This window comes from Natrix helvetica (genome assembly GCF_964273705.1).
Source record: "Natrix helvetica genome assembly, chromosome: 10".
Lineage (NCBI taxonomy): Eukaryota > Metazoa > Chordata > Lepidosauria > Squamata > Natricidae > Natrix > Natrix helvetica.
The window spans coordinates 18,970,777-19,259,134 of record NC_138561.1 but is presented as its reverse complement, the minus strand read 5'-3'; the positions used below and the strand labels follow the sequence as shown (position 1 = coordinate 19,259,134).

General features: G+C 42.7%; 2 protein-coding genes across 7 annotated transcripts; one reads left to right on the top strand and one right to left on the bottom strand.

Annotated features, from left to right (window-relative positions):
- Window positions 1–52,537: 52,537 nt before the first annotated feature.
- Window positions 52,538–212,055, bottom strand: FTO (FTO alpha-ketoglutarate dependent dioxygenase). 3 transcript variants are annotated; one of them, XR_014176261.1, is made up of 10 exons: window positions 211,888–212,055; window positions 182,070–182,147; window positions 179,525–180,173; window positions 170,910–171,053; window positions 167,736–167,815; window positions 166,780–166,923; window positions 160,938–161,057; window positions 142,832–142,956; window positions 59,851–60,177; window positions 52,538–54,247 (listed from the first exon to the last, which is right to left on the bottom strand). XR_014176261.1 is itself a non-coding variant. In XM_081963475.1 (9 exons), exons 1-9 carry the CDS (start codon window positions 211,927–211,929, stop codon window positions 60,033–60,035), a joined length of 1,527 nt encoding a protein of 508 aa, XP_081819601.1. In that variant the 5' UTR covers window positions 211,930–212,055; the 3' UTR covers window positions 55,742–60,032. The 3 variants fall into 3 exon arrangements, 2 of the variants coding, with proteins under 2 accessions (XP_081819601.1, XP_081819602.1); XM_081963475.1 differs by lacking the exon at window positions 52,538–54,247 and having other exon boundaries at window positions 55,742–60,177; XM_081963476.1 differs by lacking the exons at window positions 52,538–54,247; window positions 59,851–60,177 and adding an exon at window positions 62,295–62,407.
- Window positions 212,056–212,384: 329 nt separating this feature from the next.
- RPGRIP1L (RPGRIP1 like) lies at window positions 212,385–271,840 on the top strand. 4 transcript variants are annotated; one of them, XM_081963599.1, is made up of 26 exons: window positions 212,385–212,443; window positions 214,202–214,317; window positions 215,501–215,645; window positions 218,080–218,378; window positions 220,169–220,253; window positions 221,534–221,677; window positions 224,194–224,293; window positions 226,160–226,306; window positions 227,687–227,760; window positions 230,932–231,071; window positions 233,322–233,428; window positions 234,400–234,450; window positions 236,068–236,247; window positions 237,299–237,416; window positions 238,441–238,893; window positions 241,154–241,290; window positions 242,283–242,646; window positions 243,376–243,569; window positions 245,051–245,134; window positions 246,196–246,276; window positions 248,259–248,409; window positions 250,388–250,476; window positions 257,152–257,338; window positions 263,966–264,050; window positions 268,171–268,304; window positions 269,307–271,840. In XM_081963599.1, exons 2-26 carry the CDS (start codon window positions 214,242–214,244, stop codon window positions 269,417–269,419), a joined length of 3,738 nt encoding a protein of 1,245 aa, XP_081819725.1. In that variant the 5' UTR covers window positions 212,385–212,443; window positions 214,202–214,241; the 3' UTR covers window positions 269,420–271,840. The 4 variants fall into 4 exon arrangements, with proteins under 4 accessions (XP_081819725.1, XP_081819724.1, XP_081819722.1 ...); XM_081963598.1 differs by having other exon boundaries at window positions 224,188–224,293; window positions 257,155–257,338; XM_081963596.1 differs by having other exon boundaries at window positions 224,188–224,293.
- The last annotated feature ends 16,518 nt before the right edge of the window (window positions 271,841–288,358 follow it).

The following is a 288,358-nucleotide window of genomic DNA, read 5'->3' as shown; positions in this document are numbered from 1 at the left end:
AGGAGGAGAGGAAAGGAGAAAGAGAAGGAGGATAAGGAAGAGAAGGAGAAGAGGGGAGAAGAAGGAGGAGAGGAAAGGAGAAAGAGAAGGAGGAGAAGGAGAGAAAAGGAGAAAGAAAAGGAGAAGGAGGGGAGGAGAAGGAGAAAGAGGAGGAGAAGGAAGAGAAGGAGAAGAGGGGAGGGGAGGAGAAGGAGGAGAGGAAAGGAGAAAGAGTAGGAGAAGGAGGAGAGGGGAGGGGAGGAGAAAGAGAAGGAGAGAAAAGGAAAAAGAGAAGGAGAGACGAGGAGAGAGGAGGAGAGGAGAAAGAGAAGGAGAGAAAATCAGGAAGAGAAGGAGAAAGAGGAGGAGAGGAAGAGAGGAAAGGAGAAAGAGAAGGAGAGAAAAGGAGAAAGAGAAGGAGAGAAAAGGAGAAGGAGAAGGAGAAGAAGGAGAGGAGAAAAAACTATTTTTAAAAGATAGGAAGATATTCCTTTCAGTCTGAGGGCTTCCGCAGTCTAACCCTGTAGAAAGTGGCCAAATGGGAAAGGCTGCTTATTTGGAGGACCAGAGGGGGAAATTTCAGCTGCTTTCTCTCTCCCTTATACTCCAAAAGCGCACACAGTTGCACTGAAGCATCGCTGCGCCTTTTAGAAGAGCGAAATGGCTGCTAGATGCTAAGAGATAAGGCCAAGAGACGGGAGCTGCTGACACACTTCAAGCTTAGACACTGCGAGTTATGCAAATGTGGTGGGGTGGCAGTATTGACATTTTGAGGTCAGGGTGATAGGAATGTATTATTTATAGGCCTGGTTGCAAGAGGCTGATAAACCACTTCTGAAATCCTCAAGTTTTGTAAAACTAGATGAATTCTTCTCTTGATATTTTTTTTCCTCCCCCTCGTAAAGGTTTACTAGAGGGATGTGAGCTTACCGTACCCGAAATTCTGAATTTCTGCAACTTCTTTCTGGTTTTGTATGCAGGGAGACAAAAAACAGAGTCTGGTTTGCTCCTTGTTGAAATTAAAATGCTGGATTTATTTTCTCTGCCATTTATCAGGACTTCTCTGGTGTTCTCCTCAACTTAACATTACAGAAGAATCTGCCCTGAGTTGTGGGGCAGAATTGTTGACCTTTGGTGTGTTGCTTACAATATTGATGATGACATAAGTGGCAGATGGTTTTCTTGACTTTTCATTTCCTTTTTTTTCTTTCCATCTTGGTTTAGTTGATCACCAAGATTTGATCACAAGGTAGCAGCCATTTGAAGTGTTCTGAATTAGGAACTGGTTAGCACATGCCAAGGTTTTATGATTGACTGGAGCAGAAAGCATTCCATCGTTCTATCATCAGATCCAATAATATATATATATAGCATTTCTATTATTCCTAAGAGATTTCAATCTAATATAATTCCTCCATCATCATCTTCTTCTTCTTCCCCCCCTCCTCCTCCTCCTCTTCCTCCTCCTTCTTCTTCCTTCTCTTCTCTTGATTTCCTAATTTTTTCTCTTTTGCTGAGTTTTGCTCAGGTTTGCTAGATTACAATCACTGGTATCCTTCCCCATGGACCTAGCCCAGGAGACTGAGTCCAACAGCATTCTAGAGGATCACAACATTCCACCCTTGCCTTTAGGGGGATGACTGGGGCAAATGGGTGATCCCTCAAGATCTTGCTAGTGTAGGTTGAAAAATTGCTGTTGGCATGAGAGATAAATGTGCTCCAATGACCATGGATAACAGTGCTTTAGTTGTGGTGATGTGTGCATAATTCTTTGCTTGAGAAAGGGAGAAAGAGAAAGAAAGGGGGGGAGGAAGGAAGGAAGGAAGGAAGGAAGGAAGGAAGGAAGGAAGGAAGGAAGGAAGGAAGGAAGGAAGGAAGAATAACAGGATAACACAGATGGAGGGGAGACCTTGGAGGTCATGTAGTCCAACCACATGCTCAAGCAGGAGACTCTAACCCATTATGGACATATGGTTGTCCAATCTCTTCTTGAAAGCCTCCAGTGATGGAGGCCCCACAACTTCTGGATGGAAACTGTTCCACTGATGAATAGAATAGAATAGAAAGAGAGAACGAAAGAGAAAAAGAAAGAAAAAGAGAGAAAGAAAGAGAGAAAGAAAAAAGAAAGAAAGAAGGAAGGAAGGAAGGAAGGAAGGAAAGAAAACAGCTGATTGTACTGATACAGAGCAATACCAGAATTGCAAGATGATTTTAAGCCTCAGAATTTAGCCCCCATTTAGGGCTAAATTTGTTGACCTACATCAGAGGCACTAAGAGGACAATAGATGATGATGATGATGAAGTAAAGTGTTTGAAACCACCTAAGAAGACCCACAATGAAATGGCTTAAATACAATTGCGGCCACGCTCAAGGCAACAAGGTATTGCGCTGTTGTGACTTGGATCCTCTACAAATCCCAAGTCATCCTGCATTACCTCCTCCTGACCACTGGCCCTTAGGAGTGCCAAAAGAGTGGAGGTGGAGTGACCATGTTGCAACGGCTCCATCTTCTTCTGTCTCAGATCCTGGAACCTAGGCTGCCGATGTCCTCCTGGTTGAACGCTTCCATCACGTTTTTCAAAGGGCGGCTGTGAATATTATCCCTTGGGATTTATGCATCTGCTTTCAATGTGAGAATTTGGGATTCTCTCCTTTGGAAGGCAGGCCAGGTTGATGGTTAGCCCTAGCTAGCCAAAGGGGGGAAAAAGCTTCTAGTCTCACCTGCCTCCCTTGCCTTGTTTTCTTGGCTGCTCTTTCCCTGTCCAATCAATTATTTTCCTAGCTGGTCTTTTTCAAAGGTGAGAGCTCATTATGCATATTCATAAATCACAGCAGCTGGACTTGACACTGATGGATGTCATCATCTCCCTGCCTATATGAAGCTCCTGGAGAAAAAGAGGAAGAACGGGGATGAGGGCAGGAGAGGACTGGCGAGGGATTGGGAGACCTTCTGATTGACAAGCCTTGAAGCATCTTCAGCTTGGTCAAAATAGAGGTCCACAGCTAGGATCAAGAAGCTAACTGTCAGGCCTGCAGCCATTTTTTCTTTTGGATCTTTGGCCTGCCACACTTTCTATTATTCTACTATGCATTTTCTATTGTGGGAAAATGGGAGGGAGGATTGTACAGAGTTAGATGATATTTAGCCATAACAACATTCTTTCTAAAAAGCCAAGGTCATCCTTTGTCTCTGCACCTCTGCACCTGACCGGAACTGGATGGGTGGAACTGCCAGCGTGGCAGTGGAAGATTGGACCATGGGATGGATTTGTGGGTGTGGGGGCAAAATCTTGAACTTTCAACTGGGTGGGGAAAACTGGGAAGCTTTCGGATTCGAGTTAATGTCAGGGTTCCAAATAGCATCCAAAATTAAATCAGAGTCCAAGGCAAAGTATTGCTCAAAGTTCCAATTTATTAAGAGAGCCGTTTTGACACATCTGGGAAAACCCAAATCTGAAAGCTTCCCGTGTCTTCACGTTGATGGGGCAAAATTCACTTAACCCCTGTCTCCCTTACCCACACAAAGTTTGGGCTCCATTGTGGTCATAAGTCGAGAGCTACCCGTATCCCCTTAATTCTGAACACCCTCTTGTTATTTATTCATAGCACAGAGGGAAAAAGGAAAGTCCTCAACAGAGAACAAGAAAGTGAATTCACTTGCTGCTATTATTATGGAATAGTTGGAATTTATTGTGCTCTGTTTGGGAATATTTCTGGTCTACGGGTTTGCCCGGGAGTGAGAGTCAGCTTTCTGTGGTGGTTCATTGGTGGCTAGAAACATGTAATCTCTCTAGACGTTTCTTCATACACTACAGGGTGTCACTGTTGTGACTGTGTTGTGTGACTCACCCATGCCAGAACCGTGTCGCATTTAGTGAAGCAATTGCTTCTGCTTATTATGCTGCCAAATTGTTTGGGTAGTCCTTGGCCAACCCAAGTGATTTACAGGATAATATGGAAAGACCGAGAAGTGAGTGTGGAGCCTCGAGAAGAAGAGAAGGAGGAGGAACGAAGTGGACAAGAGCCTCTTCGACCACCCAAGTGGATATCGCTCAGAAGAAAGTCAACACCCCACTTTTCGTTCCAGAATGCAAAACATGGAAGCATGGATTATGGTAAAGAGATTGGAACTCAGATTTCGGAGGAAGAAAACAGGGAAGAAAATCTCCTTCAGTTAAGAGCAACTCAAAAGTGGAGCCACTTAATCCAGCAGTTGACGGGCTCTCCTTCATTAAATGCCTTCAAGTGAAGACCAGGTCAGAATGCTTTAATTTACCTTCCCGAGGTTGGTCTGGATGGACTCAAGTGGCACCAAAGAATTCTCGCTTTCTGCCATTTGAGATTATTATTGTTGTTGTTGTTGTTGTTGTTGTTGTTGTTGTTGTTGTTATATACTTTATTCATTAAACATGAAACTCAGCCAACTGAACATTCAAAAATGCATTACAAATACCAGTGACTGGTGCTAATGGTTGATACGGTTTGCTGCCAGCGTCCTAGGTATCAACCAAGTACCTTCTTAAAATATAAATATATTGTTATCTTTATATATATATATAATATTATTATCATTATTTGATTAGCACTTCAATTAATGGTATATCAGAACATGACTACGAGCCTTGGTTTGTGTTTCCAAAAACATATTTTTATGTATGTCTCCAAAAGGAGAAAAAAAGATATAGCCAAGGGTGTACCCTATGGAAAATGTACTCTTTAAAGAATGTACGTTTGTGTGTGTGTGTGTCAAATGGCTTTCCATTTGGGTTTGGGGGCTTGAAATCACAAAATAAGAGTGTGATTCCAATCAGGAACAATAATAGATGTTACAAATGAACAGTGATAAAAACTAATAATGAAATGCAGGCACCTCAAACCATACCCAAGATATTACAAAGGCAGTCCCTGTTAATCAAGTGATTTGAAACGCCTTATCTCCCCCTGTTAACAAACAGCTATAAGAAAATTCAGGATTATAGGCTGATTGCTTTTTAATCTAAGGAAAACCAATCAAGATATCAAGGTTTTTTTTTTCCGCTGAATGGTTTGAATGCAAAGTGGGGGGGGGGAAATGAGACACAGGAAGTCCTCGACATACGACCACAACCGAGCCCCCAAATGTATGTCGCTAAGCGAGATGTCGGTGAAGTGAGATTTGCTCCCTTTTCATGATTTTTCTTGTCGCAGTTGTTCAATAAATCACTGCGGGCGTTCAGTGAGCAACCTGGTTGTTAAGTGAATCTGACTTCGCTGGTCCAAAGGTCGTAAAATGGGGATTATGTGAGCCCTGGACGCTGCAGCTGTCATACACATGAACCTGTTGCCGAATGTCCAAATTTTGATCGTGGAACCCTGGGGATGTGGCAACGGTCGTAAGTGTGAAAAACGGTCGTACGCCACTTTTTTTCCATGCCATTGTAACTTTGAACAGTCACTAAATGAACTGTTGTAAGTCGAGGATTCTCTGTTCTTGCCTGTTTAAACTGAGACCTCCATCTAGCTACTCTTAAATTGCAAAGATGTTAACTGTGAGAGGGATCTTGGAGTCCTAGTGGACAACCATTTAAATATGAGCCAGCAGTGTGCAGCAGCTGCCAAAAAAGCCAACACAGTTCTAGGCTGCATCAACAGAGGAATAGAATCAAGATCATGTGAATTGTTAATACCACTTTATAATGCCTTGGTAAGGCCACACTTAGAATACTGCAATCAGTTCTGGTCGCCACGATGTAAAAAAGATGTGGAGACTCTAGAAAGAGTGAAGAGAAGAGCAACAAAGATGATTAGGGAACTGGAGGCTAACACATACGAAGAACTGTTGCAGGAACTGGGTATGTATAGTTTAATAGAAAGAAGGACTAGGGGAGACATGATAGCAGTGTTCCAATATTTCAGGAGTTGCCACAAAGAAGAGAAGGTCAATCTATTCTCCAAGGCACTTGAGGGTAGGACAAGAAGCAATGGGTGGAAACTAATCAAGGAGAGAAGCAACCTAGAATTAAGGAGAAATTTCCTGACAGTGAGAACAATCAATCAGTGGAACAGAAATTGCCTCCAGAAGTTGTGAATGCCCCAACACTGGACGTTTTAAAGAAGATATTGGATAATCATTTGTCTGAAGTGGTGTAGGGTTTCCTGCCTGAGCAGGGGGTTGGACTAGAAGACCTCCAAGGTCCCTTCCGACTCTGTTATTCTATTCTATTCTTCATTTCAATATTCTATTCTATTCTATTCTATTCTCTATTCTCTATTTTCTATTCTATTCTCTATTCTCCTATTTTCCTCCTATTTTCCTACTCTATTCTATTCTTTCCTATCCTATCCTATCTTATCCTGTCCTATCCTTTTCTATTCTATTCTATTCTATTCTATTCTATTCACCCTTCTCTTTAAAATAATAAAAATAAATAATGAAATGTAATTTAAAAATGAAATGAAATAATACAATAAAATATAAAATAAAACATAAAATCAAAATCAAATCAAAATCAAAGTCACATTCTGTAGTGCAACGTGAGCAAAATATTTCCTTCTTAGGGAAGGGAGTCTTTGGAGAACGAAGCCCAACCCAGAATGGCTTTTATTAACATCTACCCATCAAAGTCCAAGACCCTCTTTAGCTATTCAATAAACGCGGAATATTAAGCCACGTTTCCCCCTCTCTTTCCGCTCAAAGGCACACGGAGGCCATTCCCATTAGGGTAGGCTGCCATTTATTTATTCACATGTTAAGTGAATGTCCTTGTGGCTAATGGCGAATAATCAGCGTCCTTTTTTCACTTCCTCCCTTCCGCTCCCAGCCATGCTAAATGCTATGCGTCAGCCTCTCTCTGCACACCAGAGAATAGGGTTGCAAAGCGCTAAAGGACAGGCTTAGCTTAGCAATACAAAAGAAGGCAGCGCAGTGTGGTTGTGCATGTCAGGGTTGTCGCTTCCCCCCACTTAAAAAAAAATTATCTTGGGATTTGGAATGATATCTGCAGAGTTCATTGCATTCTGGAGCTGATGGATCCAAGGTAACGAAGATCTAACTCTGCAGGGTTTCCTAAGCGCAGAGATGAGACTGTCTGAGATTGTTATTCCCAAAACGGAATCCTGCAGCGGTTCCATTTTGGTGTAATGGTTAAAGTGCTGGTGTAAAGACCAGGAGATTGTGACTTCTAGTTCCTCCTTACACATGAATGCAGTCGGGTGACTTTGAGCCAATCACCAGGAGCTGTGAGTTCTAGCCCAACCTTGGGCATGAAAGATGGTAGACTTTTTAGAAGTCTACCACAAAGAAATCTACTCTGTACATGCTCTTAGTTTAATGTTAGGTTGTAGAGACTCCTGGCGGACTTCTTGGTCTCTTATAATTTTGGCTGCTCCTTAATGAATCTCTTCTTCGTTCCTCCTCCCCCAGCAGATTCAAGAAGTCCAGTAAACTCAATTTAACATCGCATATAATATCTACATTTGCAGCTTTGCACCAAAGGAACCTTGTCCCGTTCGGCAAAAGGCGTTTGCAAGGATTGGTTTCTGTTGTGTCAAGTTCCCCAAATCTGTCAGGTGTAAATGAATCATTTCTTCCCCCGTGATTAAGCTTAAAGTTCGAAATAAAATATGTCAATCAATCAGCCTGGAAATGTTCCCGCTGTCTCGGCTGGTTATGCAAAGCACTCCAGGGGTGCACAGCTCCGATCAATTAGGCCAAGGAAAGGGATGGGACGAGGAGCCATCAGGAGAGCCATTTGAATTCCTCATTATTTTTAGAACGTGGTGGAAATGCGTGTCAGTAGGCCAGCTTGCAAAAATCAGTTTACAATTACCGGACGTTCTAATGCCAACTTTCTGCCACCTTTTCACGCCTCGAAATTAAATTCTATTTTTAAGCAAAACGGCTCAGGTGAAGGATGTGATTTCTTGGCCAAATAAAATAAAATAACGAACGGAAGGCGGGAGAGGCAAAACCTCCTTTCTCTTCCATCTGGAGGACCTGCTATTAGCCAATAAGAGGAGCGATTTGACGGTGCAACTAATCAACGAGAGAAGCCACCTGGAATTAAGGAGAAACTTTCTCACAGGGAGGGCAATTAAGCAGTGGAACAGCTTGCCACCAGAAGTTGTAGCTTCATCAGTGGAGGTTTTTAAGAAGAGACTGGACAATCACTTGTCTGGGTTCTCCTGCTTGAGCAGGGTGCTAGACTAGAAGACCTCCAAGGTCTCTTCCAGTTCTACTCTACTCTACTCTACTCTGGTCTATTGGGGCATCTCTGAAGAATCCAATGATTGCCACATTTTGTCTATGATGGCTTCAGGTAGTAATCCAAGCAAGGGCAAAATAAATCAGAATCAATCAGAATTGAGCTGGAAGGGACCTTGGAAGTCTTCTATTCCAGCCCCCTGCTCAAACAGGAGACCCTATACCATTTCAAATAAGTGGCTCTCAAGTCTTTTCTTAAAAAACCTCCATGGTTGTAAGTCAACAACAACCTGTACTTCCATCCATGCTGGCTGTGATAGTTTACTTCCTGATATTTTGTTTTTAATGATGGAATTTTTTGGGGTGTGTGTGTGATTTTTAACATAATTTTTGCCTGAAAGCAAAGCTAATGGTTTATGCATGAGCCAATGGAATTCCTTCAGATAAAGGAATTGCCTATTTTTTCCTCTTTGCAGCCCAAGTTTTTCCACACCTTCATCTGTTATTTAGAGCAGCCATTCAGAGCCACAGTTGTGCAGTGGTTAGAGTGCAATACTGCAGCTGCTTTTGCTGCCTGCCGGCTGCCTGCAATTTGGCGGTTCAATTCTCACCAGGCTCAAGGTGGACTCAGCCTTCCATCCTTCCGAGGTGGGTCAAATGAGGACCCAAAATTGTTGGGGGCAAGAGGCTGACTCTGCAAACTGCTTAGAGAGGGCTGTAAAGTACCGTGAAGCGGTATATAAGTCTTCTTATTCTTATTACATTCTTCTAAAAAAATCTCTAGAAAAGGCCACAGATCCCCAAACAGCTGGAAAGGTTCAAATCATAGGATAATTAGCCAAAAGCGAGGATGGGAGTGTTTGTGTGGAAGAATCTATATTACAACTCTGAAAAAAAGAAAGTTTTGAAATTTCTCGAGTCAATTTTTCCCTCAAGCATTTCAAAGCAGGGGGGAAAGGAGGGGGGGAACCATATTTACTTATTCCAAGTATTTGTCATACATGCATCGTGTTATGGTGATATATACATACATAGTATATGTTGCGCATGTATATTTAACATAAAGCAATCGCCTGGTTAATATATATTAAAATCCACCAAACAGGGATTTGAACTGTTGAACAGTTGGAGCCACAGTTGTGAGATATCCAAGGGTGGGGAGAATGAAAATACAGGTAGTGCTCGAACTTACGACGGTTCATTTAATCACCCTCTGAAGTTACAACGGCACTGAAAAAAAGCGACTTATGACCGTTTTCACGCTTACGACCTCCCCGTGGTCACGTGATCAAAATTCAGAGATGCTTGGCAACTGACAGTTGCAGGGTCCCGGGGTTGCAGGGCCCCCGTTGCGACCTTCCGACCAAGCCATGCCAACAGGGAAGCCAGATGGACTTCGCAAGCATGTTACTAACATAACAGCTGCGGAGATTCGCTTAACAACGGTGGTATGAAAGGTCATAAAATGGGGCAAAGCTCACTTAACGACAGAAATTTTGGGCTTCATCATGGTCGTAGGTCGAGGACTACCTGTCCTTCCGGCATTTCCCTGGATTACTGTCGGAATTGGCACAGACTTAATTTCTAGGAGAGGATATCAAAGGAAGGGACACCAGGATAGAAGGAATCGGTCAGCAGGTTCTGACCAATTCTGGAGAACCGGTAGCAGAAAATTTGAGTAGTTCAGAGAACAGGTAAATACCGCCTCTGACTGGCCACGCCCCATCTATTCTCTGCCTCCCGAGTCCCAGCTGATTGGGAGGGAATGGGGATTTTACAGTATCCTTCCCCTGCCACACCCACCAAGCCACACCCACATAATCGGTAGTAAAAAAAATTGAATCGGTGTGTTTGAGCTTTTAAGATGGCGAATGGGAACAAGCAGCAGATCATCCGAGCGTACGAGTCAGAATGAAGTCTACGTGCTCCTCCGAGGATGTTGAAATCCTCCCCAGCGTCTTGATTTGTGCTTGTTTGTGTCGTTCATGGGAAGGAAGGGCCCTCCTTGCCAACTTCCACAGGTGAAGGCCCCAGAGCACTTCTGTGCACCAGCTCCCGTTGCAGGTGGGGTCTCCAACAACAGCTTGATGCAATAAGTCAACCCTTCGGGCCAGGAAAGGCTGAGATCCTTCTTGATAAGGTCTGTGCGCCAAAGTGAAAGGTCTCACGTTTGGAATTTTTTGCAGACAGTTTCGAGAGGAAGGGAGGGAAGGCTGGGAAGAAACAATCCGTCTTTTGATGGAGCCAAGCATGGATTGCCAAGAGGGAAGAGCTTCCAGGTCTGGCTTCCCTCCTGCGGCTGACCTCATCGCTAGGTGTTGCTTTCCAAAGGCAGAGCGAGACCTTGACAGGCTGCCATGTCAGCTGCTCAGTGAGATGGGTCTGAACAAAAATGGGGGAAGATTTGTCCCAGGAGGAGTTTTTCTTTTGTTTCGATTCATTTGTCTCCGCTTAATCCTAGCCCTACCGAGACTCTTGCAACTGATCCATCTGAAAGGGAAGGAAGAACCTCATAGCGAAAGTTGGGTCCATCTGAATCGTTTAACAGAATAAGAAAGTTGGAAGGGACCTTGGGGTCTTCTAGTCCAACCTCCTGCTCTAGCAGGTAGATCCCATGACATTCCAGGCAAATGGGTGTCTGAGCAGAGATGTTCTGATGGGTTACTTCCTCGTCTTTGCTGTTCCTTCTAGTTCAGAAGCCCTCTCTTGTTAATGTCTATGGAGATTCTCAATCCTCCAGGTCAACGCAAAGGTGCGTTTTCAAAAGGCAAGTGGGTTTTATTCATTTCCTCCACCCCCAGTTCAGTTCTGATTGAAGGAACTTCTTGGAAGAGAAGTGAAACCTTTTCAAGGAAAAAAAAATCCCAATAAAATCCAGTTGTCTTTTGGAAAAGCACCTTTAGGTCGCTTGTCGATGGGGCAGCAATGGGAAAATTGGGATCATCTTCTGAAGGGATGGTGAGGATCTATTGTGCAACTTCTGTGCAATGGTTCTTAGGTCGAAAAGAGCAGTGGGAGATATAACTGACACAGACTGTTTGTAGTTATGGAACAGAAAGCTAGAATGACTCCAGCCAAGGACCATTAGCTAATGTGTTTATTGTAGAATTTCTTGAATGTAGAGAAGTTGAAGGATTCTGCCAAATTGCCACAAGGCCATACCTTTGCTAACAAAACACAATGAAACAAGTCTTTGCAGCTCTTTGTCCTGGAGCAATTCCGAGCTGATTCGTGTGGCCTCTAAGATTCTGGGAAGTGTTAAAACTTACATGCATATATAAACGTTATTCACCAGTGAAATAAAAATCTAATTATGCTATCAAGATATTCTCAGTCTAATGAGACAGGCTTTTAGGGGGAGAGAGAGGAAAACGAAGCTTGTGTATGCAGGCATTTCGGGGATAATTAACTTAAACCAGCCCTCGACAGGCATCTGATGAATGACTCCATGATTTATATACTTATGACTGTTCAACCTCCAAGCCAAGAGAAGGGCCTACTCTTCCTCTTTCTTCAACCACAGTCCCATTTTGGAAAAGAGGTATGGCTGTATGAAGATTGTATATTTGTGGACTGGGAGAGGGGACAGATAACTACTGAGTGCTCCAACTGGTCCTGGAATAGAACTGGAATAGAATTCTGGAATCATAGAATCCTAGATTCAATCCTAGAATCAATCATGGAAACCTAGAATCCTGGAATCCTAGATTCAATTATAGAATCAATCATGACATCCTAAAATCCTGGAATCCTAGATTCAATCCCAAAATCCTAGATTCAATCAGGAATCAACCATGGAATCCTAGAATCCTGGAATCATAGATTCAGTCATAAGAGTCAATCATAGAGTCAATCATAGAATCATAGAGTCTTAGGGCTGGAAGGGTCTTGGAGGTCTTCTGATCCAACCCCCTGCCCATAATAGGAATCCTTATTCCACCCTGGACAAATGATTGTCCAATCTTTTCTTTAAAATCTCCAGCAATGGAGCACCCACAACGTCAGCGAGCCTATCAGGACACAAATTTGGGAGCTTCCAATGCCACACAAACAGACTTGGAGACAACACACAGCCCACAGGCCAAAATCACACTGTGCAAGAATGATAAGTGGTGAATTTCACAATCCAGAACTTTCTGGAACCTCCAGGCTCTTGTCATTTATGTTCTTCTGATGCCAGGCCTCAAGACTCCTTCTTTTGGGGGGAAGGAAAATGACGTTAATTAGAAACACCTTCTTTTCAAAAGATTTGCGTCAGCAAACAACACAGGAGTCCAGAAAGCGCCCTTCAGTACATCTCTTTCTCCATTTACCGTTTGCCTGTCAAGAAATGTTGTAGAGTAACCTTCTCATTAGCCGTTATGTTTGCAATCTTAGCTACATATGATGGCACTTAGAAGCAGAACCTCTAAAGGTCTTTCTTGAATGTTAAAGCCCAGCCGTGATGATTTTTCGGGAGGTTTTAAGGTTTTTTTGTTTGTTTTTGTTTTAACAGTAAAGGGCTGTCATGGAAGGAGTAGAGAGATGAAATTATGGTAACTGTTGCTTTAAATTATAGCTATTCTAACTTCAAAGGATATTTAATCAGAACTCTTGGCAGACCCAGGCAAATGAGCTTTTCTTACCCTAAGAAACAGCTTGACAGTTCCACCCTCTCATCTTTCTTTCTTTCTTTCTTTCTTTTCCTCCCTTCCTTCTTTTCTTTTATTCTTTCTTTCCCTTTCTTTCTCTCTCTTTTTCTGTCTCTCTTTTCCTTCCTTCTTTTCTTTCTTCTCATTTTCTTTCTTTTTTTCTTTCTTTCTCACTCTTTCTCTGTCTCTCTTTTTTCTTTCTTTTCTGTCCTTCCTTCCTTCTTTTCTTTCATTCTTTCTTTCTTTTTCTCTCTCTTTCTTTCTTCCTTTCTTTCTTTTTTTCTTACTCTTTCTCTTTCTTTCTCTTTTCTTTCTTTCTCTCTCTTTTCATTCTTTCTTTTGTTCTTTCTTTCTTTCCTTCCTTTTTTCCTTCCTTCATTTTACTTGGCCTCAAAAAGAAAAGAGGAAACATTTTTAACATTTCAGCCACACTTCCAACAGAAAGTCTAGAGAATGCACTGCATGTCAAGAATATAACTGTATATTGTCTTTCATTTGTTCTCTGTTTCCTATTGTTTTTTCACCATGGGTCTCCAGAGGAATCAATCAATCAGGAAGAAGATTGGACTTGAAGAAAAGAAAGTACTCTTAAAATAAAATCTACAGCATAAGACTCTTTTCAGAAACTTTCCTCCCAGCATCTCTTTCCCCAAAGCCACAGTTCCCCCCCCCCCCCAAAAAAAAGTTTTGTGCATCAAGGATGCACCTTGGAGTATTTTATGCTAGAATTTGGAATATCTGAATATCTGCTAGGCTTTTCCCGCTAATATTTAGCACATCCATATAAAAACATTAAAGGCGGCTAAGACGCTGAGCTTGTCGATCAGAAAGGTTGGCAGTTTGGCGGTTTGAATCCTTAGCGCCAGATTAACAGAGTGAGCTCCCGTGACTTGTCCCAGCTTCTACCAACCTAGCAGTTTGAAAGCACGTAAAAAAATGCAAGTAGAAAAATAGGAACCACCTTTGGTGGGAAGGTGGCAGCGTTCTTTGGTGGCAGCGTTCTGTGTGCCTTCGGCATTAAGTCATGCTGGCCACATGACAATGGAGAACGTCTTCGGACAGCGCTGGCTCTTCGGCTTTGAAACAGAGATGAGCACTGCCCCCTAGAGTCGGGAACAAGTAGCACATATGTGCGAGGGGAACCTTTACCTTTTATAAAAACATTATCTTAGAATATCACCTATATCTCGAATCAGTGGTGTCCACTTTAAATTTCAATGAAGCCAACATGCCTACTCTCAGCCACTTCTGCCCTCATCACCCCCCAAGTGGACTACTGTATAAAGCGCACTACATTGAAATTCTTTTCCACTCCTGCACATTTCAGCACCCGTCGTCATGACACAACCTGTTCTAGCAGATCTAGAACCCCCAGCCAAAACAATAGGTGGGAAGATGACATGTACAGAAGTGGTTGTACCCTTCCATCCCTCGGATGAATCATCCGGCTGCATCTTCTGCCAAACATTTGCTTCCGTTATTTGCCACGGGGAAAAGTAGCGCGGTTTAACTTCAGTGGCTAATCTTATAAACAAGAGGCAGGGGTTTAATAGATCACCGTTGCAGTTAGAAACGTATTTCTATTTCGGCGAATAAGAATTTGGCTTTCTCATCCAGGAGTTCCAAACTAATTTGAGGTAAATTTGGAGGGGGAGGGGCTTTCTTGGCTATAGCTGAATAGGACCATTGAACATTCTTTTGGTGAGGGGTTTATTATCTTAGATTTAGAAGGGTGTGAGCTATCAAAGGACTTCATACCAATTGCAATGTATGTGGAAAATTAAAAGCTAAAACGAGGTAAACAATTGATGGACGTCAAAGGAAAGAAGGAAGGGAGGGAGGGAGGAAGGGGAAGAGGAGGGAGGGAGGAGAGAGAGAGGAAGAGAGGGATGAGAGAGAGAGGAAGAAAGGAAAAGGGAGGGAGGGAAGGGAGGAGGGAAGGAATGATGGAAGGGGGGTAGGAAGGAAGGAAGGGAAGAAGTGGAAGAGAAGGGAAGGAGGGTGGAGAGAGAGAGGAAGGCAGGAAGGAAGGATAAGGGAGGGAGGGAAGGAAGGAAGGGGAAGGGGTAGGAAGGAAGGAGAGAGTGGAAGGAAGGAAGGAAGGACGGACGGACATGAAACATTACTGGAAGAAAAGCAAAGAGACTGTTGACCTAAAAGGAAATTCAAGGGAATATCAAAATTAAAGTGAAAGAAAATATACTAATGGGCATAACTTAAGTATGGCTCGATGAAGAAAGAGTTACATCTGGAAAATGGATCTGCTGTCCAGAGTCACTTTCTCAGAGAGGTGGATGGCCTATACGTTTAACACAATAAAATAAGCATTGTGCACTTTAGACCCCCACAAACCATTTTGTCCTTTTGGATGGGGAAGATCTGTCCCATTTGGATGCAACAATGTGGCTACAGTGTAGGGGGGGACTGGACACAAGAGATCCCTTCTAATCAGTCATGACGAATTGAAAAAGTTGCTGACATTTTCGGTTATGTGCCTTTTCATTAAAGGTAACTACTACTTTGAGCAAATTGTTTCAAAGACAGGAATGCAGCAATGGCTGATCTAATTAGTGTAGGCTGTAATTTAGAAGGGTTTGTTATGGCACAGACATTATGACTCCTGGGTATTACTAAAGAACTTATTTGTACTACTTGAAATGAATTTCTCATGAACGCGTATAGAATGTTAACTGGAAACCTAGAATGCTATTTTTTTAAAGGTTTAAAACAACAACAACAACAGCAACAGAGACAGTCACAAACAAATCTTCAAATGACAGAGATTTATGTCTTCTAAAACGTGCATTAAAAAGGTCCACCCAGGATTAGATTCTGGCTTAATGATGCACATTAAATAGAACTTGTGTTTAAGGCTCAGGACTTCAAAAAAAATCCTGATGTTAAAAAAAAGCTCTTGTAACTACCTCCAGCTACTTCATAGTTGTAGTAGTGGCTGCTATTGTTGGGAATGGCCATTATATTTGGATCTATTGTCTTTTAAACACACACACACACACACACACACACAGGGGAGGAGAGGGAGAGGGAGAGGGAGAGAGAGATGATTAGGGGGCTGGAGGCTAAAACATTTGATGAATGGTTGCTGGAATTGGGTATGTCTAGTCTGATGAAAAGTAGGACTAGGGGGGTGACATGATAGCAGTGTTCCAATATCTCAGGGGCTGCCCCAAAGAAGAGGGAGTCAAGCTATTCTCCAAAGCACCTGAGGGCAGGACAAGAAGCAATGGGTGGAAACTAATCAAGGAGAGAAGCAACCAAGAACTAAACAGAAATTTCCTGACAGAGAGAACAATTAATTAGTGGAACGACTTGCCTGCAGAAGTTATAAATTCTCCAACCCTGGAAGTTTGGAGAACCATTTGCGTGAAATGGTATTGGCTTTCCTGCTGCAGCAAGGGGTTGGCTAGAAGACCTCCAAGGTCCCTTCCAACTCTGTCTGACTCCTGCACCTTAATGAGTAAAACACATATGTTGCATCTGGAAGATCCAGATCAATCATTGGAATTTCTAGCTAGAGCTGTAAACATTCTCAACCATGGTAGAGCCATATTAATGGTGGACCTACGTCCCACCTATAGTATTCCCTACCTTGCTATCAGCCATCTCTGGTTTCTGGGGCCTTGCCTTAATGTTCCTGCTGTTACCTTTTGCCCATGCTAAGCTACAAATGAGTCCTCTAGTTCTCCTAGATCAGGGATCACCAACCTTTCGGACCTCAGGCTCTTTTCCCTCAGTGGCACCCAAAGCATTGCACCAGGAGGATGAAGCAGACCCCAAGTTGGAATTTCTTTTCCCCCCCTCTGATCGCACAAAAAGACCCCCAAGGGGGAGACTCTCTGTAGTAACACAAGCGTCCATTGCCCGTATCCGGCCCAGAGGCCGTAGTTTGAGGACCCCTGATTTAGTGCAATATAAAAAAATGCAAATAGATTTTCTGCAGACCACCAAAATTTTCTCGTGGACCACCAGTTGGTGACTGCTTAACCCTAAACCCCTTGAATCTTAACAGCACCCAACTCTTCGGTGATATATTGCTATGGTCATCTTGGATTATTATTTTTTCCAATTCTCATTTGTATTTAGGATCCCACTGCATGTAAAAAAAAAAAAACCTTACTCAGTATGCATTAGACATAAATTAAATCAATTGTCCACAGGATGGGGAGGATGAGAGAAAGCCCATTAAACTGATTAATAATTGGTGGGTTGACAAGTTAAGTGTCTCCTTGCCATTAAAACTAAGTATATTTTTAACACATTGGATTTCTTTCTATTATCTGTCACCTCCCCTGGAAAGATGGTCAACTTAAAAAGGCCGATAATTGGAACCATGTCAGAGCTTCTGTATCATTAAGACACTCGAGTTATTACATTAAGCTTGGTCTCTTTCACTTAAAGTAATTTCACTTAGTTCAAATCGGTTCTGAACGGTTGGCGCCTACATCGAAACGTTATTTTCTTCCTTCTCGTCCTTTGGTAAATTGAGTGGTGCTATGATATCCCCATGAGATTCTCTCTCTCTCTCTGAAAGTCAGGGAAGCTTTCCCCAAATATGATATACAGTATTAACCATGGTCAGAATATAGAATATAGTTGGAAGGGACCTTTGAGGTCTTCTAGTCCAACCCCCTGCTCAGGCAAGAAACCCTACACCACTTCAGACAAAGGGCTTTCCAACATCTTCTTAAAAGATTCCAGTGTTGGAGCATTCACAACTTCTGGAGGCAAGTTGTTCCACTGACTAATTGTTCTAACTGTCTGGAAATTTCTCTTTAATTCCAGGTTGCTTCTCTCTTTGATTAGTTTCCATCCTTTGCTTCTTGTTCTACCCTCAGGTGCTTTGGAGAATAGCTTGACTCACTCTTCTTTGTGGCAGCCCCTGAGATATTGGAACACTGAAATCATGTCACCCCTAGTCCTTCTTTTCATTAAACTATACATACCCAGTTCCTGCAACCGTTCTTCAGATGTGAGAATGATTCGTTTTTCATTTCATTTCATCTGTAGAAATCAAGACAATTTGGGAAGTTCCCAGAAAAGGGATGCTGACTGTCACTTCTGGATGACCCAATAATAATGACTGCATTTCAAGATGATGCCCCTGATACAGTGGTCAGATCCTGCACATAGATTCATATAAGGACTACTTGAAATTAAAATAATTTCACAATGACTTGTTGAATAAGCCTCAATGGTTTGGGTTCACACCTCATACTAAGACAGTGATGGTGAACTTTTTCGGCATTTTCGAAGCGCGCTCGTTGGAGCTGCAACCCAGAAGAGCTGCCCGGGGGCATGACCGCGGCAGAAAATAAACTTCCGGTTTCCGGCACGCACATGCACACCAGCCAGCTAGTCTTCCAGTTACTTCTAGGAAAGATTCAACTTGGAAATAAAGAGGAATTTTCTGACAGTAAGAACAATCAACCCATGGAACAGATTGTCTTAGAAAGTTGTGGGAGCTTCTTCACTAGAGGCTTTCAAGAAGAGGCTGGACTGCCATTTGTCAGAAAGGATGTAGGGTCCCCTGCTTGGGCAGGGGGGGTTGGACTAAATGACCTATAAGGTCCCTTCCAACTCTGTTAATCTGTTCCACTCTCATCCAAACTTGGTTTCTGAACACTTTGCTATATAGAGTAATACAAGTCAATCCTCCGATTTTCTGCAAAAATCCAACACAGATGTAAAAGGGATCAAGTTGTGAAAGAGGAAAGGAAGGCAAAGAAACACAGTTTTTCCAAATTCCTCTATAATAAAATGCAGAAAAAGGGATAAAACTGCTGGAGGAATTACTTCGTAAGCATGGGTTTAGAGTTATTCCCACATTTATACTCTACTATATCGAAAATCTTGCTGGAAAATTTACCAATTCAAGAGGTAGAAGATCTAGACTCCTTCGTGCTCCCTGAGCTTGGTGGTTTTCTTGCAGATGTTTCCTTACCCAACTAGATGCCCTGAAGATGTTATTTAGTTGGGTCATGAATTGTCTGCAAGAAAACCACTAAGCTCAGAGAACTCCTAGGACCCCACTGTTGTAACCCTAAGCTACAAATACTCTCTTTTGTTGGAACTACCGTAGTAGATACATTCACACAACAAGTGTAATATAATTACAACAACAACAACAACAACAACAACGACCTGGCCATTGAAACTACCCCATTATGGATGAAACATGTAACAGTGATACCCATTGTCATCGGGGCACTTGGCACCATGTGCAAGAATTTTACAAGATATATCAACAAATTGCAGCTTCCTGCAATAACACCAGCGGAACTGCAAAAAACTGTGCTACTAGGAACATCATATATTTTAAGAAGATACTTGGTTGATACCTAGGACACTGGCAGCAACTCGTATCAACCATCAGGACCAATCAATGGTATTTGTGATGCATTTTTGAATGTTCAGTTGACAGAGTTTCATGTTTCATGAATAAAGTATAATAATAATAATAATAATAATAATAATACCTCACTATTTGAAAATTCTAAATTTATTGGACTTGAACATCCTGTCTCTACAAAACCCACCCTACTTGGAACAACTTATATCCTCCGACGTTACCTTAACAGTTCCTACGTCCTTGGTTAGGACTCGAGCTGTTAGGCTACCAACCAGCCACAAAGGCTGTGAATCTCACCAAATAATAATAATAACTGTTACCTTAACAGTTCCTGGGTCCTTGGTTAGGACTCGAGCTGTTGAGCTACTAACCAGCCCCAAAGGCTGTGAATCTCACCAAAGATTAACCACATAATAATAATAATCTTTAACTGTTCACTTGACTAAGTTTCATGCTTAATGAATAAAAGAAATAATAATAATCATCCTTTGGGTGACTCAATGTATGAGTCAAGGTATTTTGCAAGAGTTAAATGTCACTACATGAATGCAGGAAGTATAAAAAAAGTCTAACTCATTCCTTCAAGGAGTGACAGGTTAGCAAATTTATCATGTTTGTGTTTTATGTTTTGTTTTGTTTTTTAAAAAAAACCTAGCCATGACACGCAATGTTCTAATTCATCCTAATTCAAAACATATGTGAAGTCAGGGAAAGCTGCTAGCTTATTTGTTAAAACAGGCTTTTCGTGTGTCAGCCCTACTAGTTAGACCAGATCAGAAAACTCCCTAGGAAGGCTAACGTGACTTTTATTGAGATTGGGTAAAAGGAAGGATAAAATGTTTTTTAACTCTCAGATAAACAGTGCCCATCCCGAGACAGTTTTTCAAAGCCTGCCCCTGTTCCCAGATTCAGAACAAAGCTGAATTAGAACCAAAACATTTGAAAAAAAATATTTAGGGAGTCATTCCATTCTGATCATTCCACGTCTTCTACCCAACCTAACATTATATTGCAGGCTGCTTTTTTTTTTTTTTTTTTTGATATTGTCTATTTCCAGTCTCACAGGCTGCTATAAAAATGTCATATGTACAGTGGATGCAGAGCCCAGAAGCTCCAAAAATGATATGTGATCACCACGGCGACCTCAAAATACATCTTTTAGTAACCATCTCACTTCTATGGCATGTTTTACATGCACGCATCAAAGAAAGTAACAATCCAGAGCTTTATCACTTTTTTATTTAAAAAAAAAAGAATGAGAAGTTGGAGTCTAGAACATCTTATTTTTGAAATGTCCCTTTTTCATAGGTTATACAGCTAGTATGAAATGACATGTTTACCACATTGTTTGAACTAAGCACACTGTTTTAATAATCTGACTTCACTTAGGTAAAGGTTCCCCTCGCACATATGTGCTAGTCATTCCCAAATCTAGGGGGCGGTGCTCATCTCCGTTTCAAAGCCAAAGAGCCAGCGCTGTCCGAAGATGTCTCTGTGGTCATGTGGCCAACAAGACTCAATGCCAAAAGTGCATGGAACGCTGTTCCCTTCCCACCAAAAATGATCCCTATTTTTCTACTTGCATTTTTTTTACATGCTTTCGAACTGCTAGGTTGGCAGAAGCTGGGACAAGTAGCGGGAGCTCACTCCATTATGCAGCACTAGGGTTTTGAACCGCCGAACTGCCGACCTTCCTGATCAACAAGCTCAGCATCTTAGCCACTGAGCCACCATGTCCCATAAAAAAGATTTTAGAGCCCCATAAACTTAAGCAAATTCTTCCACCCTTTTCATGGGAAATTACCATAATCAAATCCCAGCTTTTCTTTCTTTAAGATTATTTCAAACTGACTCTTTTGCTGTACTCTAGATCTGGGTGCATGCACGCACGCACACCCACACACTGTCGCACCAATAAAAGAATGAATCAGTTGACAAATCATACAATTTGAGAGAATAACTTCTCGTTATTATGTTTTTATGTTTCTTTTCTTTGCCTGTTTGGCTGATCTTCCACTTATCACTTTATTGGAACTGACTGTATGTGTTTTGAACACTGAATTGAATCTGGCTCTGTTTACACAGCCTGTTTAAATGGGTCATGAAGTGGATGAGAATGCCACGCAAACTCAAATAAATTCCATTTGTTTGCAGTTAAGCTGACTTCTTCCTGAGTCAAAAAACAAAACAAAACTCAAATTGTTGGAGGATTAACTGTCCCTTCCAATATCCATGATTAAGACAATGTCCTAGATACAGATCTCCAAAACAGGGCTATTCTAAGCACTCCATCTTTGTATAAAATTGTAGTTTTACCTCGTCAACAGCCCACCAAGTACTGAAGAGTTAAACCATCCATGGATTTGGGAGTCTGACACAGATGAACTAACTCCTTGGGAAACAAGGTAGCTTGATTTCCTATTTCAATAGGACAACTATGTCGTTTGAGCTTCAACATGGAACTGATGCAGAATTAAGAACCATCCATGAATCTAAATGATTGCAGATTCCACGTTTAATAGAATAGAATAGAATTCTTTATTGGCCAAGTGTGATTGGACACACAAGGAATTTGTCTTTGGTGCAGATGCTCTCAGTGTACATAAAAAGACAATTCGTCAAGAGTCATAAGGTACAACACTTAATGATAGTCATAGGGTGCAAATAAGCAATCAGGAAACAATATCAATATAAATCATATGGATCCCAGCAACAAAGTTACAGTCATGCAGTTATAAGTGGGATGAGATGGGTGATAGGAACGATGAGAAGATTAATAGTAGTGCTGCCTTAGTGAAAGGTTTTGCCCATTTTTTGCCTATTTTTTGCCTCCTGGGGCTTTTGTGCGCCCAATTTTTCACATCCCCCTGCCTCCAGAATGTCTCTGCAGGCCAAAATTGTTGGCCTTATCTTTCAGTTCCAGCCCGCAGGGCTTGCGAAGGTAAGTCCTACGCTTGGCCGAAGGGTGGCTGGGACGATGTGGGAGTGGCAGCCTCGTGGTCCTGTGCAGGCCGGATGAATGGCTTGAGCGGGCTGTATGTGGCCCGCGGGCCACAGTTTGAGGACCCATTCTGTAGAATGTAGCATGAGTGATTAACTCAACAACCACCTCTGAGCAAATGCAGAGATACTCCATGTAAGGGGTGCTTTTGAATCTTTCCATCATCAGCAGCAAGAATAAAGTAGTAAACTCCGGTCTCGTGCGTGTTCTTTTTTGTGTGACCGAAGCAATGCTGTGGAGGTATTTGTGGGTCTCAAAAAGTCTACAACAAAGATCCCCAAGGCAGCATTGTACTTCCCTCCCAGAGATAATAGATTGAGTTGAAGCTCGGATACTCTTCTGTCGGCAAAATTATCTCAACTTACTGCTAGCCTCAAGCAATTGTTAGAGAGCGACATTTCATGCTCTTTGCTTCTTAGAAGGTTGTAGACAGCTACCAGGAGTCAGTGTAATCTAAATGGCAAGGAGTCCTCGGGGGAGACAAAATATTTCTACTGTAATATCCATTGTCATTGAAGAATCAATAGCAGCAGGTAAGAAAAGTGGTAAGAAATCTGGACCTCTTCACATGATTCCTTTGACTCAGCCCTACCATGCTCTATGAAGCTCTTCTTTTATATCCCAACTCATCAGAAGATTGGTATATCAAAACTATCGAAGGAACCCATCAGGAGGAATAGCCTCAAAAGAAAATGCCTGTTCACCATACTCAGTACAAGAGAGAACATCGGATTTGGGTTTAATTTGAAAAGAAGGTAAATGGTTTGCCTTGATGCTAATACCAAAAAAGTCCAACAGCGCCGGGAAATAAATATATAATAGCACTAGCAATAGCCCTTAGACTTTATACCACTTAAGAGTTTCACACAAAACGTGGAAAAGAGCGTGGAAATGTTGGTGCGTCTTATACACCGAATACAGCCATTTTTGGCTTCCCAAAGCCTCGTCCCTGCATCCCATTTTTGTGGGAAACAGTCCATTTTTTTGCAAAAAATGGAGGCATTTTTGCCTTTCTCCCAGGCCTGCTGAAGCCTGCAGAGTGCTCCTGGGGTCCGTGGAGGACAAAAATGTTTTTTTTCTTACTTACCTCTTCCAAATCTTGGTGCGTCTTATATACCGGTGCGTCGTATAGTCTGAAAAATACAGTAACTCTAAAAATTGGGTTTGCTACCCAAGACTCTTTCCTTCTTCTCCTTCCAACCTTTCTGTTTTGTTTTGGGTGAGCCATTTTAAGTTCTTCCCCAATTAGACGCTGCTCCTGGCACAGCTGACATATTGAAGTACGTTGTGTTCTTTCTTTCTATAGGAGTTTAATTGTGGCAGAGCTAACATTCAACGCTGGCATTTGGAACATCCAATCCAGTTGTATGATTAATGGTCTCCGTCAATAAAAACAAAACTGCCAGATGGATATCTTTGATTGGGTTAATGTCAGCATGGAACTTTGGATCTGGATGCTCTTTTCTTTTTCTCAGCTTTTCAATTTCACATGTTGTTTCAATACGTTTGCTTGTGCAGATGCCAGCTACTCTGAAGGCAACATCCAACAAGTTGGGTTGAAGGATTAGTTGCTAGCCTCAAACACTCCACAAGTTTCAGCTTCAACCGCAATAATACCCGGGCAAACAGTCGATACCAACTCAAGATAATTCGCTCCAAACTCGATTGCAATTGAGTTGCAATACAACTCCAGTAACAGAGTGGTCAACGCCTGGAATGCTGTACCCGACTCCATTGTTACATCCTCAGACCCCCATAACTTTAACCTTAAACTGTCCACTGTGGACCTCACCCCATTCCTAAGAAGTCCGCAAAGGGGGCGTGCATAAACGCACCAGTGTGCCTATCGTCCCTGTCCTACTGTCCCCATTTATTTGTACTCATTTCCTTTGTTCATGTCCATGTTTATACTTATACCTGTTATCTTGTACATGTTTGACAAACTAAATAAATAAAATAAAAATGTAAGTAAATTGTGCCTATTTAATGACCAGTTCAAGCATTTTCAGCTCTTAGATCTGTATTCATGTCTCTTTAGTTTCTAGTGCTCAAAAATAGAGGTAATAGATTACATACAAGGTTTCATATTCTGATATACTGTATATATGTGTGTGTGATATATAGATACATAGATTTTTGTGTTGTATTTGTGCTGATAAATAAATAAAGGGAGACTAGTATAGATCTATTTCAAGCTATTTAGCTATCATCAGCTAGCCATACCCTTACTGGGATTTGAACCCTTACTGGGATATTTGGGCATACCAGGGGTTGTAACACAAATACATATATATACATATGTATGTATGTATGTATGTATGTATGTATGTATGTATATCTATATTCTTTTGTGAAACTATCTTTAATTGTTGGTCTCAAATTTGAAATAAAGGCAGTCCTTGGCTTACAACAGTTCATTTAGGGACCGACTGGTGACCATTTTTCACACTTACGACCATTGCGGCCTGCCCGTGGTCATGTGATCAAAATTCAGGTGCTTGGCAATTGATTCATATTTATGATGGTTGCATTTATGACAGTCCTGTGATTGCCTTTTGTAACCTTCTGAGAAGCAAAGACAATGGTGAAGTCAGATTCACTTAACAACGGTGTTATTAAGTGCTGTGATTCTCTTAACAACTGTGTCAAGAAACGTCGTAAAATGAAGCAAAATTCATTTAAGCAATTGTCTCGCTTAGTAACAGAAATTTTGGGCTCAATTCTGGTCATAAGTCAAGAACCACCTATATAGTATAATGCACCACCATTAGAAATACCTAAGATCTTGCCTACGTTAAACATTTATATTGGTTTCAAGCTGCTTTTTCTTACATCCTTGTCTCTGAAAGCATTTTGGGAACTGAGATTTATTTTAAAAAAATATTCCAGAATTTTTCATCTTTATTTTTGCTTTCTAAAAACAGAAGGAAAATCTGTTTTCAGTCCCTGCTGAAAATTTGGGAGTGTTTAAGGATAGCCTAACGGATAGAATAACAGAGCTGGAAGGGACCTTGGAGGTCTTCTAGTCCAACCCCCTGCTTAGGCAGGAAACCATATACCACTTCAGACAAATCCAACATCTCCTTAAAAACTTCCAATGTTGGAGCATTCACAACTTCTGGATGAGAACCATTCACCACTTCAAGGTTCTTAAGAGCTTCCAGAGCACATAAAAAGTTACTGAACAATTTCGTGGGACTTTAGCGTGACAATATCTTCTTTCATTTGCAGCTCTTGAGTTTTGTAATCCTTTCTTCTCTCTTGTCTCTTACTACAATAGATCTTTTAAGAGCTGAAGAGGCCTGCGTTGTTTAATGTTTCCCCCCGCCCCCTCTATACTTGGACTAGGAACAGAGGAGGCAGAGGGCTAGAAGAGAATGAACAGGTTACATCCCTTAATGAAAGTTCTCCCCTGGGGCAGGTTAAGGCAGTTCCTGTCCTAAAATCAGAAGGAAAATCAGATAAGAAAGGTTCAAACAATGAGATCTAATGAACAGTTTACGATCTGAGGAATCTACCTTCCACAGAGGTTAAGAACTTCTTGGTTAATACTAGCTGTCACATAAATATTGTCTTAACAACTTGGGAAGAATAGAACTTACATTGTCAACAAAGGTAGAAATATTAAGAATGCTACAGGCCATCCCAGCCCTGCTTAGAAGCTCTGCTTCTTGTTGTTTAATAGTCCTGCCAGAAACAGGTAATTTATCAGCGTAGAAAGCAGCTTCCTGCTCGACAACAAAACTCTGCTGTCTTTTATTTGTAACGCACCAGTCCTATAAAGCTCATGTCAAAGGGGATTTTATTTTAAAAGAAAATATCCCTCTGTATTGTACACCACGTTTCAGCCATGAGGAAATGTCTTCATGTGTATGATTTATCAACTCCTGAAAATTACAGGGTTATAACAGCAAGCAGAAGGCTGGGCCAGGGCTTAATCCTTATACATCATATTTATTGAGTAGCTACCACATCTTCTTTGGGTCCCAAGGCTCCTCAAATTTCAAAGTCAGTCATGGAAGCCAAAGGCAAACCAGAGTGTTTCACTGCAGGATTAACTTTTAGAACAGGAGTATTTAAAGAGCAGTGGTTTCCCCTTTCAAAATCCCAGGGATCACAACGTTATCGATGCCCAAGTCTTTCAGACCAAATCTCTCAAACCTTAAAGGTGAAGGTTGCCCTCGCACATATGTGCTAGTTGTTCCCAACTCTAGGGGGTGGTGCTCACCTCCATTTCAAAGCTGAAGAGTCAGCGCTATCGAAAGACGGCTCCGTGGTCATGTGGCCGGCATGACTAAATGGCAAAGACGCACGGAACGCTGTTACCTTCCCACCAAAGGTGGTCCCTATTTTCCTACTTGCATTTTAACGTGCTTTCAAACTGATACGTTGGCAGAAGCTGGGACAAGTAACAGGAACTCACTCCATTACATGGTGCTAGGGATTCGAACCACCGAACACCTTTCTGATTGACAAGCTCAGCATCTTAGCCACTGAGCCACCGCGTCCCTTCTCAAACCTTGCTTACATTAAATGAGAAACACATCAGTGTTCCCATCAGGCTAAAACTCTTCTTGAGACATCAGTACAACCCAAAGAAATGCCCTCTAGGTTTGAGCTTCCAAGAAGATCAAAAGGATGGTTCAGAAATGTTTCTTTTCTACATCAACATGCAAACACTTTGTCCAGTCTTGAGGCTGCTGTTGCTCAGATCTGCTCTCCTAGATGATATGGAAAAATTATTGGTGAGAGGGGAAAACTGCAACCCTCCAAGCATTCCTAAACTACAACATCTAGCAACCCTTGATGGTGGGATCACCTCAAAGTTGATAACAGCAGGAGGAGGAGGAGAAGGAGGAGAAGAAGAAGGAAGAGGAGAAGGAGGACAATTAGAAGGAGAAGAAGGAGAATCAGGAGGAGGAGGAGGAGGAGGAGGACAATTAGAAGGAGAATAATAAGGAGAAGGAGAATCAGGAGAAGGAGGAAGAGAAGGAGGCGCAGAAGGGGAAGGGCAAGGAAGGCAGATGGAGTCAGGGAGAAAGAGAAGGAGAAGAAGAATGAAGAAAGGGAGGAGAAGGAGAAGGAGAAGGAAGAAACCCTTAACAAAGAACTCATTAAGCCAATCCTGCTGGGGCATTTCACCATCATTGTGTCTCACTGTGACAAATAATGACTAGCAAAGCATCAGCAAACCAGGACATAAGCTAACCTTGAAGCATTATAAGAGTGGCCGGTTTGCAGAAGAAATGGCACCAGTGGCTGATTCCCATCACTGGCTACCTGATTTATATTTTAATTTGGAGACTCTGGGATTAAACCTTACCTCTGTTCCAGGCAAAGCTCGTGAGATGCCCCCGAACGATCAGCCCCACTGACGTTAATTTGGAGGTGGCATTAGGCAAGTGTCGTAGCAAGTCAGGCTTACATCTCCTACCTAGCATTAGATGCCAATGCCGGGAGGAAGAATGGGAGGTGAGCACGAGCTATGTTAATCCAAGCTTGTTAGCCCTCATAATTACCAGTCCTTCACACTCCTGCATCGATGGTTGCCTGAATGCAGCTTCCAAATTAATGTCAGTACGGCCTGAGAGTGGCATAACAAAGAACTTTGCATACAGCAAAGACAAGTCTCAGATTCTCCTTTTTTAAAAAAAATAAAAAATTCAGGTGGCAGGAAAATCCCAGTCTAACGATTTTTATATCGCCAAGGCTCAGCTCACATTAGACTAAATAAGCTGAGTTGGGTTTTATCAAAACATATCATCTATACCACAGAAATCCCTTACGACAACTTCTAGTTCCGTTCGGTAGATTCATTTAGAGTCCCACTCATGAAGGACAACACACACACACACACCAGCGAGATATGTCTACTGCCTCTTGAAGGACCGTGCTTTTCCCCCTGTCTCTATTTGAGGACAGAACACTGACAGATGATAATATCCAGGGCCATGGGGATAAATTGGTCTGTCAGGGATATAGCACCCTTATCCAGAAAAATAGTAGAGGCATTAATGCGTGGAAAATTCCTTAAATATGTTGCATTCCTCTCTTTCAGAGAACTCAGAGCAATTTTGATCAGAGATATGAATGCCTGTTTGTAACCAGTGGCAATTTTCATGAGATGGCTAGCCCTCAAAAGTGGGACGATTTAGTCTCTATCATTTATCAAGATGCGATGCGTAGGCTGAGTGTTATATATATATAGTAGAGTAGGGTAGGGTAGGGTAGGGTGGAGAATAGATAGGATAGGACAGGATGGGATGGGATGGGACGGAAAAGGAATAGAATAGAATATTGGAATGAAATAGAATAGAATAGAATATTGGAATGAAGAAGAATAGAATAGAATATTAGAATGAAGAATAGAATCGAATAGAATAGAATATTGGAATGAAGAAGAATAGAATAGAACATTGGAATGAAGAAGAATAGAATAGAATATTTTGAATATTCTCTTATTTCAGTGTGACAGGATAACCGTCTCTCTCTATGGACTGTTCTACAAAAATGCTGCTTTACTTGGTGGCTAGAATACAGGTAGTCCTTGAGTTACAACAGTTTATTTAATCACCCTTCGAAGTTACAACAGCAACCCGGGGGAAAAAGCAACTTACAACCAACCCTTGAGTAACTAGGAGATTTTTCATTATTATTCTATTTAAATGTATGACAAGGGCTCTTCGCAATCGTCCCTGGGAGCCGGGCCTTTGCGTGTATCTCCTTTCTAAACGTCTGCGGTGGGTTGATGAAAATATCTATAGAAACAGATTCCTTACAGCATAAATCATGCATATACGTAGCCAACAGTCTATTCCCACAGGGGAAATGCGATGGAAGGAGAGATAGCGCAGGTGTGTTGGCTGTTCGCGAAGTAGAAATATAACTCTAGAAATGAATATTAATATTTTTAATGGCTCTGATTCTACAAAAGGGCTCTTTCCCCACCCCCACCAGATTAGTGGCTACCCATGGCAAAAAAAAACCATCAATTAATATAGCCACAAACTTTCTATTAAAGTAGCGTTTCTTAAGACTTTTTTTTTAATCTCAGAAAGCTTTCCCATATATTGGACTCACCAAATTGCTTTTTTTAATATATGTCTGTGTTTGTTTGTCTGGGTTATATTTACCGATATTTACCATATTAAAAATATTGACACATTCAATAGGAAGCTACTGCCACTATTGTTTTTCATTATTCTTTGATGGGATTTTAATATTGTGTTATTTTTCACCATAGGCTGGCCAAAAATTCTGTTTTTGAAGATGCCTGAAAGCCAAGAGTTGCTATTTTGAGTGATGTTATGACTTTGGCCACCTAATGAGAAGGAAGGACTCCCTGGAGAAGAGCCTCATGCTGGGAAAGAAGGAAGGGACGGCAGAGAAGGAGGAGGCTGGAGGGAGTCACCTAAGCAGTCGGGCGTGAGCTTAAATGGACTCCAGAGGATGGTAGAGGACAGGAAGGCTTGGAGGAACGTTGTCCATAGGGTCGCGATGGGTCGGACACGACTTCGCAACTAACAACAACATGACTTTGAACAGTCACTAAAAGAATGATGGCAAACGGAGAATTGCCTGTATGATAGGCTCGAAGCAAAAGAAATCTGTTTTGAAAACGATATCACCTTTTATCTAGTCTTAAGATTAGATGGAAGAAAAGGCAAAGCAGAGAAGCAGGCTACCCTTACGGTTTGATTAGACTCTCCTCCTTTTCTGCATTTCTTTGAACAGCTTAAATATGTTCATACCTGCGGTACATACAGAAACACACATAATGGGGATGTAAGTGTATATGTGTGTCTCCGTATCCAAGTATACAATACACACTCACGGCCGCACACTACCTGAATTTTACAGGCAACCATTTCCTATGGGGATCAAGTGCTAAACAACCATCATTACCCCCCGTGAAAGCATAAATTCAGCATTAACACAATTTGAAAGAGGAGCTGAAGTGAATTTTAATAGGAGTCCCTTGTGACTTTACTGCTGAGTAACCAGACAGAATAACAAATGAACAAACCTTTCTCGAAAATTAATCTATACAGATGATGTTTGCTTAAGGTGATGAAATCTCTCTCTCTCTCTGTCTCTCTCTCTCTCTCCCCCTCTCTTTAATAGAGTATTTGACAACAAAGCAGAGAAGGTGGGTGTTGCTGGTTCATCCTTTTCTTCTTTTTTTTCAAGGTGTGGGGGGGAGGAGGACAGAGCTGTGAATGTAAATTTTTATTTATTGAATTTCTACAGCCACCCATCTCAACAAGGGAGTCTGGGTAGCATTTCATAAGATACTGCTTATGTAGATCCTTTTACTCTCCGTGAACGTAGATCTTCTATGCATGGGGAAGATAAATGCAGCTAATTTCAAGGTGAGGGGGGACCCCAAAAAATAGGCAAATATTATTAGCTCTGCACTGAACTTTCCCTTCTACCCTTGCACTGACTCAACAATAAATCCTTACACAATACATTCTTGGAAAGTAACTGCATGGAATGGAATTTGCTTGTGATTTGCTCATCTGCAGATTTTTCATGGTGTAGACTTGCCCAATCAGATCAGAATCAGCTAGTGGTGGATCAAGACTTTTCCCAGGAAAAAATTCCACCGAGTGACTGACAAAACAAATTATTCAGTACATTAAGGTAAAGTAAAGGTTCCCCTCGCACATATGTGCTAGGGGCGGTGCTCATCTCCGTTTCAAAGCCGAAGAGCCAGTGTTGTCTGAAGACGTCTCCGTGGTCATGTGGCTGGCATGACTAAACGCCGAAGGTGCACAGAACACTGTTACCTTCCCACCAAAGGTGATCCCTATTTTTCTACTTGCAGTTTTACATGTTTTTGAACTGGTAGGTTGGCAGAAGCTGGGGCAAGTAACGGGAGCTCACTCCATTATACGGCGCTAGGGATTTGAACCGCCAAACTGCCGACCTTTCTGATCAAGAAGCTCAGCATCTTAGCCACTGTAATTACAACATTACAATGATATAAATAAGCAAATAAGTAAACTATTGACAGTATCTTCCATAGGGGTTGCAGTTTGTGCTCATTTACATAACTGATATCCACAAACGTAAGATCAGAAATAGCAATTTCAGAATACAAAACGAAAACAGCCAATATAAATAGGAGGGGCTGAGAAGGTTCTTCTGCGTAAGGTAGAGAACCTACTATTTCTTTTTGCAGGGTTGCAAAAAGATCATGTTTGAAATCGGTACTAGCTTTCTTATATATTTAATTGTCTTGTCTTACATATGTACTGTAACAAATCTTCTCACAAGAGTCTTAGATTTATAGAATACATTTCAGCATGTGAAAGGAAGGAAGGAATGGCTGAAGCCAGCTGGAGTACATCTCAAGAAAGTTCTGAGCGGCGGTTCTTGATAACAAAACCAAAGTCCGATCTACCGAGAATGCAAAGAATAATGAACGATAATAACCAGACGTTGTTCTAGACTGGGGTGAGGAGACAGGTGCTTGTGGTGTCTGCAGCCAACTGTGACCTTGCCAAAATGACAACATGTATATACAGTGATATAAAAGTTGCCAATGTGTTTGCGTGAGGACATCTGTTGCAAGAGAGCAACTCATATCATTTGTGGCGATTACGCCATTTCGTTATTTGTCCCATCGTTCCCCCAGAGTCATCTGGGAAGGGCGAGGGGGACATGTGATATGCATCATGATGTCATCACCACCCAAACGATACAAAATAAATAACCTATGTCAGCTGCAGTGACACATCCTTGGGTCTTGTATCTGATGACTGTGGCACTTTCTTCTATTTGCCACTGTTGAAATCTATGTGCCACTCAACTGAGATGATTGTCCTCATCTTTAAGGCAAAATACACAACGTGATTCCCCAATAGCAAGAGGGAAGAGATCATAACAGTTCCAGCGTCAAGAAAAAAAAAAGCCCAGGTTTGATAGACCTCCAAAAACTCAGTGCTGAAGGAACCACTCAAATATCCCAAGCGATATTTCTCCACCTCACCAACTTTAAGATGTTTGGACTTCAACTCCGAGTATTCCCCAGCCAGCATGAAGCCCAAACACCTTAAAGTTGGTGAGTTGGAGAACATTGGCCCACAGGAACAATGTCCCAGAGAAGAAAAACAATGATTGAGAAGGCCCATCTGAATGAACTCTGAGAAGATGGCACTTTTTTCTAGCTTCTGTTTCATCCTTATCCCACCTGCACACCAGTGGTGAAATTCAAACATTTTCCTTACTGGTTCTGTTGGTGTGGCTTGGTGGGTGTGGCTTGGTGGTCAAGTGACTGGGTGGGTATGGCTGCACAACTGACTCACACACAATGCAAAAGCAGCTGGGCTTCTCACAAAATGCCCTCTGCAACAAGCAGGAACCTCACAGAGTCACAGAGAACTCAAACAACAAACTATCACACTTTACACCAAAATAACACAAAAACTGCACAACTGACTCACACGCAATGTCAAAGCAGCTGGACTTCACACAAAATGGCCCGTGCAACAAGCAGGAACCTCACAGACACTCAGGCACAGCTGATTGTTGCACAGCTGATGCCATAACTTTTTTAAAGCATTTTTTTACTATTGGTTCGGGAGAATAGGTAGTAAAAAAATGCTTTGAAACGTTTTTTAAAAGCACAGCCGATCGTCGGAACTTTAAAAAAAACACTTTTTAAAGCATTTTTTTGCTACTGGTTCAGGTGAAGCAGCCCAAACTGTTAGCATTTCGCTCCTGCTGAACACCAATGCTGGAGATTGAACAGGACAACTTCTGCATGAAGCTATCGCCTTACCACTGAGCTATGGATGGCCGTGGGAGGCAAATGTTTTGTTACAAGGATCCACAGAAGCGAGGAGAAATGGGCTAACCTTCTCCTACATCTTTTTCATGAGAAATGGGACTGTTAAATGACTTGAAGGCCTGCAGAGCGAATGCCGACTCCTTGCCATGTGCCATACTGACATTTCCCTTTGAAATGAATATAGTGAGCTTGGAATGTACCATATCATTAAGAAGGGATTACATTGCTCTCAGACAGTATAATGTAACTGCCGGAGCCCCGCATTGTTAAGCTAATTGGACCGCCAGGTTTCTGATAACCAGAGGGGCGGGGAGGGGGAGCTGCCATAAATAAGCAAAGAGGACAGTTTTTGAGAAGCATGACTACAGAGTGAGCCCCTCAGGGAAGTCATTAAAAGGGCCGTTGTCACCTCCGACCTCCAAAACAAACAAACAAAATTGACTGGACATCTGCAAGGCATTGATGGCAGCTCTGGCCAAATTCCCTCCCCCCACAAGTTTTTCACCAACTGATCGATGGGAAATATGGGAGTTTTTGACAAGCAGTTTGAATCCAAGCAACCGAGGTGGACCTTCTGTTCCATCCTTGGCAAGGTCAGGAGATCGATCAGAAGAGAGCTGGAAGGGACTTTGGAGGTCTTCTAGTCCAACCCCCTGCTCAAGCAGGAGACACTATACCATTTCAGACAGGGGGATGTCCAGCCTTTTCTTTAAAACCTCCAGTGATGAAGCAGCCATGATTTCTGAAGGCAACTTCTGTTCTATCAGTTCATTGTCCTCACTGTTGGGAAGTTTCTCCTTAATTCCAGGTTGCTTCTCTCCCTGATTATTTCCCATCCTTTGCTTCTTGTCTTGCTTTCTGGTGCATTGGAAAATAAATTGACCCCCTCTTCTTTATAGCAGCACCTCAAGTACTGGAATATTGCTATCATGTCACCTCTAGTCCTCCTTTTCTCTAGACTAGCCAAACGCGAATCCTGTAACTGTTCTTAGTATCTTTTAGCCTCCAGCACCCTAATCATCTTTGTTGTTGAGTGAATACCAAGTTATGTTGTTTGGGTAACAATAATACACCGATAGCACTTATTGATTTTTGTCTGTGGGTTGATGAACAGCATTGATGACTTCTAAATCAATCAGATCGAGAACATTTCATTTGCTATGTGTTACATTGCCAATTGTTCATTGAATTTGCTTTAGAACACAGAGCTTTAAATTGCTTATTTTAAAAAATTTTTAAGGCTGTTCTCCAACCTTTGCTCTGCCCATATTCAGGACACGTTGTATAAAGTGAACACTTGAACACAAAGCTGCCCAGATAAAATCAAGAGTGCCAGCAATCTAATCCAGATTGGAGAAGTTTGAGGAAACCGGAGCTAAATCTTGCTTAAGTGAGCCTGTAGAGTTATTTGTGAGATGAAAAGAAGAAAGGATACAGAATACAGCTGAAGGCATACTTTCAAAGTGATCACCAAAGTTTTGACAGTCAGAATTATTAAAGTCAGATGTATTAAAAGCAAGAGCCCAGAATGGACAAAGAAGCAATTCAAGATTTTGGGGGGACCACTAAGATTTTGAATTTCTGACACCTTCTCCTGATGTTCACCAGGACAATAATATTATCATTTACAGAAAGGCTGGGTTGTCTATCCCTCCACCATGAATATGGGGTCTTTGACTGATTGTGGTAACCAACAATGTTTTTGATTAAATATCTACTTCACGTTCATTTAAAAATAGCGTTGGCACACCTTCCTTTCTCTCTAGTCTTCACATTACATAGCATTGGCATCCTTCAGTCTCAAAAGACTATGGAATCGTGCTCTGGAAAGAGATAAAGCTGGAGTGTCCTCTCCAGAGCACGAGGCCTGGGTAGATTAATATGGAGGATAGACTGTTACCCAAGTAGCAGATCTCCCCTCTCCACGTGGGTGAAATAGTCCAATGGAAGGACAGAGCCAATACGATGGGTTCCAGCTGCATTGCAGGAGTTACCAGAACGTGGTTGTACACAGTCACAAATTGCTTCCGGGACTCCGGCTCCGGATTTTGCCTGGAGGTTGACTCCTGAAGCCTTTTCCAGTAGTGGATGGAGCCACGAGGCAGTGGAGGTTTGTAACCAGAGTTTCCCTTCTCCTAGAAGATGGTCCTGCCGCTTGATCTGCCGTTGGGGCGTAGAGCCCTCTTCCGCCTTCAGAACCATTGACCGTCTTCTCCTGTAACCCTGGAAAGGGGCCCTTACGAGGTGCTCCCAGCCGGGCCAGCTGGACCAAGGTTTTTTAAGGAGGTGTTACTCCTCCATCACTCACCCTTTGTCCTGGCTTGTGACAGGCAGAGCCTGGCTTCCCAAAGGTTGGGCCCAGGATGGCGGGTTTTGGGACCACAATTTTGAATTTCTGACACCTTCTCCTGACATTCACAAGGACAATAATGTTATCATTTACAGAGAGGCTGGGTTATCTATCCCTCCACCATGAAAATGGGGTTTTTGACCGATTGTGGAAATCAGCCATTTTTAATTGATTAAATGTTTACTTCACGCTTGTTTAAAAATGATGTCTGGCACACTTTCCTTTCTCTCTAGTCTTCCCAATAATACTTATATTAGAAGAAGTTTTTTGAAATCATGAAAGTATCCGTAACTAGCTTCCTCCTTTTTGAATGAGGTTATCAGAAGTGATGTTTCTGGCATGAAATTATTTATTGGAAGACAGAATAGTTTCGGAACAGAGGCAAATCTCCCCACTTCTCCCGAAGACAAGGACTTAGGCTGTTGAAAATTTCGCAGGCCTGAGATTCTCATTAGAAGCGATTCTGACACCTCCCCCCCCCCGTCTTATTAAAATTCCACATAGTCGAGGCTCATAATTTTATTTTTTGCGCTCTTTACTCCCCGGGTGATGAAAGGGAACAAGAGAAAGAGGGAATGAGATGCTTAAAAACGGCTCGCATGTATTACTTTCAATTCACCGCATGTCAGAAACTTAGGATGCCGCTCTCAGAAAAACTACATGCCTCACGAATATTTCAAGTACACATAATGAGTCCTGGAAGGACTTTGAAAATATCAGATTAGGATGTGTCAGGCGGGTTTCCTTTAAATAATGCAGATCGGTAATACAGATCATCTTCGTGGCAATCGGATGTCTTTTTAAAATAGTCCGTAGGAAACCTTGCCTGGAATCTCTGTCTGTTAGGCATTGCTGGGCTGGGATAAAACTTTTAAGTACCTGCAGATAATAGCCTGTAAATTAGTTCATTGAATATTTTCACAGAGGTCTTCCGCATTCCCAGCAAATACAAACTGGATTTATTAAGCTCCCCATCAAAGGAGGTTTTGAAACTTCAAATTATTCTTCAGTTCAGATTAAAGATTGAAATGGGAGCGGGGGAGACCTCTATTTTCCCCCCCACCAAGCCCCATTGATAATAGCCCTCAGGAAAATATGCATTTTTCAGTTTTATTTTTCAAAGCTTCCTTTTTCCCCCCTGGAGCTCTCAAAAAGGGGATGGATGAAGAAGTGTCTTTCATTCCTTCCCACCATGTACAACTCATGAAACATGATGCTGCCTTGAAAGAGGTCTGCAGGTAGGCCGAGCCAGAGATGAACATTGGGCAAGGATGAACTTGCTCAGCGATGAACAGATTCTTTTGGGGGTCTCCCTGCTGAACTTGTTGCCCCTTTACAACTCCCCACACACACACATCTTGATTTAGCAGATGCCTTTCTAAGCCGGCTCATTCTGCTGAAGTTGTAAGGTAAAGGTTCCCCTCGTGCATATGCGCTAGTCGTTCCCAACTCTAGGGGGAGGTGCTCATCTCAGTTTCAAAGCCGAAGAGCCAGCGCTGTCCGAAGACGTCTCCGTGGTCATGTGGCCAGCATGACTAAGCACCGAAGGTGCACGGAGGAACGCTGTTCCCTTCCCACCAAAGGTGGTCCCTATTTTTTTACTTGCATTTTTATGTGCTTTCGAACTGCTAGGTTGGCAGAAGCTGGGACAAGTAACGGGAGCTCACTCCGTTACGCAGTGCTAGAGATTCAAACAGCCGAGCTGCCAATCTTCTGATCGTCTTAGCCACTGAACCACCATGTCCCTTGAAGTTGTAGACCACTTCAAAACCAAGAGAAAGTAAGAGGGGATTTAGCTTATGTCTCAAGTAGCAATCTATAGGTAGTCCTCAATGCAATGTCCTTTGGTCTAATTTCAAGAACTACCTGTAGTAATCATTTCTGAATTCTGTCTGAGGGATCTGCTTCCTCTCAGTGGCCTACTACAGTAGAGTTGGGAAGGGAAGGGAAGGGAAGGGAAGGGAAGGGAAGGGAGGGAGGGAGGGAGGGAAGGAAGGAAGGAAGGAAGGAAGGAAGGAAGGAAGGAAGGAAGGAAGGAAGGAAGGAGAAAGGAGATGGAAGGAGGGATCAAGAAGGAGACACATCAAGAACTGGAAAAACGAACCATTCTGTTCATGAGTTTACTCCCCATCTATGGCCACCATGCAGCTTTCCTACAGATTTAGTTATTTATTAATTAAGACAATTCATTTCGGTTTTGATGAACCTTCAGTTTTTATGTGTCTGACAATAACGCATGGCTCAAAAGCCTCCCCAAACTATAATTCTTAGTGTCTTAAAACGCACCTTCATTAAATTACAATTCTGTGCTTTCCTAGAAAATCCATCTGGATTTGTTTTGCTTTCGGTTAGAGCTTTCGGTTCACAGCAGGGAAGGTTTACCAACTACCTCTAACTCCCCCCCCCCAAAAAAAACCTGTTCCTTTAGTATTAAAGCGATTCCCTTGATGCAGCCTCTCCTGTCACAGATCTTAACTCCAAATCATTTATTTAACATCTGCTCGGCAATCATTTCTTCAAGATTTACTTCCTTGAAAACACAACTGGGACACTTGATCCTGCCTTGTTTTCATTCAGCGATGGGCTTTTTTTTAAAAAAAAAAAAAGAACAGTAAAAGACATTATAAGCAGAGGAGGAAGGAGAAAGAAAAGTCAAGATGACACCAATAAATTGTAATGACTCATTTCTTCTTTTCTGCATTATTGCTGCTTGGATAATTTCCGAGGAGACGGTGAACTGCAGAGACGCTTAGAGGCAGCCTAGCAAAATTACAGAAAAATCCATTTGATGTACATCATCAAAAGAAACCTCGTCTACCAATCTTGGCAGGTGGGATTGCAAAGCATCCCAATGAATGTCATCCGGTTCATCCCGACACATCACAACGAGTGCAAAACCGGACATCTATTGAAAATACGAAACTAGAAGTAACTTTCTTTCCAGTTTAACATTTTTATTCGGTTCATAAGAGAAAATACAAAAGTAAATAGGAAGGGACAGTGGGGGGAGTGGGGAAGGAGGAGAGAAAAATGAGGAGAAACTGGGGAAAAGAAAAGAAGTCACATTGACTTCCGACTCCCTCTGTTGCAGTAAAAAAAAAAAAAGCAGTAACATCAGGTCACCACTTTTGTTTCTCCATAATAATATAAATGGGTCATTTATGTAAAAACTAATAGATCTATCTTCTTTTCACCATCTTTTAATAACTTCATAATCCCTTGCAGGATGGAGTCTGGGCAGCTGAATGGAGCTGGGTATTTACTGGCCAGATGCCTTTCTTGTCGCCAATGCAGAGTTTTGTTCAGCAGATATATTCTTACTGTGTCCAGAGAGATCTATCTAATTGGTAAAACCCAAAATCAAAGTTTCATTTTTTCCCCCACCTCAAGCACGAAGTTCAGAAGCGGTCTCCAGGTGGAAAAAAAGGTACTTATATTCTTTCCTTTAAACAAAACGGTCAATTTAACCATTTCTGCCCACCCCATCAGCTTCTGCAACCATTCGTCCATAGCGCGAATCGAAGTGTCCAAAACTAGAAGTAACTTTCTAAATCCAAATGTATTTATTCATTCATTCATTTATATTGTTTTCGCCTTGCAAAACTCAAAGCAGCGTACATACCAGTTTGCATTTCTTTTACTATCGGTTTCCATTTCTTTTACTACCGGTTTCTATTTCTTTTACTACCAGTTTGCTCGTGCGCACACTTGTGCTCGCGCGTGACACTTCTGGCATGCGCAGAAATGTCCGGGCAGGTGGGCGGACCTCCTGCCGCTGCTACTACTGGTTCGCCTGATCCGGGCCGAACTGGGAGCAACCCACCTTTGGTACATACCCAACGTACTTTCTTCGGCTCCAATTTTACGCCACAACAACCTTGTGAGGTGAGTTGGGCTGAGAGAAAGTGACTGGCTCAGTCTCCCAGCTGGCTTTCGTGGATAAGGCAGGACTAGAATTCGACATCTCCCGGTGATTGACTCAAAGTCACCCAACCTGCTTTGGTGCCTGAAGTGGTGATAGAACTCACTGTTGGGTGATTGGTCCAAATTCAATCAACCAGTTTTCATGTCTAAGGTAGGACTAGAAATCACTGTCTCCTGGTGATTGGCCCAAAGTCAATCACCAACTTCTTGGGGTGTAACCACGCATCGTTTTAAGTTTCTAAAAAGGTAAAGATTCCCCTTGCATATATGTGCTAGTTGTTCCCGACTCTAGAGGGCAGTGCTCATCTCCATTCCAAAGCCAAAGAGCCAGAGCTGTCCAAAGACGCCTCTGTGGTCATGTGGCCGGCATGACTAAATGCCAAAGGCGCATGGAACGCTATTACCTTCCCACCAAGGGTGGTTCCTACTTTTCTACTTGCATTTTTTACGTGCTTTCAAACTGCTAGGTTGGCAAAAGCTGGAACAAGTAACGGGAGCTCACTCCATAACGTAGCGCTAAGGATTCGAACCACTGAACTGCTGACCTTTCTGATCAACAAGCTCAGCGTCTTTGCCACTGAGCCACCGTGTCCCTTTTAAGTTTTTAAGACTGTGCAATATTCAGATTGTGCAGCTTTTTGTTGACTACTCAAATGTATTTCCAATTGAGTTTAAAAGCCAGTGCCTGAGATTTTGGCTTTAAATGCTTTACCCAACGGCTAATTTCATGACTACGGTTGAGTTTAACATGGACATAAATGGGAGGCTGAATTCCCACCTTCTCTCTAGCCCTATATTCTGGCAGCGTTGCATCTGGCATTTCATTTTCATTGTTATTATTTCATTTACATTTACTGCTGATTTCAGCTTTATTTCTTGTTGGCTTTTACAGGACCTCTGATCAACTGAAAGACGAGGCATTTGATTGCTTCTAAAAGTGGGGAAATAGTAACAAATAAAAACACCGCAGTAATATAATCGGCGGACAGTTCTCTGGGTTTTGAACGTTTCGCTGTAATGAGATATGATAAATATTCATTGCACAACTCATCTCCTGGTGCATAGAAATATATCGTTCAGCCAGCCACCATACATGTTGCATCGGCCAGCTACAACACTGGATGGCATCAGAATTTTAGAGGCCTTCTTCTATATTATGAGTCCAAGATTTCCAAAAATGCAAGAGCGTAAGAGTTTTGAGGCCAGACATTCTGAGAACACCACAGCAGAAATGGTGATGGGTCCCTTGTTGTTAGTTGCAAAGTTGTGTCCAACCCATCGCGACCCCATGGACAACATTCCTCCAGGCCTTCCTGTCCTCTACCATCCTCTGGAGTCCATTTAAGCTCATGCCGACTGCTTCAGTGACTCCAACCAGCCACCTCATTCTCTGTCGTCCCCTCCTTCTTTTGCCCTCCATCTTTCCCAGCATGAGGCTCTTCTCCAGTGAGTCCATCCTTCTCATTAGGTGGCCAAAGTCTTTGAGTTTCCTCTTCAGGATCTGGCCTTCTAAAGAGCAGTCAGGGCTGATCTCCTCTAGGACTGACTAGTTGGATGGCCTTGCAGTCCAAGGGACTCGCAGGAGTCTTCTCCAGCACCAGAGTTCAAAGGCCTCCATTCTTTGGCGCTCAGCCTTCCTTATGGTCCAACTTTCACAGCCATCCATTGCAACTGGGAAAACCATAGCCTTGACTAGATGCACTTTTGTTACTCCACCTATTTTACACTCCTATCTCCACATACATCATAGCTTGTTTTCTTGGATTTATCATTCAGTCTGAAGTTATCTATTATTCTTTGTTTATCTGGGCTTAGAGTTAGGTCTTTTAGGTGAAGTCAGCCATCCTGCCAGCTTTGGAACAGTCTCTTTTTTTCCTATTATCATTGTTGTTATTATTTTAAGGTGGAGAAAAAAGCATTTCAGATCATCCTGGCTTCTTAAGGCCATCCTTGGAAGCCGTCGGGGTCTGGATGGGGGACAACAGACTCAAACTCAACCCCTCCAAGACCGAGTGGCTGTGGTTACCGGCACCTCGGTTCAGCCAGCTGACTCCATCGCTGGCCATAGGGGGCGAACAATTGTCCCCTGTGGAGCGGGCGCGCAATTTGGGCGTCCTCCTTGATGCCCGGCTGTCAATGGAGGACCATGTGGCAGCTGTGGCAAGGGGGGCGTTCCACCAGGTTCGCCTGGTGCGCCAATTGCGCCCCCTACTGGACCGGAGTGCCCTGCGCACGGTCACTCATGCGCTGGTGACGTCTCGCCTGGACTACTGCAATGCTCTCTACATGGGGCTTCCCTTGGGACGCATTCGGAGACTGCAGCTAGTTCAGAACGCAGCCGCGCGGGTTATTATGGGAAGTACACGTTACTCCCACGTAACACCTCTCCTGCGCGAGCTGCACTGGCTACCTGTGGCCTTTCGGGTGCGTTTCAAGGTATTGATCACCATCTTTAAAGCGCTCCATGGCAGTGGACCTAGTTACCTGCAGGATCGCATCCTACCACACACGTCCCTGCGACCTATCCGCTCACACAGAGAGGGGCTCCTCCTGGTGCCGTCTGCTGGTCAATGCCAGCGGGCGACACCGAGGAGTAGATCCTTCTCTGTGATGGGCCCAACCCTCTGGAATGACCTCCCCCCAGACATTCGAACTACCACCGACCTCCGTTCCTTCCGGCAAAAGTTAAAAACTCACCTGTTTCAATCAGCTGGCCTGGCACTTTCTTAATTGCACCTCCCAGGGATTTATTTTATTTTAGGGTTTGGGGTTTTAATTGTGATGTTTTAAGATTAGAATTATTTATTTCTTAGTACAGCCTATTTCCCCCTCCAAATGTATCTTAAATGTAGTTTAAATGTATTTAATTATTATGAATGTTTTTATTATTGACTGTACACCGCCCCGAGTCCCTTTTTGGGAGAGGGGCGGTCTAAAAATCTAAGAAATAAATAAATAAATAAATCCACCAAGAAGTGCTCAAGGGCTGGAATGAGAGAGGAGACAGCTCCAAATATCCAAAGCGACTCCCCTCAAACGAGAGGGGCTCTGCCGGGTTCAAAAGGTGAAATAAATGAATCTTTGTACATTGTAAGAACAAAAATTGACATTCTTCAGTGGCATAAAGAGGCCTGAGAAGAAGAAAAACGTAGCAGCGGCAAGTAAAAGCAGGTGTGAGGTTCGCCCTGTCAGGGAACAGCTGCTGATAAGCCGCACGGGTGAAGCTCTGCTTCATTTCAAACAGAACGGAGGTTTTTATTTTATTTTATTTTAAAAGGAGAGAGAGAGAGAGAGAGAGAGAGAGAGAGAGAGAGAAAGAGAGAGGGAGGGAGAGACGGAGGCAAAGAAGGCAGAAATAATTGCTGGAGCTCTCGAGTTAGCGAAGAAAGCCTGGAGGCAAAGATCAGCGGGGCCATCTGATCGTTTTCCTTTTATTTCTATAACCTTAAACGCTCTGCTATTATAGAAGTCAGCTTGTCAGCTTGCCAGCAAGTCTCAGCAGTGGCCCCAGTTTCAAATTGGATCAGTCGGCAAAGGAATGGGAGGAAGACTTTCCCCTGTGAAGTTATTTTTTAAGGGAGTTTGAAGGGTGAAGCAAAAAAAAAAAGGCCCATCCCAGGGACACTTCAAGCGGTTAGGGGTGCATAAAAACCAGAGGGACCTGGTTTTCCATCACCTTGAATGTTGACTCCGTTCCACTCCGCAGTCTCTTCCTGCCCGGGGGACCTGCTTAATTTCTGTAATGGTATGTGGAAATAAGCTAGGGTGGGAGGGGCGGGTGGGATAAAGATGCCCCTTAAGGAATGATCAGATAAAAGGTGGAGGACTCCTTGGCGGCATGAAGGGTCGACCAAGAAAATTTAGATAGGTTACGCTAAGTTACCAGGCGATAAAAAGAGACGGAGGGAGAGTTGTACTTTCAGACATTCAGAGAGAGGGAGGGAGAGCGAGAGTGTGTGTATAAAGTTATATTTGACGGTGGGGTGAACATCCCTTTTGAGAAATGCATTATAATATTGGAGATTTGTACTTTCAGACTTGTAAGAGAGAGGGAGGGAGAGCTAGAGAGAGGGGGAGGGAGGGAGAGGGGGAGGGAGTGGAAGGGAGGGAGAGTGGAGGGAGTGGAAGGGAGGGAGAGTGAGGAAGGAAGAGAGAGGGAGCAGGAGTGGGAGTAAGGGAGGGAAGGAGAGAGGGAGGGAGGAGGGAGGGAGGGAGAGAGAGAGAGAATAAAGTTATATTGGACTCTGACAAGGGGACGAACATCCCTTTTGAAACATGCATTATAACACTGTAAAAGCAGGTCAGGCAGCAGCTGAGGAACTCAGGTGAGACAGGGTGACCCCCTCCTAAGCTGCTCTAAGAAAAGACATGATGGGCTGCCAGGGAAGAGCGAAGCATTTAGGGAAAGCATTTACTTTCTCAAGGTCGCCACAAGGCCTGCAGCTGAGGGTTCGGCAATTCAGGTCTTCAGCTTCTCCCCGCTTTCTCGTCAGCCTGTGGGAAGCACCGTGGAGATTTTTCTCTTTTCAACCAAAAGGAAGAGAAACAGTGAGGGAAGAAGGACTCGGAATTGCAGAGAGGGGGGAAAGGGGCCGGCTGCTTTGGCTTTCGAGACCCTCTTCTTTCCTTGAAGGGAAAAAAAACACAACAATCTTGAGTTTAAGTTGAACCTTTGAAAGGATTCCTGGCAGAGCCTGATTTGTTAAAAGCATGAAATTGTTGTTGTGCATGAAATATGGATAGATAGACGATGGATGGAGGGAGACAGAAAGAGAGACAGATGCTGTAATGCAGATGATGGATAAATGATGGATGGATGGATGGGATGGGGATGGAATGGAATAGAATAGAATCCGTAATGTAGATGGCTGGATAGATAAATAGATAGATGATAGATAGATAGATAGATAGATAGATAGATAGATGATAGATAGATAGATAGATAGATAGATAGACAGACAGACAGTTAGACATAGATAGATGATAGATAAGAGAGGGAGGGAGGGAGGGAGGGAGGGAGGGAGGGAGAGAGAGAGAGAGAGAGAGAAACTGAAAGCAGACTGATACTCTAGAGATAGACTGAAAGATAGAAAATACACTTATCTAGCTAACTAATGTGGGGTCAGTCGGAAAAGTTGCTGTGCTGCCAAGGGCCATGAAATATTTAGTGAGGCAACAGAGACTTCCTGGGCAGCAAAAGAAAGCTGCAATTGCCCTCCAAAGTCACAAACAGAGGTGAGGGTGTACATGCTTTTGTGTGTGTTTGTTTGGATGAAGGCAGCAGGGAAGAATAGAAAGAGTTATTAAAAAATGACTCTCCAGCTCCCTTAACACACACACACACACACACACACACACACACACACACACACACACACAGAGCCAAGCTCCACCTCTCTGTTTCGTTCCTCGGGGAAGAGACTGATAGTAAACTACTCCAAGCCATCCCATCCCTCCAAATGGCCACGAGGTTCTAGAGGGAAATGATGATGATGAAATGGAGCAATTCCCCTTTGAAGAGCCCTCCCATTCGAAAAGCAGAGGGACGGGACGGAAGGCCCCACTGCAATGCGATGAGGAACAAGGCACGCTTGTGTGGAGTGTGTAATACGGTAATGTCCGAGGCTCCCTTCCGCCGTGCTGGAAGGAAACGGATCCCTCGGTGAAAACATGTCCGTCTCCACACCTCTCAGGTTTCCTTTTTGTCAAAAACAGGCTGTGGGAAGACCCTTCCTCCTTCTGGGCTTGATCTAAAAGCGCCTCTCCAGGCAGGAGGAAAGTTGGCCAGCTCCTGGTCGCCCCAAATATCTTTAATTCTCTACACAGGATCCCAGGATTGGTTTTACAAAAGGGAGAGCTAGACCCTCAGGATGTTCCTAAGCTGGGCATAGTGTCACCTTTGTGCCTCTATCAGTTGCCTGCTTTAAAGGCAATTGGGTCCTCTTTTCTGCTCCTTCCTGTTTTTTTTTTAAATTTGTGACTTCTTTACTGGATCTTCCTCATTTTCCTCCTTTGCCACCTCTTCCTCCTTTCCGTCTCCTCCTCCATCACCACCTCTTCCTCCTCTCCATCTCCTCCTCCATCATTACCTCTTCCTCCTCCTCCATCTCCTCCATCTCCTCTTCCTCCTCTCCAAGTCTTCCTCCTCCATCACCACCTCTTCCTCCTCCATTTCAATTGCTTCCTCCTCCTCCATCACTTCCTCCTCCTCCTCCATCACCACCTGTTCCTCCTTCTCCTCCATCACCACCTCTTCCTCCTCTCAATCTCCTCCTCTATCACCACCTCTTCCTCCTCCTCCATCACCTCTTCTTCCTCCATCTCCATCACATCTTCCTCCTCCTCCACCTCCTCCTCCATCACCACCTCTTTCTCCTCCACCTCCTCTTCCTCCTCCTCCCTGCAGCAGTCATGTAAAAAACAGTCTTGTCACTTTTTTCACTGCCATTGTAATTTCAAACAGCCACCAAATAAACAGTAGCTGTGAAGTTTTAATCCATGCCTGGAAAGGGAGTCTTTTTAATAAACTATAATTGCTCATTCCTTTCTAAACATAAACTGCTTTTAACAAGTGACAACAACGTAAGCTGTGTCTCTCTTCTAATCAGTAGAAAGGCATCGGACAAGTAAAGAGCTTACATGGAATAGTTAATGGAGAAATTGCCTTTTTTTATTTCCCTTTGGAGGGTAAAAATATGGCTCCCGGATGGCAGAAAGACCCAGCTAGCCACTAACAGTAAACAACAACAGAAATCAAAAAGTCACCAAGGTGCAACTATCATTAGTATGTACATTTTAAAAGCTCAGTCAAAACTATCAATACATCTCCCTTAATTTATTACTCTACGAAGATGGATGTTAGCAAACTGAAACATCGATTGCCAATACTGTTTTTTTTTAAAGGTGATGAAGAAAATACTCAAGACCAACCCCTTTCATTGTGTGTACCAGCTCAAAATTAATTAAGGTATTTCCGTTCTCCTTCTTTCTTTTTTTCTTTTCTTCTTCTTTTTGTATTTTAAAGAACGGCAATGATTTGAACGGTTCAATCCAGCGGGATTGCTTTTTAAACAAAAAAAAAGAGGAAAAAGGAGAAGCCATTTATACGAAGGCCCGTTTTGAAGCATTGATCAGATGTAAAGGCAGATGTAGCATTTTTACGGTATTGACAGAAAGCCATTAACGGAGCAGCAGTTGGACATGGCTGCTGAAAGTTAATCGAAGGAAAATCGTAATTCAACCATTGCTTTGCCCGACAGTCGTAGAAGTTGGGGTGTCTTTGTTGTGAGAGGGTTGCCATCCCTGAGTTCTGGAATGACAAGAGTCGGAAGGGACTTTGTGGTTTGCTGTTGCCTGCTTTGAGGGGTTTGAGAGAGAGAGTGACTGGCCTGTTGTGGCTTGCTGGCAGCCAGCAGAACTGGCAGCAGAGTCAGATTGGGGAGGAAGATGGCCCAGTCCTGAGGGAAGCTCAGATGAGCTTTCTGTGTCAGAGGCAGAGACGGGACCGAGGCTGTCTGGCAGTGATCAGGTACCTATGGAGCTAGACAGGAGTGAGGCAGAAGAACAGCTGGAGCCTGTTCCCAGTGTGTGCATCCATAGAGCTGCCAGAAAAACAACTAAGAAAGCAGGGTCGTTTCAAGAGTGGAAAGTTCTGTTTGTGACTATAAGAGACTCCGTGCCAAGTTTTGCCTTGCCCTGTATTTGGAAGCTAGTTATTTGGCAGCTCTCCAAATGAGATAAAGTTCATGTTGATAAATGTTCCTCCAGGCCTTCCTGTCCTCTACCATCCTTTGGAGTCCATTTAAGCTCACACCGACTGCTTCAGTGACTCCATCCAGCCACCTCATTCTCTGTTGTTCCTTTCTTCTTTTGCCCTCCATCTTTCCCAGCATGAGGCTCTTCTCCAGAGAGTCCTTCCTTCTCATTAGGTGGCCAAAGTCTTTGAGTTTCCTCTTCAGGATCTGGCCTTCTAAAGAGCAGTCAGGGTTGATCTCCTCCAGGACTGACCGGTTGGATCACCTTGCAGTCCAAGAGACTCGCAGGAGTCTTCTCCAGCACCAGAGTTCAAAGGCCTCCATTCTTTGGCGCTCAGCCTTCCTTATGGTCCAACTTTCACAGCCATACATTACAACTGGGAAAACCTCTATATCTATAGACATACCTCTAATTTCAAGGGAAAGATTGCTAGGAGTATTTACGGATTTCTCCTGAAAATGGCCCTTGCTGCTATTTTTCTGATCAATTGGGTTCAATGTTTTCTACCCAGTTTTTACTCAGTACCAGTTTAACCTTGAGATACTGATATCTCTGGTATCAGAGGGGAAACACACAATCTGGGATGCTTCCCTCGGTTTTTGTCCGACGAGTCTTCCTTTTTTTCCTCTCTTTGCTTTGCTTCTGCATTGTTGAGGGTGTGAATTTCTCTGCGTCCCAAAGGCAATTTCAGCCATGAATGGTTTTTATGAAGTGAAGTGGGAACAGGGTTAAAAGAAAACTCTTGCTAAGCGAGGAAGCATTCACTCCGAAGTTTAAATATGGGATACTTGCTAAATATGGGAAAGATGGGATACTTGCTAAAAGCTTAGTGTGAAACACACACACATAACCCCCCCCCCCCATTTGCTATTTAAAGAAAATCAAAGCCAAAATACACAGATGCTAAAAGCTGGCTGGATGCAAACTCATTGGGGCTTAGCAAAGGTCAACTCCAGCCGTAGAAACCTGAAGCTAATGCCACAAATTAGCTGGTTAATTCAACCCTTGGAATTTGAGCAGCTGCCACCAAGAAAGAGGAGGATCAACTGATTTTCCAAGGCACCAGAAGTTAAGACAAGAAGCCATGGGTGGAACTAATCAAGGAGAGAAGCAACCTGGAATCAAGGAGAAACTTCCTGACAGTGAGAACAATTGACCAGTTGAACGCCTTGACTTCAGAAGTTGTGGGTGCTTCATCACTCAGAGGTTTTAAAGAAAAGACTGGACAGCGACTGGTCTCAAATTGAATAGGGACTCCTGCTTGAGCAGGGGGTTGGACTAGAAGACCTCCAAGGTCCCTTCCACTTCTATTCTGATTGATTGGCTGAATCCAAAGCTTTCATAGTTCTGTTCCTAAAAGTTTTGAAGTAGCAGAAGCTACCAAGCCAAAGTTCAGATTCTTGCAACTTTGACGGGAATAGCAATAGTCTCTTTGGTTATTTTCTCCTTGTGCCTTCTGTAACTTAAAACAATTTCTGGAGTTATATGCAAGTTCAGAGCTGAACTCTGGTTAGAGACGGACATCATTGAAAAGAGGCTAATAACCTTTATTGAAGTCTTTTCAGAAGGATCTGTTGGCTAATATGGAAATAAGATGGTGACTGACAAGTTCATTCTGTGTCTGTCTATCCTATCTACCTACCTACCTACCTACCTACCTACCTACCTATCATCTATCTATCTATCTATCTATCTATCTATCTATCTATCTATCTATCTATCTATCTATCTAGCTAGCTAGCTATCTATCTATCTATCTATCTATCATCTATCTATCTATCTATCTATCTATCTATCTATCTATCATCTACTGTATCTATCTATCTATCTATCTATCTATCTATCTATCTATCTATCTATCTATCTATCTATCTATCATCTATCTATTATCTATCTATCTATGTATCATCATCTATCTGTCGTACCATTTCAACCAAAGGGTGTCAGAGTCTTCGTTGCCAGAGGCACAACCCAACCCAGATTCCCCCCCCCCCCGGTCGTCTATTTTTCCAGCCAAGAGAATTAATCTTCCTTTCCTCCTCAATGCATACCGCCCCCTATCCTCCAAATATTCAAAATATTTATTCAGGGTCCCTTATGGAATCAATGAACCGGGCTTGAAGTTATTTGACATCTCAATTATTCCAAGGCAAATACAGAAAGCTATTTGGCGAATGTCAATCAAGAGATTATAGGCACCACTGACAGTTTGGTGAAGAATCACGGAGGAGGAATGCGGGGCTCTGTCACACCTTAATGTAAAATATTGCTGATTATGAAAATTATTTTCATAAGGCACCCCTTCCCCCCCCCCCCAGACCACTAAAGGCATTTCAACATTTATTGAAAATGAAAACCATAAAGAAGGAACATGTTCTTTCAAAGCTCGGTTCTGCACTAATTTAGAATCATTGATTAAGTCATTTAGTGATGGATCCAAATTGGGCTGTCAGATCTGGGAACAATTATGGCATATCAAAACTCTAAGCAAATGCAGACTTAGTAAGTTCCACGCAAATGGGAGGAATGTGTGGAGCTGATGCAAAACGTACTTTTATTTTGAAAAAGCAAGGGGTGGGGTTTGACAAGACAAGATACAGAGCTATGGATGCTCAGATCAACGGTGAGTGATTTCTTTTCTGCCATTCTTCGCTATATTTCCCCGCAGAAAAAGATCAAAGGCAGGGAAAAAGGTCTTTTAAACAAGTATTTCCTAAAACTGTTTCTTTATTTTTATTTTATTTATTTCGTCAAGCATGAATTAGATAACAGATATAAGTATAAACATGATTATGAATACATGAAATGAATACGAACACAAGGGAACATTAGGACAGGGACGGGAGGCATATTGGTGCGCTTATGCACGCCCCTTACAGACCTCTTAGAAATGGGGTGAGGTCGACAGTGGACAGTCTAAGGTTAAAGTTTTGGGGGTTTGAGGAAGAAACCACAGAGTCAGGTAGAGCATTCCAGGCGTTGACCACTCTGTTGCTGAAGTCGTATTTTCTGCAATCGAGTTTGGAGAGGTTTACCTTGAGTTTGCATCTATTGTGTGCTCGGGTGTTGTGGTTGAAGCTGAAGTATTCATTGACAGATAGGACATTGTAGCAGGTAATTTTATGTACTACACTTAGGTCGGATCAAAGACGGCAAAGTTTTAAGTTGTCTAAACCCAAAATTTCAAGTCTGGTGGCATAAGATATTCTGTTGTAAGAGGAGTGGAGGAATCTTCTCGTGAAATATCTCTGGAATCTCCCACTGTTCTGGACTAGATGACCACCAAGGTCACTTCCAATTCTGTTATTTTATATTCGATGGAAGAGATGTAGCCTTCAGAAGTTGTGGTAGCTTTATCACTGGAGGCTTTCAAGAAGAGACTTGACTGCCATCTGTCAGAAATGGTGTAAGGTCTCCTGCTCGGACAAGGGGTTGGACTAGATGACTTACAAGATCCCTTCCGACTCTGTTATTCTATCATTCTCTTGGTTCAACAAGATGCCAACAGGTTTGGGGAGTAGCCAATGTCGCGACGATATGGACGTGCGGTCTCGATGCTCCGAGACTGCAGCTGATACTTTTGCCGCTGGGTGGTCCTATTGGACCTAAACCATCCCACAGAGACGGTGAACAGGAAGAATACATCTTGCTGATCTCAGGGACATCGCAAAGTCCCTGAAAAGTCCCCAAGAGAAGTTCTTCAAGTTCAAAAATCCAGCCATTAGGCTGATGAAGTCGGGGCGGCTCCAAAATCGAAGGATAAGGAAAGAGAAAGTGTTTCCAGCTGGTGAGGAATTTTTACTGTTTTAAAAGAGACTGCCTGTAAAAACCTTAAAATTAATTTAAATTGGAGAGTAGAAGAAATAAACGGCAGAACTAAGTTGATCTAACTCAAACCAAACTGTGTGGGGATTGAAAGTGCCAAGCTTTTTTTTTCTTTTCCTCCAATTTCTGGCTCGTTTTTTTTTCCCAACTGGCAGGCAGAAAAGGCCCCACTGGGGAATTTTCCTCTCCCCCCCTAAGGCAGGAGCGCCTGTCCCATTGGGAGGCAGCTCCTGAGCATACAGTGCAATTTATAGATATTGGCAATCCGCTTTCTGTAATTCCCTGTTAGATTACTGTCTGCGGAAGAGTATATAACACAAGCGTTACAAGCGCTCGGAGCAAAACCTTCAATAACAATTTTGTGCTTATGATAACTTTCTCAATTTCCGGCCTACGCACCATCCCTCCCTCTCCCCTTGCTTCGTTCTCAAGAAGCTTGTACCTATATTGAACCTCTGCCTTGGGAACCTCTGTCACAAAAAGTAATAAACACATCAATCCTAAAGAAAGAATATTGGGCGGTTGCTGCCCTCCCCCATCCCCATCCCCATCCTCCTTTTCCTTTTCCCCCCTCTCCTAAACCGCATCCAACTACTTAACCAATCAAATTGGCAGTTGGCAATGTGACACTAAAGAGGTAACAACTCAAAGACGTGTTTTGATGCAAAGAATGTCTAATGAGTCTTGCACACCTGGTGCCATTTTGCACATACACACACACAAACACACACACACAAACTGCCGGGTGCTTTCTTAATCAGTTAATTACCATTTCAAGTGCCAATTATAGAGTTCAACCTTTGTTTGCAGGTATCAAGCTAGGGGATTAATTTGTAAAGCTGCTATCTGGCCAATATTTTGACAACTATTCCTCTGATTTCTCTGAGAGTTGCAGGAAATGAAGAAAAAGGAATTGCCTTAAGGAGATGCAGAAATAAAAGGCAAACAACACCGCTTTGACTAACTATAAAAGGGGGGAAACGGAAGTAAGGAACATCTGATCGCTTAGTATACTACAGAAAGGTAACTATCATTATCACTGTTCCAATTTTACTCACCCCAAACCACATTTTTGCCAGGGTGTAAGGATGATGGCATCTAAATAAATTTGGAATTTGAAAATAGTTTAGTGTAAATGCCTATGGATTGTTTGATCCAACATAGATCAAATATCATTTTCCCACTCTGCTTATGAATTTGAGATGATAGTTTCCTTTCTCAGGTGTGTAACATTTTACAAAAAAATGAACAAAACTTGTTCGCTCATTAAAGCAAAACAAAGAAAACCACTTTGATTGGCTTCATAAGAGACTGATGGAACTCAAAAGCAATGTACTTGCTAGATCATTCTCAATATTTAAATCTGTCTCTCAATGTTCTCCCACCCACCCTCCCTGCCAATTAGTGCAGTCATGGGAAGCTTCCCAATTCATGGATCTTCCATCATCTCCTGGATTAATAAAGTGGGAAAGCTGTCAAAATATGGGCTCCTTTTACTGTATGGTAGCATGAAAGTACAATAACCAAAGTGGGAGCTGGCTTAGAACAACGTTCACCAACTGGTGGTCCGTGGTTTACCACCTGAGTGACGTTGAGTTGGCCACATGTCCATCGTCACATGACCATCAAGCCACGCCTACACAGCTGGTCATTAAGGCAGAGAACCGGTTGTTCAATCATTTGAATCCCACCACTGAGCAACCTTCAAGTTTACAAACATCTCGGATTAAAATATGCTTTATTAGAAGGACACATGGACAATCCAGCTGAAGTTCAGAGCCTTTTTTAAAAAAATTCCCCCTTCATTTTTTAATGCTCAAAACCACGGCACTCTTCCAGAGCATGCACGGCAGTGAGAGAGTGCGAGGTACCACACCGGCTTCAGCTACAATAGCCTGCAGGTATTTTCAGCTCCACAACTAACCTTCCAATTGGAGCCGAGATGACTACAACCCAGAGATGAATGAAAAATAAATAAAGTGCCAATTTTACCTGGAGCTGTTTCCTATATTGCAAAGATTCCATTCCTGCCTGAATTGGATTCTGTCATGAAACATTAATTGAGTGAGACAACTAAATATTAATAGGAGAGTAAAAACAACAACAAAGGGGGAAAAAAAGAGGGGAGGGGAGGAGAGTTTTGCCCTGATTTGGGAACAGCGCATGAAAGGTTGTACATTAGGAGCCAGTCAAAAAAAGGCAAAGGTAGTAATAGTCAGCAGATGTTTAAAGCTTTAATCCCTTTTTCTGGGGCATCTCGGGTTCTTCTTATCTTTGAGTCTGAAATGATGGGGTTTGGATCAGATCTTCCCATTTCAATTCCTGAATTTGTATCAGGCTTATTTTATTTGTATATTCTTCGGGAATCTGATACTGGCTAAAGCTTTGATCAGGAAGGCCTGAATGGGCTGCCAAGTTCTTAGATTAAGCATCCTCAAAATACAGCCCGCGGGCCAGATATGGGCCGCCAATGCAAAGTATCCGGCCGGTACAGTGGTGGGATGAAAAGCAGCTGCCACCTTGTAAAGAAGTGCTTTAAAAGTTTTTAAAAACAGCCATTCAGATGTTTTTCACAGCCATGTGATCCATTAAAAGTGTTTAAAAGTCATTAAAAGTTTTCAACAGTCTTTAAAAGTCATTAAAAACAGCCTTTCAGGTCTTTTTCACAGCCATGTGATTCATGAAGTCTTTAAAAATCATTAAAAAACTTTAAAAACAGACTTTCAGGTGTTTTTCACAGCCCTGTAATCCAGGGCCGGTGGGTGAGTAGGAGAGGGGGTGGTGCTGGATTGCAAAGCAGCTGCCATCTTGTAAAGTAGTGCTTTAAAAGTCTTTAAAAATGCTTTAAAAACAGCCTCCAGGGGACCTTAGGGGATCTTGAAATCACGGAATTCCTGTCCCCCTGATCTTCAGCGTTGGCTGCAGCTCTCCAGGGTTTCAAACCAAGCATTTTCTTAGCTCCAAGCAAACCGAGGAGACTCTGAGTACAGAGAGTAGCTACTCCGCCACTAAGCGCGGGGTCCTTTCGCTCAATTGTTCAGCTTCAGTGGACTAATAGCAAAAGAAAACAAGAGTTTTTGATGTCCGCAGAAAGCAAGGCTCCCACACAGGTGCCGTGTTTTACAATCCTCCCCTATCTTGTCATTCTGCACAGTTCCCTGAACAAATTGCCTGTCATTTTTTTTTTGAAGATTAAACCTGACATGAGAGGAACTGACAAGTCATCCTCAGCTCCTGACATCCAACGCGGAAACTTGGAATTTTGCTCCACTCGGTCTCGGAGATTCGTAAGGAGGGAGGAGATTTCAAACCACCGTCATTGTGTGCCTGCCTTTATTAAAAACATACCTTTAAAGAGGACTCTTTGTTTTCCTTATTGACTTCTTCATCAAAAAAAATATATATCTTTCTTTGCAGAGGATGCTGTACGACTATCAAAAAAAAAAAAAAAAAAGAGAGAGAGAGAGACAGGAGGTAATATTGAAAAACATCAAAACAGACCAGGGGAATATATATTTTCATTACTCTTTAATACGTTCTTTTAGAGGCCTTTAAAAAAAAAACATGCCCCCAAGGTATCCGTAGAAATGTGTGCTATAAATAAGTATTAAATAGTCATTCCAGCAATTTGATCTATTGTGCCTTTCCAGTGGTTTGCTTCATGAAGCTAATGGTTTCTCCCTTGGAAATTACCATAAAGATTCTTCCTTTTGATAAATAAAACGGAGTTACATTTTTTTCCTCGTAGCGATTCTTCTAATTACCAGAGAGAATAGCCAGGGAACGGCTAATCGTGAGATTTCGATCTTTGATATGATTGGCGAGTGAGATTTGTTTGACGGTTTGTGATTGAGTCTCAAATGAAGCGTCGAATATCTCAATTATTTGCTTCGATCTATACAAGGTGCTTTGAATTCATCCTTGCTCTTCAGGCTGTACAAATGTTTGGAGCCCCGATTTTCTGTGGCTAAGTGAGGCATTTCTTAAGTGACTTTTGCCTCATTTTACAACATTTCTTGCTATAGTAGTAGTTAAGTAAATCCCGGTGGTTGATTGGTTAGTGACCCAGTTGTTAAGTGAATCTGGATTCCCCATTCTCCGCTTGTCAGGTTGCAAAAGATGGATTACATGACCCAGGGAAGCCACAACCGTCATAAATATGAGTCAGTTGACAAGCATCCGAATTTTGATCATGGGACTGTGGGGATGCTGCAAGGGTTATGAGTGTGAAAAGTCACTTTTGACACTCACAAAAAAGTCATAAGTCACTTTTTTCAGGAGAGGGGGAGGAGAAGGACTGTGGAGTCCTTGGTGGACTCTGAGCTTGGTGGGTTTTCTTGCAGACATTTCATGACCCATCAACGTAACATCATCAGTGCTAGAAGGGAGTGGTTTGGGGGGAGAGGAGGAGGAGATAACTGTGGGGTCCGTGGTGCTCTCCAAGCGTCGTGGTTTTCGTGCAGACATTTTATTATTAAACTCCATATCATCAGTAACAGGGGTTTGAGGAGTGGAGGAGGAGGAGAATTGGAGGAGGAGGAGAGGAAGAGGAGGACTGTGAGGTCCTTGGTGCTCTCTGATCTTAGTACTAGTTTTCTGGCAGACGTTTCATTACCAAGCTCGGTAACATTGTCAGTGCAGAAGGTTGGATTAGAACACCTCCAAGGCCCCTTCCAGTCCTATGATTCTATGGGAGAGCCTAGAATTTTATAGGCCCGTGATGGCAAATCTATGGCACATGTGCCGGAAGTGGTACACAGAGCCAACTCTCTGGGCACACCAGCCATCACCCTTTGCTTTTCCAGGTTCCGGCACGCACATGCGCACTAGCCAGCTGGTCTTCCCATGCGCCAGAAACCAGAACAGCAGCTTCCTGGTGTGCATGCGCGTGCCAGGAAGCTGAGCTTCCGGTTTCTGGCGTGTGCATGCACCCCAGGCAGCTGGTCTTTGCACGCCCATGCCCACCAGAAACCGGAAGATGCATGCGCATGCCAGAAACCGGAAGCTCAGCTTCCTGGCGTGTGCATGCGTGCCGGGGACCTGCTTTTCCAGTTTCCAGTGCTCCTGTGCATGTATGCCAGGGGGGGGGGGTGCTCTGCTTTCTGGCGATCCCATTTCGGCACTCGGTGCTGAAAAGGTTTGCCAACACTGTTATAGGCCAAGCTCTACCTGGAAGGGGAGGGGATTTAGGCTGGGAAAGGTTGTGTCCTACTTGTCTGGTCTCAAAAGAAAAAGCACCTGAGGGTAAGACAAGAAGCAGCAATGGGTGGTAATTAATGAAAGAGAGAAGCAACTTAGAACTGAGGAGAAATTTCCTGACAGTGAGAACAATGAATCAGTGGAACAACTTGCCTCCAGAAATGCCCCAACACAGGAAGTTCTTAAGAAGATGTTGGATAGCCATTTATCTGAAGTGGGTTTCCTGCCCAGGAATGAGGTTGGACTAGAAGACCTCCAAGGTCCCTTCCAGTTCATCTTTCCAATTCTAATTCTAATTCCATTCTATTCTTTTCATATTCTATTGTATTCTATTCTATCAATTCTAATTCCATTCAATTTAATTCTATTCTTTCCATATTCTATTCATTCTATTTCTATTCTATTTAATTTTATTCTTTCCATATTCTGTTCTATTCCATTCTAAAGAGCTGGAGAGCATCTCCTCACCCTCCAGGGGCCATAGATGTGAAGTTACGATACTGGTGTATTTCCTTGGGACAGGTCTGGCTGATTTTGTGCAGGATCAAATTCCTCCTGATACCTCTTACTCATCACTAGGTGAATCTGTTTGGCATCTTTGCCTTCTTTTCCAGAAGTGTGTTTGAATAAGCTCCCCTCCATCGACCCCCTGGTTCTTTCCCCACCTCACCGGTGTGACCCGATATGCCCACTTCAGAGACGATGGATGGGCTTCGACCCCCCCTCTTTCCTTGCATAAGGTCAGTGCTGAGCCTGCCCCTTGCAGGAATGCAGCTCTTATGCCCCGTGAATCTTCCTAACTAAACGGCTGCAATTATCATTCCCCTGAGCGGCATCAAATGTTATTTAACAGCCAGTTCTTCTTGGTGTGACCTGCCTTTCAAAAAAAAATCTTGGCGACTCAAGGGACCAGCAATCTATTACCAAAAGAATTGCTCCGACCCCATTAGCCAGAGTGGCAGAAGAACACTTTGAACTAGAGACATGACGACGGGCATCAAAGGAAGGATTGCAGCCCTGTGTTAGCTCCGAACAGGCCAAAGAAGGGAACTCCCCCTCCCCACCGACCCTGATTTAATAGGAAGCCAGTTCTAAAGTCTTTTTTCAGGCTTCATAAGCCAGGGATGTGCTAAACCAGGGTTACCCAACCTTGGCAACTTTTAAGGCTTGCGGACTTCAATTCCCAGAATTCCCCAGCCAAAACTGTGCAGACAGGACAAGAAGTAACTGATGGGAAAGGCCAATCAATCAGAATAGAGCTGGAAGGATTTATATGCCGCCCTGAGTCCTTTTGGAGAAGGGTGGCATATAAATCCAAATAAACAAACAAACAAACAAGGAAGGAAGGAAGGGACCTTGGAGGTCTTCTAGTCCAGCCCCCTGCTCAAACAGGAGACCCTATACAATTTGAGATAGGTGGCTGTCCAGTCTCTTCTTAAAAACCTCCAGTGATGAATATCCCACAACTTCAGGCGGCCAGCTTTTCCACTGGTTATTTGGTCTTGCTGTTAGGAAGTTTCTCCTAACTGTTAGGTTAGGTTGCTTCTCTCCTTGATTAGTTTCCATCCATTGTTTCTTGCCTTGCCTTCAGATGCTTTGGAAAATATGTGGACCCCTCCTCCTTCTTCCTCTTACTCATCCTCCTTCTGACTTTTTCTTCTTCTGCCTTCATCACAAACAGATCCAACCTAAACAGTTCCTGACAATGAGGACAATCTATCCACAATCTATCCAAGGACTTACCTCCAGATGTTATGGGTGGTTTTTACGAAGAGATTGAACAGCCATTTGTCCAGATTGGTCTCCTGTTTGAGCAGGGAGATGGACTAGAAGATCTCCAAGGTCCCTTCCAATTTTCTATTCTGTTCTATTCCATTCCATTCTACATTCCAATATTCTATTCCATTCCATTCTACATTCCAATATTCTATTCCATTCCATTCTACACTCCAATATTCTATTCTATTCCATTCCATTCTACATTCCAATATTCTATTCCATTATATTCTATTCTACGTTCCAATATTCTATTCTGTTCTATTCCATTCTATATTCCAATATTCTATTCTATTCCACTCCATTCCATTCTACATTCCAATATTCTATTCTATTCCATTCCATTCTACATTCCAATATTCTATTCTATTCCATTCTACATTCCAATATTCTATTCTATTTCACTCCATTACATTCTGCATTCCAATATTCTATTCTATTACATTCTATTCTACATTCCAATATTCTATTCTATTCTATTCTATTCTATTCTATTCTATTCTGCATTCCAATATCCTATCCTATCCTATCCTCCCTAAAGGCAAAATAAGAGGCTTCCCTTGGCAGCTTTCCTACCTTCAGAGCAGTGAGCTGATTTCATTTCTGCCGACAATTACTTACGGCTAATGCAAAGTCAACTATCAGTCCAATTTGAGGATTGTGAGATGGGAGCAAAGGGCCTTTCGCTGTGAACCTTGACATTTGTTTGGCTTCTCTGTTTAATCAAGAGCTTTTTGTAGAACTGATGAATATTGTCTAAAGGCAAGTGCAGACAGGCAAAGAGATCTGTATCTTCAGTAATCCATTTAGCTTGACACACATGTGGGGGAGGTGGGAAAGGGGGGACCAGATTTCTCTGCCATTTGGTCCAGCAGCAAGGTTGAAAAATGAAAAGAAGGGGAGGGCAAGTCCAGAAACGGGATTTTGCTAAAGGTACCCGTTGCAATTGAAGTAAAATGATTGGAAAGAAGGACTCCTTCTCCACCTGATCCTGCTTCTCCTTAGGAAAGATTCAGATTTCATCAGAAAAAACACATATAGCCAGGATGGCAAACCTATGGCGCGCGTGCCGGAAGTGACACGCAGAGCCATCTCTTCGTGCACAACAGCCGTCACCCATTGCTCTTCCTGGTTCCGGCATGTACATGCGCGCTGACCAACGGATGTGCGTGGGAGTGCCAGAAACTGGAAGAGTGGCTCCCTGGTGTGCATGCGCATGCTAGTGAAGCTGAGCTTCCAGTTTCTGGCATGCGCATGGGTGCCGGCTACCTAGTCTTCGCACGTGCATAGGAAACCAGAATGAACGTGTAGAAGAGCATACGTGCACACGCCGGAAACCGGAAGCTCAGCTTCCTGGCGTGCGCATGGGTGCCGAGGTGCTGCTCTTCCAGTTTCCAGCACTCCACCGTGTGCACTTGTTCCCGTTTCAGAACTCGGTCCACACTGACACGTGGCATTCAATGCCATGGTTTGGTAGAGTCCAAACTGCATTATCTCCGTGCTTTGTTGTGTGATGATAACAGCCCACTCTCTGACTGACAAAATCCTCTTTGTGGTTGCTCAGGGGAAAAAGAACAGCCAAGAGGATCATTTCTCCTGTTGGATAATTTGCTGGGCCAAAGTATAATTTCATTAAATCCCAAAAGGCGACTTAACAGAAAGCAGAATAATAGAGTTGGAAGGGATTTTGAGGGTCTTCTAGTTCAAGCAGAATAAGGTTATTCCACATTTCTTGGGTGACTCGATGGTGTTTCTTCGTCATGCAACCAAAGACCATTAAATATCAATAAACATCAATCAGACAGGCATCAGTTGGTCCTTTATTTCTCACTACCTGTCTGAAATGCTCTTTGGTGTGGATATTGCTTTTAGCTCCAAAACAGATTCCAGATAAACCTGCTCCAATGTCCTTTTTTGATAGATCCATAAATGAGAATATTTGTAGCTCAGGGGCTGTAATGAAAGGTCTGCAAGGAAACAACCAAGCTAAGAGAGCACCAAGAACCATCTTCCTCCTCCTTTCTGCAAAACCCTTCCCTTCTAGCACTGATGAAGTTACCTGGTTGGGTAATAAAACGTCTGCAAGAAAGCTCAGAGGACCCTTTTTGATTTGTTTCTCAACCAACCGTTGCTACTGAATATCGCTAAATCTACAATGAATCAACGGGCTTCTTTGCTTTAATTGGTCTTCTTTGGTGCTTCTTAGCAGTGGAACCTCAAACATTTTCTGATAAAGCTTTTCTAATCTTCCAGAATTGTCTGTAGTTCAAATATTATATCATCAAGATTGAAAGGTAATGGCATAGCGGGATCATTCTCCTCCCAGTAAGGCTGGCATTTCGGTTGCTCGTCCTCTGGTAAGTTTTCTGAAAGTGGCGAATGGCACCTAAAATGAAAAAAAAAAAAAAGGGGGGGGGGTTGGAAATTAAATACTGGAAGTAGTTCAAGATTTAAATTTTTAAGACGCAACCTCAGGAAATCACAATAAATGCATTGAACAAATCAGGTGAACCGGTAGCATTTTTTTACTACTGTTTTGGGTAAACCGGTAGCATTTTACCCCTTGCCTCTACTTATATTAATCATGCTTAGACTCCCTTAAACCAATTAGACCAGAATGACCAACTTAGATTTCATTGATGTCAAAGGATACATTTTATTGTCCGATTAATATTAAAAGCTGTTTCCTTCTTTTGTAGACCACCCATTCATAGAGAAAATTCAACCTGCCCGCATTTTGATGGCAAATTATTTCTTCATTACTTCACGTCTTATCTGGAGTGGTTGCTTCCTTTTTTTTTTTTTTTTTTTGCCTTATTACGAGATTATTGAGGGAGATGAAACCAAATTTATTGAGCTAAGATCACAAGGTAGATTAAATAATATTGCAGGAGGGTGGCTTGTAAATCTGAAAGATTGGCAAAAGGGAAGAAGAAGAGAAGGGGGGGAGGTGGCTGCTTGCAGATGAAGGGTAATAACAATTTCCACTGATGAATAGATGGGAGAAACTGGAGCAAAATTAAATTAAGAGGTTAGCGGTCGCTACGTTCTCAGAGAATCCCTTTGAATTACACTGTTTCTTATTAAGGAGGATCTCCATCAGCTTAATTATCATAAGCAGCTGAATCTGTGCGGGGAGATTTTATGAGTGGTAAACCCCAACCATCTCAGAAGATTATGTTCTAATAAAGGCTGCCACTTAATTCTCCTGTACTAGTGAATTTGTAGCCATTTAGTGTTTCCCATCTTAGTTTTTCTTTACCGCTGTGTGTTTTAATTTGCCAACTGCTGGCTCGTTATCCAATGCTTATGAAAGTGTGCAAAATAGGAGGAGGAAGACAGTTGAAAGATAATGTTTGAGAAACACCCTTTTTCTAGGTAGCTTATTTGCTAGGTGGTCATGTGACTGGGTGGGCATGGCCAACTTGATGTCAGTCAGGAGGGGCACCTCACCGGCCTCTACTCGCCCCTCCCCTCCCAGCCACTCCTTGCCTACCCGCCCAGGCTCCTTAGGGCCCCAATAGCAAGAAGTTGTTGCAGCCACCATGAGAAAGAGTTGGCAAAACAGCTGGCTCAGTTCAAATTGGATCTGACCGAGAAGGAGGCTCAGTAGAAGCACCTCACCGAGGACTAGGAGCATAGGCTTTCCAAGCAGAGGGAAGACCTGCGGGAGTGCAAGGCCAGGTACCGGCACCTGGAGGCTCAGCAGGCTGAGATGGTCAGCCAGTTGCAGGGCATGATGCAGTCCCACTGGAACAAGTCCTCTGGCTCTTCGCCACCAGCGGCGCTTCCCTCCAGCCTTCCCCCAAAGCCCCGCACCAGGAGGCTGAAGCACACCCCAAGTCGGAATTTCTGCCCCCCTCCACCCTGCACAAAAAATAAAACCCTCAAGGGGGAGACTCTCTGCAGCAACACAAATGTTCATTGCACATATCCGTCCCTGGGGCTGCAGTTTGAGGACCCCCGATTTAGTGCAATATAAAAAAAATGCTAATAATTTTTCTGCGTACCACCAAAATTTTTGCGCGGATCACCAGTGGTTCACGGACCACCAGCTGGTGACCGCTGATCTAAAGGAGCGAACGTTACTGTGGTATTAATTAAGTACTCAGCCTCAGCTCCAAAGGACCATATCTACAAAAGGCTACCACTGTGCCCAAACTAACATAAAGCAGGAACGCCACATCTTCATTTGCAGCCCAAGCGTTCAGGGACTAGCCCCCGACAATTAACCAATTAATGCTTTCAACACCCTTCCAATGATTAATGGATCCGATGACTTGGCCACGTTTCACCCTTGAGAAAAGGATGGAACAAAACCTATCCAAAAGGGGGCATCCTTTCTCCTGGGGATTATTGATGGCGGAGGAAAAACCCAGGGGACGACATGTGTCAACTTCACACCCATGTTGGAAAGCAGTTAATTGCTGCTCTACCTTCTCGCGCACTCAATCCCTGGTGCATTACAGCACAAGGACAGTATTAACACATCACATTCCTATATATCTTCTCCCGTTCCACTTCCGGCTGTGATAATAGCATCTGTTAACATGCATTAAGTACCATAAAGTAGCACATCGCTTCATAAATAATAAGAATTAACCGACCTCGGGGTCCTGAAGAGAGAGAGAGAGAGAGAGAGAGAGAGGAAAAAAAAAGAGTAATGTGTTTCAATGTTCTCATTATTTATTTAAAATACAAATGAAAGGAACACAAGTTACTTTTTTTTTTGGTCTTTGGGGGAGAATCCTCTTAGCATAAATATTAAATTGCGCCTTTGATAAAACCGTGCCATGTTGAAAAAAATGAGGATTTGTCGCGCACAGAGACCTCAAGGTAGCATCTGAGCAGAGAGCATTGAACATCACATTTTCCTGGTCCTGAGCTGAGTGATAACCCTGGGTTGGAAACTTCTCTCTCTTCACCTTACTAAAAAAAAATGGATGTCCTTAATATGCAATACAAGTTGAAACCAATTGCAAACTCTGACAAGATGCTAAACATTCGGGTTATTTTTTTTTCCTTAGTTGTGTGTCTCACTGTGTTTCTGTTGGAAGAAATGCCCATCTTGGTTCAGTTCCAAGTGGGGAAAAAAGACACTGGAAACATGGAGACTGTTTGGAAAGATGGTTTAATGGTGGACAGAACCACATGGCTTGAGTACCTGAACAGAAAAGGAAAAAGATGCTGAGAATCCCTGGGTTTTATGCCCTCTCTGGGCTTTGAACTTCCTGGGGCACAGGAAGAATATCCTGATTGGTTGCTGTCAGAGGTCCTAGCTAGCTTTGTAGGTTGCCTGTGTGCGAAGTTTGGTTGAAACTTGGTGGGTGGTGCAATTGAGGGCAATGAAACGGGGTAGATCTTTGTTATGTAGAATAGACTGGCTCGGGCCTTAACGGCCCGTTGACAAAGGTGGGGGGAGCTGTAAAGAGTGAGTCTGTTTCCTGCCTAAAAACATGTTTCTCATTTTCTCATTCAGGGAAATATAATAATCTGCCTTTTTAATATTTCCTAGGATATTTCATTCTTCTAGGAGAGGGGTGGGTGCTAACTTCCTACATCTCTTCCCCCTCTTCCCATTTGATACTCCAGGTGTAGCATTTCAAGGCAAAGGTTTTCTTAATACATTAGCATATTTGGGGGAGTCTTCAGTTCTTCAACCAGCAGAGGTTCCGTAAATGTTAATAAGAACAAAGGACTTTTCGAGGGTGACCCTATTGGGCAGGTTGAAATTCAGCTAAACTCAAACCATATAGAACATAGAATCATAGGGTTGGAAGGACACTTGGAGGTCCTCTAGGCCAACCCCGTTTGTGCAAGAGACCCTATAACCGTGGACGAATGGTTATCCGGTCTCCAGGATTCAAAATAAAACACACCTGAAAGGCCATTTAAGGGTAATGCACTTATATCTCCGTTTCCCCCCAAAACGAAAGAGTATTCAATATATAGCCGATAGGAACCAAGGCTGAACTAGATTATGAGTCAGCTGTAGGTTAAAAAAAAATCAAATTAAGGAGTTACTTTTCCACCTGTAATTTTATCACTTTAATAATTTCCTGTTTTGTAACGTTAAAAATTACCATTGCAACTTTTGGAAGGAATCAAGGTCAACCGCTCCAAACTCGATTGCAGAAAATACGACTTCAGCCACAGAGTGGTCAACGCCTGGAATGCTCTACCTGACTCCGTTGTTACATCCTCAAATCCCCCAAAACTTCAACCTTAGACTCCCCATTCCTAAGAGGTCTGTAAAGGGGGCATGCATAAGCATGCCTACCCTCCCTCTCCTACTCTCAAATAAAATAAAAATAAAATAAAATCCAGAAGTGCCATCAAAGTTTTTTCATGCAACATCTGAGCCTTCACCATGCCACCATATTTAACTAATAGCCTGTGATGGATCCATCCTTCTCATGAACGTATTGAAGCAAAGGTCTCCAGGTTCATTATTCAGTATGCAAAACCATATATCCTTCTGCCTCTCTTGAGTTGATAACTCATAAATTTCACTACGGTACGTGTCTCAAGTCCTTAGAAAATGGATCAAGGAGAGACACTCCTACCCAATTTATCAGCAATTCATCAAGTCCCCTTTGATGTATGTCTTTCCCTCATAGCGTTCATTTGATTTTCCACAAGAGAAAGAAACCAGCCATTTGTTTAGAGCGTTGACCATAAATTTTAAAAATATTATTTTTTCATATAATTTCAATTATATTAAATATTAATTATTTAAAAAGCAAGTTACTCCAAGTATGTATTAACCTAGTTTGGAGAGGGTGAGTAAGTTAGGAGAAGATCCCACTACCATGTTGCTTTCGTATTGCTCATTTTTTAATCTAATTCTTGGTTAATTTTAATGTTTTCATTCTTAATGCTGAAGGTTTTCAGGGTTTTACTGTTCTTCTTATTTTATATTATGTTTTGACATTGTTGTAAGCCAGCTGGAGTCACAGTGACTCCCTAAACATATGAGGAACGGTTGCAGGAATTGGGTATGTCTATTCTGGTGAAAAGAAAGACTAGAGGTGACATGATAGCAGTGTTCCAGTATCTCAGGGGCTGCCACAAAGAAGAGGGAGTCAAGCTATTCTCCAAAGCACCTGAAGGCAGGACAAGAAGCAATGCGTGGAAACTAATCAAGGAGAGAATCAACCTGGAATTAAGGAGAAACTTCCTTACAGTGAGAACAATTATCCAATGGAACAGCCTGCAACCAGAAGTTGTAGGTGCTTCATCACTGGAGGTTTTTAAGAAGAGACTGGACAGTCACTTGTCTGAAATGGTAAAGGATCTCCTGCTCGAGCAGAGGGTTGGATTAGAAGACCTTCAAGGTCCCTTCCAACTATGATATTCTATGTTCTATGTTGTATCGAGATGCTAGCCCAACTTAGTGGAAAGAATGGATGCACTACTTCAGATTAGAGAAGTTATACATTAATTAAAAAAAAACATTTATGGAAATAAAAAAGACTTCTCCTGACCATACTGTGTTGTCCCTGTTTCCGAAATATTTCTGTCATAAAACAATTGATTCTTGTTTCCGCCGTTAAACAAATCTGTTCAATTGACCATCTCAAGAACCTTCATGGGGCTAAACCAAGCTGAATATATCTATTCTTCTGGAATCCCAAGGAGACTCTTCCAACCCTCTTATTTTCTGGCTTGTTATACATACATTTTATGAGTGAATCTATCAAGTATGTTGGGAGACGTTGGGCACGATACTACAATTAACCACTTTAGCTAAAGTGTGTGTTAATTATGGGTATGCCAGCAGTCAATAAAAGGTTAATGCAAAAGTCAGAAGGATAAATTTATTTCAGCAATGCCTCAGTCAGACTAACATTATGCTTGGTGTTTTTAATCAATAGGTTTTATACTAATGTGCTAACCATTTATTTTAAAACACTCTTCTGCTTTTTCCTGTCCTTGACTAAGATCTACAGCTGTTTGGGGGAGAAAGCAAAAGACACAAACACACACACAAATTCCTAGTGACAAATAGCACTCAGTGCAGGTTTTTTTTTTATTTCTAGGGTTGGCCTACTGCAGAAATAAGCTGAATTTTGTTGAAAACGCGAAGTGAGGTAATGGCAAACGTTAGAAACCAGAAACTGGAGCATGGTTTCCCTAAGCAAAGACAAAATAAATAATAAAATAGATGAAGATAGAATGGAGACAAGGATTATAAACACAATGCAGAAAAAGTCAATAAAGAGATAGATTTCCATCATGGCGGGATTTGAGATCAGCCGAAAGAGGTATCAGCTGGTGGAAAGTCCTTATTTCCTTCGGGCTGGAAAACCCATTCAATCCAATGGAAATACGTTATATATAAATCCTAAGTAGTGGCAGCTATTTCTCTATCAGGGTGCAAAGAGAAATTATCTGCTGTGAACCCCGCATAGGCATCACGAAGGGCATCTGGCCAGCAAATGCTCAGCTCCATCCAGTCACCCTGACTCTACCCCAAATTAAGGGATTACAGTGTCGCAAAAAGGGAGTTTATATAATAAGAGAAATATTCTGCCATTAAATAAGTTCAGTGGTGCCTACTATCCCATTAATAACTCAGGAATGGATGATAAATTTAGCTTTGGTGCTTCTTTTGGCACCAATCTGTTTGTCGGTCATACAATATGTCAACAGGTGACATATTTATAGCAACCAATTAAGGTTACGGACTCTGGAGTAACCAGTCAAAAGAAGAGTTTTATAATCTGGGTCCATTTGTCACTTTGTCAGTGACATCACCCCAGGGATGGATGACCCATCTTGACAAGCCGTTTGGACTTTTGTGACCTCTGAACTCGGCCACACGGATAAGGTCACCTGAAACTCACTTCGCTCCTGTCCGATGGCAAGAAACAATACAGGGATCAAATGGCTCAGGTGATTATAGGTTTCATGTCTGAGGTGAGCCGATTATAAAGTTGGAGGCAATGGCCTTGTAGAGGGTTCCACGGTTGCATTGTGCAAAAGCTGTAGAACAACCTTTGAGACATGCAGAAAAAAAACAACAACCCAAAAAGAGATTATTTCAAAGGAAGGCAAAGTATTTGTCCTATCTGCTCCCTAGAATGGATTCAGTGTTCTTTTCCAGCATCAATGAACACAAAACACATTACATAGAAGGGGGTCTCTAGCACTGGGATTTCAACATATGCTTTTCCTTTGGAGAAATAGAGTAGAGTAGAGTAGAGTAGAGTAGAGTAGAGTAGAGTAGAGTAGAGTAGAGTAGAACAGAACAGAACAGAACAGAACAGAACGGAACAAGAGTTGGAAGGGACCTTGGAGGTCTTCTGGTTCAATCTCCTACTTAGGCAGGAAACCCTACAACACTTCAGACAAATGGTTGTCCAATCTCTACTTTAAAACGTCCAGTGTTGGAGCATAGTTGTAAATGCTCTAACACTGGACGTTTTAAAGTAGAGATTGGACAACCATTTGTCTGAAGTGTTGTAGGGTTTCCTGCCTTTAGTACTACTGGAGGCAAGTTGTGGACTTCAACTCCCAGAATTCCCCAACCAAAAAGATCAATCAATCAATCAGAACAGAGCTATAAGGGACCATGGAGGTCTTCTAGTCCAACCCCCTGCTCAAGCAGGAGACCCTATACAATTTGAGACAGGTGGCTGTTCAGTCTCTTCTTAAAAGCCCCCAGTGATGAATCTCCCACAACTTCTGGAGGCAAGTTGTTCCACTGGTTAATTGTTCTCCCAGTCGGGAAATTTCTCCTTACTTCTAGGTTGCTTCTCTCCTTGATTAGTTTCCATCCATTGCTCCTTCTCCTGCCTTCAGGTGCTTTGGAGAATAGCTTGACTCCCTCTTCTTTGTGGCAACCCCTGAGATATTGGAAGACTGCTATCATGTCTCCCCTAGTCCTTCTCTTCATCAGACTAGACATGCCCAGTTCCTGCAACCGTTCTTCATATGTTTTAGCCTCCAGTCTCCTAATCATCTTTGTTGCTCTTCTCTGCACTCTTTCTAGAGTCTCCACATCTTTTTTACATCATGAGCACGCATTTACACAGCAGGACTATCCACTTAATTTTGCAAAGCGCAATGAAACCATGAAATTGAAGCTGGCCTGGAAACCAATTCTTACATATTTCTATTCCAAAAAACGGCCTGCAAACCCTTGTTGGTTTCCCTGTGTGGGACCTCCCCAGAAAAGAAGAAAGTGATTGTCTTCAGAGTTGTGGCGTAGGGCTTCATTCCCTGATCAGCGCATGCTGCTAAATGATGTGGTGTTTACAGAAACATGTTCTCTTTGGACGGAAACTCAAACTTTGCGTCGAAAGCCGTTGCAGAAATTTTAAGTCGTTTCCACCCACAGAATTTAACAATTATGCCTCCTGGATGAACACATTTGCAACATCTGTGGGAAGGTGTTATACATATGCATGTGCACACCTCTCTCCGTACAGATCTATGGCGTATATCACAGTAAGGTATTCAGTTATATTGGATGTAGTAGGGGAAAAATTTGAATTTCCATAAGACTTCAAGTTCTTTACTACCCCCGTGGACCTACTGATCATATAGGACTCAAAATATTCATTCCAAAATGTTATCCCTTAACCTACAACTGTGACTAAAGTAGTTGTGACAAAATACAAGGCTAGCTGAACTGCCAATCTAACAGCCATTCTTTCTCTCCCTCCCTCCAGTCCCTTTCTCTCTTTTTTTCTCTCTTTCCCTCTCCCCTTATCTGTCTCTCTTTCTCTTCTCTCTTTCTTCTTCTTCTTCTCTCTCTCTTTCTCACTCCCCTTCTGTCTCACTCCCCTTCTCTGTTTTTTATCTCTCTCTCTCTCTCTTCCTCCCTCCCTATCTACAATCTCTTTCTCTGTTAAGAACTCTAGTGGTTAGAATGTGGTATTGCAGGTGAATTCTGCCGACTACCAGCAGTTCGATTCTCCCCGGCTCAGGGTTGACTCAGCCTTCCAAGATCAGTAAAATGAGGACCCAGAGTGTTGGGGCCTGGCTCTGAAAATCACTTAGAGGAGACTGTAAAAGTATTATGAAGTGATATGTAAGTCTGTGCTATTAGCCAGTGATGGCGAATAGATAGATAGATAGATAGATAGATAGATAGATAGATAGATAGATAGATAGATAGATAGATAGATAAGTTTATATATATGAAACTTCATAGTATTTTTATAGTCCTCTCTAAAGTGACTACATCTCTGTGACCAGAAGAAACCGTGTCCAATCTGCCCATGACTTCTACTTCAGCAGTTGATAGACATGTCCTGTTTGAAGGACACATGCTTTCCTTTGTCAAGATGTCCACCATCTACAGAACATCACCTTCTGGGATCCACCAAGCCTTCTCCTTTCCCCGCGCCATTTGCCCGCAGGTATTTCCGCCCGCAAAAGAAATGTAACTTTAATTTCATCTGACTTCAATTGTGTTCAAATTACAGCCCAAAAAGGAAGCAGACAACAAGCCGTAAATATTTAAAGAGACAGAAAATCATTGGGAATCGTGCCTTTATGAATATTTGATGACAAAAGGTTTGATCTGCTGCTGGTAAATTACCAGAAATTATGTCCGTCATGTGACTCTGTCAGCAAAGGTTAATACAAATAGGTTTAGATTTAGATGAGATGACAACAGGGATTAAAAAAATATTTGTCCTCTCTTCGCCGCAATTACTTCCACCCTCACTTCCAGCACGCCAACACCTGCTGTCGCATTTCTAATGTAACATAGTTTATTGTTAGGCTCATGGCAGTTGAGTTGCACTTCTCCAAGAAATCATTTTGCGGTGCAAAATGTACTGGCGTCCCTTTTCATTCTTTCCACCCATGGCTTCTTGTCCTGCCCTCAGGTGCTTTGGAGAATAGTTTGACTCCCTCTTCTTTGTAGCAACCCTTGAGATATTGGAAGACTGCTATCATGTCACCCGTAGTCCTTCTTTCCAACAAAACTAGACATACCCAGTTCCTGCAACTGTTCTTCATATGTTTCAGCCTCCAGTCCACTAATCATCTTTGTTGCTCTTCTCTGCACTCTTTCTAGAGTCTCCACATCTTTTTTACATCGTGGCGACCAAAACCGAATGCCGTATTCCAAGTGTGGCTTTACCAAGGCCTTATAAAATACTACTAACACTTCATGTGATCTTCATTCTTATGACTTCAACTTGGCTCCAAATTTCCATTGCAAAGTTAAGTGAGCCGTGCTGGATTTAATGTCCTTTTTTGTAACAGTTGTTAAGTGAATCACTGCAGTTGTTAAATAAATCACATTGTTGTTAAATGAATCCAGCTTTCCCCTTACTGAACTCACATGACCCCAAGGTACTGCCACCGTCATAAATACTTGCAAGTGTCTGAATTTTGATCGGCGACTGTGGGAATGCTACCTATGGTCACCTATCTGATGAGTACCACCAATCTGTACGTTAAAATCAGGTGGGAAAATATGTATTAAGGTAAAGGTTCCCTTTGCACATATGTGCTAGTCATTCCTGACTCTAGGGGGCGGTGCTCATCTCCATTTCAAAGCTGAAGAGCCAGCGCTGTCCGAAGATGTCTCCGTGGTCATGTGGTCGGTATGACTCAATGCCAAAGGCTCACAGAACGCTGTTACCTTCCCACCAAAGGTGGTTCCTATTTTTCTACTTGCATTTTTTACATGCTTTCGAACTGCTAGGATGGCAGAACTGGGACAAGTAACGGGAGCTCACTCCGTTACGCGGCGCTAGGGATTTGAACCGCCGAACTGCCAACCTTCCTGATCAACAAGCTCAACGTCTTAGCCATTGAGCCACCGCATCTCCATTTTATACACATACACACATTTTACACACATTGCACACATGCATTTGTGCTTATTTGTGCGAAGGTCTGTGTATTATACTCCTCTACCTAGATCAGTATAGTGTGTGTATGTCTATGAGTGAGTGAGTGAATGAATGAATGATGACAGATTGGATTAGACACGCCTGGAGCCATCCGAGGGCTCTGAGTGGCCTGCTGAGATTTGATTCTCAGCTCCAGACTTTTCTTCTGCACACTTAGTGCCACACGGAAGGAGGCCATTTAATACATCAGGGAGCCTGGTTGGATGATCAGGTCCACCGATCAATACCATTGACAATACTCCTGTCTAAAAGCATTGGGGCCTCCCCCATCAGAAGGGCATGGAAGCACCAAACATTGGTGGGAAGTCTGCCGATCCATGACCTCTGAACTGTCTCCTTCCAGAGCCACCCGCGAGACACCTGGCCATTTCTGCCTTAGTTATTCCACCTAACTACCGTATTTTTCAGAGTATAAGACGCATCAAGATTTTGAAGAGGTAATTTTTTTTAAAAAAAAGGTTTTGCACTCTGCAGACCTCCCAAACCCTCTGCATGCCTCATTTTTGGTGAAAAACTGGGCATGCAAAAAGTTTGAGAGGCCAGCAAAGTGCTCCTGGGGGCTGGGGGGGGGGGAATGGGGCAAAACATGGCCCATTTGTTTCAAAAACAGCCCCACTTTTTTTGCAAATAAAGGGCATGCATAGCCTTTAGGAGGCTTGTAGAGTACTCCTGGGGGCTGGGAGGGGGAAACAAGCAAAAATGGCCCATTTGCTGCTCGCTTTTACCCTCCTCAGCCCCCAGGAGCACTTTGCAAGGCTCCCAAACCCTCTGCACATCCATTTTTGTGAATGGGGCGGGGTTTCAGGAGGCCAAAAATGCTGTATTCAGTGTACAAGACGCACCCAGATTTTCACCCTCTTTTTTGGGGGGAAAAAGGTACGTCTTATACTCTGAAAAATGTGTAATTTCCAGCTGAGTGCCTGAATCTTTCCTTCGGAGGAAGTTTTGACCTATGAAGAAGGAAAGGGATAAACAGAGAGACAGAAAAAGAGCTAGGACTCAAGAGCTACAACTCGGCTCATTGAAGCATGGACAGAGGAGAATATTTGTAGCTCAGGGTTGAAATGAGGGGTCCTTGGTGCTCTCTAAGCTTGGTTGTTTCCATGCTGTCTTCATTACCTTCACTGAAGCATTAAGTCTCAGGGTTTTGGGTCAATTTTCCAGCCATCCTGAGACAGCCATCCTGTCCTCTGACATCTACTGGACTCATGTACATCTTAATGATGCACTCAACGCCAAGAGACCCAGCGGGATACAAATGGGCTCTTTGTGTAACAGCTTGCGCGCTGAGATTTGAGTTACCTGAAAAAGTAACTCTTCCACTCCGTGATATAAACCCGGTGGCTCCCGAACGGCGTTGGATGACAAATTCCAACTTGCTGGATTTAATGCTCTAAAAAGCAACGCGGGTTGGGTCTCGTTCCCACTGAAGTTAACTCTGAAAGACAGATGGAAGGAAGCTCTTTCAAAGCACCGGGGAGCCTGGCTGGATGATCAGATCAACGTCTAGGTTTGGAAAACAAAGATTTCAGTATCCATTAGGGAGGCCAAAGGAAAGGAGGAGGAGGGATTACATTCTAAGCAGAGATGCAACGTGTCGGATTTGACCGTTGTTGCATGGAGTTGCTCTTACTGACGTTTCTTTCGTGGAAAGAAGGACAAGGTGCAACCTGTTCAGCGAGGAAACATCACTCGAAGCAAATGTAAGAGACAGGAAACATGGGTTGATGAAGGATTTTTGTTTTTAAGTGCCTAGTTGAAGAAAACGGCAAACAGTGAAACAAATATGGAAAATGTTCTCTCGTATGTGCAAACACCCTATGTACGGTCAAAAAACAGGCTAAAGGGAATAAAATGGATTTGAGGGATACACAACTGGATTCTTGGCAAGCAAGAGACCCAAAGGGAATTGACAACATTTCCATCTGTCAATTACAAAAGGCCACGTCGTTTGGATCTACTGCACATATGCTACGCCGATACATTACGATGTCCGAGGAAGAATTCGATGAATATAAAGGCCAATACCAGCTAAAGAAGTGGCAGTATAGTAATTAAGTCTAATGGCATGTGAGAAGGACCTTGGAAGACCAGGGGATGAGATGCTGACTAGGGAACAGTCAGATAAGAGTTAGCATAGCTCTCAGCTGCATAAGGGCAGAGAAAGGCACAGGAGGGAGCCTCCCTCATTTCTCCACCTATAAAGGAGACGGTGGGAGATTTGTACTTTCAGACTTGAAAGATTGAGTTAATGCAGCTTTAGCATGAAGGAGAATTAGCTCATCTGGTCATGTTTCCTGTCTACTGTTGTGGCCTGCCAGCGGCCAGCTGACCTGGAAGCAGAGTCAAACAATGAGGAGGTTGGGGAGGAACATGGGTCAGTCCTGGAGGCTGGGGAAGGCTCAGACGAGGGCTCTGTGTCAGAGGCAGAGACGGGGCCAAGGCCGTCTGGCAGTTCTTAGCTGCCTTCGGAGCTAGACAACAGTGAGGCAGAGGAACAGCTGGAGTCTGTTCCCAGGGTGCGTATGCGCAGAGCTGCCAGAAGAAAAGAACAGCTAAGAAATCAGGGTCGACTTGGGAGTAAAGCCACAGGTGGATGGTGGATGGCTCCACCCATAGGAAATAAAAGAGGAGCGAAAGGGGAGTGGGCTTTTGCAGGAAACAATTCGTGTGTTTGTTTGTTCGTTTCAGGAGTGTGAAGATCTGTCCATGAATCTCAGAGACTCTGTGCCAAGTCTGTCCTTGCACAGCACCTCTTTTGGAAAATATTTACATGGCAGCTTTCCAAGCTAGATAAGGTCTGTGGTGATAACTTCACCTTTGAAAGACTGTTTGCCAGGCCTTTCCTGAATGTGAATGAGAGGAATTTACATTCATTTAACAAAAGGGGTTTTGTCGGGACCAGGAATCTGCTTCGTGCTTTTTTGGGGAAGCTTAGGTCAGAATATGTACCTGGGCAAGGTGTGGTGGGCAAACAGAAGGGAAATCCATCTTGCTGACCCTCCTCAGGTGTGGAAGGGGAAAGGCCTGGAGACTAAAACATATGAAGAACGATTGCAGGAACTGAGTAGAGAAAAGGGGGACTAGGGGGAGTGACATGATAGCAGCATTCCAGTGACTTGAGGGGCTGCCACAAAAAAAGAGGGGATTTATTATTTTCCAAAGCACCAGAAGGCAGGACCACAAACAATGGACCGGAACTAATCAAGGCGAGAAGCAACTTGGTCAGTGGTGGTATTCTACCAGTTCGGACCAGTTCACCCGAACTGGTAGTGGAAATAGTGGATGGCCACGCCCACTTGCCCTGGCACCATGGCATCCCATTTAGACCCCTTTTTTAGGCAAAACGCACACGCTCACATTTGCAAACCGGTAGGGAAGGGAAGGGATTATCACCCCTGAACCTGGTCATCCAGCGAGAACTTTCAAACAATGTTCAAGCCTAACAGGCAGAACCGAGATAAAAATGAAATTCAATTGAATTAACGCTTCCATATTAATATTCAACCTACTTAATGCAATTCAATGACTTTGCACAGCTCTGATTATGTTTCAAGTATAACAATTAAACTAAGTTTTTAATTGCTCTAGGAGAAAAAAAAAGATATGTCCCATTTAGATTCATCAGATCCAATTATTTTTGCTTCAGTGTAATTAGCAGGGGATACGGAGTGGGACTGGGGTTTCCCGAACAATGAACAAAACTTTTAGTCCTGATATAAATATATGGATGTGTATTATGCAGGTGTTTTAAATCTGGAACTGCCTCTTGACTTACCAGATCACCCTGCTGGTTTTGTGTCCTGGAGAGGACTAGAATATTCTCTTTCTCTCTGTTTCTCCCTCTTTCTCTCCCTCTCCTCTCCCTCTCTCTCCCCCCACCTCTCTCTCACACACACGTTAACTCCCGTAACCACTACATGACATTGGCTCTCCTTTTTGAGTCAATCTTGACTCCCATAGACTGCTTGGACAAATGTCTGTGGCTTTCTTGGGGAGATTTTTTAGAAGTGGTTTGCCATTGCCTTCTTATTAGGTTTGAGAGAGAGTGACTGGCCCAAGGTCGCCTAGCTATCTGTGTGCTTAAGGTGAGGCTAGAATTCACAGTCTCCTGTTTTTTTAGCCTTTAACCCCTATGCCTATGCCTTGCATTGACCCTATTTTATGTTATTGTCATAGCAAGGTCATGGATTAAAAATCCAACTGAATTCAACAATGAGGAAGAGGAGGTGGAGGAGGAGGAGGAGAAGCAGAAGACGATGATGATTCAAAGAAAGAGGCATTTTAGCCATATTTTTCTTTTAATTCTCTGACATATTACGATGTCATCGATTATTAAGCCTGAAAAAAATAAAGACTATCCCAATTAGTGAAATAGTTTGCTCATGAGGAGATACTCCAAAAAGAAAAAACTACTTTAAAATAAAAACAAAAACAAATAACTGTTTCCCACTGGGATCCTCATCCTTTGTCTGACAATTCAGGCAACGTTATTTAAGATTTTAATTGCTTTGTTGATCTGTGGGCAGATCTCAGTCATCAAAACAATATAAAATTCGAGTTTACAGGGGTGTCTCTGCTTTTTTTTTTTTTTTTGCAATAATTGTAATAAAGTGCTGGTAGTATCTGGGGAAGGTTAAGTTAGGCAAGACTGACTGTCAATCGGTGTATCTGTGCATCAATGCTTCAAAGTAAACAATTAAACCAAACCTTTAGCTGCTGTAGGAAAGAAGGTTCGCATATCACGCTTAGCTGGCTAGATCAATTGCTTTTGCTTCAATAAAATTAGCAGGGAAGATAGAAATGGAATTTGCAGATTTCCAGAAGAATTGAACAAAGCTTTAATGGAATTATGAGACATTGGGACACATCGTTACAGAAACACCCGCTTTATCTTTCCATCGGTGTTCTCAAAGAATACCTTTTAAAAAACAAAAGCTGAATAGAACAAGATACAAGGGACATAACCAAAGAACAATGATTGCGATTCAATTCCCAGAAATGCCCATGTTTTCTAATCGAAAACTTCTTTCTGTTTTGACTTGAAGGAAGAGATTCAATTTTAGAGCTATTTGGATTTATCAGATTCATATATTTGGTGCAATTGACAAGCCTACGATGAATTCTTTCTCTCTCCCCCCTCTCTCCCTCCCTCCTTCCTCTCTCTCTCTCTCCCCTCTCCCTATATCTCTCCCTCCTTTCTCCTTTCTCTCTCTCTCTCCCCCCTTTCCTTCTCTCTCCCCCTCTCTCCTCTTTCCTTTCTCTCTCTTTTCCCTTTTTCTTCTCCCTCTTTCCTCCCTCTCCATCCTTTCTCGCTCTCCCTCCTCTCTCTCTCTTTCCTTTCTCTCTCCTTTCCCTCTCTCTCTCCTCTTTCCCTCTTTCCTTTCTCTCCCTCTCCTCTCTCCCCCCTCTCTCTTTCTCTCCTCTCCCCCTCCCTCTTCCATACACAGGCTTCTTTGAATAAAATAAAGGGGAAAGGAAAAAAAAATTACTTGGCTATCAGAACTAGATGATGGCTTCTTCAGTGCCATGCAGTCAACGGTAGCCGACACTTCTTTAAAATCACAGGTTTGGGCCAGGTAGAGACCCTTAGAATTACTTACAGTTCACAACTGCTGACCATAAGAGCAAACTGTATCTCTTTCTCTTTACTAAAGGGCAAGCACATGATCCACTGCAGTTAATCAATAAGATAATGGAATGTGTCAATAGCAAAGATTTTTAAAAGGTCTTAATGAAAGAAACACTTGCAAATACAAACGACGTTTTCAATCTATTGATGGTAGCAGGGCAAGGGGTTAAACACACACACACACACACACACACACACACACAAACCCATCAACTCTATTTTGCCCACTGAAGAATCCAATAGTTGGGCAGCGGCTTCAGTGCCCCGGCTAATTAGGGTTGCCACCAGATAGAGAAAGGATCAGATGTCTGGTGGCATTCCAAAAATTCTTTTTTTAAATAAAGTTTTTCTTTTCCCTATCATACATACTTTATGGACAGAGTGTTGACTGGGTCGCATTTTATGCATCTCATTTGTAATCATAATTTCAGTATATTCTAATTTCCCACTTTCATCAATATTCATTTCTTTTATATAATCTTTTCTCTTTTCCCATTAATTCATTGAAGCTTACATATCATTGCTGAACGCCTAATCTTTACAACTTGATCATTTGTAACCATAGTTTTACTATACCAACTTCAATCATGTTACTCTCTTTACATATTTCTTTATCTTTTCTCATTCAATTTTTATATAGTTAACATCACTACATGCCCTATATTTCATCTTTTGTTTTCCATTTTTTCCAGATGTTTATCATTTCTTCTTCTCACAAAGTATCTCATACATTCCCCTTTCCCAATCATTAATATTTTTAAATTCCCAAACGTTGTTCAAATTACATTCAACATTAGTAATATTATCAAATTATCTACTTTCACATTCTCATCTACTGATCTAACTCTTTATACAGTATATCTATACTAGTCTTTTTCCTATAATTATACCTCTCTTCTATTAACCTTTTCTTTCTTATCCATCATCTCTTACTCTTTTAAGGATCCCATTTTTAAATGATTTCTTGATCGGCCTTCTATCCCTCTCTCTTGAAGTCCTTTTTCTCTAATGTTGGCACCCCAAAATTACGTTGAAAGATATCACGGTGGGGAGAAGAAGAAGGAGACAGACCCCATGTGCATCTTGTCTTTGTTGTTTCCTTGGGCAGATTTCTCAAACACCTGAGTACCAGATCAAATTAGCTGAACAAGCTTTATTTGGCGTGGAGATGCAGATTTAGAATAATTAAGGAACACCTAAATTGATGGATCCCATTAACGCCAAGGAAGCCTCCAGCGAGTCTTCGAAGCAAATGTTAAGTCGATATTTTTGATTCTCCCCGTGGTTATGCACTAGACACTGTTTTAAAGAGACATCAATCTATGATGTCAGCATTTATCTAATGAACCTTCAAAAATCAATGCCCAAAATGGCCCATTACAGGAACACACCGTTCTTGTATATTTTCCTAGAAGGGGGGGGGGGGAAACAAAAACTGGGCAAGTTAAGTTTACCGTGACAATAAGATGCTGGAAAAAACTTGTAAGGGCCACGTAATTGCCCTAGGCAACCCAGATGAATTCTGACTTTAGAAAAGCTCTCCGTGGATCTTCAAAAGGACTTGCAACGCGGGAATCTGTTCAGATGCTAAAGTGAGTTTTGGGCTCCACAAATCGGCAATGAAATAAAAAGCAATGTACACCTCCTTTCACACCTAATTACAAAGTTCAAATTCTATCTAGAATTCAAATTCTAGAGCCATGATGGAGAAACCGATGGCACGGGGAGCCACATCTGCTGGCACATGAGCTGTCAGCTCCAGTGTGCATGCGCGTGCCGGCCAACTGATTATCGGCCTTCCAGAGGGCCAGGGGAGGCTGTTTTCACCCTCCCCAGGCTTCAGTAAATCCTCCGGAGTCTGGGGGCGTGTGTGAAAACAGCCTCCCCTGGCCCCCTGGTGGAAAACCAAGCTCAGTTTGGAGACGCGTGGGGGTGGAACATGGGTAGTTGTGCCCACGGGCGCAGGTAGAGGCGTACACTTTGTATTATGGGTGCTGACATGCTATTGTGTGCACACCCTCACATTTTTGACACCCAACAACAAAAAGGTTAGCCATCATTGTTCGAGAGGGTTTCCTCTTTTAAATTCTTGGGGAGTGCTTATTGGTCAAGATCTCACCTTGAAAAACAACACGTCCCTGGTGATTGGCAAGGCCCAACAGAGGCTTCATTTCCTTAGAGTCCTGTGAAAAAAATCAGGTGGAACAATGGCTGATGACCTCTTTCTCTCGGTCCACAATAGAGGGTGTCCTCACATATTGCATGATAGTATGGTACCCTGCTTTAACTGCTGCGGACAGGAAGAGAGTGATCAATCTGGCAGAAGAAATCCATCGGATGACATCGCCTTCCCACCAAAGGTGGTCCTTATTCTTCTACTTGCATTTTTACGTGCTTTCGAACTGCTAGATTGGAAGAAGCTGGAACAAGTCACGGGAGCTCACTCCGTTACGCGGCACTAGGGATTCGAACCGCCAAACTGCCGATCTTTCTGATCGACAAGCTCAGCCTCTTAGCCCCTGAGCCACCATTAGCTTGCTTTCTTTTCTTTCATTTGCTCCTTCACAATCAGCTAAATAGCTTAGAGATGCCAAGGAATGAATGTAACCCACAGAACAAATATGAACAGCCTTCCTAAGGAGAATATGATTTAAGTCACACCTGCCCCGAAGACTACAACACCCTTGTCAGAAGTGGAAGATTAAAAATTGCAGGGAATCGAGATCTTCTGAATTATTCCAAGTTTTCCTTACCACTGTGTAAGACGCACAGAATTTGTTTCTTGGCAGTCTTTCTGCAATACACCAGACAGTTGCATTCATATTCTCATTCTCTCTCTCTCTCTCTCTCTCTCTCTCTCTCTCTCTCTCTCTCTCTCTCTCTCTCTCTCTCTCTTTTCCCCTTCTGCCTTTTTTGTTCTGGCCTATTCAGTGGGGAAGCCCACTTAGCTTCCAAGCTAGAAGAATTTTTCCCAGCTTTCCTTCCTTTTACTTCTTGTTAAGATTTACACTCGGCTCAGCCTCGCTCTTCTGTCCACGGGATTACTTGAAACGGATGTGTTTTTTTTGACATGCGGTGTCAGACCAGACGAAAACAGTTGAGCTTGCTTTGGTAATAAACTGGCCTGTATGATTGTCATAAAGTCAGCATTCGCCTTGCTCATAACTAGAGGTGATAGGTAGGCTCCAGCAGATGGGCTGTCTGGTAAATTCACTCTCGCTTTATGAACTCTCTCCTCTCTCGTTTCTCATTTCTTCGGTCCAAAGTTTACACCCTAGTTGCCAGCATATAACCGCTAGGCATGTTTTAGACAGTTCGGAGAAGTGATGGCTCAGTGAATTCACTGGGGTATTGTGCTTGTTAGCTTAGCAGGGTAAGTTACTCCATCCCACACCCAAAAGACACCAGGCTGCTGTTATTAGCTAAACTCACTGCATCCGTACTCTTTGAAATGTTTACATGGCACAGTACCCATAGCTAATCTGGAGCAGAAAGCAGATTACTAACAGGGATGGAGAGGAACTACATGAATTGGGAATACCAGGAGTCAAATTATACCTGTGCTCACAACTTTCAAAGTTTTTTAATTAGGGATTTCAGGTATGATGTCCACAAATTATTTTTTTCTAGGAAGCTATATATATATATATATATATATATATATATATATATATATATATATATATATATATATATATATATATATATATATATATATATATATATATATATATATACGCATAAACCTTCCCACTTAAGTTTTTTAAACTTAAATAGTTTGTTTGGTGGAGCAAATGAGAACTATCCAAGGTCCTGCAATTCTAGTACAGCCATGCCTGGGACTGATAGATTCACCCTCCAAGGACAGATACCAACTGGTTTCTTGTACCAATTTGGGCTCCTGATGAAACGTCTAGCTAGCCCCATATTCTCTGCTCATTATTTTTCTTATCAAAATTTAGAAAGAAGCTGCATTTGGCAAGGTGGATTGTATGTCTCCTCCATGAGTGTTCAGTTTACGATAAATATGGAGATACATTTGTTCAAGTCACATTTTAATGTCAAAGTTCTTAGTTTCCCATTTTTGAATCACTTGGACTAAATATTTGCGGTGTTCCTCTTCCTGTTTTCCCTGGCCTGGGCTATCAGGTAGGAGTGCACATATCCCTTGCTACCTCCTTCTTTCCTTCCTTCCTTCAATCCATCTGTCCTTTCTTCCTTCCTTCCATCTATCCATCAATCTCTCCTTCCTTCCATCTCTCCTTCCTTCTTTCCATCCATTGATCTGTTCTTCCTTCCTTCCTTCCTTCTCTCCTTCCATCTTTCCTTCTGTCCATCCTTCCTTCCATCCATCCATAAATCTGTCCTTTCTTCCTTCTCTCCCTCTTTCTTCCCACTCTATCTTCCTTCCTTCCTTCCTTCCTTCCTTCCTTCCTTCCTTCCCGCCCTCCCTTCTTCCTTCCATTTTTCCCTCCCCTTCTCCATCTCTGGAATGTGCCATTCATTCCTTTCCAGTTTTCCATTTTTACACTCGACTTCTCTGTCAGCACCCTGTAGCTTGTTGGCTTGTTATCTTCTTTACCGAATGTTTTTTTTTTCGCCCCCCCCCCCCAAAAGTGTTTACTGGCTTTCATCCCCGCAGCTTGAGATATCTTTCCAATTACCATATTTGTTTTTGTTTTTTCCCCAAAACATACTCCGGCCCAAAACTTTTGGATGTGACTCACCCTCCCTGCTTGATTGACAGGGCCACGGAAACAATCCACGAAGACTGCAAATAAGAACGTGTCATGGTGCAGAGAGAAAGGCTGCTGAACTTGAATAAATCAGAATGAAAAATGCAAGTGAAGCCTTGCCTGTGGGATTTGACTCTGGGTCCCCTGACCTTCCTTGAAACAAAAGTGAAGGAGCTGCTTAGCTTCTCAAATACCTGAAGTTAACACCCTTGTTTGCATTTCACGGGAAGTACACTTGAAAGTAAATAAGGAGCTGGGGGTGAATTATTTAGCATACAAATAAACGAGAGAATCAGTCTAAGTAGACACTTCCAGCTAAGTTCAACTGAAATATTCATCTGTAAATAACTCTTCAATCTGCTGCTTGCACGTATAAATACTACACGGAACATTAGCCTCAAGTAGCTTTTAGGGATATTCAGGCTCAGCGGAGAGCAATTTTTATGTCTACCAGCATCTGTGGATTGTGATACGCACCGAGTCTTAATATAACCGACATAAAATTTATGGGAAGACTCGGGACCGTAGGAAGACACCATCAGGCAGCTGGTGGCTGATGCATAGCACATGGGGGTTTTATAGGCGCAGCGTAAACTAACCTTTGCAATAAAAGATTTAGCAGGTTTATTAGTTTAGGAAATCGCTATAATTAAGGATAATTCATAATGGGCGCTTATCCGCTCCTACGGCAATCGTCGGCTTCATTCGGGCTCCGTGTCTCGGAGCCATAAATAAAAGTGCGGCTTCGCAGATGTGGCATTCAAACCTGTTCAGGTTGGTTGGGCTTCACTTCTGCTCTCATCCGAAGAATTAGGAGGTAAGCCAATAAAACCCAATGCGCTTGAAACAAATTAGCGGGGGGGGGGGGGAGGACACCCAAAGTGGAAGGTTTTTTTTAGAGAGTGGGGGGAAAACCTCCATTTCGGAAAGGGTCACCTTGTCAGACAGAAGACGCCCAAGCAACCTCAGGATTTGGTAGGAGGAAAAAAAAGTATTTCTCTTGCTTTTCCAGTTGGGAGACGTGATGTGGCTGGCCTCTTAACACTTAATTGAAGAAAGGAGAAAATAAGATTCTGTAGAGGAGTAGGCAAGGCTGGGAGGGGGAATTAAATGAGTCATCAGCCTGGAATCATTACGTTGCCACAAACTGTTTAAATCCAACCTCTATTCCATTCCGTTGGCCTTTATCCAGTGCTGATTTAGTAATGAACTTTAGTAGACTAGGTTCTTGTGTGTGGGATCTAGCAATAAATATTTCGAATTGCAACTTAGCATACGATCCTGATTTCTCGCGCCTGAGAGATTCTGACCTTCACGCGCTATTCCTATTTTTCACAGTGGTGGCATTTGAAACCTGACCTTGTGTGAGTATATCTTTTTCTTTTCCAAGTTCTCCAGTTCAAACGGAAGACCTTGAATGGACACATCTCTAGGACAAGAGAAACTAGAGATGGCAAATCACTTTAAAGTTTAACGCCCAGGACATTCCCAGGTATTGCAGCCAATCCAAAGCAACTTCAGGATCATAAGCGAGTTAATCAAATATCTGCTTGAGACATATAAAACTCCATAACTCCATGATGGGGAATACTAGATGGATTTTTTAAAAAAATAATAATAATTTGACTTTGTATAACAATAGAGTTTTAAAAAATGATAGAAAGGGTGGAAAAGGGAGAATTTTATTGACTTGCTTCCTTATTTGCTTAATTTGTGGGCCAACTTAGCAATAGAAGTTCCAGTCGCAATTGTGGTCATAAGTGAAGGACTACAGTAGTTCTCGCTTTGTGACCACAACTGAGCCCAACAATTATGTCAGTAAGTGAGACATTTGTTGTGGGTTTTTGCCCCATTTTACAACCTTTCTTGGCATGGTCATTAAGCAAATCACTGCAGTTGTTAGGTTAGTCACACAGCTGTTAAGTGAAGATGGCTTCCCCCACTGACTTTGCTTGGTCAGAAGGTCGCAAAAGGGGATCACGTGACCCCGGGACGCTGCAACCGTCACAGATACGAGTCAGTTGCCAAGCGCCTGAATTTTGACCATGGGAATGCTGCAACGGTTGTAAATTGCAAAACGGTCATGTTGCTTTTTCCAGTGCTGTTGTAACTTCCGACGGTTACTAAACAAACGGTTGTAAGTCAAGGACTACCTTTATCTGTAGGTTCCCAAATCTGAAAGATTCATAGTAAAGGTATTCATAAGAAGGCTGGGTGGAGGAGTTTTCCAAAGGTGTTTTTGCTGAAGAGTCAGAGTTTGTTGCAAAAACCAAATCCAGAAAGCACACACAGATAACTGATTCAGCAGGATTCATTAACTTCTTTATATATACATAATAACACATGAGTAAATGTACAATACCAACAGCAGATTCTTCCAACATGGTAGAGAGGAGAGATTGGTTTCTAGTTTCAATTCAGAGAGCAGACTAGATTAGTTCTCTTGCACAGACTTAGAGCTACACAAGTAAACCACACCAAGGCTCCAAGCTGCCTGGCATGGCTCTCCAAATAGTTTCCATTGGCTGACCCTGTTGCCATGCCTATACCATGGCTGACCTTGTTACCATATCCTATCCCAGCCAGTCCCCAATGGCTGACCTATTGCTATGTCCTATTCCAGTTCATGAATATTCTGACACTATTCAGCCCCCACGCCATCCCCAATTCAGCCTCATACGATTACCGTAAAAAAACACAATTTACCTATCAAAAGAAGCTTCCCAGAATCATCAAACAGGAATGAGAGACGTGAGTTCACTGGGTACAAATTCCCTACTCATCAACCACATGGAATGTACAGCTGGGTTAGCAACTGGTTTTCATCTGCAGTTGAATAACGTATTTATTAAGGTTGAGCAACATATCAAAGAAGATGATGTAAGCTTCTCCAGAAGTCTTGGTCAACTGGGATTATTATTATTTTTTAAAGAAAGCAAGCTCTGAAAGCAGACCCGGGAAGTTTAAGCAAAAGTAGATATTTGAGACATGAACAAAGTTAGTCTCAGCAGAATATAGCAGACAAAATGCATTTTGGTTTTATATATCACCGGCATTTAGTTACAAGACAATGGTGCGCCTTCTCCATTTCTGAAGAAAAACAAAGGAAAAATCATATTAATCCTAAATGAAACTCACTATCTAACTGTATTAAAGATGGGCAGATAACTTCCGTTTGATCTTCACACGTGCCTCGTCAATTAATCAATCAATCATCAATCAATTCTATCCTGTTTCTACCATGACACACATTTTCATTTTAAAAAGCCAGAAAATTGCATCAAAATTTCTATGTATTTGCTCCTCTAAAATATGCTAAGAATTCTACTAAGAATGCAAACACATTCTCTCTCTTTTTTTTAAAGGAATAATTCGACCAAGAACATCTTCAAAAATATTTGAAAATCCAGAATCGTACACAGTAATCAAGTTCCGAACGCAAATTATTCTTGAAGGCACAGTATAAATCCGTCCACGCTACAAGTAAACACCCCAAAACTCTTGGGAAAAATCTTTTTATGGAATGGCTGCTCTTGCTGTTGGCATCAGCTAATTATTGGGGGGGGGGGGGAGGCAGTATTAGAAATTAATTCAAAGATAATGTACAGTTGAAGAAATCCAGTTCATGTACCACTATCTATAGCATCAGGAACTTAGGACAAATCCTTTGGTTGAATACAGAAGCTTTGCTTGATTTTAGCTTCAGCTAAACCATTTAAAAGATAACTGATATTTGTCCCTCCTTAATATCCCTATTGGGGGCGCAGTGACACCAAGCTTGTTGATCAGAAAAGTCGGCAGTTCAGCGGTTCGAATCCTAGCACCGCGTAACGGAGTGAGCTCCCGTTACTTGTCCCAGCTTCTGCCAACCTAGCAGTTCGAAAGCAAGTAAAAAATGCATGTAGAAAAATAGGAACCACTTTTGGTGGGAAGGTAACAGCGTTCCATGCGCCTTTGGCATTGAGTCATGCCAGCCACAGCACCACTGAGATGTCTTCGGACAGCGCTGTTGAAACAGAGATTAGCACCACCCCCTAGAGTAGGGAACGACTAGCACGCAAGTGCAGGGGAACCTTTACCTTTAATATCACTATTGCTAAATGTTTCTTTTAAGGATATGAAATGACAAAGGAAGCGTGAATTGAGTTCGCTAAATTTCTGAACTCGTTCCTAAATCCCCCGAGGGATGAAACTTTGAAAGTATTTTCTGAGTTCACCCGTTAGATATTGGCATCTGGACTTGTAATGCTCCGTTGTTTTCCTTTGGGGGGGGCAGCTTCTGTTTCCATTAGATTTGCAGATGGGGACCTCTATTGGTCTAAAGAAAATGCATCAAAATCCATCCAGAACAGAAATAGGGTGAGAAACTAGGGAGGATTTTCAATGATGGCTACAGTGAAGCTTGATAGAAGTTGATAAGAGTATCTCCTTGTCTAATAACGCTAGAATTTTCTAAGTCACCCATAGAAGATTGAATTTCGGGGTGTTTCCCAAAGCACCAGAAGGCAGGACAAGGAACAATGGATGGAAACTCATCAAGGGGAGAAGCATCCTGGAATTGAGGAGAAACTTCCTAAGAGGGAGGACAATGAACCCAGTGGAACAGAAGTTGCCTTCAGAGGTTGTGGGTACTCCATCAGTGGAGGTTTTGAAGAAGAGACTGGAGAGGCATGCAAGCCATCGCCCCAGCTCAACTACACATAACTGCATGCCTCCTACCAACCAGCTAGGTCTTTGGGTCTCTGCCGCACATGTGGGGGGCCAAGTGCACATGCGCAGGGGGGAAGGGTGCATGCAGTGGCAGCACACATACGTGTGTGTGTGTGGGGGGGTGCATGAATGGAGGTCACGCACGCATTGCATTTTGGGGGTTTGGGCACGTGCTTGCACTTTGAACACTTGGTCCGGAAAATGTTAGACATCACTGGTATAGGATCTGCTGCTTGAGAAGGGGGCTGGACTAGAAGACCTCCAAGGTCTCTTCCAGCTCTAATCTGATTGAAGACACTTCAATCTCGGAAGGAGGGAAGGTTGAGTCAAGCTGGTCAGGATCGAACTCCCGGCAATTGGCAGAGTTAGTCTGCAATACTGCATTCTAAAACCGGGAAGGAAGGAAGGAGTGATTGCAATAGCACTTAGGTTTATATACCACTTCACGGTGCTTTGCAGCCCTCTCTAAATGGTTTACAGAGTCAACCTCTTGTCCCCAACAATTTGGGTTTTCATTTTACCCACCTCAGAAGGATGGAAGGCCGAGTCAACCTTGAGCCTGGTGAGATTCGAACTGCCAAACTGCAGGCAGTCAGCAGAAATAGCCTGCAGTACCGCATGTAGCCACTGCACCATTGTAGCCCTATACACCTTTGGTCATTTTCTCCCTTGGGCATTTATACAAATTCTACCTGCTGCTCTGGTAGACAACCTGATTAAATTCTTTCTTCACCCCACTTGAGGAAAGGGATATAACTAAATGGACCTGTTTGGCGTAGCAGGGCTCTAAATTGGTTTAGCGAAGATTTGGCCTTTATCGTTTCCGATGAGCATAACCGGACCTCCCATCTTTCCACTCCTTTCCACTCACCTTAATTTCATCCCTTTGAGCAGAGGATGGAAGGCCATCAGGCAGCCATCAAACCTAGCACGGGGCATGAAATCCCGGGCTGAATTATCCTAGGGATAAAGTTTGCAGATATAGATCTGCATGCCATCAATATATTTATATGCAGCCATAGGAAAGAAGAAGCCGTTTTGCTGAAGTTGGGCTTTTCGTGCAATTGCCAAGGGCCCCGGGGCCCGGCCTTCATGTCCCTATTGCTGTATTTCAGCTCCAGACTGACAGATCTTTGTGTAAAGCTGCCTTCTCAATCCTTCACGACTATCTACCTGTCACATCCAGGTGAATGGTAGCACCCGGGTTGATCCCCCAGCTACTTTCACACTTACTTATCCGTCTTTATGGATTCATCTGCTGTGTCAAGAGGGCGCATAACAGCATTACTGTCAGGTGACAAAACTGTCCCCAGAGTGTCACAAATGATTCTCTTTCCCGCTAAATGGAGAGAAGCAGAACAGCCCAGCACAGGCTGCCTGGTGGTTTCCCCTTTCTACGCAGCTTTCTCCTGCCCCACAACTCTTAATTTCATCGAAATCAGGACTGTTCCTAGTTTGAGGGAGGGAGGGAGAGGGGAAGATGAGAAAGGAAGGAGAATAGAAGTAGGGAGAGAAGGAATGAAGGAGGGAGGGAGGAAGGAAAATGGAAGGAGGAAAAGAAAGGAAGACTAGAAGTAGGGAGGGAGAAAGGGAGAAAAGGAATGAAGGAGGAAAATAGAGGGAGGGGAAGGGAGGAAGGAAGGAAGAAGAGAAGTAGGGAGGGAGAGAAAGAAGGAAGGATGGAGAGAAAGAAGGAAGGATGGAGAGGAAAATAGAGGGAGGGAGGGAGGAAGAAGAGAAAAGAAGAATAGAAGTAGGGAGGGAGGGAGAGAAGGAAAGAAGGAAGGAAAGATGGATTTTTAAAATATTTGTTATTAAGACAAAAATGAGCACCTCCTTGCCAATCCAAAAAATTATTCAATTCCTTATTCTACATACTGGCCTAGCAAATGAATTCTGAGATTGGTGAGGGAGCAGGATTTATTTTATTTTTTTGCAAAAGGAAGCTCTGAAATACAGCAACAAACTCCAGCTACATACAGCATTATCTTTTGTAATTATTATTTTTGAGTTCTAAAGGGGCCTAGCACGTGGTATTTCAGAGACAAAACTCGAAAGAAGAAGGGGGGAGGGGAAGAGAAACCCTCATCTAATAAACTCCGGAGCAATTAAACACACACACACACACACACAACCTAGCCCCGTGTCGTCGGAAAGGCTAACCACCTCCAGCTTCTCGGCGAAGCCCCTGACCTCGAAAGCTGACAAGGTTTGATAGGAAATTTAATGTAATCGCTGGAGAAAGCCAACAGGGCCTATTGTCAGCAATGAAGTCCGAAAGTTTGAAGAATTAATATAAGGATACATTGGAAGTGGCCTCCGGGGACGCGTCTGCAGAAACAGGGCAAGACCAAGAGGGGGAAATGACTCCAGAAGTAATTCCGCGATGACATTTCTGTCATTGCCGCTAAATGGAGGGTGGGGGGGCAGGAGAGAGAGAGAGAGAGAGAGAAATATATGGCCAGATGCTGTTCTGTGCATTCTTTCCTGATCTAATAGAAACGAATATTGCTGACTTTCCAATGATCCATTTAAGTGGCAGAGATATTTTCTCCGGGGACCCACCGAAGCGCCAGCCTGAATTCTCAGCAAGGCAATAACTACCAAGCCTTCGAAGAAGCCCAGTTAGGGGACTCGGCTCTCCATTAAACGCGATAAATCTCAATGTTTCAAAGAAAAAGCAGAAACAGATCTCTTGTCGTTTTTAAGGATGGGGATAGAGTTTAATGCAAAACCTCTTCTATTTCTTCATTTATCTCTCTCTTCCTTACTCTCTTTCTCTTTCTCTCTATCTCTTACTTCTTTCTCTCACTTTCTCTCTCTCTTACTTTCTCTCTTCAAAACAGTACCCAAGCAATCAAAATAAAACCCAAATCCCTTCACTTTTTTTAAAAAAATCTGGTTTTTTAATTTATAACAATCACCCAACAAACCCAGGTAACAGGTGTGATTTATGTTGGATGGTCAGAAGGATGGAAAAGCAAGGGAGGAAAAAAAATATCGGGGAAAGAATAGGCAAGATACCACCAGTGCCACTTACGGATTTATGACCAGTCCTCAAAATTAGAATCACGGCATCCCCATGATCACAACATCAAAATTTGGGCCCTTGGAAACTGCCACATATTTATCCCATGTCCTGGGGTCACACAATCACATTTACAACTTTCCCAGCTGGTTTCTGACAAACGAAGTCAATGGGGGAGTTGAATTCACTTAACAACCATATATATATATATATGTGTCGGAGGCAGAGAGGGGGCCAGGGCCGTATGCCAGTTATCAGCTGCCTTCAGAGTCAGACATCAGTGAGGCAGAAGAACAGCTGGAGCCTGTTCCCAGTGTGTGCATGCGCAGAGTTGCCAGACGAAGGGAACAACTAAAGAATAGGGGTCAACTTGGGAGTAAGGCCACAGGTGGATGGTTTAATTCCTAGGGAAATAAAAGAGGAGCAAAGGGGGAGTGGGCTTTTGCAGGAAACAATTCATTTGTTTGTTCATTCATTTCAGGAGTGTGAAGATCTGTACGTGAATCTCAGAGATCTGTGCCAAGTCTTTCCTTGCATTGCACTGCATTTGGAAAATATTGACATGGCAGCTTTCCAAGCTAGATAAGGTCTGTGGTCATAAATTCACCTTTGAAAGACTGTTTGCCAGGCCTTTGCTGAATGTGAATGAGGAGAATTCACACTCATTTAATAAAAAGGGGTTTTGTCGGGACCAGGACTCTGCCTCCTGCTTTTTGGGGAAGCCTAGGTCAGGACAACTGGAGAGTCGATTTAGAATAATGGTTAAGGTTCTGGCACAGACACCAGTTCTAGTCTCGCTAGCTTCATACCTCATACCTTGTATGGTAAACAGAAAAAAAATGGTGAATATGAATGTATCTTGGAGCTGAACTGAGTCAGTTCGCCCCAAGTGCAGAATTTACTTTCTTTTGAGCAAAAAACCTAGTTTATGTTCTGAATGTGCAATTTAAGCGGCCCTTTCTAAAAGACTTGCCACAGAAAGGGAGAATTCAAGGGCAAAGGGAGAGAAAGGGAAATTAAATGTTTGTCCATCTTTTCCCATGCTGGGTGACAGGGAACAAAAAAAGGCAGAGCTTTCACAACAAATCATCCTGACCCACTGAATAACAGCAGCTATGAGAATGGCCAAATTACTGTCACAACAGAGACTGAAATTAGTTGTGCTTTCTAGCTTACACATTTAGAAAACGAGGGTTCCATTTCTGTTTTTCTAATCCTTGGAAATCTCAGTACGGTCGGGGCAACGTCTTTCTGAATGGTGCTGTCCAGGGTGCTGATGGCGTTCCCCCCCCCCCCAGCTGCAGTCTCTCACACAAGCCACGAGGATGGTAGTAGCGAAAGAAGGAATTCTAATTATCCCTTCTAAATGCCCAAAATACCATGTCCACCAAAAGCCCTCTGCTCATTAGTAGGAGTAATTAACTTTACAACTGTCAACACAGACATCCATGCAAGCTGACAGACAGATAGTAGCTCTGAGGGTGCTAATAAATCCAGAAATAACAACTTGACACGCAAATGCACAAAAGGATGCAGGTGATAAAGAAATGTTGACATCAAATCTAATTATCTCCGCAACGGCCAACTACCAGCGAATCCCTCAGTAGTGGGAGCGTTATTGCATGCAATCAACCTCCGCAGAAACTGGCTCTTAACCGCCGGCGCACAATAGGGTTTTTATAGCCCCTTGTCATATCAGCGGGAGGACAATATCAAAAAGGAAATTATGAGTGTCATGACCTCCCTGGGAGTTAAAATAAAATAAAATAAATATAGGAAGTTGGGGAGGGGGAACTCCTGGTGATGAATATCAGCTTGGCTGAGGCCTGGCAGATTCTCTCCCTCCCACAGCCCCGGTGCATTTTTTTAAAAAAGCCGGGATGATATATGACATTTTCATCAGACACTTTGGGGATGCCAACAAGTGGAAAAATAAAGACCCTGAGCTGAGATGATGAGGGAAATTATGCAACTATAATTGCCGATCATAACCGGAGATGAGCCGACAATGGCTGTGTTCATATTGAGACGGCCCTTAAATTGTCAACGGTGGCCAACGGCGGCAGCTGCTTCGGTGCAGCTGAGTCCAGCCCCCTATTTTGATCATTTTTCACTCTGCTCTGAGGAAAATGTGACTTCTTGAAGGTTTCCCACCGCATCCCAGGGCAACAGAAGGCTCTCAATTTGAAGGAAGGAAAGATGTGTAAACGATAGCGTTTTTCTCCATTTTTTTTCTCCCTCTCCTCACACGGGTGAGAAGATGAAACATCTTTATCATACCTATTGTCAGGCTGGGCTTCTACAAAATATGAGTTTATCTTCCTGACTTGGGTTGAGTTTATAAGAAAAAGAAAAGAGAGAGAGAGAGAGAGAGAGAGAGAGAGAGAGAGAGAGAGAGAGAGAGAAAGAAAGAAAGAAAGAAAGAAAGAAAGAAAGAAAGAAAGAAAGAAAGAAAGAAAGAAAGAAAGGGTAGGGCAGGTGCTATGAAAAGAAGATATAAACCACTCTCTTCTCCCTACCGAGGCCTTCCAGGGAAAAATCTCAATGGAAATCGTAATGCCGGCAATTCTCATTAAAGGGCAGGGAAGGGCATATGGAGATGTGAAGTTTCAAAAATAAAACAAAATAAAAACTTGGGCTTCCCAAGGGAGATAAAGAAGGCTTTTCCCACTTAGGTGGTGGATTTCAGACAATCCAGACTGATGCAAAATAAACAAAGAAGAAGAAGAAATACCTTCCCCTAAAATAAATAGGCTAGAAGGCTTGGTTTGTAACCATTTGGTGATAACCATCAGCAATAATTCCTGGGGCACAGAGGTGAAAAGCCCCATCTGATCCAGAAGAAAAAGTAATTCACTGTACAAGCCGGGTCCCTATGAATTAGTTTGATCAAGTCATTACCCAGACGGTTAGCTTTTGTTTATCAATTTGACCTTCCACCAAATGTGTGTGTGGAGTGGGGGGGGACAGGGACGACACACGTTTTCCCCCTCCGCAAAGGATGCTCTCGGACTTCAGGCTCAGGGATTTCAGCATCTTTGCTAACCTTAAAGAAGTGTAGTAGGGAGGAAAAACGGCAGGACTGAGGAACTGGGAGGATTTGGCACTGGGGATACAGAGATATTCTCGTTCGTTTTGGCCTCTCGGTGCATGTATACAAGAAACCTAGTTGTATTGAAAGTGATTTCAATCTTCCTGCTCCTTTGGTTTTAAATATCAAGTGGGAGGGAGGGAGGAAGGGAGATGCCAGGAGGAAGAGAAGGAAGGAAGGAAGGACACTTACGTGTAGCTGTTCTCATAAGTAGATGTACCTCAAAAACCTGGGCTGGAATCCTGAGGTAGGTAATGTTAATCTTTCACTCTACTACAGCTTTCAGGGCTCTCAAAACTGCATTTAATTTTCAGGAGAACATTTGCTTCCTATGAGGACAAACCAGCCCCTATTCTCGTTCCTTGGCCTCCTGATTAAAAAAACGATACCTCTTTTGCTTTACGTACAAGGAGCAAAATAAGTTTGGTGTCCAACTCCTACGGAATCCAGACATTTTCATCTCCGGCATGCTTAAACTAATAATTCACTCCAAAGTTAAGTAAGATTTAAAAAAAAACCCCACTGAGGTTAATTTTGTGCTTGGATCTTTCTGGTTCAAAGAAGACCCCAAGTCTTCTGCGCCATTCGAAGTTAATTTGAGATCTATTCGTAATCAAATTTCATCCCGGATTTTCTGGTTAGTCTAACAGAGTTAATTCCCCTTAATGTTAGCGAGGCATTGGGAGTGGGCTCCGGCGGGTAAAACCCAAGCTGGGATTTACAGCAGCTGTCAGAAACATTCGGAGGGAATCCACATTAGCTGGAATGCAATCAGGCAGAAAACCTATTACATAGTGCTAAATATACTTAATCACATCTATTAGAGACAAAAATGAACTAAGTAATTATGACAATAGCCAAATGGTGTGTGGGTGGAGGAGATTAATAATAATAAAAAACCAAGTCTTAGGTGGGACAAAAAATAAAATATAATAACCCACGCTGGATTGCTCAGTAAAGCAGAATAGATATCAATGGGGCATTTCGGGACAATTTGCTTATGATTTAAGTGTGGGTCCCCCTTGCCGTCTTGCATAGGTCAACTGATGGCAGCTCAAATCCCTAGTACAGGTCTCCTTGGACTAAATGACCTCCAAGGTCCCTTCCAACTCTCTTACTGTTTACTGTTTAAATATACACTCCCTCCTCCCCCTTGGAATATAGACAAACTTTCCTTCCCGTGTTTCTTTTGGCTTCTCGGTATTTTTTTCTTGACGTAATTCTGTTCCACAGGTGTTAACTGAGAATATATCAGGCTTCCTTCCACACTTGCAGAAATGCCTCATAAAAGAATTTTTTTACTCCGGATGTATCTCGTTCAATGAGATGACGAGGGCCTAAATTGTCAATTGTTCAAAACTGTATCACAAGACTATATCATAATAAACAGACCAAGAAAACTAGAGCGTGCATAAAATACTAAACAGAGGGCTTACAACTATAGTGGCCTTTAACCAGGAGGAGGAGGAGGAGGAGACAAAGGAAGAGGAGAAAGAAGAAGAAGAAGAAGAAGAAGAAGAAGAAGAAGAAGAAGAAGAAGAAGAAGAAGAAGAAGAAGAAGAAGAAGAAGAAGAAGAAGAAGAAGAAGAAGAAGAAGAAGAAGAAGAAGAAGAAGAAGAAGAAGAAGAATAATTCTGGAGACAGAAATAGATGGAAGCTTAGATACAATCTAATCCACAAGTGAAAAGACAATATCCCTACTAGCCAATCTGGAGTTAATTGTCTTTATGCTACTGAAAATTAACACTGTAATTTACTGCTGAGCAGGCCCAGGTGTTAATATCAGTCTGACAGGCTAAACATTCCAGTGTGACAGCTAGCTGCTTTTGTGTGTGTGTGTGTGTGTGTTTGTATTTGTGTGTGTGTGTGTTTGTGTGTCTGTGTGTGCAACCACACGCACCTGCATCACGGCACCAATTTCATACAACCCCAGTTTTGGACTCCGTTCCCCTCCTTTCCACAGGACGGCATTCCTTTTTAAAAGCTTCTTTAAGCCCATTAGCGCTCTTTGCTTTTAAAAAGTAAAGACAGAAAACTGGAGAGGGCGGCAGGAGACTCACAACCACAGGCCTGCTAAATGACACAAACAGTGAAGCACGCAAGACTTCCGTTAATGATCCAATCATCCTTAAAATGATAAGACTGAACCAATACCTCTTTAAAAAAAAGGAGCAAAGGAGACAATCAGGGGGGCATCTGGTTTTTGGTTTCTCCCCCCCCCTCTCTTTGTTTTTTCAACAACATTTCTCAGGCTCTGGATCTTAATTTTTTACAGTTGACAGCGGTCTTATTTCAGCCAGTTAGTGGCATCTGGATGCTAGAAAAACAGACACACTGGGCGGATGGGCACATAAGCACACACACACATTTGCACGCACAGGCACACACAAGGCAGCAATGCCATGCACTTTAATTAATTGTGGAGAGATTACATGGTCTTCCAACCGTATAGTCTGTCATCAGCAGGCATTACAGATTTATATTAGATGTTTCTCTACGGTGTCAAGAATAATTAAAATGGGGATGGAAAAGACGCCAGCTAGTAATATTTTACATCAGTGGCAATTCTGAGCAGGAGAGGAAGGGAGGGGGAGAGAGAAAGAGAGAGAGGGAAGGAGGGAGGGAGGGAGGGAAGGAGAGAGAGGGGGGGGGAGAGAGAGATTACCACTGCCAAACAATTTAAAAAGAAGATGTCAATTTTGGTAGCCTGACTGTGAGGAATAAAAAATTAGGCTGGCAAAGCAAGCCAAAATATTTAACCACCTTGAATAATGAGAGGCTCATGTTTAATCTATCAGACCTACCAGAATTAGAATGACATGTCAGAGTTATTAACGAAAGAGCCACCAAAATACAATGGTTAACATATGTTTGCCTTTTCTTTTTCCTGAAAGGGACTTCTGTGCAAGTCAGCATACACACAGAGAGCTCCCCCCCCTTTTTTAATGCCCTGGAAACACAGAAATTTCAAATATACCCCAACGCAGCAACCCTGGTACGGTGATAATTGGATTCACGGAGTCTCGAATGAAGCTAAACTTGAAAATAAATCACACTTCCCCTTTTTTCCACTGTGGATGGATGGATGGATGGATGGATGGACAGAAAGGCAGACAGACAGACACTGTGGGTGGACGGGTGGACAGAAAGATACTGTGGATGAATGTGTGGGCAGATGGATAGAATGATGGATGGACAGAAAGATACTGTGGCTGGATGGACAAAAAGACACGGTGGGTGGGTGGGTAGACAGAAAGACAGACACTGTGGGTTGATGGGTAGGTGGATGGATGGACAGAAAGATACTGTGGATAGATAGATGGTGGATGGATGGATGGATGGACAGAAAGACAGATATTCTGGATGGATGGGCAGGTAGGTGGATAGAAAGACAAACAGACACTGTAGATGCATGCGTGGGTGAGTGGGAGGGTGGGTGGATGGATGGATGGACAGAAAGATACTGTGGGTGGATGGATGGATGGATGGATGGGTGGATGGGTGGGTGAATGGATGGACGGACAAAAAGACAGACACTATGGGTGGGTGAGTGGATGGATGGATGGATGGATGGATGGATAGACAAACAGACCCTGTGGATGGACGGACGGATGGATGGATGGACGGACAGACAGAAAGATACTGTGGATGGGTGGGTGGGTGAGTGGGTGGATGGATGGATAGCGTAGGAAGGGTCAACCTCATCCATTTCCTTCATCCATTATAAAGACCTATGCCCAACATTATTGATTTTTCTTCTCTTTTTCTGAATGAAAATATAACAAAAAACCCAAAACAAATGAAAAAATGCAAGCCAGGAAAACCAAACTAAAATGAAAGTCGCCAAGTCAGTTGATTTGGGTAAACAAAGCCCCAGGCTTCCTTCTTTCCCCACTTATTTTATCGTTATTTTTTTTTTTGACTCCTTGTCTTGTTACAGTGATGTTTGCATGATACAGTTAAGAGACGGTTCACATTCTCCTACTTTGAGCGCTTAAACTCTTGCACGACGCTTGACGTTCCCTTCTTAAATGTCTCCAGAGTTGTGTCATGCATTATACATTAGCCCGTAGCATTGTGAATGACCTGAAAACTCAGCTCCCCTGACCACATCTGGGAAAGGAGGCCTGGTATCCGATTACCTTGTCCCTTCTTCTTCAACAATGCAGTGACAAGGAGGCGGCGAGACGTGTTCATGGAAACTTGACGGGAGCAACTGATTCTGCCCGGCTTTGATGCTTCGCTTTGATCAAAAAAAAAAAAAAAAAAGGGAGGTATCATATTCGTCGGGGCCACAAAACGCTTTAGTCTCCTCATCCTACCGTTGGGACAATCACAGCTTCTCTCCTGGAGAACTTATCCCTCCCCTTGTTACTTTCAAGTTCAACATGCCGAGAAGTGACAAAACAATGCAGCCTCTGTGAATGCTCCATTTTGTACCCAGGGACGGACTGTATCACGGTTCAAACCGCCTTCCAATTAGTTCTCTTCTTATCTTTGAGTTGGAACCAGAGTGAGATGAGAAAGTTCCAGCTGGACGTCATTTCAGTCCACCTCTAGTAAATGGACCTGGCCGGCGTGGCTTCTCGTGTTAAGACTCCTTCTGCGTCAAGTCACATCTCATTTTTCCTCCTGGACAGAATGCTTTGGAGAAAAGCGCTAAGATCTATCTATCTATCTTCTCACACTTTTCTTCTCTTCTGGTTTTCTTTCTCAATTCTTCAGAAGCTCTTTCTGATGTGCATTTCTCAGCACTTTGCCTTCTCCAAGGCAGAGAAAATTATCTCGGAAGAGAATGGTTTACACTTACTACATCTATTTGGGACTTAACAATGTAGGAGAAACCATGGAAGCTACAGACCACGGGAAAAAGAATTATCTAATAAATGATAGGACAACAGACCTTAGTGAACTTATAATACAAAACCTATAATACAAAAACTTATAATATAAAAACCATCCAATCCTCTAAAGCAGAGATCTTCCAAACTTGGCAACTTTAAGACTTGTGGACTTCAATGCCCAGAATTCACCAGCTGACTGGCTGGGGAATTCTGGGAGTTGAAGTCCACAAGTAAGTAAGGTTCTAAATTTAGGCAAGAAAAACAAAATGCACAGATACAGTATAGTATCAATAGTAGTTGCTCAATAGTAGTTAACTGTGAGAGGGATCTTGGAGTCCTGGTGGACAACCATTGAAATAGGAGCCAGCCGTGTGCAACAGCTGCCAAAAAGGCCAATACAGTTCTAGGCTGCATCAACAGAGGGATAGAATCAAGATCATGTGAAGTGTTAATACCACTTTATAAGGCCTTGATAAGGCCACACTTGGAATACTGCATTCAGTTTTGGTCGTCACGATGTAGAAAAGATGTGGAGACTCTAGAAAGAGTGCAGAGAACAGCAACAAAGATGATTAGGGGACTGGAGGGTAAAACATATGAAGAACAGTTGCAGGAACTGGGTATGTCTAGTTTAATGAAAAGAAGGACTAGGGGAGACATGATAGCAGTCTTCCGATATCTCAGGGGTTGCCACAAAGAAGAGGGAGTCAAGCTATTCTCCAAGGCACCTGAGGGTAGAACTAGAAGCAATGGGTGGAAACTAATCAAGGAGAGAAGCAACTTAGAACTGAGGAGAAATGTCCTGACAATTAGAACAATTAATCAATGGAACCACTTGCCTCCAGAAGTTGTGAATGCTTCAACACTAGAAGTTTTTAAGAAGATGTTGGATAACCATTTGTCTAAAGTGGTGTGGGGTTTCCTGCCTAAGCAAGGGGTTGGACTAGAAGACCTCCAAGGTCCCTTCCAACTCTGTTATTCTATTCTATGTCTTAAAGTTGCCAAGTTTGCAAGATCCCTGCTCTAGAACTACCCATAACCAAGACCTTCTCATGGTTGTGTCAATATTGTTATCACAACGGAAGTCTTTCTTTTTGCCCAGGAAAATTACACAGCAGGCTTTGGCACCACATTACCATATGCACCTCAAAGGACACATGGTGCTCAAAATGGATGATTGTTTATGTTTTTCAATGCCAAAGCCTTGATTAAAATTCAGTTAAGGTCCACATTAGATTCCTGCAATGAATACATTAATTATTGCCACTGATTAAAGAACCCATATTTTCAACCTTTACATTTTAATACTGGGAACTCAGGAGAGCTCGATGCTAAACAGTTTATTAAATTCAAATTAAATAATAATAATAATCTTGAGATTAATAATAAGCCTTATTATATCTATTATTATTATATAATAATAAACTGTTTTTTTTAAAAAAAAATACATTATATCATGAATCCTTTTACTGTGGGAATACTGTCCATCGAAAGAAAGAATGTAGATTATTAATAAGTATGTCAATTAAAGATAATACACTTGTTAAAAGGTTATCCCAAAGCTGGTAATACACAAAGCTTTGTTTGAGAAGAAATTGGAGCAAATTAGCCTATTAACAGCTGTGGTTTTCTTCAGTTCCTTGTCATGTTTCTATTTTATCTCTGTCCCACTCTAGTGGCTGTACAAAAACACTTCAAATGCCACCAGAAATTGGAACAAGGGATCAGTTAGCAGCCTATCTTTTGCAAGGCTTATGTGCAGCAATGGAACCAAACAAAATATATATAAAGCAACAAAATTGAAGTGCTTTCATTTCTCCAAAGAGCGGATAACCCAAACAAGATTTTCCAAATCTAAGAAATATCTCTACGCAAACACACACAGAGAGGAAACTAAAGAGTGTTACAAGCAGGGATAGGATTAATTCCTTCTTCAACGGATTATCTGCTAGTTTATTCAGGGCCCGGAGCCCACCAATGAAAACCGCAAAGAAGGTAATACAGATTAATTATTCCTTAATAGGGGAAACATTCGAATGTGCTTACTTATAAAAATTAGAACACTTGTTAGGTAAAGGTTCCCCTCGCACATATGTGCTAGTCGTTCCCTACTCTAGGGGGCGGTGCTTATCTCCATTTCAAAGCCAAAGAGCCAGCGCTGTCCAAAGAAGTCTATGTGGTCATGTGACCGGCATGACTCAACGCCAAAGGCACACGGAACGCTGTTACCTTCACACCAAAGGTGGTTCCTATTTTTCAACTTGCATTTTTTACGTGCTTTCAAACTGCTGGGTTGGCAGGAGCTGGGACAAGTAATGGGAGCTCACTCCATTACACACCGCTAGGGATTCAAACCGCCAATCTTTCTAATCAACAAGCTCAGCATCTTAGCCACCGCGTCCCCTCTAGAACACTTGTTAGAGAAGACCTAAGATTTACCCCGCACAGTTTTCTGCAGAAAAAATTCCCCAATGTCCAATTCTATGTCCGTGGAGATTCTCAGTCATCCGGGAGGTGGTTGTCCCAAAACTGCTTTTCCAAAAAGGATCTGGGCTTCCTTGTTTTTTCCCCTTAAAAATGTTTCATTTCTAACCCAAGAACCTTCTTCAGTTTTCTAAATAAAGGGTGGGTTATTTAGTTAGAACTGAAGAAGCTTCTTGGATTTTATGAAACTTCTTGTGTGTTACGTGACAGACGAATGCCAACCGTCTTAAATAAGATTTACAAGACAACCATCCGCCCCATTGCACTGTATGGCACTGAATGCTGGGCAGCAACAACAGGGACCAAAAGCTCTCTCCATGCCATGGAAATGAGAACGCTCTTTTGGAAATCAGGCATCTCCCTTTTTGACCACATCAGAAATGGCACCATTCGACAACATTTTGGTGTGGCACACCAATTATAGAGAAGATGAGAGAAGGCTGGCTCCACTGGTATGGACATGTCGAGAGAGCAGCACTTTCCACCGTGGCCAAGACTGCCGCCCAACTAGTAGTCAATGGTTGGTGACCTCGTGGGCATCCAAAACAGAGATGGCAAGACACCATCAACAAAGATATGTAAGCCATGGGCCTCTGCCCTAGAGATGCAGCTGACTGTGCAAAGTAGCGTTCAATGATCCAAAAAGCGGACGAAGAAGAAGAAGAAGAAGAAGAAGAAGAAGAAGAAGAAGAAGAAGAAGAAGAAGAAGAAGAAGAAGAGGAAAAGAAGGAGGAGGAGGAGGTGGTGGAGGAGGAGGAGGTGGAGGAGGAAGAATAAATATTCTGGAGACAGAAATAGAAGAAAGAACTACTACTACTACTATTACTTATTTATTTATTTAAATCTAAGAAATCTAAGAAATAAATACTTCTTCTTCTTCTTCTTTTTCTCCTTCTCCTTCTCCTTTTCCTTCTCCTCCTTCTAGAAACGTTTTCAAGGAAAAAACCAAGGTGAACCTTCTCAAGTCTCTATTCTACAAATCCATGAGCTGAGTCCCTAAAGAGACATCTATCATAGGTTGGTAGCCACTTCTGACCAAGTTTCCTCAGCATTAAGGCCCAGTTTGTTCATGGTGGTGTGAGCCATGCAAACACCGTCCAAAATTAAACACCATGGACCACTGAGCAAATATGAATTTTCTTCTCCTCCACCCTGCAAACATCTTCCTGAGAAGGCTTGGTGGAGTTCTCTCCCGATTTATTTTCTTTTTTTATGTATATCTCATATACCATAATATATCATCACCAAATTTTTGAACAAAGTGTTCATTTGGCAATTTTCCTTAAATAACAAAGCCAGATGTAACCTGTTGACAAAGCTAAGATCTGATTTATAGTCCAGGTAGGTGAGGCTTTTTCTCAGCTGGAAAGGTTTAGGAGTGGATGGGGGAGGCAACCACTGGGTTAGAAAGGAGATGCTTAATATATTGTTAAATGTTAACTAATTACACAGGCAGTCGTGTCCCATGTCACAAAAATGGTTCTCTCCCTTGTCGTTCTTCAGGGGTAATTTACAGCACTGCTCCGAGCAGTTTCTGTTGAAGCTGAAAGCATAAAATGAAAGCTTTCATTGTCTATTGACATATTTTTCTTGTTAAGCAACATTTAAAGTATCGAGACAAGATGCTGTAATCATGGGTCTCTCTACAACTGTGAGCTCAGCCTGTTGGAGGAAACTGCCCGAGGGTAAGGGATAAAAAAACAAGACATGGACAAAGCGATACAATTTATTTCTATCTAATCGTAATTGCTCATTGGGGTCTTCATCAAAATAAAACCCAGCATCTGTCTAGCCTGCTTAACTGAGTGACCAAAATGTATCCTCCCCAGATAAGAAGGGATTAACACCAGAGAAATAATCAAGCAGAAAGCAATACCCTAATCAAAGAATTAACAGAGAGAAAATCATATCCCCAACAACACTGACAGGGCAAGCTACACTCACTAGCACTGATAATGTTACCTAGTCTGGTAAGGAAAGCGAACAACCAAGACACACCAAGGCTCCACTGTTCAATCCTGAACTCTGAATACTATCTTTTCTTTCTTAAACCATTTTTCTACACTTCCCCATGTTCTTCTCCTAGCACAATTCCCACATCAGGTATACAAGACACTGCAGGAATAATGAAATAGAAAAGGGAGATCAATTTAACCAATTTCTGAATGGAAAGATAGTTATTATCTCAGTGGCGCAGTGGTTAAAGTGCAGTACTGCAGGCTACTTCTGCTGACTGCCGGCAATTTGGCAGTTCAAATCCCACTAGGCTCAAGGTTGATTCAGCCTTCCCTCCTTCCGAGGTGGGTAAAATGAGGAGCCAAATTGTTGGGGGCAATATGTTGGCTCTGTAAACCGCTTAGAGAGGGCTGTAAAGCACTGTAACGCTGTATATAAGTCTAAGTGCTATTGCTATTCCATCTGTCCAAAGTTCAAAAGTGGTAATGTCCCTCAAGCAGCATATAAATATAATAAATCAGTAGATAGATAAATAAATAAATAAATAAATAAATAAATAAATAAATAAATAAATAAATAAATAAATAAATAAATAAATAAATAAATAAACAAACAAACAAACAAACATCTGTAATTTTTGGACCTATTTAATTTCAGCGACACCTCAAATAAGTAGCACTGATATATCACACACGACAAAAGCAGCAAGTAGAAAAACGTTTCGTTTATAAATAATTAAAAGCCCTTGCAGTTGGATCCAAGATGTAGAAGATGACCAGGCTGAACCTGAGGGAGGGGTCAAGCACATCATCAGTCTCGAGTCCCTTCATGCCCACAAGAGATCTAAGTCCACCCCACCTGGGACTCCTTTGACTCTTATCTACCGCCAACTCGCTTTGACCGTTAGTAGAGCAGATTCTTGTAGAGAGCCTTTTGCATACAATAAACGTATAGATTCCTTCAAACTGACTGGACTTCTGATTTCCCTCTCTCGACCCCACCAGTCAACAAAGGCCTTCTTTCGATTTGGAAAAAAGGGAGCACTAAATTCCTTGAGAAGCAAACTGTACACTTTGGATTAAGTAGAGATAACGTAGAGTACAAGGGCATGCATTTGTTTTCATTCCAAGCCAGTTTCTCCAAAGCTGGTAACATCAGTATGCTTTTCCGTGGGGGCGGTGCATTCGAACTTCCTGAAAAGACCGTATGTGGGCTCCCTTGTACACTGCAGAAACCTAACTGGCGAATTAAGCTTTCATACAAATTACTTTGTTCCCCTTGAAGATTGATCTTGAGCGCTGTGTACTTGTAAGTTGGAAAACTCACCATTGCAAATATTCAACTGCAATTATCTCTGGCTGTTAATAGCACCAGATAACCTGTCACTTTCTACCCAGTCTATAATTTATCATTCGCTTATGCTTTTTCTTGCTTCCATCCCCGTCCCCTCCCTCCTTCCTCCCTTCCTTCTCCATGAACTCTTGCGTGGTATTTTCCAAATGTATAATCTTGTTGTATTTATTTCCCAATGGCCCAACAAAATGAAAGCAAGTGCTGACTAGAACAAACTAAAAAGCAGGGCTATTGACAAGACGTCAGTGGTGTAGTAATGAACGCTCTGGCTTGACTTTCACCTCGGCGGAGCTAACAGCTTTAATTTATGAATAAAGCAAAGGAGAGGCAAGCCCTCCAGTTTTTTATTACACCCTCAGTGCTGTTTCAAATAAAGTAATTAAAAGGTCAAGAGACTGGGGCTGGGATTCAGATCTGAATGCAACCCCTTTGGACTGGTTTTTACAAAACTAAAAGTAAGCTTTAAAATATATACAGACAGAGACAGACAGAGACAGACAAACAGACAGAAACTCGAGTTTCCTCCCCCCCCCCCAATTGTTCTTCACAGAAAGCACCACAGAGGCCAAAATTAGAGAATTGTTTGGACAACGGATTTAGCAGAATAAACCTGGCCTCTAATTTAACCGCCACGGGAATCATTGATCGGATAGGAGGCTCTCCAATGAGATTTTCCTAGCTGATTCTCCCCCTGCGTTCCTTTTATTTCTGACGTTATCTCCTTCCACAGCCTCTCCTCTTCCAACCTGCTGCAAGAATTAGAGGAAGGGGAGAGATGCAATCCCCTTTTGGAGGAATTGATTGGGGGGGGGGGAGAAGAACTTTACTAGGAAATGAGTTAAATTCGCCCGCAACGAGCATTTCTGGTTAAAGAGAATCAATCTTCTATCTCCATCCATCTCTAAGGCGCTGGACTAGGAGTGGGGAGATGGATTTTAGTCCTGATTAATCCAATATTGGATTCGTTCTTCTCTCTCATCATAGTGTGGTTAGTTTAAAGGTCTTCTGCATTAGACGAGCATGGTGTATTTGGTTGGTTGGTTGGATGGATGGATAAGAAGAAAGAGAGAGACAGAAAGAGAAATAGAAAGGAGAGAGGGAGGAAGAGGGGGAGAGGAGAGAGAGAGAGAGAGAGAGAGAGAGAGAGAGAGAGAGAGAGGGAGAGAGAGAGAGAGAGAGAGAGAGAGTACTGAGGAATTCTGGGAGTTGAAGTCCACACATCTTAAAATTGCCAAGGTTGAAAAACACTGCTTTAGATCAACTTATCCCAAGTGTAATTTTGCTCATATATACCTATTAACCATATTGCAATTCCTCCATGGTGATGACTTGCATGACTGTATATGGCATTTAAGAATATCTGACCTACAGAAACTTTGTATGGTTTTTCATGCCCAAACTAACTACTGAAATAAGGTGCTTTTTCATTTCCTAAAAACAGCCATGACCTGGATGAATGAGAATCTTTGCAGACTTTTCCAAAATAAATGTTCTTTTCCCTCGTTCAACTCCACTTGTATAGTAGTGCAGAATATTATTTACCCTGTCACATTACTGCTTTTAGCAAAATCTATATTGGTTTTAAATGTTCTGTGTATTTTTTTTAATCTACGTAGAATCTCAATTTCTTTGCAAAAATTACTTTTCTGCATTACTTTTCCTTTAAAAAGGAGTTAAACTAGGTTCTGGTGAACATTTCTTTGAACAAATAATTGCATTTGTTTTCAAACTCAATTTGTTTCCAGAAACTTTAATTACCTAAGATAAATAAGTTGCCATCCAGACTAAAACCCACTTCATCTTTCTATAATTTCCACATCCAAACTTCCACTCTTTTCCAGACTTCAACCGAGGGTTTGAAGATGGGTATCTGATGCTAAAACTTAGCCAAACCTTTCATCAGTTTTTTTTTTTTTTGAAAACCTCAGTTAGAATTCCGTTTCTGAGAATAAATGGATATGGATCAGAAAGATTTTTCTACCAGCTAGCCTTCCTTTCTGGATGCAGTTCACAAGCTTTCCCTTTAATCATATTTTTGTTGATTATTTATTAGTTTCTGAGGGAAATCAAAGGATGGACAACTTAAAATATGTCTTCCATAAAATATTTCCTGAATCACAAGCTGCAGTAAAGAATTTATAGGAAGTGTCTTTCATGTGTCGATATGACCTGATTGAAGAATAAAATATATGTCTTTGGCATGCAGGCAAGATGCAAATGACGAAGGGACCCCAAATGAAACTCTAGATCATAAATATCTGACGGCACAGTTGTTAGCCAAATGCTACCTGAGATGATAAATCTGATGGGGCTTGCTCAAACATCTTATTGGAAAGAACCAGAGAGAACTGGAACATGAAGTGATGGTGCTAATTCAAAACTCAACTCCAAGTCACAAAATAGTCCAGGAAAATAGAAATGGACCCCTGTGTTCCATATCCATGACTGGGAATATGACTTGTCGGAAGAAAAGTAACGTCATAAGAAAAACAAAACAAAACTGCATGGCGTGTTTCAAGAATGCAGAAATCGGAAGTCAGGTAGGAAGGACATGTTGCTATTAGTTGCAAAGTCGTGTCCGACCCATCGCAACCCTATGGACAACATTCCTCCAGGCCTTCCTGTCCTCTACCATCCTCTGGAGCCCATTTAAGCTCACGCCGACTGCTTCAGTGACTCCATCTAGCCACCTCCTTCTCTGTCGTCCCCTTCTTCTTTTGCCCTCCATCTTTCCCAGCATTAAGGCTCTTCTCCAGGGAGTCCTTCCTTCTCATTAGGTGGCCAAAGTCTTTGAGTTTCCTCTTCAGGATCTGGCCTTCTAAAGAGCAGTCAAGGTTGATCTCCTCTAGGATTGACTGGTTTGATTGCCTTGCAGTCCAAGGGACTCACAGGACTCTTCTCCAGCACCAGAGTTCAAAGGCCTCCATTCTTTGGTGCTCAGCCTTCCTTATGGTCCAACTTTCACAGTCATACATTGCAACTAGGAAAACCATAGCCATAGGTGGCTATGAAGGACGTAGGTGTGTCTAATGATAAAACCAGATATTAATCTTGTAGGAGATCTTGCCAAGTCACTGGGAATCTCATCTCCTTCCCACCAAACATATTAGACACACACACTTTAGATAGATAGATGATAGATAGATAGATAGATGATAGATAGATAGATAGATAGATAGATAGATAGATAGATAGATAGATAGATAGATAGATAGATAGATATAGATGATGCAAGGATAGATTCTGTCTGGGCCTTATCCCATTTACCTGCATCTTCCATGCAAATGGCAGCATGCAGTGATGGTGCTACATTACACCCTACGTGGGAACTCTCCTTCATTAAGAATAATTGTTTAAACATCCTTGACCAGAAAATTGATGTGTTGGTGTGCTGCTACTGTGCATGCATGGGGAAAGACATCTCTTATTCTTCAGAATCGGGAAAGAATGAGAGCCTTTCTTGACAGATCAACTAGAAATACACCATTTTAGGGGCCTTGTGATATTTGTGAAAAATCTGATTTTTTAAATGAAAAATTTGATTTTTTTTTCCTTTTAAAGTCGGGAACGGGAGGTGAGCGGAAATCCAGAGACACAAACACACGCAAACACACACACACACACGTTCTAATTATGTGATTACATACATTCATCTCACTTTTGTCATTACATGTAATTACTCTTCCCCGACTAAGACAACCACGGCAATGCATACAAAATTATACAACAACACTTTAATTAGAAGTCTATTAAATATAGCAGACACACCCATTAAAAGAGACACTCCTCAGACCCGGGAGGAGAGGAAATGGGTGAATTCTATATAACTTGATGGGGTAATGTCATGCTATGGTTCTCTCTGCAGACAGTGTTATTATCTCAATGTTTGCTGATTTTTTTAAAGGGATAAAAGGTAAAGGTTCCCGACTCTAGGGGGCGGTGCTCATCTCCGTTTCAAAGCTGAAGAGCCAGCGCAGTCCAAAGATGCCTCCGTGGTCATGTGACCGGCATGATTAAACGCCGAAGGCGCATGGGACGCTGTTATCTTCCCACCAAAGGTGGTTCCTATTTTTCTACTTGCATTTTTTTACGTGGTTTCACACTGCTAGGTTGGCAGAAGCTGGGACAAGTAACGGGAGCTCACTCCGTTACGCGGCACTACGGATTCGAACCGCCGAACGGCCGACCTTTCTGATCGACAAGCTCAGCATCTTAGCCACTGAGCCAGTGGCTTTAAAACGACAAACATTTTTTACTGGTTACCTTTATTTTTTAGTGACGCTCCATGTTTTCTCCAAGGGATTCAAGGCAACATGGTTGTTGTTGTTTTTAACTTTCTTCTCTCCATTTTATCTTCCCACAAACAAAAAGAATAGGGGATTCAAGATAGATTTCAATCAAGAAGAACGGTTGTTCAGAAGTTGAGCTTACTACCTAAAGAGGAATGGCGATTGGATAATATATACTATAACTGATAATAATAAAGAAGAGCAACCAGGATGATTAGGGGACTGGAGGTTAAAACATATGAACAACCGTTGTGCTGGAACTAAGTATGTCCAGTTTAATGAAAAGAAGGACTAGGGGAGACATGATAGCAGTTTTCCAATATCTCAAGAGCTGCCCCAAAGAAGAGGGAGTCAAGCTATTCTCTAAAGCATCTGAAGACAGGACAAGAAGCAAAGGATGGAAACTAATGAAGGAGAGAAGCAACCTAGAACTAAGGAGAAATTTCCTGACAGTGAGAACAATTAACCAGAGGAACAACTTTCCTCCAGAAGTTGTGAATGCTCCAACACTGGAAGTTTTAAAGAAGAAATTTGTCTGAAATGGGTTAGGATTTCCTGCCTGAGCAGGGGGTTGGACTAGAAGACCTCCAAGGTGCCTTCCAACTCTGCTATTTTATGTTCTGTTGTGTTCTCTCCTCCTCTCCTCTCTTCTATTCTTGTTTAAAATTATTTAAGATGTATGTAAGTCTTTTGCCAAATATCTGGATTGCAATAAAGTGACTGATGTGATGATGACATCATTAGTACGAGGGTCCCTAGTAAGTCACTTTTTCCAAGAATGGCTGCTAAATGAATGGCTGCTTAGAATGGCTGCTAAATGAATGGCTGCTTAGAATGGCTGCTAAATGAATGGCTATAAGTCGAGGACTACCTGTAACAATTCAGTGCACGGGCAAGAAATGTATCTGGGCAAGATTTGGGTATGTTTCTTCCTAAAACTCTGAACCAAATTCAATAGCCAACCTAAGCTCCATGCTTCTTCCACCACTCTCTCTGGTGCCTTTCAAAGCCTGATGTAGGCTAGCCTACAGAAGTTACGCAACGTGCAGGCAAAGATTGAGAATCATAAAAAAAAAAACCCTATAAAATAATGATAGGAACCGAGAGCTCGTTTGGTCTAGCGGTTAAGTCACCTGGCCAGAAACTGGGAGATGGTGAGTTCTAGCCTCGCCTTAGCCATGAAAGTCATGGTTGGGTGACTTTGGGCCAATCACCATGACGGTGAGTTGTGGTCCCGCCTTAGCCTTTGAAGCCCCCGGAAGGTGTGTCAGATATATTCTCCACTTAATTGTAAAAACAATGAGGGCAGCATGCAAAGAACTAAAATAAATTTTAAAAAAGTAACTGGATCTATCACTTAAGTGATGTAGGCTAGCCTACAGAAGTTACGCAACGTGCAGGCAAAGATTGAGAATCATAAAAAAAAAACCCCTATAAAATAATGATAGGAACCGAGAGCTCGTTTGGTCTAGCGGTTAAGTCACCTGGCCAGAAACTGGGAGATGGTGAGTTCTAGCCTCGCCTTAGCCATGAAAGTCATGGTTGGGTGACTTTGGGCCAATCACCATGACGGTGAGTTGTGGTCCCGCCTTAGCCTTTGAAGCCCCCGGAAGGTGTGTCAGATATATTCTCCACTTAATTGTAAAAACAATGAGGGCAGCATGCAAAGAACTAAAATAAATTTTAAAAAAGTAACTGGATCTATCACTTAAGTGCGGGGGGGGGAGGGGAGTTTGCTTCAGGAGAATGCGATTCTTTAACCGCCATCCCGCTGCGATCAGAAGCAGATGCAGGCAAGCTTTTGTTTAATTTTATTGGAAAAGCAACCAGCTAAATATAGAGCCCCCAGCTCCGTTAGCGAAAGTATTTCAAACAAGCAATTTGAAATTTTCCCAGCAATTTTTCTTGACAAAAGGCAAAAAGCCAAGCATGCAAGCAACGATTATTATTATTATTTTTGTAAATGCGATGGGAAAATAGGTACAGTGCCTTTGTGAAAAGTTGTGGTTCAGCCTGTTTGTCCTTGTTTTTATTATCCTGTACCGTCTGCCAGATGGTAATAGTTCAAAAAAAAAAAAAAAGGGTGCCCAGGATGAGATGGATCTTTAAGAATATTTTGAACTTTCTTAAGGCAGAGGGAGCTCTAAAGCTCTTCCAAAGAGAGGAGAGGGCAACCCATGATCCTCTGGGCAATGGCATTAACCCTCTGGAGTGCTGTCCTATCTGCCACTGTGCAGTTGGCAAATCAGACAGAGGTGCAGATGTTTACAGAGACATTGGACCTGGTTCAAAAAACTGAGCTGCGGGTCTTGTCATTTGTCTTCTGGATACCGAGACAACAGTCTGGAATTGTGCATGGGACGCGAAGAGACGGTCCAATTTATACATCTGGCGAGATACTCCCAGGTGTGAACGAGAGCATCATTTACCTAGGAGGGCGATCCTTCACTTTCATCCAAGAGGTGGGAAAGACGATCCACGCTGATCAATTAATTAATTACCTGGACCTTACATGCCATTCGTCTCCTGTTCCACATGCTTGCTTCATCTCAAAGGCTCTAATCAGTCAAAAAATGGGCCCTGCCAAAAAAGCTCCAGCTACACGATAGAACTTAATTAATGGAGCCAGAACTGGGATGGAGGGAAGGGAGATAGTTCTCACAGTACTATCCATTGTCATAATAGTTTGCCTTGCGGATGGAAATGGAGGGGGAGGCGGGCACAGAATTATGATGCCGCCTGAATATACTTGCTAATTTCTTTATTCTGATTTGATTGATCTGATTGCCTGGGTCAAATCTGGGCATTTTTTTACAGTCCCCTTGGCCACATCTGGTCGTTTGGTTGTCCCTGTTGGGCCCATGTGATGTCAATAAGAAATTAGATCTAAATAACTGTACACTATGCATGCAATACAACTACACTGCTTTTATTTTAAAGGCAACTGCTATTCCCCCCCCCACCAATTTATATATGTGTAGGTGTGCGTGCTTATGTACCTTTACTGCCTTATTGGTTCAGACAACATTCCCAGTCTCTCTCTCTCTCTCTCTCTCGTCTCTCTCTCTTTCTCCTCTCTCTCTCTCCACTCTCTTTCTCCTCTCTCTCTTTCTCCTTTCTCTCTCTCCCCTCTCTCCTCTCTCTCCCCTTCTCTTTCTCTGTTTCTCCTCTCTCTCCTTCCCCCTCTCTTTCCTCGCTCCCTCTCTCTCTTTCTGCTCCATCTCTCCCTCTCCCCCCTCTCTCTGCTTCTCCTCCCTCCCTCTCTTTTTCTCCTCTCTTTCTCTCCCTCCCTCTCTCTCCCCCCCCTCTCTCTCTGCCGGTTCTGTGACCCAGACCTGAATTCTACTACTGGTTCAGCTGGACCGGCAGCAACCCACCTCTGCTCCCCCGAAAATAAGCCCTCCCTGAAAATATTGCAACACAGCGGCAGCCATGAGGTGACCACGCTCACTGCCTCCTGCACCTCAAAAATAATAAGACCTCCCCGAAAATAAGGCCAAGAGCTTATTTCGGAGGTCAAAAGAAAATAAGACCCCATCTTGTTTTCGGGAAAATACGGTGTTTATAACACTTTCATCAAATGCCTTTAGCTGATTGGGGTTCAGAAGAGAAGAACTCTTTCAGGCCAATAATAATAACTTAATGGAGGCCCTTTTTAATAAGGCATTAACAAGGAGGGCTCTTGGCTCTTGGTTCTTCAGGTTAAATTCAGCTCATGCGACTGTTATGGCTCTGTCAAAGCAACCATGTGGGTTCAAAGCCTCCAGATCATTCTTTATTACAACCCCTAGAAAGATTTAGTGTGCCCCCTTATTAAAATAATCAATTAATGCAGCCGAGATGCCAAGCTTGAGGGCCATCAAGTAAAAGAGGTCAACGTTTAGTCGAGAGGTTGCTATCTAACCTTCAAAGATCAATTATGGTTTGGGCTTAGAAGGCCACTGGCCAGGAAATTAGAATTACCTTTTTAATAAAAAAAAAAATTAACATCAAGAAGAATGTGCAGGAAATCTGACTGCCTTCACTATTCCCCTGAAAATGTTCTTCCTCTAGAGAAAAGAGAATGGCTGGCTCACATGTCACAGGCAGTCCCAGCTTAATCATGGTTTATTGACTAAAACTACCATCGGCCGGGGTCACATCACACATTAAGGCATAAATAATGGTATACAAACTGCAACCGCTGCTTTTTGGCTTAATGCGCATCGTAAATCCAGCCGAATGAAATTCCCACCATTTCCCCACCCCCACTGCAAGATGAGAGAACATTCTTGTTCTCTCCAAATATGGCATTTTCAAACTGTATTCATGACATGAATTCTATGCCTTTCTTTCTCTGGACATTATTTTCCTGTCAGATGAGAAGAAAGGTTGAAATCTTCAGGTCACAGATTGAATTTCCTGGTCAATGGAGATTTGAATCCAAGCTTTGGAACATAACCCCTCTTACATATTTTTCTCCATACTGTGTTGGGCCTAAAACTCCATAAGGTAAAGGTAACTGTTCCCCTCGGACATATGTGCTAGTCGTTCCCGACTCTAGGAGGCGGTGCTCATCTCTGTTTCAAAGCCGAAGAGCCATCGCTGTCCGAAGATGTCTCCGTGGTCATGTGACTGGCATGACTAAACACCAAAGGTGCATGGAACACTGTTACCTTCCCACCAAAGGTAGTTCCTATTTTTCTACTTGCATTTTTTACATGCTTTCGAACTGCTAGATTGGCAGAAGCTGGGACAAGTCACGGGAGCTCACTCCATTACGCAGCGCTAGGGATTCGAACTGCTGAACGGTCGACCTTTCTGATCGACAAGCCTTAGCCACTGAGCCACCGCGCCCCTGTGAAAATCCATACAATCTCTTAATTTCTACATTCTCTGATCTACACAACTCCCAATCTGTCAATGCTGATTGGACTCTGAAATCTTGGAGTCCTTCAGAAGTGGATTTCACATAATTTTACCACCGGTTCGCCACACACCGAAATTGTGATCTTCCATGCATGCGAGTGGCCTTCCGGGCATGCGCTTTGCTCGTGCGCATGGCTTGCATGCATGCATGTGCCTTAGAAAATGTGGCTAAATAGGAAGGCATAGCGCCAGGGTGGGCACTACCAGTTTGCCCAAAACCGGTCTGTACTGGCTGAATACCATCCCTGGACTCCTTCTACCCAATCTGACATTTTCTGCCCAGGGAGACAATATACCCATCTTTGCTAAGGCACCTGAGCCAAGGGTTGCAATTAAACCGTTGCTTTTTAAAAAATTCGGGAATCTCAAAATCGTTCAAACTCAGTTGGAGGATTTACCTATTCAACATTCCTCTTTCAACTCCGAAAGGAGGAAGAATTATGAGATAGGAGTTATTCATTGAGGCTGATCTGTCCTGGCAATTAATCAAAGGAATTGGGACTTAGAAAGGAGGACAGGGGGGGGGGGAAGCCCACAGGTGAACCTTCAGGAGGCATACTGAGCAGTTATCAAAAAACATAGAAGTTCAAAGCAGCTCAATTTTCCTGTGTCAAAGTATGTGAGCAGTGCCCAAGGCTTGTTTTAGGTAAAAGCTGCGTTAAAAACTGTTTGTACTTGCATATTTAACTGACAAGGGGAACCAAGGCGCAGAACAGCAGTCTGGTGCCCCTCTTTGTAGCACGATAAATCAAACTTGTTTCTGTCGGTGAAACATGGGCTATTGCGACATCCGAAGTCCCACCTGCCCTCTTGCTGACTTTCACAGTCACAACAGACATTTGTTGCCTTCATCGGCAATGGGAACTGTCATAGCACACCCTGGAGAAGGCGTGAGAAGCAAAGGGGGTTTGTGGGGGTGTGGAGTGAATAGAAATGACTTTCCACACTGGTTATGAATCGCATGGCGAGGGGCTTCTAACTGGTTTAGATTCTCAAGATTTTCACTAAAAACACTGTAGGTTATGAGTAAATACGAGAAAGAGGGAACGAGAGAGAATATGAGAGAGAGAATAAGAGACAGAGAGAGAGAAAGCGTGTAAGAGAGAGAGAAAGAGTAAGAGATAGTAAGAGAGAAAGAGAATAAGAGAGAGAGAATAAGAAATAGAGAATAAGAGACAGAGAGAGAGAGAGAAAGCATGTAAGAGAGAGGAAGAGGAAAAGATAGAGAGATGAGAGGTGACAAAGATAGATATTATATATAGATGATAGATACTGTAGACAGATATATTATAGACTATTATAGAAGACAGAGGGAGGGGAAAAGGAGTGAGGGAGAGAAAGTCCATCATAAGGGCAATTGAGAGTCCCATGAGATAGAAAACATAACTTGGTCACCTTCACCTGATGGATAGACTACAGAAGGATTTGAATCTTGAATCCTGAGTTTTGTAAACTACTTCTAATTTTCCAATCACTCTCTTGCACCTCTCCCTGTTAAATCCTTCTGCCATTTCTTTTTAAATTAATGTGTGAAAATAGGGTCTCATCAAACTTTCAACCTCCCATTCCTGAGACAAGTATGTGTCTCTCTTAATTGCCCAAACACTGCCTTCCAACTTTGAAACGGAGCTCATAAATAATGTAATTAGCATATTGTTTACTTTGTCACTTCGGCTTTCTTCTGGAAATACTCAGCTTTGTTTCCCCAAATTGGGTTCCCCCCCCTTTTTTTTTTTCCTGAGAAAAGAGAAATATTTGCTTCTTGATTGCTAAAATTGGCAGGGAGGGAAGAGAACGGGTGAAAGGGGGAGTTTGCCTAAAATAAAATATGGGTTTAATAAATCTTTACATCTGCATGGAATTATGTGCATGTAAAACAGATGTAACCTAATTACATTTTCATTTAAATTGCTAAATAGCTACTTCAGATTTTTTTAGGGGAAAAAAACACACCCAACAACCTAAAATAACATACAAACAACAGTTTGTATAATAGCAAGTGTACTTACAACTAAATGGAATGGATCAAAGGAACAGCGGACTAAATTTGAGCTGGTCTTTGAAAAAGATATGGTGACATAACAATGCTGCATTGATTTACTTAGTAATTTAATGTCTCTATGGCTCAGCCAGAAGACGCTGCTCCACTTAGTAGAGACACATGGAGGCGAACGCGTTGAGTTTACATAAAGGCTATGGGACGCATGACGATTATATGTGCTCTCCTAGAGATTATGTAGCAAAACCCCAAATTGGAAATTAGAAGGTTAATGTAAGACAATCAACATGATTACAGCTTGAGTAAAGTTACAAATGGGACAGCAGTAAGGCCCTTCCTATTTCGTTTCTTTTCAAGTCGTTCTCCCAAATGCCAACTATGTTATTCTCTCTCAGGCTACAGGAGGTCATCAGTTGGATTCTCCTTACCGGAAAAAAAATCTCTCTACCATGATCATTTTACTATTTTCAGGAGATACATCTAAAATATTCTGGAGATCAAATATCCACCCAGACATCTAAAAGATATGGATCTGGAGACCAAGGTCCCATGCAGTCATCTAAAAGATGTGGCTCTGGAGACCAAGGATCCATGCAGACATCTAAAAGATGTGGTTCTGGAGACCAAGGATCCATGCACATATCTAAAAGATGTGGTTCTGGAGACCAAGGATCCATGCACATATCTAAAAGATGTGGCTCTGGAGACCAAGGATCCATGCACATATCTAAAAGATGTGGTTCTGGAGACCAAGGATCCATGCACATATCTAAAAGATGTGGCTCTGGAGACCAAGGATCCATGCAGACATCTAAAAGATGTGGTTCTGGAGACCAAGGATCCATGCACATATCTAAAAGATGTGGTTCTGGAGACCAAGGATCCATGCACATATCTAAAAGATGTGGCTCTGGAGACCAAGGATCCATGCAGACATCTAAAAGATGTGGTTCTGGAGACCAAGGATCCATGCACATATCTAAAAGATGTGGTTCTGGAGACCAAGGATCCATGCACATATCTAAAAGATGTGGCTCTGGAGACCAAGGATCCATGCAGACCTCTAAAAGATGTGGTTCTGGAGACCAAGGATCCATGCACATATCTAAAAGATGTGGCTCTGGAGACCAAGGATCCATGCAGACCTCTAAAAGATGTGGTTCTGGAGACCAAGGATCCATGCACATATCTAAAAGATGTGGCTCTGGAGACCAAGGATCCATGCAGACATCTAAAAGATGTGGTTCTGGAGACCAAGGATCCATGCAGACCTCTAAAAGATGTGGTTCTGGAGACCAAGGATCCATGCACATATCTAAAAGATGTGGCTCTGGAGACCAAGGATCCATGCAGACCTCTAAAAGATGTGGTTCTGGAGACCAAGGATCCATGCAGACATCAAAAAGATGTGGTTCTGGAGACCAAGGATCCATGCAGACATCAAAAAGATGTCATTCATGAGATCAAAGAACCAAACAAACAACAATGTGATTTCCATAGTGGATACGTAGATGGCTCTAAGGAAGGTATGGAGAATCCTTTTCTGAAAGGGAAGACACCAATTCTCTAGTGATCCATCAGCCACCAAACTGCTGTATTCCAGAGTGGTTTTGTCTAAGCAACTCACATTTATTCTTCTAAACCCAGCAATCCTTGTTTCCATTGAGATCTTGGGTTTTCTCCCCTTCAATGGTGACTTCTTAGAACCAACTCAGTGATGGCTTCAGAATTCCATAACGATGCTCAGTTATTTAACTACCATCTTAAGGATTATATTTTGCCCCGCCTCAATAATTTGACCTCCTCAATTTATTAGATCATTCTTAGTGCACCGTTTCGAAGGGAACATTATAGTCCTATTGATTTATCCTTCATTATTTGGGGTCGCTGGACTGATTCAGCTAAACTAGTAGGGAATATTATATTTCAGAAGGTTTTGAACAAGATGTTTATTTTAGGGTGGGTGGTCTTGGATCAAGCTTTACCTCTGCATGGTGTCTCTTTAAACGAACGGTAAACCAAATAAATGTTTACATAGCTATATTTTAATATTCTGCTTTCAGCTTTGTAGGACGATACCATCATTTCCATGTTCCCCTTCACATTTTCCTTGTGAAATAAGCAAGGATGTAGCAATGATAGGACAGGAATGGCTGCGGGAACTGGATATGTCCAGTCTAGCAAAAAAGAAGGACTAGGGGGAGATGTGATAGCAGTCTTCCAATATTTGAAGGGCTCCTACAAAGACAAGGAGCCCAAACTATTCCCTTAAGCACCAGAAGGCAAGATGAGGAACAATGGATGGAAACCAACCAAGGAGAGAAGCAACCTAGAAATAAGGAGAAATTTCCCTATAGAACAATTAACCAGCAGAACAACTTGCCTCCAGAAGTTGTGAATGCTCCAACACTGGAGGTTTTTAAGAAGAGATTAGACAATAGTTTGTCTCAAGTGGTATAGGGCTTCCTGCCTGAGCAAGGGGTTGGACTAGAGGACCTCCAAGGTCCCTTCCAATTCCGTCATTCTGCTAAAGCTTATAATAAGGTAATGTACTAGCGTTTGTCAAATCAACCACATCTATACAATTAGAAGGAATTACAACTCTGAAGCTCTCTCTTCCAAAACGCTAAACGAAAATGTCAGAAAAAGCTGAGATAATTTCCCCCCCCTGCAAGACATTATTTATTCCCCTACTCATATTTTTAAAACCCAGTCTGTTTTTCTGCAAATTTTGGGGCTTCCCCTCCCACCAATCTTTTAACATCCCAATGTTTCTTTGTTTTTTCACTCCCCATTTTTTTCCCCAATCTCCCAAATACTCAACTGATAAGATCAATATGAAAAGGACCACAAGCGTATCTCCTTTTAAAAATGAAGCTTCTTTTACAACAGTATTTTAAACATTTACGAGATGTTCTGTACCATGATCCACTCATAAAATTGTATTTTTTTTTGTCAGATGTTTTGAGAATGAAGGGGAAGGAATATTCAGTGAAAATCAATATTGGATTGGACAGATGTACATTCCTTAGATCTCTATTAAGGCTGCCTAAACACACACACACACACACATACGATGGCTGTGAGTTGCGTTATTTTGAGGGGGCAGCACATTTATACTGTTCTACAAGCTGTATACTCACTACTTTACATTGTAGCCAAGTGTCATTTCTTCAGTGTTGTCACATGAAAAGATATACTTAAATATTTACAAAATGTGAGGGGGTGTGCTCACTTTTGTAATATACTCTGTGTGTGTGTGTGTGTGTGTGTGTGTGTGTGTGTGTGTGTGCATATTAGAGGATACACACACACACACACAATGTATCCTCTAATTTAGCAGACAGACAGCATGGAAGGCATACACGCTTGAGCCTCGAATGACGATCTGGCTTCCTTCCGCAAATTAATCCAATTATTCAAATGTCAGTTTGAAAACTGTCAAAATGCAGCTTCGTGGGCCGAACCAAAAACGGTTAAAAATTAAAACTGCTTTTCTTCATTTAGTCTCCCTGCCTCCTTAATGTAAAACCCATCATCCCGACAAAAAGATGTGGGATTTTCACACACCCCAGCGCCACGCAAACAACCCCGGTTTCTGTCGTACATGCATAATTCACTTTGGAAAGGGGCATGTTTACTTGGTTTTTTTTTTTTTTACAAAAAAATATATCGCTAAAATATACATGTAACATATGCTAATCTGGCCTCTTTGGTCCGTCGGCGAGAGAGCCAAGAGTTTAAATATAAACTTTTGCCCAGCGCAGGCTCTGCACATAAAGGGATTATAAATGAAAGAAAGAGCTTCTCGCATGCTTTCCGTCTTCCAGTTTTGGCCAAACTGACAGCTCCAGATCCTTGCAATATCTTACATGCCCTTCCTGTGGCGAAGACAGCCTGTTCTCCGAGCCTTAATTATACCCCAGTTGACTAGCCAGCTTCGTGCAACAAATGATGTCTCTTCCACAACAATATGGTCTGCTAAACAAGCTCCCCGATGCCCGGGAAGAAACTTTTTAGAAAGAGGAGAAAAGAGGCTAAAAAGGCTAAAAAGGTGGAGGAGGGGGCAGGGAGCTATTGAGAGGACCGGTCAAGCAGGTGGAAAATGGGGTTCATTGTGTCATCCACCAGGACGGATAAGTAGCTGTTGTGCAAGTAAAGTAGGCACGGGTGTCTCATCGCGGAGACTTCCTGCCTGGTCAAGTGGGACAACGGCTAGACTATCTTGGCAGCTTCATTATGGAAGACCAGGCAACCCTACAGGGTTGAGACCGATATAACTACGGGGAACAGCGGGGTGCCCCCCAGTGTGGCAAACGGTATCATATGCTTCCCTGGCTGGTTTGCCAAAAATGCCCTTTGTTCATTCAAGCAGCTTCAAGGTTTCCATGCTAAAGGAATGAAGAATCAGTGTTGTGTCCTGTTGGCTGATGGCCCCTCCAACAGCCAAATCAGAGGAGGAGGAGTTGTCATGGGAGTCAGGGTCAGCATCAAGGCAACCTGAGAGCTCTGAGGGGGAAGTGGGAATGGAGCTGGCAGAGAGAGAGACAGAGACAGAGGCGGAGACTGGGCAGTCCTCAGATAGAGAGTCAACACCCCCCCAGGTCTGGAGGTGGCTGATGAGGAAGAGGAGGAACAGCTGGGTCCAGTGCCTGACGCACGGATGTGCAGAAGGCAGAGGAGAGGAGAGCAGTGGAAATCCATGGGCCGGTCCTTGGGAAGGAAGAGCCATTGCTGCTAGCAAAGCCCCACCCTAGCTCTGGGGATAAAAGGCAGGGGGTGGAGATGAATAGGTGTGGCCGACAACCATTCATCTTTCAGATGGACAGATTTATTAGCCTGAGGTTAATCAGAGTTTTTGGCAGTGTGACTTTTATTATGAGATAAAACCAGGAGCAAAACACAGCACACAGTGCCTTTAGACAATTAACAGTGGTTTATATACAATATATATACGGACATATACATGTAGATAAACCCCTTACCACTCAGCTATGGACACAAGGAGAGAAATGAGATACACGATGAGAGAGAGAAATGCCCTCTAATGGCCACCTATATATAGACAGCCAGCTGGTCTTTGCGGGCACTGGAGTGCCAGAAAACGACCTGAAATCAGCCTGAAAAATGGCCAAAAAACCAGGGAGTTTTGGGGGCCTCTTTTGGGCTGTCTTCAGACTGTTTTTGGGCCGTTTTTATTCGTTGGTGCCACAGCGGCCAGCTGGTCTTCGCAGGCACCAGAGCGCCAAAAAACAGCCTGAAAACGACCCAAATCCTGGCCTGAAAATGGCCCCCCAAAAGTCCCCAAAACAGGCATGCATGCACACCTATTCCAGTTGGGCATTCAGTGCCAAAAAGGTTCACCATCACTGGTATAGATCATTTTTCTCCCAGCAGCTCCAGATGACAAGTAACTAGGTTTACTGTTGTAACCACAGCTCACAAGGGTGTAAGCTGATGCAGAGGGCACTCTACATGAACTTTACAGTAAGCACCAGGATTGAGTGGCGTCTTGAACCCAGGTAGCTGTAGCTCTCCCCCTCCCTTCACACGCACACAAACACTAACACTACACAACTGCTTATGCTTCAAAATGTATGCTGATACCATTCTTTACGAGAGGACCTGACCACAATCCAAAGGTGTTCCATAGCTTCAGAAGCTGGAAGATTAATTTTTGCAGGAATCCGCTTCTCACTTCCTCGTTAGGCACATGAAAGCCATGCAGAGGCTCTGCGGAGGGTGCCACATCTGATATCCAGCCCAGGAGGAAACATTTCCTTGCCAAGGCAATGAGAAATAATATCCTGCCAAAATCCATGGGGGAAATAGTTCTTTTTCCTGTGTGCCGGCTCCAAAAATAATAACATCTGAATGAAATGCATTTCACTTCCCGTATTCCGTTTCTTGGTTCCAAAGACCAAGCAACCTGGAGTTCACCAGAGAGGTTTCTAGCCCCCGTCTTCAGCGTACCAACAAAGCGTTCTTGAATTAATGGGATTAAAGAATGATCCTGTTAAAATTATCCTACTTCAGATGCATTAATAAGGAGACTCAGCTCTGGATAATGCTCCAATTCAAGGAAGGGTGGAAGGAAAAAGGACAAGCAAGCACACATTACAATGGCAATTGGAAGATCTGAAGGGCCAGATTAGGACCAGACTGTTATTGAGGGTATCTATCTATGTGATTGAAGGGACATGGTGGCTCAGTGGCTAAGACACTGAGCTTGTTGATCAGAAAGGTCAGCAGTTTGGCGGTCCGAATCCCTAGCGCCACGTAATGGAGTGAGCTCCCGTTACTTATCCCAGCTTCTGCCAACCTAGCAGTTGAAATGCACGTAAAAAATGCAAGTAGAACAATAGGGACCACCTTTGGTGGGACGGAAACAGCATTCCATGCACCTTCGGTATTGAGTCATGCTGGCCACATGACCATGGAGACATCTTTGGACAGCACTGGTTCTTCGGCTTTGAAACGGAGATGAGCACCGCCTCCTAGAGTCGGGAATGACTAGCACATATGTGCGAGGGGAACATTTACCTTTACCTTATCTATGTGGTTGCTTAAAGTTGAGCTTGACTTGATGACACATCAATCAATCGTACGAACCCTAAGTTGTAAGTCTAACAGTCCAAATACATCACCTGTCCTTTCATATATCATCTTAACAACCCTTACAAATAATCCTGCATGCTTGGAATTGTGGTTATATTTCAAGTAAATGATAATCGTGGGCTCAAGTAAAATTCTGTTAAGATTGAATTAGTGGAAATTTTCTTCTTCTGCTAAAGAGCCTTTTCTATCTCACATTCCTAGTGCCTTGGTCAACAAGCCATTGTTCAGTCATCCTTGACCTGGTAAGTGGCTAACCTCAATCAACGTGGCTTATAATGAATAGATCACAGATTGAAGAATATCTGGACCTACCCATTAAATTAAAGTGTGGGTAGGGGTTGGGTGTTTCTCTGTGTGGGCGGGCCTGATTGACTTGAATAGCTGCTTTCACTTCTCCCAAAATAGAACCCTAGGTAGCCCTGATTTCTAACAAAGAAGGCGCATAGTACTCCATGCACAAAGAGCTCTGAATTTTAACTAAACTCCGGGGAGGGCGGATGCTGACACCACCCAAATCTCTTCCTCTGATTGCACTGTTTCATCCTTGTTCCAGCTTTATCTAGTTTTTGTTACACAAGCCATACTACTCTGTCCTGCTGCACATTGCTGTTATTATTATTTGGTTTCTCATCCCATTTGAAAAGCAGGCAATAAATAGAAGGGAAGAGATTAAAGAGAGAGAAGAAAGAAAGAAGGAAGGAAGGAAGGAAGGAGAAGAGGAAGGAAGGAAATTAAAAAAGGAGGGGAAGGAAGGAAGGAGAATTAAAGAAGAAGAGGAAGGAAGGAAAGGAATTAAAAAGGAGGGGAAGGAAGGGGATTAAAAAGAAGAGGAAGGAAGGAAGAAAGAAGGATGGAAAGAAGAAATGGAATTAAAAAAAGAAGAGAAAGGAAAGTAAAAAGGAGGTGAAGGAAGGAAGGAAGGAAAGAAGGAAAGAAGTGCCCAGTATTGTGTTTATTGGACATTCATAAATGAAATTGAAGATTCTAACTCCCGCTGCCATTTCTTCCCATTTGCTCCTGGAAATAACCAACCAGGGAAATCCGTGGTGGACGGAAATGCTCAGGTGCCGCCAAGGGCGCCTTTTTCATTCATTCAACCTCCAGCATTCAACCCTCCTCCAAATCTACACATTCCCTCCAAGCTTTGAGTCCCTGCAAAGCAGCCAACTCCCTGCAAACCAGCTCGAAGAGTTCAGCATGTCAGGGAGCTAAACGACTTTGCGGAAAAAATCAGGCAAGGGAAGACAGACAGTTTAATTAGGCAGTTTGCTATAACTCTATCCAGGAGCTGCAGCCACAGCAGGTTAAAAAAGAGCAAGTGCAAAACTCCCCTCGGCCCCCAGTAGGGGAAGGCGGGTGGGTGAAAGAGTCAGGAGATACTTCTGATGGCAGGTTCTTTCATTGACACTGGCGTCAGGTTGGCTACAGATGAATGGAAGTCATGTAACCATTACAAGGAGAAGAAGGGCGCAGTTAAAAGACCAATCACTTACCCTGTATTGATTTCGGACACGGGGGTGTGGGGGGGATATTTTTACAAGATAGAATAACAGGTTGAGGTTGGGGAAGAAAATACAAAGGATGGAGGGCACTGGCGGAGGTGGTCCTCCTTCGAGAAATATGCAACACTTGGATCCCTCTCCTCTCTCTTTTTCTTTTTTTGAAGAAAAAAAGGGGGGAAGAGGAAAGGAGTTGATTATATCTCCCATGAAGGAGGAGGAGGAGGAGGAAGATAGAAGGAGGAGGAGGAGGGGAAGGAGGAGAAAGGGAAAAAGGAGGAGAAGAAGAATGAGTAGAAGATAAAAGGAGGAGGAGGAGGAGGAAGAAGAGGAGGAGTTGAAGGCCCCCATTAATCAAATGGTATTCTTTCCTGATCTGGAATCTATAAGTTGAGAGATCAAAAATCAATTCCATGGATTTCCTTCCTTCCTTCTCTTTCTTTCTTTCTTTTTTCCTCTATCCTTCTTTCTTTGGTTTCCTCAATTCTCCTTCCTTCGTTAATTCCTTCCATCACATCTCCTTCCTTCCTTCCTTCCTTCCTTCCTTCCTTCCTTCCTTCCTTCCTTCCTTCCTTCTGTTTTCTCTCGCTCTCTTTCCTTTCTCTTTCTTTCTTCTGTCCTTCTTTCCTTCCTTTCCTCAATTCTCCTTCCTTCCTTTCTCAATTCCTTTCATCCCATCTCCTTCCTCCCTTCCCCTCCTCCTTCCTCCCTTCCTTCTTTTTTTCCTTGCTTCCCCCCCCCCCCACTTCTCTCTTTCTCAGATAACCCCATTTTCCATAATTGAACTCACTCAATTCGCTCATAAGCCTTGCTGGTTTATCTCTGGCGTATTATTAAGAGACGTTTTGTGACATGTTCGATTGAAGGAAATCCCAACCCAGAGCTGAGAAGGAGCACAACTGAAACAATTTGCTAAGTCAAAATTCAGATTGCTATCTTAGCTTCTCTTTACTGACTGTTAAACTTGGGTAATTAAAAGTTCATCATCTTAAAAATCATGTCAGTAAAACAGTCAAAACCACCTGAACTATGAGAGGGGTGGCAAATAAATTTGATAAAAATAAAACATAAATAGTTAAATATGATTTCAACAGATTCCCCAGGACACTAACATACTTTCTCCTGAAAAATATCTGAAACACAAATAGCTAAAGAGGTCATAAACAACTCAAAATGACCTAATATAAGATATATTTCTCTCTCTCTATTTCTTTCTTTCTCTTTTTCTTTCTCTCTTTTTTCTTTCTGTCTCTTTCTTTCACTCCCTCTCTCTCCTTCTTTCTCTCTCTCTGTTTTGCTCACATGACTTTGGGGTTGCTGCTACGGTCAGCTAAGTGTGAAAAACTATCACAACCACTTTCAGTGCCACTGTAATGTCAAACCGTCACTAAATGGAGAGTTGTATGACAAGGAGGACTGCCTGTTGTGGATTAGATGAACATCAGACAAAACCAAATATTCACACTGGAGCTTCTGAGATTTTTATGGACGCAGTGGTTGTGTCCCTACCACAGCGTGTCCATTACAAAGAAGAAGAAAATAATTCATCAAAGCACTGAACCCCCCCTCAAAAAAAAACATAATTTATGGCACTTAGGACTCTTGCCCTACCTGGGAGGGATATGTAGATGCAGAAAAGGGAGAGGGGGGTGAATATGTTGTAACAATTTTTCTACTGTTGAAATAGCCCACCACCAAATGTTCCTGTCAGAGAGAGCTTTAATTACTTTGGCACCGACGCCACTTATAATCACCTGTCATTAGCAGCAACCCTTGCATCTGTTTACACGTCTGTCAGTAACGCAGCCCCCTGGCTGAAGCTGACAGGTCTAAGGCAAGGCTTGCTCGGACGTGGCCCCAGATGTGCAAAGGTCATCTTAAGGTTATCCATCCTGGGCGTGGGGGTGTGAAGAGCTTCCGAGGGGTAAAAAGAGAGGCGTGCGAGAGAGGCTTCAGCCATGTCCTCTCCATACATGCACGGAGACTTCTGTTGAATCTCCTCCTTCAGAGATTGGTTTCAATGGATCGGGGAACATCGCGTTAAAGGGATCCTTGGTGCTCTCTCAGCTTGCTCATTTTCTTGCAGACGTTTCATTATCCTAACCAGGTAACATCATCAGTGCTAATAAGGAGTGCTGCTTGCTGTCAGTAGAGTAGAGTAGAGTAGAGTAGTATAGAATAAGGAATAGAATAAAATAGAATAGAATAATAAATGAGTAGAGTATAGAGTAGAGTAGCATAGAGTAAGGAATGGAATAGAATTGAATAATAAATGAGTAGAGTAGCTGCTGCACACTGATATTCAAAAGATCATCCACTTGGTTTGGGGAAGAAATGTTTTCCACTCTGGTATTATGTGGGTCAAGCATGTCTAAGCGAATTGCGATATCTTGGTAGGTACATGGTTCTGGAAGAAGAAGAAGAGGACAAGACGTTTTCCAGAAGTTGCTTTCATGGTGAAAAGTGCAAGGATGCCATCCCAGTAGAGAGCGGTCCCTGTAAATGAAGGCTGAAAATGTGTCTTAATAGATCTCTAAGACGTTAGTGTAAGATTTCTTAAGGCAAATGCTCAGATGAAGTGGAAATAAGATGCCAACAAGGGGTGAAATTCAGCAGGTTCTTACCAGTTCTGGAGAACCGATAGTGAAAATTTTGAGTAGTTCAGAGAACCAGTAAATACCACCTCTGACTGCTCCCCCCCCCCATCTATTCTCTGCCTCCCGAGTCCCAGCTGATCGGGAAGAAATGGGGATTTTGCAGGAACTTTCCCCTGGAGTGGGGAGGGAATGGTGATTTTGCAGTAACTTTCCCCTGGAGTGGGGAGGGAATGGGGATTTTGCAGTTTCCTTCTCTTCCCTTGCCATGCCCACCAAGCCACGCCCACAGAACTGGTAGTAAAAAAATTTGAATCCCACCATTGATTCCAACTGCACAGTAGTCAGTCTTCACTATTTTTTCCTTCACAGTTTTTAACATTAAACATCCCTAGGAAATCCACTCTGGTTTTCATTTGGGAAAATTATCTGTCATTATCAAGGGGTCCTCCACTACTTGTTTCGAATTTGTCCGCTGATTTGGCGGGTATCTGAGACTCAAGAAGCAATCATCGTCTTCTTAATCGGTTGTGAAATTTACCTTAAACCTGCTCTTCGTTTGGGTAAATTAAATGCTCTGTCAGGCTTCCAAAAAACACCCCCAATGGAATAAAACTCCGAGGCTTCTGGTTTCTCAAAGTTCCAATTTATTAGAGATGTCATGTTGGCACATCTGGGAAAACCCGAATCTGAAAGCTCCCAAGTTTTCCCACCCAGTTGAAAATTCAAGATCCTGCCCCAACACCCACAAGTCCATCCCATGGTCCAATCTTCCACTGCCACAAAGATAAGATTCCTCCCATTCACATCCGGTTAGGTGCAGAGACAAAAGTGACCTTGACTTTCTAAGAAGAATGTTATTATGGCCACCCATCACCCAACTCTGTATAATCCCCCCTCTCATTTCCCCACAGTAGAAAGTGTGGCAGGCCTGAAGTCCAAAAAGAAAAGATGGCTTGCAGGTGTGACATGCTCTTCAAGAGGACCTCATGATAGACCCAGAGTTTCAATAAAGGGCACTACTGGTCTACATATTTCAAAACGGAGAAATGTCTGCAATGGCCAGAGAAACATGTGGCAACGTTTGATGCTAAATTTGAAATGCATTTTCTGCCCTGGTTACACACCTGAAACCGAGCCAAGGTATATCCTCTTTTGCTTCGCATTAGAGTGAAATCGAAACCGGCCCCAATGACTATAAACGTTTACTGTTTGTCTTGGCTCCTACCTGTATCAGATTCAGACTGAGGAATCCTAGCAAAGAAATTACACGGGATAAAATGGATATTTCTAAATTAGAAGCCTGCAATTCCAGAGGCTCCTCGTGTCGGGTTTTCTGTTTCATCTAATCCTGACGGAGAGAAAATTGTGTGGATCTGACAACAAAAGGCCACAATGCTTTTTTGCCTTCACGGGCCAAACGCTCCTTGTTTTGATTATATTGGAGATTCAGAAACAAAATAAAGATCAAGATCAGTTACAGCTTGTTAGCAAATCAAACGGGCCGTAGGTTAAAAGCAGTGGGAAACTTGGAGAAAGTTTTAAACAACGTACTGAGACTGTCTCTCAAGGCTACAGCAGACATTATTATGAAAGTGAGTTGGTTATTGATAGCATATCAATAACAATATCAATGGCACAAGTACTGCAAAAATGTTGGGTCCCCTACAGTATTTGTTACCTCTACGGTAACAGTTAATCAGTAACCGATACGGCAGAGTGGAGGATCGTTGAATTATTTACCTAGTAAATTTTGTATTATTTTTTAAAGTAAAACATAGTCTCCTCACTATTGTACAGGGAAGGCTCAAATCCACAAAATGTACAGTGTGAAACTCTAACTTAGAACAAAAGTTGTTTACTCTTAAATAGCAGCAGCCATAATACAATCATCGATAAACACAGGTTTATATGGATCTAGATAAACTATGATAACCCCCAAATGACTAAGAAAATAGATGATGATGATAGATAGATAGAAATATATATAATAAATGATAGATAGATAGATAGATAGATAGATAGATAGATAGATAGATAGATAGATAGATAGATAGATAGACAGACAGACAGACAGACAGACAGACAGACAGATATAGATGATGCAAGGATAGATTCTGTCTGGGCCTTATCCCATTTACTGGCATAGATAGAAAATATATAGTAAGTAGGTAGGTAAGTAGATTGATAGACAGACAGACAGATGATATAGAGATATATACAAAGACATAGAGGAGAGAGAGAGCTCACCCATCCATCTATCCATCCATCCATCCATCCATATCTACCTACCTACCTACCTACCTACCTATCTATCCCTGGCACTGAAAACCAAAATATGTTGGGGCCAACAACCCAGAGCAGAGATTTTTTTTCTGCATGACCATACCATGGTTGTCTTCCTTCTTCACATTTTTTTAATGTGTGGACAGATATATCCTGGAGGAAGCAAATCCTCAAATATCAGAGACCTGAACTGAACGGATTGACTGATTATGTGCTGTCAAGTCAGTGTTGACTCTTTTCCACCACACAGATAAACATTTTCTTATCTCCACCCCCACCCCCAGCTGACCTTTTGGCTGTCCCAACCTTAAAAAGGAAAAAGAGAAGTCAAAATGGAAGGAGGGGAAAATGTTGAAATGATGATAATGACAACAGCAAAGACTGAACATAAAGTAGCAATAGCAATAAAGACTTTTATGCCACTTTATAGTGCTTTACAGCCCTCTCTAAGCGGTTTACAGAGTCAGCCTATTGCCCCCAACAATCTGGCTCCTCATTTTACCAGCCTCAGAAGGATGGGAGGCTGAGTCAACCTTGAGCCTGCTGAGATTTGAACTGCCATATTGCAGGCAGCCAGCAGTCGGCAGAAGTAGCCTGCAGTACCGCACTCTAACCACTGCGCCACCGTGGCTCAAGTATTTTAATCGAAGGAGCCATAATAGTAGAAGTTAGAGCGATGTCCCTCAATCTTGGTGACCCCCACGAAGAGCGGATTTCAATTCCCAGCTGGCGGGGGAATTCTGGGAGTTGAAGTCCACCCATCTTAAGAGCCGCCAAGGTTGAGAAACACTGAATTGCAGTAAGAAGATTAATGCCTCGATGTTAGGAGAGACAAATTGCTTACAGAAGCTAAGTGAACATACCTACAGAAATATATTGCCACATTCCCAGGTCGGTGGTAGATGATACAAAGGTTTCCTTTTGCATCATTAGCCTTGGCGATAATAAATGAGACCCTGCATCTGATATATCATCCTGCAAAGAAATCACAGCTGTTTTGCTCCAGCAAGAGAGGCGCACAGAGGTGTTGCACCTGAGTCTTTACACACTTAATAAGCCCTTTATACACGCCGAACCAGCAAACTCAGAACATCTACCGTACTGTTAAAAAACATTATCCATGGATAATTAACCCGGTCAGGATACCAAGGTTTTAACATGGATGCCCTCATAATTCTCCACTAAGGGAAAGTCGGCATATAAAGATTAGGATAACATATTAATATTTTTTTAAAAAAAACAAGGCTGGATCATTGTTAGGTTGTTCAAGGCAACACAACGGAGTGTCCGGGAGAGTCGAAGAAAATTTGCTTGACTTATTATCATTAAGATTCTGGGTTTTTTTTTTTTTTTTGCTTTTTAATTTTATTTCTTATCCGAAGTCAGTTCTTGGCCCTTTCGGAGAGATTCCTTCACATACGCTGCAGGTTACATTATTAATTAGAATGATTATTCGATATTCCGATTCTGATCTTTGGGTTAGGATTAGAGGCAACGATTCAAATTGTATAATCCATGCTGAATAACTGGACCTCAACGTAAGCAATAATAATACAATACAGTGGGAGGACCATATTATTCTAAAACATCATAAACAGATTCTCACAAGGCGCCACATCTATCAAAGAGCATGGGAAAATATGCATTATTCTGCATACTTTAAACCGGCGTTTCAGTGTATAGTTCCTGGACTGTTGAAATGAGAAATCAGATTTTACAAGAATAGCTTTTCAGAGGTATTTTAGCATACATTTCTCCACTATTTATCAAAAATTAATTAACATTTCGTCCATATCCGTGTTGATCATTTGAATTTTTTTAAAAAAATAAACACCTGACTTGTTTGATGGTTTACTTGGATTTTTTTATTTAAAAACACTTTACTTGTTTGATGGTTTATTTGAAGCAGTGGCAGGCAGAAAACCATTCAGAGAAAAACTATTCAAAGGTGGAGGTTTTTTTTTTTAAGTGATTTGATAGACTTTGTGACAAAGATGTCAATTCAGCAGATGGCTATATTGTAAAGTTAAAACGGCATCTCTGTAAAGACTAAAATCTTCAAAGCATCTGATCACCAGCCAGGGTGATTTGATTCGGATTAACGTCAGTTACAATACCAGATGCCTTTAGAACCAGAAATATTCAATAAATAAGTAAATAATGTGTGTGTGTGTGTGTGTGTGTGTATTCCAGCATAACTCTGGAACGCCTGAGCAATTTCAATCAAATTTGGTACATAGATGACTTTCTCTCTGGAAACAAATACTGTGGGGGGTAAGATACTCCTAACACCTCTTTGGGGGGTGTTCTGTTAAGATACAGCCTGTTGTGCCTTAAAATGGATTCTATTGTACTGCCATAAAATGTCTTCTACTGTGCAGCGCAATGGAATTGCCATGGTAACGGCTTCACAGTACTCCACAAGGGGCCTCCCACTGGTAAGAGGGAAAATCTAACATTAGAAATTACGTTTGGTCTGGACATTTTCCCCCTATAAATAAATACCTGGGCAATGCTAGTCAGTAATAAAATCAGTTCTGCTCCAAGCAGAACCATCCTGAGAAATAATAAAAGAAAAGCCTAACTGGTACAAATCACACAGACTCTCATAAAATATGTGCATTCAAAATAAAACAACCTTCTCTCGAGTAAATGACCTTGCGTTTCATCTTATTTCCACAGTTCCACAAACAGGTAATTTGTACAAAGTATTAACTTAACACATCTCTGTTGTCATTCAAGGCCATCTGTCTATCAGTTCCCCACCCTCCCTTTGCATACATAACGGAGTAACGGAGAATTGGCATGGGACCTTGGAGGTCTTCTAGTCCAACTCCCTGTTTAGGAAACCCCTTGGTCAGAAAATCTGCTGTCCCACTGCTCAGGAAACCCTATACCACTTCAGACAAATGGTTGCCCAATCTTTTCTTAAAAACGCCCAGTGTTGAACCATCTACAACTTCTGGAGGCAAGCCGTTCCATAGATTAATTGTTCTAACTGTCAGAGAATTTCTCCTTAGTTCTAGGTTGCTTCCCTCCTTGACTGGTTTCCAACTGTTGCTTCTTATCCTGCCTTCAGGTGCCGTGGAGAATAGGTTGACCCCCCTCTTCTTTGTAGCAGCCCCTCAAATCTCGGAGCACTGCTATCATCTCACCTGTAGCTCTCCTTTTCACTAGACTAGACATACCCAATTTCAGCAACCTTGTGTCAATGTAATGACTCTAGGCTGATTCCTCTCTTGACTCCACCCCCAGCCTCTGCCTTTCTTTCTTCTACACTATGGTTGAGAACATGCTGGCTGGGGAATTCTGGGAATTGAAGTCCACACATCTTAAGACGTCTATTATTTTGAAATCTACTTACCTGGCAGCGTAGTGCCCCAAAGGAAGTGGGAATAGATCTTTGTTAATAGTTTTCTAATACTGCAAATAACCTAGGTTGGACTAAAGTCCACCATACCGCAGGTTGATTTTCATCATTTTGTTTTCAGCTTCATTTCTATGCATCCTAACAGCTCATCCATCACGATCCCCTTGGGTGGAATAAGGTCTCCAATCAAACTTCAAATTAATGCAATTTACATAGAAATATAACTATAGAGAATCATGATGGAAATAGGCATGGGACGGGGGATATATTTTTCAAACATCATAAATGTATCTACTTCTGCTGACAGGAGAAGAAGGAAAAAGCAAATATCACAGCCCTTCTCAGTTTTATACTTCTGAATCTATAAATAAGATCCTACGAAAATAAAACTTAGATCATAGAAAAAAATCAATGGGCATTCTCTCAGGGCCTGGAATTCTTTCTATAAGGCAATTTCCCAAATGTATTTTTGACCTGATACTGACCCTATCTTGAAAATGAAGTTTTTCTTCCTGGGTTGTTGATGCAACAGAATATAGAATACAAAAGGGGTTTTGAAACTAATTCCTCCTTGATCTATTATTTCTTCCTTCCTTTTTATTATATCCCCTTGAATAGAGATTTCATATGTACCAGAAAATCAGATTTTAATAAGATTTTAAAGCTATCAAAAGGTGATATTTTGCCCCCAACATAATGTAGTATTTCCACTGCCAGGCAGAGTCAGTATAAAATAAGTTTCATAGATTACAATCATTACAAAAATAGCACAAATTTGCACCGTGTATTAATTCTGTTTTCCAAACATATTTGCGGTTGGCTGTGTGATTGCTGTCTAACACAATAAAGTCCATGGGGATGTTGCGATGGTCATAAGTGTGAAAAACGGTCATACATCACCTTTTTCATTCCTGTTGTAACTCTGAATGGCCACTACACAAAGTGTTGTAAGTTGAAAACTACCTGTATTTTCATGAGCATCATGTAACATTTTGAGAGACAGCATGGTATAGTAAAGGTTGCCCTCACACATATGTGCTAGTCGTTCCCGACTCTAAGGGGCAGTGCTCATCTCCGTTTCAAAGCCAAAAAGCCAGCAGTGTCCGAAGACGTTTCTGTGGCCATGTCGAAGGTGCATGGAATGCTGTTACCTTCCCACCAAAGGTGGTTCCTATTTTTTGTCAAGGTACTGAGGATTTAATAGCTGCCAGCTGATGTAAAGTTGTAAGCTGCAATCAGTAAGCTAATGCAATGTGGCTGATGCAATGAGACGAATTCATTGCAGCTATGGTACCACCTCTTTAAGACTCTGGTGGGGTCCACACAAGTCATTTACTGTTTTAAGAAGAGTCTATATATAGGTGGTCATTAGAGAGTGTTTCTCTTTCAATGTGTATTCAGTTCTCTCCTTGTGTCCATAGTGAATGGTAAGGGAATTTATGCCCTGCATGTATATGTATGTATATAGTTGTATATAAACACTGTTAATTTTCTTAAGGCAATTTAAGAGCATTTTTACATGCCTTCGAACTGCTAGGTTGGCAGAAGCTGGGACAAGTAACAGGAACTGACTCCATTACGTGGCGCTAGGGATTTGAACCGCCGAAATGCCAACCTTTCTGATCAATAAGCTCAGCATCTTAGCCACTGAGTCCCTAAAACCACTTAGAGAGGGCTATAAAACACTACGAAGCGGTATATAAGTCAAAGTGCCATTGCTATGCTGTACTTTATCCATTTGAAATGTGACAAAATTATAAAGAAATATCTTGTTTGTCCATCTATTTATGAAACGTTGTCTCTCTTTGAAGCTTTTGCCAAAATCTAAGAAGGCGTTTTAGGGGGAAGAAAAATCAACACAAGCAAAGCTCACAGCTTGACAAGAGATCCCTCTGGCTCAAATTTCTTGCAGGATATAAGCCAGGAAACAGGGGTTAAAAAAAAAACAACTCCTGGCTAATCCACCCTATAAGTTTATAAGAAGTTTAATTTTCAGCATGGCGCTTTGAGTGCACAACTCATTTTGCTTCTTGGACCTACGTCTCATCAGATGCGAAGGTGGGGGTGGGGAAATAAATAATAAACAGATGTCCCCTCTTCCTGTCAAACCAAATCCTCCCTACAATTAAACCAACAATGATTTCACAGACCATTGATTTGCTCCTGCCATTGCTGCACATCTGTGTTTATGTTTACGGGGCTAATCGCTCGTGTCCCGTGTCCCAAAGACGCGGAGAGAAGCTTCATCCAATCCTAGCCTTTTTCTCCACCTCCCCTGCTAAAAAAACAGCCACACACCTTGTTAATTCCTCCTTCCCCCCTTTTTTTTTTGCATTGTGCCGTTGAGCGAGGAGGAGGAGGAGGAGAATAGAGAAGCCTCCGTACCTGCCTACTTACACTAAGTTTCTGTAACGTAATGAATAGAGACAGCTTAGGGACTGCTTACCTGTCCCAGCCTGCCGTTTATAGCTCGGGAAGTAAAACCACAAGGGATCAACAGAAGGTACTTGTCTGACAGGGCTAGGACAGGTTGGCTTTTCGGTGACAGCCAGACCTGGCCTCTTAAACCTGACCCACCGTAATTCCTTCACAATACAACAGCGGAGCAGCTGACAGTAGCAGCTGCACTTCCTAAGCGAGATGGATGGAATTTTCATAACTGGTTTCCCCCCAAGTTGCCTTCTACCTTCAAGATAATTGATGAGCTGCTCCAGGGGAGCCTCGGAGAAACAATATGTTTGCCACGAAATTAACTGCACCAGTCGTGTAGGTTGTAATTAACGCCGGGAAGGTAGCACCGACTGGGTGCAGCAGCCCACGCTGTAATGGATGGGGAATCTGGACATTTGAAAGGGCACTTGCCGATACCGTTTCCACGCGCACCAGGGGAGGGAAATCGGAATGTGTGTGCTAAAACCCCTTTCCGATGTGGGTTTCATGGGATGAGGGCAACCGACCTGAAGATGAGGCTGAAAGCCAATTTGGGCTACTGGTGAAGGCATCAGTCTAGAAACCAGGAGACTGTGAGTTCTAGTCCCATCTTAGCCATGAAAGCCAGCTAGATGACTTTAGGACAATCACCAGGAGATGGTGAGTTCTAGTCCCACCTTAGCCATGAAAGCCACCTGAGTGAAATCAGGCCAATCACCAGGAAACTGTGAGTTCTAGTCTCGTCTTAGCCATGAAAGCCAGCAAGATGACATTGGGCCAATCACCAGGAGATGGTGAGTTCTAGTCCTGCCTTAAGCATGAAATCCAACTGGGTGACCTTGGGCCAATCACCAGCAAACTGTGAGTTCTAGTCCCGTTTTAAGCCATGAAAGCCAGCTAGATTACTGTGGGCCAATCACCAGGAGACAGTAAGTTCTAGTCCCACCTTGGGGGAACTAATGTTCCTCATGGAAACTGTGTGTGTGCGTGTGCGCATGCGCATGGATCTCATTCATCCATCTTTCCAACCATCCATGTGTGTCTCTGCATAGACATGGACCCAGACTTTTGGCTATCTCTGTCTGGCCTGTACAAGATCTATCAAAAATTAGAAATCAAATTGTAAATAACGATGCTATTCACACAATACAACTGTGCGGCTTTTATTTTAAAGTATGTATAATCTTTATTGTCATTGTACTTAAATACAACGAAATTGGTTGTTGTAAAGGCAACTGCTATCCCCCCCCCCGCCTCAATTTATTTATGCGTGTGAATGTATGCCTCCGCAGCCATTTTTGGTTTGGCCTTCCACAACAGACCCACTTTCTCATGTGACACTCCCCCCCCCGATTAATTAATCAATCCACTAGTTAATCCAAAGCTGCCCAGCCCTGATAGAAACCCACCAACAACCTGCGTCAGATTTTGAAAGACAACTTGGTAATTCACAGCGTAGTGTCACCTACAGGCAGAATAAGCAGTTAATAAACTGACTCCGTCCTTCTCAAACACGTCCCCGAGCTGACAGCTGAATTTAGACTTTATCTACAACCTGGAAAATACATGGCAAAGGAAATGACTAAGATACACTGGGGACACCCTTGGTATAAAATAAAATTACAACTCTTCATGTGTGGTAAATTGTCTCCTTAAGATAAACACACAGTACAGTTAGTGATTAATCCATTATGGGGCGGACAAATTCCTAACCTTCCCTCTGGAGGGCATTTCTTCAAATCAACCTTGACCATGATGGTCAAAAATCATTCTGATTAAAGGTCTACACGGCCGCAGCGAAAGACAAATTTGGAGGCATCTAAAGGGCACTTATCTCTCCTCGCCATCGTGCAGCTTATAGAAGTAATAAGCTTTGTGAGAACGTTATCCGGCCTTTCTCCTTCCTTCGGAACCTGAGAAAAAAGCAATTTATACCCAAGCTTGCATCTAATATACAAAACTGCACCCTACCTGAAAAAAGAAGAACAAGAAGAAGAATGAATATTTGGCCAGCTAAAGAATACCTGGTAATTAGGAATATTCATTAAAAAAGAATAGAATAAAATAGAATAGAATAGAGTATAGCAGAATAGAATAGAATATAGAGCAGAATAGAGAATAGAATAGAAAAGAATATACAGCAGAAAAGAATAGAATAGAATATAGAGCAGAATAGAATAGAATAGAGTAGAATAGAATCACACAGCTGACTTTGTGCCAAAGTTGGAACTAGAACTCAATGTCTCCCGGTTACTACCCTGATGCATTAACTACTAAAGGTTTTGGAAGTGGCTTGCCATTGTCTCCTTCCTAGGGCTGAGACAGTATGACTGACCCAAGATCCCCCAGCTGCATTGGTGCCGAAGGTGGGACTAGAATTCACCGTCTCCCAGTTTCTAGCTTGATACATTAACTACTACACATGTCTTTTTAGGCAATATTGCTTCTTTATTCTTAAGTTATGGGGAATGAATTGAAACTGGTCTTACTACCCCCAAATAAACTAACCCACACAATGCCTACACATCCTTTAAATCTAAATATTAGAAGGCCCTTCCTTTTCCAACCAGTCCTTTCCATTCCCTCTAGGAAACTTAGATAAAGATCACAACCATTTTACCAAGAGTCAAACGGAAAAAAACCCCAAGCTGATTGAACTCAGGAGCAGCCAGAAACCCTGAGAAACGAATTAAAAATAAACTCGGCCTACGTCCATCATTCAACAAGCAGTCCTTCCTTATGTCCTTACAGGGGACTGTGCCCAGCCAATTCTCGGAAACCAGACAGGCAGGGATCAAGTCACGCTTTGGGAAATTTAAAAAAAAATAAATAAAAAGCTTTACAACTTCTTTTCCAAATGCCCAGTTGCCTTTGGCAGACAAAGTTGTTTCTAAAAGGACCGATGACAACTGATACTAATGTGACTGTGTGCGCTCCGGCTGTCATATGATGAAGCAAACACTCCGTCTCCTGGGCTATAAATTTGTCAGAGCCTGTGATTTGTCAAGCTTTCTGCCATCCTACCTCTTTGGGAAGCCCAATAATTCTTAATTCCCTGAGCTTGGCGGGTCCCAACAGCAGAAGAAGAAAACGGTTCCCAGCAGGGGTGACATCCACTTACCTTGGCTACCGGTTCGGTAGCAATGTGAGAGCAGGCGCAGAGCGTCAAAAACGGACGTGATGACGTCCGGGCGAAGCCTGCTACCGAAGGCGCCTGCAAAGTAAGTAGAACAGCGAGGGGGCCGGGGGGGATCTGCTGTGCTACGCAATTTAGATTAGCTAGAAAGTGAGCAAATCTGACGATTCTAGCTAACATAAATTGCGCCTCACAGCTGATCGTCAGAAATACCAGTTTGCTCGGACCGGTTTCAGTGCTTTCGAACTGCTCGGTTGGCAGAAGCTGGGACAAGTAATGGGAGCTCTCTCCGTTATGCGGCGCTCGGGACTCGAACCACCAAGCTGCCAACTTTTTCTGATCGACAAGCTCAGCGCCTTAGCCACTGAGCCACCGCGTCCCTACACTCTACTCTACATGGTCCTTATTCCAAGTGGACTTGAGAGCTAGGATCCGCGAGGCAGCCATGCTGTGCCTTGATAAAGTCAACTTGAGTTGAGGAACCTCTGGATGCTCCAGCTACTAAATGTGCTCCAAACACAGAGGCAAAACTTCATTTTACATTTTATAAGTAAGGAGCCGTGTTGTTTTCTAAGCTTGGTTCAGCCCAGTTGGGTCAATGTAGAGCCTAATAGTCTTTTCACACTGCAGAGTTGATGGGAGGCTGGGAGAATTCTGGGAGTTGAAGTCCACAGGTCTTAAAAGCTGCCATGGTTGGACACCCCACCCCCCTCCTGTAGAGTCAAGGGCCAGCCTCTAGTAACCATATTGATTTACTTATCGCGGTTCTGAGATACCATAGACCATCTGTGGGTGCAGACATTAATTCATTCCCCTTCTGGCCGGGGGAGGGGTGATTTGTCACAGGCCGTGTCCCTCATTAGGGAAAACCAATTTGATCCGTTTTCTTTCAGTGGAAATGAGCTTCTGCACGCACGCACGCACAAACACAACACAACGCACAACCCATACACAGGCACACATTGAATCGCAGCCCCTTTTTAGCATCTGGGTTGAAGCTGGTTGAGTTTGTTTAACCCAGAACCTTGAAGTTAGCACCACTTTGATTCAGTGCTAAGTAAAACAGATGCCTGTGACACTCCTGAATTAATGCCCTGGAAACGTCATCTTAAATCACTAACAGAGATGATATATGCATCATTTGCCATAGCTATAGAAAAACATGACTATTAATTTAAATCTCTTCTCCCTTTCTGTTAACAACACGCTAAACAACCATGATCAGGATTTCTGCCAGTGTGGCTTGTAAGGACATTTATCTGACCAACTCACTGGCCAAGTCTTTCTTCCTTCCTTCCTTCTTTCCTCCCTCCCTCCCTCCCTCTCCCTCATCTTGTCCTTCCTTCCTTTCTGTATCTTCCTTCCTGCCTTCTTTTGTCTTCTTTCCTTCCTCCCTCCCTCCTTCTCCCTCATCTCCTTCCTTCCTTCTTCTTTCTTTCTCTTCCTGTGTTCCTTCTTTCCTTCCTTCCATCCATCCATCTTCCTATCTATCTATCTATCTATCTATCTATCTATCTATCTATCTATCTATCTATCTATCTATCTATCTATCTATCATCATTTATATCTATCTATCTATCTATCTATCTATCTATCTATCTATCTATCTATCTATCTATCTAGCTATCTATCTACCTACCTTCCTTCCTTCCTTCCTTCCTTCCTTCCTTCCTTCCTTCCTTCCTATCTTCCTTCTTTCCTTCCTATCTTCCTTCCATCTTCCTTCCCTTTTATCTTCCATTCTTCCTTCCTATCTTCCTTTCTTCCTTTCTATTTCCCTTTCTTCTTTTCCTCTCTGTGCTGAAGAGGAAGATAAGTCTGGCCTTATCAAGTATTTGAATAAATAAATACACACAATAGATTTTTACCACTGTAATTTTAAAAAAACTGACAAAAAGCTCTAACAAATCCAGTGAGTGAATGTCATTAAGGAAGCGCACATATTTTGTGTTTGGTTTTGCTTTAATCCAACATCTACTGCACCTTCCTGTCTCCAGCCCCATGCAAACATGTCTTCTACGGACGCCATTAAATCTTAATCTATTCCAGCTTTGCTTATGGGTCATTGATTCTATATGTGCCGTGGTCCTTTTAAAAGGCTTCCCTTCGGTCAGAGAGGAGAGGGAGTTGTCTTGAGCCAGATGGACCACTTCACACTTCATTTATCAAACCCAATAGTCTAGAGCCCGCCTCCCGAGCTTCCTCCTTGCAGTTAAATTTCCATACAATTTGGTAATAATTTTCATTATCGGACCGTGACCTTAAAAGCCAACAACTGAGCTCTTTTTTCTCCTGGCTGTGTTTTTGCTTTTTTGCATAGCTGATTTGAAATTCACAGTCCTGGGCCTTCAGTTTTCTGACTCTCCAAGAGTTAGGAGATGCGAAAAGCTCCCTTTGGGTTTTTTTTTGGGAGGAGCAGGATGACCCCTGGCAGGCAGAGGTCAAGAAGAGGTCAGTTTGAAGGGCTCAAGAAACTCTTTTAACAGCTATAACAATCTGCCCATCAGATGCTATCTGGTAGAATAAGTAAATCACAGCTTTTAGGAACGTACTCTCCATAATTATCCAATTTTGATCATCACCATATTAAAAAAAAAAGATGTGGAGACTTTGGAAAGAGCGCAGAGAAGAGCAAGAAAGATGATTAGGGAGCTGGAGGCTAAAACATCTGAAGAAGGGTTGAAGGAAATGGGTATGTCTACTTTAATGAAAAGAAGGACTAGGGGAGACATGATAGCACTCTTTTAATATCTCAGGGGTTGCCACAAAGAAGAGGGAGTCAAGCTGTTCTCCAAAGCACCTGAGGATGGAACAAGAAGCAATGGATGGAAACTAATGAAGAAGAGAAGCAACCTAGAGCTGAGGAGAAATTTCCTGACAGAACAATTAATCAGTGGAACAACTTGCCTCCAGAAGTTGTGAACGCTCCAACACTAGAAGCTTTTAAGAAGATGTTGGACAGACACCTGTCTGGAATGGTATAGTTCTCCTGCTTGAGAAGGGGGCTGGAGTAGAAGACCCCCAATGTCTCTTCCAGCTCTGTTACTCTGGTAATTTATGTTAGGCAGAATTTCTGTAGAACTGTTGATTCCCTTTTGGGAAGAGAGATCTTCCCAGAGTCCAGAAAAGGACAGCTGTGAAGGGATGATTGTCTTGCTCCATATGTAGTCCCACCAGCCCACCAAGATCTGGGAATGGCCAGTATTAGGTAACCTTGAAGAGACTGAACGAGGAATGGGACGTTTCAGGTTCAATTTCATCTTCTATAGGACACCATGGACCAATGATGCTCGTCATCTATGAAATAATCCCAGGGACTTTGATTTCAGCTTCCTCCCAACCTTCTTCGTGAAATTTCCCACACAAAGTTATTACATGGGCAACCAGTCTCTTTAATTATTGGAGGCTTTAGCAACGGGGGCAGGGCAATTAAAACAAAAAAGCATTATTAATATTCGGAGCTCTCCAAGGTCCTGGCTGCACTTAATTGACTTGGATATCTGAACTGAATAGAATAGAATACAATAGAATAGAATAACATAGTTGGAAGGGACCTTGGAGGTCTTCTAGTCCAACCCCCTGCCTAAGCAGGAAACCCCACACCACTTCAGACAAATGGTTATCCAACATCTTCTTAAAAACTTCCAGTGTTGGAACATTCACAACTTCTGGAGGCAACTTCTGTTCCACTGATTAATTGTTCTCATAGTCAGGAAATTTCTCCTTAGTTCTAAGTTGCTTCTCTCCTTGATTAGTTTCCACCCATTGCTTCTTGTTCTACTCCAGATATTCATAACCCAATTGGAACAGCCAACCCATGGTTAGGATATATGGCAAAATTACAAGATTATTCTGATTTCCTCTTGATAACTATGAGGATTCTGACTTTTTTCTCTCCCTCCCTCTCTCCTTCCCTCCCTCCTTCCCTTACCCTTCCTTCCTTCCTTACCCTCCCTCCCTCTTTCTTTCCTCCCTCCCTTTCTTTCTCCCTACATCTTTACTCATCTATTTCTTTATATCTCTTAAAAAACTTTCCCCATCATAAGCCTTCTTTAACATGCAGGATAAAGTCATTAAATTCACCAGGATTTAACTTCCAGAGTGTCGGGTGGGGGAAGGGAGGAAAAAATAAAACAAAAACAAATATTATCTCATCTAACCCATCCCTTGATAGCTTGCTAAAAGTAAAATACTATAACCCACCGCCTGGCCTTTGACAAGTGCTAATTATTTCCTGTCGAAGCACATTTTTCTTGTGTAATTCCAAAGTACACAATAGGCTGATCTCTAAAACTCAACAATGCTCCTCCGGAGAGGCACTGGGTGTTTTATAACTTTCACCACTCTGTGTGTGTGTGTGTTTATATTAGCACTGGAGCCTAACCATTTCCCGAAACCTTTGATGAAGCAGAAGTGCAGGGAAATCGGATATGTCTAGTCCAGTGAAAAGAAGGACACTAGGGGAGATACTACAGCAGTGCTCCAATATTTGAGAGCACTCCCACAAAGAAGAGGGGGTCAACCTATGCTCCAAAGAACCTGAAAGCAGAACAAGAACCAATGGATGGGAGACTAATGAAGGAGAGGAGCAACCTAGAACTAAGTAAGAAATTTCCTGGCAGTCAGAACAATTAATCAGCGGAACAGAAGTTTCCTCCGGAGGTTTCATCCCTTAAGAAAAGATTGGACAGGCATTTGTCTTGAAATGGTATAGGGCCTTGATAGTGAACCTATGGCACACGGAGCCCTCTCTGCGGGTATCCGAGCTGTCGCCCCAGCTCAGCCCCACTGCACGTGACTCCCGCTGGCCAGCTGGTTTTCGGATCTCTGCTGCGCACGCCTGAGATGTGCATGCATACAATACAATACAATACAATAGCAGAGTTGGAAGGGACCTTGGAGGTCTTCTAGTCCAACCCCCTGCCTAGGCAGGAAACCCTACACCACTTCAGACAAATGGCTATCCATACATGGGGGCACGTGGGGAGGTCACATGCACAAGCACAGGGGGGCAGGGCACACGTGTGTGTGTGTGTGTGTCTTGTGCACATTGCATTATGGGTGTGGGCATGCATGCGCCGGGGGTGGACAGCCATCCCTGGTATAAGATCTCCTGCTGCAGCAGCGTGTTGGACTAGAAGACCTTCCGACCAGTGGTAGGATACGACCGGTACACCCCAGTACAGGCGTACTGGTACCTGCTGGGAACACCAGGTTCTGGTATAGTGCTCCGGAGGGCACATCCACCTGCCCGATGTCCTTACCTGTACTTGAGCCGATTCGGGCTTACACGCACGGAGCGTACGGCGCCTGTGCGACACTCCACCGAGCAGCTGGAACGCTGCGGAGCCGTTGCAGAGCGTCGCGGGCGGTAAGTATGCATGCGGGTTCTGTGCGCGTGAATGGGGTGGACGCCGAGCCCCGTTGCACTGTACCGGTTGCAACGGGATCCGGAACCCAGCACTGCTTCTGATTTTGTTATTTTGTTATAAATCACAACGGCCTATTTACTCGGTGGATCCTACAGATGGTGGTTGTTTAGGGCAGGTCAGTCAGGGACAAAAACCTTGCATAGAGTCAAGGGAAGGAGGAATTAGCAATTGCAGTTACAGACTACTTTGGACTACTCTGGAGTCTTTTGAATGCTTTCAAGGATGCAGCTCTTGAAATTTCCTTTCAGGTGTTTAGGTATAATGAGGCCCTGTGCTTTGTCTGCTGTTTTTTTCTTCCCTCCCTTCCTTCTTCACCCTTCTCCTTCCTCTCTTCTCCACCCTGGACTCCTGCAAAATACTTAACATTTTCATCCTAGAGGCTCAATTATGCCACTTGGCTCCAGCTTGGGAATAAATTGATAGCTTTAGGGAAAGACAACAGGAGGAGGAGGGAAAAAAAACCCACTGAAACTAGAAGCGTTCAAAGAGAGTTGCCTCCATTCAAAGAAAATCCATATTTATTGCATATTTGCTCTACTAAACTGATCTATTCAGTACGTTAACCTTTGGTAGGTTCCCTTGGCTGGTCCCCCCCCCCTCCCCAAGCCACACACACTCACAGGGTATACAAATATTGAGCTGTGTGTCTTAATTCCTACCTGGGCAAAACTCTAAACATCTGAACATTCCCTCCCTCCCAAGGACAGGTAACCCTAGATGTACGACCACAATTGAGTCCAACATTTCTGTTGTTAAGTGAGGCATTGGTTAAGTGAGTTTTGCCCCATTTTACGAACGTTCTTGCCACAGTTGTTAACTGAAGCACTGTAGCTGATGAATGAGTAACTCAGTTGTTAAGGGAATCTGGCTTATCCATTGACTTGCAAAAGTCAAGATCGCAAAAGGAAGGAAGATTTAAATAAGGGAGGGAGGGAGGAAGGAAGGAAGGACAGATCAATGGATGGAAGGAAAGAAGGAAGGAAGAAAGGAAGGACAGATGGATGGAAGGAAGATTGAAATAAGGCTTGGAGGGAGGGAGGAAAGAAAGAAGGAAGGACAGATCAATGGAAGGAAGGAAGATTGAGATAAGGGAGGGACGAAGGAAAGAAGGAAGGAAGATTGAAATAAGGGAGGGAGGGAGATCAATGGACGGAAGGAAAGAAGGAAGGAAAGAAGGAAGGACAGATGGACGTAAGGAAGATTGAAATAAGGCTTGGAGGGAGGGAGGAAAAAAGGAAGGACAGATCAATGGAAGGAAGGAAGATCGAAATAAGGGAGGGAGGGAGAGAGAGAGGAAGGAAGGAAGGACAGATCAATAGAAGGATGGGCGGATGGATGGAAGGGAGGAAGGATGGACAGATGGACAGAAGGAAGATTGAAATAAGGCTTGGATGGAGGAAGGGAGGGAGGAAGGAAGGACAGATCAATGGAAGGAAGGAAGGATGGAAGGAAGACTGAGATAAGGGAGGGAAGGAGGAAGGAAGACAATTAAAGTAAGATGCAATGGGAGTATAGAACAACCCAGGAATGCTCAAATGAAGATTAAAAAGATCTGTTAGTTAGTTTCCCTCTTTGGAGTCTAAAGTGAGACATGCTCAAAACAAGAAAACCTAGAATATATATCCAAACATTTTTAAAGAAAGAGGGTAGAGCAGCTGCTGGGAACAGTCTTACTTTTTCTTCCGTGCGATTTTCATATCTTTTTATTTTTTAAAATGTATAAAGGGCCTACTGCGCTCTCCTTCAATACCACTTTCTCACCTCACCAGCCATTCTTGACGCAGAGCTTGTCGTTCAACCAGGAGGGGGAGAAGGCTGCTGATTTTTTCATTCCTTTGTTCCTCCATCTGTTCTTCTTTTCGTAATTCACGGAGCAGTAGACTCGTCTTGGGGAGGAGAGGAGGGGGTTGGGGAGAGTTGGCAGCAAAGAGAAAAACACCATAAACGTTATAAAACAAATAAAAGAAAGAAACAAAGCATAAAATTAATTAAGCAGACCATAAGCAAATAGGGACAGTAAATCAATGCACCTTTTTATTACACTTCTATGGCCTGGAAATCAATACAGTAAACGACGGGTCAAAAAGGGGACCAACCTCACTTTGGTATTTAATCAAAGTACATGAAATCTTAAGGTGAAAATCTTAAAGCATCATCAGGTTAGTATTGGGAATTCAGATTTCATTTTCATCAGATGCAATTATTTGGTTTTTCTGATAAATACCAAAACAAAACAAACCCCAGCCCAACCCAATATTTGGAATATTTGTAATGCAGTTTTCTAGAGATACATTTTCAGTCTCACATTGTTCTCTCTCATATGCTACTTATTAGGGGGGAAGGAAGGAAGGAAGGAAGGAAGGAAGGAAGGAAGGAAGGAAGGAAGGAAGGAAGGAAGGAAAAGAGGAAAGGAAGGAAATAGTGAAAAAGGGAGGCAGTGAGGGAGGAAGAAAATAAAGCAAAAGCCATGAAAGCAGGAAGGCAGGGAGGAGGAGGAGGAGGAGGAGGAGGAGGAGGAGGAGGAGGAGGAGGAGGAGGAGGAGGAGGAGGAGGAGGAGGAGGAGAAGAAGAAGAAGAAGAAGAAGAAGAAGAAGAAGAAGAAGAAGAAGAAGAAGAAGAAGAAGAAGAAGAAGAAGAAGAAGAAGAAGAAGAAGGAGGAGGAGGAGGAGGAGGAGGAGGAGGAAGAAAAAAAGTGAAAAAGGAGGGATGAAGGAAATAAAGCAGAAGGAAGGAAGGAAGATTAAGGTAAGATGCAATGAGAGAATAAACCTCTTCCAGCATGAGGTTTCTAACATGAACTATTCTGCTCAACCGTACTAATGCGGAGAAAGTACTAATGTATAAAAATGTATACATTTCCTCTCGGAATGAGATGTTGCTTATATTGCAATGTGCTTTACATGATTAAGTAAACCATGACTTAAGGGCGATGAGGTCAGAACCGCAGCCTCCGTGAATATAAAATAACAAGAGCTTCCAAGGGCTCAATTCTCGTTTTCAAACCTGGCTTAGCCAAAGGTTAGGAGGTGATAAGAAATATCCTGACAGCCTGAGGTCAAGGGTTCAAGAAATCTGGCCAAAGATATTATCAACTTGGAAAGCCATTTCCTCAAATCAACACTGTGGGTTGTTGTTTTTTTTTGTTTTAATTTTGTAAAGAAGAACTGATCAATCAAAAGCTTGAGTGGTGCATTCCCTCTCTCTAAATATATACATATATTTTCGGAAGATGTTCTTTTGAACAAGGGCTTTCTTATCAAAGTAAAGGTCAACTCTGGGGTTTCTCATTCACTTAATGACCTTTAATGACAGATGACTGTCCATAGAAATTCCTTTTCACCCAATGTTGAGTGAAGCCTTCAACTTTGCTGCAGGATCTCCCTTCTTTTCCTTCACAAGGCATGTCTAAGACCTGAGGTCATTTGAACCAACAAACGAGGTGCGTAGGTCTGTCTTATCTCATCGGCCGCCCAACGGAGAATTTTTTTGGAAGGGTTCTAATGTTTAGCATCTGTGGAAGGTGATCTTCCTCCACTCCCTTCCCTGCTGAAAAGACATCCTGGATGGGCCCAGTGAGAAAGATAAGAATAGAGTAGAGTATAATAGAATATTGGAAAATAGAATAGAATAAAATGGAATAGAATATTGGAATGTAGACTAGAGTAGAATAGAGTAGAATAGAATATTGGAATGTAGAATATAATAAAGTAGAGTAGAGTAGAGTAGAACAGAACAGAATATTGGAATGTAGAGTAGAGTAGAGTAGAATAGAATATTAGAATGTAGAATAGAATGGAATGGAATAGAATAGAATTCTTTATTGGCCAAGGGTGATTGGACATACAAGGAATTTGTCTTTGGTGCATATGCTCAGTGTACATAAGGAGAATAAAAAAATACATTCATTATGAATAAAAAAATACAACGCTTAGTGATAGTCAAGGTTACTAATAAGCTATCAAATCGTACTAGGAAACTAAATAAAACAATATAAATAGTAAAGATAAAAGCAACATGGTTATAGTCATCAGTGGGAAGCAATTGGTACTAGGAAGAAGAGAAGAATAATAGTAATACAGTAAATTATTTGATAGTGTTGTGGGAATTAGTTGTTTAGCAGAGTGATGGCATTCAGGAGAAAAACTGTCCTTGTGTCTAGTTCTTCTGGTGTGCAGAGACCTATAGCATCATTTTGATGGCAGAAGTTGAAACAGTTTATGTCCAGGATGCGAGGGGTCTGTAGATATTTTCACAGCCCTCTTTTTGAGTCCTGCAGCGTACAGGTCCTCGATGGAAGGCAGGTTATAATCAATTGACAATGGATAATTAACAAGCCACAACATCGACAACTCTGTGCCACCAAGAGATTCTAGACTGTTGGTTCGGCTGGCCGGGGGGGGGGGGGGGGTTGAGACCTTCCCTCAAAGAATCACCGTGATTTAGGCCCTTTTGGGGGGCATTGAATTCTCCCTGGAACTGAACAGGCGAAAGGGTGCTCTGCTCAGCTTTAGCACTTCATTTTGTCAACAAATAAGGTTTTCATCGGGAGATCTAATGTACTTCCCAGCAGAGATTAAGAAGGATCAGTTCTGAGCTCTCGCTAAGCCCTTCTCACTTCAAGGGTTGAGGACCAAAATAAATAGCCAGGGATAGAGGGAACTTTAGTTCCTAAGCAGCAGCGCCTCCCTCTTCCAACTCCTGCAAATTATCCCATTAAAAACAGTTCTTTTGGGTTATAGTTTATAAGCGCGGGAAGTGGGGAACTCCTTGACAAAGAGTTGGAGCCAGATAAAATCAGGAATAAATATGGAGTCCAAGCACTGTAGGCATTGGGTAGATTTCTCAACTTACAAGCATTTGTTTAGCAACTGCTCCAAGTTACAACAGCACTGAAAAGAACTGGCTTATGACTGGTCCTCACATGTATAACTACTCCAGCATCCCCACGGTTAAGTAATCAAAGTTTGGGTGATTTGTCAACTGAATTGTATTTATCATATGATCATCATTTTTGACTTTTCCAGCTGGCTTCCAAGAAGAGAAGTGAAGGGGGGGGGGATGCTGGTTTTGCTGAATGACCTTGTGATTCACTTAACAACTGCAGTGATTTGCTTAGCAATAGCAAGGGCACTTAGACTTATCTACTGCTTCGCAGTACTTAATAGCCCTCTCTACACCATTTAGAGTCAGCCTCTTGCCCCCAACAATCTGGGTCCTCATTTTACCAACCTTGGAAGGATGGAAGGCTGAATCAACCTTGAGCCGGTTAGGATCGAACCGCTGGCAGTCGGCAGAATTAACCTGCAATACTGTATTCTAACCACTGAGCTGCCATGGCTCTTATGGTATGGGGTCTCCTACGTGAGCAGGGAGTTGGACTAGAGGACCTCCAAGGTCCCTTCCAACTCAGTTATTCCATCATTATTCAGTTTTGGGACACAATTGGATGCAGAATTCCAATGTGGCCTCACCAAGACCTTATAAAGTAGTATTAACACTTCATGTGATCTTGATTCTATCCCTCTGTTTATGCAGCCTAGAACTGTGCTAGCTAGTGTAGCACAGACCCGCAGTCTTGGTTTTGACAGCCCATTCTCCAAAGCACCTGAGAGCAGGACAAAAAGCAATGGGTGGAAACTAATCAAGGAGGGAAGAACTTAGAACTAAGGAGGAATTTCCTGACAGTTACAACAATTAATCAGTGGAACAACTAGCCTCCAGAAGTTGTGAATGCCCCAACACTGGAAGTTTTAAAGAAGACATTGGATATCCATTTGTCTGAAGTGGTGTAGGGTTTCCTGCATAGGCAGGGGTTGGACTAGAAGACCTCCAAGGTCCCTTCCAACTCTGTTATTCTATTCTATTCTATTCTATTCTATTCTATTCTATTCTATTCTATTCTATTCTATTCTATTCTATTCTATTCTATTCTATTCTATTCTATTCTATTCTATTCTACTCTACTCTACTCTACTCTATTTATTAAGAGATCTTCAAGCACCTACTTCGAGCTACACATCTCAATAGCAACCCAACAAAACAGAAGCCGTGACTTTCCCGCGACTCTTAAATCTTTCCCATTGAGTACATTAACTACTGCTGCTTTAAAACAAAAAGCAGCTTTCTTACGACAGGAGAAAGGATGGGATTTTTCTAGCCTCTCCCTATATAACCAAAGCCTCGTTTTGACCTTTGCAGATTTACAAAATCGTTGCTTTCGGTCCCTGCCCTCCCAATCCATGTTTTTCTTCTTCCCCTTGACCTGCAATTTTCCAAGTTCTTTGCTGTGCTGAGCTTTGCAGGTGACTTTAAAACTTAGCCTAATCTACTTTGGCTGGCTTGGCCTATACAGTCAATACAAAGATGAGAGACTTGGGGGAGGGGGGGAATGCTGGGGTGAGAGATTATTATTAAGCATTTTTTTCTCTCCTTTTCAAAGTCGGAGAAATCCCAATGACGGCAACAAAGCCTACCTCTAAAATATCTAGGAAGCGGACAAAAAAATAATAAAAGGAAGGGCAGGAACGGAATGAAAAATACGAAGGTCAATATTCCCATCCGGCAGTTGGGGGGATATATATATATATGGCTCAGTTTTGTTCGGGAAATAAGGAATACCTATTTTTAAGGGTGGTTTTCTCCTAGATTTATTCTCAGGAATGACAATTGTAGGGAAAATACTTAACTAATCTCTCATTCCAGATCAGGGGCACAGGTGTGATTTAAAGCAAAGGAATAATAATTCTGTGTGGAAGCATTTCATTCAGGTATTCTCTCTCCTAGGCTCCCTAAGAGCATGAAGCAACTCCTTGTCCCGACAAAAAAACCCTTTTATTAATTGACGGTGAATTCTGCTCATTCACATCCAGCAAAGTCTTTCAAGGAGGATTTACGGTCACAGACCTTCTCTGGCTTGGAGAGCTGCCAGGCCGAGATCTGCAAAACCTGGCAAGGAGCCTCGGAGAGTCACGAATCAATTAAGCGAACTAATTGCCTCCTGCAAACTCCACTCCCCTTTCGCTCCTCTTTTATTTCTTCTGGAAGGGCCCATTCATCGTCCACCTGTGGTCTTACTCCCAAGTCGGCCCCTGTTCTTTAGCTGTTCCCTTCGTCTGGCAACTTTGTGCATGCGCACACTAGGAACAGGCTCCAGCTGTTCTTCTGCCTTACTGACTCTGAAGGCAGCTGATAACTGGCATACGGCTCTGGCCCCCTCCTTGCCTCTGACATAGAGCCTTCCCCAGACTCCAGGACTGTCCCATGTTCCTCCCCAACCTCCTCACTGTCCGAATCTGCTGCCAGCTCGGCTGGCGGGCCACAAAGCGTTCGTGGGAAGCTTTTGGAAGGAGGAGGGGGAAAAAACCCTCCACTCCTTGGGAAACGAATGCAATAAAAGAAAAGTTTTGTTTCTGTCATGTGGGCTTACTACCGGACTTCGGAAAATACATATATATATATATATATGAAAAAAAAAAACCCATCCCATTCTCTTTTGTGAAACAGATACTTCCTCTTCTCTTCCAGTGGGAAGAAAACACGCTGTGGATAAACAGAACAAAAAAAAGGAAAAAAAGAAAGCAACAGAAGAAAGGAAAGCCAAGCCATGCATAATAAATATCAGAATGGAAGTTTTGCTCATCAAACTAAGATTCCAAATATATTCTAATCTCCTGAGCCACCTTGCTTTGATGTCTGCCGAATGAGAAAGCCTGTGTATTTTGTAAGATTTACAGCATGCCCAGTGGAAACGGTCTCATATTTCACTTTTTTTCCCTCTCCTCCTTCTCTATTTGAAATTAAGAATATATTAGGCTAATTGAGTTTCCTGATGTTTATTGTGTTGGACTGAGAACTTATTCAGAGATTCAGAAGGTCTCCGTGCTTAACTGCAGCATCAATAGCATTCCTAAAAGTTCATTTTTCTCTGCTTAAAAAAAAAGAAGGTTGGCTGGAAATAAGATCTGAAAAATCTGGTTTGGTTAGGGAGGGGAAAAAAAAGTTCGCTTCACAAGAGATGCAACAAAGGAAAGTTTAAATTGGCCATTCTTTGATAAAGTGGATGGCGTTTTTTTTTTAAAGAAACAATAGCAAGGATTTAGAATAGAATTTAAAATAGAATAGAGTTGGAAGGGACCTTGGAGGTCTTCTAGTCCAACCCCCTGCCTAGGCAGAAAACCCTACACCACTTCAGACAAATGGATATCCAACATCTTCTTAAAAACTTCCAGTGTTGGAACATTCACAACTTCTGGAGGCAACTTCTGTTCCACTGATTAATTGTTCTCATAGTCAGGAAATTTCTCCTTAGTTCTAGTTTGCTTCTCTCCTTGATTAGTTTCCACCCATTGCTTCTTGTTCAAAGTTACCCCGCTAACTTTGTAGCTGTCACCTGATCCCAGAAAAAACAAGCAGCTGCTTTCATGACCTGCAGATATGCTCAACCTAAGAGCCCCGGTGGCACAGTGGTTAGAGTGCAGTACTGCAGGCTACTTCTGCTGACTTCCATTGCCTGCAGTTCGGCAGTTCGAATCTCACTAGGCTCAAGGTTGACAGCCTTCCATTCTTCCGAGTGGGTAAAATGAGGACCCAAACTGTTCGGGGCAACATGCTAACTTTGCAAGTCGCTCAGAGAGGGCTGTAAAGCACTGTGAAACGGTATATAAGTCTATTGCTAAGTGCTATCTTCCTCCCACCTCCCTCCCAAAGCATCATTTTGGAACGGAATCCAAAGTACTCCGCTGCCCATAAATAATCTAACCAATTGCAAGGAAACGGTAAGCGCCTGACCGCATGGAAAAGACTAGAAAAATAAATGCTCAGACAAACTAGTTTTACAGGGCTGATTCTTCTCTGACATTATGAAGGACAGCTTAATATTTAAATTCATGCACATTTTCTCCAGCTGCTTAACGTCTTTCTCAAGCTTCTGCCTTATTCAGAATACAATACCTACAAACCTTTTGAATGAAAGGCACAGGCGGAATTTATTTTATTCTATCTACATGTCATTAATATGTATTATATCTCCATGCAGTTCTAGAATAGATCCCTGCATCTCTTGGGCTAACGCAATAAAGGTTATAGGACCTTCGGGATTTTCCCTACCTTTAAATATCTATATATCTGATCCCATGTGGGCTTGATTTACAAGTTACTCAAACTGCCTTTTGCAACTTAAACCTGGATTCTGTGTGCTGACACCGAAAACATGTCCTTGTTCAAATAGAAATTCTCAAAAAAGAATAATAACAGAGTCGGAAGGGACCTCAGAGGTCCTCTAGTCCAACCATCTACTCAAACAGGAACTCCTATATCGTTTCAGACAAATGATTGGCCAATCTCTTCTTAAAAGCCTCCAATGTTGCAGCACCTACAACTTCTGAGCCACAATGGTACAGTGGTTAGAGTGCAGTACTGCAGGCTACTTCGGCTGACTGCTGGCTGACTGCAATTTGGCAGTTCGAATCTCACCAGGCTCAACGTTGACTTACCCTTTCGAGGTGGGTAAAATGAGGACCCAGATTTTGGAGGGGAATATGCTGACTTTGTAAACCGCTTAGAGAGGCCTTTAAAGCACTGTAAACTGGTATATAAGTCTAAGGGCCATTGCTATTGCTTTGCTCTTTTCCCCTTCCTTCCTTCCTTCCTTCCTTCCTTCCTTCCTTCCTTCCTTCCTTCCTTCCTTCCTTCCTTCCTTCCTTCCTTCCTTCCTTCCTTCCTTCCTTCCTGTGCAGTAGTTAGAAAGCAGTGTTGTAGACAAACTCTGCCAACCAACAGGAGTTCGATCATGACCCGCTCAAAGTTGACTCAGCCTTCCATCCTTCCGAGGTGGGTAAAATGAGGAGCCAGACTGTTGGGGGAAATAAGCTAACTCTCTAAACTACTTAGAGAAGGCTGTAAAGCACTGTAAAGTGGTATATAAGTCTGAGTGTTATTGCTATTCTGGAGGCAAGCCGTTCCAGTGATGAATTGCTCTCACTGTTAGGGAATTTCTCCTTAGTTCTTCTCTCCTTGATGAGTTTCCATCCATCACTTCTTTTCCTGCCTTCAGCTGCTTTGGAGAATAGGTTGACCCCCTCCTTTTCCTTGTGGCAGCCGCCCAAAAGTCACCTCTACAGCTTAACTTCCTGTGAAATTTGAAAGTTATGAGGTTGGGTAGACTTCCCTCTATCTATCTCAAGTTGTCATTGCCAGAACAACCCTAATCCTAAGGCACCATTCACAGGTTTGTCCCTTTCCGCAGCCCACTTGAGCCATCCATCCATTCACACCACGTTGCTTTCAATGGAATGCGCCTTTGGAAGGAACTGCTTTCCATTGTCAGTCAATCATGTCCACACCTATCGGGATTCAAAATTTCCCTAGCCGTTTGGAAGATGTCAAGATAAACACTCCGGAACGGTGGGTGACTTACCAGCCTCATTTTGACCTTTCAATTAACTCCAGAGGTGGAATTCTTCTGGTTTGACCCGGTTTGGGCATACCAGTAGGTCCGAAGATCTACTGAGAGCGAACCGGTTTGCTCCGTCCTTCAATGGGGCCCGCTCGCCCGCCCACCCCTGGGTTATACTTACCGTGTTTCCCCAAAAATAAGACAGGGTCTTATTTTCTTTTGACCCCCAGAATAAGTGCTTGGCCTTATTTTCGGGAAGGTCTTATTATTTTTGAGGTGCAGGAGGTGGCCAGCGTGGCCACCTCATGGCTGCTGCTGCATTGCAATATTTTCGGGGAAGGTTTATTTTAGCGCAATTGGGCATATTATCCGGGGAGGTCTTATTTTCAGGGAAACAGGGTATATATATATAGCTAGATAGCTAGATAGTTAGATAGCTAGACAGACAGACAGACAGAAGTTAGATGATAGATAGATGATAGATACTGTGTTTCCCCGAAAATAAGACAGGGTCTTATTTTCTTTTGACCCCCCAGAATAAGTGCTTGGCCTTATTTTCGGGGAGGTCTTATTATTTTTGAGGTGCAGGAGGCGGCGAGCATGGTCCCTTCATGGCTGCTGCTCTGTTGCAATATTTTCAGGGTGAGCTTATTTTAGCACATGCACTCAAAAGCCCAATTGGGTTTATTATCCGGGGAGGTCTTATTTTCAGGGAAACAGGGTACTTTTATTTCCTGCTTTTTGAGCCCAGCTGATCGGCGTGGCAGAGTGGATTGCCAGACCTCAGATGTTTTCCTGATCACTGCGTACGCGCAAAAATGCGTGCTTTGCTCGCGCCCTGTGCAAAATCACACGCAAATCGAACTCCTTGTTTAACCGGTAGGAGGCCACCCCTGATTAACTCCCCTGCTTCCCCCAGTTTTGAACTGCTTTAGGTAGTCGTTATTTTGTTTTCAATATTATTATACCAGCTCTGACTCTGCCAGCTTTCAGAGCCAACAATGCAGTCTTCTCCACCTGTCAATTCAGCGGTTGAGAAGAAGTAACCAGGAACGACTGAGAACATGGACAGAAAAGGTTTGTTCCCTCCATCCCATAATTCTAAAAAAAAAACCAATCCTTTCTAAGCAGTTTACAGAGTCGGTATATTGTCCCCAACAATCTGGGTCCTCATTTTACTGACCTTGGAAGGATGGAAGGCTGAGTCAACAGAGAAACAGACAGAGAAAAAGAAAGAGGGGGTGGGAGAAAGAAAGAAAAGAGAGAGAGAGAGACAGACAGACACCGACTGACTGACTGCACCAAACAAATAAAATAAAATAAAATCAAGTGCACAAACATATCACCCCAGTGGAATTGACCGCCTCTTGCCAGACAAGCTGAAAGCTGATTACAATATTTCCCCTCCTTTGGGTATGCAACAGCTTTTGGTGATGGAGAGCGTATTAATATTCAGGCTAACCGCCTGTCAACAGTCCAGACAGGTCCCAAGAAAGATTCTGAAACTGACCAGGTTTTTCTGCCCTTCCAGAATTCTTCAGGAGACAGAGAGCAGCACCCTTGACCCGGCAGAAGCAGAGATAAGCCTTCGCATTGTAGACCTTCCTGCGAAGAAAGGACTGGTGTGTGTGTGTGTGTGTGTGTGTGTGTGTGTGTTTGATGGGGGTCTTTCCCTCCATCACCACCTCCCTGCCTGGTGCTTTTCTCCACCCAAAGTTTGAACGAGACACGTCGGCCAGAAAGGGAAGGCGAGAAGAAGCAAAAAGACATCTTGATTTCAGTGGGACCTCAAGGACGGCCTATTTGATATAAATCCATGATGGCGAACCTACGAACCTATGACACAGATGGCACACTCAGATGGCACATGCATAGCTGTTCTCTCTGCGGGCACGCAAGCCGTCGCCCCAGCTCAGCTACACCGTGCATGTGTGCTGTCTCCACCGGCCAGCTGGCTTTCAGGTCTCTGTGCGGGGGTCGGGACGCATGTCGGAGACACGCATGCATGTGGGTGGGGGAATGCGTAGGGGGTTGTATACGCATGCGTGGGGAAGCGTGAGGAATTGCGCGGGGGGCAGTGTGTGAGGATTGCATGTGTATGCGGGGGGGGGGGGGAGAACGTGATGACAAAGAGGTTAGCCATTACGGATTTAAACCCAAGCTGGCTGAGCAGACACGCGGACTCCAACGTTCATATGAGAGAGAGAGCGTGCAAGTAGTGATTTCCAGGAAAAGCTGACCTGGAATGGCCAGCTTAGGTTGTCCAGCTGAACTGTTTCATTGTATGTGCACCAAAGGTGGGATAAATCAGTGCTGAAGTAGGGCTAGAGCAGTGGTTCTCAACCTGTGGGTCAGGACCCCTTTGTGGGTCGAACGACCCTTTCACAGGGGTCGCTGAAGACCATCGGAAAACACATATTTTCGATGGTCTTAGGAACCGAGGCACCAATTTTATGGTTGGGGGTCACCACAACATGAGGAACTGTATTAAAGGGTCGCGGCATTGGGAAGGTTGAGAACCACTGGGCTAGGGGGAGATGTTTGGAGGGTCTTTGTGGAGCAAGAGACACCTGGCAGTTGAATACTTCCATCCTCAAGCAAAACAGGGCCGAAAGACTCCGCGTCCCTTTGGGCGAGTTTCTGAGTGGGGTGAATGGAATATCTCTCTCAAGGCAGCAAATATCCCAAACACACGTTCCCACAACAACCCTGTGAGGTGAGCTGGGCTGATAGAGAGTGACTGGCCCAAAGGCACCCAGTCAGCTTTCATGCCTAAGGCTGGACTAGAAGTCACCGTCTCCTGGTGATTGGCCCAAAGACACCAACCTGGCTTTCATGCCTCAGGCGGAGCTAGAGCTCCCAGTCTCTTCGTGACTGGCCCAAGGTCACCAACCTGGCTTTCATGCCAAAGGTAGCTCTAGAACTCCCCGTTGTCTGGTTTCTAGCCTGATGCTTTAAACACTAGATCATAGAGTGCTGCATCAGGGTTGTGTTTCACCTCGTGGGGGGGGGGGCAATGGCCAGGGGAGGCATGGCCAGTTTGTTGTCACTGTGTTGGGGGCACCTGTGGCGGCTTGAGTGCTCTGCCAGTGATGGGCTGCCGAGCTCCGTTTCTGGCTACAATGGCCTCCTGCAGTCCTCTGCCAGCGAAAACGGAGCTCAGGGGGGCTGCGCACGGCCTTCCCGAGCTCCATTTTCACTGGCAGAGGCACCGCAGGGCTGGTCTGTTTCTACTGTTTCCAGGGTGGGCCAGATCTAAGCCCCCTGCGGGCAGGATACGGCCCACAGGCCTTGAGTTTGATACCCCTGCACGAGACCAAAACTGGCTGCAGATATTTCCTGTCCGTTGACAAGATATTTCCAAGCATAGGCAAGAGTAGAAAATAAATCAGTTTAACTGGGACCTTCACGTGTGAACCTGATCTTTTGGGAAAGAAATACCCACCTTGATCCAGATCTAATTTGAGGCGGGGAGGGGGGGAGAAGGGGGAGAAAAGAAAACCACACTCACTGCCAAAATAAATCTGTTCACCCTTGTTCACTGAAGGGTTAAAAAAAAGAGATGGGGAGAGAGGAGAGGGACAGAGAGAGAGAGAGAGAGAAAGAAAGAGAGAGACAGAGAGAGAAGCTGCTATCCTGATGTTTCTCCAGATATTGTCGCTTAATGTATCCTCGGTAGAATTCTATTCAACACTTCTGTCTTTAACTACAAAGCGAGAGGCTGTAGCAGCTTTAGGAAACATAAGTATCATCTTTTTTCACCGCACAGTATCTGTGTGTGAAATTCTCTAAAGGGGTTTAAGTATTTACCCTGAGCACTATCAGGCAGCTTCTAAATTCTCCTTACCCTATTGCAAAGGGTGAAAAGAAGAGGGAAGGGGGAGTCCAAGAAGAAGAAGAATAAGAACAACCGGGCTAGTGGGGAGATGGGGGGGGGGAGGAGGAGGGAGGAACTACTTCAAAGAGAATCATAAACACCAGGCCTTTGTACTCTGAGCATATATTTTGTTTTGGAAGCTTAGCTCTGAATTCGCTCGGAATTGTAAATATTATCTATATGAGAGAGAAAAGAGAGAGAGACAGAGACACACAGAGAGAGAGAGAGGGACAGAGACACACACACAGAGAGACAGAGACACAGAGCGAGAGACAGAGACATACACACACAAAGAGAGAGAAACACACACAAAGAGAGAGAGGCACACACACAGAGACAGAGACATATATATAGAGAGACAGAGACACAGCGAGAGACAGACAGAGAGACAGACAGACAGAGGCACAGAGAGACAGAGACAGAGAGAGAGACAGAGAGAAAGAGAAAGAAACAGACAGAGAGAGACAGAGGCACAGAGAGACAGAGAGAGACACAGAGGCACAGAGACAAAAACACAGAGAGACAGAGAGACAGACAGAAAGAGACAGAGAGAGAAACAGAGAGAGGGGGAGACAAAGAGAGAGAGACAGAGACAGAGAGAGACGGAGAGTTATGATGTCACTTAGTTTGGTCATGAAACGTCTGGAGAACACCAAGGACCCTATCGTTCTTTATCATACCCAAACGCAGGTCAACTTGCAATGCTTCTCTTCCCTCAATGCCCAGAAGACAGCTGGAGATGCAACCAAGAAGGTTCACTAGCCCTGCCTTACATATTCTGTTTCTTCCCATGAATTTCCAAACAGAAAGGAACTCTTTTTTCTCCCTATACTCCAAAAAAAAGTATCCTGGGTTGAGTACAGATGGCTCTTCTTTCTTTTAACCTATTGATGGGGAGGCCTTCAGAAAACCCCAGGGCTGTAGGCTAGGACTGAGAAGTTAGAGGCAAAAAATAATCAACGCATCTTGGAAGGTAACAGTGGCAAGATCCTTCCCTGCCTCTGTCTGGAAAAAATCCATGGACATGCCTATAAAACCTCCAGAATCTGCTCTTGACCTGGAGAAGAACTTCAGCTGCTGGGTGTTTTTTAGCTCCTAAATCAGCCATTCTTTTTGGAGAAATTAAACATTGTGCTGCAAACTAGTGCACACAAAACCTTTGCCAGACCAATTCTCGAATACAGTTTGTCTGCCTGGAATCCACACTGTATATCAGACATTAATACAATCAAGCAAGTCCAGAGGTATTTCAGGAGAAGAGTCCTACACTCCTCTGCTCACATTAGAATCCCTTATACCACCAGGCTCGAAATTTTGGCCTTGGACAACATGGAACTACGCTGACTAAGGTCTGACTTAAGCACACTACACAAAATTGTCTGTTACAATGTCCTACCTGTCAACGGCTACTTCAGTTTCAACCTCAATAATACATGGGTAAACAATCGATACAAACTCAAGGTAAACCACTCCAAACTCGATTGCAGAAAATACGACTTCAGCAACAGAGTGGTCAATGCCTGGAATGCTCTACCTGACTCTGTTGTTACATCCTCAAACCCTCACAGCTTCAATCTCAAACTGTCCACCGTGGACCTCACCCCATTCCTAAGAGGTCTGTAAAGGGGGCATGTATAAGCGCACATGCCTGCCTACCGTCCCTGTCCTACTGTCCCCAATGATTTGTACCCATTTCCTGTGTTCATGTCCATGTTTATACTTATACCTGTTATCTCGTACATGTTTGACAAACTAACTAAATAAATAAAAACAAAAACAAACAATTTTTCTGTAGGGAAATGAAATAGACTTTCACCCCCATCGCTGGGTTCTCTAGAGAGCAGAAAGGGACGATAAAATAGGAAGCTAGAACAGTAGGACTAGAGAAAACACAGATCCTTGATTGTCCATTCGGATCTCATCGGATAACAGCCTGCATCTGTGGAGGATGGTTACAAAAATTGTGCATTCGAGAATGCTAAAAGGACTAGCAGTTATTGCTCGAACTTTTTTTGGGAAATAATGAAAATGTTTGAAGATGCATACCTCCTTTAAATCTGCGACAGCCGGCACACAGCAACAAATAAGTGCAGGGTTTTATGGAAAGAAAAAATGTTAATGTGCTGGAAGGTTACCACTCCTTCGTATCTTTGTCTAGCCTCAGCCAAATTCTTCCACATTTAGCAGGGCTTAAATAGTATTTTCACCTCCCTTGCTTAAAGGCAGGTTTCTGATATCACGAGGAAGCCGATGCAATTTGAATTAAAGTCATCAAGATGAAGTATGTACTATCATGCATGCTTCCTCTCGTTAAACATAGGATCAAACCTCACTGTGCTATGCGATTCCCCCCCCCCCTTTTTCCCCCAAATATGTGTGAAACAATTTGGCCCGTAACCTGCCTTTCGTTGCCCGGATTGCAAAGGTTTCTCCATCCCACTCCTTTGATTTAGCAAGCAAAGTATTATTTTAGCCCCAGCTTATTTTTAAAACCCGTTTGTAATTCACGGGGAAGGATTCCGTGCACACACGTACACACAAAGTTTATATTTGTCTTTGCCTGTCTCTCATGTTTGCAACAAACAGACTCCTTTTTAAAATTTCCTCTCGCATCTTTCTAGGCTTCAGCTCAATATTAAAACATAGGTAAAAAAATAAATGTCCATTTGGCCAGCTTGGGCATGAAGCTGGATCCTGGGACTCAGATTTGTTCGTACTGTATCTCAGAACAGCTTCCGTGTCGCATGCGATGTTTTCAGCCAGACTGGGGGAAAAAACAAGATTTTCCAGCCTCTTTTGAAATGGAAACACTGCCTTTGAATTGGCAGCCTCGATGTTCAGGGTGATAAAAGTGTGGATCCTGGTCACTACGATTAATACAACCCTTGCGCATATTTTCCGCGTGCGTGCATTCACACCAATCGCTTTTACATTTTTTTAAAAGAACAGACAAGGGTTAGGATGGAGGGGGGAGGAGAAACGGAGGAGGAGGAGAAGACCCCAAGTTTAAACTTGCTTTTGGCTTTCAACCTTTTGCAATTCACAGCCTCATAATAGAAAGAGAGAGCCAGAGAGCCAAATGGATTTTTATCAGAATGTCATTCAAATAAAAGGTTTAGCATTTACATCACAAGAGCTAGCCGGGGCGAGGCGAGCCTCCCCTGAAGGGAAAGAAATGCCAGGAATAAACATTGGAATAATAAAATAATAACATGTGTATATGTAATGTAGGGAAAAGTGGCCTTTTTTCTTCTTCTTTTTCTTCTTTCCACGGAATCTCGAAGCGGACAATGGGATGGATTCTTCAAGAAAAAGCTCTATTAACACGTCGAAAATAAATGGAGCATTAACATCCCTGAAATGACACTCAAGTTCCATTTTTTTTTAAAAAAAATCCATAAATGTCATAAATCAGAGGAATAACAAAGGCTGAGTGGCAGCCTCGAAATGTACAGATGGAATGGAAAAAAAATTGTCCTTCTTGCATAAGAGCATAAATTAATTGTGCCTTAAATTATGTTTGTCTTCCGCTAACAGGTGATTTTGTTTTAAGAAGCAGGTGAGGATGGAAGCTTGTTTTTATGACGGGTTTAAAAAAAAATATCCCTGGGCAGCCTTTACAATGTAAACAAAGACGTTATATTTATGTGAAGCGGGTTTTTTTTTTTTAAAAAAAAAAGTTTAATTCTACGGAAACCAGATCTGCTCCCGTGCGTGGCACTTTCTCTGCTGAATTGCTGCTGAATTTGTTAGTCCACAGCTGATTTCCTGTATTACAAAGTCTTAGAGATTATGGCTAACTTGAAGAAACAGCTAAATTTTTTGATACTTAGCCCAATATATAAAAAAACATAATGTTTCTGCAGCAGACTTTCCTGGAGACTATAGCTCAATAGTGCCCCCTGCTGTAAAACTATATTGAAAGGAAACATATATATGTTTCCTTTTACTGTCCCGAGTCCCATATATGGGACTCGGGACAGGTATGGAAAGACATTGCGAAGAGAAAAGTCGAACGATAATAAGCAAGAAAATGTATTTAAGGATTTTGGCGAAAACCAACAGGCTTCACGAAGGACGGTTCCCTGCCGTCTTTTGCAACAGCTCCGATGAACGGCAGTTCACGCAAACAAAGTCATGAAGTTGTGCGTTTGAGATCTAAATTAGAAGCAGCTTGATCATTATTTTTTTTTTTAGAAAAAGGGCTTTCCAAGATCACTGATAAATATCACCTCGAGTCCCTCCAAAAGGCGATAGGCCCTGTTTCCAATTAAGCCCACATGGTAAAACCACCCCATTTGTAAAGAACGCGGCTCTTGAGAATTCCTTGGGTAGGGGACATTTTCCCCTGTTCCTGACACACAGCAGAGATAAAGTGCCAACCCGACGACATTCCTTGGCCTTTTCCCAGCCCGACGTAACTTACAAGAAGGAAAACTACAATTGGAAAGAGAGAGAGAGAGAAACAGAGAGACAGAGACAGACAGAGAGACAAAGAGACAGACAGAGAGACAAAGAAAGAGACATAGAGAGGGATAGAGACAGACAGACAGACAAAGAGAAAGAGACAGACAGAAAGACAAAGAAAGAGACACACAGAGAAAGGTAGAAAGACAGACATCACCCTGCCAACAAAAGTGTGCATAGTCAAAGCTACAATTTTCCCAGTTGCAATATATGGCTATGAAATTGGACCATAAGAGAGGCTGAGCGCCAAAGAATGGAGGCCTTTGAACTCTGGTGCTGGAGAAGACTCCTGCGAGTCCCTTGGATTGCAAGGCCACCCAACCGGTCAGTCCTAGAGGAGATCAACCCTGACTGCTCTTTAGAAGGCCAGATCCTGAAGAGGAAACTCAAAGACTTTGGCCACCTGATGAGAAGGAAGGACTCCCTGGAGAAGAGCCTCATGCTGGGAAAGATTGAGGGCAAAACAAGAAGGGGATGATGGAGAATGCGGTGGCTGGATGGAGTCACCGAAGCAGTCGGCGTGAGCTTAAATGGACTCCAGAGGATGGTAGAGGACAGGAAGGCATGGAGGAATGTTGTCCATGGGGCAAACTGGCACATGATAGGTTGGACACAATATCACAACTAACAACAACCATTCACCCTGGACGCCATGGAGATGTGGCAGAGGTCCTTCTAACACAGCAAGGCATCGAGATGTCCTCCCAGGCCAGAGTCAAGGGCCTCCTTTATGAGTTTTCAAATCAGTTACGTTCCCAATTCTTTGATAAAGCACCAAAGGAACAGTCTATTTGTTATTATCGCAGTGTCAGAACTTGGTTTAAAAGCAAAATATTGACATAGAGACTATCTGGCAGGAAAGCAACATTCAACCTCTTTTGAGAGGCTGGGCTGGTGGTTTTGAATCACTGCAACGGTTATTTTAAGGAAGACCTATTTTACCTCCTATTTTGGAGAGCTAAAAAAAATGGAAGAATTAGCTTTTGGGGCCAGTGAATTTCAAGGCTGAAATTTAATCATGATTTGAGGCCACATGGTTATAAGTTGCTTAGTGGTGTAAATTTAGCAATTTGGAAGCAACAGTCAATAGAAGTCCAGAATACAGTCCTAAGAAATTAAGAAGAACATACCATGAGCTCCATTTGTCTCCAAAGGTCTTCTAGATTGGCCATTGGCTTGTCCCACCAGTCAGTGCATCTTCTGTACCGTTTCCCCTGGAACCAAAACTGTCGTAGCCATTCAAATTCCACCTATAAAAAAAGACATTTTAAAAAAAACGATTGACAATGTGGTTTATAACAGTCTGCTTTTTCATTTGAGTTCAAGTCATGGTAAATCATATGGACACCTCTTTAGGAAGTATAAGAAAATGGTTTGCATAGCTTTCTATAGGATTTCCCCCCCCTTTAACTTCCTAGAAAATTGAGTAGTGTCAACTAAACATTGGCCAGTTTGAACCCTGTTTAGATAATTATCCAGATTTCCCAATGTGCTTTTCCAAAAGGCAACTGGACTTTCTTGGATTTTTCTTTGTAAAGTTTCGTTTCTCATCTAAGAAGCTTCTTCAGAACTGACTGGTGATAGGCCAAAGTCATACTGTTGACTTTCATGGCCAAGAACTCACCATCTCTTGGTGATTGGGCCAAAGTCATCCAGTTGGCTTTCATAGCTAAGGTGAGACTAGAACTCGCTGTCTCCTGGTGATTGGCCCAAAGTCATCCAGTTTTCATGGTAAGGGTGAAACTAAACTAAAACTCACCGTCTCTTTTAGCATGGTTCCCTTTACCACTAAACCAAAGCGGCTTTCTCCACTTTACAACGATACAACAGGTTAAAAATTCCCAAGACCGTTTGCAAACAACCCAGCTCAATATTTTACGTTACCAACCCAGTCACACAACATTTAATATTTCATTGGCAAGCATAGTTCCTTTTCCTTTGTAAGTCTCGGCTCTCAATGTTCTTCCTTTCTTCTAGGTTTGTTTTTAAAAAGAAACTTCAAATGATCGTCAATTCTGGTCCGTTGAAACTGCCTATGTATCTCTGCTATTGTGGGCAAGTTTATCACACCCAAAGATACTTGGATTCCATCTCGGCCTTCACCTGTGACCACAAAGAAATGTGTTCTGTTTATCCTAACGTGCGTTAGGATAAACAAAGGGGAACCTGGAGGTGAAGCAACATTTCTCTTTCTGCAATTAACTTTTCACCTGGGAATACATACATACATACATATATATAATCTATTTTTCACACCCTGCTTCCTCCTCTTTTAGGCAAAACAGAAGGGGATACGGAAGTCTGAAAGTGACTTTTTAATTGACAGCTGCTAAATACCTGTTGGATGAGTTGTTTAACAGCTTTCAATAGACTTTGTTTAAACAACAAAAGAAAGAGGTTGTAGATATAAAAAGAAAAAATAACAAAAAAAAATACAAGAAAACAACCCCGTTTGTAAAATACATGGACAGGATTAGTGGACACCGGTTAACAGGAGTGGATGTTAGCCTTTCAAAGAAAGGTTACATAAATAGTTTTAACTTATTATACAAAAGTTAAGAATGCGTGTCCTTCCAGGACAGAGTTCAGCTGAAGTTTATTTAACCTTCTGTATTTAAAGGTGCTGTTTTACTTTTAGGAGAGACATATTTAAAGGCATTCCTTCTTTTTTTCTTAAGGGATGATAAAGGAGAGAGAGGGGAAAGGAGAGGTGGGCTCTTTAGTTTTCAGTATTTAAAGGGGAGGGGCTTCAAGACAGTTTTGGGCTTCTGCCAAGACAAGTCCCTGCAGTTTTCTTAGCAAGAATTCAAAAGTCGTTGGGCATTGCCTCCTGCCTGGAGGCTGAGAGAGAGGGAGGAAGTGGCGCAAGCTCACCCAGCTGATTGCGTGCCGAAGAACTAGAACTCACAGTCTCCTGATTTCTAGCCCAGTGCTTGAACTACCACATTGAACTGGCTTTCTTTCTTTTCACGCGATGGAACATTGTCTAGAATCTAAGGAGGTCCGAGAAGCTGAGCTCCGTAGGAGCAAGAGACCACAAAGTTTAGAGAGTTTGCGTAAGAGAAAGTGGCCGAGGATAGCTCCTCCTTAATAGTTCCCAGAGCTTTTGCTATTCCCGCCCCCCATTCTTTTTAGAATAGAATAGGAATAGAGAATAGAATAGAATAGAACAGAACAGAATGGAACGAAATAAGAACAGAATATAAAATAGAATGGAATGAAATAGAATACAGAAGAGAAGAGAAGAGAAGAGAAGAGAAGAGAAGAGAAGAGAAGAGAAGAGAAGAGAAGAGAAGAGAATTCTTTATTGGCCAAGTGTGATTGGACACACAAGGAATTTGTCTTTGGTGCAGATGCTCTCAATGTATATAAAGAAAAATAAAATAGAATACATTCAACAAGAATCATAATACAACACTTAGTGATAGTCATAGGTTACTAATAAGCAATCAAATCATATTAGGAAACAATAAGAACAATATAAATTTTAAAGATACAAGCAACATGGTTACAATCATAAGTGGGAAGAGATAGATACTAGGAAGGAAGAGAAGAATAATAGCAATACAGCGTTAGTAGATAATTTGACAGTGTTGTGGGAATTAGATGTTTAGCAGAGTGATGGTGTTTGGGAAAAAAACTGTCCTTGTGTCTAGTTGTTCTGGTGTGCAGTGCTCTCTATAGCATCATTCTGAGGGTAGGAAACAATTTATCTCCAGGATGCGAAGGGTCTGCAGATATTTTCACAGCCCTTTTTTTTACTGTTACGCGTTGTTGAAGCAGAGCGGCGTACAGATTCCCCACTTTTTAAACTCTTGATCTTCCTCTGCTTGCAGCAAAGATTTTACCTCCGTGTCACAATCGCCCCTCTCTGGTTCGCCCTTTAAGCCGATATGAAAGGCGCACTTGGAGAGCAACGGTCAATAAGGCCTGGGAGAAAAGGCCAGAGAGCTGCGGACTGACATTTAGCGAGCCCAGGGTGGCGTCGGTCCCTCGGTTAATTATTTAGAGGCACTTGGCTTATTAAATGCCACCCTAGGGATTGAACTATCCTTCCTCTCTTCCGCGGTCCAGCAGGACCACCGGCTGAGTTGCCATTTTGGTGCAATGCGCTGGAAACACACATTAGCCTCGGACATCAATGGGCTTCCCAGCAGCAGCCTAACAGTCAGCTCGCAAAACACCTTGGCAGCATGTGTTCATTTCAGGATGCAGGATGCAAGTCCACCCCAGTGAACAAGCAAGGTGTTCTATTTTACACACAGGATGCAAAGAAGCTGGCGGTTGAACTTTGTGTTGTGACCCGCCAGCGTAACTGGAAGCAGATTCGGAGAGTGAGGAGGTTGGGGAGGAACATGGGACAGTCCTGGAGTCTGGGGAAGGCCCTGATGAGGGCTCTGTGTTGGAGGCAGAGAGGGGGGTCAGAGCTGTATGCTAGTTATCAGCTGCCTTCGGAGTCAGACATCAGGGAGGGAGACGAACAGCTGGAGCCTGTTCCCAGTGTGTGCATCCGCAGAGTGGCCAGACGAAGGGAACAGCTAAGGAACAGGGGTCGACTTGGGAGTAAGGCCACAGGTGGACAATGAATGGCCCCTCCCAGAAGAAATAAAAGAGGAGCAAAAGGGGAGTGGAGTTTGCAGGAGGCAATTAGTTCGCTTCATTGGTTCGTGACTTTCCGAGACTCCTTGCCAAGTTTTGCAGATACCGGCCTGGCAGCTCTCCAAGCCAGAGAAGATCTGTGACCGTAAATCCTCCCTTGAAAGACTTTGCTGGAGGTGAATGAGCAGAATTCACAGCAAATTAATAAAAGGGATTTTTGTCGGGAAAAGGAGTTTGCTTCATGTTCTTGGGAAGCCTCGGTCAGAACACTTTGCTTCTAGGCTGTGGTTGAGACAGCGTCTCCCAAGACTAACATTGGGAACTTGATATGTTTTGCCAACTAAGACCCATGATGGCGCCGTGGTTAGAATGCAGCACTGCAGGCTACTTCTGCCGACTGCCGGCTGCCTCCAATTTGGGCGGTTTGAATCCCCCCACATGCGCCCTGCCCCCCTCACCCATTTTTGGCTTCTAGGTTTTGGCTTCTAGCCCCCCCCCCCCGCACCAACCTGGAAGCCAAAACAGGGGTGCTTCGTGAGGCCTCAAAATGCAACGATAGCACCCCAATCGTGTGCACATGCATCCCCCGCATCCACCCCCTGCATGTGTGGCAGAGACCCAAAGACCAGCTGGCCGGTGGGAGGCACGCCCACGCATGCACGGTGAAGCTGGGCTGGGGCGACGGCTGGTGTGCCCACAGAGAGGTCGCCATCACGGCTCTAGAGAGACACAGTTTTAGGCCACGGAGCAAAATCGCACTTACCTGAAAGGAAATCGGTGAGTCTACTTTTTTTTTAATAGCTGAAAGCTGAAATTCAAAGTGCTCTGGGTCACCAAACAGCCAAACTACCTCCATTATCCTAAAGTAATTTGTACCCTCTAAAAAAAAGAGTCCACATCCTGGGCCTGGCAATCTGCTCTCGGATTCCTCCTTTCTGCCAAGAATCCAGTCCTACTTAACATTTCCCAGTCAACTAAAGCCAGGTGGGCAGCTGATGATGATTTATACGGCCTCTTTGATGAAACTAGGCTTAGAGATCAAAGCCTCCAGAGCAGCTTCCTCAATTCTTTGCCATCCAGATGTGTGGGGATATAACTTCCAGAATGCTCAAGAGTTGGGGGTGCTGCGGGGTGTCGCCCAAAGGTAGCTGGGGATCTGAAGCTGGAGGAGCTTTCCTTTCCTCTCCTCTCCTTTGCTTCTTTCCTTTCCTCTTATCCTTCTCTTCCTTTCATCATCGTTCCCTTCCTTCTTTCCTTTCCTCTTATCCTCCCCTCCCATTTCCTTCTTTCCTTTCTTGTTATCCTTCCGTTCCTCATCCTTCCCTTCCGTTCCTTTCCTCTCCTCCCCTCTCCTTTGCTTCTTTCCTTTCCCCTTATCCTTCCCGTCCCTCCCCTCCCCTTCCTTTCCTTTCCTTTCCCTTCCCTCCACTTCCCCAACCTAAAGGAGCTGAGGTGGCGCAGTGATGAGAGTGCAGTACTGCAGGCTACTTCAGCTGGCTGCTAGCTGCGATTTGGCAGTTCGAATCTCACTCAAGGTTGGCTCAGCCTTCCATCCTTCTGAAGTGGGTAAAATGAGGACCCAGATTGTTGGGGGCAAGAGGCTGACTCTGTAAACCGCTTAGAAACAGGGCTGGAAAGCCCCATAAAGCGTTATATAAGTCTAAGGGCTATTGCTATCCTTCCCTTCCTTTCCTTTCCTTTCCTTTCCTCTTATCCTCCCCTCCCCTTCCCTTTCTCATCTCTTCTTTCATTCCCTTCTCTTCCCTTTATTCCTTTCCTTATTTTGGGGTCACAAGAAAAAGAACCAAGAAAAGAAGGCCCCGGTGAAATGCTTCTGGGGATGTAGTTATGTTAAGAATGTTATAAAAATCGTCTCTTCTACTGATAGATCAGTGGTAGCTTGCAGGCGGTACGCCCTGATACGGGCGTACCAGAGCCTGCCCGGAGCATGGGGTACCGTTCCGTTCCAATGGGCACACTCGCCCGCACGAGCTCCTTACCTGTCCTTTAAAGCCTTCTGCGCTTCGGTGGATGTGCATGTCACATACAGCGCCTGCACGATGCTCCACCGAGCAGCTGGAGCGTCGCAGAGGCTTGCGGAGGCATCGCTGGAAGATAAGATGCATTTATGTGGAGGACACCGGGCCACGTTGCAACCGTACCAGTTGCAACGGGATCCGGAACCCACCACTGTGATAGATGTGCTATCATTAATCTGTTATAGCCCTAAGGCCTGGCCATTTTTTGATGCTAAATGCTTGTGAGGAGACCTAAAACAAGGCCGATGATCTTATAGAGAGTAGAACCAGAGAGAAGGAGAAATTCCTCTACTTTCTAACGTCTGCAGCATGGCCATCCCTCCCGCCTTCTCACCTCACTGTGAGTTTTTTCCACTTGTGTTATATCTCCGACCTCCAGTGATTTCAAGCACCGGACGTTCAAATCAGCATCGGTGTTCAAATTCTCCAGCGCTGCCTTGCATTTGTCCAGGATGTATGGCAGGGTCCCCGTTGAGCACTGTTGAGATTTACAAAAGAAAAAAAGAAAAAAGGAAGGAAGTTGGTGTGAAAAAGGACTGGGATTTCACCCCATGGGAAACCAAAACCAAGTAAATCGTATTGTAATTTAGTAGTCTACTATTTTAACTGAGATCTGCAAACCATCATCTACAACTAAGGAAGGGCTACTCCACAAAGCCATTGTTAAATGAATCCAGTGTAAATTCAGTCAACCTCAATATGAGTCCTAGCCAGGAATTTAGAGAGCAAATGGTGCCAATTTAGTATTTGAACTTTAATTGAGTAATTTGTGCATAGGTTTCAGCGATAAATCTGCAACTTAACATATGATCCTGATTCTTTGCCTTATCAGGATCTCACCTTAAGTTGCAGATTTATGGCCCAAGCCTATGCACAAATTATTCGAGTAAAGTTCAATACTAAATTGGCACCAGATAAGGGTCAGCAGAATTCAAGAGGGGTTGAATTTGGACCATTCGTGGGAACGTAAATGACTCTAGGCTAGTGACTCATTTCACTCCACCCTCCAGCTCTGCCTGCACTTTTATACCTACTAGATTTGTTTGTGTGTGTGTGTGTGTCTTCTTAAACCATGCCCTTGAATTGTGTTGCACAGAAAAACAATTGAAGTGTGCCGTTTAACAAGTTCTTCAACCCAAAATGTCAAAGGAGAATCAACATCACAGTAAATTCAAAATGGATAGTGAAAATGACAAGAAAAGTTATTTTATCTACTTTTCAGGACTATCTAGCTACTATGCCAAAATCCCCAGCCCTTGATCACCATTCCCACAACGTTTTGTTACTCACTTCTGCCACTCTGTGTGTGGAGCTGAATCTTGCCGGCCGGCCGGCCAAAACACAATGTTGGTGAGTCATATTCAGATTATCTAGAAAAAGACCATTAAAGGACAGATCATAAGTATTCACCCATAAAGCCATGGGTGGAAATGAGAGAAGCCTTAATCCAAGGTAGGTGCTGTTTCTGGGAATACAGGTAGTCCTCGACTTACAACAGTTCATTTAGTGACTGCTCAAAGTTACAACAGCATTGAAAAAAGTGAATTACAACCGTTTTTCACACTGGCGACCAATGCAGCAGCTCTATGATGACATTATCAAAATTCGAACCCTTGGCAACTGACTCATATTTATGACGGCTGCATTGCCCTGGGGGTCACGCGATCCCCTTTTGCCACCTTCGGACAAGCAAAGTCACTTAACAACCGCATTCCTCACTGAACAACTGCCATGATTCACTTACAGTAACCACCGCGGCAAGGAAGGCCGTAAAATGAGACAAAGCCCACTTTGCTCATGTTTCGCTTAGCAACAAAAAAGGTTGTTCTCTCTCCGTTGTGGTTGTAAGCCGGGTTTTTGCATGGTTGCAAAACTGTCCCGTCGTTATTTCAAAAGTCAATACGCTCCTAAAAAGAGAAATTATTCTACAGTAGCCAGAAGACGACCGAGCTATTTGGGGGTGGGGTGGGGGTGGGGGAGAAACCCGTGTGTAATTAATCAACAGAAAACCCAACAAGACATTGTAAGCTTAGCAAACTCGCGACATCAAAGCCGGAGCGCCAATAAATACATTTCAGGGGCTCAGGACGGTTGGAAAAAAAGAAATAGACATCGGCAGCACGCAGCTCAAAAGTGGGGTCAGGTTTCCGACGGAAAACCTCTGGCAGGCATCTGTATACCAAAGTGTTCCCAGTTAAAGCTGTGATTTTCCAACCACACGTCATTTCTACTCAAGGGTGCTCCCCGTTTCTGGTTAAATGGGAAGACAAGTTTTGGATGGGCCTTGAAGTCTAACGCGCACACGGCCCCCTGATTATGTTTACTCTCTCTTATTCTCCACCAAAGGGAGGCCGGTTGGATTTATCCTGGAGCTGCATTTAAACCTCTTAGCCTTCGGGCCACATTTGATCTATCAGAAACAGCTGGGGGATTCAACGTGTGCATTTTTGCTTTTAGAAAGCACGGAAGCGAAAATGTGGGACCGGTATGGGGTGGATGGGTGGGGAATTGGCTCGTAAAATCCAGCTCTGGGTATATTTCTTGGTGGTGGAGCAGAAGGGAAGGCGTTTCAATCATGGGCTTAGGACAATGTGGCTTCCGTGTATCGTTGAGTAGAGTGTAGGTAGTCCTTGGCTTACAACCGTTTGTTTAGGGACCGTTCAAAGCATGGGGAAAAGGGACTTATGACTAGTTTTCACCCAAATTTCAATAAGATGAAAGTAAAGGTTCCCCTCACGCATATGTACTGGTCGTTCCTGACTCTAGGGGGCGGTGTTCATCTCCGTTTCAAAGCCAAAGAGCCAGCGCTGTCCGAAGACGACTTGGTGGTCATGTGGCCAGAATGACTCAATGGCGAAGGCACATGGAATGAATGCTGTTCCCTTCCCACCAAAGGTGGTCCCTATTTTTCTACTTGCGTTTTTACGTGCTTTCAAACTGCTAGGTTGACAGAAGCTGGGACAAGGAACTGGAGCTCAGTCGAATTGCTAGGGATTCGAACCGCTGACCTTCTGAGCGACAAGCTCAGCATCTTAGCCACTGAGCCCTTCGGCCTTATGCAACGTCTAACACCTACTGCTGGGATGAATTACATTATATGATCTAGGCAGGATTTTTCCTTGAGGGCCAAAGCGATGATACAGAATACAGTTATAACTTACATGCACCATGCGCTGTATATTTGCGTAATGCACATCTTTTCCTAGTCCGAGTCGTTTTTGTTTAGCATAATAATTTATGCAAAATTTTGTGCAAATGCTGTGTTTTTCAAAAACACAGCTTTGGGAAAACTTTGGCTGTTTTCTCACAACTTTGATCCCATCCCCTCATTCATCAGAAGAAAAACTCCCCTCGTCTTAGAACTGGAGGAAATATCGTTTCAATCCAGCTTTAAATATTGTGCAAGCCCATAGTGTGATTAACCACAGTGGGTTTGCTGAACCATAAAACATAGCTGGCAAGCCATCACTAGGTCGATTCCCCCCAAAACACTAAGCTAAACATCAATAAACCATTTACAGTGTAGCAATGAGAATTATCTCTGGGGGATTGAAATATACAATATACCCACTTTTGGAGCATAATTACAGCTGGGTTATAGTCCTTTTTTTTTCCTGAAAAGCCAAGGAATAATAGAATAACAGAAGGGACCTTGGAGGTCTTCCAGTCCAGCCCCCTGCTCAAGTAGGAAATGCTATAATATTTCAGACAAATGGTTGTCCAGATTCTTTTCTTAAAAAGAAGGGAGGGGGGATCATTTCACTGATTAATGGTTCTCAGTGTCAGGATATTTCTCTTTAGAACCTTAGGAGAAAAGAAAGAAAGAAAGAAAGAAAGAAAGAAAGAAAGAAAGAAAGAAAGAAAGAAAGAAAGAAAGAAAGAAAGAAAGGAGGGAGGCAGGGAGAGAGATAGAGAAAGGAAGAAATGAAAGAGAGAGGGAAGGAAGGAAGGAAGAGGGGAAGAGAGAGAGAGAGAGAGAAGGGGAAAGAAAGAAAGAAAGAAAGAAAGAAAGAAAGAAAGAAAGAAAGAAAGAAAGAAAGGAAGAAAGAAAGGAGGGAGTGGCGGGAGGCCAGGAGAGAGAGAGAGAGAAAGGAAGGAAGGAAAGAGAGAGAGAGAGGGAGGGAGGAAGAGGGGAAGAGAGATAGAGAGAAGGGGAAAGAAAGAAAGAAAGAAAGAAAGAAAGAAAGAAAGAAAGAAAGAAAGAAAGAAAGAAAGAAAGAAAGAAAGAAAGGAGGGAGGGGCGGGAGGCCAGGAGAGAGAGAGAGAGAAAGGAAGGAAGGAAAGAGAGAGAGGGAGGGAAGAAAGAAAGAAAGAAAGAAAGAAAGAAAGAAAGAAAGAAAGAAAGAAAGAAAGAAAGAAAGAAAGAAGTGGAGTGGAGTAGAGTAGAATAGGGATTAAAAATTAAGAAATAAACAAATAAATATGAAATAAGAAATAGAATATCTACTTCATTTTTGAACTTACCTAGCATAAAGTAGCAATCTCCCTGATGAAGTGGGATTGCTAAGCCTGGTGTCTCTATATCCCAAGCAACTTTCAACCCAACATGCCAAACATCTGGATCTCTGCCAGCTGCAGATTTTTCTTCAAGGATGCCACCATCAACTTCTGAAACAAACAAACAAAAAAACCCTCTTCAAATACAAGAACCAATTCTCTCCTGTTGAAGTTTTAAAAGAACAAGGAAACCACCAACTTTGTAAAAGAAATTGGAACATTAAGTCGGTGAGCAAACTGTTGACCACCATTTTCCAACTTTATTTTTTACAAATGTGCACATTGGACCGACTTACAATTTTGCGTGACCCCTTTTTCTAAGTAAGCCATACATGTTGGCCACTTTGTACAAGCCAGGCTGCAACAAATTTGATTCCAGCTGTGAAAATTCAATTTTAATTATATTTATGATTATTTATGATTATTTATGATTATTTATGATTATTTGTATGGTTTTTAATTTGGTACCTGTACACCGCCCCGAGTCCCTTCGGGGAGAGGGGGCGGTCTAGAAATCAAATAAATAAATAAATAAATAAATAAATAAATAAATAAATAAATAAATAAATAAATAAATAAATAAATAAATAAATAAATAAATAAATAAATAAATAAATAAATAAATAAATAAATAAATAAATATTCCATCCTTAACTTTTGAACTTCCCTCCGCCAATGGATAATAGAGCAAAGCTTAAAAATACTACTATGAATAATACTGTACTATTAATTTCCTAAGAGGGACATGGTAGTTCAGTGGCTAAGACGCTGAGCTTGTCGATCAGAAAGGTCGGCAGTTCAGCGGTTCGAATCCCTATCACCTCATCACAGAGTGAGCTTCTGTTACTCCTCCCAGCTTCTGCCAACCTAGCAGTTCGAAAACCCGTAAAAATGCAAGTAGAAAAATAGGAACCACCTTTGGTGGGAAGGGAACAGCGTTCTGTGCGCCTTCGGCGTTTAGTCATGCCGGCCACATGACCACGGAGACGTCTTTGGACAACGCTGGCTCTTCTGCTTTGAAATGGAGATGAGCACCGCCCCCTAGAGCCAGGAACGACTAGCACGTATGTGCCAGGTGAACCTTTATCTATTATTCCCTAACCTTTTTTCCTCCAAGAAACATGGGAAGCTGCTATGTTAGTATGTTATACTACAGTAAAAATATAAAAAAAAGAAAAAAGAAAAGAATTAGAAAAAAAGAAAAGAATGAAAACAGAATGTCGACTTCTGTATTTCCATTAAATAATTGCTAACGTACTCCTTTAGCACTGTCTTTTAACAAGCAACTTAACAAGTTGATATTTTTTTTAAAAAAGAAAGCTGTTGGCATCCCTCGGTGTAATTTTTATTTTCGTTTTGTTTTCATAGGGAAAAAAAAATCACTGCAAATAAGCACTCTGATGTTCAAAACAGAAAAGAGAATTTAGGGAATCAGATCTGAAGGATCGTTCAAAAAGCAGGCAAAAGCAATGACAAAAAAAAACCTCGAATCCTAAAATGAAAAGGAAAAAAACCAACTTGGCAAGCATTTCCATATTTTATGACTGATGTGTAAAACCCCGATCTAAATAAATATCCCATCAGCCGTAAAGTGATGAACGATCTCAGCATTAAGAAGCTGAGGTCAGCACTGGTGTCTCTCTGTGTGCCTGAAATAATGAAAGGTATAAATCTTCCCCCCGCAGTTTGGAGAGTTGAAAAGTTATGATAAAAAATAAGAGAATGCAGAACGATTGCTCTGACAACTCCTTGCATGGGGTAAAAAAATAATAATTTGTTTGCCTAAGTAAGGCTCCCCCCACATCCCTTCTGAAAAGATTTAGAGGGGGGCAGGTATTCGGAATTATCTGTGTATTATACATGTACAGGAGGAATAAGGACACCGATTGGTTAAAGAGACTTTTTATTGGATAATGATATTTTAATTGATGTTGTCACTTTGTGTCCAATTCAGTGGTAGAATTCTACCACTGAATTGGACGCAAAGTGACATCAATTAAACTATCATTATCCAATAAAAAGTCTCTTTAACCAATCGGAGTCCTTATTCCTCCTGTATGTGTATAATATGTGTATAATGTACGTATATAATAATGGCCTATTTTATCCGTCCAGGGGACTGGAGGCACACAAACAACGGTGTTATGACTAAGGCTTCCCAAGAGCCTGAAGCAAACTCCTGGTCCTGTCAAAAACCCCTTTTATTAATTGACTGTGAATTCTGCTTATTCACATCCAGCAAAGTCTTTCGAGGGAGGATTTACAGTCACAGACCTTATCCGGCTTGGAGAGCTGCCAGCCGATATCCTGGCCCATGAAGGCTGTTACCTTCCCACCTAAGGTGGTTCCTAATTTTCTACTCGCATTTTTTACGTGCTTTACGTGTTACTGGGACAAGTAACGGGAGCTTACTCCGTTACGCAGCGCTAGGGATTTGAACTGCCAAACTGCTGGCCTTTCTGATCGACAAGCTCAGCGCTTTAGCCACTGAGCTACCCCGTCATTTTCTTACACATCTATAAAACTGAAATGCAAATTTTCTTGGCGATTGGCACCTGGGTGGGTGCCTCTGTGGTGAAGCCAACCCTACTTCCTACAGTGATGTTTCCAGATTCCTTCCCGAGCTGACACCTTCTACATTTGGATTACTTTAAAAAAATAAACCCAGAAAACAATCCCTTGCAGACTTTTTAAATTGCTGTTAACTGACCTTGCATCTATTAAGCAGCAAATAGAAGGGATTACTAGTCAATTATCAATCGACAGGAACATTCCAACCAGTTTATAAAAACATTAGCCACCAAGAAAGCTGTCAGAAGTTCTCACCGAAATCCAACCACGGTGCAAATTTTCCTAAAGCTGCTCGACTTAGTCAAGACTCTTTCCGAAAATATTATTTCATTATTAATGTTCCTTGTGCAAAATGCACATGCACAGAGAGACACACACACACACACACACAAAAAGTCCATGTTATGAAAGGCCTTTCGCAATCTGTCAAAAGCCGCAGTCAATCACAGGTCTGTTAGCCTGCTAAACATTAACTTGTCAACTAACAGATCCAGTTGTTTATTACTGTTCAAGATTTACGCACTTCAGTAAGCCTTCGGAGGCAAGTAGCCAAAAACAACACCCGTTAAGGCATCTACCCAGAAGGATCCTTTACATCTAAAAGACAACAACCCATGTCGCTGGGAGGAAGTTGCACACAGAAAATATGTCTATATTGCAGCATTTCTTTGCATGCGCTAGCAAGTGATTCATGAAGTAGGCAGCCAAACACAACTTCCAGTTTCAAGCAGAACATTCTTGATCCTTGAATGGAAGGGCTCCATTTGACTTTAGATTCCATTTTCTCAATCTACCTTTCTCCCCACCATATTCTCAGGAGCAAGATCTAGCTATGGATGGAACTAGAATTGCTTCATTTGGCCAAAGATGAAGAGACACACAAGGAATTTGTCTCCGGTGCAGAAGCCCTCAGTGTACATGTAACACAACAGAAGATGATTACAAAGAAGAGGAGGTCAAGCTATTCTCCAATGCACCTAAAGGCAGAACAAGAAGCAATGGGTGGAAACCTAACTAAGGAGAGAAGCAACCTAGAACTAAGGAGAAATTTCTTAACAGTGAGGACAATCAATCAGTGGAACAACTTGCCTCCAGAAGTTGTACATGCTCCATCACTGGAGGCTCTTAAGAAGAGACTGGGTCTAAAATGAAGTGAGGTCTCCTGCTTGGGCAGGAAGTTGGATTAGAAGACCTACAAGGTCCCTTCCAACTCTGTTATTCTTTTACTCTGAATAATCATAATAAGAGGAGGTAACAAAGAAGACAAAGATAAATAATAATATGACAGTCATACAACATGGTTAAATATACACAGACATTAGACAGCACTGTTGTGTAAACTCATGGATCTGAAGGTGTGTAGGAGGAGAAGGATGAATCTTCTGCTAAATATCCCAGATTGTTAACTTTTAGATAAATCAAGAGCTATGGGTGATATAGTATGGCCCTAGAACCCGCGATGGCGAATCTATGGCACATGGGCCTGAAGTACCGGAAACCGGAAAAGCTGGTCTTCCGTTTTCCAGCATGCGCATGTGCGCCAGCTAGCTGATTGGTGCATGCGCAGCAGTAACTGGAAGACTTGCTGGCCTGCGCGTATGTGTGCACCTGAAACCAGAAGTTCATTCAGCATGCCCCTAGTCACGGCCCAGACGAGTGCACCAAGGGCTCCCTTTTCAGCATTCGGTGTTGAAAAGGTGTGGCATCCCTGGCCTAGAGCCTTAAGTGTTTTCTTCCGTTCTGCAATGTGTTCTTAGCTTTGTAGCCAAATGCCATGCGTACGGCACGTATTCCGTATTCCTATTGCATTGGACGATGCCCTGGAATTGAGTGTCAGTAATACACTGGTAGTAGCAATAACAGAAGCCGTACTATGCAGTGATTATTATAAATAGCTCCCGTATAAATAGAGCTAAGAGATGGTATTGCGCAGTAATTCTGCAGACACGATACGCTGCCTGCTCTAAAGAAACTCCACAGATTTAGGCCTAAAGAATGAATGCTGACAAGGGATCAACCAGAGTCGGCATTTCATACGTTGTTTCGAAGTCAAAATTGGGGTTTTAGGTTCCGAGTCAGTAAGAACTGCGCACACGTAAGGTAAACACACTGGAGTTTACTTAGCCCAAAATAGCATCTTTGTCTCTTACAGCATGACAGGGGAATGCTGTATTGGGGAGTAACAGGCTTAGATTGTCACGACATGGGTGATGGGTAGATATGAAATCCACAGCTTTGGGTTCCCCAAGATTTATAACGGTAGAAGCTATTAGCTTAAGTAGACCAGTGGCATCCACCTGTCATTAGAAGACATGAAATATGAGACAGCTTTCTGAGTGCTAACTGTCACGTTTTCAGGGACAGCATAGTTAGATCAACAACAACAAGTTTAATTGTAGGAATGAAGCAGGAGGTTGAATCCAGCTGGAGGGAGAAACTGATCAGGATTTGCTTGGAACGATCAGAGAATCGTGGCTGACTCATAAAACGTTTTGAGAATCCAATCAAGGCTTTAAAAAAAAAATGTTTACAGTGGAATTCTGGGCTTCCAGGAAACGTAGTTTGAATATTGTGGCAATAGACTTACATTTCTGCAGTCCCTAGAACTCTCCAAACTTGGTTGTTTCCTTGCAGACGTTTCATTGCCCAGCTAAGTAACATCATCAGTACTATGTCATCATCATCGAACACTGATGATGTTAACCTAGTTGGGTAAGGAAACATCTGCGAGAAAACTATCAAGCTCAGAGAGCACCAAGGACTCATGATCATCTTCTCCTCCTCTTCCCCCCAAACTCCATTCCCTTCTAGCACTGATGATGTTACCTAGTTGGGTAATGAAATGTCTGCAAGAAAACCACCAACCTCAGAGCACATCAAGGACCCTCCAATTCAATCCTGAACTACAAATATTCTCTTCTATCAGTAGACTAACATTTACTTTTTTTTATTTACACGGTGGCTCAGTGGCTAAGACGTTGAACTTGTCGATCAGAAAGGTCGGCAGTTCAAAGGTTCGAATCCCTAGCGCCACAGAATGGAGTGAGCTCTTGTCACTTGAAAGCACGTAAGAAATGCAAGTAGAAAAACAGGAGCCACCTTTGGTGGGAAAGTAACAGCGTTCCGTGCACCTTTGGCATTGAGTCATGCCAGCCACATGACCACGGAGACGTCTTCGGACAGCGCTGGCTCTTCGGCTTTGAAACGGAGATGAGCACCGCCCCCTAGAGTCGGGAATGGCTAGCACATATGTGTGAGGGGAACCTTTACCTCTATTTACTTATTCAATTTATACGACAGGGGTCTCCTCCTAGAATATTATGTCAGAAGTATGCAAAGTAAGCGCAGAGAAGTTAATCGCCTTCGTTTAATCAACCTATTAGCACTTTGAAAAAGGTTTCCTTGCATTTATGAAATAAAAGGGGAAGGGGGTAATGCCACATTCAGCTCAGGAGAAGAGCACAAGGAAGCTATTGATCAAACTCCACCGAGTAAATTGGGAGACAAAGGCACTTCTGTGAAGTTTAATACTATCGTATGACCGTACACCGAGAACATAATCAGCAAGGTGCTAGGGAGAGACCAAGATTCTGGCATTCCCAGAAAGTCTGCACAAACTGAAGGGTTCACCGGGGGGAGGGCACCTGGGGAAGCTCTACAGCACCTTAAAAATCCCACCCAATTTAAAAGCCCACCCAATTTAACCGAAAGTTCCTTTTTCAAGGGGAACCGGAGCAGAACATCTTTCAGCCGAATGGCATCTGCAGTTACAGAACGGTAACTGCACTTCTCATCCAACTTCACTTCTCATCCAAGAAGCTCCTTCATCTCTGACTGGTGGGGAATGGAAGGATTTATACTCCTTGCAAACAACTGATCATTTGCATCCTTTTAGAGAGTTGTTGAGGCCACTTGGGAGAATGAATCATGTCCTGATGGGTTTCTTTCGTGATACAACAATGGATGAGAAGTGAAATGTCCCAGAAAGTGCAGTTGACTCTTGAAAAAAGCACCTTTGGGACAACCATGATCTGGATGGTTGAGAATGTCCATAGACATACAACAGAGCTTCAACTTCCTTGCTCTAATCTAATGTTCACAGCACATGCTGCCATGACCTATGTCCTATCGTGGCTGTTCTGACTGAGGCTTCCCGAGAGCATGAAGCAAACTCCTTGTCCAGACAAAAAAAACCAAAAACCTTTTATTAATTTACTGTGAATTCTGCTCATTCACATTCAGCGAAGTCTTTCAAGGGAGGATTTACAGTCACAGACCTTATCTGGCTTGGAGAGCTGACAGGCCGATATCTGCAAAACTTGGCAAGGAGTCTCGGAAAGTCACAAACCAATTAAGCAAACTAATTGTCCCCTGCAAACTCCACTCCCCTTTCGCTCCTCTTTTATTTCCGCTGGGAGGGGCCATTCATCGTCCACCTGTGGCCTTACTCCCAAGTCGACCCCTATTCTTTAGCTGTTCCCTTCATCTGGCAACTGTGCATGCGCATACTGGGAACAGGCTCCAGCTGTTTGTCTGCCCCACTGATGTCTGACTCCGAAGGCAGCTGATAACTGGCATATGGGCCTGGCCCCCTCTCTGCCTCTGACACAGAGCCCTCATCAGAGCCTTCCCCAGACTCCAGGACTGGCCCATGTTCTTCCCCAACCTCCTCACTGTCCGAATCTGCTGCCAACTCCGCAGGCCGCTGGTAGGCTACAACAGTGGCTTTCTTAGCCCATCATGTTGCTAACAAGTTTTTGTATTATGTTCAGATATATGAAAGAGGTAAAAGTGACTCAGAGCAACTACCTGCGAATACACCGCCTCGTACTGAAACTCCTGCGCCCTTATTCCTCCACATAGAAGACCCCCATTTTCCAAGCTATGGCATCTCACAGGACCATAACAGTTTCACACTTTGGGATGAAAATCCACACAATGTTGCACAAACAACGGTGAATTTCTTCCCATGCCACAGCATACAGTGGCTTGCACACTCTGTGCAAAGAAAGAGGTTTGAAACAAGCCTGTCGCTAACAAATTAAGTCCAACCAAAGGAGATGTCATGTTGGCCTTGGAAATACAGATCTGTGAGAAAATGTGGCACAGAGATTGAAGGAGTTTGGTTTCCTTGGCTCCTGGTCAGCTGTTTAATTATAGTAACTTTTTAGTCCACTTAAAAGTGCTCAAGATAAGCCCAGCGGTAGCAAAATCACCTAGCTCTATTTGATTACCTTCTTTTTTTCTTCCATCTCAACTCCCCCCCCCTCAAAAATATAAGCGAAAAGTCTTCAAAGAAAAACCAGAAAGTCCAGTTGCCTTTTGAAAAAGCAACTCTGGGACAACCTTGAGTGGAGGAGGATGGAGAATCTCCATAGACTCTTTTATAGGTAGATACAGTAATAATATGTATTACACACACACACACACACACACACACACACACACACACTAACAAACATTGAAGAAGTTTCTTGGATGAGGAGTGAAATGTCTTCAAAGAAAAACCAGAAAGTCCAGTTTCCTCTTGAAAAAAGCATCTTTAGTCCCTTTGGTTTTTCTTTGAAGGCGTTTTGCTCCTCATCCAAGAAGAGTCTTCAACTCTGGCTAAAATGTCTTCAAAGAACATGGATGAGAAGCTAAATGTCTTCCAAGGAAAAACCAGAAAGTCCAGTTGCCTCTTGAAAAAGCCACTTTGGGACAACTATGACCTGGAGGATGGAGAATCTCCAAAGACACAGGGTGAGAAGCATTGCATTAGTACACATTAACTGTAGTTAAATTGATATTCCTACCAAAAAAAAAAGAAAAAACAACCTTAACCCTGCCCATTTTTCTTCTCCTGGTCCCACAATTTATTTATTTTTAGTTTTGAAGCCAGGCTTTCCTGGGGCACTTGAACCTAGAAGGCCAAAATAGTTTTTGCCTACAGAAAGTTCCTCCCCCCCTCCCCCACCTTCAAACAAGATTTACTTTGTTAACTTGCTTGCTGCTCAACGGCTCAAACCCACCATCGTAACTGTAGACCGCCACTGTTGACCTTTCCATTAGATTTTCATCGTGGTGCCAACTCACAGCCATTCTCCCCATGCCAAAATAGGGCTCCGGTTTCAAGGACGGCATTTTCTGGGGATCCATATAATTTAATAATGTCAGGTTGTACGATGTTCTCTCTTTCAGGACGGTGGAGTCAGTCTTCGGGGAAGGGTTTTGATCTTGCAAAAGAGCTTCCATCGCGGTAACGTTAGTAGCGTAATCTCGACTCCCGTCCCCGAGGGGTAAATTCTGCATTCCTGTCGTCTCGGCCAAATCCTGCTCTTGCAAACCCAGCAAAGATTCCCTACTCAAGTAGTCATTAAGCCTGCTTAACGCTTTACAAGCCAGGGCTATTTCGGGATTTGAGTAGTTGACGGCGTGGCCTTCCGTAGGCCAAGGGACAGTAAATAGCCTTGTGTTCAAATACTTGTAAGTGAACCCTGGGTTCCCAATTAATATGCGAGATACGGGGGTGACGAAATCCCTCCCTTTGATCCTTACAAGGTCTTGGAAGAAACAAATGTGCTTCCGTAAAGTGAAAAAGGCTTTTTGGACTTCTTCGTGGAGGCCTTGAGGGATCTTCTCTGAGTTCTTGAGGATAAGTTTGAAATATTTAGTCTTCCACTAAAAAGGAAAGGGAAAAAAAAAAACAAATCATTCTGATACATATTTGATGCTTATGATGGTAAAGATAAAGGTTCCCCTCGTACATATGTGCTAGTCATTCCCAACTCTAGAGGGCAGTGCTCATCTCTGTTTCAAAGCCAAAGAGCCAGCACTGTCCGAAGACACCTCCATGGTCATGTGGCCGGCATGACTAAAAGCCGAAGGCGCACAGAACACTGTTACCTTCCCACCAAAGGTGGTTCCTATTTTTCTGCTTGCATTTTACATGCTTTTGAACTGCTAGGTTGGCAGATGCTGGGACAAGTAATGGAAGCTCACTCCGCTAGGGATTCGAACCACCGAACTGTCGACCTTTTTGATGAACAAGCTCAGCATCTTAGCCGCTGAGCCACTGTGTCCCTTCATGAAGTATAAAGAGAAGAGAATTTAAAGAGCATATTATAAGGTAACCTATAAATATTAATGCTCCCAAAACCATAGGTTACCTGAGGCTCCTAACATAATACCTTCCAGGTAACCTAAGAGAGTAACTCCCCCAAAACGCAACAAACTCAACATTTCTAAATATGCCAAATTGGTGGAAATTCTCCATAATTTCAGACTCGGGTCTTTTTAATCCTCTCTCAACAGATCTGAGATGTTTTGTAGGTAAAATGTAATGTCTAAATCTGAATTGCACAACTTTTCTCAACAGATGTTGAGGGATAAATTTTCAACTGCTGTAAAAAGGAATAACCCTCTTCCATCAATCTTTAGAAAGAAAAAGGCAAAAGAACGCACTTTTCTTTCTGAAACAGTGGGGCGGGGAGGAGAAAGGTGGGGGCCGTTAAAATGCATCTTTCGACCACATGTCAACATAAGAAAAATTGACATGGCTACAATATAGGAACTCCTGCCGTAGCTGTTCAAAACTGAGAAAAAGGTTCATTTTTACATCTTTCATTCAGTATGTTCCTACTTAATTGGAGAGAACTTACCCACGTTTTCCCATGTGTTTCATATTTATCCAAACTGTTGAAGAAAAAGTTTGCACACTTTTTTCCATTTATTTAATAACCCCTCCTTCCCCCCCCCCCATCAGTATGGATTTATGTCTATTCCTATTCTCCTCTGGCCCAGGTTTCTTGTCTTACCAGGGCGCAAACCTTTTATCCAGATCAAGTCAAACTCTTCCGAATCACGTCCCTTTCTCTTCAAACTCACCTTCGGAATTGAGACGTACCCATCTATCCGCTACTCAGTGGTGAAATTCATTTTTTTTAATTACCGGTTCTGTGGGCGTGGCTTGGTGGGTGTGGTGTGGCTTGGTGGGCGTGGCAGGAGAAAGGATACTGCAAAATCTCCATTTCCTCTCCACTACAGCCGAACGTTACTGTAAAATCTCCATTCCCACCCCACTCTGGGCCAGCCAGAGGTGGCATTTGGCAGTTCTCCGAATTACTCAAAATTTCCGCTACCAGTTCTCCAAACTACTCAAAATTTCCACTACTGGTTCTTCAAACTACTCAAAATTTCTGCTACCGGTTCTCCAGAAACTGTCAGAACCTGCTGGATTTCACCTCTGCCGCTACTGTATTTGCAGAGGGGACACTAAGAGAGACCAGTAACTTCAGGTGGGGGCAACTACCTTTGTTTATTTACTTTGCAAATAAAAGGGAAAATGAGACAAAGGCTCCAATTTGGCCTTATAGGGAACCAAGCATTACAACCAAAATCACCCTTCATTGTCCCCCTTTAATCCGCTTGGATATATTTGTTTAATCAGTTTGGAGTTTGGAGGTTTCCTCTTGTAAGTAGCGAGCTGAAGTACTCAAGAACAAGATGTAAAAAGAAAGAAAAGACCGACAAACACATCGTTAAGGTTTCTCAAAATATGTTCCTTTTGAACATTACCAGTTGATGGAAGCCAGCATCTTTCGGCGTCAAATACGGAAGACAGCTCTCACCAAGTTCATGCAGAAGTTTTCGTTTCTAAAAAGACAACAAAAAATTATTCGAGAATCAATAAGATTCCAAACCTCTATTCATCTTACTCTGCAGATTTTGCTTTTTACAAAAAATATGTCAACACAACGGACCTGCAGACCATTCAAAGGATGTGTAGTGAAAAGAACAAATGTACAATGCAAGTAAAAGATTCTTTCTCCCCCATATCACATAATTTGAGAGTAAATACAAATCGTGTGGAGTAAATACAAATCGTGTGATTTCAGCCCCATAAAGTGATATCGGAGAAGACCAAACCAGCAGTGAAGATGTGAGTCGGGCATAAAAGCCTCCAAAAAGTCTAGATTTGCTTGGGGAAGCGGCAGCTATCGGATGAGTTTATTGGCCAGAGAGGGAGAGGGAGAGAGAGAGGAAGAGGAGAGAGAGGAAGAGGGGAAGGAAGGAAGGAAGATAAAAAAGAGGATAAAGAGATGGGGGAAGGGAAAGGGGTGGGAGGCAGAGGTGGTTTTCAGCTGGTTCTCTCTGGTTTGGGTGAACTGGTAGCGGTGGCTGCGGGAGGCTCCGCCCACCCGCCCCAATGTAACGTGTGACTTTCTGTGCATGCGCAGACATGGTGCACGCTTACATTTGTGAATCTGTAGGGAAGATAAGTAAATACCACCGCTGGTGGGAGGGGTGGGGTGGGGAGGAGAGAAGAGGGGAGAGGAGAAGAGAGGAGAGGAGAGGAGAGAGAGAGGAGAGGAGAGGAGAGAGAGAGAGGAGAGAGAGAGAGGAGAGAGAGAGAGGAGAGGAGAGAGAGAAAGGGGAGAGGAGGGAAAGGGGAGAGGAGAGAGAGAGAGGAGAGGAGAGAGAGAGAGAGAAAGAGGAGAGGAGAGGAGAGAGAGAGGAGAGAGAGAGGAGAGAGAGAGAGGAGAGGAGAGTGAAGAGAGAGGAGAGGAGAAAAGAGGAGAGGAGAGGAGAGAGAGAGGAGAGGAGAGAGAGAGGAGAGGAGAGGAGAGGAAAGGAATTCAGAAGGAACTATTTTGATGTATGTACAATAAAAGACTATTGAGCTGGTAAAGTGAGGATATTTCTCGAGTGCGGGGGTAGCACTATATCCTGACAATTTCTTTCTCAAATGTTAAGCTCTTGGCATAAAAATGCACTCTGGAGTGGAAGTAATACCAGCTCACATGTGATTGTCAGATCTGACTAAGCGGGTGCTCTCGGGCTTGATGTGCAGACAAACACACACACAGCTGGGGTAGTCTAACACACCGCTCTTCTCATATGCAGGGAGCTGTCACACATGTGTCAAATACATCAAGCCACTTGCAGATTCCACCAAAATAAAACGGGGGGGGGGGAAAGAGGGGGTGTCTGGGGAAAGAGCAAGCCTGTTTCACCAACCGGTTGGTTGATAATGTGTTTATGCGCACTGCAATGCGCCTGGATATACACCACGCTTGCAAAATCTCAACGGATCAAGAGCTTTCAGAGACAGAAATTATTTCCTGGACAAAAATAACCATGGTGCAGATTTTTAAATGCACATTTAATGGGGTAAAGAGTGGCCTTTGTCCAAATTTATAAAAAAAAAATACTTTCAAATAACCAAGGGATGTGTTTAAACATTTTTTTTAATCTGCTCTTTTCACTTTTTTCCCCCCAAGTCTTTTTCTCTGTGTGTGCATTTACATATATAAAAAAAAATACTCTCTGTGCGGAAAATAAAAATAGAAAGGCGGGATTGCTTGTGAGATTGTCGGGTGGTGCGTTGTTGTGCTCGAAGTCAATGCTGACATGTTCAGGCATCCTTCGAAGGGTGTGCAGGAAATGAAAAAGAAGTTTTGTCTTAAAACCCAGAACAAAATTCAAAATTCAGGTGGCCGGTGGAGGGCACTCACGCATGCGTGGTGGAGCTGGCTGAGGCAACGACCTGCCTGCCCGCAAAGAGAGCACAATCATGGCCCTATACTATCTCCGACAAATGGTTGCCCAGCCTCTTCTTAAAAGCGTCCAATGTTGGAACATCTACAACTTCAATAGAAAGAACAGAGTCCAGTGTTAGGGTTGGTTCCCCCAGCAAATGCACTCCGCTTACACTGCTAATATTAGCCTAACAAGTGAAAAGATGTGTGAATCGTTATGTGTTGATTTACAGACAACAAGGAGTAAGTCTAGCTTCAGGATTTTGCTTTCCCCAGGAGGGCTTGTCTTATGTTAAAAAAAAAAAGATCCATTTATTTCACGCAAGAGCTAAAACTCCTCCTGGCACCCAAGTGTTTCATTTTCTTTCCCTCTTCCTCCTAATTGTCAAGACTATACAACACAGATGTTGCGTATCGTCCTGTCTGCTTGCCAGCATCCGAAATGGATGACTACCCTTCACCTGTGTCAACACAAACTTAATTGAAAGCCAAATTCCAGGTTTTGTAAGGTTTCCCCCAAAGGGAACAGTGCGGTCGCCCGATGGCTGCTCAAAAGCATCTATGGCAAAAGAAGGTGAAAAATGTATTGTTTGGGCAAACGACCAAAATTGTCTATTCTCAAATACCAACAAAGCACAGTGATGGGGAAAATTCAAGAAGCTGTATTAGAGCATCCATATGCCGGCCGATTCAACATTCACGTGGGCCACTAGGATTGACTTCGGTCTTGCTCAGCATGTTACATCTGTTGTAATGTGTAGGACCCTGATGGCAAACTATGGCACGCGTGAGAGAGGTGGCACACAAAGGCCTCTATGTGGGCACGGGTGCTGTCGCCCGCTGGTCTTCATGGGTGCCAGTATGTCTGAAAGCCACCTGAAAACGGTAAAAAACCAGCCCATTTTCCGGGCTGTTTTCCAAGGCGTTTTTGGCCCCAAAAATGTCCTGAAAACAGCCTGAAAAACAATCAAAACTGGGCAAAAACCAGGCATGAGCGTGCCAGCTAGCTGGTCTTCTGGGTTTCCGGTGCTCTGGCGCACTCACATGCATGCACATTCTGGTTTGGGCACTTGGTGCCGAAAAGGTTCGCCATCACTGGTGTAGGAGAAGGAGTGGCAAAAACTGGGGGCGGAATTAAAAGAGGCATGCGCCTAGAATCCCTACGTAGCCATGAGTAGACTAAGTAACCAATTCTGTTGTATTTAAATACAATGACAATAAAGTTTATACTTAAGTTCAAGTCCTCTTGAATTCTGTTCTGTTCTATTCTACTCTAACTAGGTTGGCATAAACTACTTTACAAGTCTGGTTAGTATAGCTTTCCGAAGATTCAGAATGAGATATCATCATTCATGTCAACCAAGAGACAGGTGTATCTTCTGCGTATGGTGGATATATTCTACTACTAAGGGCTGATGATGAACGTTATAAAGAAATCAAACTTTTCCAGAGTCCTTAATTCAATTCAAAGTTGCCCTACATCAGGATTGGGTAACTTTTAATGGTCCAAAGCTTGAACGGGTATGGTGATATCGCAAGATGGAAGGAATCAATCAATCGTGCATGTGAGGACAACTTAAGATTTCCATGTTTTCCTGGAGCTGCAAGTTCTTTGCGCGCTCACACATCCAGAGGTGTTATGCCTATTTTAGCACTTCTCTATAGTCCTCACGCGTTTTCCCACCTCAAAATTACAAAAACTCTTGACCTCAATTTTAGCAAGCATGGCCAGGAGTCTTTCTGGAAACTAGAAAAGGGAGCAGACTTTAAAAAGATGGGACATGTTTCTTTTGCCATATAAAAAGTGCCTTTGCCCCACCGGATGAGAATCAAGGAGACCGACTCCATCATACCTTTTATGAGTAATTCCACAGACCATCTGTGGCTTGCAAGAGTACTTAATTTACATCTTATTTTCAGATTAACAGATGAATCATGGTCACAAAACCAACATGTTGGGCATTCAACATTTAAGAGCTGTGGTGGCCCAGTGGTGAGAGTGCAGTACTGCAAGCTACTTCTGCTGACTGGCGGCTCCCTGCAATTCGGCAGTTCAAATCTCACCAGGCTCAAGGTGGACTCAGCCTTCCATCCTTCCGAGGTGGGTAAAATGAGGACCCGGATTGTTGGGGGCAAGAGGCTGATTCTGTAAAACACTTAGAGAGGGCTGTAAAAGCACTGTGAAGCGGTATATAAATCTAAGGGCTATTGCTGCTGCTATCCTCTCCTGCTTGTCTACAATTTTTGCAAACTAACCCACAGGTGTCCTGCTAACAAACCACATTCCCCCACAGTTGATTTAAAAGGGTGAAGTGCCTCAAGAATTCAATGAATACAAAGAAAAGAGTAGTTTCTCAGCAAATACCGGGCTCACTTTTTATTTATCTTCACACCAAAGAGTTCCTCGGGGATAATAAGCTTCGCAACTCTGGGGTGATGTCTGCTTTTGGCACACCGACAGATTACTATAATGAACTTCAAATGTACTTTTGTCAGGTTGGGATTGATAATGTTGCCTTGTGTGTACTTTGGGCCTCCTTGGTTGATCTGCTCAGCTCTGTAACTATTGAAATATACTTGCGCTGGCTTGTCTGATCGAAAGTCAATCAGGCTAATAACATGAGAACTATTCTGCATATTGAGATTCACCCAAGCTTGCAGGCGGAATCCATTACTGATTAACTTTTCCCGCATTGGTCTATAAATACCACTCTACCCGCTAACTTGTTCGGAGTGCAAATTTCTCAACAAGCTAAAGGGGAAGGGAAATTTCTGTACGCCCAGTCCTTGACTTACGACCACAATTGAGCCCAGAATTGAGGTTGCTCAGTGTGAGACCTTTGTTAAGTGGGTTTCGCTCCATTTTACAGCGTTTCCTTTCCACATTTGTTCAGGGAATCACCGGAGTTGTAAAATTAGTCCCACGGTCATTAAGTGAATCCACCTTCCCCGTTGTCTTTTGCATCTCAGAATCACGTGAACTTGGGACACCGCAATCGTGGTAGATATCTGAACCAGCTGTCAAGCTGTAAGTCATATGACCATGGAGCTGTACGTGTGAAAAATGGTCCCAAGTTACTTTTTTCAGTGATGTTGTAACTCCCAACCGTCACTAAATGAACTGTTGTAAGTCGAGGACTACCTGCAGTGAATAGAAGGCTGGACTAAAGAGCCCCCATCTAACTCTACAAGCCTGTGGTTCTACCATTTAAGGGCTTTGAGTTCTCTTTCTTCAGGTGGCCCTTACCCAAGAAAGATGCTTACTACACATTGACAGATTAACAGAGTTGGAAGGGACTTTATAAGTCATCTTGTCCAACCCCCCTGCTCAAGCAGGAGACCCTACCCCATTTCCAAAAAACAGCAGTCCAATCTCTTCTTGAAAGTCTCAAATGATTAAGCCCACACAACTTCTGAAGGCAACTTCTGTTCCATGGGTTGATTGCTCTCACTGTCAGAAAATTCCTCCTTATTTCTAGGTTGAATCTCTCCAGTTTCCATCCATTCTGGCCTTTGGGTGCTTTGGAAAATAAGGTTGGATCCCTTCCTCTCTGGGGCAGCCCCTCAAATATTGGAAGACTGCTCTCATGTCTCCCCTGGTCCTTCTCTTCACCAGACTAGCCATGCCCACTTCCTGCTACCGTTCATCGCATGTTTTAGCCTCCAGTCCCTTAATCATCCTAGTTGCTCTTCTCTGCACTCTTTTTAGAGTCTCAACATCTTTTTTATGGTGTGGTGACCAAAACTAGATGCAGTACTCTAGGAGTGGTCTTACTACAGCTTTATAGAGTGGTATTAGCACCTCACTTGATCTTGATTGTATCCTTCTGTTAATGCAATTTAGGATTGCATTGGCTTTTTTGGCTGCTGCTGCACACTACTGGCTCATATTTAGCTGGTTGTTCACTAAGACTCCAAGATCCCTCTTACAGTCACTGCTATTAAGCCTGGTTTCACCCAGTTTATATGTGTCCTTTGGGTTTTTCTTACCTAAGTGTAGGACTTTACTTTCCTCTACACTGCATTTCATTTTGTTAGATAGGGCCCAGTGTTCAAGTCTGTCAAGATCCTTCTGGATCTTGAGCCTACCAAGCTCAAGACTACCTATAGCAGGGGTCAGCAAACTGCGGCTCAAGAGCCGCATGTGGCTCTTTCCTCCCTCTGCTGCGGCTCCATCACCGGTCAGCACCAAAATTTTGAGAGGAACTTCCAGTGGGGCGGGGGGGGGAGAGAAGCACCGTGCGCCAGGAGAAGACTCTTTGGCAAAGGGAGGGTTTTCCAGTTGTCTCCACCATTGATAGGGCTTTCGGTTATGACAGGTAGAGGAAAAAGGACGCCGCGCTAGGAGGAGACTCTAAGGTGGAGGAACTGAACTTCCGGTCAGCTCCAGAACTGAACAGGGGGCTTCCGGTTAGGACCTTTGAGGCTCCCGGAGTTTTCTTTTCTGTGGGAAACGGGTCCAAATGGCTCTTTGAGTGTTTATGTTTGCCAACCCCTGACCTGTAGGATCAAAGTGGTGTGAAATTAACGGGATTATTTTCACCGGGAAAACATCTTCTGGCGATTCGCATGTCACCAACCTTACGAAACTGAATGACATCCGTAATGATCAGATGCTTTGTTTGGACCTTCCTGATTCCCCCGCTGCAATTCTTACTCGGATGCTCGGACCTTCCCATCCAAATGGAAAGTCAGCTGCATTCGTGACGGATCATCCCCAAATATTTGCCGACTCCAATCCTACGTTGGTATGTCTGGCAACCTTAAAAGGATGAACTCTTGGCAACTGCTGCCTGCGTTGATTTTGAATTCAAATGGCAAAACGAAATGAAACCTTAAGAAATGAACGCCCCCAAAGTTCACGCTCCGATTCCATCAAAGAAAAAATTCCCCAAATTCTTTACTGTTTTTTAAAAAAGCCTTGTCTTCTCCCAGTTGGGGGCATTTTTATACCAAGTCGCTTTTGAGGATCGTACTGAAGATGCTCGGTAGTCTAAGAATGCTAGGTGCTAAGTGCTACTGCCTCTGTCCACACCATTGGCTAAAGAGAAGATCAATAAGCAGCCAGAGCATTAAATCCCACATATACTGGCTGTCAAGCCCATTTCATAGTGCTCGAACATCTTCATAGTTACAAAATGGCTGCTTCCTGCAAAGTTTTTCATCTCCTCACCAGCGGGAAGCGCAATGTGAAGTCGTCCCAAGTTATCTCATCCATCGTGAATTAAATCAAGAAAATGCCTAACTTCACCGGGATAACTACACAGAATTCCCCCCCCCCAGAATAGAGAAAAAGAACATGCATTGGCCCTTCCTTTCTTTATTTGGGTTAAGAATCTGTGATCTGTTTTCTATCCGCAAGACTGCGAATCAACAGCATAATGGTTGGCTATGAGAATATGTTTTGGGTTTTGTTTATATCAAACTTTCTCATCCAGACGCTGCATCTGAATTTCTTGGAAATCCGGAACTGGGAACACAGAAGATCGCTCCCTCTCTCTCTCTCTCTTTCCTTCCTTTTTTTCTCTCTCCTTCCTTTTCTTTCTGTCTCTCTCTTCTTTTCCTTCCTTTCTCTCTTTCTCCTTCCTTCCTTTTCTTTTTGTCTCTCTCTTCTTTTCCTCCCTTTCTTCCTTCTTTCTTTCTTCTTTCTTTCCCTGCAAATGCAAGTAGATAAATAGGTACCACTTTGGTGGGAAAGTAACAGCGTTCCATGTGCCTCAGGATATAATCATGCTGGCCACATGACCACAGAAATATCTTCGGACAGTGCTGGCTCCCTCGGCAAAGAAACAGAGATGAGAGTTTCCCGCTAGATCAAACACAACTGGACAGGGAAATTGTTTATCTTAAAGAGATATATGGGTATATTGCAAAGCTATAGGAACAAAAACTTGCATGTCTGAATGTGCTTCCTCCCTCCCTTTATCTTCACTTAAACTAGGAAGGGGCGCATAATTTATTTATCTTATTTTCTTGACTTAGACCTCCTTTATCTGAATTCATTTTCTTCTTTCCTTCCTTCCTTCCTTCCTTCCTTCCTTCCTTCCTTCCTTCCTTCCTTCTTGTTTAGTCTCCGTGTTTGTGGGAATGGGAAGTAAATGCTTTTAACTGCTGTAACTTTAATTATTGACCACATGCTTCCAAGGCATTAATTAATTCAGCAACACTTCTGAACTTTGGAAGTGGAGCAAAGTTAAATACCGCTCCAAGATTGTAATAGGACGCAAACTGCTACTGTGATTCTTGTATCTGGTAAATATTTTTTTGAAGGCCAACCTGAACCATCCAGGAGCTATCCAACGTTGAACTAGACCTCAACAATTTTTAACTTGGGATCAGTGGAAAAACCACATCATTTATTTCCAGGCAAATCCAGGTCAATCTATTGGAACACCTGGATGACCTGAGAGCATAAAGCAGGATGGAGGTAACTTGGGAAGACCAAAAGATCTTTACCGAATTGGCATGACTAAACGCCAAAGGCGCACGCAACGCTGTTCCCTTCCCACCAAAGGTGGTTCCAAACTTGCATTTTTTACATGCTTTTGAACTGCTAGGTTGGCAGAAGCTGGGACAAGTAATGGGAGCTCACTCCATTACGTGGAGCTAGGGATTCGAACTGCCGAACTTTCTGATTGACAAGCTCAGTGTCTTAGCCACTGAGCCACCACGTCCCTTAAGAGATGGTTGACCGTACAAATGGATCACCTAAAATAAACATAAACAAAATGGCAAGGAAACCTGCACATTCTTGGTGAAGAGAGATCCTTCAGGACAGAGTGAAAAACTCAGAAATTGCTAAATGTAGAATAAATTACAATGCAAAGGAAGACACTTGCACATATACACATACATGCCCCTTTGGCCATCTCATTATGAAGTAAGTGCCAGAACATCACATTCCACTCAAGCAAATTTCCTTGAAATACATTCTCATCAAATTAAATAAGAACTAGTAAAGCGGGGGGGGGGGGGGAAGAGAGAAAAAAAGCAGAATTCTCTGTGTAACTCTTAACTGTTAAAGTCAGAACATACTTCCATAATACAGTCAGCCTATGAAGTCCTTCTCCAGTTTTAATTTCAATATCAAGTCTATATAAGATCTAAACTATTGGTCAATTGCAAAGGGGAGGGAATTTCTTCATGATTTAAAGAAAAGGGGTTGGATAAAATTCAAAAATAAAAATAAGGGGCGCGATGGCTTAGGGGCTAAGCTTGTTGATCAGAAAAGTTGGCAGTTCGGCGGTTCAAATCCCTAGTGCAATGCAACGGAGTGAGCTCCTGTTACTTGTCCCAACTTCTGCCAACATAGCAGTTCGAAAGCATATAAAATGCAAGAAGAAAAATAGGAACCACCTTTGGTGGGAAGGTAACAGTGTTCCGTGCACCTTCGGCGTTTAGTCATGCCAGCCACATGACCATGGAGATGTCTTCAGAGAGCGCTGGCTCTTCAGCTTTCAAACAGAGATGAGCACTGCCCCCTAGAGTCGGGAATAACTAGTGCATATGTGCAAGGGGAACCTTTACCTTTACCTAAAATGCTAGGATCACAAATCAGTACTGTAAGTCATACAAAATTGAAGAATGCGTTTGGAGAACTTCGAAATCACACCGCTTTTCAGTATCCAAGATGATAGAAAAGGAGGTAGAAAGTTAACCTTCCTACAAATAAACCTGCTAAATCCTAAATAATTTCCCTTTCTGGGGCATTTGCTATCAAAATAAACTAATTGAAAATGAAAAGTGCAACAGGACTTTAGAATCTTAAAAGGTTTCCACGTAATTTTAAACGACTTATAGAGTCGACATAGTACCATTCCTTGTTTATTTTTCTTTTCTTTTCACCCATGTTGAAAAATTAACCCCTCTGCATTTTGGACCATCTTCCCCATCCTTTTACACAAAAAGCCCAAACTTCGTTTGCGTTAAGACTTTGTAAAACTTCCAGGAAGAGGTTAATGTACACCCACGCGAAAAATAACAGTGTCATACAGGCCTTTGGTTCTGACTTCATTTTATTTACAGAATGCGCAATCTGTCACGTACAAAAACATCGGTGGAGAAATGTGAGGTGGTATTAAGTGCTCCTGTTAGTGAGAAATTCTGCTAATTATTATACCAAATAAGCTGAGTTAACAGTCCAGAGCTGTGAGAGGAACATGTTTTGGGGCATTAAACGACTTCCTTGGATGGAGATGAATATATTACGCTATGCCCTTTAACAATAAAACAGTATTGCTGACACCTTTAAAGATCTGGAGTATTGTGTAGAAGGCCTAAAGAATTGATAAAGCAAAGTTTCAATGCCACCTAGTGACATGCTAAGAAACTTCAACCTCTACACTGAAAGGCCCATTTAGACAGAGAATGTGCCTCAGTGGCTAAGATGCTGAGCTTGTTGATCAGAAAGATTGGCAGTTTGGCGGTTCGAATCCCTAGTGCTGCGTAACGGAGTGAGCTCCCGTTCCTTGTCCCAGCTTCTGCCAACCTAGCAGTTTGAAAGCAGGTAAAAAATGCAAGTAGAAAAATAGGAACCACCTTTGGTGGGAAGGGAACAGCATTCCGTGCACCTTTGGCGTTGAGTCATGCCGGCCACATGACGACGGAGAACGTCTTTGGACAGTGCTGGCTCTTCGGCTCTGAAAAGGAGATGAGCCCCGCCACCCAGAGTCGGGAACGAAAAGCACTATGCGCGAGGGGAAACTTTACCTTACAATCAAGGATGGAATCACAAACTACTGACATTGTCATGGACACAACATGGAGAAAGATGGACTGAAACACGAGACTTGGATTTTCTCTCTGACTCGAGATGATACAGGATAGCTTTGCCCAACACAATCTAGTTCAGAAGTCTACATCATAGAAGACACGCTAACTAGGAAACACTAGATATTGAAATCAATGTATCTAGATACCAACAAGACATGTGGTAGAGTGATGTATAGGAATTATCCTGAATTTCACAAGAGTTAAGACAGGCAATCAAGAAATCTTCTAAGTTTCAGACACCAGTGGCTATCAACCCCAACCAACATGGCCAAGGTCCAAGGGTCCATACTAAGCTACAGTCCAAAACTACAAATTAGCCATGACATGCAAGAATGCACAATCAATGGAGTTCCACCTATGATTCATGTCTCGTAAATGACTTGTGCTCCGCAGCCTATGGTATTAATTAAGATTTAACTTCAATTATCACATCTACACCCCGAGTTGCTCTGAGATAGAATCACACGCTGGCAAAAGTCGATCAGATGATGAGAGAAACTGAACGGAGAAACATGGCGTTGTCTGTTTATGTCTCTAAAAACATCATGCATGAGAAATTAACCCAACATTTAGACTGTTCAAAGCATAATGGTAGCTTAGATTAGAGAGCTGAAATTACTACTGGAAAGGACATTATGTTTCCCCCAATTCAAAAAAAAAAAAAAAAGTCAGCATTTGTTATAAACATCAAACACACAACCAAATTCTAGAATAGATTGTATATAAAATCATATATCCTATGATTTTTCTCTTTTATTGACAAAGGACGTTAAGCAATAAACATGTCATTTTGTTTCAGTATTAACAAACGTTTACTTGTACAACATGTGAGGACATTAAATTCAATCAGGTTTATTGCACGAAAGACAACATTACACCTTTTAAAAGTAACAATAAAATACCTATTCACATTTCATGTTTCTTTGGTATCCGTTTTCTATAAATCATCATTCTCACATGGTTTATAGAACTCATTTCCTCATCTTTTATTCTCTGTTCAGATTGACCATAAAGATAGCTTTTTATGATGCATTTCCAATACATATTGTGCTTTCCAATACTCTGAAAAAGCATTTTCGGGCAATATTGACAATATGGTCAGACTGAAGCTAACTTATTAATATTACTAAAAATGCTTTAACAGGCATTGTATTAATTTTGGTACAAAAATGACAAGAAGACAACATTTCCCACTAAAACTATCGCGCCCCAAAACTCCTTTGAATGCTAATAATTGCAATAGCACTTAAGACTTATATGCCACTTCATAGTGCTTTACAGCCTTCTCTAAGCGGTTTACAGAACCAGCCTATTGCCGCCAACAATCTGGGTCCTCATTTTACTGACCTCGGAAGGACAGAAGGCTGAGTCAACCTTGAGCTGGTTCAGAACGAACCGCTGGCAGTCGGCCGAGTTAGCCTACGCCACCACGGCTCTTACAACATACTAGTTCAAATATCCAGCAAAAAAGCACCGATTCCATATTAGATTTCTGAGAACTGTACTCTTCAAAGTTAGTTGTTTAAGTTGTATGTGCTTTTTAAATTATTTCTGATTTTTAAAAATTATATTCTTGTCATTTTGAGGGAAAGTTAACATTTTTGTTTATTTTTACGTAGCGGAATGCTAATTTAACTGTATATATATTTATAGTTAAAATGCATAGTACAAATACTCATGGATTTGAGTCTACTGCAGTGATGGCTAACCTGTTCCGGACCGAGTGCCCAAAGCATGCAAACCCTCAAAATACAATGAGCCCCTCGTGCATGTGCGTGCAACCCCCCCCATATGCCCCCCCCGCATCCACATGTGACCCCCTCTGCACGCCCCACCCCTTGTGCATACATGCACAGCTCCCCACTCATGCCACAACTTCCCCACGCACATGCGCAGCAGAGACCCGAATGCCAGGTAGGTGGCGGGAGGCACAAACGCAAGCGCAGTGGAATTGAACTGGGGCGACGGCTCGCTTCCTATCAGAGAGGCGCTGCATGCCACCTCTGGCACATGTGTCATAGGTTCGCCATCATTGATCTACTGTATATCCAGCTGTACATTGATGGAATTGAATAACATGGCTTCAATTCTTGAACTATCCGTCTCAATCTTCAAGTGTCCCTTAATACCAAATGAGTTTCTTTTTGTGACCCATTCCTTCTTCTAAAACCTACTAGTCTCCTCGTTATTCTAGGAAGAAAATCTCAAAAAAAAAACAAAAAACACCACCAAGCCAACTGTGCTGCATCTGAACGCTGCTCAACTTAACAACAAGCACACCAACTCCTGCCAAGAACTTGCTCAGGGTGTAAATATTTAATGTTAATACCGTCCTTCACTCAGTGCTCACATTGTCTGATCAAGCATCTCTCTCTGTCTCTTAGACGCACCAGAGGAAGGAACACATTTTCCCAGTCGCGCAAACTCTAGCTTTCTCTGCTTAAGTTCTTTTGAAGTTCAATAATTTAGGAATGGCTGTGTGTGTCAGGGCCGGCCCCGTTCCCTGTAATGCCACAACTGCAGACTGCAGGAAATTGTCCAATGGATCTTGTTGATGAAAGAAAAAGTAATGGTTCTTCTAGTACAATGAGGTTATTGTTAGTTGTGAAGTTGTGTCTGGCCCATCACGACCCCATGGACAATGTTCCTCCAGGCCTTCCTGTCCTCTACCATGCTCCGGAGTCCATTTGAGCTCACGCCGACTGCTTCAGTGACTCCATCCAGCCACCTCATTCTCTGTCGTCCCCTTCTTCTTTTGCCCTCAATCTTTCCCAGCATGAGGCTCTTCTCCAGGGAGTCCTTCCTTCTCATCAGGTGGCCAAGGTGTTTGAGTTGCAACTTCAGGATCTGGCCTTCTAAAGAGCAGTCAGGGTTGATCTCCTCTAGGACTGACCAGTTGGATCGCCTTGCAGTCCAAGGGAGGTACAATGAGTTACCATGCCAACGAAATGTCTGTCTTTAGCAAATTTGGCACGGATTCATTTCCAATGTCAAGGTAGTAAACAAGAGGTGATACTTGCCAGTTCTCTGAACTAATCAAAATTTCCGCTACTGGTTCTCCAGAACCTATTAGAACCTGCTGAATTTCACCCCTGGTTCTTAGTTAGTCCACTGGTCAATCGGGTCCACCTCTCTGCAATTCCCACCAATGACCAACCTAATGTTTTCAGAAAACCCACAAGTAGAATGTACACTTTAACACCTCAAGACTTCAATTCTCAGAATTCTTCAGCCAGACATGTTGGCTGGGGAATTCTGGGAATTGAAGTACGCAAGTCTTAATGTTTCCAAGGTTGGATACCCCTGGGCTGAAACATTCCGGGAGTTGAAGTCCACAGGTCTTAAAGTTGCCAAGGTTGGACACCTCTGCTGTAGACATTTCCAACTGTTTGCCTCAATGAGTTCCATTTAGCCCCCATTATTAATATTCCCTGCGAGATACCTTCACCTTCATAGCTTTCCCTATACCTTTGTCCAAGCCAACAAAGAAAGCTCCATTAGTCAAAGCTGAAGTGTTACTTCTCTGCTTGAACACTGCGTGCGAGTCCTTGGCTGCTCGCTCGAATCTGCTGGGAACGAGCAGCCTCCTTCTGTGCTTTCCAAATAGCTACATCTTGCAAGGAGATTTTTTTTTATTAGCCATCTCCCACCCATCTCAGTGTAAGATTTCCTACACCTCCCTACTCACCGGGGACATCCCTCATTGAGCACTAACCCTTCATCCCCAACCTGGCATTGCTAAACATAAATTGCATTTTGTGGTAGCCCAAAGGTGACACAGAGAGGAGAGAATGATAAACAAGGAATAAACGCAAGGGCCATTTGGGTGAGACCAGGATTACAGTCCTATTAATCTTGCGTGTAGTCACTGGGCTGCAAAGAATTACTTCGTCCAGCCTATGTTATACACGGCAGACAATAAAGGTAAGGCAGGAAAGATCCATCTCCTGCTTGTTTTGCATTTCAGTGTCTAAAAAGACCATTCCTGGACATTTTGGAATGTGGTATTCTCCCCACGTCCCTCACTGAAATTAATAGATGCCAAAGTATATCTCAAGAGTATAATCTGTCCTGACGCATGGTGGTAGAATTGTTCATTGGCTAAAAGATGACCAACTCCTCAGGACCACATGGACCGTAGTGTTCTGACTTAGGCTTCACAAAATCACCAAGCAGACTCCTTGCCCCAACAAAACCCTTTTTATTAAGCTAATGTGAATTCCTCTCATTCCCATCCAGCAAAGTCCCGGCAAACAAGTCTTTCAAGGGTGAATTTACAGCCACAGACCTTATCAGGCTTGGAGAGCTGCCAGGCCGATACCTTCCAAACGCAACGCTGTACCAGAAAATACTTGGCAAGGAGACTCTGAGAGTCACGAACAAATCTTCATCTAGTGAAGCGAACTAATTGTCTCCTGCAAACTAAAAAAGGAGCAAAAGGGGAGTGGAGTTTGCAGGAGACAATTAGTTTATTCCTTCATTCTTGCCAAGTATTGTGGATTCTGAAAGATATCGGCCCTGGACATTCTCCAAGCCTGATAAAGGTCGGTCATTGTGAAGTATCTTGAAAGATTGTGGGCAGGGTCTTTGCTGGAGAGGAATTCACTGTAAATTAAATAAAAGGGGCTTATTGGGATGAGGACTCCGCTTCATGCTGCTGTGGAAGCCTAGATCAGAACAACTTGGCTCTACATCTGTGATATATAAACCCCATTGAAACTAGAGGTCATTATGGAAACTGTAGCCCAGAATGTTGTTGATCATGGACAACTGGTTCCCTGAAACAACCCAAAACTCCCCCCAGTTAGCCAGGCAAATACTTTTGGGAAGTTCACACCTATCCTGCGATGACAACACCATTTGATGAACCACAAACAGTGGATAACGAAAGCGGGAAGCTAACTGTCTCCCAACACCCTCAATTTTCCTTCGCCGCCTTGAAGGCCCATTACAGAGAAGATGTTCTGCTGAGCATCTACGTAAAGAAACACCTGTCACAATCCGGGATGCAAATTTAATTATTTCAAGGTAAAATATTCCATCTCGTCCCCAAAAAGAGAGAGAGAAAGAAAAAGAAATTGCACCAGTAAACAAGCACTACAATGCAATCAGGTGTCAGCGATGTATTTGATCTCGCGGAAAAATATGTCACAAATCACTGGCAAAAAAGTGGGTCGGCGCAGACAACAAAGAGGGAATCTGTCAGTGGACCAGGTCGCTCGCACGAGTTTGCCTATTAGCACACCAGATCTTTCTGCTCCTGTCTCTTGACGTCCTTTTCAAAAAAAAAAAAAAAGATAAACCAACAACCTGACAGTGTGTTGTTAGCTTTGTGTTTGATGTGATTTTGCTACAGTAAGCAGAAATCAGGGGGAGGAAAAAGCACTGAAGTGAACAACTGGTAGACAAACTCTAAGAAAGGCTGAGACACACCAAGAAAATGGCAGAGATGACATCAAATGCCTCTTTACTTGCTTACGGCAAGCTACTGTTTACAATACCGTTCCTTTCTCCCTTTTTTTAAGTGCCTTTTTTTTTAAGCTCAAGATGCAAAAGGCGATGCAGAAAAAGGTGACTTTTTCTCTCGCAGTTGAAAAAAGGTGCTAAAATTTCCCTGGTTTTTTTTGTTCGTTTGTTTGCTGTTGTTGTTGATCCCAAACACCTTTACGGATGTTGTCTTGCAAAGAAAGACGCCCATTTTTAATTCCTCTGTCCCATTCTTTGCCTACAGAGGCTAAGACAAAAATTAAAGGAGGGACGTACAAGGGAATGGACCAAGAGGTACGGTATTTTGGGGCAGACGGCGTTCCGAGATGCAAAAGAAGAGATGGAGTTAATTTTAATGTTGGGGATGACTCACACTTTTCCCTAGGATATTGTTGAGTTTGGTTCTTGTGTGTTGTGGAAAGCCAGCTGTTGTGGCTTATTAAACTAAGCTCTAACGGGTCCTATGATCTGCTTCTATTACTCTACTTTGTACAGATAGGAATGTGTGCATGTCTTTGGCAGCTCACACTAAGATTTTATGAAAATTTATTGTACTTTAATACGAGCATAACTTTCTCTCCAAATTTGCAATAAGAACAGTAAACCGATTGCTAGTATTAGAATGTTTATTTCTTTAAATATTATGTCTCTCTGTCTCTCTGTCTCTCTCTCTGTCTGTCTGTCTGTCTGTCTGTCTGTCTGTCTGTCTATCTATCTATCTATCTATCTATCTATCTATCTATCATCTATCTATCTATCTATCTATCTATGTATCTATCTATCTATCTATCTATCTATCTATCTATCTATCTATCTCACTGCCAAAATGCTATGGCCATGAACAAGCTTGGCCATGTTTATGCAAAGCTTAGATTATGCAATCACTATTTTTGATGTGCCAGAATCAGCGAGATTTATGTAGGTGGATTCAACCATTTGGCAAAGTCAGGTGGATGAAAAGAAGCATAAAAAGGGCAAACATATTTGATCTCATATAAGTAGCATCTCTCAAGCAATGTCTGAGAAGGTACCTTGAAAAGTGGCCCTTGCTTTTTCCTTCCTTCCTTCCTTCCTTCCTTCCTTCCCAGAGAAAGTAAAATGGAAGAATATCCTGCCACAGTTTAGGTTTACAACCCCATGTTACCTATTATGAAAATTTCAGCCTTCAGAGTATCCATACACCATTCATTCCACACCATCTCCTTGGCCAAAGACAGTTACAACAATATATTTTGCTTTTTCGAGAAATCAAGTGTACAGAGTGGAGAGAGAGGGAGAGGGGATGGGAAGAGGAAGAAGGAGACAGAGAAAGAAACAGAGAAAGAGAGAGGAAGGGGGGAGGGAGGGGGAAGAGAGATGGGGAGAGATGGGGAGAGGAAGGAGATAGAGAAAGAGACAGAAACAGAGAAAGAGAAAGAGAGAGAAAGGAAAAGGGAGAGGGAGGGAAGAAGAGAGAGAGATGGGGAGAGGAAGAAGGAGACAGAAAGAGAGAGAGGAAAAGAGAGGGATAGAGGAATAGAGAGATGGGAAGAAAGAGAAAGAGATAGGAAGGGAGAGAAGGAGGGAGAGGGAGGGAAGAGTATATCTTGCTCAGTGATGTGATTTTGGATGAATTTCCCTTATTCATACAAAGCCATACCACTGTAGGGAGACAATGCTTCCTTGGTCTGGAACAAGCTTTTTCTCACTTCCCAGATGCTCCCTAAGCTGAATTCATTACTAGCTGAAATGCCGGTTCTATTTATCCCTTCCGGTGGAAATTTAAGCATTACACAAATGTTGCCATTTGCTGCATTATAAAACCTGCATATATAAAGACAAGGATGGTATTAACATGAAGGCATGGGGGGAATGGAAAGTGCTGAATTGCAGAATAGCCTCTGAAGCAAAGCAAATGGGGCGGGCAGAGAGCATAATCCCCTCTATTACTCAGAAACATTTGCAAATGAGGAAATTTCCAAGAGACGTATTGAGTAATAATGAAAGAGCCGAGGCGATAACTGTAACCATCTATCTACTTTATAATCACGCTCTTTATATATTGGAAAGAAACTAACCTGCCATTTTTCACCGCTGTATTAAAGCTCTATATGGGTGTGTTTGTGCGTAGTCTCTCTCTCTCTCTCCTTCTCTCTCTCTCTCTTTTTATCATAAAGTGTAGATAGTGATAGATAGATAGATAGATAGATAGATAGATAGATAGATAGATAGATAGATAGGTAGGTAGGTAGGTAGGTAGGTAGGTAGGTAGGTAGGTAGGTAGGTAGGTAGGTAGGTAGGTAGGCAGGCAGGCAGGCAGGCAGGCAGGCAGGCAGGCAGGCAGGCAGGCAGGCAGGCAGGCAGGCAGGCAGGCAGGCAGGCAGGCAGGCAGGCAGGCAGGCAGGCAGGCAGGCAGGCAGGCAGGCAGGCAGGCAGGCAGGCAGTATGATTATTAGATGTTAGTTAGTTAGTTAGACAGACAGAGAGCATGATTATAGATAGATGTTAGTTAGTTAGTTAGTTAGATATATAGACAGACAGGCAGCATGATTATAAATAAATGTTAGATATATAGATAGATATATAGATATATAGATAGACAGACAGAGTATGATTATAGATGATAGATATATAGGTAGATATAGACAGACAGAGAGACAGACACACACACACACACAGGTAGTCCTCAACTTACGGCAGTTCATTTAGTGACCGTTCACAGTTACGACAACACTGACGAAAGTGATTTATGGCCATTTCTCACCTTTGCAAAAAATGCCAGTCTCCCCATGGTGGTCATGTGATCAAAATTCAGACGCTTGGCCGCCGACTTGTATTTATGACGGTTGCACTCTCCCAAGGGTCAGTTGACCCCCTATTGCGACCTTCTGACCAGCAACGTCAATGGGGAAGCCAGATCCACTTAACAACCATGTTACTAACTTAACGGCGGGGATTCACTTAACGTCACTTTAAATAATACATTATCCGACAAGTTTATAATAAATGATTATTGCTGTACGTTTGCCCTGCCTGCCTCTTTCTTTGGGGAAAGAAAAGAAAAGATGTCCCAGGGATTCCTTTGTGTAGCCTTCAAAGGGTGAATGAATGTTTATTTCAAGTTACAAGAAGATGCACGCCCCATGTCCAGGACCCTTTCTGCTGCAGGTAGCTGCAGATGTGATGTACTCCATTTGCAAGCTCAGTGACAGTCATAGCAGCTGCCACTCAATGCTCCGAAAGGTTATGTTAACACGTCCAGACATCGACCGACCTAAAATGAAGGGATAAAAAAGGCCTCCCATAAAAATAAGCTGAATTTACAGGAACTGGGCATGGCTAGTCTAGTGAAGAGAAGGACCAGGGGAGACATGAGAGCAGTCTTCCAGTATTTGAGGGGCTGCCCTAGAGAGGAGGGGATTCAACACTCTCTTTCCCCCCCTCCCCAGTATACGATTTACAGTGGTCAGTGACCCCCCGGAAGATCAACAGGATCTGGAGTGCGAGGATATTGGCTTTGCGTACGTGAGCTTAAGCCAGATATTTCAGAAAAGGCAAGACCTGATGGAGGAAGACCTTGATGGTAAGTCCTTCTTTTAACAGCAGCAGCCAAAAAAGCTAATGCACTCCTACGTTGCATTAACACAGGGATACAATCAAGATTAAGTGAGGTCCTAATACTACTCTCCAAAGCCTTAGTAAGACCACACCTAGAATGCTGGATCCAGATTTGGTCACCACACTATAAAAAAGATGTTGAGACTCTAGAAAGAGTGCAGAGAAGAGCAACCAGGATGATTAATGGACTGGAGGCTAAAACATGTGATGAATGGTTGCAGGAACTGGGCTTGGCTAGTCTGGTGAAGAGAAGGACCAGGGGAGACATGAGAGCAGTCTTCCAATATTTGAGGGGCTGCCCCAGAGAGGAAGGGATCCAACCTTATTTTCCAAAGCACCCAAAGGCCAGAATGGATAGAAACTGGAGAGATTCAACCTAGAAATAAGGAGGAATTTTCTGGCAAGTGAGAACAATCAATCCATGGAACAGAAGTTGCCTTCAGAAGTTGTGGGAGCTTCATCACTAGAGGCTTTCAAGAAGAGACTCCACTGCCCTTTGTCAGAAATGGTGTAGGGTCTCCTGTTTGGGCAGGGGATGGCCTAGATGACCTACAAGGTCCCTTCTAACTGTTACATTTCTGGACTGGTTAAAAAAATGGTTCCTTTTCCTGCACACATAGCAGTTGTAATTTCAGAGTGAGGACTATTCAGGTACAATAGTTTGTTTAATGACCATTCGGCACTGAAAAAAAGTGACTTATGACCGTTTTCATACTTACGACCATTGTAGCATCCCCATGGTCATGTGATCGAAATTCAGACACTTGGCAACTGACTCATATTGATGGTGATTGCAGTGTCTGATCCTTTACTTAGGAAAGTCCACAGACAGAAGTGGGGAAGAAAGGGATTAACTGGAAAATTTGAACCTCTGCCCCAGGAGGTGAAGAGATATAAATTCTCAACTGTACCTCTTTGGATAGCAAGAATTCAGACAACAAAACCTATTTTTGTTGCCGGTGTCCCATTTGACACCACAACGCTGATGTCTTGTGTTTTACTCACAGGTCTATTTTATCCACAGTCAGAAATGTAAAGAAAAAGAAAAAGAAAAGAAAAAAAAACACTACAGCAAGCAGAAATATCCTGAGCTTCTGTCATTGTTTCATTTATAAGAAGAAGAAGAAAAGAGATACTAAAAAGTTAAGACGGCCTCAGGCGGTTGCATCACACAGTAGAGAGGTCATTTTATTTTTATCAAAGAAAGGAGCAGATCATCGTCTTATCACACATGTTGACATCTCGGGAACTCGGAGAAAGAGGAAGATAAAACCCTTAGTCCCCTTGAGGTGTTTTAACCTGCATTTTAAGGAGCAGAGACATTTGGCTATTAAACTGAATAGAACAGAACAGAATAGAATAGCACAGTTGGAAGGGACCTTGGAGGTCTTCTAGTCCAACCCCCTGCCTAGGCAGGAAACCCTACACCACTTCAGACAAATGGCTATCCAACATCTTCTTAAAACTCCCAGTGTTGGAGCATTTAGAACTTCTGGAGGCAAGTTGTTCCACTAATTGTTGTTAACTGTTAAGGAAATTTCTCTTTAATTCCAGGTTGCTTCTCTCCTTGGTTAGTTTCCACCCATTGCTTCTTGTTCTACCCTCAGGTGCCTTGGAGAATAGCTTGACTCCCTCTTCTTTGGGGCAGCGCCTGAGATAATGGAAGACTGCTATCATGTCTCCCCTGGTCCTTCTTTTCATTAAACTAGACATACCAAGTTCCTGCAACCGTTCTTTGCATGCTTTAGTCTCCAGTCCCCTAATCCTCTTTGTTGCTCTTCTCTGCACTCTTTCTAGAGTCTCCACATCTTTTTTATATTGTGGAGACCAAAACTGGATGCAGTATATTCCAAGTGTGGCCTTACCCAGCAATTATAAAGTGGCATTAACACTTCATGTGATCTTGATTCTGTCCCTCTGTTTGAAATGAAATGAAAACCGAAGAAGCAGCAAAGATCCTTGGGGGGGAAAAAGCTGCCCTGGAAACAGCAAAGGACTGGCCCACGGTGCCTCTGTGCAGTCCTCCTGAGCTCTGTTTTTGACCGCAATGGCCTCCTCCTGCCCTCTGCCACCGAACACGAAGTCCAGATAGCCCACATGTACCCTCCTGAGCTCCGTTTTTGCTGGCAGAGAGCTGCAGGAGGCCATCGCAGCTGAAAACGGAGCCTTGACGAGTGACATTGAGCTGGCCACGCCCACCATAGCCACGCCCACTCCCCCCCAAGTCAAACATAACCCTGATTTTTTCAAGAGTCAGCTGGACTTTTTGGTTTTTCTTTGAAGACATTTCGCTTCTCATCCAAGACGCTTCTTCAGTTCTGACTCCCCACCAACCACCCAGTCAGAGCTGAGGAAGCGTCTCGGAGGACAAGTGAAATGTCTTCAAAGAAAAGCCAGAAAGTCCAATTGCCTCTTGAAAAAAAAAAGCACAAGAGCAACTAAGATGATTGAAGGCCTGGAGACAAACGGTTGCAGGATTTGGGCTTGGCTAACTCTGGTGCTGGAGGAGACTCCTGCGAGTCCCTTGGACTGCAAGGCCATCCAACCGGTCAGTCCTAGAGGAGACCAACCCTGACTGCTCTTTAGAAGGCCAGATCCTGAAGATGAAACTCAAGTACTTTGGCCACCTAATGAGAAGGAAGAAGGACTCCCTGGAGAAGAGCCTCATGCTGGGAACGATGGAGGGCAAAAGAAGGAGGGGACGACAGAGAATGAGGTGGCTGGATGGAGTCACCGAAGCAGTCGGCGTGAGCTCAAATGGACTCCGGAGGATGGTAGAGGACAGGAAGGCCTGGAGGAACGTTGTCCATGGGGTCGCGATGGGTTGGAGATGACTTCGCAACTAACAACATCAATCTAGAAAAAAGAAGGGCTGATGGGGTCATGATAGCAGTATTTCCAATCTCTAAGTTTTTTTTGGGGGGGGGGGGTGTTTGTGTGTGTGTGTTTATTTTAGCTAGATCCTACAGTTGTTTTCATCATTCAGCACATGCAAAGCTCTTGTTCAAGAGACCTTCTGGTTTTAGTTTCATGCATAGCTCTAAAGCGGAGGAATGTTCCTTTGCACGGACCAGTTCTATGGGAGGAAAGCAAGCAAACCAACCAACCAAAAAGCCGAATTACCAGGACTCAACACCAGGAGAGATTATCTGACAGCCTTATTTATTACCGAACAAAAACAATATTCTGCACCATGGTGTTTGGGGAAAAAACAACACCACCCAGAGTCTAATTATTTCAATTACATATTGTCAGGGCAGCAATATTTAACCATTTCCAAGCACGATTTCAAAAAAGAATGATGGTTTCCACACACACATACATACTTTGCACCAATTTCTCCCCTGTTTTGCATATCACACATGTCCCTTTTTTAAAAAAGCGAGTTAGCACTGGAAGGCTGCTAGCGTTTATTTAGATTTAAATGAAGCGAGCTCATTTAGCTGGGCTGCGTTATTTATTTATTTTAGAACATAACATTAACATATAAAATACTTCGGGGATGGAGTGGCAGAGAAAATCTTTATTTGCTAAGATAAAAAGCCTGGTTCCAAACCTTCGTATCAATCTTGGGCTAATAATGTTTCAATGCCAACACCCAACGGCAAACCTTTGTCTGCTTCCAAGCGAAACAGCACAGATAAAGAGAAGAATTCACTGGTAGTCCTTGCCTTACAATGGTTCGTTTACTGACCATTCGAAGTTGCGATGGCAGCGAAAAGAGGGATCTGCGGCCGTTTTTCACACTTATACTGTGCGACCGTGGCCGCATCCCCGTGGTCACACAATCCAAATTCAGACGCCTGGTGACTGACTCGTATTAATGACGGTTGCAGTGTCCCAAGGTCACACAATCTCCTTTTCTGACAAGCAAAGTCAATGGAGAAGCTGGATTCAATGAACAACCGTGTTTCTCCCTTAACACCTGCAGCGATTCGCTTAGCGGCGGTGGCAAGAAAGGTCATAAAACGGGGCAAAACTCACTGAACAGCTGTCTTGCTTAGCAAAAGAAATTATGGGCTTGGTGTTGGGGACTGTCAGCCGTTGGCCCCTCCAGCAGCCGAATCAGAGAAGGAAGCGTGGGAGTCTGAGTCAGCATCAAGGCAACCTGGGAGCTCCGAGGGGCAAGAGGGAATGGAGTGGTCAGAGAGAGAGACAGAGGCGGAGCCTGGGACATTGGTCAGCCCTCAGATGTGAGAGTCAACAGCCCCTAGGTCTGAAGGTGACTTGATGGGGAAGAGGAGGAACAGCTGGGTCCAGTGCCTGATGCACGGATGCACAGAAGGAGGAGGAGAGGAGAACAGTGGAAATCTATGGGCTGGTCCTTGGGATGGAAGAGCCACCGCTGCTAGTGGAGTCCCACCCTAGCTCTGGGGATAAAAGGCAGGGGGCAGAGATGAATAGATGTGGAAGATAACTATTCATTTTGTGGCAGGATTTGTTAGTCTGAGAGATTTTTTTTTTTTACCGGGGCTGCCGACACACCTAATAAAGGAAACTTTTGAGTTCACGTCAGAGGGATTGTCATGTTTGGGGAGCTAGGTCAGAACACTCAGTTTTGGTCGTAAGTTGAGGATTACCACAATTTACTTCTCTATCCATGAAGCTATCCTTTCTCCCATCTGCTCCCTGCGGTTCTGTTCGCCATGGGGCCGCAATCTCGCACTCCAAACTTCCTAATCATCCATCGATTCAGTTTCCCGCACAGTTTATCATCTGAATTCCAACGGGAACGTAAAGAGAAGCTATTTGTGAGGTCAACCACGGCGCAGTCAGAGGCCGACATGGTATCGACGGCGGGTGGGAAGAAATTGCCAAATGCAGACGATCAATACCTCGTTTTCCCACTGCAGCCTTAGCCACAAACACACATGCGTCCATAACCCTCTTTCATGGCTATGAAAATAATAATAATGGAAACCGGGAAATAAATGCTTCCCTCTGGCTAAACTCTTTGATTAGTCGAGGGCAGAGGTGACCCTGGCAGCTGCATGAAGCTAAGTTTATCACCTTATATAAAACCGCCCAGATGAGCGTCAAATAAAGAGACACTAGAATTTGTTAAAGGCGTTAAGAGTGACTTTCCACCATGCAATGCCCTGACTGTTTTTTGTTTTTTTAAGGACTTCATCTCTAAGAATACAGGCTGTCCTTGACTTACGAACCGCAATTGAAAATGTCCGCCGAGAAGTGAGACGGTTGTTAAGTGAGTTTGGTGCCCCTTTACGACCTCTCTTGCCACAATGGTTCAGGGAATTACCGCAGTTCACAGCTTCCGGAGGAAAGTTGGTCGACTCATTAGGACAATTAATCAGCTCGAACGACTTGCTTCCAGAAGTTGTGAATGCTCCAACACTGGACATTTTTAAGATGTTGGATAACCATTTGTCTGAAGTAGTGTAGGGTTTCCTGTTTGAGCAGAGGGTTGGACTAGAAGACCACCAAGACCCCTTTCAACTCTGTTATTCTATTCTATTCTCTTATTTTCTCTTCTCTCTTCTCTCTTCTCTTCTATTTTCCATTCTCTATTCAATTCAATAAAATTCTATTCTGTTCTGTTCTATTCTACTTTATTCTATTTTCTCTTCTACATTCTCTTCAGACAGCACTGGCTCTTTGGCTTTGGAACGGAGATGAGCACCGCCCCCTAGAGTCGGAACGACTAGCACATATACGCGAGGGGAACCTTTACCAAGCAAAGTCAATAAGGGAGCCAACTTCACTTAACGTCCGTGTTAATCACGCAACAACCTTGGCAAGAAAGGTCCTAAAATGGGGCACTTAACAATGGTCTGGCTGAGGAATGGAAATGTTGGGCTCAATTGCAGTCGTAAAATAAGAGGACTTACCTGTATTGGCAGGTGCTTAAGCACTCGCAAGATACTTTCCTGAGCTTATTTACAGCAGGGGAAATATATCCCTCCAGAAGTTTATATTTAGCTGCTTAATAAATCTGAGCCCGGCTATAACTCAGCAAGACAAACCTCGCTCCTTAATTAAAAAGGCCATTTAAAAAAAAGAGGAAGGGGGGAAGAAAAGAAAAGAAACAGAAGGACATTGCTTGGGCTAAGTGGGAAGATTAAGCGGCTGTCCAGCCAGCGGCCCTTCTTGGCCAGGGAAGATCCAATTGCGGGCAGGAGGGTTTAAATCATGAAAAATAAACCATCCAAACGGCTTGCGCTCAATAGCAAGCCAAGAATCAGGGGGACGCAGGCAGCCTTGGATTAACACATTTCCAGTTATAACAAGTAATTTTACAGAGGATTAGTATCTTGATGGGCTGATCAATACGAGACTCGAGCTGCCATTACCGATGAAGAGAAAATTACCCCTCCGGTGTAATCAAGGGTGTGTGTGTGTGTGTGTGTGTTAGTTCTCCTTCATTTACAAAAGCCATTATTGTAATGGTTCCCAGCGTTAACAGCTGGGGCAATCTGAAGCGGGCAATCCAGGGCCGTGATGAATTTTAAAACAGACAGCATTTGCCACCCTCTCCATCTTACCTTTCATCGGCTTGCTCTCCTAAATTAGGGCATTGTTTCCAACCCACAGGTGATGCATTACGGCCCACGTGCACTATTCCTCCACAAGCTGTCTCGGTAATAGTGCTGGGGAGGGGGAGCCAATGGCTTAGCATCCTGGACCCTTCCGAGCAGAAATTTTTGTTTTTAACTTTTATAAAACACACACAGAATCCCTTATGCCACTAGGCTTGAAATTTTGGGCTTGGGCAACATGGAGCTACTCCGCCTATGGTTTGACCTAAGCATAGTACACAAAATTGTCTGCTACAATCTCCTACCTGTCAATGGCTACTTCAGCTTCAACAGCAACTATACACGGGCAAATAATAGATACAAACTCAAGGTAAACAGCTCCAAACTCGATGGCAGAAAATACGACTTCAGCCACAGAGTAGTCAATGCCTGGAATGCTCTACCTGACTCCGTTGTTACATCCTCAAACCCTCACAGCTTCAATCTCAAACTGTCCACCGTGGACCTTACCCCATTCCTAAGAGGTCTGTAAAGGAGGCATGCATAAGCGCACCAGCCTGCCTACCATCCCTGTCCTACTGTCCCCAATTATTTGTATCCATTTTCTTTGTTCATGTCCATACTTATACATATATATATATATATATATATAGATAGATAGATAGATAGATAGGGAGGGAGGGAGGGAGGGAGGGAGGGAGGGAGGGAGGGAGGGAATTAGATTAGATAAAGATAGAAATATATGTAGTGTATTTTTAGTGTTGAGGACTACATATATAGATAGATTAGATAGATATAGATTAGGTATAGATTAAATATAGCTATATATATAGATAGATAGTCTTTTTGTGACTGTTTCTAAGTTCTTTTATTGACTGTTTTAAGTTATAAGACACTGGCAAAAAAGTGACTTATGATCTTATGACTTTTCATACTTACGACTGTTCCAACATCCTCCGGGACACGAGATCAAAATTCAGATGCTTGGCAACTGACTCATACTTACGATCGTTGCTGTGTCCCGGGGTCATGTGACCCCCTCTTGTGACCTTCTGACAAGCAAAAGCAATGGGGAAGCCAGATTCGCTTAAACAACCATGTTGCTAACTTAATTTGACTCACTTATCAACTGTGGGAAGAAAGGTCATCACACGGGACATCTCCTCCCACTTATGACTGCAGGACTGTCACTTTGTTGCTTGTATCCTTATGATTGATATTGATATTGTTTCCTGATTGCTTATTTGTACCCTGTGATTATCATTAAGTGTTGTACCTTTTGTTTCTTGACGAAGGTATCTTGTCTTTTTATGTACATGAGAGCATCTGCACCAAAGACAAATTCTTGTGTGTCCAATCACACTTGGCCAATAAAGACTTCTATTCTATTCTATTCTATTCTATTCTATTCTATTCTATTCTATTCTATTCTTTATTCTATTCTATTCAAATCTATTCTTTATTCTATTATATTCTTTATTCTATTCTATTCCATTTTATTCTATTCTATTCTTTATTCTATTCTATATTCTATTCTTTATTCCTATTCAATTCTTTATTCTATTCTATTCTTTATTCTATTCTATATTCTATTCTTTATTCCTATTCAATTCTTTATTCTAATCTATTCTTTATTCTATTCTAATCTATTCTTTATTCTATTCTATATTCTATTCTTTATTCCTATTCTATTCTTTATTCTATTCTATTCTCTCGCTATAAAAAACAGTTTATCCCAGTGAATCTTTAATTCTGAAGAAAACAAAGGAAAGTAACAAACACAATGAAATCCTAGAACCAAACCTGCCTTTTTTGTTGCAGTTTATGAGACACAGAAAGACAAAGTTACAGCTCTTGCTGGAATGCTATACAACAATTGCAACCTTACCCAAAATAAAATGCATTAAAGGCCAGTGGTATTTCCAAATAATGAACTGTGGAGCTGCATTGTTAAACAATGTATTCTTTTAGAAAATAGGGGAAAGACTTAGACATAAGTTTGTTATTTGCAATGCAGCCAGAAATATCAGGGAAGGAATGAGGTCTTTCTTCTAACATTTGAAAGGAATGAATCTGCCCTCAACTGCTTCAGGAGTTGATGTTTTTTTCTTATCACTGATGTTATTTATTTATTTGATATTTGATTCTTACTTGGCCTGTATTTATTTTATACGTAGCTCAAGACAGCTAATGTAACTAATAACCATGGTCACATGATCAAAATTCAAACACTTGGCAACTGACTCATATTTATGACGGCGGGAGCGTCCCGTGTTTTACATGATCCCCTTTTGTAACGGTTGTTAAGTGAATTGCTATTGCTAGTCAATTGGGAAGCCAGATTCACTTAACAACCGTCTTACTAACTGTATCTCTTAGTACAAAGTAATGTTTCTTTCAGCGACGATACAGGTGGTCCCTGACTTACGACCCACAATTTTGAGCCCAACATTTGTTGCCGTTCAGTGTGTTTTGCCTCCCTTTTATGACCTTTCTTGTCACGGTTGTTAAGCGAATCACTGCAATTATCAATTAAGTAACATGTTTACGTGAATCTCATTTTTTCCATTGACTTTGGGTCCCTTCCCACTTGACTAAACTTTCAGTGATAAGCCTTCGGAAACTATTATTTGTCAGTGCTATAAAGCAGATTGGTGGCCGGAAGGTCGCAAAAGGAGATTACAGGACTCCGGGATACTGCAACTGTCATAAATGTGAATCAGCTGGTAAGCACTGAAATGTAAACCACGTGACCCTTGGGATGCTGCAACGGTCGTAAGTGTGAAAAATGGTCCTAAGTCCCTTTTTTCATTGCGGTTGCTGTCATGAAAGGAACTGTTGTAAGTCTAGGGACTACCTGCCCCATTTCACACAAACAGTTGTCCAATCTCTTCGGAAAAAAACTCCTGTGTTGCAGCACCCACAACTTCTATTATTTTATTATTTTATTTTATTTCATTATTTTATTTCATTATTTTATTATTTTATTTTATTTATTTATATTTTATTTTATTATTTTACTTATTTTATATTTTATTTTATATTTTATTTTATTTATTTTTATAATTCTATTCATTTATTTTATTTATTTTATTTTATTTCGTTTGTCACTCACGTACAAGATAACATGAATAAGAATAAATATGAATAAGAACACAGGAAATGGGGACAGTTAGGGACCTTAGGCACGCTGGTGCACTTCTGCACGCCCCCTTCTAGTGGCAAGTCGTTCCGCTGGACTTGCCACTAGAAGTGGAACCTAGAAGTGGAAACTTCTAGTTGCAAGTCGTTCCACTGGTTAATGGTTCTCTCTAATGGGAAATTTCTCTGCTCAATCAGTTTGTGCAAAGCCGAGATTTGCACGCTGAAGTTGCACACTTGGTTTGCGGGAGGAGGGGGAATCAACTCAGCGCATCAGTTCGGCTTTGAGGGATGAGGGGGACCAGCGCACCTGCAGAGCCCGCACCTGTGTGCCGGGGCTGCTTTTGGGCTAAGCTTTACCTTCGCCTCCTTCTCCCTTTCTTCAGCTCGAGCCCTCCTCATGCTCCTCTGGCGAGCTTCCTTCCCCACGTGCGAAAAGAACCCGACTCGCTTCCCCCCTTAGACAGTGGAGAAACGTCCGCTCCTTGCCTTCCTAAGGCAGCGCTTATCAGCCTTTCGGGACTCTGGAACCACAACTCCCGAGCTGCCCTGCGCGGCTTCCGCCGGCGGTTGCCATTCCCGGAAACGCGAGAAGGGCGTAGTTTGCTTCCCGCGGGCGGGAAAGCGAAGGGGTTCCCTTGCGGAGAAATACAACTCCCAGAAGTCAGCGCGGCGGGGTGGCGAAGGTGGGGGGAAAACGTCTCCTTTGGAAGAGCACCCTCGGGCGGAAGTGACGTCTGGGGTAGCAACGGAGGCGGTTGCTAACGAGGGAACGCGACGCAGCGAGGAAGAGGAGGAGGAAGAGGAGGAAGGCTGCTGTGAGCCGGGCAGGAGGAGGAGGAGGAGGAGGAGGAGGAGGAGGAGGGGGAGATGAAAGCCAGGCGGGCCCGGAGGAAAGAGATCGGCTACAGCATCTGTAGGTCATTCTGTTATGAATATATTTCATTGATTGACTGGTTGATTGATTGATTGATTGATTGATTAGGGCTCTCTATGGACGCTTTATGTATTTTTCGAAAAGATCCGGAATTATTAAAAAGAAGGGAGCCACATCTGAGATGGTAGGTGTATAAAATGCTGCAGATGACATTTACCTATGTACAAACAGGTAGTCCTCGACTTATGACCACAATGGAGCCCAACATTTCTGTTGCTAAGTGAGACCTTGGCGAAGTGAGCCTGAGGACTTTTTTTAAAATTTTGCTCGAAATTAACGCAATCGGTACGTTCGTAACCCCGTCGTTAAGTGAATCTGGCTTCCCCACAGTCACGAAAGGTGGATCCCGTGACCCCTGCAACCATCATCAATACGAGTCAGATGCCGAGCGCCTGAATTTTGATCACGTGATCATGGGGGTGGAGGCTGCGACAGGCGTAAGTGTGGAAAAACGGGCATCGGTCACGTTTTTCAGTGCCGTTGTAACTTCTGAACGGTCACTAAATGAACTGTGGTAAGACGAGGGCTACCTGCCGTAAATGTGAATCAGTTGTCAAGCGTCTGAAGTTTGATCACGCAATCATGGGGATGCCAGAAAGGTTGTAACTGCTGGCAGGGTCCAAGAGAAGAGCCTTTTCTGCTATGGCTTCCTTTCTCCGGAAGATTTATTTTATTTTATTTTTATTTTATTTAGTTTGTCAAACAGGTACGAAATAGCAGGTATAAGTATAAACATGGACATGAACAAAGGAAATGAGTACAAATAGGTGGGGACAGTAGGACAGGGACAGTAGGCATGCTGGTGCGCTTATGCACGCCCCCTTTTACAGACCTCTTAGGAATGGGGTGAGGTCCACGGTGGACAGTTTAAGGTTGAAGCTGTGAAGGTTTGAGGATGTAACAACGGAGTCAGGTAGAGCATTCCACGCGCTGACCACTCTATTGCTGAAGTCGTATTTTCTGCAGTCGAGTTTGGAGCTGTTTACCTTGACTTTGTATCTATTGTTTGCCCGTGTATAGTTGCTGTTGAAGCTGAAGTAGTCGTTGACAGGTAGGACATTGTAGCAGATAATTTTGTGTACTATGCTTAGGTCAAACCATAGGCGGAGTAGCTCCATGTTGTCCAAGTGCCCAAAATTTCAAGTCTGGTGACGTAAGGGATTCTATTGTGAGCAGAGGAGTGGAGGACTTTTCTCATGAAATACCTCTGGACCCACTCAATCGTATAAAATGTCCGATATACAGTGTGGATTCCAGGCAGACGAACTGTATTCGAGAATTGGTATGGCGAAGGTTTTGTATCCCCTAATTTGCAATACAATGTTACTGGAGAAGAAGCTCTGCAAAATCAGATTAACAACTCTTAATGCCTTTTTGGCAGTGCTGTTACAGTGAGCTCTGGCATTTAGATCATTTGAGATGAGTACTCCAAGGTCCTCGACAGAGTGAGGGTCGTCTACGAGGTCGTATCCACCCAGCTTGTATTTGGTGTTCTGATTTTTGTTGCCAATGTGTCAGACAGAGCATTTGTTGGTTGAGATTTGGAGTTGCCAATTGTTTGACCATTCAGACACATCATGGCTCCCAAAGGAGAGATCCCCACCCATCCTTTTGTTCTTCCCGAAAAACGTGGAGACCAAGGAAAGACCCCCTCATTTCAACCCTAGCTACAGATATTCTCCTTTGGCCACTGAATGTAATTTGCTCTGTTCTCTGTGTCATTTGTTTTGTAAACAGAGCAGGAAATTTGCAGTGCCGTGCCGTTTAAACCTCAGCCATGTCTGCTGAAGCTGATGAAACATCGGAAGATCTCCCAGTGAGAGACGTGGGTCTAAACCTCAGAGGACATTCAGGTTTGTCGCCCTGGTTAGAAATTGAATAAACTCCTTAATGTCTCTGTATGGTAGGAAGGTTCTTCTGCTAAATTATCTCAGAGGGTACATACAGCATCATTTATTTTGTTCAGAATGGAGCAAGCTTTAGCCTCCTCCCAGTTTGACTACAATCATAGTGATTTGAATCCTCACAGAGGATTACGTGGACACAAGGGCTCAGGGGATACAGACGCTGAGCTTGTCAGCTGCAGCCCGGGTTTAAGACCCGAGTGCCGCACAACGGGGTGAGCTCCTGTACCTCGCTCCCGCTCCTGCCCACCTAGCAGTTTGGAAGCCTGCAAATGCAAGTAGATAAGTAGGTATCACTTTGGTAAGTGGAAAGTAACAGCATTCCGTGCGTCTCGGGATATAATCACGCTGGCCATATGACCACGGAAATGTCTTCGGACAGTGCTGGCTCCCTCGGCAAAGAAACAGAGATGAGAGTTTCGCCCTAAGACCAAACACGACTGGACAGGGGAAGCCTTTACCTTTACCTTAAGGAGATGTATGGGTCCCTGAGGTTACCTATTTGGTGTTTGGTGTATTGCAAAGCTATAGGAACAGAAACTTGCATATCTGAACGTGCTTCCTCCTTCCCTTTATCTTCACTTAAACTAGGAAGGTGCTCATAATTTACTCATCTTACTTTCTTGCCCCAGACTCTTTTATCTGTCTTTCTTTCTTTCCTTCCTTCCTTTCTTCCTTCCTTCTCTCTTTATTTTCTCTTTCTTATTTTCCTTCTTTCTTTCCTTCCTTTCTCTTTCTTCTCTTCTTTCTTCCTTCCTTCCTCCTTTCCTTTCCTTGTCTTGTTCCTTTTTCTTTTTTTCTTTCTTTCCTTCCTTCTTTCTTTTATTTTCTCTTTCTTATTTTCCTTCCTTCCTTCCTTCCTTCCTTCCTTCCTTCCTTCCTTCCTTCCTTCCTTCCTTCCTTCCACATTCTCTCTTAACTTCTACCCTGAACTGGAATCTGAACTGGCATCTCATAAAGTCCTAAGCGTTAGAACGACCCATTTCACCCCTGAGCTCAGCCTTCTCTAAGGCCACTGCAGAGGAGTTGACAAACGTTAACTGAAGTCAAATCTGCCATTAGCAAAATTTACAGTAGACCTAAAAACAAAACAAAAAATCCTTTCTTCCTCCTCCTCCTCCTCCTTTTGCAGAACCATCAGCTGCCCAAAATGTGAAGGCTCGGCAAATCGTTTCACGGATTCACCGGGAGGAACTTGAAGATCGATACCTCCGCTTACAAGAGGAGAACATCTTGCTGAAACAACATGCCCGTAAGCAAGAAGATAAGATTAAAAGGTCTGGCTTCCTTTTTTTTTCATATTTATTTATTTATATTCCATTGAACAGTGTGCGATCTGGGTATAGTTATTTTTAAACAATCATAATAGACATATTTGTTGTAGTATTCATTAATAATATTGATGATATAATAATATAATAACAATAATACTTAGCATCTTCTTTAACAACTCTCCACATTATTATTTCCTCTTTTTATGTCTCCTCCTTTTTGACGTCTGTTTCTGTTGTCTAGCCATTGATAAAATACACCCCAAATATATTCAGTTTCTTCTTTGTCCTTAATAGTGAGTGTTAATCTATCAATTTCTGCGCATTCTAATATTTTCTTAATTACATTCTCATCTGATGGAATCTCATCGTTTTTCCGTTGCTGTGCGATTACAAAAATATTGGTCTGGCTTCCTTATTGACTCCCTAAAATGTTGTTTGTAAAATGAAACATGGGTAGTCCTCGGCTTAACGACCACAATTGAGCCCAGAATTCATGTTGCTAAGTGAGACATGGGTTCAGTGAGTTTTGCACCATTTTGCGATTTTTTTTTGCCATCGTTTAAGTGAAGCACTGCAATTGTTAAGTGAGTCAGACGGATGTTAAGCGAATGTGGCTTCCCCATCGACTCGGCTTGTCGGAAGGTCGCCGAAGGGGATCGCATGACCCCGGGAAAGACGCAACTGTCGTAAATACTAGTCAGTTGCCAAGCATATCAATTTTTATCACTTGAGCGTGGGATGCTGCAACGGTCGTAAGTGTGGAAAATGGCTCAGACTGTTGTAAGCTGAGGACCTTCTGTACTTGAAGAGCGTATCCTATCGTGGGATAATAAATTAAGGAATTAAGCTGGGTTCCTTTATGCATTTTTTAAAAACTCTCTTTTTAAAAAAGAAAGAAAAACTTATATTTTTTAAAGATCTTACTCAACTTCAGGAGAATTTAAGCTTCTTTGTTCACTACAGCAAATCATTTCTGTGTTCATCTCCAAGGGTGAACACCATACCCTCCTCCCGCATGTTTTTTGTTCTTTTCTTGGTTAGAGAAAAAAATAGGAGTTTAATAAAAAACAAAGGGGTGGGGGGAGAATCCTTAAATAGATGAAGTGTGCCTCTATTTTCAGGCTCCCGTCTGGGTTTTCCACAAAGAAAAAGGAAAAGAAATCAAGTGTCTTCCTTCAAAGTAGATCCAGCCGTTTAAGAGATGTGCGACCAATGTAGTAAAAGTTTTGTACTTCCCTCCTCCATCAAAGCCACCTTTTATTTCTTAGCCTGCCAAGTTCTTCTCCCCGACCCAATCCTTCACTGCTGCCAGTATCTTCTGATTTTAGGGGCTATTACATCACCCTTCCACGCTCCTTGGTCTTTTGTTGTAGCTTCCCTCTGTTTATCAAAACTCCAGAGGAATCAAAGGTACAACTCCGGAGATGCCCAAAGCAAAAAAAAAACCATATATTTTTTACCCTTTTAAAATTAGATGAAAACCATTCCTCCTGCATCCAATTATTATCCAACCACGAGCTGTTAAGCCTCTCCTGAAACAAATTCCTTCTGTGTCCAATCACATTTAGCCAATAAAGAATTGTGTTCTATTCTATTCTCTATTCTCTTCTCTTCTAAATTCTTTTCTAAATTCCATTCTATTCTATTCTAAATTCTTTCTATTTATTACTCTATTCTATTTTCTTATATTCTATTCTAAATTCTATTCTAAATTCTATTCTATTCTGCTCTAAATTCTATTCTATTTATTACTCTATTCTATTTTATTCTATTCTATTCTAAATTCTATTCTATTTATTACTCTATTCTATTTTATTCTATTCTAAATTCTATTCTATTCTAAATTCTATTCTATTCATTATTTGCTAAGGATAAGACGCAGCAAGGCACAGAGGATGATTAAAAGCTGGCCTGCTGCACCTACTCATTTTTATTTTTTATTTGGTAGAAATCACACAGGTTTTGTTTCCCTGTCCTTGCATGGAAACAAGACATCAGCGCAATGTGTTACATATTGCAAGCATATACGGAGTAGTATAATATCATATGGAACTGTGGCCTTTGTGCCTGGCCTCACCACATCCCGAATCTTTCACAACACCAGAGTTTCTTAGGAAGGTCATCCGTTCCAAATTTGAGCAGCATATGGAGCAAATATGTGTCCCTTCCCACATCAACTTTCAGTGATAAGCCTTAGGAAACTATTATTTGTCAGTGCTATAAAGCAGATTGCTGGCCGGTGGTTCCAATTATCATCAAAGGCCTCTTTCGCAGGCCCTCATAGTTCTATCGAAACCTGAAATTTATTACTCAGGTTCTGCCAGCCGAAGTCTTCACAGTGATTATGTTCCTTTCAACAAAGTGCTTTTTCATGCTGATTCCCCCCCCCCCCCTTCCTTCTCTCTCCCGTTGGATACATCTGACTTGTTTCCTCCAGAATGGCCACCAAATTAATACGTCTCATTAATGACAAGAAGAAAGCCGAGCAGATCGGGGGCGTCCCCAGGCGGCTGGGTCAGGATGTGGAGATGGAGGAAGTGATCGAACAACTTCAGGAGAAAGTCCGGGACTTAGAAAAACAGAACGAAATGATACGCAACCGGCTGATTTCTACCAAACAGCAACTTCAGCTTCAAGGCCAAAGACACACGCCCTACAATTACGTCCAGGCACGGGTTAACACGGGACTCAAGAGGGCGACGGAAGGTTTGAGGACCCACGAGGCCACCAAGAAAGGTATTGGATTGAGCTCTTAACGGTCTACGTTTCAGATAGGTGAGAGGTTAAAACTGTGTCTTAGATGCCCAAGAAATAGTTTCGTGGTGATTCTTTGGGACAATTGGTCTACGCTAAGCACACCCGCAGAGCCGACATAAATCAGAGGGATTTCAGTTTATTTAATACTATGAATCTGGGTTGATTGAATTCCTTCCATTTTTTATCATTTTTAAAGTGGTCTTCGGGTTTTCCTTTCCTCTTTCGAAAGGCAACCTATATACCATTACTATCTACTACAGGTAGTCCTTGGGTTATGACTATCATCGAACCCCAGATTTCTGTTGTTAAGTGAGACATTAGTTGGGTGATTTTTGTCTCATTGTACAACCTTTTTTGCCCCAGTCCTTAAGTGAATGACCACCAGTGTTAAGTTAGGAACACTTGAGTGAATCTGGCTGCCCTGTTGACTTGATGACACGACCCTGGGACAGTGTAACTATTATAAATATAAATTTGGTTGCCAAACATCTGAATTTTGATCATAAGACCATCGAGATGCTTCAACAGTTGTGTGTCTGTAGAGAGTCTCAGTCCCTCCAGGTCAGGGTTGTCCCAAAGGTGCTTTTTTCAAGAGGCAACTGGACTTTCTGGTTTTTTTTCTTTTGAAGACCTTTCGCTTTTCATCCAAGAAGCATCTTCAGCTCTGACAGTCAGAACTGAAGAAGATTCTTGGATGAGAAGTGAAACGTCTTCAAAAGAAAAAAAAAAACAAGAAAGTCCAGTTGCCTCTTGAAAAAAGCACCTTTGGGACGGTTGCAAGTGTGAAAAATAGTCATAAGTCACCTTTTTTCAGTGCCGTTGTAACTTTGAACAGGTCACTAACTGAACAGTTGTAAGCTGAGGTCTATCTACATTTCTTAAATGCTCCTAGGCCTCCAGGAATTTGGCATTTGCTGTAGTGGGCTTAATGTTCAGTTCCAAACTCTCTTGTACCTACCGTATACAATCTTACAGATTAACAGAGTTGGAAGGGACCTTGTAGGTCATCTAGTCCAACCCCCCGGTTTTAAATTAGCTTACTTCGGATGTATTACACAAAGACCTGGCTCTCCAGAGAAGGCTCTAATGCTGGGAATGGTGGAAGGGGGAAAAATGAGGACCATCATGGTGGGAGGGACTCAGTGACAGTAGCGATGGGGCACTGTTGGAAGACCTGAAAAAACAGGTTAGGGATAGATCAAGAGTTGATAAAAACTTGATGGTATCTGTCTGTCTGATGGCATCCATCTGTCTGACCATCTGTCCTTCCATCCATCACCCACCCACCCATCCATAGCATGGGGGCTGATCTGGAGCAGAGATCCTAGATCTGAATCAACATCAAACTTCTCAATGTAAGATTTCATTCTCTGTGGTCAAGGTGCCCTATCGTGTGTAGGTAAGAAGGTGCCCTCCTGAACATCCACCAAGCATTATGGTTTGGATGAAGCAAGAACGGTGCTGCAAAGTTTAAGAGGATGACGGGTGTCCTTACGGTTCTCGTGTTCGTATCCAAGCCTCTTACTTCATGAATGCATAAAGTCTTGGTCACCACGACCAAGACTTTATGCATTCATGAAGTAAGACGCTTGGATACGAACACGAGAACCGTAAGGACACCCGTCATCCTCTTAAACTTTGCAGCACCTTTCTTGCTTCATGGATGATGAAGCCATTACTTTTGTATATCTTGGATGGACTTCTAAGTCAACAAACTTGCTTCTCTTTTTGTGTTTCCTTCCTTCCATCCACCTCACCTTTCCTACCAGGGATGAGGCTGCAGAACGTAGAAGAATTGCCTCCCAAGTACAGACACAATTTACTTCAAGAAGCAAGATCAGAGATCAAAAACTTGTATGGCTTTCTTTCTTCTTTTTTTTTGAATTCTTCCTCCATCTTCTTCTTCTCTTCCTCCTCTGATCAACCTGTTAAGCGTCTCAAAAAAAGTTTAAAAAAAATTACACCGGGCAAGTCCTGTTCAGTTTTGTTTGGTTCTCCTATAAAAGGTTGACATTGAATTTTTCCAGACGCTCGAAATGTCGGAGGTTCAGTAGACACATTGGGATTTTGGAGCCCTTTGTGAGGACTTTCCCCCAAAATAAAAATGGCGGTTAGGCTTGGTTTGACCGTTTGTAAAATGGCTGCCTCGTTGGGTATGGTTGGTACATTTTCCAAAAGTCAAAATGACGAGGTTATTCTCTGCTTCTCTGCCCATCTCAATCTCTCTATCTCCCCAATTAACCTTTGGCTTTTTTTTGGGGGGGGGGGAGAATTGGTGATTACACTTACAAAAAAAAACAGTGAATAGCAACTAATTGCTATTGATTGTAGTGATCAACAGTTATAATTGTAATTCAGAACAGAAGGTAGTTTAGATATCTTTTCTTAATACAACTCTGGATCAAGCCCATGAAATGTAGCGACATGGTTTATACATTCCAGGGGCTTTTTTTCCTAGTTATGGCAGTTTTGGAAACGACAAAGGTGAGACGTTGATAAAAATATAAAAAAATAACAATATTTTTTTTGGGGGGTGGGTGGGAATATTGTTTCTTCAAGTATTATTTTAAATTTACTTTAGCTCAGTGAATGAGCAAATCCGTTACCCACCTTGCTGAAATTGTCCACTTCTTCCAAATCACCTCTTTAGAAGAAATTCTGCTCTTTGACAAGAATAAGCCACTGATCCACTTGTATCCAGTGGTGGGATTCAGCCAGTTCACATCACTTCGGCCGAACCGGTTGTTACATTCCTGGCTGGCCCCACCCCTCCCTCCAGGAGTCCCCGCGTGGGCCGTTTTTGCTCCCAGGAGGCTGCAGGGAGGCCTACTAAGCCCAAAACGGGGTGTTGGGGGGATGTGATGTGCCCCTCCCCTGTGGCCCATTTTTGCTCCCAGGGAGGTGCAGGAGACCAAGTGCTGTCTGTCACACACCCTGGCCACGCCCACCATGGCCACGCCCACCCAGCCGGTCATTAGGGCAGAGAACTGGTTGTTAAATTATTTGAATCCCACCACTGCATCTTATCCCCATGTAAACACGTAGCTTTCCTCCTGCATTCTGTCTCTCTTTTTTAAAAGTTTTATATTTTTCTGCTTTTTCATCGGGAAAATGTTTCTTGGTTGACCTTGCAGAGAGAATGAGCTGGAATCCCTGCGGGGACAGAATCAAGAGTTGTTACTGGCGATCGAAATGCTCAGAAGTGAGAACAAGAAAAGAGAAGACGAGTTTGAAGCCGCCCTCCTTCAACTGAAAGAGCAGCAAGCCACAGGCCAACGGTAGGACGAAGCAGAAAGATCGTGGGATTAAATTAGACTTGAATGCAGGTAGTCCTCGACTTACGACCACAGTGGAACCCAACATTTCCGTAGCTAAAGCGAAACAGTGGGTTTTGCCTCATTTTAAGACCTTTCGTGCCACGGTTGCTAAGTGAATCACTACAGGGATCAAGTTAGTATCACAGTTGTTAAGGGAATCTGGTTCCCCCCACTGACTTTGCATGTCAAAAGGTCGCAAAAAGGGATCCCATGACCCCGGACACAGCAACGGTCATAAGTACGAACCAGTTGTCAAGCACATGAATTTTGATCACACGATCACGGGGACCCTACAAATGTAACTCTGAAAAACGATCATAAATCACTTTTTTCAATGCCACTTAGAACAGTCACTAAATGAACTGTTGTAAGTCGAGGACTAGCTGTACTCGGAAATAACTCGACATATCTTTCTTTCTTTAAACATGATATTTGGAGCTCGGTTCTCATTAGCGCTAAGCCTTTCATGGGAATTCAAAATAAAACAACATGATGGCTGACATTACATGTGAAAAAGACTCCCAGCATTGGGGAGATATCGGTGTAACAGAAATGTAAAATGTAAAACAAATACAGTTGTGAAACAATATATGCCTCGGTATAAAACGACAACAATGGAGAATTGGTCTCGTGGCAACGATCCAACAAAGCAGAAATTAGGTGCAATTTTTCTTGAAAAAGATAACCAGCAATGAAGGCCATTGTTGCCATTTTCTATGGGGCTTGGAAATGAACAATAGTTTCCTGCCTTATCTGGACCTGGCCAACAGACCCTCCATCCTCCACACCAGGGAACAATCTAGAAAATCTTAGTCTTTAAGAGTTATTAGAGTAACATCTGCAGGACACCGACACCTTTTTTTTCAAAAATAAACCCCCTCCTTTTTATTTTAAAATAAAAAGGAGGACTTGTTAGAGAGTCTCTAAAGGCAGACAAGTTGTTTAATGTGAAAAGCATGATAACTGTAATAAAAACATAACATGATGTTAATTTTTGCACTTAGAGTCAGGCAAAGATGCCGTCCCAACTTACTGTACACAATTTATTGGAAGATTACAAGAGACTTAAAACTATATCTCTCCCTCCCACTTTGTGTGTTTGTGTGTGTGTGTAAAGTAGAATGAATATATAGAGATATAGTTTTAAGTTTTCAGCTGGTTTACAGATGTATAAGCTTTGTAGTCTTAATTTCTGTTTCCAGCAGTGGAACAATTTTTTTCCACTCTGTCTTCAGCAGATAAGTATTGGGGGAGAAATAGCGTATTTCAAGATGTGAAATTCTGTTTATCTTTTTTGCTTTATTTGATATTAGCACTTAAGCTTTAAACTCCTTTAAGGAGTTTCCTTTTGAAAAATGGTCTTGGCTTGATGCACCCATGCAGATAGAATAACAATGAGATCAAAGGTTACGTTTCTGATCTCTTATCTATATTTAACTTTTCACAAGATAAAATTATGAATTTGTTATTGAATCTCACCAAGGGAAATGTATAACAGCACCTTAGCCCTATAGAATTTCGCCCACACTGGTCAGTGTTAAAATGCAGCTTATCTTATTTTTTTTATTTATTTTTTTACATTAAATAAACCTTTATTGAAAATTAAAAACTTTAAAATACAAAAAGCTTTAAAATAGTTTTGTATAAGTTACAATCCTTTTTGACAGTACTAACATAACCTTTTGTTATTCAAATACATTTTTATACATTTTTAATTATTCCTGTATCTATACATCTATGTTTTTAAGCTATACATTTTATGTTCCTCTTATTTAGCCATTGATGCCAGTTTTCTCAAACTGAATAATATTCTGAGTCTTCCTTGTCCCTTAACTCCAATGTGAGTTTATCCATCTCTGCGCAATCAAAAATCTTTTGGATTATCAAAAAGTCTGTCGGCATGGTGTCACTTTTCCAACTTTGTGCGAGCGTTATTCTCGCTAAAATGCAGCTTATTTTAATTCCGGTCTCAAAGTATTGTCTATGGAACATGTTAAATCACAGGCCTTGGAAATAGTTGAGTTGAGAAAGGAAATAAGTTCCAGGGAGAAAAAAAAAATCAGTAAAAAAGTAATTATCCAACAGCACAAGCTTGGAAGCTGCTTGATAGCAAAACTATCAACTATTATAAATATCAATTTATTCCTTTAACTATTACATTTACCGCACTGCTATGGCATGAAGCATTATGTCTCATTAATCAGCATTGTTCAGCCCTCTTCCACTGAAGCGTGGATTGATTTAACTATCTGTAATGTTTACTTAAAGAAAGGGAAAAAAAAGACTTTTGGCCAGCTAAATTCTATCCCCTGACTGCATTAGGAATTAAGAAGCTACAAAGAAATTGTTTTCAAGGTTAAAGATTCCAAGATCAAATTTGCATGCATTGGTTGCTTTAGTCAAAAAAATAAATAAATCTGACCATCATTTTCTCTTTTTGGGGGAAAAAAACACAAAATTGCTTTTTGGAGGCTCAGCATTCGAGACAATGTAGAGATGATCAAGCTCCACAAACAGCTGATGGAGAAAACCAGCGAATTTGCAACGGTGGAAGAAAAATTGCTTCAACTTCAGGAGGTGTGTAAATCCTTGAAATTTCTCATCCAGATCCAGAAATCTGATCCCCCACCCTCAAGCACAGGCTGGTCATCTCCGTAAACACCCGGAAATGTTTTATAGCTTTTTTCTTAATCCTCCTCAATTCAGCGGTAGCAAATAACCATAACAAAAATGGGGTTAATAGCAATAGCACTATAACACTTAGACTTATATATCGCTTCACAGTGCTTTACAGCCCCCTCTAAGCGGTTTTACAGTCTCTTGTCCCCAACAATCTGGGTCCTCATTTTGCTACCTCGGAAGGATGGAAGGCTGAGTCAACCTTAAGCCTTACACTGATTAATTGTTCTAACTGTCAGGAAATTTCTCCTCAGTTCTAAGTTGCTTCTCTCCTTGATTAGTTTCCACCCATTGCTTCTTGTCCTACCCTCAGGTGCTTTGGAGAATAGCTTGACTCCCTCTTCTTTGTGGCAGCCCCTGAGATATTGGAAGACTGCTGTCATGTCTTCCCTAGTCCTTCTTTTCATTAAACTAGACATACCCAGTTCCTGCAACCGTTCTTCATATGTTTTAGTCTCCAGTCCCCTAATCCTCTTTGTTGCTCTTCTCTGCACTCTTTCCAGAGTCTCCACATCTTTTCTACATTGTGGCGACCAAAACTGAATGCAAGTGTGGCCTTACCAAGGCCTTATAAAGTGGTATTAACCCTTCACGTGATCTTGATTCCATCCCTCTGTTGATGCAGCCTAGAACTGTGTTAGCTTTTTTGGCAGCTGCTGCACACCGTTGGCTCCTATTTAAATGGTTGTCCACTAGGCCTCCAAGATCCCTCTCACAGTTACTACTATTGAGGAAGGTACCACCTATACAGTACCTGTGCATTTTGTTTTTCTTGCCTAAATGTAGAACCTTACTCTTTTCACCATTGAATTTCATTTTATTAGATAGTGCCCAATGTTCACGTTTGTCCTTCTGTAGCTTAAGCCTGTCTTTTGGAGTGTTGGCTATTCTTGCCAGCTTGGTGTCATCTGCAAATTTGATGAGTTCCCCATTTATTCCCTCATCCAAATCATTGATGAAGATGTTGAAGAGTACTGGGCCCAAAACAGAGCCTTGGGATACTCCACTGCATACTTCCCTCCATGAAGATGCAGTTCCATTGAGGACTACATGTTGAGTGCGGTGGGTCAGCCAGTTACGAATCCATCTGGTGGTGATGCTTTTTTTATTCTATTTAAATGCCACCCATCTGACTGTCAATCAACTCAGAGCAGCTTACAGCATCCTAAAAACACAGTATAAAACAACAAGAACGCTAAAACCATTTAAAAACATTCAGCGTTCAGGATTCAAACCTTAAAAAAATAACAAAAAAACTAGATTAAGAAGGGACCCATACATAAACAGAATGGAGGTGGCATCTTCTCTTAGTCTAAGTATAAAACATTGAGCAAAACTTTGTTGATGTTATTAGTTGCAAAGTCATGTCCAACCCATCAAAACTCCATGGAAAAATATTCCTCCAGGTCTTCCTGTCCTCTACCATCCTCTGGAGTCCATTGAAACTCATGCCGACTTCTTTGGTGACTCCATCCAGCCACCTCTGCCGTCCCCTTCTTTTTTGCCCTCCATCGTTCCCAGCATGAGGCTCTTCTCCAGGGAGTCCTTCCTTCTCATCAGGTGGCCAAAGTACTTGAGTTTCCTCTTCAGGATCTGGCCTTCTAAAGAGCAGTCAGGGTTGATCTCCTCTAGGACTGACCAGTTTGATCACCTTGCCATCCAAGGGACTCGCTTGAGCAAAACTATGTAGCCTAAATAAGACTTACCTAGCACTAACATTTCCCCCCCTTTCTTTTATCTTCCTTCCCCTCTTCACTCTTGCAGAAGCAAAAAAATCTTAAAACGAGCCACGATGCCCTAATAGCCAAGGGAGAAGAACTGAACTTGCAACTCAAAGAAGAACGTTCCAAGGGCCTCCACCTAGAGAGAGAATTACAGGCCACCAAATTTTCGAGACAACGGTTGGAAGAGGTGAAGAGGCAAATCTTTCTCTTTTTTTGCGGGTGGTATTTAAAAGAGTTTTTCCCAACGTTCTCAAGCGGAGCAGAACCAAAAATGTTTCGTGGAAGGGATCAATCAGTTAGCAGCGATCTTGATAATTTGAACCATCTGGTTTTGTGTAGCTTATCGCTAGCGGGAATCTGCCAGATCCGTGTTGGCAGACGTACGGTATTTACCCTCCGATAATTCTTATAACTCGTTCACACTGCATATTTTCCTTGCTATGTCAATGGTTCCCACCCAGAGTTCCTACTATTATTGTGCCGCAATAGGATTCATATGAATCCGAGCGATATAAAGGCCAATCACGAAGAGGCTATGAGTTCTAGTCTTGTTTTAGGAATGAAAAGCTGGCTGGGTAACTTTGACCTAATCACCAGGAGATGGTGAGTTCTAGCCCTGCCTTAGGCATGAAAGCTGGCTGGAAGACTTTGGGCCAATCATTGAGAGACTGTGAGTTCTAGTGTCACTTTAGGAATGAAAACTGGCTAAGGAACTTGGAGCCAATCATTGGAAGAAAGTGAATTCTAGTCCCACCTTAGGCATGAAAGCCGCCTAGAAGACTTTGGCCAATCACCAGGAGACAGTGAGTTCTAGTTCCACCTTAGCCATAAAAATCAGCTGGGTGGCTTTGGGCCAATCACTCTCTCATCTCGATTCATCTCACAGGGTGGTTGTTGTGGGAAAAATAGGAGAAGGAGGGAGTATTCGGCATATTGGATGCCTTGCGTTGTGTATAAAATATATTAAAGGCTGGATAGAATAAATAAATAAAAATCAAACCTGACGATACGTTCATCTCATCCCAGAGAACTAACACGTTCGTCAGTGAAGCATTCTTGTTAATACTGTATTTTTCGGACTATAAGATGCACCGGAGTATAAGATGCACCAAGATTTTGAAGAGGTAAATTTTAAAAAAAGGGTTTCGCCCTCCCCGGCCCTCAGGAATACTCTGCAGGCCTCCCAAACCCTCTGCGTGTCCATTTTTGTGAAAAACGGGATGGGGGGGGGTTGGGTTTCAGGAGGCCAAAAATGCTGCATTCAATGTATAAGACGCACTCAGATTTTAACCCTCTATTTTTTGGGGGTGGGTGGGGGGAAAGGTGCATCTTATACTCTATAAAATACGGTATTTTTGACGGAGGGACCATTGTAATCTGCCTTGTCCTTTGGTGACATCAGAGCAGCTAAGGTGATAATAAGGGACCATCAGTCCCTCTTTGGCAAAAGAAAGCAAGTGACACAGATACCTAGCCAGGAAACCTATTGGACATTAGTAATTGTTGCTTTTGTCACCTTACGCGATGAATTCCCCCCCCCCCCCGCTAACATTCTTTTTCATTCCAGCTGCAAGACAGAATTAATGATTTGGAAAAAGAGAGGGACCTTTTAAAGGAAAACTATGATAAATTATATCACAGGTAAACTATAACGAATGGAGTAATTTCTTTTAAACTCTGATTATTATTATTTTTTAAACGTTCTCGGCGAAAATAATCCAACTCGGAAATATTGATATGTAATCTTGAACTCAATGACCTGGATTGGCGGGAGCGGGTGAAGTTGCTAATGCCTTAGAAAAGCGATTTCAAGAATCTTGTCCGTCTCCGCTTTCTCATTAATATTATTCGGGGAGCCTTCTAGGGTGACTAAGCTGCTCCTGAGTGGGAGAACTTCCTTTGGGTCCGGTTATGGTCCTTAGGAACTGCTGACCATGTTCTCCACTACATCGGTCTTTTAACTTTTACAAGATTGAACCCTGATCTGGAGGCCACTTGCCCAGCCGGCAGTCTCATCAATCTCTCCTTCTTTTTTCCTTTTCCTTTTGTGTTTTAGTTCTGTTCCCTTCTGTCCTTTTCTTTCTTGCCTCTGGAAAGAAAGGAACATAAGTGGGGAGATTACAGGGATGGGGCAAAGCTTTGCAGCGGGATTAGTTTCCACCCATTGCTTCTTGTTCTACCCTCAGGTGCTTTGGAGAATAGCTTAACTCCCTCTTCTTTGTGGCAGCCCCTGAGATATTGGAACACTGCAATCATGTCTCCCCTAGTCCTTCTTTTCATTAAACTAGACATACCCAGTTCCTGCAACCGTTCTTCATGTTTTAGCCTCCAATTCCCTAATCATCTTTGCTGCTCTTCTCTGCACTCTTTCTAGAGTCTCCACATCTTTTTTACATCGTGGCAACCAAAACTGAATTCATTATTCCAAGCGTGGCCTTACCAAGGCCTTATAAAGTGGTATAGTCAAGCTTGACTCCCTCTTCTTTGTGGCAGTCCCTGAGATATTGGGATACTGCTATCATGTCTCCCCTAGTCCTTCTTTTCACTAGACTTCTTCTTGTGCCATATCCGTCATTGGACGTTGGCAATCATGTTGGCGATCCTATTTTTATCAACAGCCGCACGAAAAAGCACTGTTGAGTTTTGTCCAAACCGGTCCCTTCGATTTTGAAGCCACGATGTTCTTCTTCTGCCTGGACCTCTTTTGCTTTCAATCTTTCCCTGGAGGATTAAGTGAAAAATGCTGTATCTCACTAGACCAGACCTACCCAATTCCTGCAACCGTTCTTCGTTATCTTTTAACCTCCCATCCCCTAATCATCTTTGCTACTCTTCTCTGCATTCTTTTCTCAAGATCTCTCTTATATCGTGACGATCAAAACTGGATGCAGTATTCTAAGTGATCCTTACAGTCTTGAAAAAAAACAGTTTTTCGGAAGTGTTCTTCTTCTGGGGGAACCTGGAGCAATAAATACTTTACTCCCCCACCTCCCTCCCTCCCAGAATCTCTGCCCTGTTGTACAGATAATGTAGTCCTTCCACGCTCCGAGGATGAACCATCCATTTCAGGCAGCCAGTGGAAGGGGAGTGGGGGAGGTTGAATGCCCCTTTCTTCCCTCCAGCTTTTACCCAGCAACATCTCAATTTCCTGAAAAATGCCGACTCCAGTACCGAGCCAAGCGGAACGTCGTTTTGACTTTTCGGGTGCCAGAAACGCCTTGGGCTGGCACCGTGGCTGCACTTGATATTTCTATAAAAGTTGCTTCGAGGTAATAGTCTGTGCAAATTCTGTCAGCGGTGCTTAATATCACATAAATAAAAAATTAGGGAGCTAAACCTACGGAACATGAAATGAGATCAGGCGCTGAATTCATTTTCTGGTGCCGAACAGAAAATTGAAGCAATTACAGTCAATTTGCAGGGGCTTAATGAGGAAACACCTGATTGTGAAGCAAGACACGGCACCAGAAGAAGCCTCTAGTTGCAGGGGGGGGGGGGGGGGGGCGGAGAGAGAAAGAGAATATGTATATGTGTATATCAGTCTGTCTGTCTCCCCCACCCACACCCTTGCTCCCTTCCTCAATTTTATCTATCTGTCTATCTATCTGTTTGTCTGTCCTTCCATCCATCTTATCTATCTCTCTGTCCATCCATCCAACTATGGCACAGTCATCGTAACTGTGAATGGTCACTCAATGAACTGTTGTAAGTTGAGGACTACCTGTATGTATGTGTGTGTGTGTGTGTGTGTCTGTCTGTCTGTCTGTCTCTGTCTGTCTATATCTACCTACTTACCTACCCATCCATCCATCCATCGATCTAGTCTATCTATCATCTATCTATCTATCTATCTATCTATCTATCTATCTATCTATCTATCTATCTATCTATCTATCTATCTATCTATCATCTATCTTTAATATCTATAAATCCATTTTCTCTCTCCATCCATATATTTACTTACCTACTTACATCTCTTTCTCTGTATCTCTCTCTCTAATCTATACATCTATCATTCTCTCTCCATCCATATCTATCTATCTATCTATCTATCTATCTATCTATCTATCTATCTATCTATCTATCATCATCTATCTATCTATCTATCTATCTATCGTATCTATCTATCTACTGTATCTATCTACTGTATCTATCTATCTATCTATCTATCTATCTATCTATCTATCTATCTATCTATCACCTACTGTATCTATCTCTCATATGTGAATCTATCTGTCTGTCTGTCTGTCAGTTTACCTGTCTACCTATTTACCTCATCTTCCTCATCTTCCTACCTACCTACTTATCTATGTATATATGCATGTGTCTATATATATGTGTATATGTGTGTATAAATCTAGGCCAACTCTGTTGTTCATCCCACAAAACTTTTTGTGTGTGACCCATCGTTGCAGCCTGCGAAAGGCACCTCAATCTCCCGTCCCTTTTCCTGCTGAGGGACCCTTGGTGCTGTCTGAACCTGGTCGTTTTCTCGCCCTACCTTTCATTATCCAAACATCAGTGCCCTGATAATGTTACCTAGTTTGCAAGAAAAGAGCCAAGTTCAGAGAGCCTGGAGGGCCTCTCGTTTCAACCCTGAGCCACAAATGTTCTCCTTTCTTGGCTTGTCCTGACGATCAAGGTCCTTTCTCTGCCCTGGCTTCCAGCTTCCATCTTTTTGGGGATTGGGGACCATTTCACGGAGGCCCTCCATATGCATAAGAGAGCAAAGTATGTTTACCTATGCCCGTGCCTTGGGTTTTCATTCCCCCCACCTTTTTTTTTTTTTCTTGGTCGTATTCAATTTCTCAGTGCCTTCGGGGTGACCCACGACCAGCAGTGGAAGCTGAAGGAGCAGCAGCTGAAACGGCAGATCGCTCAGCTCGAGGCGGCTTTAAAAGCAGATTTAGCCGAAAAAAACAATATCCTGGACAGAATCAGAATGGAACGAGGTATATACCTGTGCGCCCTAAATGTGCCGATGTCATTTTGAGTTTTAAGTGGTGGAGAAGATCCAGGAACAGAACAAAGGTGCTGTGCACCAGGCCAGCTTGGTCTGCTGTCCAATTTTATTTTGTTTTTTTTTTCTGACTAGCTCAGGGCAAAAGAGGGGCCACCCTTCCTGTCTTTTTGCTACTAAATCATTTTAACTAGTAACAGGAATCCAAATTGTGAGTCTTCTGGTTCAAAGTCCTTGGTTTACCCCTTGATTCTTACCGGTCTCAGGTACCCTGAATAGACAGTATCAGAAGCATCTTCTTCTTCTTCTTCTTCCTCCTCCTCCTCCCCCTCCTCCTCCTCCTCCTCCTCCTCCTCCTCCTCCTCCTCCTCCTCCTCCTCCTCCTCCTTCTCCTCCTCCTCCTCCTCCTCTTCCTCCTCCTCCTCTTCTTTTTCTATCTTCTATATATATAATCTACATCTTCTTTCATATATATATATATATATATATATATATATATATATATATATATATATATATATATATATATATATTTGTGTTGTAATTGTACTGATAAATAAATAAAGGGAGTATCAGTACAATTACAACACAAATATAAAAAGGCAACAGTAAAAATAAAAATGTGGTTTTCTGCCTGCATGGTCTTTGTGATAAGCCAAGGACAGAAAGAGGGAGTAGTGACCTTCCTCCCATATTTAGTCATACCAGGGGTTGTAACATAAATACATACATACATATATATATATATGTATGTATGTATGTATGTATGTATGTATGTATGTATGTATGTATGTATATATATATATATATATATATATATATATATATATATATATATATATATATATATATATATATATATATATACATACACATACTGAGAGCATCTGCACCAAAGACAAATTCCTTGTGTGTCCAATCACACTTGGTCAATAAAGAATCCTATTCTATTCCTATTCTATTCTATTTAATTCTATTCTATTCTAAATACTATTCTGTTCTATTCTAAATACTATTCTATTCTATTTATTTATATTCTATTCTATTCTATTTATTTATATTCTATTCTAAATACTATTCTATTCCATTCTAACCATTGATGAAAGCTATTCCATGTTGAATAAGTACTCTGTATCTCCTTTATCTTTTATTTTCTATCCATCTCTGCACAGTCCAATATTTTCCAATGAGAAAAGGCACAATTGTCCCTCATACCATACAAAAATCAAAACTTGTACACCCACACACCCAGAGAGAGAGGGGGGGGGGGGAATAAAGATATATATTTTTCATGTAGCTTAGATTTCGCAAAACGGCAGCGAAGATGTAAATCTGGATTGAATTGTAGCAGGACTAACAAATAGAAACGTTGAGTTTGATGGCTTTCTCTTTGCAAATGCTTCCCCTCCCCCATCCTCTTCTAAAAGGGGACAACCCCCCCCCCCCCCAGCTTTACTTCGAATTGTTGATGATTCTTAATCACCGCAAAGGAAACCAATTGGCTCTGGAGTCGATTGCCTTCTTCAGTGAATGGAGCAAACTTTCTTGTTTCGTTCGCTCTCGATTTCATTCACCGTTTACGGGAAGGACCCTTCTGATCCTTTGCAAATTTGTTTGGACAGGAAGAGCTGTTTTGATCCCTTGCCTGCTTCCCGACTCCCCTCCCTTCTCCCTTCTCTCCCTTCAGCTTTTGCCGATGAGTTTCAGGTTTTATTATCCTTTCGGGCTGGAACATTTCAATGCTGTTTTAAGGCTGAAAAAATTAATTGCAGACTTAAGAGCCTTTGTCTTCCCGTTCTTTGCAACGTGGAATGCAGAGGTCGTCACCCCTCATTGTATTGATAACAGATGATGATATTAGCGCAAACAGTTTTTGACAGGCTGTTTGTTTTATCGGTAGATTATCTTAATCTTTGTTTTCTTAAGAGCCTGTCCTTTTACAAGGCTAAGACCCTCTGATCGGTTTTTTTTTTAAAATCTTGTTTTAAATTAAACTGCAATCCCACCCTCCAGAAGTTACATTCCTCCCCTGGAAGCGTTTTATAGGCAAATATAGATGGTTTCCGACTTAAGACCGCAGTGGAGGCTTTCAGTTGCTAAGTGAGGTTTCTGTTAACCAAGCGTTGCCCCATTTTACGACTTTTTCTTGCCACGGTTGTTAAGTGAATCACTGCAGTTCTAACATTCTGCCGGGTATAAAAAAAATGACTTTTCTTCTCCCCCCCCCCCTTTTTTTTTTGAGATCAAACTGAAAAGCTGGCCCAGGAGAATCAGGAGCTGCGAATGCGCTGCCTCGAACAGAAGCAACAACTGGACCAGTTGAAGGCCCGCCTGCATTTTTTCACCAAGGTGAATTTTTTTTTCCTCCTCGTTTTAGAGAATGATTTAAGAGAAATAGAGCTTTTTTAATTAAAAAATAAATAAATATTTTTATATATATAAATGGCTCTGTGTGTGTGCGTTCCAGCATAATTCTGGAACGCCTCGAGCAATTTCAACCAAACTTGGTACACAGATTACTTACCCTCTGGAGACAAATACTGTGGGGGTAAGACACCCCTAATCCCCCTTGGGCAGGTTTTTTTTTTGGGTAAGATACAGCCTGTTGTGCCTTCAAATGGCTTCTACTGTACTGCCTTAAAATGACTTCTACTGTACAGCGCTGTGGAGTTGGCATGATAAAGGCTTCACAGTGCCCCACAGGACTCCCTCTGGTAAGGGGCAAAATCCAACATTAGAAATTGTGGCGACGTTCATGGAAGGAGGTTTGGGATAAATAAATTCCCAGGCAACGCCGGTTTATTAGCTAGTCTAACATACAAAGAGAATACAAAAGTAAATATTAGGGAAACTGAGGAAGGAAAAAGGGAAGTGGATAGTGGGGGTAAAGCAAGGGAAAAAATAAAAAAAGGCATTGACTTCTGAATCCTTTGGTGTAATAAAATAAGGCATTAACATCTACACTCAATTTTTTACTTTTTCATAATCATGGAAATTAGCCATTTCTATATCATCAAATCTTATCTAATTGGTAAAACCCAAAATCAGAGTTTCGGATTTCTGCCACCTCAAGCACAAAGTCCAGAAGTGGTTTCCAAGTAGAAATAAAGGTATGGGAGATGGGGGGAGAAGCTTTCTATATTTTATGCAAATGCTTCTTTCTTAAAAGCCCCGAACCGAATAACGGAGGATACGACAGTGTTCATTTATTTATGCTGTCCAGCTAGAATGTCATGTTTGGTGTAAACGCAAGAGAGAGTCTTCCCTCCATTATTCATTTCTTGAAGAGAACCTTTTTGTTAATTATTTCTCTGTTTCAGGAGAATGATGTCGATGTGGCCGACCTCAGTGAGGCTCTCACGCTCCTCAAGGTAAGTAGCTCAAGTGCTCACAGCCCCTCCCCCCCTCAAGCTTTTTCTCTTCTCGCCCAATGTGAGCCTGCATACATCTGGGTTTTGAGATGACGTCTTCTCATACTTTGTGCCAACCCTTTGCGGGCTCATGTTTCTTTGCTCGAATGTGTCCACTGCATCTCTTTCCTCCAAAAAGACAGAAAGGTAGTGGGACGGGACAGGATGGGATATAGAAATAGAAATGAAGACTAGACTAGACTAGACTAGACTAGACTAGACTAGAATAGAATAGAATAGAATAGAATAGAATAGAATAGAATAGAATAGAATAGAATAGAATCAGCATTGGAAGGGACCTTGGAGGTCTTCTAGTCCAGCCCCCTGCTCAAGACCCTATACCATTCCAGACAAGTGACTGTCTAGTCTCTTCTTAAAAACCTCCAGTGATGGAGTACCTTAAACTTCTGAAGGCAAGCCGTTCCACTGGTTAATTGTCCCTCACTGTTAGGAAGTTTCTCCTTAATTCCAGGTTGCTTCTTTCGTTCATTGGTTTCCAACCATTATTTTCTTGTTTGATATTAATATAAATATACTGTACATAAATTAAGGTGGGTCCATCCAAAATGATTCAGGCCTGTGGCTTCCATTTATATATCTAAGAAAGCTTCATTTATAAAGGGATGGATGGATGGATGGAGAGGGAAGGGGGAGAGAGAGAGAGAGAGAGAGAGAAAGGAAGGAAGGAAGGAAGGAAGGAAGGAAGGAAGGAAGGAAGGAAGGAAGGCACATGTCTGAATCATCTTGGATGCACCCACCTTAAATGTAGCATTCTACAAGCATGGGGTCCTTTTCTCATTATTTCAGACCTCTGTTTAACATCAGATGCAACAACAAAGTCATTTGCAACACCTTGGAAAGGGTAATAAACCTGGTATAGCCCCACCCCACCTGACATCTTCCAGATGTGTCCGATCGCAATTTCCATAATTTTCAGCCAGCCCCGCCCGTGAGAATTACGGGAATTTTAGGCCAGCACATCTGGAGAAAGTCCCAGCTCCAGGGAGTGGGCAGAGTCTGCCCATTCTCCAGCGCACCACAGATTATGCATTGATCTTCCGTCTGACGTAGGGAAACGCCATGCTAGACAGGACCTTTTGCGTGCATCTGAGTTCATGCCCACGCCGATATCGAAACTCGACAGAATGGAGTTTATAAATTGACAGAACCATTAATTCCCGTGACTGGGAGATTTGCAATTCAGTTTGCAATGCTAACTAGAGGTAAATTCTGTTGCTTTAGATATGCAGGAAATTTGCAGCCTCAGTTTTTATCTGCAGATATCATACCAGCTCTCATTGAAATGACTCTTGGATTCCTTTGAACTCGTTTGAAACTTATTTCTGAATAAAGATGTGTATAGGATTTGGCTCAAAGCAGATTGCTAATTAGTTCTGAGTTCCATTTTTTTTATCCCGCTGAGCACTGAGAAAGAAAAAAAGCTTGGTCTTTTCAACACAGATTTATTTTAATGCCGAAAAGAGAGAGGTCCATTTATTACAATTAAAATGAAAGGGTGTTTTTTTTTTAAATTATAAAAAAAAACTAATTATGAAGCTGTCAACTTTCACAACCTAGGTTCATAGGCAGCAAGCAAGCGGAGACCTTGGGTTTTTGGAGAAAGTAGAAGATGACAGCCAAAAGGACGTTGAGCTTTCCCTGCGTGATCTTCAGGCACTTCATGCAGAAACTGTTCAAGAACTTGAAAAGACCCGCAATATGTTAATTGTGCAGCATAAAATTAACAAAGACTATCAGGTACTTAATTTTCTCTCACTCCCGTTGAACGTGAAATATCTCCGTCATTGTGCTTGGCTCACTGTTTCGTGTTTTTTTTTTAAATCTCACGATGAAGATTAATGAATCCAATATTTTATGTGGTAACTAACCAAATCTTAATGAGTTGAACTCTACTAGACTTCACTCTTCAAATAAACTTTTCGTTTTAATAGTCTAATGCCAGCATGCGTCACTCCTCCTTGGTTTTTTTAGCAAGTGGTTTCTAGCCCCCAACCCCCACAAAAAAAATACTAATTAAATTAAATGTTTGGGTCTCCTGAAGCCCAGCAAATAAAGGATCTTAAAAGTTAGGTTTGGGGATAAATGGCTTAATTTTAAGATTACGTACTCTGTTTCCCTGAAAATAAGATCTCCCCGGATAATAAGCCCAGTTGGGCTTTTGAGTGCATGGGCTAAAATAAGCCCTCCCTGAAAATACTGCAACATAGCAGAAGCTGTGAGGTGACCTTGCTTGCCACCTCCTGCACCTCAAAAATAATAATACCTCACTGAAAATAGTCAGACATCAGTGCGGCAGACGAACAGCTGGAGCCTGTTCCCAGTGTGCGCATGAGCAAAGTTGCCAGACAAAGGGAACAGCTAAAGAACAGGGGTCAACTTGGGAGTAAGGCCACAGGTGGACGATGAATGGCCCCTCCCAGAGGAAATAAAAGAGGAGCAAAAGGGGAGTGGAGTTTGCAGGAGACAATTAGTTTGCTTAATTGGTTCGTGACTCTCTGAGACTCCTTGCCAAGTTTTGCAGATATTGACCTGGCAGCTCTCCAAGCCAGATAAGGTCTGTGACTATAAATCCTCCCTTGAAAGACTTTGCTGGATGTGAATGAGCAGAATTCACCGTCAATTAATAAAATAGGTTTTTGTCGGGACCAGGAGTTTGCTCCATGCTCTCGGGAAGCCTCGGTCAGAACAGTATTGGGATAAAGGACATTCTTGGGGAAAGGACATTCGTGGGCGAACTCTGCTTGGCGCAAAGCGTGGCCTCACGTTCTGTTCTTCCTTGCCTCACCAGGCCGAAGTTGAATCCGTGACGCAAAAAATGGAGGCTTCGCAGCAAGATTACGAGTTAAAGCTGGAACACTACGTCCACCTTCTTGACGTTAGAGCTGCCCGTATTAGAAAATTAGAAGGTATATCGGCCAGAATTCAGATTTTACAGCAGAAAATTACCATGGGGGTGGGGTGGGGGGATAAATAAGGAGATGAGGAAATCGGCTGTCGGGATTAGCTCTTGACCACACATTTGATTGTGTTTCCTTGGGAAAAAACATGAGAATGCCTTTGGTGTAAACCAAGACTTGTGGAAAGAAATACAGGTAATCCTTGACTTACAACCATTCATTTGGTGTCCTTTTGAACGGCACTGAAAAAGTGAGTTATGTCCATTTTTCAAGCAAGGTCAATGGGGGAAGCCAGATCTGCTTAACAACTCCACGATTTACTCTGCATCTGCAGTGGTTTGTTTGACAACAATGGCAAAAATGGTTGTAAAATGAGGCCCAATTCATTTAAGAATTGCTTCTCTTAGCAGTGGAAAATTTGGGCTCAGTTGTCGTAAGCTGAGGACTACATAGAATAAAGTATTTTAAGAATATGGAAAAAGAGAGTTGGAAGGGACCTTGGAGGTCTTCTAGTCCAACCCCCTGCCTAGGCAGGAAACCCTATACCGTTTCAGACAAATGGCTATCCAACATCTTTTTAAAGACTTCCAGTGTTGGGGCATTCACAACTTCTGGAGGCAACTTCTGTTCCACTGATTAATTGTTCTAACTGTCAGGAAATTTCCCCTCAGTTCTAAATTGCTTCTCTCCTTGATTAGTTTCCACCCATTGCTTCTTGTTCTACCCTCAGGTGCTTTGGAGAATAGCCTGACTCCCTCTTCTTTGTGGCAACCCCTGAGATATTGGAACACTGCTATCATGTCTCCCGTAGTCCTTCTTTTCATCAAACTATACATACCCAGTTCCTGCAACCGTTCTTCACATGTTTTAGCCTCCAATCCCCTAATCCTCTTTGTTGCTCTTCTCTGGACTCTTTCCAGAATCTCAACATAATATTTATAAGCTTAGAATTGTCCATTTCTGAGGAAAGCAGCAAAGGAAAATGTAACTCTCAGCCCCAATTAATTCACATCCTGTTCTTTACCTTAAACAGCCCAGCTGAAGGATATCGCTTACGGGACCAAACAGTACAAGTTTCGACCCGAAATGATAGCCGATGAACCGGCGGATGACTTTGACGAAACGGCTCATTTGGAAAGAGGCGAGAACCTCTTTGAGATCCACATCAGCCGGGTTGTGTTTTCCCCGGAAGCAACCCAATCTTTTGGGGACCAAGAGCCCGTCACCTTCTGTACTTACGCCTTTTACGATTTCGAACTGCAGACCACGCCGGTCGTTCAAGGACTCAGCCCGGCCTATAATTTCACTTCTCAGTATCTCGTGCGGGTGGACGATGACTTTTTGCAGCATCTGCAGAGAAGCGCCACTGCCCTCGAAATCCATCTCGCTCACGGCATAGACTTCGAAACGGCGGCTGCCTGCCGGCTAAGGTTCCATGAAATCCTGGAAAAAAACGGCAGAGTCTGTGGTTCCGCCATCTTGATTGGTAGGTTGGCATTGAAGCTGCATTTTTGGATCGCTTTGGTAAACTGTTTAAAAACAAAAATGGTATATTTAGCAACCAGCCTCTATGATTACCTAAATCAGGGGTGTCAAACTCGATTATATTGAGCCAGGAATGTGTTTGACCCTGGGGGGATGGAGGCGAGGTGGGTGTGGCCAGGATGGGCATGGCCAGCTCGATGTCACTCCTGTCAGTGAGCGCTCTGCCAGCGAAAACAGACTCCCCAGCTCCGTTTTCGGCTGCCACGACCTCCTGCAACCCTCTGAAAGTGAAAGCGGTACTCAGGAGCCTGTTTTTGCTGGCAGAAGCACCGCGCACTGGTCCTTCTCTGTTTCCAGGATGGCTCTGCGGGCCAGATCTAAGTATCCCGTGGGCCGGATCAGGCCCCGGGCCTTGAGTTTGACACCCAAATGCATTGGGTTAATTTTTTAAAAAATTATGGTACTTGGGGTAATTTCTGGGGTTTTCTGTCCAACACAGTTAGGGGATGTTAAATTGAGGCAGGCTAAAATACATCGGGTGATTTTTGGCGAATGACTGATTTTTTAAGTTAGAAGAGGAAGACGCAATATTGCAGTCCTGTTCACTTGTACTCATGATTAAGTTATGCGAATTTCAGTGAAGCTAATCCATGAATTAGTGTCACTTAACTGATCATGCGTTTATAAATCCGTGTTTACCAGCTTGTGTTCACATGGGGGGAAAAAACAGCCCCTCTTTTGATATAACTAGGGAAAATCGGTGTTATTGTTGACACATATTAGGTAGCTAAATCAATCCCGTGCTGTTATCATTAAGAGGGAGGTTAGCGCACAACAAACCAGAAGAAGTTGGAGTAAAAGGGTAATAGTTATTTGTTAATTATGAATGCCTCCCTATTTATATTGGATTATTTTGTGTACAATCCAGGTCTTGTTTCAAGAACGCCCTGGCAATAGGACATTGCCATTCTAGTTTGAATAATTATGGTCTATTTAAGGCCCAGGATCCTTTTAGATTGAAATAACACTATTACAAAGCTTTAAAATACCCTCTAACAGAAAGCATGAATTTGAATTCATCAAGAATTATTTATTCGTCCTACTAAATGGCTAGAAGGCTAATGACAAAAGTCAAACGTCGGTCATCTTTATCGGTCTGCCTGCTTTCCTGTAATGTGTCAGAACCATTGAGAAGTGAATTACATTTGTTAACGTAAGATTGTCCATAGCCTAGGCCAGGGCTCTCCAAATTGGCAACTTTAAGATTTGTGGACTTCAACGCCCTGTCAGGGTTCCAAGTAATACACCCATAGCAAACAAAACTCCGAGGCAGATAGATTCCTCAAAGAATAGTTTTATTGGATAGATCATATTGGCACAGTTCAGGTGAAAACTGACTCTGGGAATTGAAGTTCAGAAGTCTTAAAGTGGCCCAAATTGGAAACCTCTGGCCTGGCCTAGATAGCAGGGCAACCTATCTTAACTCCGGCCTGCAATTATTTCCATCTCACGAAAACCAAATCCCATCCCTGTTGTTCTGACCTATGCTTCACCAGAGCATGAAGCAAACTCCTTATCCCAACAAAAAACCCTTTAATTAATTGACGGTGAATTCTGCTCATTCACGTCTTTAGAGGGAGGATTTACAGTCACAGACCTTAATTGGCTTGGGCAGCTGCCAGGCCGATATCTGCAAAACTTGGCAAGGAGTCTTGGAGAGTCACGAACCAATTAAGTGAACTAATTGCCTCCTGCAAACTCCACTCCCCTTTCGCTCCTCTTTTATTTCCTCTTGGAGGGGCCATTCATCGTCCACCTTACTCCCAAGTCGACCCCTGCTCTTTAGCTGTTCCCTTCCTCTGGCAACTCTGCGCATGCGCACACTGGGAACGGGCTCCAGCTGTTCGTCTGCCTCACTGATGTCTGACTCTGAAGACAGCTGATAACTGGCCTACGGCCCTGGCCCCCTCTCTGCCTCTGACACAGACCCCTCATCAGAGCCTTCCCCAGACTCCAGGACTGGCCCAGGTTCCTCCCCAACCTCCTCACTGTCTGAATCTGTGGCCAGCTCTGCTGGCGGGCCACAATACCCATGTTTAGCAACTGACCATCTTGTCCTTAGAGAGAAAGGCTCCATTGAAATAGTGAAACCTCAATAAATCTGGATTCCATGTTGTCTTCGCAATGATTGCAAATAACGCCAGTGATCTTTGAGGCTGACGTTTTTGACCTTGCAAACGTGCCTGAACTTTGACTCACAGGCGTTGGCAGAGACATCCAGAATTACGGCACTGTGGAATATTGGGTCCGGTTAAGAGTCCCCATGGATCAAGCAATGAGGCTGTACAAGGAACGTGCAAAAGCCCTGGGCTATATCACAGCAAATCTAAAGGATCAGGCAAGTTTTGAGGTTGTTTTTTTTAAAATATTGTATTATTGTGGATGCCTCAGATTCGCTTGTCTTCCTGTACCTATTGATGCCGGAATCACCAAAGCATGTTGCTTTGTTTTGATTTCACAATTCACTGTTTTTTTCAGGTCCCGTTATATCATTGGTGGCAATCCTTATGTGTGGGTCCCCCTTCCAGCTGCACAAAGAATTACTGTAGTTAGTTTACTTTATTGTCATTGCACCTCGTACACAACGAAATTAAAAGCCACCTTCAGTGTACATTATACATAAAAAAATAAAATAAAAGCACACATCCTTCACATTCTATACAATTGAATGAAAAACTCCCGATATTGCATTAATATTGCACTATACAGTAGAATTCAGTATAGTTACTGCCCTGGGATAGAAGCTGTTTTTCAGCCTATTTGTCCTTGTTTTTATTATCCTGTACCGTCTGCCAGATGGTAATAGTTCAAAAAAAAATGATGCCCAGGATGAGATGGATCTTTAAGAACATTTATGGTTGTCTAAGAATTTTTAGTTTTTATACACCCTACCCTTTTGCACTGGGATGGTTTTTCTGATTATTACAAGCTATGCCAGATAGTAATGCCATTTAGGCTACTGGTTAGATGTTCAGCTTTGCAGTTTAAAAATAAAAGTAAAAAAACCAAACATTGATTCAAACAATACAGTCAAAAGAAGAACAGAGGCAGATGCAAGCATTTTATTTTGACTCATCTGTTCCTACATTACAATAACACAGTTCAAATGATTCTTAAATTAATAGGCTTAATTAATTAAAGCTCTTGCTAGATCTTATATTTGAGGCTGATTTTAACTGTGTTATTGTAATGTAGGTACTGAGGAGTCAATATGAAATGCTTGCATCTGCCTCTGTTTGTCTTTTGACTGCATTGTTTAAGCATTGATTCATCTCTCTCTCTCTCTCTCTCTCTCTCTCTCTCTCTCTCTCTTCCCTCTTGTGAAAATAGCCAGCGCTCAATCCTCTCCAAGCCAACCCTTCAATTGATGGGAACTTAAATGAGCTCCACATTACCGTCAAAAGTTGTAACGATTTGCCGGGCCGAAAGACCAATCTCCAGCCAAGTCCTTACGCCGTCTACAAGTTCTTCGACTTTGCCGATCACGACACCGCCATCATCCCCAGCAGCAACCACCCTCGGTTTGAGGATCACGCAGGCTTCCCGGTGCCAATGAGTGCGGATCTCGACCGTTACCTGAAATCGGAATTTTTGAATATCTACGTCTTTGATGACGGGGAAACAGAAGATGGGGTTTACATCGGAAAAGCAAACGTCCCTTTAATTTCATTGGCCCACGGTAAATCCGTTTCAGGTAAACTTCCTGCCCTTTTGCTCAACTAGATTATGAGTGGTGTGGTTTGTTCTTAAATTTGTCCTAATAAAGGAGAATATTTGAAGCTCGGGGTTGAAATGAGGGGTCCTTGGTGCTCTCGGAGCTGGGTGGTTTTCATGCACACATTTCATTATCCAACTAGGTAACATCATCAGTGCTAGAAAGGAATGGGGGCTTGCAGAGAGGAGGAGGAGGAGGACTATGGAGTTCTTGGTGCCCTTTGAGCTGGGTGGTTTTCTTGCAGATGTTTCATTACCCAACTAGATAACGTCATCAGTGCTAGAAGGGAGTGGGGTTTGCAGAGAAGAGGAGGAGGAGAAGGAGGAGGAGGAGAAGGAGGACTTGTGGTCCATCATTAGACTAGCACTGATGATGTTACCTAGTTAAGTAATGAAATGTTTGCAAGAAAACTACCCAGCTCAGAGAGCACCATCATCAGTGCTAGTCTAATGATATTACCTAGTTGGGTAAATGAAAATGTCTGCAAGGAAACAAGTAAGCTCACGCACACAGCACCAAGACCCTCTCATAAGCTTGTCTTGTTTTAAAATAGTCTATGTTTTATGGCACAAAAAGTCTTTCCAAGATGAAAGATTAGTCATTTTGATTGATTCCAAGCATCATTGTGGAATCTGTTTTGTCAGTTTCTGGTACCCAAACACTAGGAAGACAATTGCAATGAACTCATGTTTGCCTTTGATTTTTCAGGGACCTTTGAATTAACCAATTCTGAAGGTTGTCCCGCTGGGACAGTGAACATTGAACTGAAATGGAAATTGACTTACCTTCCGCCGGCCAGTTCCATTGTAGCTGCCAACCTCACGGATTACATCCAGAACGAGAAACCTGTGAAGGGCCAAGGAGAAGGTCCACCTCTACCTCCATCTTTCTCATCAGTCATGGTATTCAGCCTTTCCTCATTATCCAGAGCTGTATTCTCTTAACAAGATGACCTCTTGATATAAATGTGACCGATGGTCTTCTAGACCAGTGGTTATCTACCTTTGCTTCACCTCCTTGAAATATCTTTGGTGATGTTCTGATCCAGGCTTTCTTAGAAAGCAAGACGCAAAGTCTTGGTCCCGACAAAACCTCTTTTATTTACACAACTGTGAATTCCTTTTATTCACAGTCAGCATTGCTTTAGCAAACAATTTTTCCAAGGAATGTTTATCTACACGTACCTTATCTCGTTTAGAGCGCTGCCAGATAACTAGTTTCCAAACACAGGGCAGAGCAAAACTTGGCACAGAGTCTCTTATAATCCCAAACAGAACTTTCCAGACCGAATGAAGGAATTGTTTCCTGCAAAAGCGCATTCCCCGTTCGTTCATCTTTTGTTTCCTCTGGGAGGAGGCCAATCACCTCCAAGGTGTGGCTTTACTCCCAAGTCGACCCTGCTTTCTTAGTTGTTCTTGTCTGGCAGCTCTGTGCATGCGCACGCTGGGAACAGGCTCCAGCTGTTCCTCTGCCTCACTGATGTCTAGCTCCCTCTCTGCCTCCGACGCAGAGCCCTCATCTGAGCTTCCCTCAGACCCCAGGAGTGGTCCATGTTCCTCCCCAACCTCCTCACTGTCTGACTCTGCTGCCAGCTCTGCTGGCTGCCGGTGGGCCACAACCGGTGGCCACAGATCATGTTCATGGACCATCAAGACTTAGCTCAAGATTTAATGGAGACGGGGATTGAATGGAGATGGGATACACGATGTCATCTCATCTCCACGAACCGCAGGCTGAGAACCACTGTTCTAGAGACCACACAATGCACAGAGAGGACCTAATTGTACAATCTAGAAGACCTAATTGTACAATCTAGAAGACCTAATCTTCTAGATTGTACAAAGACTTCCTTGTCCCTCATTCTGTGAAGTTTCCAAGAGTTGCCCTAATTAATTTACGAGCCCCGAGACAAGGTTTATTAGGACTAAAATCTTGGCACGGACTTTTGTGTAGCCGAAACTAAATCCCACTTAATGGCGTCTGAACTTTACCCCTGTGCCCCTCTGGCTGAGGTCATCAATCACATTCACCAACAGGACGTTATGGCAGGGTTCTGGACATGCGCATTCACATCCCAGTACAGAAATATGAGACTTTTACTCTGGCCAAAAGTATGCATGGCATCCCCCCCCCCCCCCCTTCTCAAGTTGACAGTAGTCATGGAAACACTTTAGGCATTGACACATTCACTTATTCCTTGCTCTCTCTTTTAAATCGGGAGTATCCCATTATCTCCCTGACGGCAGCGTTCCCAAATTTGGAGATAACCTTGATTTCTTTTCTAAGCTGTAAGATGATTCCCCACGAGGAGTCAGGCAAATCAAGTTCTTCTGGTTTTGGGGACTGTACTTTGATGCGAGATGTTTTTGCTTTCCGTTTTTAGAGGCCGCAGCCGAAGCCAAGACAGCGCTCAGGCGCAGTGGACAAGAAAGTCTCTTTTGTAGGCATGGACCCCTTGCCAAATTCAGTGAGTATGAACCGTTCCATTGCTTGCCTTTGTTTGAGATCGCTTCTCCTGGCTGTGTAAATCTACAAGGCAGCCATTTGTCTTCGTGCAATTTATTTTACCCCAGTAAGGATTTTTGTTTTCTTGTATCGTTGTTAAGGAACCAGAAGTTGGTGAGAGGGGAGTTAAAGTTCTGGAACAAACCACCCCACAGAAGCTCAATTCCATTCCAACTCTCTGCCAAGCAACGTTGGTTTTTTTAAAAAAAAAAATAACAGGAAATTCATTTTTTCCCCTCTTAAAAATTTAGTTTTGGTATTATGGATAGAAGCGATGGGGGCCTCATGCTATCACCTTACCATGGACCCAGTAGTCGGAGAGGTGGTAGTCCAAAGGATATTGCTTTCTTTAATTAGCATCCTTTGGCAAAATCTTTCAGGCCAGTTTACAAATAGAAAATGGAATAACAGAGTTGGAAGGGACCTTGGAGGTCTTCTAGTCCAACCCCCTGCCTAGGCAGGAAACCCTACACTACTTCAGACAAATGGATATCCAACATCTTCTTAAAAACTTCCAGTGTTGGGGCATTCACATCTTCTGGAGGCAAGTTGTTCCACTGATTAATTGTTCTAACTGTCAGGAAATTTCTCCTCAGTTCTAAGTTGCTTCTCTCCTTGATTAGTTTCCACCCATTGCTTCTTGTTCTACCCTCAGGTGCCTTGGAGAATAGCTTGACTCCCTCTTCTTTGTTGCAGCCCCTGAGATATTGGAACACTGCTATCATGTCTCCCCTAGTCCTTCTTTTCATTAACTAGACATACCCAGTTTCTGCAACCGTTCTTCATATGTTTTAGTCTCCAGTCCCCTAATCATCTTTGCTGCTCTTCTCTGCACTCTTTCTAGAGTCTCCACATCTTTTTTACATCGTGGCGACCAAAACTGAATGCAGTATTCCAAGTGTGGCCTTACCAAGGCCTTATAAAATACTACTAACACTTCACGTGATCTTGATTCTATCCCTCTGTTAATGCCTTATGTCTAAATGTCTAAGACACTTTTCCTGTGCTTTAATTCTAACATAGAGTCCCATTCCTGAAAAAGAAGATAAAACGATTTTGCAAAGCGCCAAAGATGAAAAGCCTGCACTTTTAAATCGACCACAGGTATGAAGCAATTCCATTTAATCAAGTCTTGAAACAGAGTACATTATATTTCCATTAGATATGTTGCATCAAAAGTATAAGTTGATGGGACCCGTGACTGATTCAGTAATCTGGATTTTTTTTTTTTTATGGTTTTGATTTGGTCTTAGCACCAGACTTGTCTGTTGCTGATAAGATTGTAAGAAACTCTTCGTTTTCTTCTTTGGGTATAGAAAAATAATTCTGAGTGCCTTGCTTCATGTGGTGTTTTCGTTCTCTGCGGTGGGCTAGTGGCAAGAGATAAAAAGCCTTTACTTAATTCTAAAAATGATAGACTTCAGCCCGGCTAACTAAATGAGAACAGACCTGGTTATTGGGGGATGGGAGATTGTTGGTAATACTGTGAATCACTGAAGAAAATCTAAAAAAAATCTTGTAAAAAGGTAAGAGGAAAAACATTTGATGTCGTTTCAAGAAGATTGTTCAGAAAGTTAGTAGGAGTTCAACTCAGCGAGAGGAAGAATTCTCATTTTGAAAAAGGACATCTTCCCCAGTCTTTTCTGAATCTTAATTCCATCGATATCATGGTGACTCTGAGATTCTACTCAATGTTTCCCAAATTTTGGCAATTCCAAGATTCAACATATGGCTGGTTGGGAGGATTCTGGGAGTTGAAATCTACCTATCTTAAAATTGCCAAGGTTTGGGGAATACTGTTCTAAGCGCTTTGGGTAAATCTCAGGAAATTGAGCAAAATAAGGCAAGGCTGTATTGGGGGTGTGTGTGAAATGATGTCGTTTATTTTACTAGAAGATTACCCCCCCCCCCCCAACAAAAGTTAAAGAGATTTGATCGTTTCTATTTATGACTAAATCACTCACCTGCAAAAATCTATTTAACCAATAGTTCCAGCATGGTTAGCAATTCAACAGGAAAAGGAGTAATTTACACATTACAAATTGAATGTTTGAAGAAATGGTTTTATAAAGCGCTACAAGACATAATATGTCATATATCAGGGTGGGGAACGATGGTTTTTTTTATGACTTGTGGACTACAACGCTCAGGAATTCTGGGAGTTGAAGTCCACAAGGCATAAAAAGGCCATCGTTCCCCACCTCTGTCATACATGATCGAATGACGAGCAGAGGTCTAAGATAGATTTACCTATGTGGGTTTATTGAACATGGCACCCTGTTTCCCCGAAAATAAGACCTCCCTGGGTAATAAGCCCAATCAGGCTTTTGAGCACATGAGCTAAAATAAGCCCTCCTTTGAAAATATTGCAACACAGCAGCAGCCATGAGGTGACCATGCTCGCCGCCTCCTGCACCTCAAAAATAATGTAAATGGGGATGCGGTGGCTCAGTGGCTAAGATGCTGAGCTTGTCAATTAGAAAGGTCGGCAGTTCGAATCCCTAGTGCTGTATAACAGAGTGAGCTCCCGTGACTTGTCCCAGCTTCTGCCAACCTAACAGTTCGAAAGCACGTTAAAAACGCAAGTAGAAAAATAGGAACCACCTTTGGTGGGAAGGGAAAAGCGTTCTGTGCGCCTTCAGCGTTTAGTCACATGACCACATAGATGTCTTCGGACAGCCCTGGCTTTTCGGCTTTGAAACGGAGATGAGTATTGTCCCCTAGAGTCGGGAACGACTAGCACATATATGCAAGGGGAACCTTTACCTTTACCTAACTTCTGTAAAATGAATTTCAAATCAAGGCAGTTGATTTTAAATGGATACTTTTAAGAATGTCATTCCCCCTACCTTGATTTTAAATTCATTTTATAGAAGGTATGAACATCTCATTGGTCAAGTTAAGCATCCTGAAAATACAGCCCCATAAAAGCCACATTGTTCCACTGCCGATTAACACTGATCCTTTTTCGTTTGTAAAACCGGCTCTAAATTCTAATTTGTCAAAAAACTTGGTTCCATCAATGAATTTGTATATTTGATATATATATATATATATGTATTCATTCTTTTGATCCTACGAGAAAGGCTCTACAAGAAACAGTTGCTGACATCAAACCTGCAACCCAGATTCAACCGGAACCAGAGGACCTGTCTCAGCTCTCTGAAGGTCAGCTGGCGGACCAGAGTTCAGTGACTTCAGAAGATGAAACCGAAATCGAGGAAGTGGACACAGAAGGTAGAGATCTGGCAGAACAATTCCGCACCTGTGGGTTGTTTTCGTTTCGACCTGAAAATGCCGCACTTTTTTTTTTCTGTACCTTAGTGCATTGCTTTGGCCCTGTACAGGTAGATCCTCGATTTACGACCAAAATTGTGCCCAACATTTCTGTTGTGAAGTGTGACAGTGATTTTGGCCCCATGTGGCGACTTCTCTGGCCACAGCCGCTAAGTGAATCACGCGGCGGTTGTAGAGTTAGTCGCACGGTTGTTGGTGATCAAGTGTATTTGCCTTCCCCGTTGACTTGGCTTGTCACAAGGTCGCAAAAGGTGAATCGCGTGACCTCCGGGAGGCCGCAACCGCCATAAATGTGAGTCAGTTGCCAAGCGTCTGAATTTTGACCACGAGTCGTAGTGTGAAAAACGGTCATAAGGCCCTGTAACTTCGGTCACTAAACAAACTGTTGTAAGTCGAGAACTACCTGTATAAGTGTTTTAGATAACTGCCTGTGAAGATTCTCAGTCATCTAAGCCATGGTTGTGTCGCCCCCAAGGTGATTTTTCAAGAGGCAACTGGACTGAAGAACTGAAGAAGCTCCTTGGATGAGAAGCGAAACGTCTTCAAGGAAAAACAAAGAAAGTCCAGTTGCCTCATGAAAAAGCACCTTTGGGACTATTTTGAATAAATGTTCTGACCCAGCTCCCCAAACACGATGAACCCTTCGAAGGTAAGTCAATGATTCTTTTATTAGGAGCGCAAGCAGCCCAGGCAAAACGTTTCTCTCTCACCGCAGACTAATGAGTCCATCCGGCAAGGGAGATGAATAGCTGTCTGCCACATCTATTCATCTCCGCCCCCTGCCCTTTATCCCCAAGGCTAGGGTGGGGCTTCACTAGAAAATGGCTGTCCTGCTAATCTCTACCCCAAAAGCTCCTTTTTCCTTCCAACGCGAGAGAAATGATGACTCTTCAGGGAGTCATTTTTTTTCATAATGCAACTGCTGTGAAAGGGAAGAAAACCCACCATTGCCAACCATTTTCACCGCTTTGGCGGGCTGGTTTTGGGCCATAAATTGCTCCAGTGTTCCTCCTGGAGAAGAAGCAGGATAGCCAAACGTTCCTTTGGATGACTCTCCATTCAGCTATTTACGTCATTCTAAATTGCCTCTCCTTGGAGTGCTCAACCCGTCATTAACTCCTCTGGCAGTGAAGCCATCCATCATTATTACGACTGCAAATCAGACCCAAAGCTACAATACAACCAATTCCCAGCAGACAGGCCATGGACGTGGAAAAACAAGCTTCTGGCAAGCCAGAGAAGAATCCTTTTGGCCAAGGCCCTGCCAAAGACACCATGGGAAAGGCAGCCTTCGAAGATTACAAGCCGATCTCACCGTGGGAACCGGTGGCCCACTCCATCCATGCCGGGGCCGGGCATCCACTATATAAATATGCGCAGCGTATGCGTACTTACCGCCCACGGTGCTCTGCGATGCCTCCGCGACGCTCCAGCTGCTCAGCGTAGCGTTGCGCAGATGCCTTATGCTCCATGCGCGTGCACAGAAGCCTTGAAAACCTCAAACACCGGTAAGGAGGGCGGGCGGGCCCTCGGGAGCACCGTACTGGAACGGTACCTGGTGCTCCCAGCAGGTAGGTACTCCCGTACCAGAGCATACTGGTCGTAATCCACCACTGCCCCACCTGAGATCAAACACAATCCTGATGCGGCCCTCATTGAAATCGAGTTTGAGACCCCTGCCCTAGAAGATCAGAGTTTCTCCAATAATCAAACGTAGATCAAGAAGCAGCCAGGTGACTCCGAGACAATGTAACATCCTTTGGATGGACCAAGGATGTGTTTTGTCTGCCTAGGAAAGCCAGGGTGCATTGTTGCTTGGAACCGTAACACATTTCGCTTTCCTCTTCTGTTGTCCGTACTTTTCTTTTACAAACTCAGCTGGGCTTATCTTGGGTAATCTTTTCCTGTTTTGCTACAGAACAAGACGACCAACAAGCCACCGCCGAATCGGTCACAGACAGTGATGACTGTGTGGTACCAAGTTCTGCGTCCTCAAGTCTTAATCAGGTTAGTCAGAACCAACCAAGGGAAAAGAAAGTCCTTCTTCTCAAACGTTCTCAAAGCATTCTTAGACCCGTGTCTTTCCTGCTGTGGTTTTGCTTGGAGAGGTCTCGGTTGACTTGCATTTGCTTTCTGAATCCTTCTTCGAAAGCGTAACTTTGTTGTTGAGGATTTTTGTGGTTGATGTCTGGAGTCTTGGATGTCAAGACTCTGGTCAAGATGTCAAGACCAGAGATGTCAAACTCAAGGCCCGTGGGCCAGATCCAGCCCGCAGGGTGCTTAGATCTGGCCTGTGAGCCCGCCCTGAAAACAGTGAAGGACCAGCCTACAGTGCCTCTGCCAGCCAAAATGTCAGGGTTCCAAATAGCATCCAAAAGTAAATCAGAGTCCAAGGCAAAGTATTTGCTGAAAGTTCCAATTTATTAAGAGAGCCATGATGGCACATCATGGCACAGCCCAAAACAGAGTCCAGGAGGGCCGTGCATGGCCTCCCTGAGCTCCATTTTCACTGGCAGAGGGCTGCAGGAGACCGTCGCTGATGAAAACAGAGCCCAGGAGGGCTGTCGTGGCTGAAAACGGAGCCTCGAATGACATTGAGCTGCCCACACCCACCCTGGCCACGTCCACCCGGTCCCCCGAGGTCAAACATAGGATAGGACTTGACTTTTCCGTGCTGTACTTGGTCAGGTTTCTGAAACGTTGCTATCTTCCCAAACTAAAGCAAAAATAAAATAAAATATTATTTTAATAGGTAGAATTGCACTATGATTAACGGCGTCTTCGGTGCCATCCAATTCTTTTAAGCCATAACAATAGGAGCCAAATAGGAAAATTACTCATTGTCAGTGAGCCCTGTAAAACCACAGCTGGGGCTACGGATCCCAGGGACTTTGTTTTTTACTCCATTATAACCGGAGTGATTTAAGAAGACTTAAAATACCTCGCAGGATCAAAGAGATTCTCGTGTGAGGATTTTTCTGCCTTTTCCCATTCAACTTTTTACAAGGGAAGGTCGGGACCCTGCCAGGAAGCTGAATTAAGAGAACTGTACAACGAGGCAAGGAAAGGCTTCAGTCTTAATAACTCCAATGCAACAGTCTCTCTTTTTACAAACAGGAAATCTAATGTCCAGCTTGTGGGTATTAGCTCAGCCCCAAGAAATATTTACTTATGGCTAAGACCTCTTAAAAAAAAAAAGACATCATCCCAAGGCGATATACTTTCTCCATAAAAAACATCTATAGACAATGTCAGCATCTAAAATGTTGAAACTAAAAAAGCCTCCTAAAACTTTCCCAACCATCCTCGCTTTATGGATGTTTTGTCATCGTTTCATATCAAGAATCACAATTTAGACTGGCCCATGTTTCCCGTCAGCTGAAACTGATCCCTGCGGGACATCGGATGCAGGTTTTCTCAACCTTGGCAACTCTTAAGGTGTGTGGAGAATGCGCCAATTTTGTCTGCACCAAAGACAAATTCCTTGTGTGTCCAATCACACTTGGCCAATAAAGGATTCTATTCTATTCTATTCTATTCTATTCTAAATTGCTACCAAGCTTTGGGAAGTTTCATATTTTACATTTTGTCAGCTTCTGCTAATCTCAGCTTTGATTTCACCTTCCACTTAATCCGGCAATAATTTGCCCCAATCTAACGGATGCTCTTAAGTCCTAGTTATCAAGAAAATACATCAATAAACTCTAAAAATATGGAAAGATTCTCCTGCTAATTATCTCATGAATTTCAAAATAACATACCCTGTGGTTTGAGCCATTGACAATTATGCCTTCCCTTTTTTCCCCCTTAACAAGTTACAAATTAGATTGTCAGCATTATTTCTTAGATCGACTGACTACAAAAAAGAACATGTTTTCCTCCAGAATTTAGCTTTATAATCGCTCTTTCTTCCACCCACCCACCCCCTCTCTCGGTGTCTCTCTCACTATGTAACGGTTGCAGGAACTGGGTATGTCTAGTTTAATAGAAAGAAGGACTAGGGGAGACATGATAGCAGTGTTCCAATATATCAAGGGTTGCCACAAAGAAGAGGGAGTCAAGCTATTCTCCAAAGCACCTGAGGGTAGGACAAGAAGCATTGGGTGGAAACTAACCAAGGAGAGAAGCAACGTAGATCTAAGGAGAAATTTCCTGACAATGAGAACAATTAACCAGAGGAATAGAGATTGCTTCCAGAAGTTGTGAATGCTCCAACACTGGAAGTCTTTAAAAAGATTTCCTGCCTAGGCAGGGGGTTGGACTAGAAGACCTCCAAGGTCCCTTCCAACTCTGCTATTGCATTGTATTGTATTATTGTATTGTACTATCTCTCTCTCTTTTTCTTTTTTCTTTTTGGTCCGTTATGTATAATTAATCGTAGATTATTTCATTTCGTTTACAACATTTATGAGCTCCACTTCGTCAGCAGTGAAACGCTTGTCCCCTTCTTTTTCTTTTCCAAAGTGGCGTAATTAGTGTTAGCATCTTTTTTCTAGCAGGCTACATAAAGTTTAGTGGCTGGATTAAATCATGTCATTAACATAATGTGCTACACAATTTGCCCCCTATCTCTCTGCGTTTCCACTACATCAAAGCACCAACGAGTGCCAATGTAATTGGCTCTTGCTAGCTTGTCAGGTTGATTCAAGCTGACGACTGGTGTTTTCGCTTAAAAAAAAAAAAACAGAGAAAGAGCTTCTAGGCATGATAATTAATGGAAGAAGGAGGTTGGGGAGAGGGAGGGGAGAAATCAGAAAAATGTAAAACTTTGGACAGTTCTTTATGAATATTTCATACGTGTGAATATAATCAGAAGTTAGCATTATCAATTTGATGTATAATACATTGATTAAAAGCCTTGTTATGGGCTTCCCAAGCTGGGCATTGGGAGTTGAGAATTTGAACGGGCATTCGGAAAGGCTAAAACACCGCCGCCATAAAATTAAACATTGCTTGTTCTCATCTCTCTGCATCTTCACTTGATTATTTGAGAAACAATATAGCTTTCAATTATCACAATAACATTTTACTTGCTGTCAGCGCTCGAGTTATCTTCAAATGTGCCTGCGGGGCAAGGCTTAGTAAAACCAATTTATTCTGCGATGGCCTCATTTTCCTCCTAGGTGTGTTTACATCTTTTCTCCTTCGTGATGGATAGTCTCTCTCTCTTTTTTCTTTTTAGCACTAATACCATTTTAGTGAAAACTGTCACCATCATTTTCTTTAAACGAGGTTTTTAAAATTCATAATTAACGTTGACATCCAGCGGGTTTTTTTTTTAAACAGCTTCAAAAGTCCAGGTGGATATATCTCTCCTACAGAGGAACATATGTGGGGATTTTTTTTTCCAACCCCTTTTTTAACGGTAGAGCAAGTAAAATTCGAGGATTGGGCAATTGAAAAGCTTTTGTTGATGCATCTGGGGCTTAGACTATAAGTGGGAGAATAAGATCACTGAAGAAGGGAAGGCAGTAATAATGATGGTTTATTGTTTGATTCGTCCCAAAGTCAGCCAGATGTTCAGACTGAAACAGACCTTCCCAAAGCTGTTGGGATGGATAGGCAGATGTGGATGTTCAATGGTGTTAGAGTAGGTTGTAAGTTGGATGAAAGCTGTTCCGAGTTTGCAATTGACCGATGGTGAATAGAAAGTGTATTGGATAGCTTCTTTACCTGGAGTTATTTGTAAAAACAATAAAGACGGAGTACAAATAAATAAGTAGAATAAACAATATTATTTTTCAGAAAAAAATATGCTTGCCAAAGATTGGGAGTAATTATAATGGATGAGGCTCCTATAGCCATTCACCACCCCCAAAATATCAAGATGGCAGACAGAATGGTGTTAGCAAAGATCCTTCTTTTTACCTATTTTTTAAAAATATACGTGTTGCATCCTGTTACTACATATATTTGTTTACGTTTGGATGGCATTTGTAAACCCGAGCGGCTTTTGACAGGCGAGTTAAGCATTCGGCCGGGAATTACTCTGAATTTCACTTAAAAATGCTTCTTATATATACATGCGGCGGGAGGCGAAGAGAGGCCATTTCTAAAGCGAAATTAGACAATGGAAGCAATTTCATTTTTTATGCATGTGAACGTAGGGTACTTGAGGTTATTAGTTGAAACTGAGTAACCTTTCCCGTGCCTTCGTCTCTTTTCGAAATTTGAATATGAAAAGCATATTCCAGTCCAAAGACCATCACTTTAATGACATTTGGCAGTCATTTGATTTATTAGGTTTTTACGAAAAGAAAATTCCTTTAAATATTTCATCACGCTATGCTAATCCTGGTAATATTGCCAGCTGAAGCTGTGTTACCTGCATTAGTGGAGACAGAACGGTGTGGAATATTTGCTGTCATCCTGGTAAAATTTCCATGAATCTACTGAATAATAAAACAAATCTTATTGAAATATTCAGATTCGGGTTTTTAGTTAAGGTGTCTTAGGATACATAATAAAAGAAAATGCCTTTTGAAAAACAGTGGGAGTCATGTAGCTTCATCCAATATTGAAGGAGGTTGACAGCAAGGATATTGTTCGGTGGGAAGGATATATATTTATTTACCGGAGAAATCCTGGGGTGGTTTTCGACGGCTTAATTATAGAATATTCTTCTGAAAAATGTCAAGTGCAATGTCTCATTTGAAGCCATTGCATGAATGTTTGGTTTGAAGATAAACCACCCCAAACCATTCTGTGTATTTTTTATTGATATTTTATGATGTTTTATTGATATTGATTGTTTCCTGATTGTTTATTTGTATCCTATGACTATCATTAAGTGTTGTACCTTATGATTCGTGATGAATGTATCTTGTCTTTTTATGTACATGGAGAGCATATGCATCAAAGACAAATTCCTTGTGTATCCAATCACATTTGGCCAATAAAGAATTCTATTCTATTCTTAATTCATATTCTATTCTATTCCATTCCATTCCATTCCATTCCATCTATCTTTATTCTACGCCCAGTCCATTCCGTCTTTTCTATTCTATTCTACTCCCATTCCATTCCATCTTTTCTATTCTATTCTATTCTATTCTATTCCTATTCTATTCTTTATTCTATTCTATTCCTATTCTTTATTCTATTCTATTCCTATTCTGTTCTTTATTCTGTTCTTTATTCTATTCCTTTTTAAATCATTGTTTAATTTGACAAGTATCCGTGCAAGGTGAGTGATGGAGATTTATAACCGAGAAGTCTTCAGATTGAAGAGGGGAGAAATTGACTTTCAAATCAAACAGGAACCATCAAGAGAAAGTTGAGGAGAACTTGACAGCTGAGAAGCTCCCAGGTGTTCAGTTTCTTTCTCCAAGAGACAAAACCCGCCCTTCAAGTGTTCTTCAGCCTAACCTCATTTTGAAATCAGGGAGGTGGTGCGTTCTTTTGAAACCAACTGACTTAATAGAGATTTCCTTGTATGTGCTTGTTTTTTAATATTTAACATGGAGCTCCTTCCACCTTGCGGACAGTGTTATTTTGAGCTTGATACACGTTAAGTGGGAAGAGCAATCAACACACACATTGTTGGCCCCCATCAAAGATTTCAAGACCTCAAAAAAAATGAAGACATCTTGTAAATGCACGCTCATGCATTAAAGATGGTGATTGTACTACACCCAGAAAAGCTAGCGGTCTCGAGGGCAATCATGCTACATGCTACTCCGAGAGGATGTGCTTTGTAGGGTGAACGGTGTGGTGGTTACACCAGAGAGTAGTTTCCCCTGGACAGATGTTGGTTTCATGTTTAGTGGATGTACCGTTTAGCAATCCAAATGGCCAAAAAAAGCGTCAAGTGGAGGTAATAATGGAAGAAGAAGAAGAAGAAGAAGAGAAAAAGAATGATTTATTATATGTGACATAAAACCTAAGTATGTTGCCTCTTGCAAAGACCATAGGAATCCCAAAATCAGGACTCCTTTGTAGCTTTGTCACCCAAGGCCTTCTGTGTGACGTGCCTGCTTGTGGTCCATCGATGTGGTCCCATTCAGTTGTGTCCAACTCTTGGCAATTCTGAGGTCCAGGTCTCCCCACATCTTCCGATCTTGCGCTGCTTCTCGGATGCTCTGGCTGATGTCAGCTTTGAGGGTCCTTCAAAGGCCTGTTTATTTATTTTATTTATTTTATTATTCGTATTTATAGACCGCCCCTTCTCCCGAAAGGGACTCGGGGCGGTGTACAGTCACTAAAATGTGTTATAAAATACATACATAAAACAGTTAAATAATTAAATACGTAGGTGGAGGAGGTTGCAAGACTGTATATAGAATAATAAATATAGTACATTAAAAGCTTATTAAAACCCCAAACCCAATTAAAATGAATAAATCCCCGGGAGGTAAAACTAAGAAAGTGCCAGGCCAGCTGATTGAAATAGGTGAGTCTTTAACTTTTGCCGGAAGGAACGGAGGTCGGTGGTAGTTCGAATGTCTGGGGGGAGGTCATTCCAGAGGGTTGGGCCCATCTACAGAGAAGGATCTACTCCTAGGTGTCGCCCGCTGGCATTGCCTAGCAGACGGCACCAGGAGGAGCCCCTAGCCCCTAACCACTAGCGTTTCCAAACCTAATTGCTTTCTCCAGCGAATTCCCCTGCGCGACATGGGCCAAGCTCCATGAGACGGTGTTATGTTACATGCAGCTACGACGGTACAGTTGTTTGTCTTTCAGCAGGCTCCCGAAAGGATTCGCATCGAGATCGTGTCGCTCAGCCTCACGGATCCCCAGATTTTGATGGATGTGCTGATCCAGCGGCTTTTCATAGAGTCCAAATTCTCCAGTTTCGAAACAAACGAAACTCCGGTAGCGCTTCCAAAACCCAGAAGCAGGCAGTGGGTGTCCTATAACTACAGCCACGGTAGGAATTTACTATTTTATTTCATTCCGTGCTTCTAAATCGCTGGGTTGTTGTTGGTTTTTTTGCAAAAAACTTTTTTATTTATTTTTAATTTTCAAAACAAACATAAAAATCCTCCTTCTTTACATCCTGTAGAAAGTGTATCAGTTGTTTACAAACGGTTTTTGTGCATCTCTTCTACCGTCATCCAGTATAATTCATAATTAACTCTAGTATCTTAACTCAAATGTTTATACATATTACCATCATCATACCTCCACTTTTATTTGACTATAATTCTTTAAACATCCTTCATCATGAAATATAGCAAAATTTAATGCATAACCACATACTGGCATTTCAATTTATAAAATCCTAAATCGCTGGTTTTGTGTGTCTCGTCTTCTTCTTCTTCCATCCGTAACGGATTTTATTGAAAAGTTCTGATTTAAGACTTTACACACTCACACGCATACACCGATATTTTTTATACATCTTGGCCAGTGTCCTCCCCTCCCGGATAGCTCAGCGGCTAAGATGCTAAGCTTATCAATTGTAAAGGTCAGCAGTTTGGCGGTTCAAATCCCTAGCGCCGCATATCAGAAACAAAGGTATGTATGAATTCATAGGTGACATCACTGACACCGTGGCTCAGTGGCTAAGATGCTAAGCTTGTCAATTAGAAAAGTCAGCAATTCAGCGGTTCGAATCCCTACCGCCAGAGTGAGCTCCCGTGACTTGTCCCAGCTTCTGCCAACCTAGCAGTTCGAAAGCATGTAAAAATGCAAGTAGAAATATATGGACCACCTTTGGTGGGAAGGGAACAGCGTTCCGTCTGCCTTTGGTGTTGAGTCATGCCGGCTACATGACCACGGAGATGTCTTTGGACAGCGCTGGCTCTTCGGCTTTGAAGCAGAGATGAGCACTGCCCCCCTAGAGTCGGGAATGACTAGCACATATTCGTGAGGGGAACCTTTACCTTTACTTTATATTGGCATTTAGTCATACCTTACTAATACTTCATGTGGTTTTGATTCTGGGCCCCTATTTATACAATCCAGGATTCTTGCATGCAGGGATGTTACAAATCAGTTTTCTAACAAGCTGCACCTTCACTTGGGAAATAATATTTCTGCCTTTGCCACGAAGTTATCAGAAGAGAACTCATTTCCAGCAAAGTTGCTTTGGTTTTCCTAGGGTATTACTTAAATAACTGGTCATCTAATATTTCCTCTGTGCCTGCTCTCCTTGTCAAGAAACATCGTTCCGGAGGAAGTGCCCTAATGAATTTGGGTGTTTCATAATGTCGGCAAGAAAGCCAATAATCTAATAGTAATGAAGTCAGAATGTGCGTGTTTACTATAGCTTTACTCCATTTCTTATTCAGGCCTAATTAGATTTGGGTATGTAGAATATTTGAGGTTAATTGAATATTTTCTTTAATAAAACTGAGATTTACATGATGGGGAAAGGAAGTGTACTTTGGCTTAGGGAGAAACTAGGAGTCCCATGGATTTTGTATGAAAAAAAAATAATCACGATAAATCCAGGTGTAATTTGAGAAGTCATTATTTCTCAGTAAATAAATGCCTTTTTTATTGGGTTCTTTTATTATATTTATGTCTCAAGCATTGCGGCTGGCTTTTTAAGAAACGGCTTTACATCTTAGTGGAGATCTTGCGAAATTCTGCCTTAATAAGCAACATTTAATATCACAATGGAGGGCTGTGGGCTCCCTAGCCATTTGCTCTGCCTTTCTAAACTATAGATAGAAGAGGGAGAGATTCACAGTTAATAAATTAAACGTCCTTAGTAAAACATAAGACTATAATGGGTCCAAGCTTGTCTGTTAATTACGGACATTATTTTGCATACAGCTTTATTCATATATTTTTTTAAAAAAATGGTGTAATGAATCATGTAAAGAAGATGGACAATGGATCCCAGAAAGGAACGTTTGTAGATTTTCCAAAAATTGAAGAATTACAGCTTCTAAGCTCTCATATCATTGACAGTAGAAGGGATCGATAGAACATCAAAGCTTGGAAGTTGGGACATGTCATAGGACCTACAACTTATTAATAAAGTCATGTAGGGAGATGGTGTCAGGCCTGCAGCTTTCTTTTGGATCCTTGGCCTGCCACACTTTCTATTATTCTACTATGCATTTTTCTATTGTGGGAAAATGGGAGGGGGGATTGTAGGGAGTGAGATGCTATGTAGCCATAACAAAATTCTTTCTAGAAAGCCAAGGTCATTGTCTTTGCACCTCTGCACCTGACCAGAACTGGATGGGTGGAACTGCCAGCATGGCAGTGGAAGATTGGACCATGTGATGGACTTGTGGGTGTGGGGGCAGGATCTTGAACTTTCAACTGGGTGGGGAAAACTGGGAAGCTTTCAGATTCGGGTTTCCCCAGATGTGCCAACATGGCTCTCTTAATAAATTGGAACTTTGAGCAATACTTTTGCCTTGGATTCTGATTTACTTTTGGATGCTATTTGGAAACCTGACAGATGGTTTATGATGCTAATGGTGCGATCGGTCTACTCTGCAGAATCCAGATCTGGGTGTAGAACCGTAGAATTGGAAGGCATCATAGACATCATCTACTTGAACTCTATGCTAAGTGTAGGATTCCTAGAGCCTCTCTCAAAGATGACCTTCTAAGGTCTACTCATGACCTGTAGGCATAGGTGTTGTATCAAAGAGTACTTTGGAATGAAAGATCTTTTTAAAAAAATAGGTGAGAAGGCATTAATATAGCAAGTTATACTAGCTATTTTCAATCTGAACTGAACAGTACTTTTAATTCTCCGGAGTCAAATATTAGGGGTGTAAGCAAACTGACCATTTCTTCACTAAGTTGATAATAAACAGTGGCACACCAAGGGAACTTCTTAATTTCACCTTGGAAAAAATGATTCCCTCCTGCCCCCCGCCCCCCGGTCCCTCCATCTCGTTTTTCTCTTTCTGCTTCTTTGGACAAAACCACCATAATTGAAATAACAAAGATTAAGTTCAGTTGATAGGTACTGATAACAAGGAAATAGCATTTATATTTCATAGAGCCGAGAGAATATTGCTTCCACTATGCTGAGAAAGCAGGAAAACAGCCCCAAAATAAGATTAATGATTGGGGGGGGCCTAAAGAATGTTATCTTGGCTGTGTATTAACCTGTTCAAGAATTGACAAGAGAAAAGGGTAAGATTAATGAAATATTCCCAAACTTTTTTTTTTTAACAAGACTTACATAGAGTTAGGAATGAGTAGCGGCTGAGTATCCTTTGGATTCAGAGTAGTACGATGGAAGAAGGTTTCTTTCCATGTACAGGTAATCCTCGACTTATGACCACAATTTAGCACAAAATTTCTGTTGCTAAGTGAGACAGCCATTAGATGAATTTTGCCCCGTGACCACCTTTCTTGCCACGGTTGTTTAGTGAATCATTGCAGTTGTTAAATTAGTAACATGGTTAAGCGAATCTGACTTTCCCATTGATTTTGCTTGTCCAGAAGGGGCTTGGACTAGAAGACCTCCCGGGTCCCTTCCAACTCAGCTATTCTGTTACCCTTTCCCATAAGAAGTTTGCACTGTTGTGCTTTAATCTATATATATATAAAAACCAAGTACCACTCACTCATCACGAAATCTCCAGAACCTGAAAACCTACTTGAAATTTGGCACATATGTTCCTCTTGGCTTCTAGATGCTCACTAAGAAAGGATTTTTCGAAATGACCATCAGATCATTAGTATTTCTTATACAGTAATTAACACGCTCTGATGCTAAGGGGTTCTACTCTCCCTCCCCACCTGAAAAGAACTCTGTTCCAACTGCCAGTTGCCTCACATTCCATTACCTCAGTTCAAAGTGGCAGACATTCCACTCCTTCACTCAGGAGCGGTCTGGGGCTCCTTACAGTACTAAACGTTGGTACCTCACCAACATGTCTACGCCTCCCACCTATGGAACTGCTTCCGGAATCAAGGCAGCGGGAGCAATATTCCCTTATGTGTTTCAATCACCGACCACCACTGGGTCAACAGATTGTGAACCAAATTTCTTCTGCATAGCCCGATCACGTAGTTCCGTCACCAAGCAAAGGTAATGAGTTATAATTTAGAGCTGAATGTTTCACTCTTAAGATCCCAATTAAAGGTGAGCCAGGAAACAAACCTAGACTATCAAAGTTGGTCAGCGTGAACCAGCAACATTGCGATGACTTCATCTAGCAAAGCCTTTTTTCCACTTCATCAATTCTATTCATTTATTTACATTTTTGAAATCCGCGAAGTGTTTGATCAAAATCACAAGGAAGCCTTAAAAAGAAATGAAACTATGGAGAAGAGGACCTATTTTAACCTGTGGATTAGTTTAAAGGAAAAAAAAAAAGATCCTGAGTATTCTCTTATTTTTTATTTTTTTAAGAGTGCAGGAAGAACAGAACAGGGTAACATAGTGGGAAGGGACCTTGGAGGTCTTCTAGTCCAACCCCGTCCCCGAGCAAGAGACCCTATGCATTTCAGACAAATGGTTGTCCAATCTCTCCTTTAAAACCCACAACTTCTGGAAGCGAGCTGTTCCACTGTTTAATTCTTCTCACTGTCGAGAAATTTCTCCTTAGTTCTAGTTTTAGACTCTTGTTTAGTTTCCTTCCATTGCTTCTCGTCCTGCCTTCGTGCTTTGGAGAATAGCTTGACCCCCTCTTCTTAGTGGCAGCCCCTCAAATATCGGAACACTGCTATTCTGTCACCCCTGGTCCTTCTTTTCTAGACTAGACTAGACATTACCCAAGCCCAACTCATTCTAGAGCAGGTTCAAGCCACGATCAAAAGCAGTTGTGCCTCTTTTTACTACGGCTTGATTTCAAAAGAGATTCTCGCTCCCAGGAGGAGCCTGGAAGGTCTCTTTTCAAAGCCAGAGCCTCTTACATGAGGGCAGGTGGTCTTCACCCAACATCAAGACCAGTCCTGCCAAGGGTTTCAGGATTGAAATCATAATCTTTGCTCCCTTCCAGCAGGTCCCTTTGAGCGTTATCCAAACCACCAGCGAAAGACCTGCGCATTGAAGATTGGGAGCCATCTGTTGTTGGTTTTTTTGGTGTTGTTGTTGTTGTTTTAAAAATCCACCTTTTCTGGAAATATTTGTCTGTCTGAGAGTAAAGTCGGCTCATCTGCCCTCCACATTCTGCCTTCTAGAATTGGCTTCCAGTCTTTATTCTTCTTTTACGTTGCGCGTCTTGTACCAGATGGGAACTGGATGTCTCCGTATAAGTCATTGTGAAAGAATGTGTGGCCTTAAGCTAGCATTTCTTTTGTAAAATCAATAAAAAAGGTGGATATGAATTTAGGGCAAGGTTTTATTTCGGGGGGGGGAGGGGACAGTATTGCTGGCTAACTCTGCCCACAGCCAGGAGTTCGATCCTGACTGGCTCGAGGCTGACTCCGCCTTCCATCCTTCCGAGGTTGGGTAAAATGAGGACCCAGATTGTTGGGGGCAATGTGCTGACTCTGTAAACCGCTTAGAGAGGGCTGTAAAGCGATATATAAGTCTAAGGGCTATTGCTATTCCTTCTTCCTCCCTCCCTCCTCCTCCCTCCCTTTCTTTCTCTCTCCTCCTCTCCCTCCTTTCCTTCCTCTCCTCCTCCCTTCCTCTTTCCTCCCATCCTTCCTTTCTTCCTTCCTCTCTTTTCCTCTCGCCTCCACCCTCCCTCTCCTCCCTCCCGTCCTCCCTCCCTCCCTCCCTTCCTTCCTTCCTTCCTTTCTGAAAAAATAATTTGACATTCTCTTGCATGCCAAAACTCGCATGTTTCACAAATCCACCAAAACCCAGGCATCTTGTGTAGATTGCTGTTCAGATGTGCAATGTTTCTTATTTGAAAGTGCTGAGGTTGGACTGCTCGCAATAGTGACATATTCATCTAATAGGAAAATGTGCTGCTCTAGAAATCCTGGTTCAGGCGGAAGTGCTGGGGGGGGGGGGGTGAAATTTAACCATTTTCCTAGACAGGTGGACTTTAGATGAGTTAGAAAGTCAATTCCTTTGGCGCATGTGACAAAATATTTGCAAGTTTTGTGCAAAACCTGTCTCTTAAGTTGTGTTTTGAGACTTAAGAGCCATAGTGCCACAGTGGTTAGAATGCAGTATTGCAGACTAATTCTGCCGACTGCCAGGAGTTCAATCCTGACCGGCTCAAGGTTGACTCAGTCTTCCATCCTTCGGATGTGGGTAAAATGAGGACCCGGATTGTTGGGGGCAAGAAGTTGACTCTGTAAACCGCTTAGAGAGGGGTGTAAAGTACTGTGAAGCAATGTATGTCTGTGCTACCCTTTCTTCCTTCCCTCCCTTTCTCCCTCCTTCCTTCCTTCCTTCCTTCCTTCCTTCCTTCCTTCCTTCCTTCCTTCCTTCCTTCCTTCCTTCCTTCCTTCCTTCCTTCCTTCCCAGTGATTAGAATGCAATGTTTCAGGCTAACTGTCCACAGCTAGCAGTTCAATCCTGACCAGTTCAAGGTTGACTCATTCTTCCGAGGTGGGTCAAATGAGGACCCAGATTGTTGGAGGCAAGAGGCTGATTCTGCAAACCGCTTAGAGAAGGCTGGAAAAGAAGTATGCAGCGGTATATAATTTATGTTTGATTTTGCAGTAATATATGTGGATCAAGCCAAGCACCAAGCAAGGTGGAATTATCTCAAGGCTGTCGTTTGCGGATCTGAGCCCAGACATGGAAGGTAAGTTTTTGAAAGGACACGTTGATTCATATAACCTCAGTAATATGGGTAGTCCTCGACTTACGACCATAATGAAGCCCAGAATATATGTTGCTGAGTGGAGAAATCGGTTAAACGAGCCCCATTTTATGACTTTTCTCGCCACGTTGGTTAAGTTAATCACTGCAGTTGTTAAATGAGTCACACGGTGGTTAAGTGAATCTAGCTTTCTCCCCCCCCCCCATGGTTAGTCAGGTGGTCGCAAAAGGGGATCACGTGACCCCGAGACACTGCAACCATCATAAATATAAGTCAGTGGCCAAGCGTCTGAATTTTGATCACTTGGCCGTGGGGATGCAGGGACGTAGATTCAAACTGTTCTCGGAGAAATGTAATCCTAATGCCCGTGTTTATTCTGAGAAAATGTAAAATCCACCCTTCACAGGGTCTGAAGGCGGCTTACGATTTTCAGAAGCAAAGCGCTGTTTTCCTTTTTTAATGTCCATCTCGTGTGTGTGTGTAGAAAAATTCATTTTCATTTCAAGATCTGGGCAATTTTGATCGTAGCTGGAGCAGCGGCTGGTTCGGTTGGTCGAAGAAAACTGCTGATTAGCTTCGTGTATTTACGGATAAGCCGTTTCAGCCAACGGGATATTAGCTGGCAAGAAGGCAACCCATCTTTCCTTTCCTCCATTTGATTTCCAAAACCGAGCTTCGTATGGTGGCTGGCACACAGTGTTGTTGTTGTGTTTTTTAATGGAATCCAGCAGGAAGTGCCATAAACTGATCCCTTAAGAGTAGGCACATCTCACATCTAAAGCACTTTGAAGTTCAGAAATATTCTTTTTCTCTTCTTCTTCTCCTCCTTCTTCTTCCCCTTTTCTCATTTCAGCAAACAAGCAAAGGACTTCCAGATTTAGTGCATACATTAGTGAGATGAATAACACACTGGGTCTAGTAAAACTCCAAGTTATCCCAGTAGTCCTGTAATCCGTGACACAGATGATTTTTTAATGTGATGAATTTAAGTCTTAATGACTAAGCAAAATCTTTCTTTGCAGTGTAAACCTGGCTTAAGATGTCTAGGTCCCTCTAAAATGGACGCATTTTGATTCTGGACGTGCTTATTATAATATTCTGTAAATATTATGCATCTTTCTTTTAAAAAGCCCAGGGGAGAAGAACATCCATATTTAATTTGTGTGTTGTGCGCCCAAACAAACATATTTCTGTACACCACGTCCCCTCAATCGTCCGTTCTCAAGAACCCTTGCCAATCAAAGGAGAAGTTACTCATAGGAATGGATGAATGCTTGGCTTCATTAAGACAGATCAAGAAGTTGTTATTTATTTCCCACCTTTATTACTTACAAATAACTCAAGGCAGGGAGACCATCCTGCACACCTTTCTCCGATTTTCCACACAACAGCTCTGTGACGTTGGGCTGAGAGAGTGGGACTGGTTCTAAAGTCTCACAGTTGGCTTTCATGCTAAAGGCAAGACTAGAACTCAGTGTCTCCTGGTGATTGGCCCAAAGTGATCCACCCCTCTTTCATGGCCAAGGCAGAACTAGAACTCACAAGCTCCTAGTAATCAGCGCAAAGTCACCTAGCCAGATTTTATGACTAGGGCGAGACTAGAACTCCCATTGGCAAAGAATCACCCAGCCAGCTTTCATGGCCAAGGCAGGACTAGAACTCCCAGGCTCCTGGTGATTGGCTCAAAGTCATCCACCCAGCCTTCATGGCTAAGGCGGGACTAGAACTCACAATCTCCTGGTAATTGGCCCATAGTCACCCAGCTGACTTTCATGATTAAGCCAGGACCAGCACTCAATGTCTTCTGCTTTCTAGCTTGGCGCCTTAACCAATTATAGCATCCTCTCCTAGTTTGTCCCGTATAACATGTCCCCATGTGTGGACCACTTGAATATGTGAGTGGCTCCTTCCTCCCTCGTCCGGCTCGAGGCCCATCTTTGAAGTCCAGCCATGATGAGGGATGGGAAACGCACATTATTGTTCTCAAGTGCACAGATGCCGCAGTTTGTGAAGTTGGCGGCTCTCGTTCCTCGGGCACATGTTTCCTATCACAAAGCCCTATATAATAATATCAGAAGATTTCTTTTCTTTTTTTCTCCCCTCCTTTCATTTGAAACAGGAACCAAACTTTAAAGTTTAGGAAACCAAACAAGCCGGGATAAAAATATCGCTCCAAATTGGCCACGTATGTGGAGGGAAAGGAAATTTCAGGGAGAAGTAAAGATTACAGTAACTCGTGCTGTAGGAAAAAAAAAAAAGACCAAGAGAATGAAAGTCCCGCTTTTTAGGTTGCAGATTGAATTTCCCATGTTCTCATCACAATTTCCATCTTCTGAACATTGGGGGAGGGGGGGGGATCAGTTTTTTTTTAAAAAGGGCAACCGGGTTGCTATTGTAAACATTGTCAAAATTGCAGGTGTGAAGTATTTTTTAACTCACCGGATATGCTGTAGAATTACTGTACGAACACAGTGCGTTTATTGAATTTGGAAATTTCCCTGTAACTTGGCATTCTGCAACTGAAATATAGGCTAAATTTCTACGTTCAGTCCCCGAAATAACGAGAACGCTAGAGGCAGTTTCTAAATAAAAGAAATAATGATGTGTTGTTCGGAGTTTGTAAATCAACTTTTCTGTCAATAACCACGAGAAACTGACATCGCAAACAAATTAATAAGATGTTAATAAGTTGTGGAGACTCTAGAAAGAGTGCAGAGAAGAGCAACAAAGATGATTAGGGGACTGGAGGCTAAAACACATGAGAACAGTTGCAGGAACTGAGTATGTCTAGTTAATGAAAAGAAGGACTAGGGGAGACATGATGGCAGTTTTCCGATATCTCAGAGGTTGCCACAAAGAAAAGGGAGTCAAGCTATTCTCCAAGGCACCTGAGGGCAGGACAAGAAGCAATGGGTGGAAACTAATCAAGGAGAGAAGCAACTTAGAACTGAGGAGAAATGTCCTGACTATGAGAACAATTAATCAGTGGAACAGAAATTGCCTCCAGAAGTTCTAAATGCTCCAACACTGGGAGTTTTTAAGATGTTGGAAAACCCTTTGTATGAAGTGGTGTAAGGTTTCCTGCCTGAGCAGAGGATTGGAGTAGAAGACCTCCAAGGTCCCTTCCAACTCTGTTATTCTATTCCATTCCATTCCATTCTATTCTATTCTATTAAGGCGACAGTCACCATTCTCAATTCACTCCTAATAATAAGCTCTCTACAAAACTATTCAGGATTCTGCAGCCAACAATGGTTTTGTTTTCAATATTTGAAGCCATTATTTCATCATGGTTAAACTCAAACAGTGCCGTGGCTTCATATTCTGTAAGAATCCAATCCCAAGGGGATGAATAAGAAGCCACAATGTTCATACACGTTTGTTAACGTAGATGTGGGCTTTTTATTTTGTCTGCATCCTATGTAAAAATATTCATCCTGTTGCCAATAATACGATCTTTTGGGGACAGCTGGGAAGCTAAATTAAATATTTTCGAAGCCACATCTGTGCTATCCAGAATTTGTATTGTGTTAATTTACACTGACGTTGATGGTTTGTTTTTGTTTTTTTTGGTTTGGTTTGGGGGGGAAAGCAACACACACAACAGGCGTAACAATCTCCAAAGCTAATTTTCTGTGGTCTGGCTAAACTTTTCCGAGTGTGGTGAGTTAGTTGGGGCACCAGGGAAAGCCACTTGCGACACTCGCCTTTGCGCTTTGTGTCATTCCACATTGCCGTGTCAATGAACGAGTCTGATGAGTTGTTTAAGGTTTATTGTTCGAACAAAAATAACAGATTTGAACCGTCAACATGAGAAAAATATGAAAATGCGGCAGGAACGATAGACACACTAGTGCACTTACACACACACCCACACACACCGCCCCGGATTTGAAAGTTGATTCTTGCTCTTTTTTTTTTTAAAGGGTAGCATTATTTTAAATTAGGTAAAGGTTCCCCTCGCACAGATGTGCTAGTCGTTCCTGACTCTAGGGGGCAGTGCTCATCTCCGTTTCAAAGCTGAAGAGCCAGCGCTGTCCAAAGACGTCTCGGTGGTCATATGGCTCTCTAATCCACTTGCTCTCTTTCCCCCCCTCCCCAGTATACGATTTACAGTGGTCAGTGACCCCCCGGAAGATCAACAGGATCTGGAGTGCGAGGATATTGGCTTTGCGTACGTGAGCTTAAGCCAGATATTTCAGAAAAGGCAAGACCTGATGGAGGAAGACCTTGATGGTAAGTCCTTCTTTTAACAGCAGCAGCCAAAAAAGCTAATGCACTCCTACGTTGCATTAACACAGGGATACAATCAAGATTAAGTGAGGTCCTAATACCACTCTCTAAAGCCTTAGTAAGACCACACCTAGAATGCTGGATCCATGGGCATGGAACCTTTTGGGAACTGTATTGTCAGGTGATCCAGTCAGGGGACTGTCTTGGAAAGGAGCTTCCTCCCTTTCCGAGAAAGTCAAACTAATGAGCTCATCAGTAATCTCAATTTTCAGAAGAAAAACTTTTGTTTATGATTTTTTAAAAGAAATTTTCCTATTTGAAAGAGAGAGGAAAGGGGTTTTCCCAGCAGCCGGCAGCTTGGCCTTTGAGCCTTGACCTGGTCACCTCCTCAACCGACCGCAGAAGCTTCGTGGTTTGGCCTGAGGATCCATGTTGCTCAGGCTGGGTCATTGTTGCCGCCTCCCTACGCAAGAGAGAGTCAGGATACTCCTTAGGAAGATGGAGCTGAAGGCAATTGATCTTCCTCTGCCTCCCTCTCCCTCTCTCTCTCTCTCTCTCTCTCTCTTTAAGCATGTCCGTCCCCTTTTTTTGGCATCCGGCTGACTCTACTCAGAGATGGAGAAGTTAAGAGGTCCCTCAATGTGCTTTTTGTGTCAGGGTAATAATTTAAGAGCTGCCCAGCTGCTGCAATGATGCAACGATGCAATCATGTAATGATGGAATGAATCAGCAAGGTTTTTGGCTGTTATCCCTTTAAGAGCCTGTATAATAAGAAGAGGCCCTCTCTCTCTCGCTGTGTATTTTTTCCCTGCTGTAATTGCTGATTGTTTGACCTCTGCCTATAGTTTTATGTATAGTTATATATTCTTTTGTAGATAAAATCACTATTATATGACAAACCTCTGTTTGCTGTTATTGCTCCTGGGTTGTCTCACGTAGTAAAGCTGTGAACAACTCTGACATCTTGATGCATCAGTCTCTTTTTCTGCTGGTTTTTCCTCTCAGTTTTCAATTCAGAAGACGACGGAACAGTAATTGGGAAGCTGAAAGTGACAGTAGAAGCCCTGGCGGCTCTGAATTCAGTCTGGAAGAAGCGGGGAAATGCTCAGAAAACCTAAACCTGGAGGCCTGCCTCTGTCTGTTGGAAAGCAAGAGAGATACTACCTTATATTGAAATGTCTAATTTGTATGTAAAGCCTGCTCGGTTTGCAGTTTTAAAGTTTGTATATTTTTTCTCCTTGGTTTGAATTTATATTTTTATATTACTCTCCCTCTGTCCCCAGCCCAGGGCTATCATTCCAGCCCATCAGCCTGTAAATAATTAATATCTACATGAATGAATGATGGAACTTTTTGTTAATTGGATGTATGTATGTATGTATGTATGTATGTATGTATGTATGTATGTAGATAGATAGATAGATAGATAGATAGATAGATAGATAGATAGATAGAGACAGAGAGACACAGACAGACAGACAGACAAAGGAGCGGGAGACAGAGAGAGAGAGAGAGAATTTTGTCTAATGTGTGTGTGTGTGTATAAATATATTGCATATACAAAAGTCATGAAAAATCAAGTAATTATATAATAATACTAATAATAATAATAATACACTTAAGCCTCAGAAAACTATTTAAAAATACCTCTATGTTATCCCTAATCACCCACTAAATGGAATGCCTGCGATTAGCCTCATTAAGAATTTTATACTGCAAAGCTTTTATTAGAAGCAATATATGAAAATTACTTGGATAAATGTGTTAATCTGCCTCTTTAAAATGCTAATATCCATTTTATGCACATTAAGTCTCAGTATGCGTTTCCTTTGATGCCTGCCATTTCTATCAATTAAACACAAAGAATGAGGCTAGTCCCCAGATTTATTAAATTACTGCGAGCTTTTTACGAAAAAAAGAAAAAGAAACAAAGAAAGAAAGAAACACACAACTTTTGCCCTTCTGAGAAGAGTTGAGATTATCAAGTTTGGAAGGTGTGCATGTGTGTAGGTGTGTGTCCCATAAATGGTGCATATGGATGTGTAGATGGGTGTCTTGAAAGGGAGGGTCATATGTATGCAAAAAAGATTTGCTGTTGTGACTCAGCTCCCCAAACACGACCAACCCTCTGAAGTGATCTCTAATATTCCTTTATTAGGAGCACCAGCAGCCCTGGCAAAAAGTGTCTCTCTCACTGCAGGCTAACAAATCGGTCCAGCCGGAAGATGAATAGTTGTCTTGTCACATCTATTCATCTCCGCCCCCTGCCTTTTATCCCCAGAGGCAGGATGGGGCTTTGCTAGCAGCGGTGGCTCTTCTGTCCCAAGGACCGGCCCATAGATTTCCACTGTTCTCCTCTCCTCTGCCTTCTGTGAATCCGTACATCAGGCACTAGACACAGCTGTTCCTCCTCTTCCTCATCATCCACTTCCAGACCTGGGGGCTATTGACTCTCCATCTGAGGACTGACAGACGGCCCAGGCTCCACCTCTGTCTCTCTCTGACCACTCCATTCGCTCTTGCCCCTCGGAGGTCCCAGGTTGCCTTGATGCTGACCCTCAGTCCCACTCCGCTTCCTCCTCTGAGTTGGCTGCTGGAAGAGCAAGCAACTGACAGGCCACAACGTTTACATATATGAATCACAGATTAAAGTGTATTTACACTTCAGGCTTAGCTATTCCTACTCTCTGCTTGGTCTACTTTCCTCCCATTTAGACCGTATTTATATAACACATGATACAAGGTAATCCTCGACTTACAGACGTTCATTTACTGACTGTTCAAAGTTATAATGTCACTGACTCATGACCATTTTTCACAATTCCGACCGTTGTAGCATCCCCCGTCACATGATCAAAATTCAGATGCTCGGCAGCCGACTCTTATTTATGACAGTCGCCATGTCCCTCTCTCCCCTTTCGCCATCTTCTGACAAGTAAAGTCAACGGGGGAAGCCGGATTCACTTACCGACCGGGTTATGAACCGCTGGGGCGATTTGCTTAACAACAGTGGCAAGAACGGTCGTAAAATGGGGCAACAGTCACTGAACGACTCTCGCTTAGCAGAAATTAGGGTCATTAGGTTGAGGGCTGCCCGCGTAACCTGGAAAATTCCGGCTTTCCAGCCACGCTGATGAAAAAGATTGAAATGAAATTCCTAAAGAACAGGTAACATTTAAAATAAAGTACAAGAAAGAAAAATAGGGATGGAAGGAGCCGTGAATAACACTGGCCCCAACTTTCTCTGTTCACTTCTGTGATGAGTATTGTTTCCAGAAGCGTGTGTGTGTGTGTGAGTGAGTGTGTTATTTTCAAGTCTTTAACTGGGATTTTGTCGGGGAAGAGCGCCCCACTGTTTGCAAAAACAGGCGATCTTCCCTTTTGTGCGCGTAGATGTAAAGTGTTTGGGAAGATAAGTAATTTATTAAAATCTACCTAATTTGCCATGATATATTAAATCTCTGCTTCAGTGATCACAGACCATTTCATTTAGCGAATTAGGCGTCCCTTCTTTGTATGATTAAAGCACTGGAAAATGAGTTCTTTGCTGCTATTTGTGAAACACTCCGAGCCTGCTGATGGCGAGAAGATGGAATAGATTATGAGACAATTCATTACAGTTCAACAGAAAGAGCGAAGGGAGGGGGGGAGGCAGACAAAATATGCGTTTTTTTTTTTTTTTTAAGAAAAGCACAAGATCTGCGTACGGTTTGAACCGTCTGGGTCTACAGATAGTCCTCGACGCCCAACGATCCGTTGAGTGGCCTTTCCAAGTGACAACACCACTGAGACGGGTGGGCTGCAAAAATTTTAGCAACGGGTTATCTGTCTGGTTGCTGGGTGGGCGTGGCCTAGTTGGCCTCCTACACCATGGCGGGGTGGGGTGGGGGTTTTCACCCTCCCCAGGCTCCGGACGCTTTCCTCGAGCCTTCGGGAGGGCGAAAACAGCTTCCTCGGCAGTGGTGACATTCAAATTGTTTTACTACCAGTTCTGTGGGTGGGGCTTGGTGGGCATGGTGTAGCTTTGTGGGCATGACAGGGGAAGGATACTGCCCATTTTTCACCCTTCCCAAGCCTCCAGGTAAATATAGCAGGTCCTATACTTACCTGGCATACCGAACGGGCCTCATGGAGGGTCTTGGGAGGGGAGGGGTGGATGGGTGGGCGGGGCCAGCCAGGGGTGGGATTTGCTGGTTTGCCAAACTGGGCAGTCCTTAGCTAGAGGATCGCCCAAACCCGTGTGAACCTGCAGCAGCCCACCCCTGCACTGAGAAAAGCGGACTTCTGACCAGGTTTTCACATGACCGTTGCAGCTTCCCCGTGGGTCATGTGATCAAAATGCGGGTGCTGGGAAACTGGCATGGCCTTATGCTGGATTAATTTGTGGATTTATATCAAGAGGCCTGCCTATCTATCATCCATCCATCCATCCATCCATCCATCCATCATCTATCTATCTATCATCTATCTATCTATCTATCTATCTATCTATCTATCTATCTATCTATCTATCTATCTACCTACCTACCTACCTACCTACCTACCTACCTACCTACCTATCTATCTTTGCATCCCTTCCTTTTTCTTTCCCTTTCTTTCCCTTTTTCTTTTCTTTCCTCTCTCCCTCCTCCCTCCCTTTCTTCCTTCCTTCCTTCTCAAGCTTGTTCACTACCCATCTCGCCAAAGGCAACTCAAATACATTGGCCACAAAAATCCCAGAATTCTCTTTGGAATTCCGATTCCGTCCTTCAGTTCATGAGGGATTGTTGACTCTCTCCGAGGATTAAACTCTGCAAGTTCTCACAAATATTTTGCGCCGTCGAGAGACGTTCTGGGAACGGCAGATGCCGACTTTCCACCGTCTCCCCCTTCTTCTCAGACAGGCACATGTTGGCGTTCTCATTCGCTCTTGATTCGGCTCGCTGCCGTTGGCCCATATTCCCTCGTATTCTTTGGCTTCCCAGCCCACTATTGTCATTAAGGCTCCTTCTTATAAGTTACGATAATTTAAACCAGCTCGATTTGACACCAAGATTAACCTCCCCTCCCCGGAGCTTTTCAGGAAAGGGAATTGTGGTATTTCGGCAGGAGGTTTGGATTATTCAACTAATATTTTGCAACCCCAAACCAAATACTTTCCATGTAAAGAAATTAATCCGGAGAGTTAGACCTATTCCCATCTGTGGGTCAAACTTGTGGCCTTCAACTCCCAGAATTTCCCAGCATCCTTGCTCCACCCGTTTTGTTGTCCATCTGCTGAAGTTGAGAAACTTCTGGGGCCTTCTGGAACCATCTGGATTTTTTTCTTACCATTAACGTTTTTATTGAGCTGTAAAGTATCGTAAAATACAAAATGCAAAGTAAATAGGAAAGCAGTGGGGAGGGAAAGGGGAAGAAGAAGTGAGGGAAGGTAAGAAAAGAAGAAGGAGGAGGAGGAAGAGGAGGAGGAGGAACATTGACTTCCAACTTTCTCTGTTACAAGGAAAACAAGGCATTAACATCAATTCACAGCTTTTTGCGTTTTCATAACAACATGAACAAGCCATTTCTATAAAGATCTATCAGCCTAATTGATAAAGTCCAGAGTTTCATTCTTCTCCACATCAAGCACGAAATTCAGAAGTACTTATATTCTTTTCTTTAATCAAAGGGGTCAATTTTGCCATTTTGGCCAACTCCCATAAACCATTCGACCATGATAAGAATCGAAGGGCCCTTCCATTTTTGTGCATACAATAGTTTTGCTGCTGTCAACATACATAATGACAAAGTTCCCTTTTTTTTTTCTCGAGTTCTTTTTCCATTAAATCCAAAAGGAAAAGTTTTGGTTTCAGTTTTATCTCCGTTTTCCAAAAAATATAAAAAAAATTGTATCGAAACAGGAATCATACCCCAAAATTTCATTTTGCTTTATTACATGTGCACCATAGATGATAAAAAGCTTTTAAAAATCTGCGCAGACGATTCAATCCTGCTGAATCCGCAGCCAAAGACCTTTTGCCCTTTAAAACTAAGGACGGGGGAAGTTACAGTAAGGACCTCAAGATGCCTACAGACCTTTAAACCTTCTGAAGTGGTGTAGGGTTTCCAGCCTAAGCAGGGAGTTGGACTAGAGACCTCCAAGGTCCCTTCCAACTCTGTTATTCTAGTGTAATCTAATCTAGTCTCTCTTCTCTTCTCTTCTATTTTCTGTTTTCTCTATTCTATTTTCCATTTTCTATTCTATTCTATTTTCTCTTCAATTTTCTCTTCTGTATTCTCTATTCTATTCTATTCTATTCTGCGTTTCAGAAATGTTCCCCAGTAAAGATCCATACTTTGTGTGAACACATGAGAAGCACTTGGAAGCTCTCTTAGATGGGGTTTGGCACCGGATAAGCCCTAAATTAGATCATATTTGTTCTTTGAAAATACCCACAAGTGTTTGCCTAATTAAACAGAAGCATTATCATACGGATTTATTAGCTTACACTAAGTATAGATTAAGCAAAACCATTCCGGCTTGATTTGCAACCGAGGCAGCCCATAGATTTAATCCGAAGCATGCACTTACAAACATATGTTAATTTTCCTTTAAAAAAATTAAAAGATATAAATAAAAGCTGGATTCCAATAGAAGGTTGATTTGGGGGTGACTTTAGAGTGTCCTTCGTCCTTGTGACAGGAGAACGAGCGATAGGGAGCTGTATTGACATATTCTTCATTTTATAAAAAGCACTTTTTGGATTGGATTGTGATATGTAGTCCTAGTTCTTCAGAAGGCTCCCAAAACCCAAATGAAGGGGATTTTTAAAAATTATTTAAAATTATGTTTGTTTCTCTGTTACTTCTTCCCTCCATCGGTTTCTCATCTCTAAATCGATGGTAAAATTAAGTATAAAGGTAAAAGTTCCCCTCACACATGTGCCAGTCATTCCTGACTCTAGGGGGTGGTGCTCATCTCCGTTTCAAAGCCAAAGAGCCAGCGCTGTCTGAAGAAGTCTCCGTGGTCATGTGGCTGGCATGACTAAATGCCGAAGGAGCATGGAACGCTATTACCTTCCCACCAAAGTTGGTTCCTATTTTTCTACTTGCATTTTTATGTGCTTTCAAACTGCTAGGTTGGCAGAAGCTGGGACAAGTAATGGGAGCTCACTCCGTTACGCGGCACTAGGGATTCGAACCGCAGAACTGCTGACCTTCTGATCGATAAGCTCAGCATCTTAGCCACTGAGCCACTATATCTCATGAATTGAATTAAGCGTAGACAATGCCTAAAATGAGCTAAAATGAAGGAGAAAAGAGAGTAGTATTTCTCAAACTTGACCATTTTAAGAAGTGTGGACATCAACTCCCAGAATTCCCCATATACAGGAAATTGGCTATCATCATGATAAACTTGGCTAAGCCAAGGCAAAATTTTACTACGACGACAGACCAGTATAGAGCTACATCTATGCCTCTTTCATGGCAACACAATAGGAGTAGGGCTTTGTTTTTTTCATTTTCTACTCCAGTTAGCTATACAATTCTCAGATTTCCTCTTGGTCTCCTTTCCTATATGAACTGGGCTCATCCTGCTTATCTTTAAGCCTGAATAAGATCCACCAGATAGGAGAGTATAAAAAACTCCTCAAGACGTCCTCCCAGCCTCCAATCTTTTCCTTAACGATTCCCCCCCCCCCCTTAGGTGCCAATTGATGAGATCAATGTTATTTCTGGCTCAAACGCTCGTAATTTCTAATTAAAAGGAACGTTGGAAACCTTCGAACAATCCACTTTTATGGCTTTGGACTCGTCACAATCTCTAATTTGAAATTCAGGTATTAAGAAAATTGGATCTCTTATTTTTGTGAAAAGGAAGGGAAAGAGGGACTTAATAAGCATTTTCATAATTAATCAGCAGGTTCTTTGCAAAGACGAATGTAACAAACTTTCTGGAGGACAATTACCAGAGATCTATGTATGCAAATGCAAAAGGCCAAAGTTTCTATCGCTTCTTTGTGACTTGTTAATCATATGCAAGTTGGAAAACTCCCCAAAGAAGGGAGAAGGTGTGTGTGTGGGGGGGGGGAAGCACTAATGAAGCAAATTTCTTTTCTAAATAGCATTCTAAGAGGAAGACAATCCTGGGCACCAAAAGCTTTATTTGCCTCACCGCAACTTGGAGACCACCCATTGTTACTAAATTGCCATTTTTAATGAGGGGATATTTAATAATAAATGATTGGCGAATAAGCCTGTTCGCTATGTTTCATTGTAATTACATGCAGATGAAATGAGGGTTGTTTTCTTTTCCTTTTTCCTTTTTCTTGGCTCCAACTATTACCTTTTGGAACATGGTCCCCATCAAATGGTCAAATATGCCTTCAGAAATTGGGGGAGCTTCATCCCTGGAAGCTCTCAAGAAGAGACTGTACTGCCATCTGTCAGAAATGGTGTGTGGTCTCCGGCTTGGCCGGAGGGGGGTTGGACTAGATGACCTATAAGGTCCCTTCCAACTCTGTTATTCTCTTCTCTTCAGAATTTTATTCCATTTTATTCAGAATTCCATTCTATTCTATTCCATTCCATTCCTTTCTCGATTCTATTCTATTATTTTCTATTCTATTCTTAATACTATTCTATTCTATTCTATTCTATCTTCTATTCCATTCCATTCTATTCCATTCCATTCTATTCTATCTTCTATTCTATTCTATTTTCTATTCTTAATACTATTCTATTCCATTCATGTTCTTCTACTTGGAAAAAAGCTGAATAACCCAACTGTTATAAGCGAGCTTTATTTAAAGAACGTTTGAGGTTTGTGGTTCCTTTTAACCATCCTTCCCTACTGCAGGGACCCATTTTTATTTAGTTCATTTTATGGATTCCCTTTATTTCAATAGAGGCAGCCCTCAACTTATGACCACCATTGAGCCCAAAATTAATGTTGTTAAGTGAAACGTTTGTTACGTGAGCTTTGCATCCCTTTTCCGACTTTTCTTGCCACGGTTATTAACTAAATTGCATTGCAGTTGTTCAGTTGTTAGCAACATGATTGTTAAGCGACTCTAGCTCCCCCCACTGACTTTGCTTGTCAGAAAGTTGCAAAGGGAGATTCCCGTGACCCCGGGACGCTACAACCGCCATAAGGCCAAGCGTCTGAATTTTGATGACGTGACCGCATGGGGATGCTGCAAGAGTTTTATGTATGAAAAAACCGATGAGAAGTCCCTTTTTCCCCCTGGTGGTGTCGCTGTGAACGGTCAGTCACTGAACTGCTGTTAGTCAAGGACGACCTACGTAGGAATCGTGATTCCCCGTGTGATCCTGATCAACACAACCTGGGCTTTGGTTGAACCTCACTCAACCCTGAAGCTTCTGATAAGCGCTCCTCGAGCGTGGAAAAGTTTTCTTTGAATGCACAGAAGCATGTGGTTTTTTTTTTAGAAGCGCTTCACGAATGCTTTCAACCTGTCTGGTTGTGAGGTGTGAACCCCAGAAAAAGCAAAAAAAAAAAGGCCCAGAGAGAGACTTCTGTTTGCTCAGCTCCTTTTGCTACGCCGGATGGACGCAAAGAGTCAAAAGAAGGGCGAACGACACCAAGGCTTCTTCTGCATTGCTGAGGCAGTATGTCACGCCATCCAGATCCACGTCAAGGTTTCCATCAGGAATGAGTGCGCTGCCAGGAACACACAACGGCTTGCCAAGCCCTGGTCAACGTTATGGGAAACGGTGTGAGATTATGCTCTGGAGTCCCCTGCTAAGCACGCAGGGCTGGCACCGGTCCCTAGAAGTCTTTGCATTCCTCCCAAAACAGATGCAGAGGGCGCATTCTTCGACAGAGAGTCCTTCAGAAGAAGAGCATCTTGCTACAAGATGTCTTAGTAGCTCTGAAGGGACCATGTGAGACAATAACGGAATAACAGAGTTGGAAGGGAGCTCGGAGGTCTTCTAGTCTGACCCCCTGCACAGGGCAGGAAACCCTATACCGTTTCAGACAAACAATTGGCCAATCTCTTCTTTAAAAACCTCCCGTGATGGAGCACCCAGAATTTTTGAAGGCAAGTCGTTCCAATTTTTAATTGTTCTCGTTGTCAGGAAATTTCTGCTTGGTTCCAGGTTGCTTCTCTCTTCGATTAGTTTCCATCCATTGTTTCTTGTCTTGCCTTCGGGTGCTTTGGAGAAAAGGTTGACTTCCTCTTCTTGGAGGCAGCCCCACAAATATTGGAAGACTGCTAAAAGTTCAGAGAAAAGCAACTAAAATGACCAAAGGCCACAAAGAAGAGCGGGGTCAAATTATTCTCCAAAGCACCAGAGGGCAGGGCAAGAAACAATGCTTGGAAACTAATCAAGGAGAGAAGCAACCTGGAATTAAGGAGAAACTTCCTAACTGTGAGGACAATTAACCAGTGGAACAGAAGTTGCCTTCAGAAGTTGTGGTTGTTCTACCACTGGAGGTTTTTAAGAAGAGACTAGACAGACACTTGTCTGAGATGGTATAGGTTCTCCTGCTTGAACAGGGGGCTGGACTAGAAGACCTCCAAGGTCCCTTCCAGATTCTATTCTATTCTAAGGATGTCTCCCCTAGTCCTTCTTTTCATCAGTTCCTGCAACCGTTCTTCATACATTTTAGCCTCCAGTCCTCTAATTAACGGTCTTGCTCGTATGCCCACTGCAGTTAATTCCATGATTGGACTTTCTCCTGGATAATGTAACTTCTTAGATTCCCAACCCCAAGGCTTTCTCCCCGCAGGGAAAGGCAGTGTACATGTCACGTCTGGCTCCAATATATCCCTTTAACAACACACCTGGCAAGCACGATGGGCTGGGAGCAAGTGGCTGAGTTCACACAACGGGCTAGACAAGGTTTAAAACCATGTCAGGTAGTTTAGCGGTTCAGCATGTTATGAGAATGCAACCATTGGCGCAGTTCAGGTTTTTTTTTTACTACCGGTTCTGTGGGCGTGGCTTGGTGGGCATGGCAGAGGAAGGACACTGTAAAATCCCCATTCCCTCCCTACTCCGGGGCAAGGATACTGCAAAATCTCCAATCTGGGGCCAGCCAGAGGTGACATTTGCCAGTTCTCTGAACTACTCAAAATTTCCGCTACCAGTTCTCCAGAACCTTTCAGAACCTGCTGGATTTCACCCCTGCATTGGTGTAACATGTTAGATGAAGCAGCCCATCCCATTAAACCATGCTTTATTTGGTTGGATAAGGTCTGACAGGCAAACATTGTGCATGGCAGTTTTGTTAACCCAGATTTACGATGAAAAAGTGGGATTTTATGGCTCAGAATTATTTTTTAACCGAAGCTGGTTCTAGGTTCACATTGATATCAAATTTTCCGATGGAGAAGGGCACAGATGAGAGGGAGGACGAGAGAATGAACTTTGTTTAAATGCCACCTTACAATCTTTAAATTCCTATGTAATAAAACTCGGGGCTAGGGTGGTTTTAGCTCTTCATTTTTAGAACTAGCAAAAGCTGAAAAGTTACACTTGGGTCGCTGAGAATAAGCCTTGTAACGGCCTGACTTATTTCTTGAGTGGACATGCAAGGAAATTGCTCGTGGGAATTTAAAAAATGTAAGCATGGGACTGGTGGTGAAAATAAAAGCAGGGAGATGGGAAGAGTGGGGTTATTTACAAATTCAGATCCTGGCAATTTCTCTTTTTTTTTTAATCCACATGAAAATATGTAACGCACTGCTCTAAAGAATTAGCATATGGCTCCATCTACAGTCTGGAATCAAATGCACACATATATTCCTTCTAGTCCACTTGTAATTCCTAAAACTATGTTTCTCATGTCTGTCTGTCTATCATCTTTCTATTTCTCTTCCATCTATCTGCCTGCTTGCCTGCCTGCCTATCCCCATCATCCATCCATCTATCTTTCATCTATCTATCTATCATCTATCTATCTATCTATCTATCTATCTATCTATCTATCTATCTATCTATCATCTATCTATCTATCTATCTATCTATCTATCTATCTATCTATCTATCTATCTATCATCTTCTATCATCTCTTCTGCCTGCCTGCCTGCCTCCATCCATCTACCTACCACCTACCTACCTACCTACCTACCTACCTTCTATCATCTCTTCTGCCTATCTATCTCCATCCATCCACCTACCTACCTACCTACCTACCTACCTACCTACCTACCTACCTACCTTCTATCATCTCTTCTGCCTGCCTATCTCCATTTATCTATCTGTCTCTGTCTCTCTCTCATCTTATCCTTTGTTTTCCAGGAAGTCCATTAAACTTAAGGTGGCTTATGAGCAAGTAAGCAGATGGGGAACTCTACTATTTATTGCCCAACAAAGTAATATTCTCTTTTTTTTCCCATCCAGAGGACTGGGAAAACTTCTCCGTGAAGGATTAGCGTTGGGGGGCGGGGGGGGGGGGAGAAGGGAGCAGCATCAAGTTGCCCACAATGAACTCTGACTTCAAATTGAGTTGGTTCTGCAGATACTCCAGAATGCTATTAACTTTCTGAAAATTATTATCTTGTTTTCCTGACCTTACAAAATTGATTCAATAGAAGGGAATATTTGTAGCTCAGGGTTGAAATGAAGGGGTCCCTGTCTGAACCTTGTGCTTTTCTTGCAGACATTTCATGACTCAAGTAGGTAACATCATCAGTGCTAGAAGGGAGTGGGATTTGCTCTCTTTATATGGACGTAGTTTGCCAGGTCAGTCTTGGTGGGAGCTGAGGTTTCTTAATTACGCTGTTATTTACTGTTTGCTTGTCTGAGTTGCTAGTTTGAGGGTTTTTTCTTAAACATACACAAACCTCTAACTAGAACTAAAGGAGAAACTGATTCTCTTTGCAGGGAATATTAGTTAAGGAAATAACTTTTCAAAATACTTATTTGAAGATGCAAAAACCTCCCTTCACTAACATTTCTAGATAGTTTACATAGGAGTAAAGTTACAATATAAAAATTCTCTCTCTCTCTCTCTCTCTGTCTCTTTAAATCTCCTGGCATCTTTATTAAACACTATTTGCTTTTGAAACTAATACCTCTATTTCCACCTGCACTTATATTTCTGGGGCCACCTACTGTATGCATACATTCATCTCCTGCCCATCTCTTTCTCTTTCCAATCTGCAGTGTTGCAGATTTTTCAAACTCCCATCGTTTTCAAAAAGATAGGCAGACCTTATTACAGACGGAGAAGTTTTAAGAATCAAATTAAGCCACAGAGAAGACAGAGGGCTAAAGTCCTACAGTGACTTTTTAAATGAAAATGAAATATTTTCATTTTTGAAGTACAATAACACAGAGTTGTAAAATTACCTCTGATTAATATCAAACACACGTTTTATGCGAGGCAATTTGATTATAATCTGATTATCTGACCTTGTAATTAAAGTTTATCAGGGTGTCCCGAGCCTCTCTCTCTATGTAATAGCTTCTTTTAGCCCAGTAGGAAAAGCAACAGGAAATCTAAGCCTCCAGTTTTGCATTTAAATAAGTGGAAAAATGTGGTAATAACATGACAAACAGGTCTGGTTTTTTTATCATTAATCATGCTAAGCAATATTCATAAATTCAATTTTGAAGAAGTTGGATACTTTTTCTCCCCGTTATTAGTTTCGGTGTTATTAAATGAGATTGTTTCTGACTAATATATTTCTCGACTCAAACGGTAGCTCCGAGCTGTTATTCAAATCAAATAACATGCCCCTTACTTGTGCCTAGCACTCATAAATGCCAAGTTGTGATACATTTCTTGGTGATGGTCACGAATATTAAAGGAGGCAATAAAGCTTCTAATATCTCATAAGTAAGCTGATTTTTCTAAAGGACTGGAATCAGCCGATATGGAAGAGACGGGGGGGGAGGGGGGATTTCTGGACTATAAGGTCTAAAGCTACATCTTTTTTTCTTTCCTTTCTTTCTGTTTCTTTCCTTTCTTTCTTTCTCTCTCTTCTCTTTCTTCATTCTCTCCCTTCCTTTTTCTTTTTTTCCCCTTCCTTCCCCTTTCTTTCTTTTTCTTCCTTTCTTCATTCCCTTCCCTCCCTCCCTTTTTCTTTCTTTTCTTTTTTCCTTCCTTTCCTCCCTTCCTCCCTTTCTTTCTCTGTCTTTTTTGTCTTTCTTCATTCCTTTCCCTCCTTTTCTTTTTCTTTTTTCCCTTTCTTCCTTCTTTCCCCTTTCTTTTCTTCCTTTCTTCATTCCCTTCCCTTTCTTTTTCTTTCTTTTCTTTTTCTTCCTTCCTTCCTTTCCTTCCTTGCCTCCCTCCCTCCCTTTCTTTCTTTTTCTTTCTCTCTCTCTCTCCTTATTTCCTCCTCCTCCTCCTCTTCTTCCTCCAAATACTCATCATATGGTTCAAGTATCGTGTGAACCTCCGCCAAATATGGCTTGTTTCATGAACCATATTTAAAAACCTGAAATATGCAACTTTGTCTGAGAGAGGAGGAGGAGGAGAAGATCTCACTTCTTGCATATGCATTGAAATATATGTTAACAAATTTATCCAGCTGATTTCTATGGGATTTAAATGCTACGAACTGTAGCCAATAGTAGAGAGGAGACCATCTGTGGCTCAGAGTTTTTATTTATTTATCTATATAATTGTAAAATTTATTGACCACCCATCTTAACACAGGGTAACTCGGGGCGGCTTACTATCTTAAAAGCCCTGAACCGTTGGGTTCAGTGTTTCTCAACCTTGGTCCCGGCAACCTTAGTAACCTCGATGAAGAGGTGTGGCCCAGTTGGCTGGGAAAACTATTGGAAGTCTACATATCTTAAAAGTTCCAAGGTTACGGAAGGATAGAGAAAAATCAGGAGTATTATAAAGTGTGCAGTAGATGGTATAAATGGTTGGACGATAGACACAAGGTATAGGAATTAAGTATTATCTACAACAAATACGATAACACTGTATAAATCCATAAATATTATTATATTCTAAGTCACTATATAATATAGACTAGAGTATATTAGAGAACATAGAAATGGTGCTTATGTAAATATAAATGATATTAATGATACTGATACGGACTCGCTGTAATGAGTGGAAATGTGTGTTTATTAAAATATTTGTGTTTTTTGAATGTTGAAATAAGTTTAATTAAAAAAAATTAAAAACTAAAATAAAAATAAACTTCTACTTTTAAAACAAACCAAAAAAGGGTCCAAGGTTGAGAAACACCAGGTGGGGTCTGTGCCTTTGTAAACATCAATGCAAACCAGGAGAAGTCTACCTCCACTTCATAGCCAGGTCCTTGGAGATTAGAAATAATGTCTCGCAAGACTTTTTCCTCTCCTTTTATTTTACTTCATTTAGTTATTAAATTTCTGTGCCTCCCTTCTCACGCTTGAGCAACTCAGCAATTAAATCATTAAAAACATTCTTTCTTTCCTTTCCTCCTCTTCTTTTACTCTCCGGAAATCTAGGGAGGGTCCCTTCGAAAAACACCGCCCACATCTTCTCACTTTCGATGGGCTGAGACCAGGGGTAAAATCGAGCAGGTTCTGGAGAACCAGTAGCGGAAATTTTGAGTAGTTTGGAGAACCGGCAAATGCCACCTCTGGCTGGCTCCAGACTGGGGTAGGAATGAAGATTTTGCAGTATCCTTCCCCTGCCATGCCCACCAAGCCACACCACGCTCACCAAGCCACGCCCACAGAACCGGTAATTTTAAAAATTGAATTTCACCACTAGCTGAGACACCCTCCTACGGTGATCCATTTTGTGTGTGTGTGTCTCTCTCCGGTCTCCCAAGGCCATTCCCACATACAGTTAGTCCTCAATTTACAACCACAATTGAGCCGAAAATGTATGTGGTGAAGTGAGAAATCTGTTAAGGGAATTTTGTCCTAGTTTACGAGTTTTCTTGCCACCTTTGCGAAGTGAATCATGGAACTTGTTCAATTAGTAACACGGTTAAGTCCGTCTGGCTTCCCCGTTGACTTTGCTTCGCAAAAGATGATCATATGAGCCCAGGGCATTGCAACCGTCATAAATAGGAACTGGTTGCCAAGCAGCCAAATGCAAATCATGTGAACCCTGGGGATGCTGTAACGGTCGTAAGTGTGAAAAATGATCCTAAGTCACATTCTTCAGTGCTGTTGTAATTTCAAAATGGTCACGAAATGAACTGTACCATTATGGTGAAGATAGGCACAAATTGCAGGCTAACTCTGCCGACTGCCACCAGTTCGATCCTGACTGGCTCAAGATTGACTCATCCTTCCATCCTTCCGAGGTCGGTAAAACAAGGACTCAGATTGTTGGGGGCAATAGACTGACACTGTAAACTGCTTAGAGAGGGCTGGAAAGCACTGTGAAGCGGTATATAAGTCTAAGGGCTAGTGCTAAACCGCCCGTTGAAAGCTGGAATTTGGTGTTCTTGCGTGAGAAGCTGGTTATTTTTTAAGATGTTCTGCTTAGGATTTGGCTGTGAACCGGGTGCCGCTTTGCAATGAAGTGCTTGAAATGGGCTCCCTTCCCTCCCCCCCTAAACTGCCTCACCCCTCGATTCCGTCAATCTGCAAGGGCGTCTTTTGTTTTCTTCTCCGTTTCTTCATAAGCCTGTTGCTGATGGAAAGGCGCAGCTCAGGGAGCTTAACCGTTATGTGCAATGACCTTTACTTTTCATATTAATATATTATTGCCAGATCTGTACGACTCGGAGAAGGTAGTTTGGAAATTCAGATGAAATGCCAATGCAACGCGGCGTCTTCCGTCCAGACCCTTCTCCTCCCACCCATCGACCCTCCCCGTCTCCCAGCTCGGGCATCCGGCGGTGGCAAATTAATATTCACTCTTCCCCCTCTTTCTCTCTGTCCTTCTCTCTCTCTTTCTCTGTCCTTCCCTCTCTCTCCTTTCTGTCCTTCTCTTTCTCTCTCTCCTTCTCTCTGTGTCTCTGTCCTTCCCTCTCTTCTCTGTCCTTCTTTTTCTGTCCTTTTGCTCTTTTCCCCCCTCTCCTTCTCTTTCTCCTTGTCTCTCCTTCTCGCTCATCTTTCTGTCCTTCCCTCTCTTCTCTCTGTCCTTCTCTTTCTCTGTTCTTCTGTGTGTCTGTCCTTCCCTCTCTTCTTTCATTCTTTCTCTCCTTCTCTCTCTCTGTCTTACTTTCTCTCTGTCCTTCTCTTTTTCTCTCTCCTTCTCTCTCTCTCTCTGTCCCTGTCTTTCTCCCCCCACTCCTCTTTCTCTTTCCTTTCTCTTTTATTAACTCGGAAAGCTTTGCCCAAGCAACTTGATCGAGAGTAACATTATCAAGAGCTTTGCGGGTCCGCTTCTTTTGTCATTTCCACACCCGTGTCGGCTCGACACTCGTCACTGTCAATCAAACCGCAATAAGACGCAGATGAGTTGCTCATTTGGTTTAATAAAATCTCCCTGCTTATTTGCAGTGCAGTCATTATGCCACATAATTGCTGCGCCGCCGAGGTGAACAGCAGCCGGTTGCCTGGGGATATGAAGGAAAGGGGGATATGAAGGCGTTTGCTCCTCTACTTGTATCCCTCTCCCTAGTCACTCATATCCCTAAAATTAATATTGTATTTGAATCTGCTCCCCCCCCCTTCCGTCCCCCAACGCGAACCCGTGCCGATGCAAGGCTAACATTGTTATTACTTATTATTTGGACGTGAAGTCATTTATTTTGAATTGCCTTGGCAAGCCTGCCAAGCTCAATTGCATTCAGGAGGGCTCGGTGCCAGTTTTAATGGCCACTGGAAAGCGAGGATCCAGAATTAGGAAGAGAGGTTCACCTGCCGTGTGGTACCTAAGCCGGTGGAAAAGATCAAAGCATCGGGCCTCTGCTACTGGGCTTCCACCAACACTTCCACAAACCAAGATAGTTCCTTTCTTAGGCCGAGAGGTCATTGGGGTTTGTGAAAGGAAACAAACCAAGATAGTTCCTTTCTTAGGCCGAGTGATCGCTGTGGTTTCTAAAAGGAAACCAAGATAGTTCCTTTCTTAAGGAGAGAGAGAGATGCTTCTTTATCATTACATGAATATTATTTTTGTCCATAGCAAATGTATGCAAATTGACCTGATAGACTGAAACGCAGATGATTAAGTGATTCATATTTCTTTAATTGGGTTGAAGCCCCTTGTGGCTGCTTCAAACATCATCTTTCTCCAGAGTTGGTTTTCTCCCCCCCCCCCTCCACCTCCCCTCCTATCTATGGGGGAGAGAGAGAGAGAGAGAGAGCTGCTGAAACGAAGTCTGCATGTGAGTCGTTTCTAACAGGGCTTGTCTTCTAACCATTTTGTTTCCTTCAAGGAAACCCTTTTGCTTGTTCATCAAATCTTCATGCAGCATTTCTGGTCGCCTCGGGCAACTTAATCTTTTTTTTTTTGCCCATTCAGATTAGCAAGAGGATGTCTGCCAAGAGCAAAATGAATATTAAATCTTCTCTGAAAAGTTCCATCCAGAACCCCGATTCTTTACAAAGGAAATGATGATGAGTTGGGTTGGCTTTTTTTTTTTTTTTTTGCAAAACTTCTCATTCTTTATAGGGTTTGTCAACTGATTTGGAAGCATCTTTGCTAATTAAGCAGAGGAGTTTAATAGATTAATTCGTTGGCAGGCATCTACATGTGCCGGTAACCTACAAACAGGACTGGCGCCTGGAGCCGTACATCTTGAATATTGCAAGCTGGAATCGTGGTTCATGGGGTTTGAGGTTAACGTATTCTGACTGTAAGACAGGGTGATTTGGAAAAAAAGTCGACAAGCAGCCACCACGAGAAAGAGTTGGGAAAACAGCTCAGTTCAAATTGGATCTGACCGAGAAGGAGGCCCAGTAGAAGCACCTCACTGAGGACTAGGAGCATAGGCTTTCCAAGCAGAGGGAAGACCTGCTGGAGTGCGAGGCCAGATACCGGCGCCTGGAGGCTCAACGAGCTGAGATGGTCATCCAGTTCCAGGCCAAGATGCAGCCCCACTGAAGCAAGGTCCTCTGGCTCTTCGCCACCAGTGGCGCTTCCCTCCAGCCTTCGCCCAAAGCCCCACACCAGGAGGCTGAAGCAGACCCCAAGTCGGAATTTCTGCCCCCCTCCGAACCTCACAGAAAGACCCCAAAGAGGGAGACTCTCTGTAGCAACACAAGCGTTCATTGCACGTATCCGGCCCAGGGGCCATAGTTTGAGGAGCCCTGATTTAGTGCAATATAAAAAATGCAAATAATTTTTCTGCGGACCACCAAAGGTTTCTCATGGACCATCAGTGGTCCATGGACCACCAGTTGGTGACCACTGTCCTAGAGTTTGCATATACAAGAAAGAAAGAAACGGACGGAAGAGCAACAGTCATAGGATTTAGTGGGTTACAGCCGATCTCTAAGCAGTTTACAGAGTCGGCATCTTGCCCCCCAAAAGGATTTGTGTTTGGAAAGTCTGCCTTGATTTAGCAAACCAAATCCACCGGATTCTTTGAATCGGTTTGGCAACGGAATGTGATCCAAAGGGCTGGGATGAATCCATGCATTTATCAAACTGAGCCTGTTCTGGGCAAAGATCCGGATGCTTTAAAGGAGGAAAATGTTTTTAAAAAACGGCTGAGGTTTCCATCTAGTGGCGCCTTTTATTTCCCATCAAAACAAATCAGGCTGGCATCTCGTAACTGGTACCCCCCCCCCCCCCCAAGATCTGGTGCCTGTAAGAGTAACGATCGGCAAGGCATGTTGATCCGTGGCACTGTAAGACTACAGATGCAGACTAAACCATCATGTGGTTTGTTTAGAGCGAGATGAAATGTGCTTTTGTCAATTCAGGCGTGCGTAAACTGTAGGCTGTGATACAGTGTTGTGTCCACCAGGCTTGTTCTAAAAATCTTGGTTAAAGCACCTGATTGTTTTAGGGCAGTGTTTCTTAACCTTGGTAAAGTAAGATGTGTGGATTTCCATTCCCAGAATTCCCCAGCTAAAAGAAAGCTGGCTGGAGGATTCTGGGAGTTGAAATCCACACATCTTGTGAAGATTGGGGCAAGGAGCAATCTATAACAGTGAAATGTAATTACCATATTTTTCGGAGTATAAGACGCACCATGTTCCCTCAAAAAAGAGGCTGAAAATCTGGGTGTGTTTTATACACTGAATACAGCATTTTT

Bases quoted from the DNA above. Each gene is read 5' to 3' on its own strand.
- FTO (XM_081963475.1), bottom strand. From the start codon at position 211,929: ATGAGGAGGGCTCGAGCTGAAGAAAGGGAGAAGGAGGCGAAG. The intron at 167,816-170,909 runs GTAAGTTCAAAA...GTCTTTTTCTAG, and splicing joins AGATTGCTACTTTATGCTAG to ATAATCTGAATATGACTCAC. The intron at 60,178-142,831 runs GTGAGAAAGTGG...TTTTCATTTTAG, and splicing joins CGTCAAGAATGGCTGGTGAG to GTGCCATTCGCCACTTTCAG.
- RPGRIP1L (XM_081963596.1), top strand. From the start codon at position 214,242: ATGTCTGCTGAAGCTGATGAAACATCGGAAGATCTCCCAGTGAGAGAC. The intron at 243,570-245,050 runs GTATTCAGCCTT...TTCCGTTTTTAG, and splicing joins CATCTTTCTCATCAGTCATG to AGGCCGCAGCCGAAGCCAAG. The intron at 245,135-246,195 runs GTGAGTATGAAC...ATTCTAACATAG, and splicing joins TGGACCCCTTGCCAAATTCA to AGTCCCATTCCTGAAAAAGA.